This window comes from Gymnogyps californianus, chromosome 8 (assembly GCF_018139145.2).
Source record: "Gymnogyps californianus isolate 813 chromosome 8, ASM1813914v2, whole genome shotgun sequence".
Classification (NCBI taxonomy): domain Eukaryota; kingdom Metazoa; phylum Chordata; class Aves; order Accipitriformes; family Cathartidae; genus Gymnogyps; species Gymnogyps californianus.
The window spans coordinates 29,324,792-29,613,149 of record NC_059478.1 but is presented as its reverse complement, the minus strand read 5'-3'; the positions used below and the strand labels follow the sequence as shown (position 1 = coordinate 29,613,149).

The 288,358-nt window shown below is 40.4% G+C and overlaps 8 protein-coding genes across 15 annotated transcripts in view; 5 read left to right on the top strand and 3 right to left on the bottom strand.

Annotated features, from left to right (window-relative positions):
* The window catches only part of CC2D1B (coiled-coil and C2 domain containing 1B), a 35,672-nt gene extending 25,318 nt beyond the window's left edge, over positions 1-10,354 (top strand). The window contains exons 21-25 of the mRNA XM_050900693.1: positions 1,086-1,137; positions 2,575-2,674; positions 6,506-6,596; positions 7,339-7,469; positions 9,186-10,354. Of these exons, the coding sequence (XP_050756650.1) occupies positions 1,086-1,137; positions 2,575-2,674; positions 6,506-6,596; positions 7,339-7,458 (363 nt within the window). The 3' untranslated portion in view covers positions 7,459-7,469; positions 9,186-10,354. The remainder of the gene's footprint in view (positions 1-1,085; positions 1,138-2,574; positions 2,675-6,505; positions 6,597-7,338; positions 7,470-9,185) is intronic.
* Positions 10,355-12,545: 2,191 nt separating this feature from the next.
* Positions 12,546-73,541, bottom strand: ZFYVE9 (zinc finger FYVE-type containing 9). The gene is made up of 19 exons (XM_050901120.1): positions 73,479-73,541; positions 57,158-57,262; positions 51,044-51,148; positions 48,167-50,247; positions 42,934-43,033; positions 39,020-39,196; positions 38,518-38,687; positions 37,617-37,740; positions 35,763-35,885; positions 33,734-33,889; positions 25,467-25,691; positions 22,932-23,014; positions 22,112-22,216; positions 19,229-19,379; positions 17,674-17,754; positions 16,131-16,293; positions 14,868-14,973; positions 13,668-13,844; positions 12,546-12,804 (listed from the first exon to the last, which is right to left on the bottom strand). Exons 3-19 carry the CDS (start codon positions 51,111-51,113, stop codon positions 12,643-12,645), a joined length of 4,254 nt encoding a protein of 1,417 aa, XP_050757077.1. The 5' UTR covers positions 51,114-51,148; positions 57,158-57,262; positions 73,479-73,541; the 3' UTR covers positions 12,546-12,642.
* A 20,186-nt stretch (positions 73,542-93,727) lies between these two features.
* Positions 93,728-104,120, bottom strand: BTF3L4 (basic transcription factor 3 like 4). Its single transcript, XM_050901188.1, has 6 exons — positions 104,064-104,120; positions 102,748-102,811; positions 101,720-101,833; positions 99,027-99,228; positions 97,165-97,224; positions 93,728-96,241 (listed from the first exon to the last, which is right to left on the bottom strand). The coding sequence occupies exons 2-6, from the start codon at positions 102,799-102,801 to the stop codon at positions 96,195-96,197; spliced, it is 477 nt and encodes a 158-aa protein (XP_050757145.1). The 5' UTR covers positions 102,802-102,811; positions 104,064-104,120; the 3' UTR covers positions 93,728-96,194.
* Positions 104,121-104,849: 729 nt separating this feature from the next.
* TXNDC12 (thioredoxin domain containing 12) lies at positions 104,850-117,302 on the top strand. The gene is made up of 7 exons (XM_050900873.1): positions 104,850-105,015; positions 107,196-107,256; positions 112,978-113,030; positions 113,752-113,825; positions 114,384-114,453; positions 114,543-114,626; positions 115,066-117,302. The coding sequence occupies exons 1-7, from the start codon at positions 104,925-104,927 to the stop codon at positions 115,143-115,145; spliced, it is 513 nt and encodes a 170-aa protein (XP_050756830.1). The 5' UTR covers positions 104,850-104,924; the 3' UTR covers positions 115,146-117,302.
* On the top strand, positions 109,056-110,029 carry KTI12 (KTI12 chromatin associated homolog). Its single transcript, XM_050900872.1, has one exon. It carries the CDS (start codon positions 109,056-109,058, stop codon positions 109,776-109,778), a length of 723 nt encoding a protein of 240 aa, XP_050756829.1. The 3' UTR covers positions 109,779-110,029.
* A 9,285-nt stretch (positions 117,303-126,587) lies between the features above and the next one.
* RAB3B (RAB3B, member RAS oncogene family) lies at positions 126,588-184,486 on the top strand. 2 transcript variants are annotated; one of them, XM_050901048.1, is made up of 6 exons: positions 126,588-126,648; positions 128,624-128,704; positions 134,728-134,955; positions 171,611-171,729; positions 179,860-179,984; positions 183,661-184,486. In XM_050901048.1, the coding sequence occupies exons 1-6, from the start codon at positions 126,643-126,645 to the stop codon at positions 183,846-183,848; spliced, it is 747 nt and encodes a 248-aa protein (XP_050757005.1). In that variant the 5' UTR covers positions 126,588-126,642; the 3' UTR covers positions 183,849-184,486. The 2 variants fall into 2 exon arrangements, with proteins under 2 accessions (XP_050757005.1, XP_050757006.1); XM_050901049.1 differs by lacking the exons at positions 126,588-126,648; positions 128,624-128,704 and adding an exon at positions 133,083-133,115 and having other exon boundaries at positions 134,761-134,955.
* Positions 184,487-188,832: 4,346 nt separating this feature from the next.
* NRDC (nardilysin convertase) lies at positions 188,833-220,498 on the top strand. Its single transcript, XM_050901039.1, has 31 exons — positions 188,833-189,065; positions 193,803-194,127; positions 194,319-194,400; positions 195,022-195,175; positions 196,961-197,034; positions 198,498-198,593; positions 199,535-199,657; positions 201,144-201,201; positions 202,215-202,288; positions 203,361-203,430; positions 203,831-203,908; positions 204,340-204,460; positions 204,539-204,597; positions 205,204-205,258; positions 207,766-207,870; positions 208,142-208,265; positions 208,817-208,903; positions 209,483-209,602; positions 210,332-210,383; positions 211,506-211,656; positions 212,786-212,913; positions 213,277-213,439; positions 214,742-214,773; positions 215,076-215,214; positions 215,701-215,748; positions 216,113-216,165; positions 216,789-216,872; positions 218,435-218,525; positions 218,838-218,954; positions 219,206-219,295; positions 219,514-220,498. Exons 1-31 carry the CDS (start codon positions 188,869-188,871, stop codon positions 219,709-219,711), a joined length of 3,348 nt encoding a protein of 1,115 aa, XP_050756996.1. The 5' UTR covers positions 188,833-188,868; the 3' UTR covers positions 219,712-220,498.
* A 32-nt stretch (positions 220,499-220,530) lies between these two features.
* OSBPL9 (oxysterol binding protein like 9) lies at positions 220,531-284,362 on the bottom strand. Of its 7 annotated transcripts, none has more exons than XM_050901041.1 (24): positions 284,220-284,362; positions 275,521-275,571; positions 271,532-271,610; positions 258,982-259,058; positions 248,079-248,174; positions 245,984-246,031; positions 240,678-240,707; positions 239,795-239,845; positions 235,432-235,470; positions 232,344-232,437; positions 231,687-231,788; positions 229,247-229,406; positions 228,426-228,538; positions 228,031-228,149; positions 226,516-226,601; positions 226,090-226,268; positions 224,523-224,600; positions 224,146-224,256; positions 223,702-223,765; positions 223,457-223,597; positions 222,456-222,534; positions 221,984-222,075; positions 221,399-221,534; positions 220,531-221,295 (listed from the first exon to the last, which is right to left on the bottom strand). In XM_050901041.1, the coding sequence occupies exons 1-24, from the start codon at positions 284,328-284,330 to the stop codon at positions 221,221-221,223; spliced, it is 2,211 nt and encodes a 736-aa protein (XP_050756998.1). In that variant the 5' UTR covers positions 284,331-284,362; the 3' UTR covers positions 220,531-221,220. The 7 variants fall into 7 exon arrangements, with proteins under 7 accessions (XP_050756998.1, XP_050756997.1, XP_050757001.1 ...); XM_050901040.1 differs by having other exon boundaries at positions 224,523-224,607; positions 226,094-226,268; XM_050901044.1 differs by lacking the exon at positions 235,432-235,470.
* Between the last annotated feature and the right edge of the window lie 3,996 nt (positions 284,363-288,358).

Sequence of the window (288,358 nt, the reverse complement as noted above, 5' to 3'; positions counted from 1 at the left end):
TGCTTCTTTCCTTGAAACTCCCCAGTGTCATCCTGTTCCCCTCACCTTTATAAGCAGTCTCTGGTCTGAAAAATACTGAAACCATTGAGCTAGAAGGGCTTCTAAGGAGGGCTGTCTAGTCTTACTATCAGTAGAAGTGCTGGGGCTTCTGCTGCTTTCTCTGTAGGGCAAAACCAATCTTTGCTCTTACAGGACTAATACTTAGCCCTGCGAGAGTGCAGAGCCTAGATTTTTACCTCCTAATAAATTTTGCAGCAATTCCACTGAAATAAATTCAATTACCTGTGGGAAATTGGTGATGGTCAGATCGGATTTGTGTTTAGGTTTGAGTTACATGAGGCCTTAATGGAGAAGTCACCCCCATCAGGGTGCCTGAAAACAGAAGTGGTCTGTATGAATAATTTTCTGGGGAGTAAGAATCAGCATAGTTGCTCTTAATCTATTTTTCTTTATTTTAAAAAAAGCCAGATCTCTACTGCTTAGCCAACAGTCAAATACACCACCTCTCTCCTTCATAGCTGAAATCAGTTTTGCAAAGTAGCTGCAATAATTGGGTCACGTTGTCCTTGTTCAGTCCCCAGAGATGTAGTTTGTACTCCGCTTTAGGTTAAAAGTTAATTCATTTTGGTGGCAGATTGATTGTCAGGCAAAATAATAGTAGGGCAATTCCCTGAATGATTTCTGATGAATTCCTTGTGTAGCTTATTATTCCAACTAATGCAGAAGGAACAGAATTACTGTGTCGTGGAACGTGTGCAGTTTATCATGTAGTTTAACAGCCGCAGTCAGTAACTTTATGATGATTGGATTGAATTGAGTGTGACTACGTAGCTTATCTGTGGCTCTTATATTTAACGTAATGTTTTGGCTTATTCTTTATCAAGTATTATACTTGTTACCACAATGAAATCCAAATATTTTAGTCTTGAATGTACCATGACTCTTCTTATCATTCAGATAACCCCCCTAAAACCTCATGTTTCTTCTATAGGTATAAAAAAAAGAGGTGGTAATAAAAATGGTTACTACTCTGTATTTTGAAACAGTATCTGATGGTTTTATGTCATGTGTGTCTCTTTTAATAGGAGCAACCTCAAAAGAGTAAAACACCTGTAATTAACAATAACAATTCTCCAGGTCAGTACCTTTTCTGGGACAGAGGGAAAAACATTGCACCTTAGGAATCACTGGAGAGTACAGGCTAGTCTCATACAGTGAATCAGGCCAGAGGGCCTCCCACCACTTTTTTTGCTTCTTTCTGATGAAAGGGCTTGTTGGAGGGTGAAGTCCTGCTGTGTTGGCAATTTCTTCACCCTCATCCCAATATTGGTGGTAGTTACTGTGTTATGAATTAGTGAAATCATTGAGTTACCAGTCATGCTCCAGCTGTTGCTGTCAACACTGCTGAGAGATGGACCAGATAAATAAATTTTCTTTATTAAATAAGTTAAATTACTAATTTTAATATCTCCATGGATCATATCTTTTTCAGTCAGATTTTGTGTCCTGTGAGAATGCCAATTCTGTCATGATTTTTACTAATCAGCTAACTCTAAACCTGACAAAGCATCATTGCAGAATTTTTTTTTCTTTTTTTTTTTTTTAAGACAATGTGTCTTGAAACCAACTAAAGTACTTTCTTTGCACCTTTTGAAAAACACCCCTTTGTACCTAGCCCTTGAATACTGGTATTAGACTCATCCTGCATTTTAGAATTAATCATCTTGCACTCTGAGTTTGGTTTATTGCTGTATTATTTCTTTCAATTCTTGCAGTAAGCAGCCATCTAGTATCAAAACAACTTGGAATTCAGTATCCAAATTACTAGTTGTGAATTCATCTCAAAAGAGATACATATATATATATATCTGTCTTTTGAGTTTATATATATTTTCTGTTAAGAGTAGAAGTCCTAAAGCTCTGATACTGAGAGCTGTGTTCCAAGTCTTCCAATAACTTGATCTGCACTGGCTGAGCAGCCACTTAGCTTTAATGTTTTGGGTTCCCAGGCTGACGAGCAGAGATGAGTGTTCCTGGGTGGCACAGCAGATAAGTCTTTGAACATTGTACAACTAATGTTGTGAGACTGTCTGATAAAAAGTTATCCTGTGGCATAGTTCTTGTCACGCTCATTAATGAAACTGGTGTTAAAACAGTATTAATTACATTATCAAAGCACCCCTTCCCAGTCATTCCAACCTTCCTATGCTTTTTCCTTATTATTTTGTACCTTTTTCTTAGCCACAGACACTCTGTTTAATTGCTGAAAGACCTAGGTTGTCCAGTTTTGGCTCTCCAGTAACTTGCTGTCACCTCCTCGTGACGACTTGCTTTTTCTGCAGTTTGCTTTCCGTCCCTGCAAAGTGGGGATGACAGATGAACTGTTGCACAGGGACACTAACTTGTTAATGACTGAAATAACCTCCTTCTCAGGAGGTTCATACAGATGTGAAGTGTCTTTCACAAATGGGCCGAACTGAGATAAACAGAGGTCTGAGTATGTGCATGTAATAGAGCGCTGCACATAGTTTGACTTTCACAGCTTTCTTTCATTTTTCTATATCTTAACTCTAGAATATAACCAGTTGTTTAAGTTGAACATCAACCGAAATCACAGAGGTTTCCGACGAGCGATTCGGTCCAAAGGAATTAAATTCGAAGTATTTCATAAAGGGTAAGTCCACATTTTGCCCCCCTACGTTGCTTCTCTAGTAACAGTTGAAAAGAGTGTTGTGGCTGAAATTTATGAAGCACAATCTTTAAGCTAGCAATAAAGAGTTGTCTAGTTCTCATGTCGGAACTCCTTTCAAAATGTGCCTGAGCTCTGTATCTTTCCCTATGGGGGTGAAAAAAAGGCAGAAGTTCAGTGAAGTTGATTCATAACTGGCAGATCAGTTGAGGATTAGTGCGTTAAGAGGAATTGATGAGACTGAGAAGGTAATGATTCAGCTTCAAATTGTTTTGATTCTTATCCAATTTGGTTTTAGTCATCAGGACTAGAGGATTTAAATGTTATGGGATAACTTTGTAGAATAATGAAGTACAAGTGGCAGCAAAACATTAACAGCAGTAAAGCAGATGACAGATGATGGCAGAACTAGTGTTATGTTTTTGTACTTACCGTCGTTCTGAGGATCGTACCATATTTACCGAACACTGCTAGCACACTGTTAGACTGTCTTGAGCGAGACAGACTCCCCTCATCTCAGAGATCAAGATGATGAGATGGATGTTAACAATTGGTAACGTTCAGGGAAATCGTCCGATGTCTAGACTCATTACTGATTTATTCAAAATCGGAGTGGCCTATATTCACTAATCCCCGAGTTGGTTGTGATCCATGACTTGGATGGGATGTTAGATAACCTGTTTTTGTCTCAGTGGCTCTTTGTGCTATTCTTTGTTTCTATTACTGGGACATGCAGAAATGATCCATAGGTTCTTCGAGATGGTTTTCAAGTTGTAGACGTTTTACTTTGTGAGCTAAAGTCCCATTGTTTTTACTCCAGATCTTGCATTTGCATCTCCATTGAAGCAAAAGCTGATTTTCTTACTCTTTCTCTGTCAATCCGGACTGCTCCACTGCTCTGTTGTTCAAGATTTCATCATTAGAGATCCTGCCTCTTTTGCATAGAACTGTTAAGTGTTTACATTTGTTTAAAACGTTTTTCCCTATCTTTTGCATACCGTTGCACATATGGGGCATATCTTATTCTCTTACCAGCTGGAACTGTGCTTGTTTTTAAGGTCTGAGCTCAGGCTTAAGTTCACCCATTGGGAAACACTCTCCAGTGATTCACGAGTTGTATGCCAGCTCCAGATTGTCCTTTGAAGCCTTTTTCGAAGATCAGCAAAAAAATCTACGTGGGTTGTCTCTTTTTCTGGTTCTGAGATTTTTTTGGTTTTGTTCTTAGAACAGGAATCTAACAAGTTAAATACATGCTTGTTTCTGAATTGGGGTGGAGGGGTGGCAGTTCCCCTGGGCAAATAGCAACGGGGAAGGAGAAAAAGAAGAAATGCCCACTGGTCACCTTCCCCTGGCCATCTTCTCAGGAGAAAGGAGAGGATTAAGTGATCCAGGCTTTTTTCTAAAGACTGTCTGCTCCCTGTCTTTCTTCAAGACTATAAATGAATAATACTTTCAGAAATGCTTGTAGATGTTGTAGTTTTGGGGTCTCTGATAGCTCTTCGACCATCTCCCAAGAATTATTTTCTCTCAGTGAGCAAAGGAGACTTGTTTCGGGTCATATATATTAAACTTCAGTTTAAAAAATACCTTCAAGTAAAAACCCAGCAATGTATTTTTCCAAAGGAAAAGCCTCTCCTTAAACCTCTCCTAAAAGCTTCTGAAGATAAAAGGAGATGTCCCCAGAGCTGTTTCTGAAGCCATGGCCTAGAGCAAGTTCACATCCTTCACTGCAAACCCCCTAGAACTGATCAGGGATGAACCAGCCTTTATTGTTTCTTGAATTATAACATGGAAAAATGCCTTAAAAATTTCAGCTAGAAGAATAGCTGATTCTCTTTTTAAGTTTATGAACAAAGTGTCTAACATCCTGCAGTACAATTATGTAATCCTCCTTCATTTTAAGGTGCTTGTAAAGTAAAGGAAGTATGCTAGCATGTAAGCTAATAAATTCTGAACTTTTCTAAATGATTTTGTGAGTCTGCTGTAGTCTCATTGATGGAGAATACAGTCTCATCTTTGGAAGGCTTTCTGTCAACAAAATTCATAGGCATCGTGTTTGGAGGCAGCGCTACCAGCCCTTGAGGTACTTGTGACATTGTTTTTCTTTACTACAGTAATTTGTGTTGAGATGGACAAACTGACAAGTAAGAAGCAATCTGAGCAACTGGGCTGGAGTCTTTCAGCTCCTTCAGCAACAGGTTTTTGGAAGATGTACTTCCTAACAGTGACTCGCTGCACGTTCCAGGGCGTTCAGAGTAGCAGTGGTCTTGCACTCTTTATCCCATCTAGAAGTGTCTGAACTCCCTACTGTGAGCTTGCTGCGGCCTGGGCTAATGGTATCAGACCATTGTCCTCCTGATCTGCAGAGACTGAGGCACTGTATGAGCCATAGCGTTTCTGATGCTGTTCCTGAACATGCAAGCCAGAAAGTGAGCTTAAAGTCTGGATGACAGGTTCCTTACACTGCGGTTGATGTGAGCTATTTGGAGAATATATGAATGAAGCCATCATCGAGGCGGTGGATGTGAGGAAACAACCGTACTCCTTTTCTAGCCCGAGATTTTAGACAATCAGGTTCACAGATGTTCACTTGGAAATTGTAGGCACGGATGGCAGCATCAGGTCTGTGTATTAATATACTGGTTACTGGTGCCACAGGTGATATGATCATGAGGTTCCATATAATCATCTTCAGAGTTTTCATTGCATATGTCGAGTCTTGCTCGGTAATATCTTAATATCTCTTAATGATAACAGGAAGAAGGGTGGATGTTTTGGGGTTGATTTTTTTTGTATGTTTGTTGGTTTGCTTGCTTAGTTTTTTTCCAAAATGGAATGGCATAAAAAAGGAAGCTTCTGAATTCTTGGCAGATTTCCTGTCTAAAACATGACAGGCGTGGCTGGTTGGCTTTCCTACCTCCAGACTCTGTAGATTTTAGTTGTTTATCAAACCTTTTGGAGACTGATTCAGGGAAATGCTTGGATGCAGGCAAAGAAATCCAGTGCTTTGAGCTGAACACTTCCGTGGAATTAGTGTGTTTTAGCCTTAGCTGTTGCCTTTTGGAGGAGTTTGTCTGGATAAGGATTGCACTACCTGTTTCTGTTAAGGTAAAGATGGATGTCTTGCTGGTAAAACTGTTAAACAGAAGTGACTGTAGCAGAGAAAAGTTGATTGTTTTCCTTGCACGATAAAATGCTCTGTGTTTAATGTCAGCAGACTAGAAATTCTGAAATGGTAGTTCTTGACTGTTAAAACTACCAGTACGAAGGTGAATCAAAACAATAGCTGAAATGAAATGTTCTTACTTGTTGAAGTTGAGCGTTTTATCAAAATGAAACAGAATGATTCATGTGACTTTTTCCCAATAAGTAGCTTGCCAAAACCAGCGTGTGCCTGTGAAATGTTTGTTTTGATGAGATGCAACTTCCTTGGGAAGTGTTTCAGCCTGTTCTATTAAACAGCCTGTTGCAGAAGATTGCTGTCTGTCCTGGCTGTTAGGCCATTCTTCCCTGTTGCCCTGTGCACGGACGAAAGCTGCTGCCATTCCAAGTGATTGTTTTTCTTCACTACTGTCCTCATCTTTAATTTGCTTGCAAGAGAATAATTAAAAAAAGTACTTCCGTATCTTGTCCTTGTAGTCTAGTTCACTAAGGGTTTGCCCCTTGCGCCCTGGTTTGTAGGGTTCTAGTAGCATGTCTTGAGTAGCCCTCCTGGATGTGGTGATGGTGCAAATAGTGATGACCTCTTCGCTTGCTTTCTCTTTAATGTTCTGAAAAACCTTACCCATTCAATTAAGGAAGATTTCTTTGAAACAGGTCCTTTTTCAGAAGTGACAAGCAGGTGGGGACAGCACACTTGAAACTGGAAAAGCTGGAATCAGAATGTGAAGTTAGAGAGATCATCGAGGTATGTTTTCTGGGTCAGGTGTGTTCTTCTAGTTAGTAGTATTTGAACACAAAGGGAAAATGAGTATTTGCATTGCATAAATGTATCTGTATACAGGTGACAGTTTTGTATTGGATGAGTTCGGTAAACAATGGGCTGTTCTGTCTTGTATCATCTCTTGAAGCTTGTCTTAGGTGTGACTGTTCTGGTACTGGGAGCTTGTTGGGGAATCTCTTCTGCAAATTTTCTGTACCAAGATAGTTTTCTCTGTCAGGACCAGAAATTCAGGTGATTCCCAAAAATATTTGTGTTGGTAGCGAACAGGTCAAAGGGTTAAGCGAAGACTGCCTGAGTGGATAGAGAGCTGCCGTAAGATCCAGTAGGAGATCGCTAAGTGGAACTTCAAAAAAAAATAATCCCTTGGGCTGCATCACAGACGTGCTCAGGACACCGCTGCCCTTAGCGTCCTCTGAGCTGCCCGTGGAGCCCATTGGTACTTCGGGGGCTTGGTGCGCGGCAGGCAGAGGTAGCGCAGCCATGGGTACGGCTGCCTTGCACGGGTTGTGGGGGGGACCTGCTCTGCTGAATTATGAATCCGGGGAAGCACGCGGCTGCGACACCTCCCAGCGTTGCGGTCACCTGCAGGTGGTCTCTGTCATCTTTTAGTCATGGGGAAATAAAGTCAACGGTTGCCTGAGGCACTGTAGTTTGACGTTATCGTTCGTATGTGCGCTAACTGCTCTTCTTTTTGTGGTTCTTTCAGATTTTTGATGGCAGAAAGCCCACTGGAGGGAAACTGGAGGTAAAAGTGAGACTCAGGGAGCCCCTCAGTGGTCAAGATCTTCAAACAATTACAGAAAATTGGCTGGTCCTTGAACATTAGTTCTATCTGAGGTATGAATACTGCGCCTAAGGACGGTCTGGCCAGAACTTGACAGGGCTACAGATAAACTCTGCTTGAATAATGTCTTTTGTTGACATTGACCTAATTACACAGCTCTGGCTTTGATACCATTCATCTTTATATTTGTAGTGGTGAGTTGACATAATTTCAGAAATGAGGTTACAGAATCTCTGATTAGTTTGTATATCAAAGATGCTGTTTCACAAGCACTTGAAAGACAGGGAGAGCTTCTAGCATCACCTTTGTTTAGAATAATCTTTAGAAAATAAGATTGACGAGTCCTTTCTAGAAGGGAGGGTGCTTTCTGTCCACCTTTATTGTTAGCCAAAAACCTTTCAGAGTTAGCAAGGACCCTTCTTCCCCTACCAGAAGGTAGAGAAGGGCATTCGTTTGTCCCATGGAAGTCTGCTTGACTTCATCTGAAAGGGAAACTGTTGGAGACAGGCTTTCTTCCGGATACTTGAGACTTCTGGGCAGGGAGAAACTGCACAGTTGAATACAGGCTACCTGAAGAACTGCGCCTGGTGCCCTCTGTGCTCGTATCCTACAGGAGGGGAGCTGTGTGCTGCCGAAGGGGCTGTATATTAGAAAGATGAAAAAGAGGTAGGCTTCCTCTTCTTGCCAGCCTCTACGGAAATTGCTTGGTTTTGGAGCTTGTCTTCCTTTCTCATACTCTGCTTTTTTAGGTATCACAAATTCTCCATTCTTAAAAAAAACAAAAGCAAATAAATACCAACAATTCTGGTGTCTTTTTTTTAAAGTGATTTACTACGTAAAGTTACTGAAAGATAAGTACCAGAAGTCCATCTGCCTGTGGAATCTGTAATTCAGCCTACTTCTATGTCTGTGTCTGATGTTTGAAAGAAATTCAGATTAGTTGGACGCAATCACTGATATCCTGAAAGTTGGGTCCTCGCTTCTCCCGCAGCTTATCTTCGTAAAACCACGGAGAGGACACTGACTCGCTAGGGACAGTCAGTTCTCCCTTCGGTGTGCGTGCAAATTGCCTGCAGTCCTAGGGTGTTATTGGCGGGGGTATGACCATGTTGATCCCTTCTGAGCAGGTATTTATTGTACTGTGGTAGCACGTAGAGCCCTCCTCTTGGACCGTGACCTTGCTATATGAGCGTGGAACAAACCTCACTTTTTCTCCTGGAAAACAGATGATGTGTAAATACAAAGTTTCTAATAAGTAATCCCTCTTCCTTTGCTTGAGGTCCTGAAGTCTCTCTGCTCCCTCTTCCTTAGCGTATTGTTTTGCTTTGCATTTATAATGGCAGTTAAGCTAATATTCATCAGCTTCACAGCGACATCACCTGTTTGCCACACTTTTGCTTCCAAATTGTCGATTTTACAGATCGAGAGGTCTTGTTTCAGTCCATGAGTCTGAATTTGTAGCACCAAAGGGCCTGTTTGTCTAGTGCTTTCTTCCTCGCAGCCAAGGAGGTCAGTAAGCTGCCCGTGAGCCCCACAGTTAGGCTGTGAGGGGCGCGTTTGGCCGTTCTGAAGTAACAACTTGGCCTTGTGCCATGACTGGACACCTAAGCATTTTCAATCACTAGAGCTTAATAATTTTGCTCCATTGATTTTTCTAGTTGACCATCCAGAAAATTCATGTCAGCTTTTTAATAGAATGTGACCTTGACTGGTGAACGTCTGTTAAGTACTGCATCAAGTAATGTTGTTGTTTTTTGTTTTTTCCCCAGATCCTTTGGAATGTTAAAAGATGTGGGATGAACGTATGTAGAAAGATGCTGCTAGCTGCAAGCACCAAAGATGTTAAACGAATGCACTACTGAACCTAATGTCTATTTTGATAACAGCCATAGTGCTTATTAATAACTTTAAGGCAAATGTAAGGCTCTGGAAATCTGCTGCTGCAGGGGATTGTTAACTAGTCTACACAAAATAGACAGAATTGCCTTAATGTGGGACTACTAATGTAGCACCAGGATGAATGTTACATTAACTATGCATAGCGGTGTGTGAAAAGTTCAGCCCCTTAAAAATTCCCTGAGGCAGTGCAAAAACTTTTCAGTCAAGTCACAGGTAAGACCTTTACTAGAATTCATTTCTTCAAGCGTATCAGCAGCCGATGTGGTACAGTGAACAGTCTGCTACTGCTTTTTCTGTTCTCTCTTATCAAAGCCTGTTTGGGTTTTTTTTTGTTTCCTAAAATAGAGGAGAGAGAACTCAGGCAGCAATCTAGTGGCAGCGTGTCCCTCCTCTGTGCATGCCATTGCAACATGGAGTTCAATGGGATGTTGCCTTTCAGAAGAAAAGAATGCAAGACTTCTTAGCAGCAGGTGTTTACAGATCTACATTTTTGTTCCGGCTACCAGTTGTCTGCCATGCTTGCTGCACTGCTTGTTCACTGCAGCCCCGGTACTGTGCCTTCATCCTTTTTCTTTTTTTTTCTTTAAATTTAAAAAAGGAGAAAGAAGTACAGTAGACTCTGCTGCTTCCCGAATGTTCCTTGTATTTTTACAAAAAGAGGCTTTTACAGTTCTTCCAGGTGATGGGGAAAATAGCCACTCTTTGTCATGTAGAAAACTGGATTATGACTATTTTCAGGAATGCTTTTGATCAGCAGCATACAAAAAATGGTACCAAATATGTTTGTGTTTTTAAATCTCTGTGAGCTAACAGAAACGACTGATCTCAAAGGAGAGGATGTGCCTGCACTGAGGAGTTGGAGCGCTCCTGCACCAGCTGTTTAGGTAGGGCAAGTTTGTCGACAGAAAAAGAGTCCAGACAAGTAAGGCAGCGCTGCCTCTGTCTTCCTGAGCAGATGAAGACAATACAGTGTTTAGTTTTTAATTTCAATAAATTTAATATACAAAACTACATGTTGAAAATAAAAATATAATATGCAGTTTTTTGCAGTGTTAACTAACTGAATTTTAAAAGTACAATTTTTTTCTAAAACAAGTACTCGTTTCTTAACAACATGGTAATTAAGGTCATTTAAAAGGCTATGGTTGAAGCAAACATGTCAGTCACCAGTTGATAGTGTTTTGCACAAACATAATCCAAACCTAAAAGACTTTTGGGGCAAAGGAAGAGAAGATAAGAGATTTTTCACCTCTTTTACTGCATTATTAAGCATAACAATGCAACTAAAGTAACTGGAAAGCTGCTGCTGTGGCAAAGCTGGAGTGCAGGCTCTAGAAGGAAGATTATTACTTAGTTTATGGAACGCTCTTCCAGATACTGAATCTTGCCTACCCCATGTAGTGCTGCGCTGTGTCCCAAAGTGTGCAAAAACAGCGTGCAGAGGGGAGTCTGAAAGTAACCTCAGTCCTGCTCCGCTGCACAAAGACACGGGAAGGCTAGGGATTGGGTCATAGCTTAAGGGTTGTCCATCATGAAACGTTAAGTAAGCCGCATTAAGCCAGCCACCTTTTCCCAAATGCCAGAGGTAAGGTTTCACTTTGATGTAACACTTAAAAGGGTAAGTGTAGTAGTGTGCTACCTCTTGCTGGCCAGCTTTTATTTCTGGAGTTGGACCCCAGTTCTCTGGCCTGCCTTCTCCCAGTCTCGGGTGGTGACAGCTGCAATTTGCAATATTGGATTTGTCAGACTTTGCTTTTTTTTAAAAAGCAGTAGCCATTTATTCACAAATGCACTCTGTACATATACTCTGCTGTCTTTACATAAAATACATTGCTACATGTACAGTTGCCTTTTCCTTTGCCCAGCTAATGCTGTATGTTTGTTTAAAAAATACAGTATCGGTCTCACGGTAGCCTTGCACTTCCCTTTATATTTGAAAGGACATACAGCAAAAACAAAATACTCCCCGCTGCGTCCACCAGAACTGACGGCGAGTAGGGATGATGCAAGGTCTGAGAATACTGTGTTCACCATAAATTAGCCCCTCTCTTCCCAAATTAATTTTCTGTATAGACAGGAGGAGAAACCTCCACCCCTCTCCCCGGGAGGGACTCGGAAGAGCTGCTTTGCATGGCTATGGCTAAACCAACCAAACCCCTTCTCCTGCTTTCAGCTCTTTCCACTGCTTAGCAGCTTTCCACGGAGCCAGTAAGAATGTGGAGCCACATTTCCTCTGGCCGATTCTCAATTCCAGCTTCACAATGGCGTGGCAGATGTGAGCAGCTGCTTTCCTTACCAAAGCCCTCTCAGGTGAGACCAAGAGCACTGGGCCAAGTGCAAGTGTTCAGAGCTGACCAGAAAGCCTTTTTCAGCAGAACATGCAAAAACAGCCACTCTATACTTTTATCACAGGTAAGCTTTTACATGGTGCTGCTAATATGAGGTGCAAGCTGTCTTGTATTACATGACACTAGTGGTACACTACAGCATACAGCAAGGAGGAGACTTAAAGCTGCCCTGGGTGTTACTTTTCTTTAAAAAGCAGGACCTACTGGGGAAGAGGAATGAGATATAACTGCACTTTAGGGCTAATACTTCCTCTGCTTCGTACAGATTTGTAAACAAAATACAGAATAGCAGAGTTGTTCTAGGAGATTATAGAAATCTGCCGAGGTGATGGGTTCGTATAGTAAATAGAGGAAAAAAGTAAACTAGCCTATTACACAAAACTGCAGTTTACATAATCCCGCTTTCAGAGAGATGCCTGCCCTTCTGCTCAGTTGGACGCATATACAAATGTAGTTATGGCTAGGTAATCTTTCCATATCTCTCAAGGGCTACTCCAAACGTATTTCAACCAATAATCTGGTCAAAATAATGTAAACGTTACTTTTTAATGTCTACAGAATAACCACAAACGGCATTATGATGAGGTCAGAATGGAGGTCTTGATTGTAGTTTCTTAATGTCCATCTACAAACAGTACAAGATTGGAGTTTCACTTTTTATTTACGCCCCAGTGATCTTTGCACCCGTTTGAGCATTTAGAGTACATGACTGTAAGTCTTTAAACATGAGCATTTTTCTAAACAGTAACAGAAGTGTATTAGCTGCAAGGATAGCATAGCCATGTTGTAGTATAGAAGCTGCCCTGATCCTCTGTTTGTTGACAATGCATAGAAGATTTAGAACTATGGAACAATTGTCCCTCCCTCCTCCCCCCATCCCCCAATAGTGTTAACAAAAGCTTAATTTTCCAGTTTTAAAGTGCAAATGATTCAGATACAACTGCTGCTGGAACAGGTCTGAACAGAAAATGAAGTCCTCTTATGAGATGTTTTCCAGAATATAAAAGATGAGCTCCATTATGACTGGCCCCTCACTCAACTGACACGCCCCGCCATGAATCACTGGAACTAAGGCACTGTCCAGGTCATTCATGTATTGAGAGGGCAGTGGCTGTCCATTACTCCCAGCTTGATAACCAACCTAAAAAATACAAAGTAAGAGTGGGTTTTACAGAGAATAGGACACAAGGCTGCGATTCAGTGGGCAGTAAGGGGAGTGCTGTGCAGGAGGATGAGCTGTGTGAGGGGCCGTGGCCTCTGCCCGGGGAAGTCGGGCACTTAAACGGGGTGTAGCAGGCACTAAAGCAGCTTCTCCACTTTTTTTTGTGCTTCTCTGTGTTCCCAGTGGCTGCCTAGACAAAAGTAGCCTCTCTTTTCCTACTGCTTTGTCAAAGCAGATCATTCAGATCAGCAGGAACCACACCCTGCGTTATCAGATTAAATCACGCAGTATTTAAAAGCTGGTTGATACTAAGAACACGTCCACTCCAAGGCAAGGCCAGCTGTCTTGCCAGGAGACCCTTATCTCTGCTTGTAGCTTTTGCTGTAGAGCACTCTCGAGGGGACCTTCCATCTGCTTCTCTGCCTCATGTGTAGTGTGATCTTTTAATAACAGCCGTGCTTGTCAATAATGCTTTATGCTCACCCAGGAATACATTTAATACACTCCTGTCTTGAACTTCTGGTGGAAAGGCCCATTTGGGAGTCTTCTCTGAGCGCGTGGCAGCAGGCCTGTAACTCACAGGGCTGTTCACAGGTCTCTGACTGCAGAGCAGGTGCTGCTAGTGGCACGTGGGGGTCAAGCCCGCTGTTAATTCAGGCTAGGCACTAGCTTTCCAGTTTTAACAGATGGCCCAAAACATGAAACAACAGTCGGCACCACTAGATTAGCATCTGATACTGGTACTGCTTTAACCGAGAGAATGGTTGAAGTGGTGTGTTCCCTTTCTGGGGAACAAACAAGGGAAGACCCCCCCACTTAAACCGAAACTATTCAAGACTTACTTGATCTGAGTCAAGTGTAACACGCAGACCTAGCTTCGTCATTCCATCTTCTTTCAACAATTTAAGATGAGGACAGAGAGCTAAACAGAAAGCCTTTGCCACGTTTTCAGTCAATCTGCTGTGATCGGCTGGGTCACTCAGACCATTATGTTGCTCATCATTTTCCAGGAAAAACACCTGAAGGAAAGAGTTAACACAAGACAGACATAGCACTTGGCTTTTCGAGAAAATAAGGTTACTGAGATGCCGTTTAAACTTTTTACCAATGAAGACTTAAGAGCTGCTCAGGGAAGACCAGCAAAAGACCCTGAAGACAAGCCACCTTAGGGGGAAAAAAATAAAAAAAAACTTCAAAAGAAAGATTTAAATAGTCATGCTCTCAAAAACCTTTCAGTTCTGGTCAAAAGCCTCATTATGGAAATTCACTATGTATTGCACATAGTTTTTAATAAAAACCTGCTTTTAAACAGATGTTAATTTCAGAAAATTCACATTTTTAGTAGAAGCCATCCCAGCCTGAAGATTTGTACTATTGTTGTCACTGAACTTGTCTCTGTTGAGCCCAACTGACCTGGGAAAAAAGGATACTAACGTGGCAAGCTGCAGAGTGAGTAACTTGGTTCTTCCTGGGCAGGTTAAGTGAAACATTTGAAGAAATCTTTTAACGTTAGCATTTGTGTGCTGGCGGAGTCACAGGTAACATCAGCTATGCAAGCAGTTTCTGCAAGTGATTTATGCCAAAGCACTTTCATTTTAACTTGCAACATTTTAGAGAAGGTGGCTCAAAATAACTTTTTTTTAAAATAATTATTAAGGTTTGTCTCCATTTAAAAAGGTAGTTTTTAACACAAATGCAGGTGAAACCAACTGTTACCTGGGGTAACACAGTAAGCAAGTATTTTTCCGGTTCCCGCCACGTTCAACAATCATCTGGAGAAGAGGTGACCAGTGCAGAGCAGGCTGTAGAGGCTGGCTGCGGTAGCAGCCTGAGCTGCGCATCAGTGATAGGGTATTTTATTCTGCACGATGCCGTACTGAATCTTTCCTCGCAGGTAGGAAAGGCAATACAGGTTTGTTCTGAAGAATTTGCCGCTTTGCTTTTGGTGAGTAGGGAGAGCAGGTCGAAAGGCGGCTAGGCGGTAGTTGCAATCCCAAAATGCCAAGCGTTGGTTTACATGCAGCAAAATTTGACTGACTTACCTCTGTCCACCGAATGACCTTTCCGTTTGCCTTGTACTCTGAGCCATGAAATATCTTCACGCTTGTTATAGACTCCATTGATTTGCCATCAATAGGGCTTACAACACTGGGAGGGAAAAGGGTAAGTTCCGACTTAGCAGAAGACATAAGCTGAACAGAGACCATTGCAAAAGAGAACTACGTTGGGATCAAAGGGCAGCTCCTCTGCTGCGCCTGATCCTCCAACTGCCTCGCTGCACGTTTTTTCATAACTGAGCGTTCTGCAATTTGAACTGCTACTACACAGCGCCTGACCACATCAGCTTAATGGGGCATAGACCAAAATTGGCCTCAGGAGGGAACCCAAAGGCTTCTCTCGGGGTGCCAAAACCAGTGATCTTGAATGCAACTGCTAATTGTGACGATGGTGCTGGGCCCGGAGCTTCATCGTGAGCTGCCTTTCTGGAATGGGCTCCCACGCGAGCAGGAGGGAAGAGCCAAGAGGCAGCATGCTCCCTGCTGTCCGCTGCAGCTCCTGCCCCCGACACCCGCCCTGGTCAATACGCACAAACGAGGTGCAGGAAGGACCTTCCTGCAGGTTTTTCAACAAAGCTTCACACCAGAGCCGAGATCTCGTAAGGTGCTAACACAGCAATGAGGTGTTTCATACAGATTTGATTTTTATTCATTTGTAACCTCAGTGTAGGCCAGCAATACCTGCAACACTACTTAGCCCAGAATTTAATCACAGAACCCAAGACTGACCCGGAGAGCCTGAAACTACAGCAATATCCTTCTTTCTAGATGCTGAGTCCTTAAATGTTGTACCCATCACAACAGCACTTTACTGCCATAAATACTTAAGCTGCCATATACATCTTTCTTTTGGCTTAACTCTCGAGAGCCCAAATACACTGTTGATGTTCAGCAATTTTATTTCCAGCACTACTTAATGCAAGCTAAGCACCAAGAGAGCAAAGTGACCACAATATGCAGGGTTCAGCACTGAGCGTTGGAGACAGATCAGTGGTTTCCAATAACAGGATATTAGCAATGGCAAAAAATCCATGGCATTGACAACTTTCTAAATTGATGCCCCAAAGCTCTGGTATCTCAATTCCATTTTCATTACATTTAATTGCATCTTATCACTCAAAATAGAGACACAGGCATGGAATTCCTATTGATTTGAAGACTCATGCACCTTATAAGATCAATTAAAATTTTTAACAAATACAGTCAAACAGTCACCATTCAATGTCAAGCGATTGCTCCTCTACTTACCCCTTACTAAAGTTTTTATCATCTTCTATCCACTGAATATGAACGTGTTCCTGAGGATCTTCAGCATCTACTTTGCCACAAGTGATGGTGAAGTCTTTCATCTCTCTCAAGGCCTGCCTCAAAGAGTCCATGTTCTCAGCAGTTATCTGGACCATTACTCCATCTAGGGAACCAAGAAATCCTCATAAGCCAAGATAAGCCACACTGAACAGAGCCTATATAAAAAAAGAAATAAACATCCTTCTTCTTTTTGCAACAGAAAGGTTAAACATCTGTGTTAAGACTCATAGGCAGCAATGTTACATAAGACCATTTCTGAACGCTCGGATTCCTAAAACATAGCACTGATGAGCATTGACTAGGGAAAACAAGGATGATGTGAACTCCATCTACCAGGTAAAGTCAGCTATAGCAATGGCCGCATTAGTTTGCCTCAAAACTTGACACCTGCTCTAGGCAACCCTCAGAAACCCTGTGCGACCCCCCTCCGTTCAGCTATCAATCACCTCTGTTGGCACTGGAAGCAGCACTCAGCGGTGACAGTTTTTGAGAAGTCAATGCTTGCCTGACAGCGGCAAAAGATACAGAATTTGAATTGGATCAGTCTAAATTACTGCAGAAATAACTCAGGAATGATACACTTCCCAGTGTACAGGCTCCTTGCCTGAATCCACCTGTACCTCTGTCTTGCACTAAACCACCAATTTAGACACAGAAAATGGTATAATGACCTGCATATACTGACTTGCAGTGAGATGGCTGCTTTTCAGCCCTGGGTGACCACTCGCCCATGGACCGCATGCTCATACAGCTGCAAGCTTTCAAGTTGGCGCAGCTTAAGGAGTTCCTGCTCGTCAGTAGAGCTGTGCTAACGGACTGCACACGTGGGCTTCTTGCATACCTCACTCACAAACTGCAAGGAGCACACTTAAAACACTACTGTCTGCACTGTCACATCTGCGGTGAGGTTAGACTACAAAGTTCTGTAGCTCAGCTAACAAGCAATAACGGCTTTCAATCCAGTGTGCACAGTCGGCACTTATTTCTGTGATATGACAACTGGTAAAAGAAGAACAAACCAAATCGGAGAGGTACCAGCTCAACAAGGTTGACTTGTCATGTTCTGATCTGCCCACATACAAGCATATAAACAATGCACATTCATAATCTTGCATAATGCAGAGCTGTTTGGGAACAGAGTAAGTTTAGCAGGGCTTCCTCTCCTGGTCAGTGGATTACACATTCCATATTTCTTAGGCTCACAACTTCCTCATTCAACCCAAACCAGTAAACTGATCACAGGCTCACAAGCCAGGTATTTCATATCTTACCCTCATTTTCTTGTGTCCCTGTTCTACAGCATCTGGACAAGTTCCTCCTCATTAAAGGAAACGGGTTTTTTTGGCTAAAAAGTAGGATAAAGCTGAAGCAGCAGCAGCATGATTCAAATGCCCAAGGCATAACAGCAGAGCCCTGATAACTACAAAGCTGGGCTGTGTTACGAGGGAAGCAGGGTGTTTTAAGCAAGCAGTTCGGTTCTTACCTTCTACTATACTGGATTTGGCAAGGTAGCCTGAAGAGGATTTTAAAGCTCCACTGAACACAAAGAAGCTGGCACCAGTCACTGCAACAACAACACCAGGAGTGATTTAGTGAGGCTTTTGTCAAAACAATGCCTTACACAAGAATCGGGTATCACAGCTCTATCATCCAGAGAGGTGATTAATCTAAATCAGGACAAATGCTGCTTAGAATTATGGTGACGTTAATGCACATCACAGGCTTGGATACAGAAGGGCAAAGCACCCAGTTATTTTCTAAACTGGACAACATTTTTTGTCAACCTTAATAAATGCTCATGTTTCATCACTCTCCCTCTCCCCATACACACCTCTAAGTTTCAGGACTACTAATTTAGGGTAACTAAGTACATAATTAACTTCTAAATGTTCCCACACAGCTGGCAAAGATTGTGAGCGAGCTGTTTACGGATCACACTGTAACACCAACCCGCTGGCAAGGCCTCAGCTCAAAGCCACCTGATGTAAAGTAAAATTCTCTTAAATGACTGCTAAGCATCATGAAATTCCTGCTGGAAATCCCTCTTCTTGTCCTATATGTAAAATGAACAGAAGTCAGATAAAACCATCAGTCCTGAGTGACTCACTGGACTCACCAGCATACTCACTGGAGAGACTGGGAATAATTGCAAAACATAAAAGTTGGCCTCTGTCTTGCTTGTTCTTATTTGGAGATAGTATAAATGTCTTTGCCAGAAATCTTCCCCCAAACCACAACATTGAAATTCTCAGCACACTGCTGCTGCAGCCTTTCAGCCTACTCTAACAAAAATAAAGCCTGGAAATTAGACGGTCTAATTGAGGTGAACACGAGGAGTTTCTTGAAGATGATTAAAATGCTGCTGTTGTTGGTTATTCCTATTTACCTTTCTCTCATACTAAACCTAATCTTTCTCCTTTCACATTGTATACGTCAAGCACAGGCAACCACAACCTCACCTGTAGTCTCCAATAATGCCAAAGACAGCTCTCGTTATTAATGTAGAGATGTTGCCTAAGCCAGTCACAGCACCGTGACCTCTGGAGCACCGCAAGGCCTGAGCTGTATTGTGCAAGTAGTATTACCATATTTACAAGGGAGCAAGCTGTTATGTGCTTTAGTTTAGGTCTGCTTGATCTATGAAGTTGCTAGAACACCTCTCAGAAATTCAGAACAGCACCATTGACCTAGAGAAGCGTGATGTGGACTGTACACAGCATGCAAACCGCGCAGTGTGCCCCCTGACATCTGAGATCATGGATTCTGCAAGGGGGATAAAACACCAAGGGGGTAAAGGGCCGACAGAGCAACGCGTTACTATTCCTTGTGTTGCATGTCTGACTCACAAAGCTGCCCATTCGGTAACGCCAGCAGTCAGAATTATTTTCTCTGAATGTCTAACAGAAACTCAGTGAAATGCAGACAAACCCAGTTCTGACCGATTCACAAAGCCACATGCTGGAACGGTAACACAAACGGCAAAGAAGTGATGCAGAGCGCCGGGAGGGAACGGCCTCCTCGTGAACCCCCGTTCTCACCCTTCCTCGGCTGATTATGGATGCTGATGGCCTGCGTCTGGTAATTCCCGTCATCATTCTGAACACACACCAGATGCGAGTCTGCTTTCTCATTGAAGCACGCTCCCCCTGCTAGAACATGCTCGTTGGATTTGTTCATGGCTTTCATCATCTGCAAACAAAAAGGTTTACCATTTCTACCCTGTTCCTCAAGCACTACCATAAATAGGTGATTCTTGGAACAGTTAATAGGACAGAGCACGCTTCTCAACAGTACTCATATTCTCATGTCAGATTTTAGCACTCAGAACCATAAACTGCTTTTGAAAAGATGGTTCAGGTCTTAGACTGTTTAGATGTTTTAACGTGCCACCTTTTATGTAATTAAGATAAATGGTATAAGGGATAGCTGAGCTATATAGGTTGCAAAAGCTATTATCTCTAGCTGTTTTAAAAAAATACATTCACAGGAAAAAAACATGAGAAAAACATTGGGAGGAAATATCTGGCTTGTTTACACAACTACAGTTGCTTATGACATAAATCATAAATGCTGCCTCCACAGTTCAGTGCTAGACTGGCACTCAGACTTGTGGCATTTAATCCTGGTTCTGCCATGACCAGACACCAAAGCTTTAGTGTCTCTGTGCTTCACCTGCATGAACTGGTGAAACTGGGATCAATGTTCCCCATTTGAAGACTTCTTTAAAAGATCTGAATCATAGACATTCAGAAATAATTTTAATTCTCTGCAAAGGAGGCCTCCAAAAAGCATCCAAAAACGTTTGTGATATATCTGCACTTCAGTTTTGCTGATGGTCATCTAACATCCACCTAGTTACATGCCTTGACAAAATATTCTTGTAAATGATATAGCTTCTTTCCTTTTCTCCTCTCTTCCTCTTCATGGAGGCTCAGACTATGAGATTTTTGATCCAAAAGAAAACTAGGGGAGTCATCTATCTCTGGAACTTGTTTCAAAACCAAAAATTATGTTTGCTTAAAAGAAAAAAAGGCAAATTAAATTACACATGCCACCCCCCCCACCCCCCCCCCAGTGAAAACCCTGATGAGAAGGAAAATGCTGAATTATTTGACATCTCTTAACAGTGCTCATACTCCCATCCTCTGCTGCCTGTAGCTGATAAGCATGCACGCTACACACAACACATTTGTCTCAGTCTAACATAAAATCTTAATTATAGTGTCAGGAACATTAGCTGATGCTTGCTATTGACAAATGTGCACAGGTGTAATGTTTGGGGAGGAAACTTAATTAAGATTTTGCATCAGACGACAGTGTATTTCATTATCTAGTTTATCATGTCATGCTCCAGAAACAAGATTTTAGCTCAACAGCAGCCGTCTTTATGGAGCCCAGCAGTTGCCTTCAGCATAACAAGAAAAAAGTGGACATGGCAACTGTGCTTTGTAACAAGGCAACTGATTAAAAAATGACAGTTCCCTTTGCTGAGGGACTAAACAGGCAACTAAGTATCACTATAAGTTGTAGAAAATTTAAATAATTTTGAAGATAAAAATACGTATTTAATAGAAAAACTATATATTAATGTTTAATTTGTTAATTACAGTCTGAATTCTCCACATTTAATCCATGCATGAGATTTAAAATGAGTTTTTCACTTTCTAGATAGTTTGAGTGACACTCTTTTCTAATTAAATACTGCTTTACATGGGGAAAAAGTAAAGATCTTGTGGTTTAATTAATCTTAACTCAAACTAAACTCAGATAAAAAATTTCTACTAATTCAACCTTTCAACTGGATTGCAAGCAATAACGTTAAATAAATAACACTTTCTCCATTTAAAAAGTTGAATCCTTGCTTCACACTGGAAAGAGAACCCCGGCACGATGCAGAGATTTTGCTAAGCTGCATAACACAGGAATTTCCTCCCAGTCCAGCTTAGCGCAATGTCTAACACAGAACAGAAGCTAACACGCTTGCAAACGCCAGGCACAGCTAACACTAAACTGCATCTTGTGTGGCAATCTGTATTTCATTCATGCAAACTTTCCTGAGCTTTTCCATTTTCTCACAACGGCATCAAGAATTAATACACCTTTTAACAGACCCTTTATCTTCCTGCTTCATCAGTTTAATCTTTTTCAGACTTCACGTAAGAACGCTTCTTCCTTTTTTTCAATTTATTCCTTTATTCTCAGTGTTATTTTACTCAAATGCTTCTTGCAGAGAAACTCTCTCTTGAGACAAAGGTGTATTCTGCTCTGGTATTACAAGAACTTTTACAAATACCATTTTGCCCAGGAGGTTTGCTCTCACCCCGACTGCTGATTGGTTTCAAAATACCAAGTTCCCCCCTCCTCTTCAGACAGAACACGAAATCAATCACCTTCTCCATTGCGCTCTCTCATTAGTGTTCAAATACCTTCTCACCCAGCTTTCTCAACAGCACTAAATCCTAAAGACGCTGACTGATTTTCCCACACCAGAAATCAAGTATAAAATTTAGATGTTGAGAGAAATTTTACATAAACAGCAATCCAACAAATACTAATAAATGCTTTGAGTGTGCACACAAAATGTAGATGAGAAAAGTTAATGCACGTTTTCCTCCTAGTTTACCTCAAGTGTAAAGTTTGTCAACTTATTTGCTCAAATCAAACCAGTATTGCACTTTATATGTAAACAGTTAAAAAACCTGAAGAAAAAGAGTTTAAGAGTTTAATTAATACTAAATTGAATTGCATTCTTCCTGTGAAACCACCCTCATGCACTTTCAAAAGATGCACTCATCATGCATTTATCATTTGCTTTTGAGGCAGTTTTCCCTAGTGGTAGTGAATAAAATACAACTCCTTTAGATCCCAGGTCCTCCAACCACAAAGAAACTGTACACAAATGTATTTCTTATAAGCATTACCTCATTATATCTGTTGCTAGGAATTTTGATGCTGGTTTTTCTGACTTCCATATCAACCACTAAACCTTGGACCACAGGCAGTGTGTACTGGTAATTTCTGAAGTCCTGGTAATTAAAACAAGTTTTTAAAAGTTAGACATGATGATCATCATTAACACTGTAGGTTTCATAACTATCCTAGTGACTACTAGTTAGCCCATTAAAATAATTGTAATCAGTGACTGAAAGGCAGGGAGGGATGGAGACATCACAGCTTGTAACCTACATAATCAAAGCACACAAATGAAAAAACATCATCATGACTGTTAGTCATTTCACTGATTTTCTTACATAAAAATTAACATTTTCCAGCCTTGAATGTCATCACTGTATGTAAGAGAATTTGCTCTCTGTGTTCTGTTACTGGATAGAGTTACTAGTTTTTCTAGCAGTGAGACTGAGTCATGCATCGAAGAGAATTTTCTATATTGAAAATATTAGCAAAGCTAATAACTTCGCTTCAGTTGAAGTGCTGTATAATCAGAGCGCTGTGACTGCACACTGTGATGACCCAGCACTTCCGAGCAACTAATGCACTTGTTTCAAGACCCAAACATTCTCAGGTGGCCAGGTTTTGGATGTTGATTTGGGTACCTGTTACAATTCACCGTGTTGTTGAAAGCTAACATCCAATATCAGTAACAGCAGGTAAATTCACCCAAATGCCCACTATTTCCTCGTCATCTTCTAAGCCTGCCAGCTACTACGTGCAACAGTACAGTTCTCCACACATTGATCCATTCACACCGATGCAACGTGCAAACTCAGTCTCGGCACTTACTGCAAGAAGGTTCATAATCGTGTGTCCAGTCTCTCCAAACAAAGGCTTACGAAATCTGACACTAAAAAGTGGGCATGGATAAACTAGGACAAAATAAAACAGAAAAGGTCAGATTGAAATTTACATACTGAGATTCTGCAAAAACAGACTCAAATACAATCTCCTCAGTTGAATATGGTAAACAGCAGCAAACGAAGAGACTGGAAAGAAGATGAGAGTTTAAAAAGCAAAAGGGAAGAACGGTTTAACGTTATAATGCACCTTACACATGTGTCATGGCTCCTTGCCCACCACGCTAGAAACAGTAAGAAGAACTATGTGGAATGCTTAAAAGTGCTACACTGCAAGACTGAACCTAGAGATCTGGACACTGACTGCAAAGATGACCTTTCTAAATGCTTTTCTCAGGCTACTTCTTGGAAATGGCGTCTTCCTTTTTTATGACCATCCTGCTGCTCTCCACTATAGCATCATAAGCCTTTAGCTTCTGTGGCTGACATGTGTGACATTCAAGTGATAATACAGATTATTTCATTTTCTGTTTTCATGATTTCATAAGAACGTGGCAAATTCTCTACAGGAGTACGTCAAAAACAATTAAAAGGACATTTACGGTATGTCAGCAATGCAAAATATCTGCATTCCTTGGCTGACTTAGCCATACTTGTAAAACACCTATGATGCAATTCAAAGTGTAATGTATGGATCTGGCTGCATTACATTATGTTGCAGCAGAAGCCATAAAAGTGCTTGAAACATGACTCATGCAGTAATACGTAACGCCAAGGTTTTCTAAACGCATGTTTGAAGGAAGGTTCCTCAGGCAAACACTCAGCCTGATTTCCCAAAATGCCACACATCTTCACAGTTCCCAGTGTAGTCAGAAGGGGCTGCAAAATGCTCAGCAGGTTTGAATAACATCATCAGGATTTCCTGATAGATATAAGCTCCAGCTTCGGCACACTGATGCGATATCTGGAAAGCATCACGGCTCCTTCCTACACACGCACCATACAGCTGACCAACTCATGAACAGCGTCCTGAGGCACCAAGAAGCGCTGAATTTCCTGTGTCTGCCACCCTGGCTGCATACAGCAGCTCAGCTACATCCCAGACGCACTGAATTCCCTGAGCTTGAGCTGTATGGTTGATCTGCAGATGATGAGCGGACGTTTTCTGGACGTCTAGCAACCCGGAGTGACTCCTGCATCTGATCTGCTGCACATCCAGCAGTACTGGACAAATGGCCGAAATGTGACAATTCCACCAGAAAAGAGAACGTATCCAAGGAAACCTGGGACACAAATGCAGCCCCTTCCGAGAGGGGACTGAGGAAGTGACCTGCAGTCACAACTGTCACAGTGCAAGTGAATATGCCTAAATCCGAACCACAGCTATAGAAATTATTCAAACCCCAGCTTCCCAGCATACTCAGAGCAGGTATTTCCATTTGTGAATATCAAAACATTTGTTTCTGTGCTCAAAAACAGATGTCACATCCAAAATATGAGCATCTTTGTTTTTCTAAATGTTGATGGCAATAAATGCACTACTTAAAAACCTCGTGGATACACACAAAAACTTACACACTCTTAACATTAATGTTTCTTTGGACAAGTTTAACCTACAGTCCTCATTCTCAGAAGGCAAATTTTGAAGATTTTCTTTTTCCTCTCCAGTAACATATGTATTTTATGAAAAATTCCCAATGTTCCCTAAACATCACAAATTAAATTTACAAATCCCTATAAAGTATATTCTAAAACTTATTTTGTTAAAAAGTTCTGGAAAAAGTTTTGAAAAAAAATTAACAGCAGACCATTTTCATAGTAATTCAGATTTACGAGATGTGCCAATTAAAACAGCAGATGAGCAAGACACCAAATTTTTGGCCCATCGTGGTGGACAGACTTCCACTAATCTCTTTGCTCCAGCGATGGCAAACGTCTTTTGAAAAAGATTTTATCCTAACTTTATACTAATTTCATGCTAACTGCTAAGATTTTGTCCAGCTGAAGCACTCTCTCCAGCCTATTGGTTACTATTTGCGACAGAATTTTTGCAACAAACTGCCACATCAGTTGCCCCTGCACATATATTGTTATTCTCTGGAAAACGAGCGTGGTTTTAAAAACCGAAAAGCAAATGCTCTTTCATTTCAGCACGGAAAGAGCTTAACATCTCAAAGGCTCCCCCTTGTCCTAACTACAGCAGCTAAATCAGACTTGTTCTGCACATAACTCTCTTTCAGGTCACTAAGTGAACTACAAACAGCTATTCAGAACTAGATTTGTCTCCACAAAAATATCTCTCATCAACCAGTACAGTTGTAAAAAGGCTGTAGGGTATATCACAACCTCAGTACTGCTGTGCTGTTAGTTGGATGCAATGCGGGTATGAAACACAATTTTTACTTGCCCGTTTAAGCTTGTGTGGCTTTGACAGGTAACAATTTAGGGCTGGGTGTGTGTCCTCTAAACTGGAATATATTCTCCTGCAGAAAAAATTGCATCTAAAAGAATGCATGTTACTTACGTCTGTATTCAGCTCCAAGTCTCAACATCAGCCGAATGGGGAACACTTTAGCCCAGGGAGTCTCCCATTTCTGAATGAGGATGCCAAACAAGTACGGTGGGGTTGGGAGCACCAGGTCTTGCAGGGACTGATACGTAGCTGCAACGTACAAGAACCCTCCATGTTCTTTGCTTCCAAGGAAGCTCTGGCTGAAAAAGGAGTGTCCCAGGTTGCCAACAACGTTACCTACGAACAAAAATGCTCATTACTTCACTAGATTGAGAGGTATATCAAGAATTTAAAGAGTTTTTCAGAAGGGAAAAAAAAAAAATCCATATTCAACTCACTTTGCTTCCTGAAGCATTAATGTCTATTAATCACACAAGAAACAATGATTTGCCGCACACAGGGGCTCAGGTTACCTCCTGTGCAAAAGTGCGTAATCTGTTACGGAATAACTGCTGTAGACTACGGCCACCAAAGCCACAGTATCTCCGGTTTATCCACCTTTGGTGATACATGTACTCAGTGACTATCACTGGTAGGAAGTCAGTTTTGTAGGAACACGCACACAAACCTTCATTTCTGCACCTGACTGACTGAGCCATGCCTGCAAGGGTCACCAGGACAGTACGTACAACCACAGACCTACCACCTCTCCTGGGGGGGAGCAGGGAGGGAGACGAGCCTCAATCATTTCTGTGATCTGCCTGTTTCATGGAGATCTGCCTGTTTCAAGTAGTAGAGGCAGTGTAACGGAGGGGATGATGCATCCCGGGGATAGCCAGGGAAGAGGAAGGATAGCTCAGGCCAGTATTGCTGCTAAGGAAGTGGTACCTGCAACCTCCCCCTAGCACTACAAAAGCCCCGAAAGCAAGCCTGTTTTCAGTGTCTTCCAGATATTCAAGGGGTTTCCACTGCAGAAGCTGCTGTTGACTGAACTAAACTTTTAGATCCAGCTGCGATTAAAGGAGAGATGTGCACCTGGTCAAACGATTCATGCCCGCTGGTTGTCCTTCCATTTAGGCAAACCACTGGGGTGCCTGCTCAGACACACACTGAAGATCTGGGTCATTTTAAGAATTACACAAAAGAGTGTTTATTTAATTAGTATACTTAATGTAAAATGCAACTGAGAGAGACACAGGGGAGAAACATCACTAATTTTTACTCACATTTTTACTCTTTGATGCTCTTAATTTCCAAAAATGTTTACACTGGAACGGCTGAATGACTCTGAATGTTGATTAGATTATTATAGCATCCAATGCAGCATTTAATGTTGAAGTAAAGAACCATGGTGTGATTCCTTTTATCAAATGACAACAACAGCATGCAAACAATGTGCAGAACAGCTGATCACAATTCTCCATAGGAAGATGTGAATATTAATAGTGCCGATTTGCTCTCAGAGAAAAACACAAGTAATTTCAGAGAGCGTGGTGTGGTTGATCACACCACTCAGAGGGATCGCATGGGTTTGAGGTACACTTGCAGACCTCCTGGGCTTCTGCAGTAATCCCAGGCTTTCCCACCTGCAGACAGAGAGACTGCTAAGTAGGAGTTTCTGCTCTGTCTCCACCACCTCATAATGGAGTGTTTGCATTTGAACTCAAGGCAGCGATGTGCATGTCTCCAACATGCACATCAACTGGACAGTAACTGGAGGGTTTCTCCCTTTTACGCACAAGAGACACACACAGACACACAAACACTAGGTTTTAAGTAAGCAAAAACATAGTCACAGAAGCACAACTTTGACATCCTCAGTAATACAAGTATGATCTTCAAGTTAAGCCTTCTCTATTTTTATACTGCAAAACAGCCTAAAAATCATACACAAGCATTTACAAATACAAGAAAAATAAATACAGTAGGTACAGTTTTGGCCAGCAAAGGAAAGGTTAACCAATGAGTCCTTTCAAGTCTTGTCTTTTACACTGAACCCCTATGCAAGTCCCAAGTCATAGCAACTCTCCATGAAGCCAGCACTGGCATGAGAATAAGAGCTCTTCCTGCTCTCCCTCTGGAGATGTGGCCATGCTACTTTGGACCCCTCCAGACCACCTTGGCACAATCACCACCAAGTATTGCTTCCTTCACATGACCTTGGGACCTCCAGCTTTAAATATAGCTACTGGCAGGTCTGTAAACAAAAGGCTTCTTTTATACTCCAACTAACAAAGAAGTTCAGGGGTTTCCTTGCTATTCAAATTTGTGGGCACCTTGGTGGAACTTTTTTTTTCTGTACCAACAAGATGCTGCACAAACTGAGTTCTCAAGTTCTCTGTTAAAAGGTGACAGGCTTTGGTAGCCCAGGAACCCCATGGCAGGGTGCAGCTCATTTGTAGCTTGCCACTATCCTGCGAAGTTGATTTGTAATTTTACAGATACACACAAGCCAGAGCTGACACCATCAACCCAGATCAAATTCCAGAACTCTTATAGTGGCTACAATTTCTGTAATGCTCAGCTGAGCATACTTGATGAAAAGTAGGTACTGGTCAAACTGAAGGACTAACATGATTAATAGCCACGTCAAATGTTGTCAGCTGCTCAAAATCATTGATCCTGCCCACGTGCAAATGCATTTCTCTGTCAGCCTGTGCTGTGACATTATTGCCTGCTCAGTGAATACACTGCTAATGCACCAACTCAGGCAGCTTGCTAGTGAGCGCAAACCAATGTATCAATTGGTGTTCATGAAAAAGATTTTCTCTTACCTAAAATAGCTGCTGGCACCTTTCTATCTCAACTCCACTCGTTTGCTTTTGCAGTTCCCACCTACCCCCACTAATCTCCTCTTCTTCATTTATACTTCCTTTTCCCCTTCCCATCTGTTCTTATCCAAATAGAAGTTACAGGCCTGATATTAAAATTACTTGGTGAGCTTCTCGGTTCCAACAACATGACCATAATAATCCTTTCTAACCTTAAAACGTATGAAGCATATGACCTGCTAAACTGAAATGAATTCTGCACCCTTTTCTGAAGTATTTTCTATGTGAAAGAGGCTAGGCAAAGTGAAGCTGTACAATACCGTACAGTTCTGAGACGTGTGGTGCTGCCCACTGGGATGACAAAGCAATCAGACATTTCCACTTGTGACTGATGCCAAGTGCTGCAGCAGAAGGGGACGACTACTTATTTTTTCCGTTTCAGGAGATGGAGCTTCAAGGCTCACACGCTTGGGATGCCTTAACAGGAATTTTTTCAGCCAACAGAAACATGAAAAAAACCCTCAGAGTGGAATCTGCAACTCAGCTGTTCAGCACTTTTCTACCATAAGCCACAGTGTTATAAATTACTCCTTTTGACACAAGCAGCTTGCACAGTGCAAGCTCCAATAGGTTACCACTATTAAGAGGACAAACTATTGGGATTAGGTAGTTGTGCTGCAATTCATTATTTGTAAGAGCATGCAAGAGCCTGCTATGTGGAGAGCATGGGAAGAATCAAGCATTTTCCTACACACCTCTCTAGTGCCCTTTTCAACCAGCAAACCCAAGTCAAAAAGCCTCTTTGGGCTTTGGGCTTGTCCCACAAACATTTCTGCACTAACCAGGGGTTGTCAGCCTTTCCTGCCACGTCTTTGAAGGTGGTTCCAAGTCAAGGCCCCACTGATAAGTTGCTATTACCAGCCTGACATGGTCAAACCCAACCCACTGCACTGTTACATATTTTAAGCACAGAACTGTGTTTCAGAAGCTTGTAGAGAAAGTGTAGCTGTCAGAAAAACCTTCAAAAAAAGCTATCCTTCTCAAAGGTATGTAATTTAATTTACAAAATATCACAGCTTCTTTTCTAAAGAGGTAATCTCAGAGTGAACAGAAAGGTGCCTTTCCTTATATTAAGTTCCAGCACCTGACATCAGCCAACTGACATTATTTAGGAAGTGCCTGAAGTGTGCATGATGCATCTAAAGCAGCTCTGCAGGAGGTCAGGACTTACTCTCTTCTCAATTATGCTGGGTTACCCTTGACTTTAAATCTTAAGCAGCTCTATAAAGTCCTTTAAAAAAACCATGTTTTTATCCACTGATGTGACTTTCTCTTCAGTCATGATCCATGCTGGTTTGAATTCTTCATTTAGGTATCTTCCTCTGATGAACAATGTACTTTGCATATTGGTTTGGCAATCCCTTCTGGACTCAAATAAAATAGTTTATACCAGGAAAGGTAAAGAAAAAAAGATTCCTGCATTTGTTTATTGCCCTCAATATGTGGTGAAGCCAGTTAGGTGCTTTTACCAAAAACAGTGCGGTTAAATTCCTAATGTATGCTTCATATCTTTTGGTTAATCCCAGGTCAAAAAGCTGGTATTAGCATCCAGTCTCAGGGAAGGCATACATATGGCTGGGGGAATTTAGCTGCATCTGTCCGGCCTCATTCCACTGTCATCAGTAACAACCAAGAACTGCCAAGTACCAAACACCATGCCAGCATCCTGAAAACCCAAGCATCCCAGTTCTGTAGCACGAGATGCAAAGCAATATTCACCTGGGAACAATCTTGCCAGATGGATTTTCTTCAAGAGCAAATGAGCACATACTCTTTGGAACAGCAATACAAACCCAGTCACTACCACACCAAGAGCCACAAAGAGACATAGAAGAGACAAGACCGTGAACGTAACTTGATGGCATGACACACCTGTAGCAGATGCCAACATTGAGAAAACACATATGAAACTCAACATTCAAAGTTCTGAGCATACTTAGCATCTTTTTATTGAAACACATCAGCAAGTAACTTGGAAAGAACTTATTCATATTGGCAAGGGACATAAAGCTTCATTTACTATCACTGTGAGTAGCAGTTACCAGCATCCAAAACTTCCTCAGACTAGTCTGTGGCAGTGTTCCAAACAATCACTCTCACACCTTATATGATGTTTGATTTTGTATCCATCTTTCCACATTACAGTTGCAGGGAGGTATTATTCACTCAGTTAACCTGTTCTCTGTTCAGAACATCTACATGGGCTTCTTCATAGATCTACTCTGTATTAGCTACCACCTTATTTAATTAAAACCAGGCTGGGTAAAAAATACACAAAACTGTGCCTGGGATAGATCCACTCTCACCCAGAATATCCCCAAAACCAGGGCGATCACAAAGCCATTTCAAGCAGTTGCCAGATTTGCATTTTCACTACAAAAGTAACAGTAGCATTTATTGTATTCCACCAAAGAGTTGATGCACTAGGGCATATCTGGCAGCTCTATATTAACACATCCAACTGCTTCAAAGTACCCATTCAGACGGACAGAAGTTCTCATTTTTCCATTCACTAGACCTCCTGCCAGGCTTATAGCCAACAGACAAGGATAATCATGGGATTACTACTACAACAGTACAACTACTACAACCACAAGAGAAATCATTAGCTTTCAATTTCAAAACAAGAAAAGCAACACAGCAGGGAGCTTGATGACAGAGGGGCCAGAGGAAAAATAAAGTGATGGAAACTGAACAGCAATTAATACTTGCCTTAATTAACAACTTTACAATTTATGATAACTCCCACGCATACAACCTATAGTGAAAAATGCCATTTTTCCTTCAAAATCTCTCAGTTGTTTTGCAATTATAAAGTCCTAACACCAGACCGTAGCTTGAGGTTGAGGACTTCCCATAACAAAACTAATGAAGGTTCATGGTGGTGCTGCCCCAGACTGACATCTTATCCATGCTGCAACAGGAGATGAATCCGAAGGACAAACTGCAAAGCACTGAGAGTACAGACTAAATGCTCCTGCCTGCAGGCCTGAGGCTTGGGCTCTGCTGCCACTACTTGCACATGCTAGAACCATACTCGGCAAACAGCTGATAGCAATACCTAGCACAGAGGACAAGACTCAGCCTCAAGAAACAAGTTATCCTCTGAGGAAAGCAGAAGCATCTGGGAAGAGGCACGAGTACATACAAGTTTGTGCTTCTCGGCTTGAACGCAGAATTCAAACTTCAAACTTGAGCAAGAAGAGCTGGTAAATAAATGTGACATGAAAAAAATAAATTGCTATAGATATGGGCTTTAACTAAATAAACAAAAGGGGAATGCTGTATTTTTCAGCTGAAAACAAAAACAACAAGAAACTCAAAATCACTCCAAAACAAAATCAACATCACTAAAAGTAATTCTTGTTTCCATTTAAATTAAAAAAATGCTATATGTCTTTTTATTTTATGACTGTTTTTAAGAAAACATCTACTAAACGAGATAAATAAAAACCATCCATTTCAGTTTCCTGATGACAAAATAAATTTAAACCAATATATTATATAATGAAAAATGAAACTGTGAGGCAGGGTTTTAAATAGTCTCTAACTTCGAATGGGAATTCTCGTTTACTCTAAATGTCTATCATTTAATCACCAGGAGAGGTGCAGTACCTCCGAAATGAACAACTTTGGAAGCATGGCTCCATCTACAACAGCATGTAAACTGCTAACCACTTCCAAGGGATTACAACCACCAAACTGAAACCCCTATGGCATCATACCCTGTCTCTCTGGCTGAATAATGTTTAAAACAGCCAGAGTTGCAAATATGCTAATATCTACTTCTCCCTCTCAAACATGCATGACTTCGAAAGAAAAAAGGATGGATATTGAGAGAGTGCATTACAAAATGCTACGGGAATTTATCAAGGTGCTATGTTCTACAAAAACTTCAGTGCGGTTTGGTATTATATAGCAACTCAAGGTGTCTATCTACTTCTACTACATGCCTGAAACACAACACAGAGCAAATCCTACCAAAAGAACATTACACAGTAGAATTCTTAAACAGTGAAATTTGGTTTCTGATTAAGAATTGTACAATAGTAAGGAGCTCTTTGCACCAGTGCAATTGTAGGATATCAAATTGCTACCACTAGAGCACTAAAAAAAGGATTCCAAATACATTATGTGGGAGTTATAAATTATGTATTTCTGTAGTGTAATTATACAGAACTTCATTGCAATATACACACCAAGCTGGATTTATATCTGCAATATACATATATATACACACACACACGCAATTTTTCATACCTATCTCCCTCTGAATAACATCATAATTAGAAAACAAAGCCTTGCAAATGAAGTGAGGTTTGGAAAGGTATTTGTTTCCAGTGTACACGAGATCCATTATGACATGTGATAATAGTACATTCTGAACCTGGCAACCTCTCTGGACAAGCTGACCTTTGTTGTATCAAGACATTTTAGGAAACAAAGATCTTTTCATTATTTTATTAAAGTGTTGGATTCAGTCACTCCACAGGCATTGCAAATAATATGCAGAACCCTTCGTAAATGTATTTTCAGTATATAACCTTAATGTGATCCAATTTCACCTCTGGAAAACTAGCTTTATTTTCTAATCAGTGGAACCAAATACTTGCATTTTTCCTTATGCAACAATTTTTGAATTCTAAAGTCCAACAATAGCTAAAAGTAGAAACCCCTTTACTTAGCAAATGTAAAATGTGTAAAGGTTTACATAATACAATCTTGCAATTGAGATACTAAAATTCAAAATTCAGGGATAATTTCTGCAATGACCTACAATTCATTCCAGGCACACGTATACATACATATTTGTATTACTTTATAATATAAATAGTATCTCCATAATGTGGCGATAGACACACAAACTGTGGGAATCAAATTTCTGAACTACCTGATCTGGGGATATTTAACATACTATCCACAAGGATTCTCAACATTTTCTCTCTGTACCTTTAAAAAAGCTACCCTGACTTCAAGCTGAAAAAAAAACAATTATTAGAAGCAATGTCATTAGTGTACCCACGAGCCCTGCTGAGTATCCCACTACACTTACTGCTAAATGAAGTACAGTACTAATTTCAGATACGTTAGCTGTATTCAAATTCTTACCCCAACACCTAGCAGAAGCAGCCAGAGCAGACATTCAGCAATGGCTGCTGAGCATAAAGTTGTCACAGGCAGAGTCCTACTGCTCCATTGCTGCAATAGTCTATGCATGGCCTTTATAGCCCAAACTTCTTTGTTCTGCTGGCACCCAGAGGAAGGCTGGAGCAGCTTTGGAGCAGCTCCCCAGGCTACCAGCACCTCATTAATACTTTTATTTGGTGAGATGAATATAACACTGGATACTAACTACCAATAACAACTCAGCGTCCTATCAGCTTTGATCCTTATTCTCTTTTTATATTCTTTTATACAAAAATAGCCATTTGCTAAATGACAAAAATGTGAGTATCTGACCCAGTACGATCATCTATCCAAACCATTTTTAACAGAGAGCATTCCTACCTGCTAAGGCATCCCGGTAAAGTTGCACAAAATGGTTAAAGATATCCTTAGGCAAACATTTCTCATCAGGCAAACACTGCAAGAGAATGACTATCTCTGACTGCCCCACTGCATGCATGCCTTTTGTGGTGAAACACCAGCACTTCCTGTTCACATCTGCAGAGAGGAAAACATGTATCAGAACTGAAGATCAGAATTTCATAAAATATGCCTAAATTTCACTACAGGAAGACAGCTCTTTCAAGAATCAGTTTTACAGCATGTTTCGTTGTGATACCTGTCACACAGACAAATTAGCTTCTAAATCTGTTACCTTGCAAGCAAGCACATCCAAAACAAAAGCAGCTCAGGAATTCCCAGTTTACAGCCAAGAAAGAGCCAGAGCTCTTCCATTCTCCCAGCCATTACAGCTCCCAGTCACATCTTGGGATTAACACCACAGAGCAGACTTTTAGCAGTTTCTGTATCCAAATTAAAGGACAGGATTTAAATGGGAATGAAGGAATCTGGGAAAAGGCCAGGCTGTTGGCTGTGCATATCATGATCCTGACAGCTAAACCAGTTTCAGACAGTGATATCTCTCTCAAGATGGATAGCTGCATGTCAGGTGTTTTCATGAGACATCACTGTGTTGTTCTGCTTCACATGAATGTTAGTGACGACACATGCTTTAAGCTTCTGTCCTGGTTTCAGCTGGGACAGAGTTAACTCTCTTCTTAGTAGCTGGTACAGTGCTGGGTTTTGGATTTAGTGTGAGAATGATGTTGATAACACGCTGATGTTTTAGTTGTTGCTAAGTAGCGCTTATCTTAAGTCAAGGTTTTTTCGGTTTCCCATGCTCTGCCAGCAAGCAGGTGTGCAAGGAGCTGGGAGGGAGCATGGCCAGGACAGCTGACCCGAACTAGCCAAAGGGATATTCCAGACCATGGAACATCGTGGCCAGTATATAAACGGGGGGGAGTTGGCCAGGAGGGGCGGATCGCTGCTTGGGCATCGGTCAGCGGGTGGTGAGCAACTGCATTGTGCATCACTTGTCTTTTCTTGGGTTTTATTTCTTTTTTTTTTTGTTATATTCCTTTTCATTACAATTATTATTATAGTAGTAGTAGTAGTAGTAGTGTATTTTATTTTACTTTACTTATTAAACTGTTCTTATGTCAACCCATGAGTTTTACTTTTTTCTTCCTCCTCCCCACCCCACTGGGAGGCGGGAGGAGGAAGCGGCTGCGTGGTGCTTAGTTGCTGGCTAGGGTAAAACCACAACAGCTTCACAATTCATTTGTTGAGAATACTAAGTTATTGAAATAAAATCTTTCATCTAATATGTGTATATATATATATGCATACTAATGACATTTTTATATATATGTAAAAATTTGTACTGCTATCTAACCAGACGCTGAAAGGTTTATAAACAACTTCTTAATTTATTGTACGAACTTTTCACAGAACCAAAACATTTTACTGCAAAACTGTCCTTCTCAATTTCTCAAATAATGTTTTCTTATCCAGCAGAGATCAACTGAGGTACTAACATGAGAAGCCATCTGTGTGCCTCCCCATTCCTTCCTCCCTCCCTCAGCACATGTACACACACATCCACACACATACAGTATAGAAAAGGATAGAAGAGGTGCACAGTGGAACGGAACCTGCGTATTACTATGGGATCCTATCTGCTTTTTCCAGAATGAGATGACAGGGAAATGAGTTAAGTAACCAAAGGAAGAACAAGTGATAAAATACCTCGCCCTACCAAGTTGGACAGGAGACAATGATCTCCAAACCTGAGACTGGAGGCTCTATCAGTCTAGTTTATATTTTCCACACAAAATTATCTATATTGATGTCTAAGTCACTGGAAAAGAGCCTTTTGTAATTTAACTTAATATGGCTAAGTACAAGGTTTTCAATCCATGCGTATTTTCAGAGACTATCCTACCAAATAAAAATGCTGCTGTTCCTACTAATAATATATATAACATTTCCCCTCTCATACCCCAAGCCTTATTTAATAATAAAAACTTACAATTTACTATTTTTACCATGGACAGCAAATTAGCATTTAAAACAAATACAAGAGGGTCAGGGCCACCGTCCTCCAGCTGCTGCATGACAGAGATCTGAGAAGGTCTCTCTTCTACAGCATAGTCTGTGAAAGAAACAAGTAAACACACTGTGAAGTCCTTAACTTACTGGTACAGTACTCTACATTATAATTAGATAACCCCGATTCTGTTGCTTTTTGCTTTTTTGACCTTTAAAAAAAAACTTATTTAAGTATTGCTGGTTTGATCGATTGTTTCCTAGGCTGGTATTTTCAAACTTCAATAGCATTTATGTGCATAACCCCTGTACATCCTTTAGAAAAGTGCAGCTTGTTTCATAAATCAACTTTTTTTCGGTATCAACTGGAGGAGAAAATGGAAATCAAATTGAGAAATGTGTCATGGTGTCAACTGAGATCCCAAATGACAAAGAAGTTAACAATTGTTATTTATATCACAGTAAAGCACAAGAGCATCAGTCCTGGACTACAAACACCAACACGTGGTCTATGCCTGTATCACATAACTTACACTTTCTGTGTGTTAGCTACTAGGAAGATAACAAAGAAGGGAACACTATATAAAACAACATTTTTTATAAATCATAGAAGGTCTAAATCCACTGTAAAATGGATCCCAACATGAAACTTCAAAGATGTCTGTAGTGTCCCTCTATGATTAGACCCAGATGACTAGCAAATTCAAATTTTTCATCCATGTGATTATAATCCACTCTGCATTTAAGCTTTAACAAAAAATAGTTACACTGATGAAAATAGATTTTGAAAGAAGTGTATTACCTTTCCAGCTAAAATTACCTAGAAAGAAAGGTAATTTTGCTTTCTAATGTGAAAAATGTTTTTGGAATCTTTTTAAATAGAATTAGAATATCAGAAGTAAAATGCTGCAAAGAAAATCCAGTATGTGACAGCATATGAAACAACATCAACTTAGCATACCAAATACGATTTATGTGAGGTTATCTATATAAAAGCTGAAAGGTATACTGTAGTTTCACTCCTTTTTTGTGGAGGAGACGGAATAATCAGGCACCCGTATGGACAGCTAACACAGGATGGAACAGACTTGTTTTGAAATCAAATGCTGCTCACATTTTGGTTTTGACACTATCCTGCAATAAACAGTTACTTCCAGCTTAACATTAGAAATGCACTGTATTAGCAAAATATTTAATAGGAATAAAAAAATCAAAGATGAAAAAATAAGTTAATCTCAGGAATGTATTAAAGTATGTCATGAATCAGACTGTGGAAAGCAATTGTCAGATAAACAGATATTTATATTTTTTAATCTTTTAAAAATTCTTTTTTAATGTTCTGAATCCTCTTCCATTTGGATACTCTCGAAGGGGACATCACAATTACTAAAAGCTTCACTGTGGGCCAAGACGTGCAATAGTGCTGTTGAATGCAGTGCTCGGGGATGCCTCAGACAGAGCGGATGTTCCGAGAGAATTTCAGAGAAGGGAAGCATGAATATTCATAAGGCTAATTAAAATGTATCTCTGTGTGAAACATTCCCCACAGTTCGATTAGTGAAGAAATTAGCACATATTTCTGGATGGAAGTTAATTTTCTTTTTGCTTTGTGTTTTAATTCTTACAGTAATTTCATTGCAAGATGGGGTTCTTCTTGGATGCTAATAAGGATCAATGGTGCAAATGAGTGTCACAACATTTAGCCACGAGTACTTACTGTGAATTTCTTCAGATATTCAGCATATTGCCAGCATCTCATTTTTAAAATAAACACAATAACTATTAGGTTAATTGCAACTGGTAAGCATAAAAGCTAGCTGCCAAATTGTACCCTCACCTCCTTTTACTCCAGTGGAGATGAGAATTGGAGGAAGACCATCTTCAGGAATTAGGTTCATTGCACTGCCAACAGGACTGCCAACCTGAGTTATATTTCCCGAGAATACAGAAGCATTATCAGTCTATAAGAAGCAAACAAGAAAGGACAACATTACAAAAGTAATAATGATAAAAATGTAAGAGCTGGCTGACTAGATTACTAGATGTAGGTGAAGGAGTCTGTGTCTGCTGGAGAACCAGAAGCACCAAGTAATTTGGCTCTTTAACAACAGATCATCATGTGATGACTCCTGTATGTGAACTATTACTAAAAAGGTCTGCTTAGACAGGGACTGCACCTCCCTTCTGTAGCACCACACATACCCATTTCTTTACAAAATCTAAATGTACCTATGCCCATCTGAACTTTTTGCAAAGTCTCAATTCCACTCACACGGCGTATGGTGGATTTAACATTGTTAGATTATATCTGCACTTTCCTGCACACATCATTTTATGAGAGGTGTCAAACAAAGTATTTTTCTGCTTCGTGCTATGACAATCTTATTGTTTCAAACTCCTTACTGACCATGACTCAGCTTTTTTAAAACATGCATTACACAAATATCCTTCATACACAAGCTGTACAGCCAAGCACTCGGAAGCTACCTAGCACACAGACTTCAAACATTGCTTAGTGCTGTGCCCCATAATAGTTCATTTCAGTTCAAAATACATGGTTGTTTCAGCACTCTGCAAACATTAAAATAAGTGAGGACACTTGCTATACAACATACAAAGACAAGCCTCAACAGATTTCCTAGATCAGTCTTACTGAAATCACCACAGAAGCTAATATACTATTCACAACCAAAGCAAGCATGGTATTTTGAGCAGTAAATAGCGTAACACTTCCTTACTTCTGCTGATAAAGTGTTGTTGGTCACGGGCTTTGATGGATCATGCGACACTGCTAAGGTTCCTGTGGAAGTTGTCCCAGCCACTGTCAGTTTTGCTGCATCGGCAACTTCTCCATTGGGTAATATCCCATCAGCAAACCAAACACGCCTTTGTTCTCTAGGTTGAGCCACTAGAGAGGACATAAAAAAATAGGATTTAAGATCTCACAGCAACATTGACTGGAAAATTTGAGTACAGAAGAGCAAAATGGAAAAAATTAATAAACAGAGAAACGTGGACTGGAAGGGACTTAAGACATCACCTAGTGCATTCCCTGTGGCAGCATCATGTATAAGCACACCTGCTGAGAACAGTTTACTTGTCCTTAAAAACCTCATGTCCCTACTGAGGACAGGAATATCACAACTGGCATTAGCTAGAGTATTTGGAATGGATGAAGTGCAGATATTCTTTCCAAATTCTTACTACAGGTAAATTGAAAGAAAAAAGAAGTACCCTTACCTTCTGCTCCAGGATGCTTTAAAACTCCCACAGGTACCATGACAGTGGGAGGCGGAGAGCTCAGGGCGCCCGAGGCCTGAGCCTGCTGCAAAGGAGGGATAGTAGAACAGTATTCAGCGGGATTGTTAGGGTTAGGACTCTGGCTTGAGGCACTCATCATATTCTCCCAGGCTTGAGCTAAAGCAAAGAAAGAACAAGAAACATGAACACAGAGGAAGGTATCTAACAGTCCAAAACACTGTGTTAAGTTCTCAGCTACAGTAGGTATGGACCCTGCCACCTTCCAAAGACCATCTCTCTTCCTTTATTTAAAAGCCCAGGAGACTGCAATTAAGCAAGAAAATCCATAGCAGGAGGAGAAGCAGCACTGGTCCTGTGCAATAAAAATATCAGTTCATATAGAAATATTTTCTGAAAATTATAACAATATACTTTGACCTGAATGATGCTTAGTTCCTCATGCTTCACTTTGTTTCCTCTTCAAAGATTTAACTGAAAACACTCAATTCTTATATATATGTGTATTTACCACACTGTATGGACGGATGGACATTCCTATTACAAATGTTTTATAACCTACAGGACACTTGAGCAGCTTTATCTTTTGTATATGAGAAAAAGCACCTTGCATTTCTTTATATCCAGGGCAGATCAATACAGGTCAACAACTTATATTCTTAACTATAAAAAAACCCTTATGCTATTAATTCTGAAGGCATGACTTGAGCCTTAATTCAATTGCCCAAACAATAACACATAAAACTTCCTTGTCAACAACATCCGTGGCAGGGAAATCTCTCCTCTAGCTAGTGAGACAGACGGTATCTCCACAGTACTACTACTTTTTAATCTGTAAGGAAGGCTTGCAGCTATGCAAGGTACCAGAAAATTCCTATGTGTGCTTGCACCTTCAACCATATTAGTATGTTACAAACAAATGCATTCCTCTAGTCAGGCATAAATATCACGCCACCTAAGCTCTCAGAGCAGCTATAAAGCCTGAATAAATCATGTACATCTTTGGGTTCCTTTGGCTATGAATTGTCAGAAAACCAAGCTGAAAATAACAAGACCAAAAAACCCCAAACAGAACACAACAGAACATAAACCCCTCCTGCTTCCTCTCATCAGCCTGCAAAACCAATAGAGTGAAATGCCTGCCAATGGAAAAGGTATTGACATTTCCATTTGAGAAGATTAATTAAATTGAAGTATTTTTTTAACAGCAATTCTGTATTCATTTAGAGTATAGGTCCTGAAAGAAGGAAGTGTTAAAAATGCACAAAGAAAAGACACATCTCTAGGATCCCTTTATTAAAAAAGTCATAGCATGGTAAAAGAACATTTTTAAAGCCTTCTCTGAATCAAGCAAAATGCCAACTCAGCATATCTACCAATTGAAAATACAGTAAAAATAGCATTGGAAACTTATTAAACACATGGCCTTGCCATGGAAAAGTGCCAGAAAACATACAGCCTTCCCCCAACACTCCAGTGAAACACAAACCAGATACCGAGCAACCAAATGAAATAACTACTTTTAAAGTGCGATTCCTAGGCCCTGTTCCAAGAGTGTGCAAAGATTAATGCTTAACCTGCTACACTGAGTGGGAAAAAAACCCCACCTGTACCGACAAAGAAACTGCAAGGATCAGGAGGGATCAGATACGATCAGGCTACGGGTTAACTAACCAGTAACCAAAAGCATCACCACAAAGCACTGCAGCAGGGATAGAAACAGAGAGGTGGCCTGGGGCAAGTACACCTAAGTATGCAGGCAGCACTCTCCCTATAATAAACCAAGCAGCGGTGTCACTGTTTGCTGCCATTAATGCGTATCCATCCTGGCAACAGGACAGAAAGGCTTTTAAAAGGAAATCATTATAATATGATCAATTTTATTATGCCTTTTTACAAGAACACTTCTGGTTTCAACTGAAGTTATTTTCAGATTCTTCCCTTCCCCCAGATGAAAACAAATCCTACTCACCACCAAAAGGAGCCAGCTGTCTTTTGCCAGGTGTGTGTGTAATTCCTTGTTCTTGTACACCTTGAAATGTGTTAATTTCTCCATCTCAAAATGTAACATTTTAGCACCCCTTCAACATCATCATCAGGACTCGGTTTTAATTTCTAGATATTACAACCTACAATTTCCTGTCACCTTACACATTTGGCCTACAGTAAAGAATTATTAATAATTAAAACCTACCACTGCACACTGATTAATCTTTAATCTTAATCTTTTTGAAACAGAAAAAAATTATTCCTGTTTAATAACTGAAATTGTCTACTAATTTTGGATGCTCATCTCAAGACTAAGCACTCAGTTACTTTCAACCAAACCTGCATAATACTGAACTTCTTTGGAGAAAAAATAAAGCTATGAGCTTCTGAGTTTAGTTAGGTGCTCAACAAATTAACAGCTCTTTCTGAAAACAGCAGCCCAAATAAGCTACTATACAGTAACATGTAAAGATACCGTCAATATTACCTTGTCTGAATACTGACATAAACCAGAATTTTCCTAACTAATTCTTGGTTAAAAGTACAGCAGCAATCTTTTATCAAAGTCTCCAAAGTTTAACTAAACATTTGCACCAATGGAGATTCCATGATAATTGTTCAATAATTACCAGGATAGTTACCTATCCTAACGGTTAAAAGTTTGCATTTAGAACCTGAATTTGTCTGACTTCCCGTTCTACCTACTACATGTTAGAGTGCGCCTGTCAGACCTTCCTCTACAACTGAAGTAACTTCTGTCATCAAGTTTCAGTTATCCAGATATATATTTATACCCTGAGATCAAGTCACCTATTCACCTTTCCATTAATAAACCAAAGACAGAGCGCCTGGAATTTCTCATGATGACACAGGTTTTCTCAAGATTTAAAGCACTCACATGGATCCTCTCTCAACCTAATCCAATTTTTCTATTTTCTCAATTCAAGACAAAAACTGAACATGGAGTCTTTCAGCAACAGCTGTCTCAGTGTCATGGACATAAGTCAATTGGACAGCATAATCACCCAAAGGTAACTGCCAGCGCAGGAAGTTCTTGAAATTTTCAGAGGCCTCAAGATACAGTGGGAAGAACAATCTGTGTTTGCCCATATTATACCACATATCTAAAGTGTTAATACTATAAAGGACAAAATACAAAATAGATTCCATGGCCCTTTGGTCAAAACCAAACGCAGTCTTTCCTTACACCAAGCAGAGGTAATATAACTTCTTGTTTGTTCTACTTGTTAACTTCTTACCTACTTGCGACCTCTCTCATATGTCCCATATTCACATCAGGCTTTTAGCCACAGCACCATCCTAGGTTTGACAGACTCTGCAGTGATGTGCCCAAAGCAATAATCCAGACTCAGTTGTCCACATTTGAGGACAGGTTTTTAGACAAGACCTCCTACTCTAGCACCAAGGAGTTAAGGAGGAAGAAGAGCTGGATTAATTTGTGGATAAATACTACTTCCCCAATTTCCTACAGTGCGTAATCTAGAAGAGGCACAACAGCATTACTCTTCTCTTTGGCATCCCATACAAAAGTGTAACAGGTTATCTACTCAGGCATCAAAGGACAGAGAGTAGGCTCCTGAAGTAAAAACAAAAAAAACCCCAAAAATGCTAAAAATCACAGTTTCTGCAATCCTGGTATAGCACTCACAAATGAAAGCTTTCAAACTCATTGCAACCTTACCAGTTTTTGCCTTTTGTTAATCGTATTTAGTTTAGGAATCTCCACTCTCCACAGGGATTCCACACGGATCTCTCAAGGGCCTTTGCTGTTTTAGAATACTTACCCATACAAATAAAGTATTTTGATTTCTTTTTTTAAAATAGCATCACTGCAGCTCAACACAAAGCCAGTGAAGCGCTGCATCTCAGATTCTCTTTCCACTTACCATTCATTAGTACTGAATGGCAGATTACACACACTCTAGCTTCCTTTCGATCCATGTACAGCAACTTGCACTTCAGGCTACAGCATGCCGCGCAAAAAACCTGGAACCAAAGGGGAAACAACTTAAGTGTTGTTCAAAAATACGTTATGAACTGATGAATTTGGACAAGAGAATATCTGTAAAGCTCTAGACATGCAAAATAAGGAGGTAAATTTTCAGTATTTTCCCATTAAAGCCACAGTGACTAATACCTGCCCACGGTGCCTTTCCTACTAATCCTGATGAAGCAGTATTACGTGGAACACATAAATGCATGTTGTCCTCCTGATACTGCACTGTGGTGTTTTTAAAATATGTTTTGCATAAATGACAATGGGTTAATAAATTCCTACCACTTTACAATCCCTCACAGAATTAACAATTTGGGAATTAATTTCAGTCTCAGAAAAAGCATTAGTACTTTCTAGAATCAGCTATGTTTAAATACACAAGTTTTCTCTACATAAGAGTTTGCTATGGCACAGATTAATTCAAACAGGTCATTTTTATTTGCAGCAGGGCAATTCATCTATATTAGCAACTCTAGCTATTTAATCTCTTCATATATAACAAGCTATTCCTCAGTTGAGACTTAAGTGAACAGGGATGTATCAAAATGTTTTAAGTGTTCAACGTATAAAACAAGACATTTAAAAAAGCTGAATGACATCGGTACTGCAAGAAAATCTTGCTCCATTTATATATATATTAAAAAAAAAAAAAAAGCTCATATTTACATGATTACAAACACTATGGCATCACAACACTAGAGAGAAACCAGGAACTACATTTTACGCACACTGGCTGCTAAGGGGGGACCCGGTGCAAAATCCCTGGGACGACAACCTGCTGCGGAGATGCAGTTGCATTCCTAGTGCTTCTCACCTGAACCAGCTCTAACAATTCCCCAGTCCTGGGCAGGAAACAGTGTTGAGGCTTCCTCCAGACAAGCAAAACCATAAAACATGAGCATGGCTTGTGCACGAAAACAAACACTTGCATGCAGATATGATCCTACAATAGCAATTGCAATCTCAAATTCCTGCAGAACAGACAAATCAGGGTGCCCTAATGATTTCTTATTTGTTTTAAATAATAAAATTTTCTTTATTTAAAAAAAAAAAAAGTATTTCCTCAGGGTTATTGTTCAGGTGACTTGAAGATACTGAAGAACACCCATTTCATGCAGAAAGGTAAAGTCACACTCAGGAAATCTAGAAACAGCAGCAGCTACCTAACAAATGAGTTCAGATATCAAGAGAGAATTTCAAATTTTAATTATAGGTGGGTATTATATCTACAATTCACTATGCGTTATTATGATCTGTAATGCTTTCTTAATCCAAAAAATTATTCCATCATCACTTCAACAGCAGTATGTCTGTAATATCGACAAGAAACTACATTGGATTCTCATATATAAATATATGTAAGCCTAAGTAAATTTCAACCAAGTTAAAGATCACACCAAATTATAACCACTTTGCAGCCTGTTACCTTTGCAGTCTTTTAGTGGCAAGCGTTTAAAATAAGCACATATAAAATAAGCTCTGAGTTCACCATGAGAGCTGAAAATCGAATATGAAGAAAGAAGAGCTCACCCTGTCTCATTTCAACCAGTTTTAATGTTTCCTAATTATGTCAACTTAAACATTTCAGAAACAAAATATAAGTGTGTATACACTGGCATTTTCATGCAAAAATAAAAACAATCCCTTCACATATGTGAAAACCTTTAAAAAAAAAAGGCAAATGTACTTTAAAAATCTGATTTCTGCATTTACACCTTAACCCAATTTACAAGCATTCTAGGGAATATTAATAACAACATCACAGCATATTTTAGAGACATTTGACATCATTTCAATTCTCTGGGAGAAACTTCCAGTCAAAAGTTCAGTATTGAACATGGAAAAATCAATGTATTCAACCATAACTGAAGGATCAACACAAATTAATATTAATTTAGGACCCTTTATCAAACAATACATTGTGCAATCAGCAAAGCTCTCAAGTGCAACGATCTAAATATTAAAAGAGAAAATAGAAGCAATGAGAGAACATCTACACCTCCTCTCTTAGGCTGCATCAGCCTTCTAACAGTAGTAATGCAGAGGAAGAACACAATTCAACACAACTGACAATTCAGTCTTGTTATTAACAATCACCAAGTCATTATCTCAGTTTATCATGCTATAAAAAAAAATAACATAGCAGGGTCAAAGCAAGTTTTTGTGTTACTAGGGTTTTCAGGTTCACTGGGAGTTGTTAAAGCATTAGTTGCTAGAGGGTTTGGTGATTTTTTTATATTTTAGTGGAAAAATATAGTTTTGGTTGTCAGTAAAAAGGTGACATAAACTTTCTGTTTTTCCTATCAAGGATGATTGTTTGATCTGACAATAGAAAATACATAAATACATAAGGTAAAATTTATGAATGTGTTCACACACATTCTTCAGGTTCTTAATTTTAATTCAAAATTTACTGTAAGTGTATTCCTTTCTACCACTCCCCTGAGGTTCGTATCTTCCATTAATTTTGCAATTATTATCCTGAAATTAAAAACTGAGACAGACTTCCCAGGTGCCACTCAACTATTTTTAAATCCGTTTCCCAAATGAAACGGATACATTCACCCCTACTACAATGATATGTCATGATGCTAATAAAGCTTAAAAAGAAACTGTTGTGCTAAAGCTTGTGTTCAAAAATATTTAGTCCCATGACTTCCCCTAGAAACAATTAATTGCAAGAGCTGAAGACACTATCTATCTCCCCAATTCTTTAAATGAGATTCATACATTTAATAGAAACAGTGGAAGCATCACTGTGATTCAGTAGTTACCTACACCACAGGCACATGGTCAACATGACTTGCTTTGGGCATGGTTATCTTAACGAGAAAACAAGAGCAGACAGCTAAAAATAGCTACGTCTCAAGCCACTACAGCTAGATTCATCAGAGCTTGCCTCTCAAAGCCTTTGGTCTCTTTCCTCCCGGAATCATTACAGGAATTAAGTGTTTTAAAGCAATTTGCAGTAACTGCTAAGTATTATTTGACCTATACTGATTCTTAGCATTTATTAATGAGTGCTTTTTTTTAGAGAAAATAACATACGAAGGCATGAAATACCAGAATTTATTGCCACATCTTTTGACTGCACGTGTGCAAATTTGGCCCAGACAACATTAACTAACAAAAGCTTCTAGAAACAAACCATTCTGAGGATTATTCTAACACTCTGAGAATATTAAATACTAGTATGTGATGTATTTTTCACATCTGAGAAACAAGTTTGTCTACAGAGCAGAGGGACCTTTTATTTTATCCATTCCCCACACATCATCTAAAACAATGCTGGTTGTTCTTCTCAGGGCTTGTCTTCAGTAGTTTAACAACAACAACAAAAAAAAACACACTACATTTTTCGGCCTTGCTCTATCTGTGCATGTTTTATCCATTTTGTTTACAGATATTTTCATTCTCTGCTTCTCATTTGTACAATTCAGGGCTTCAGTCATTACAGGGAAGTAATTAAATCCAAGCAATGAACTTGTTTAAAACACAAAAATAAGTAGAAAACATTACTGTAAATGAAAATTGTAGTCATATTTGTTAAACTCATAAAAAACAAAAGAATGACCTAAATAATTGACAGTAAGTTAATATATCAAAGCTAAAATGATGGACTTTCCTTTAACCTATAGGCCTTACAGATTCTCCTTAACCGCAATGAGAAAAAGATTAAGCCCTTTGATATTAACCAAAAGGTATACAAAAGGTAGGCATGTACCTCATATGATGCTTATTGATCACCTGTGGTTACTAGCTCCGCATCAGGACTTCCCTTGCAACCAACCTGCAAGAGGATGGGCAGAAGCAAACAACTGGAGGTCCCGGACCAGTCCACAATGAATGTCTGCTTAGCTTTTAAAAGCGTCCTGGGAAAGATTTTTCAGCATGTCTCAAAATCAAATTTGAATAAAATCTACTTATCTGGTGTTGCAGTGAAGAGATTGAGTGCTATGCATTTTGGTTACTAAAGGGACAAATGGGACACATATGTAGTCCATTACAGAGGAGCAAGCCTGGGTCTTCTGCTAGGCTGCTTCCAGAAACAGGTGGCATAAGGGTTTGAGCTTTCCAGATATATTTGCTTCTTTTAGGTCCTTTGTTCAGGTCATTCTGCTTCCCTGTGCTCTTCTGGTAGCAAAAGGTATCGCCCATAGCAGTCAGGAGGAGGTCTTTCAATCAATTTCAGAAACCTTTGGACAGGGCCTAAGTGAACCAAAGTTACTTTCACTCTAGTTTTTAGTGGGTTTTAGTGTTTCTTTTCATCTTAAAAATATTCATGAATATCTACTTGACAAGAGTGTTAGTTTACTGCTTTTGAATCATCATATTTTTTCCTAAGTTCCTACTTTCCATGTGCCACTGACTTGTATTTCAGTAACAAGGTATTTGGAAATACTTTACAAGCTAATCATTTACAATAAACTTGCCACATAAGAATTTGTGTTGACCTAGATGGCACATATATAGAACTTCAAAAAAAAGTCAACAATAAAATATTTCTTACACAACAAAAAGTGATACAGAAATTATGTTTTAGTTGTCTTGATCACAAAATTTCTCACCATGTGTACATACATCAGGTTATAAATAATTTACTATATTTTTTTCCAGGAGCAAATGTAAGTTCTTTAAAATAATGTAAGCAATATGAGAAAAGTTAGTAAAGAATACTTAAAAGAACAGAGTTGATCAGCCATCTAAACCAGCATGAACGCCAGCAATTCAACAGCACACTTCCAATTCACATCAATATGTTTCAGTATCTTTAATGGGATTATTGATGCAGTAATTTCTGCAAACTAGTTTCCTGCTCTTAGCCATTTTATCACAGTTCAACATGAATCCAATGATGTTGATTGTTGCAATCAACAAATACACTGCTCACACAGGCTAATAATTCTTTCAGTTACAAATAACAATTAGTTATTCTCTATTAGAACCCTAAATAGATTAGAGCTTAGAAACTCCTTTTTTTCCTTCACAAATCAAACACGGCTTTTTAGGAAGAGATGTCACAGGTAACTATAGCCAGTGGCTTAGGAAGTCCTCTGATCTGATTTTGTGCAGTATCAGAAAAAAAAGGGTGCTTTGAGCTTACTCACAAAACACAAACTTACCTTCCCACAAGCTCTGCAATGATGCCTTCTTTTGGTGAATGTAAATCTGGCCTCGCATTTCATACAGTTTGGTGCTTGAGAATCTGGAACCCAAACTGGAGCCACCTCACCCAAAGTCGTAAAAGGCTTTCTGGCTGGAGCTCCAAACTGACCAGCTCTGAGATCATTATCTGGACTATCTGGGGCTACTGCAAGGCACGGACTACTAGAGACTCCAGATTCATACTCTTCCAAATGTTCCCCATTAGTATCAGTAACAGAGGCATTTGAAGATGTTTCACCAGGAAACGCATCTGCTGTATCCCCTAATTGTGTCTTACCAAAGACATTTTTGTTTTTACTATTACCTCCACAATTTGGGGGAACAAGATCATTTTGTAAGTGGTCCGATAATGGCTTCGGAATCTGCAGTTTAAGATTTGTAGGTTGTTTAGGTCTTGCACCACCAAAAGGAACACTGATAGATTGCAGATTAGTCACTGGTTTTGGTGAAGTTTGCCCTTTCATGGATGAAACCTGACTACAAAGATTATGTAAATAATTTTTCTTTATGTGGTCACTAGTGCTGTTTAAAATAAGACCACTCCCTTCTGTGGTCTCATTTCCTCTCTGTTCATAAACATTAGCGTAACATTCCGACTTGCTCTCCTCTATCTCCTTTTCCTCTGTCACCGAGTCTTCCTTGGAGGGTAAAGTCTTTGGAACATGAGCAACAACTGGGTTCTGCATTCCATAGGAATCACAACCATTAGACAGAGAGCTTGCTGCTGATGTAGCCATCACATCAGAGAGACTGGACCCTTCAAGCTCATCTATACCAGTCCCTTTTAAGTCTACGCCTGCCTCCATCATCCCATCTCCACCTTCTTTACTATTACTACCTGCCTCATCCGGCTGTTTTGTCTGCAAAAGTCTTTCATTCTCTCCCAGAGTTTGCTTATTATTCATCTCATCCAACTTTGTCAGTTCCCAATTAGTCATCTCCTGAGATTCAGGGTAACACTCTGCCATGCTGAGCAATTCCGTTGTGCCAGGATTTTTGTCACATTCAATGATTTCGCTTTCAGTGGCACTAACATCCTCAGGGGCAAAATGTTCTGCAACATGTTCCTTGTAATTGCCACTTCCAGCCACGTTAGGTTGACAAGTTTCAGTGAGCCCAGATAGCCTAGACTGTAACTGTTGGGTTGTTTCCTGTTCTACAATTAAGCTTGCATTACTTGAACCAGAAGAAGAGTTTTTAGCTTCTAGATCCGTTCTCTGAGGAATGGCTTTACTAGTAAAATTTTCAACAGATACACAATTTTCTTGCATTTTAACGGTACCATCAACTGGTCTCTGTAAAAGAGTCGCTGCATTAATCCCTGCAGTTGTAGCTTCTGAAAACAGTGAATCTTTACTCATATTAAAATCATCCTTTAATCGAGAGGAGGGGCATGCAATGGTCAGGCTTTCAGATGAAGCATTAATCAAATGACTGATAGAGTCATCTTCAGTGCACAGCCTATTTACTTGCTTTTCTGTATCTATATCTTTTTCTGTGGATCCATTTACAGTAACACTAAACTGATCACTCTGTCGGTTTTCATTATCCAGTGTAAAGCTAATAGTGTCCATTAGGGACTGACTGTTGTAATTTTTACAATCCAGCAAATCGCCACTTTGTAGTGTTCTTCTGTCACAGTTATGCATGACTGCCACCACTAGTACATTTTTCTCCTCTGGCAAGCAAGCTATATTTCCACATTTCTTTTCTCCTGTTTCCACAGCGTTACACTGATCATCTTGATTACTATTTCTTTTAATCAACTGATCGTCTGCTGCTGCTTGATCATCAATCCACATGACTGGGGTCTCTGGGCTTATGCTAAAATCTTTTCCATTAGCACAGTGATCCCCTCCTCCTGTTGGTGTAGTCACTGAATGAGACAAGGAGAAAGACTTTAATCTCTGTTGACATTCATTAGGAGTTGTAGCTTCATTCACATTGGCCACGGTCGGGTTAAATGACAGACGACAAGAAGGCGGATCTAGGATCTGATTCCACTTTGCACCCAATAGTGTAGGTGAAACAGCGGCATCTGAAAAAGTGTTTAAATAAGAGAACTTACTGTCCTATTAAAGCTACAGGTTCTATTAACTCTGTTGCATTAGAATGCCCCAAATATCAATGCAGAGATGTTCAAATATGGGCACAACAGTAAAACACATCATCTGCCATAACTAACATCCCTGATCAACCATTAGTAGTGTAATTGCATAATGTTTCTGGAACTCAAGAAGTTTAGAGCTACACCAATTAGTATCAGGTTGAATTTGCACAAGCAACTTTAAACTATTGATTAATATACTTTAGACGTCTAGAAATGCCTAGAAAGATTCCCACTCCCATAAAATGTTCAACTTCCTTGACAGCACAGAAGTAGCAATTAGACTAAGCAAAAAATTTAATACTTCAAAAATGATAACTTTCATTATATGATTTATGTGACCTAATAAAACATTTCTACGCTTGAGTCTCCCAAAACTGCAAAAGAAACTTAAAATAAGTTTTGCCTGATTTGTTTAAAATAAATGATTAAAATATTGCCACCAAGATTAAGCTTCACAAAACCTCTCTTTAAATGTGTATGGAAGATTTGCTATTAAAAGAGTGAGAAATTTTTAAAAAGTAAACAAGATTAACGGAAACAAAAAAGAATACTACTAACAAATACTGAAGACACACCATGCAAAATTAACAGATGTTTTTTGCAAGTTCTGAGATTAATTTGCAACTCAAAACCAAAAAGGGTATCACAGATCTCTCCCTCTTCAATGGTGTTCTCTGTAGAATACATCTAATGTGCATCTACGATCTTGTTCAAAATGACTCACCTTCGTTTTGCTCAAATTCATCTAAAACCTTATCGAGGTTATATGCCTCTGCTTGGAAATAGTTCTCCATTTGTCAGGGAAAGACCACCAGATTCTTGTCTGAACCTGCCAGAGAACAAATTACAATCAGATATTTAACCTTCAGTCAGCAGTGTTCCACTACATATTGCCCTGATTTAAGGGGAAAAGAAGTTCTTTCTAAGTCAAATTTTACATACATTACATGCATAAATCAAAAGTATTTTTTAGGAATAAAAATTATTTGTGTGCTTTATTCAGATTAACAATCTCCCCACACTTGCTTTGGATTTTATTACCTCCAGTCTCCCACATTAATGTGTCTAACCATCAGGATCACCATAATGGTAAGAGCAAAACTGCTCCAACACCAGTCAGAAAATAACAGTCTAGAGAACCAGAAGACCAAGTAACAATCTGAAGATCCGGCTTTCAGTTCTGTGCTACCACCAATTAGCTCATGTGGCTTTGAACAAGTAGTTTAAACTCTCCGTGCTTCTGATTTTTTAATGTATACTAGGCTAGCAGTATTCTGTGTCACTCCTCATTTCCCAGAGATGCTTCAAAGATTCATACTTGTAAAAGTTGTTAAAGGACTTAATGGGTGTTACTTGATTTGTGCTAGCTCTAAAATGCCTGCTTTAGTAATCCTTGTTTCCCTGAAAGGCAGGCACTGGAAATCTAGCAAAATGCACAGAAGTCAATAGTCTCATCAAAAGATAATACTCTCAGGCTAAAAAGGAAGATGACAAGGGGTAAATGAAAAAAAACCCAACCCTAAGTCATTAAATAACTTTCTACAACTTCACATAATAAATAACATTTTCACCCTAACAGTAGGAATATGGTCTTCTTGCTACCAAAGGCTTGTAGCAACAAGACACCCTGATTCATTTTTTAAAAACATTCACTACCAGCGAAGACATTTTCACTAAGAAATGTGTGCCATAACCTATATACCATAAAGAGAGACCTTGATTTGATCTGTTCTCTGAACATCATCCAAAACAGTCTTATCCTCTTCAAAGTTGGCTTTCAATGTTGTGAAATAAGGAAATGGAGGAGGAGAGGGTGAGAACCTTGTTTTGCAGTAAGAAACAGTGTTAGACCTGACAGCTAGACTCCAGCTCAGTTAAAAACCTGCTCTTTTACACTAGAGATACAAGAAACACATCAGAGGAAGTTTCCAATTTAAAACTATACTTTACTTTAACATTACCCCCATAGTATCTGGATTTCAAGAAAACATCAACCAGTTTTATTTCAATTACTACAACATTAAATACAGTTTTGTATCTATTGTGGGCAACAGGTACGATTAGGTTATTGGTACAAAAAGATCACGCCTTAAAATACCATGAAATGGAGAGTTCAAGTATTTAAGGTTGACCGCAAATTTGACACATGGTGTTTTTAAAAGATGATCATGTTACAACATAAATATAATATAATCAGATTAAATCATGTTTTAAAGATATATACAAAAGCCAATTTTAAAGAAAATTAGTGTAACGGCAATATAGAAATTGCAATAAGCATCACCCAAAAAAAGACCATTTTGCAAAAAAACTCAGAGATAAACTAGACTTTTCACCTTACAAACTCCCAGGTTTGTCCTCTGTTCTGAGATTTTAGATTAACTCCTTCTGCAAGGAAAATAGATGATTGGCCATCTCATTTACTGTACGCAGATGCACAGATTATAACATAAGCAATGGAAAAGTTGGCCACCCTGATCAAAGGTTGCATTTCAGAAGTCTAAAAAAGCTCAACACTTTACATTCTCTACCAAAAGCCAGGTTCTGACTTCTGACTGTGACAGAGTGTACTCTTTGATCCCTTAGCTACCTACTGTAAGGTCTTCCTGAGTTATCCAATCTGCCCACCAAGTCATTGTATTAAAAATCTTTCATACCATTTTAACTGAAACAATTACATTTACTACACACATTTCAATTAAACCAAAATAACTTTAAAAAGCAGATGCTTCTCCTCAGACATACAAATACTAAATTCATTCAAACTACATCCAAACTCTGAGAGTTTGGAGGTTCTCTTGCACCATTCTCTCCACCTCATTTCAACTCCTTAATAGGAAGCATCTTTACCAGCTCAGTAAATACTAAATATTGAAAAATTAATTAGACTCTGTCCCAGTGAATATTTCACTGGAGATTTTTTTCCATTCAGAGTTCTAAACATCAACCAAAATTAACTCACTATATTAAGACTGTTTTGTACAAAACACCATATAATTTCACATCCATTTATAATGTATTTAATTTACATTCTAATGATAACATTCCAGTCTAGCAAACCATTGATTCCTAGGAAAAGTCCTACTGCTAAGGTCAATGATGCAAGAGTATCTGTCAGTGAAGCACTGCAAGACTGAAGTGTCATACAAAATTTTTGTGTTCAAGAGTTAAACTGTGATGCTGTCTGAAGCCACCGCACTCAGATTTCCATGCACTTTCATAGTGAAAGAGGGCATCCAGTCAAGGCATTCGCTAGGACATAAACACAAACTCTGCAATATGGGTGGCCCCAAAGAAATAGGCTACAAGCATTGATTTTTTTTTGTTTTGCTTATTTTAGAGAAGATAATGATTACTGACAAGCAAGTTGATGGGGAAGGAATGCTGTGCTGATTATATAGTTGCTGAAAACATGTTTTTAGGTAACTCTTTGGACGACTGCATTTTGATTCTGTGTAACTTTCAAATGTTTAGAAAAATTCAGACCTGACCATTCATACAATTTCAAAACCCGACTGAAAGCCTGATAAAATTACTTCAGAACTAACTCAAATTTATGCGCATTGGAGTAAGTAGAATTTGCCACATTTGCCCCTAACATTTCCTAAATTTAGTCCTATATTCACTGTTTTTTCATTGTCATACAAATCAGGAACAAGATATGCCTAATCAAAGAAAGCAGTGTTAGAAGTTCATAATAAATATAATCATTTTTATTGACTTCAGTCAGAGTTGGGCTTTTAAATTTTATATTAAGTGTGATTTTATAACATTAGAAAAATACAAATATTCAGACTTAGGAGACCATATGTTTAACAATAACGAGGGTATATAAAGACGACTTAGAATTTTGTTCCCACTCCCCTACAATCCCAATGTGGTTAATACTTCATACCATCTCTGTCAAATTATTATTTTATTAACATCTGTATTATCTAATATTAAATATCTAATACTTGTAAGTTTAAATTTGGTCCAATACGACAGAAGGATTTTTTCTATATTTTTAAAAATTCTAAGTAGAGAGAACTGTGTAAACAAATATATGTAACCATATGAATTCTGAAGCTCAAATACCAGTGCACAAACATGCAATGAGCCAAAATCCAGACTGATGGATGCTCATTGTCCAAACTGAAGAGAGAAAAGATCTTTTATATCATTATTTTTATTTCACTCACTGATATACCAGGATATATGGAGAATCTTTTATTTTTAAATGCACAAACACTAAGCTGACAGCCACTCTAAATGACATCTCATTGTCTATGCAAGTAGGTATTTCTCAGAAAAGGTCAGCTGCAAATCTTCAGGTCTAATATCTAAAATTATTATTATTCTTATATAAAAGAACACAACAATCCTCCCAAGCTTTTCCAGAAGTTTCTGTCCAAGGGCAAAACACACTGCCAAACCCACAAAAGTCCTTACTGCCCTCTTCCTGACAGAAAAGGAGGACGAGTACTCATGTTCCTAACAGAAACCCGCAATGCTTCTTGACCAATACATTGTCAGCAACTCATATTTTTGCCAGTTTAAGATGTAATACTTCACCTCTGCATAGCCAGCAACCCAAGATCAAAACAGAAAACACAAAATGCTCTAACACAGCATGCTATAATAATCGGGTAGCTGTTTTCCCCGTGGTTTAGAATTTAATTTTATTTTGAATATTTTTATGAAATATCCAACATAAATAAAAAGAAACATATTCCTTTACAGGTCTTTGGAAACTTTGATTGTAACTCACAGGTACCACTATAAAAGTTTGGAACAGGTTTAGAATTATTCTAGTCCCAAACTTCCTCCTAGTATAAAGGTTGAAATTACATTTTTAAAGGATCCTTGATAGCTGTGAAACTCTTTAGTATTGCTTGACTATTTCAAGCCATGGCATGGAGAGAAGCTGATGAGCAAACACACAACTTAAACTCTGGAAAAGTGAGAATAAAAACATGAGCAAATCAGGAAGAAATTTCAATAGCAATTTTAGCTGTATGCTACCAAAAAGGAGACACTTCCTAAATTAGTATATATTGGGATGAACAATATGAAGAAGAGGCTATTGTACCAGTGCAAGGAAAGGAAATCACCAGTCCACTGAAAAGCATAAGACAGTTTTTCAAAAATACAGTCCTCCATGCAAAGATTTGGCAGAAAAGACTAATTATACGCAAAAAAACCCAACCATTAAATAGCAAAATTTTTTTTTTTAATTCTGTATCCAAAAAAAAAGAATATAATGGCTACCATCCACTGGTACAGTAAGTCCAGAACCCAAGATCACTTGTTACCCATTGCAGAGTCATCTCCTGTCTTTCATAGCAAAAAGCTAATGAAAACATGCAGGCTGTCAATCAGATTATTTTCAAGCTCCTGTTGGATCACAGATCATGCGTAATTCAGAAACTCTGTGTTTTACTTATCAATTTCTTCATACAACAGCATGGACTTCATCATCTTCATCTAAAACTCAAAAACTTATGTGTTACCAAGCTTACATGCTCTACTCTCCCCTAATGTCTAAATATAAAAGCGCATGTACCAGAATGTCTGTGTCATATGTATCCAGAATTACTATCCTAGTCATCACAGCATTTAGACGTAAGACAAACTCTGATTAGTGGGGAGGGAAGGAGACAGAAGTAAAGGACAGAAAAACCTTCCTTAAAATTAGATGGTATTCTGAACAGGCTTAACCTTGGAGACTGCCTCTCAAAGACAGCTCAGATATCCCACAAGCCAGCTTTTTCTTGGGAAATGAACTGTATAAAGAGATAGGCCTTGTGTTATACCTGCAAAGTGGCAAGACTCATATTTGTTTTGGTCTTTATGATAAGGAATTATGTAACCCATGATCTTCTGCACTGCACATCCTAAATTACCCTCGAGATTTTTTCACCACTGGAACTGATAGCCTTAAGTCTTTCAAATTTTCTTGACTCTTAACAGTGGATGACCAGCACACAATCACATTAAAACGCTATAATAAAAAATGCACCAAAAGGAAGTAATACCAACTTACAACTATTAGCCTCATAGCAAAGGCCTAAAAATCAGAGAGTATGTAAAGAACCAGAATAAGATCTCATGACTTTCTATTGTGCTGTTCTGTGTAGACTACTCTTTCAATATGAAAGTGTGAACATACACATTTCAGTAAACTCCTACTAAACAAAATACTCAAGTAGTTTATTATAGTCTCCACCAAAAACATATATGAAAGACTCCTAAGATGAAAGTCACAAGGGGCACGATCAAACTGAAACCAAACATTGCTCATTCATCCTGATAAAACTCAGACATCCAGAAAATGTCATTTTCTCATAGCGTGACAACATGGAATTACACATCAACAGGACAAATTTATTTATTAGATCTAGTGCTCCTGAGGACTTCCTTCAACCCCAGGAAACAATGGTCAAGTCCACATATTGTTCCAGCTCCCTTTAGTGATCTTTGTATTATTTGCCCCTGGGAGGAAGAAGTCAAGCACCTCTGCTGCAATGAACAGCTTGTTCAGAGAGTTCAGCAATAGCTGTATTTTTAACTGATGAGATCTGCCTACAGCACAGACTGAGGAAGAAAGACTTTGCCCACTTCTCCCCTCCCCCAAACAAAATAAGACACATCTTTGCTCTAAAACAAGGCAATTACTCTCAATAAAAACCAAAACAACAAAATGCTAAAAATACTCCATCATCTTCTATATAAGATAGATATCCATATATAGCGGTGTATGTATATAAATATATATCCATAAGCATACATAAAAATACATGCATTTCAAGCACATACCCCTGAATCATTATATTCTAAAGCAGAACTTGCCTCTTACCTTTTTCTCTTACACATATGTTAAGAAACGAATGACCCTGTGCCTACTCATGATGACTGCAGCACAACCAGCCAGTTCTGCTGAATCAGTGTGTTCTACTTGATCCTAGAAAGAAAATATAAACATGTATTTTATGATTGGTAATTCTCTGCCACAAACCATGTTTTTTTCAACGCATGACTGCAGCTAGCACAGGCACATTTGGCAAATGCTGCAAGCCTTCAAATAATTTGGATTACCTTTGCAGCTTTAAATTCAGGGATCTATGCACTATGCCACTATTGCACTCCAATATTCTGGTGAAAAAAGCTGCTAATAAAAAACACATCGCTACCTACTATCATTCTTCATTTAACTGTAAATCCACAGAATGAGGCAGCAACTTCAACTGTCCTTGTATTCCTGATGATCTTGACTGTAATGCTTAATTTATAAAACTAGCCTCTCAAGTCAATTACATTACACTACAATTGGCCTTCCAAAAATAAAGAGCTAGTAGCTTCGATACTCAACAAAAATTCACGGCCTTCTGAATTCTGTAAAATGTATTCATCAGCTTCCCACTGATTTTGTTACAGCTAAACAACTGGTTTTGTCTTCAAATTATTCCCCCTACAGTCTTAGGTTCCCTTCATTTCCTAAAGGCTTCTTCTCTCAAAAACCACAATGGCATCAACCTTCAAAAGCAGGGAGGACCGAAGCAAAAAAAGAGTCTTCAGAAGAAACTGTCTTGTTCTCCCAACTACAGCATTTCTATTGATCAGATACTCATTTTCACAGGCTGCATCCTAACAGTCAACATAGCTCAAAAATCCAACACCGCCATAAGCAAAGAAAAAAGACTGGTTTATGATGAACAGTGCAACAAGAACAAGGAGTGAGATAAGTTACATTTATGTTTTAAGGTTTGCTGGTGCTGGTATTTGACCTGTTAGGTACTTGAAATATTTATTAGTGCTCTGATGAAGCAGCAGCATATGTCAGAAAAAAAAATCTTAAAACTCCAGCAAAATGAACAGAGCTAAAAAAAATAATCAGTTCTCTGTGCATGAAAGTGATATTCAGTGTTATACTACAATTTTCCCGGGGTTGTTTATTATTCTTTTCAGAAATAAGCTACAGTAATAATTCCAGGAAACTAATGAACTGAACAGTAGCACTCTTAGTGGTACTGTTTCCAAACTCAGAATAAAATCGCATAGCTTTGTATGCCAATGGAACCATTCCTGTATGCAAGTAAAATTTCTGATGCCATCTATATTTCTACCTCTGTAAGCGAAGATGAATTTTGGATATTTGGGAAATAGTAGAAATTATTGTATTACAAGGTTCTTCAGATCGCCTTCATATGCATGCAAAAGTGGAGGTGAGGGAAAATTTAATTTCACTGAAAGGCTTCAGAATTATGAGCTTTTTCAAAGGGATGTGAAGTACATGTGGCAGCGGGGCAAGGTTATCTGTACCACCACCATCTCCCCTCCTGGCCTGTAGGTGGAGGAAAATGATTCCGTTTCCGTGACCTCTTTGAAAAGATGGATCAATTAACAACAATTCTGTTTGTGGTTTATGACAAGGCCTGTCAACTGCATCATGAACATCAAACACATTTCACATGAACCAGCTGGTCATACATTAACCACAAACTTCAATCTTTACCAATCAGAAATGGATCAGACCTAGTAACCTACAGCTGAAATGTGCTATGCTGTTACCAGTGCTCTAAGCCAACAAGCCTTCTAGGCAAGCGATATTCAGGGCAACAGTACAGCTTTATTATTCATTGTTTCTATTCTGATCCACTTTCCTTGTTCCATTCTTCCCAGGTAATAACTTTTTTGTCCGTAACCATTCAACGCAGAAGAACACAGATGCAATCAATCACTACCAGTCTCCAAAGAAAGCTTTGAAGAGATATTACCTGGAGGTCCTAGAGCTTTTTGTTTACAATTCAACATTTACTCTCAGCAGCCATTTCCCCTTACAACGATCAATGCAAAAATCAAAGCATGCCTAGAGATATGAATGTAATATATTTAAACAAAAAGCAATTTTTCAAAAGTAAATTATAAGGTTTGGATTTCCTGAAAAAACAAACAAGCTGACAACAGAGCCAAATTCTTTTTCCAATAAGAAGTTAATGTAAGAGAACTATATTAAAATAAAAATGAAGGACAAAAAGAATAACTACAAAGGAGAGTCAAGAATATTCACAACAATGTATAACCTAGTGATTATTAGGTTTTTCACAAATCATACACACTGCTAAAAAAGGGTTCCATCACACTTGGAAAAAAGCATACATTTCCACCTAAAAATTATGTGCCTACTGAGACCTAAGATCATTATAAATGAAGGAGGCCCAGTGTCTCTGCTGTTCCAGTTTGCTTACTCTGAGCATTTCACAGTTTCTTATCTCTTCTGCTGATGGTTGGCTGAACTCTTCTGTCTCCTGCCCTACAGTGGTATCACTCAGGTGCTGCTTTGGTCATACCCTACATGTATGATTTCCCTCAGGAGCTCCAAGAGGACGACTGCCAATTACTGCAGAAGCAAAACAGAAATTGAAGAGAAATTTGACAAGCAGAGACGTGCCCAGAATAAAGAGAGGATGAAGAATAGAAGAAAAGAGCTCTAAAAATATAAAATTAGAAATATCTTCCACAAAAAAGAATGTAAAAAATGTTTACAACATCAAATGGAAGTAATCTGAACTAGCACAAATTGGAATAGCTTATAATAAATGGAAAGAGACTGAAAAAGAAGCAGGTTTGATACTATGTTAAAAAAATGCGGAAAAAGCTCAAAGCATGAAGAGATGCTAAAAAATGCTTCCATCTACTGGCAAGGATCCAACTCTTAACTACACTACAGATCCTCTATAATGTGCTACCAGTGAGATGTCTTTGAGTAGGCAGGAATACATTTGCAGCCATTTTAAGGCACTTTATTATTGCTAGATTAGTTGAACTAGGCATTATCTTAAATGCAAATCCAGATTTCAACGCTGGTATCTTAACTTCCTAGCTTGTCTACACTCTGGAACTCTCAGATGGGAGATTCAGAGAGACTACAGACAGGGGATGTCTTCAGGTCCCAACTTTGCAAGAATAAAAACTACAACAAGAAATTAGCAGGAGGTTACATTAATAGGAAAACAGTGTACTTAAACAAGAGGGGAAACAGGTAGAAAGTTTCAGGACACACATCAGTTATACAATATGAATTATTTTATCTGATCAGTTAATCTGGAAGCTAAATCTTCACAAGTGGAAAAGGTAGGGTTTCTACACTCAAAGTGATTAAATGCTTGGAATAATGGTACTTTACCATGTGCCCAACAATTTTGTCACTTCATAACGGTTCCTTCTTGGCCCCTCTCAAATGAAGCAGCAACTTTCAGTTAAGTTTCACATGAACATGTGTTTGTATTATTTTTTAAGAATTAATATAAGTAGAAAGACTAAATACTATGCAGGAACGCTCCTCCCACAAAGGCAGTCCTCCAGACCTGTCTCAGGATACACTGTCACAACAGTATCCACAATCTGTATGGACAGGGTATGTCCATACTAACTGAATGAAAGCAAGCTTCATTCTCCATTGGTGTTCTTTCCTGAACACTACATTGACTCTCAAACAGCTATTCATCCTGTACAAAGTACGGGGCTCTTTCTACCTAGTGTGTGCCAAATAAAAGAAAGGGCAGGTGTTATAAAATGTTTGTGACACAGCAGTGGCAATATCTGTGTCACACACATGAAAATGCCTGGAATGGCAAGGACTTCGGAGTAGGCCCCAAATTAAACATTTCAACATGAATTGTTCTATTAATAAATTAAACTAGCAGCCATGCAATGCAACCAGAAAAAAAAGAAAATAATTATTTTTAAAATTCTAATTTATTAAAGGAGACTCAGCAAATAACAACAGAATTTTTCAAAAATACCTTGTCTAAGAAACAGTTCAGGATTAGAAAATCCCATTAAAACTCACCATAAATCCATTTAATAAGAAATACTAAAAACAGCAGTAAGAGATGAAATGTAACAAATATGAACAAGATACAGTCACTGCTAATCCTTTTCCTGCACCAAAAGCTCAGGATGACCAAGTATCCTTCAGTTTTATTTCCCATAATTCGCTGATGTTCCTACTACTCAATGTAAATTAACCAAAGAGTAGACTGGGGCATGGCAGGCTATTTCTGTGTAATACAACACTTTGTACCAGCTCACTACCCATAAATGCTGACAAAAGATAAACTATTTCAATGTTGCATTGGTTTGTCTTTTTTTCCAATCAACTGAACAAATAGAGATGGACAATGCCTAAAGCAGAATACAGTCTCTAATTATTTCACTAATATTTGCATCTTTTCCCTTGACTTTTCCCCATGCCATTTTAAAGCTATTATTTTCACTTTTGTCTCCAGCCAAGTTTCCATAAGGAGACATTCACACATGCCAGAGCAGTAGTAAGGCAGTCAAAAGAGCAGCAACTTCAAAGAAGCGTTATAGAAAGTATCACAGTCAAAACAGGGAGACAAGAAAAATTTTAGCAGCGTTATCAACCTTTGTCCTCCAGTAAATAAGAGAAAGCAGCCCAACTGAAAAGGACACCTGCTTTATAACAGTTTACAGTAGAAAATAAATTCCATTTCCTACCCTTTTTACTATTTCAAGGAGAAAGAAATTGATTTATTTTCTTGACACAAAAAACAGCCTTGCCAAAAAGCCCGTACTTCCTCAGCCTGCTGCAGAGGCAGGGCCCTCAGCACCTGGAGACAGGAACCACGCGTCCTTCTTATGTAACTACTTTTGACTGCTTTGAAACGTATCCATCTCCGGCTCTTTGGAAGAACAAACAGATAGGTTTACACTGCAGTGCTGCCTTCCATGCAAGTTTTTCCAGAGGAATACAGTTGGAAAAAAAGAGAAAATTCTTTCCTGAGCTTACTCATATGCTCATAGAGCTCACTCCAAAATTTAGTGTTTTATAAATCTAATGTTTTATAACACTTTGTTTCATACAGCTCCCAAGTTTAAAATATTGTAAACCACAAAAAAATTAATGCACAGTGTATTAAACATAAATTTAATATGAAATCATGTTTCTTCATTTGTGCCTGGATTCCATGTAAAGTCATCAATGTAACAATGTGCTTTTTAAGAAAAATCAATACATTTAACATACTGAACTGCAGCTGTTATTTAACTTTATTCAAATACAAACTAAAGTAAGACATATAGAATAAATAAGTTTATGAGATGACTTTTTATGTTTCTGTATTTGAGAAACAAGGGTTTGACTATTAGAAGTTGATGTTTAACAGATTTGAAGAATAAAATTATTTAAAGTCACACACTATGTATCTCAGAGTGAATTAATCCTGTGTTCTAATACTTTATGAGTTTTTCTTCTTTCTAATGTAGGGTAGAAACAAGAATGAATCCCAAATATACTGATCATTGTTTCAATGTTTCTTAGATTTGGGCAATAAGGGAAAAACTGACTAAGGTCCCCTAGAATCACTAATTAAATGCCTACAATTGTCAAGGAACTGTCCTTTTTATAAAACCCACTAGGGGCCGATACTTGCAGATGCCATGAGCAAAATCCATATCTGATAATAAAAGCCAGAATTGCCACGCAACCAGAATGGGACAGATGAAAAGGACAACGGGCAAAGAGGGAAACTGCTTTGCTACCATTTACTAGCCCATCAATTCTGAGTTGCACCCACTGGGGAGAAGCTGCTAGAAGCGACACAATTTATGCACTCAGCTGCTCTTTAGAGAAAGGACAATCTGTACTGAAAAAAAAGTCTGAAAGTCTACAGTCACTTTCTACTGAAAAGCAGTCAATCAGCTACTAAAGCTACCTTTATCAACACACTTGGATACACTCTCTTTCCAACACTGCTGTGATCATTTTTACTCATTTGATAGCTATATAACATAACAGTGTTCTAAAATCTTACACACACACATTTTAAAGAAACATCATAATTATAGACAGCAAACAGTTACTATTTCTCAAATCCTATGTTATATAGAGCTGGTTTCCTGTGCATCCCTGAAAATAAATTCAGAGATCTATGAATTTTTATCTCATACTCACTTCAACATGAAATTATCTCAAAGGACATAACTTTTAATTTCCATTTTGTGTTAACCTTTCTATTCATATCACACCAAGATTAAACTTTTATATATATACACATACATAATACTAACACATAAAACATTGTTGTCAAATATAGCAAACTTCACTCCCACATTTGTGATCATGATATAACTACATTGCTGATGCTCACAGTGCATTATGTCTCAAGTCATCTGTAACTAGTAACTCACTCAATACAACTCAATACATCCATGGCAACAGTGTGTACTGAAACTACTATTTCTGAGTATGATTCTCATTTATGCTGAGGTCCATTAACATGCTTTTAACAGTGCTGAAGGGACTAAACGCTAACCAACAGAAATGGTGAGTAACTTGCATTCAGATTCACTGTAAAGCTTTTTTTTTTCATTGCTCCAGTGGTGCAATATACCAATCAGGACATTTACTTAAAATTTATGCAAGACTCAGAAAAGCTTTAGTTATAAAACTAAGTGCCCATAATTCTGTATCATTGTTGGCAGTCACCGGAAATAAAGGCTTAACAGATAAAAAACCAAAAAATTTGAAAGCATTCATTATTAATGAGTCAAAATATAGTTTTCAGAAATCTTACGGAGCTCTAGGAACACCAAATTCTCCTAAACTCAGATGCAATGTTTCTCAGATAGTCCAAAACTGAGAAACCTCTGCCACTTCTTTTTTCCACTGATATGGTGGTTGATTCTGCTCAGCCATGAATCCCTACCTCTTTTCTTTACCACTCCTTCTTAGACTGTAGTATACTCTTGTGTTCTGTTTTCTTCATCTGTTAGTCTTCTTTTCCCCTCTCAAACACATTCCTTCCTCATTCACTTCTTCCTGTGTCCGTTTTCTTTCTCCCTACCCATGCTTCCTTCCTTCTCTGACAAAAAACATGAGAAACTCCATATGTTTCAACATCACTGTTCAGATCCACTGGTATAAACCAGTTGTAAACAATCTTATTAACCACATGGTATTATTCCTCACTTCTAGGAATGGTGGGAACAAACCCAATAGCAATGGTGATGCATCCACTTTGCAAACATAAACTAAAGTTTTTAGACAAAACAGCTATCGAAAAAGAAAAAAAACACATGGCCAAAATAGCAGTCAAATCATAAGACATCATTGTAACTGTCAACCTGCCTTCTACCTATCCTCATCATTATTTACTGTCATCATGGCTCCTTCACGAATTCATTTAAACCCTCAGCCTTTTAGACTGTGAAATACAATTTTTGACACATACACACACTGAGTGTTTAACATCCAGGATCGGCACAGCTACCTGCTTCTCTCAAGCATCTATGTATTTGAAACCTCTGGTTAAGACAAGTTTTATTAACTACACAGGAGCCACTATTTATACATTTCCTCAAAGTAGAAGAAGGTACAACTGCATCTACAAGCTATCTGTACAGAAATGAAGCTTAATGGCAACAAAAAAAGAGAAAATATAACCACAAAGGGCATTATAGGAAAAGAATGAGGGAACAAAACTGCTACATACACACGTATCTATTGCCCATGAGTCTCAAGAAAGAATTTCTAATTCTTGTCATAATAAAACGCATGTTCATTCTATAGGAGTATACAAAAAAAAAAAAATCTATGTGCAAATTCCCACGATAGGTTAAAATGCATTTTACAGGTGACTTGTTAACTAAAACCAAGGTAAATACAATATAGAGGCTATTATGCCAGTACACTAACATAATTACTTGAAAGCACAAAAGTACATAGGTAGACTGGTGCTTAAAGTTACGTAATGACCTTTTAAAGTGACATTTATAAAAGAATCAAGAATGAACTGTGAAATATATGAAGTATACTGGGGTTTTATTCAGCCTTCATCATTTATACAAAAACACAGTATGAAATTCCTACAATCAGTGCAATTTGATGTTTCATTTCAGAGGCTGTTTCAATATATATACTATTTAAAGCAATCTGTTAATAATCTAAGAAGTGGGCTTTGCACATACTTTCAAGTTAACCAAATAAGAGATGATTAAAATACTCATTTTGAATTAACCAATATAGCACTCACAACGTAACTTTGTAACATGATGACAACCAATATGCTCTGCTAAACTATCAAATTGGCCAGCAAAGAGAAACAGTAGCTATATACTGAAGTATAAACCCCAAAAAGGGTGTAAATCAGATACCTGTGCCTTTCTCTACAAAACACAAGTCTCAGAAGGAAGCTATAGCATGTATTTCTACAGTACTGCAGAAGAACATGCAATTTCAAAAAGACTGCTAGATAAATGAAAAAAAAAAATTAATAGGCAAAGAGGGAACTTTCCTCTTACGCGATCTCAATTCATATTAAATGTTCATTTATCTGCATTACAGTACAGGTAGGGACTAAAAAATTACATTGACATGACTGGTTTGCTGGGTATATTTTAACCATGTAACTTTTGTGTCTCCTCCACCCTACAAAGAAAACTCAGCATTCACAGTCTCAGGAACACAAATAAGAAGAGGACTTACGTACTGATAAGTGTTCAGTTACTATCACTTTTCAAGTGTTGTATCTTTAATCTGATCTCCTACAGAAATGAAGATTATGGGATCATATTGTTCACTTACTATTCTTTATGCTCATCTTTTAAAAAAAAAAAAAAAAGTTCATGAAAATTAGTATCTGCACAGTAAAAACAAATCCAAATGACTGTCCTCCAAGGGAAAAGCAAGCTGCTATATGTATTTTTGGCAGCAACCTGCTGGGCAATCAATACCCACACAGCTCTGGAAAAAACAGAATTATGGTGTTATATGAGAAAGCTGGGGTTATTGCAGAGGGGGAAGGAAGGGAAGAGATACTAAGGGGCAAAAAGGATTTAAATCTACACAAAAACAAGCTTCTTTCATTCCACTGATGGTAGAACAATATGCTTACCAATAAAGTATCTCAAAGGACTTGGGTATTGATAACATCAGATTCAGTTTACACTATAAAACTCATTCAACCCATCTTCTAATTCAAAACAAAACATAGTTCTCTCCATCTCCAGATCTTGTAAGAATTTGCCTGCTACTTACAAAACCTTTCACAAATTCTAAAGAACTATGGGTGGAAAATAAGTCGTAGCCACCAGAAACGAATCTGGATTTAGATTCCCACTGTTTCAGCTAGAGTGATGGGAGCTCCATTATCACTGGACCTGCACACTGCACTGACTCAATCCAAGAACCACTAAGCTCTTTTGAGCATTGGCTTAATCAAGCCCAGTTCTCAGTCCTCAGCCTTGCATGATGTCAGGCAACATGCTCCTTGGATCTGTGATGTCCTAAAAAGACAGGTAACCATTATCCCTATTCAACAGTTAGTGGAAGTGACACACACAGAGATCCAAGATATACGCTCTTCTCTTTCATATCATGCTTATTTAAGAAATCACCAGCACCAGATATCCACCCCTCTTCTGCAATAGATTGCTAAGGCTCACTTGCCTTTCCTTCTCTACAACACCTGCAGAAAAAGCAAATGTGCTACCTCTTCAGTCACTGCACTTCCCAATCTGGTGCAGAAACAGAATTAATTTGATTTTGTTTAAATTGATATGCAAAGGTCAGAGCTGCAGAAATTGAAGAGGGAATACAAATTTAATTCTGCCAGGCATCTTCAGCAGATGACTGGGGCAGGGATTACCTAAGTCACCCCCACACAGATCACCAAAGTCTACCTCAGAGATACTGGATGTGCAACACACCCACGACCAGAACGAGGTCTGAGCACAACACAGAGCAGAGGAATCTAGATCACCAGAAATCAAGCCCCATATTTTACTGCTAATGACACCATTCTTAAACCTTCCTCTTGAAATCCAAAAATTCAAAAATACGAGAGAGGGGAAAAAAAAAATCAAAGCTGTTGAAGAAGAAAAGAAAACAGATGACAGAACAGTTTCATTGTCTGGGTTAAAAGAACTGTAAGAAAAGTACAGTAAATAATAACTAAGAAACAAAAAACTCACAGATCTGAAAATATCTGCAATTTTTATCCTGTAGTATCTCCCAAACTTCCAATAATCTGACTGGCCAACCAATCAAGCCATAAATTTTATGCATATTCACATGATTTGGCAATTCTTCTTGGATTTATAACAACTATATACACTATAAATTCACAGTTTCAAATGGCTTGGCCTTTATTTTAGTGATCCTAAATCAATCTTCTAGATCACACTTGGAGTGCAAACAGGTAAGTCAACATGTACACTGAGTTCAAAGCAGAGTTTTGACACTACAAAACTGAATCTAGAAACAGAAAAGCTCCTCTAATAGTCAGTGTCATTCACAGATAAAGAAGCTATTATGCGATTTAGAAAGCTCTTTGATCTGCTTCTTACACTGAACATTACCAACTCCTTTTAAGTTCATCATTGTACTTTTTAGAAAAATGTACCATGTATGTTCCTCCATTGATAATCTTCTATGAATTTTCTGATGTATTTAACCCATATTACTTCCCCAAATGAAATTTTAAACTTAGAGAGAAGTATAAATGTTGTACTCGGAGCATGTGTATAAAGATTTCTATTATTTATAAAAAAAGGCTTCAGTATGTCATAGAAGTAAACAAAAACTTTCCTATTACAGTAATTTTAAAAATTGCAAGAATCCAGAAGTAAGGCTGGTAAGTATTACTAGAGCAGCTACGGCACTTCTGTAATTGATAGAGCAGACATGAATCTCTGACACAAGTATGGCCTAATTTCAAATTATCACCTGATAGGAAGTGACCTCTGGATTCTTTATGCGGGGAAGAGGGAAGGACAGGTTCCTCCCAGCTACCACTTCACTAACAAAAAAAAGGGCACTGAACTTAAGACATATACTAAATGTTTTGCCTTTTTATGCAGGCCCACAACTGCTCTTTGGCAAAATTGAAGTACAGGAAGTCAATAAGTAAGACTCACAATGAAACATTACCAGTAAGTATAGTCGTAATTTGGTAGATAGCATTTCTTTTCTAACTCTTAACGGGACAAGGGATTTTCTCCACACAAGCAAAGGCTCAAAACATTTCCGGCATCTCTGATCATGCCTAATTCCTCTGTCACTAATGAAGAATAGCTGGGGAACAGTCCTAAAATAGTTACCAAACTGAAATCTACAACACAGAAGTATTTTCATACATAGATAATAGCAGAAGAAAACAGTTCCAGCTTTGTCTGCGTTAGGCTTTAGTGCTTTTTTCTAACTACTGCGAATGTCAGTTCAGCTCAAGCTAGGCTAAAAAAGAGGAAGACACTAGTGAAGACACATTACTGCATTATTTTATATACAAAGCCATACCCTAAACCAGGGTTCAGCATCACTATCTAAAGTATCAGTTGATGCCTCAAGCCTCCACTAGAAAGCTTTCCACCTTTGTTACGATGTTGGAACCAAACCAGTAACAGAAATCCAGCAAAACAATGTTAAGAAAAATTAACTGGCAATAACATTTCCAATTGTAAAGTCCTACTCAACTTCATTACGCAATCAATCTCTTAAAAAAATTTATCAAGCTTCCTGTTGATATTAAAAGGAGGGGGGAAAAGTATAGAAAACAGAAGCAAAGTAGTATAGTAGCATGCAATACAATTCTTGATAGAAAAACCTAGACAATCCTAGCAGAGCATACTGAAATGCTTCTGGACCTTCAGTGTATTCCCTTAAACAACTGATACTATGGTGACCCCACTGACTCATAAGGTAGATCTGTAGCTTCAGTTGCCATCAAAATACCAGAGATATAAGTAATATTAACACATACAGCAAACAAGACAAAGATATTTATATATTCTACATATAACAGAGACAGAATACAGAGGGTACAGCCATTAGCATTATCTGCAAATAATTCAATATGAAGGTTAGTAATGGCTACTCAAGAGCATAGACAAACAAAAAACCCATGCAAGTGGAAATCCAACACTGAAGTCCGTGTTTTCATTTGTCCAACATACAGTGGACACTGGGGATAGAATATGTGAAAAGTTTCAATATATGGACACCAAAACTTCAAAACATATGGTCAGACTGCCACATATTGACATTTCCAAATTATCAAATTCTACATGGAAGCAAAACAACGTTAAAGTTTCTTTAAGCTATCTCCTCACTGGCCTTCATAACTAAGACAACTACTGCCTCAGTTTATACTTCAACTGAAGATATCACACAAGCTATTCAGAGAGCACTCTAGCTCCACACTCTCTAAAACACAGAAAATCTACAGATTGTGACTCCACACCTGTTTTTCACATAGTTTATCACTTTTCTTCTTTTTTTTTTTTTCCCTTTTTTTTTACTGTAACAGAACTGTGCCTGTGTAAAATTCAACTGACTGGACTTGCTTCTTTAATTCAACTCCCACTTGAGCAGATCTGGATGAAAGAATATGGACAGAACAGTTTACCCAGTGTTGTCACCCATAAGTTCCTGGCCACATGCTGTTTGTCTTTAACCTATGTTTTTAAATTAATTAGATTTCTCTAGTAATGACCTTTAAAACAGTTTAAGTGACACTTTATGGATTTCCTCTACCATTCACCTTCAGCCTATTTGATGCTGATGTACTAGTTGGAGGGCTGTTATTTCTGAAAAACAAGTATCAATATTACACATTTCTAATTATCTCTTCTAGCAATACAACAGTAATACAATTACTGTTGTAATATTCCAGTAATAAACAATACTGGAAAGATTCAGGGAAAGAATACATATAAAATCACCTTAATAGTATTTTTCCTATTCCACCTGTCTGCTATGGCAGTCTGAATAGTAGCATCCCTAAATATCCCAAACTCTGCATGTGTATGATGCAAAAGGGAGAAAGTATCATAAAGCACATTCAGGAAACAAATATCTGTCAAAGACAAAAGCACTGAGTGCAGTATTCCATTAATCCCAAAGAAAAGGTCCTGGGATCTGCAATGTCTTGTAATTTTCTCTAGAAACTAACATTTAAAGGAATGACATAGTTTAATAACCTAGGTATGACACACACACTCATTCCTTCCCACAAACACTAGCCGAGAATTACACTCATTAAGATTTAACAGGGCACCTTAAAATCTACAAATGTTCAATGTCTAAAAAGAATCTTAACAGCTAAATTAAAAAAAAGAAATTGTGTTATGCCTTATTTTAAATTAAGTGAAACCCAGCCAACCAAACAATATGTAGGAAAGTATTTGTCTATAAAAATAGAATCATTTATATCTATAAAATAAATAATAATTATTATTTATATATAAAAATATATCTGTATGTATTACGATAATGGTCATTTACTTTTATCACACTGATTTTTCAAAGTGTGCTATTCTTTTGATAACTATATAGTGTGTTTTGCTCTAGTCGCTAGTCAAATAAATTTGCACGAATATGTATCCTGAATTCTAATTTAAGTAGAAACTACTATGTCAATGAAGAATCCTTGATATATCTTTTAAAACTTCGCATCCATTTACATGAATTGATGTAATTTTCCCAGTGTTGTAAGATGTAGCCAACACTTAAAGCCAACACAGAAGTAAAAGCTGTTTCTATCACCTAAAACTCAATACTTTAACTTACTTTCAGAAATTTACTCTTGACTATATATTTCTCATCAATACGAAAAGCTTTGTAAACTTCTAGTATCATTGTACGGACACATTTCTCAATGCTTCACAAAAACAACAGGAGGGAAAACTGAGCATGTTAGTTCACGTTTCTGTTCATTTCAAAGTTCAAGTCTCATAAAGAATCACAAATAGAGCTCTAAAACAGGCCACCTTTCAATTTCTTTAGAGACTTTAATCTCAATCACATTAAAAAAATAAACAGTAGCCTTTATATAAAACTTTCAAAGTAGTCCAAAGCAGTCCACTGGTGTCTTCCAACAATGTTCTGGAAAAGATCGCCGATTCATCAGCACACAGACTAACTGTGCACTGAAACTATTATCCCTCATCTGATTTTCTGTCAAGAAACTCACTTTTATTTGGAAGATTCTCAGTGCATCAAAAAGATTTTTCTGATCAACAAAACATGAATACACAACTTCGTCCCAAAATCTATTTCTTTTTGGCCAACTTTCATTCAAAAGCAAAACTTCACTCTAATCCTTTTGCAAAATAATTTCCAGGTAATTTTTTATAGACAGCCTGTAAACCTGAAAACTAGCAAGCTATTTTCTGCTAAAGTTGGCACAGCTAGTGGACAGGCAACAACAGACATTAAAAGCTTATCATTCTTTGGCCACAAGTTTTAATACTGCATCTTTGTTCAGTCTCTACCTTTGTTCCCTGAGACAATCACAGTCAGACTTTATGCCAAACTAAAAAAACTGTATTTCATCTCAGTCTTAGCCTCAGGCCTCAGATCCTGAAATGTGCGTTTGAAAGTATTTAATCCCCAGCCTAATAACTGACTCAAAGCTAACACACAAAAATAACACCCGATATCAGGACTCAGCACTGCAGTTTTGGGGTGTTTTTCTTCCTTTTTGACACACTAAAGAAGGCACCATAAAGCAATGGACAATTAGAGAATCAATCACAGTATGTCAGGACATGGTAACTTGTTAGGTGTAGATCAGGGCTTGAATTAGAGGGAGGCTTGTTTGAGATTTTAGGCCTTATTCAGCTTCCATTTCAGATTCCCCAAACCTCTGAAGAGATTTTTAATTTTGTCTCTCTTGGGTCAAGGAGACTGTTCTCATTTTGTATCACATGCCACAACTTTATAAAAAGAAGTGCACTACTGGGTTCAGGCAGCAACAAAGGATTTTGATGTTGTTTCAACCACTGAAGGTGTATCTAAAATCTGGATTCATTCCATGCAATCAAAAATGATTTGCTAATAAAAGTTAATTACAATGTTTTAAAACATTGCCTAGTCAGTAAAATGCTGCCCAAAGAAAATAAAAGCTTTTATTCAAGTAGAGCATCTTTTTTTTATTATTATTTTACTTGTTTATACAGGGCCCCTTCCAGTTTTGGATTCAGCTTGGACCAAAACATTGAGAGCAGTGTTATTCAGAAATTCTAATCTAATACAACCATACTTAATAAAAAGATTGCCAGAATTCAGTCAACTTCTAATATTTGAACTGAATGAAAATATGTGTAAAAATTAAACCCTCTGAAAAACCTCTGTCACAAAATAATCAGGAATATCTTGTCTATAAATAAACAAGATAGTTAACACGAAAACATAAAGTCTATCAATTCCCATCTGCTACTTGTTTCTCAGTCTGGTTAACAAGATAAAAACAGTTCTTCAGCCACCCTTCATCATATGCACCTATTTAACCGTAACATTTATGAGCCAGTAACTAACCCACCTCTGCAAAAAGTCTGACACGCCAAGAGTGCCAGTTATTCTTAGAGTGAGACATGACCACAGTTTCACGTAATTAGAGATGTTATAAAACACATCCCGCCCGCTCGCCCCATCCCCCTCCACCACTACCACCATTGCAAGAGTGACTTGTTACACATCGCGATGAGCAAGTAACACTCCCTGCCCGGGGAAAGAGCGGAGATTAGGCCATAAAAAGGGCACGAGATGCAAACAGGGATCCTCCCCTCTCCGGCCCGGGAGCCGAGGCTGCCCGCTGGCTCCCGTGCGCACGGCGCGGCCCGGGGGCGCCGGCTGGCCCGGGGAACAGCCTCGCCTTGCCCCGCGCCGGCACCGGCGACATACGGAGGGTCCCGGGGGGGGGGGGGGAAGCCCCGATGGAGGGCGGCAAGAGCCCTTTCCCCTTCTCCAGGATCGCCGGCGCGGCGGGGAGAAAGGTGCCCCGGCCGCGCCGGGCGAGGGGGGTCACCCAGTCCAGGCACCCGGCGAGCGGCACCCAGGGGCGGAGGGGAGTGGCGGGGAAGGGGGTTCGGAGGACGAACCCGGTGAGGGCTGAGGGGCGATCGCTGCCTTCCCCCTCGGCGGCGAGGCGCCTCTCCCCTTGGCGGCGTGCGAGGGACAAGGGCGGCGGGGTGAGGGGACACCCGGAGCCCCCAGGCCCCGGGCTGGGGCGGTGTCGGCGATACGGCGGCTCCGCTGAGGCGTCGGAGCCCTCCCCGCCCGTCCGCGGGGCCTCGCTCCGGGCGGCAGGGGCCTGGGAGCGGGATACCCCGGCCTCCCGGGCCTGGGGGCGGAGGGCTGGGCGCCGCTCACTCACCTCGGGAGGCAGCAGGCGCCGCCGGGTCTGCATGGCGAGGGGGATCCCCGGGGCCGCGCTCCGCCGCCGCTCGCTCCCGGGCGGGCCCCGCAGACCCCGCGAGCGCTGGAGAGGCCGGCGCCCGCCCTCACCGCCTGCCAGCCGGGCTACGCTCGCTGGCTGCGCGGCCAAGGCCGCCGCAGCTACCGGCAGCCAGCGCCCCCTGGCCGGCCCCAGAGGCAGCGCACGGCACTGCGGCACCGCCGGGGAGGCAGTGCGGAGCCTGCCGCACCCCCGCCCCGCGGCGCGGGGGGCCGGGCAGGCCGCGCCGCCACCTCCGGCCCGGCCGCCGGCCGCCGGGCGGAGAGCGGGAGGAGTCACCCAGCGCGGGGGGACGCACCGCCGCGCCGCGGAGGGAGCTTGTCCGCTTACCTCCCGCCCCCCCCCCCCCGCCCCGCCGCGGGGTCCCGCCAAGCCTGCGGGCCACTACCGAGCCCGCGCGGCCCCGCAGCCAGGGCCTCCAGCCCACACACACACACACACACACGCGGAGGGCGGCACCGGGGGACCGCCGCAAACCAACCGCAGGCAGCCCGGCAGAGGGGCTGCGTGAGGCGCAGCCGTGCCGCTGCCCACGCCGCGGGGAGGCACCCATCGCTACCCGGGCACTGCGCGGCGCGCTGGTGCGCTCTCGGCCGAGAGACGTACCCCGCAGCCGGCTGCAACTGCACCTACACACTGTAGGCAGAAGGGCTGGTGGCCGGGAGCCATTCATGTTTTATCTCGCCATTTCATGCTGAGTACCTTCAAAATCAGAGAGGGACACCCGGTCCTGTGGGACACCCACAGCCGCCCGTGCACGCCCACACGGCCACCCTGAGGGGTGCATGGGTGCGCAGACACGGAGCCATCCGCTCAAAGACACGTTAACTCTTCAGCAAAGCAGGATTCCAGAAAAAAAAAACGCCACGCTCGTTCCTCACAGAAAGAGTCTCGGAACTGCGATGGCAAACTGACAGGTTATGCCGAACCATAACTATGCGCCCGGCGTCTCACCGATTCTCTAAGAGGAGGCGGACACGGCGGCGCCCATGCCGGGAACGGGACACCTTCCCCCGCCTGGCTGCAGGCACTCGGGAACTCGAGAAAATGTCACTTTCCCGCGTGTGACCTGCGGCGGTGCTTCGGCTCCGAGGGGGCGAGGGGTGGGAGGGGGCCGCCCGCCCCGGGCCGCGGTACGCGGCTACAGCGCGCACAGCCGCCCTCTGCTGGGCGGAGGGCAGCGCCCCTCACCGACGCCTCACGCCCCTCTAACGCCTCGCCCCGCCTGCGGCCTCACCCTTCCCGCGCGAACGCCCATCGCCTCACCCGTCGCCTCACGCACCCCTCTCTTCAGGAACGCCTCAGCTCGGCTCCCCCTCAGGAACGGCTCGCCCCGCGCCGGGGGAAGCCGCCATCCCCTCACCTTCGGACAGCGCTCTGGCCTCCTCCCAGCCGCAGCGGAGCGCCATGTCACCCCTAGGACGGAGGGAAAGGTGAGTGTGGTGGCTGCTAATGCAGTTGCACTGCCATTCCCGCTTCTCAGGTCTTCGCACTTGCAGGCTATCACTTTCCAGCAGGTTAGCCTTCTCCATTAACTTCCTACATATGGCAGTGAATACGGTGTAATGATCCCCAGTGATAAAATCTAGGCCTGCTTGCTCCAAGAGCGTCAGCCCGTCCCACTTGAAATGAAAGGGAAGCACTTAATGTTTATTCATTGATTCTGCTAGAACTATGTGCTTTTCAAGCAGAAAATACAAGATACTCCCAATCAACTGAATCATCAATCCATGGGCAAAGAGCTTAGGAGATAAAAAATGCTAATCAATCATAGCTGGTAGTAGCATGTTAATGGAGATGGAATTTATTTTCTCCCATAAAGCATTCCTGGTTAACCCCAACTTGCTATCTCTTTAGCAATTAGTGGTGTCATGCTTGTAAAGCACAGATGAGGAGTTCAGACCAGTCCAATACACAGTTACTATGCTCAAAACAATTCTCATGAAACACCTCAGACTGCTAAACACACAATATGCCTGACAAACAAAAAAGAAATAAATTAAAGGGTGAGCAATGTAACATTTCGTACCCTCTGGCCAAATGCATGCAAGCACATAGGTTTGCCATCTACGTGTGTCTCACAGAGGCATATCACTACCATAATTTTGTTCTGCTTTAATCCTTCTGCATACAGCCATTCATTGGAATGTTTTCTCACCAAACACAGAGTTTTTACCTGAGGGATATCATAATTGGCTGTTTTGCAAGAAGGCCATCTCATGAAAGCATGCAAAAAAGGAGTTAGGAGCGATGGGGAACACCTCTATGAGTTAAGGTGATGGAACATGGTCTCATGCCCCGTCCCTTCTTGGTGTCTATATGTATCTTGGATGCCACATGACTTGTTCCCAATGAAGATGTATCTAGAGGAGCAGGAACTCAGCAAAACTCAGGTTGCTGCTCCGGGCAGTTGTGGTGCCAGACACCTGAGCTTAAAGCAGGGAGATTGCCCATCCTGTGTTCTCAGTGTGCTCCCTCTGCTAGTGTCCAAACAGGAAACATTTGGGTCTGGATAGTGAGAAGCACTATATACAAACCAAATCAATAATTTTGACCTCAAGCCCCAGCAAGGCTATAAGACATGGACCATGACCTTCCCCTGGCACATTCAGTGCAAGTGTCAGAGTTACAAATTCTCCGAAAAGTATCTTCAGCTCTTCCACGCACATCAGCCTCATGTCAGTGAGCCTCTACAGCATCGTCATAAGAAATCATGCCTGATAGTACCCCACGTGATAGTATGGACATTTGGTATGGAGTTTGCCACCTCTTTTCCCAAGTCTTTTACCATCTTTACCCAGCTCTTTATGAGAAGCTACCAAGGAAGAGGCATGAAGGAGAGCATACAGAAGAGAAGACTCCAATTTGCAAAAGGCAGGGAACTGTAAAGTGGGTGAGAAGACCACAGTTAGAAAGGTGAGGGGAAGCTATGAGATGCCCTGGTTGAAGGGGGCAGCAGAGAGTTACAGGGTGAATACGAAGATGTGTGTCGGTAACAACGTATATAGACTGGGAGCTAGGAGTTATGAGCGATTGGTACAGGATTCAAAATGATGCAAGAGTAATCAATGAACAACAGAGGATTTTTTAACTACTTGGTGAAACTTGCAGAAACTTGGGGGAAAAGGAAGCTTAGTAATGGCTTCAGTCTGTTACTAGACGAAAATAGTAGAACAGTTAACAATAATGTAGGAAAGGCAGAAGAGCTCAGTGACTATTTCTGGTCTGTATTTGGGGAAGAGCCAGATGATATACGAATATCATATGATGATGATGGAATACATTCCATTACGACAGGCACTGAGGAGGATGTTAAACAGAAGCTAATAAAGTTGGGCATCAGCAGGTCTAGGTAACTTGCATCCAAAAGTTTTAAAAGCACTGGCACAGAGTATCTTCAGACCATTAATGTTGATTTTCAATAAATCTTGGAACGCTGTTAAAGTTCCAGAGGACTGGATGAAATACTGTACCAATATTTTAAAAGGGTAAACAAGGTGACCAAGCTAATTATGACCTGCCAGCCTGACAAGAATTCTGGGTAATATAATGGGACATTATCTACATTATTTGATTAAAAAAGAATTAAAGGATGGAAACACAATAAATGCAAATTAATGTGGAAAATAAATCTTTCCAAAATAATTTTATTTTTTAATGGCATTACAAGTTTGGTTGGTCAAGGTAAGTAGGTCTGCAAAATATATGTTTTGGTAACTTGCAGCATTTTAATTAAGGAGCCGGAATGATACAGACTCATCACAGCACATATTAAACTGTTCCAACTCTAGCTAACTGACAGTTACAAAGTGGGGAAGTAAGAAGTCATGATCAGAGAATGTGTTTCTGGGTCCTATAGCAATTAGATCTACACTATATTGTATTGATATTAATGGCTCTAAGGAAAGCATAAAATCGGCACTTACAAAGTTTGCAAGTGATGTAAGCAATAGGCAGTCATAAATAACAAGTCATGATGTAAAGTATCTGAGACAGCTTGATAACAAGTAATATGCATTTCTGTACAGCCAAATGTAAAAACGTGCACCAAAGAATAAAGACAGTGATTATAGGATGAGAAAATTCGTGCTCTAAGGAGTTAATGCTCAAAAACCTCGAGAGTCGTCACATATAATCAGAAGAAAATGAGCAGGTGGTGTGGTGCTGTGGCCAACAGGCTAATGCAATCCTTGGTTTTATAAACAGGAGAATATAGAAAGATGTCTTTATTTATTTTTCTGGTACTAGTCCAACTGCTCCTCAAGTCTGATATCCAAATTCCTTAATTCTTTAATAGAAGCAGAAAAAGAGATGGTTCAGAGACCAGTAAGAATTATTTCGATTGAAAGTGAAAATGTTCAATCTATTTCAGTGTCAAAAAAGAAGGTGAAGGTGTGACTCAATCACAGGTTTTAAGTACTTCCAAAATTCAGTGACTGTATGCTAAAGGCAGAGGTATTCAGCTTCCCGATGAGGTCTTCTACCAGTGAAGGTACTTAACCACTGAGACACTTTAGGGAGGAACAAGTTAGTTTTCCCAGCACTGGAAATGTCAAAATCAGGTGCTTTAAAAAACTATATTTTAACACAAGCAGGAGTTCCGTCCTGTAAGTCTGTTACCCATGAGATACAACTATGTGACCATAGCTGTGGATTCTGGTTACTAGTCTATGCAGAAGTCGATTTCCTTGGGCACTAAGAAGTAACAACCTGTCATCCCTTTCAGCATCATCTGACACAGATCATGTGTTCTTGAGCACATGATGGGAGCAGCCGTGTGAATGGTGATGTTTACATGGGTTGAAGGGATGGGTGGACTTGTTCACAGAAGGCAAATCCTTTGAAGCATATTGCATACAAAGATAATTTTTCTCACTCAAGAAGTCTGAGACATACATTGCTGGAAGCTGGGAGGTTACTCCTGACAAGTGTGACTATATGATTATCCTGCTACTAAACTCTTCCTCTGGCATCTGCTTCTGGCCACTGTTACAGGCAGGATACTGATCTTTCTCATGCCAAGCAGTCTCTCAGGTCCATACCAAAGCTGACCCACCCCTGATCTCTGAACAGTGGAGTGGGAGTTTTAGTGGGAGCAGAGAGTAGATGCTTGATAATAAATAGGTATAGGCACAGGAGAGGGCAAGATCCAGGGGAGAGAAGAACAGGAACACTTAATATTAGAAGGTCAAAGACTGACTTGGGTAGAGGATTGTACCTGAGGCTCTGGACCTCTCCAGAACCTGGCATTGATTGAAATATTCAGGAGTCTCCTGGTCTGATCTGGTATCATCAAAAAATTAGGAAACTTTGCAGGAAAATGTTCATTACTTTCCCAATGTAGTTCCTGATAAAAATACTCAGCCTTCTACTCATGTGCCAGATCTGGAGTAGAAAAGGCTGGTGCTGTGAACCTAAACATCCGAACCTCTTGGGTGACTGAAGCTTTTATTCACAGTTCTATGGAATAAAATGTTGGCTTTTTCCATACAGTTGCTAGTAACTGCTTGCATACCATACTCTGACAGAAACAATACTCTAAATATTCATTACTACCGCCACTGCTAGTGGAGTGCTTAGTGATCATTTAACCAGTTTCTGTTGTAAAAAAACAACTCGCTGATTACACCCTGAGAAAGACACCGAGAGACCTGCAATGAAGATTACAATGTCGTGATTTTGCCCTCTAGTGGCTGAGTGACTAGTCCAGCTCCTGTGGCATCTGTCTTAATACGTCTTGATTACCTAATCAGCCTTGAATCTTTGATTTTTCTAAATTTTGTGCAGGCTTCATCCATTATACTCAAGTACTACCTGCACCAGAACAATCTGAATCAATAAAAAGGCTTGGCTAAACATCCTCAGAATCCTATATTAAGGTTAACTCAGTGTTAGTGAGTCATACAATAAAGCCACTAATACATGGGCACTTAATTAATCTATGATGAATTTTCCACCAGATATGACAATCTCTAGAAAAGAAAAAGAGCTGCTAGGTCACCATCTCATTGCGTGGGTCAATTTAGAGTCATTCCATGCTGAATACCTATTCTTATTTTGTCCAGTTTAAATTTTAAACAGGCCATGTATTCTTAGGAGTAAAAAAAAGATGGCATTTTAATCCTTCCCACCGGTAAACTCATATAGGTTATGCATTTGAAAGGGGACATAACTTCTTTACTGTCTATGCTGGCTGAATCTTGAAACATCCATCACTTTTCTCTCCATATTCGAGACACTGGCCTAGAGGCTCTAAAAGATCTGTGTCTGTATCTGTGCTAAACTTCTGTGTGAGCTTGAGCAAGGGCTTTGGACTTTAATTACATCTTGATTTTTTCTTTTTCTCTCCCTCTGGCACCCATTTTAGCTTATTAGCCCAAACTTCATAAGGAAACAACACTTATTCAATTAAATTGTTCGTCTTTCTCTTCCCCTCCCTCCTTCCCATATCTTTAGGATCTCTTGGCCAATTTCTGCCGCTGCTGAAAAAGTGGTAAGTCTCAAAGGAAATTAAGTTCTTACAAGTTTTGTGGCAATCCACGGCCAGACACAGAGGGGGCCAGCCAAAGCAAGTCCAACTCAGCTGGTACATATTCAGTGTGGCAGCAGCCAGTTTGTTAATCAGCGCGTGCTCCGGCTGCTCAGGCAGTATGCATGCACTGCCGCGTTACTCCCAGCGTACACTGTTTTGGCCTGGGAGTGTTGCAGGGAATGCGGAGGAAGCTGAGATCATTGTGGTAGGAGGGTCATCATGGACGTGGCAGGGCCAGGGTTATTGCAAGGAAGAGATCAGAGGGTGAAGACACAAATCCATGTGCAAACAAGGGCTATTTTTCCAATACTCACAGGACAATTTTTCAAGGGTTGTTATTTGAACTTGGTATTTGAGACTGAGATGTGATACTTAGGTAATTTGAAAGCCTCTACTAAGCAAGAAGTCAAATTACAGGATTTCGTAGTCCCTGTTAACAAGAAAACAATAAACATTTGGATCATTTCATTCTTACTGTTTATTTTGTTATTCATCTGTATTTGGAAGCCCTGGAAATGCTTAAGTACCTTTCTGATTACATTATTGGTCCAGCCAGAAGCTGGAAATGCCTTTAGTGAATACCCATGGGGTTTGAGTATTTGTGAGGGTGTTCCAGATGAACATGTCTGTGCTCAGTAACAAAAAACCCACCAGGATTTGGAATCGGGAGAAAGAGGTTCTTGTTCAACTCTTTAGCTGACTTGCTGAGTGACATTTAACCTGTCTGATCCTCTCTCCTTGTGTGTACAGAGAAGTTGTTATATTTATAGCATGAGTAAGTATTGCATGAGACCTTATGAAGGTCTGTGAAACCACTTTGAGAGTCTCCTATGAAAAGTGTTATTATGGTGATTACATGAAAAACTATCATTTGGAAGATATGAAATCATCACCTAAATATGTGCTTTCTGGTTCACTGAAACAAAAGACCTTTGAGATTCAAAAATGAATAGGAGTTTGAAAAATTAGCTCCATCTACAGAACTTCATCTTCCTAAAGTGCTGAGAAATATGCATTTTCCATTTGAAGATCTAAAAATACTTTACAAATAGTTGAAACCTGTTAGTCCCCCTGTGAGAATTAAGCAACCTGTTCCATATCGCTCAATAAATGCATTTAAGAGTTTGGACTAGAATCGTAGAACTCCTGATTTTGCGTCCTATCCCATGTATATTGGGATATCACTTGGCTGTGATATTATTTAATTTCCTCAATCATACAAAACCTTCCATCTTTCAAAGATGATAGTACTCCAAGAATAATGTTGGAGCTGTGCCAGAGGATGGTGGAAGGTAGGAGAATTGAGATTCTCATTGTTTGGATAAAAGTCCTAATTCATGCCAGTTTGGTCTAAAAAATCTGCCTTAAGTATGATATATTGGTGAGGAGGGAGGGACCAGCATATCTCACAACTTCTAGAAGGAAGTTTCTGCGTTGTTGATAGCCCTTTCTAAAAAGCCATACGCACTTTTCCATACGTGCCGCCAACATATCTACACTTCATGGCCCATAGGAAGCACAATGGTGATGAACAGGTGATTTTTAAACTGAGATTCTCCAAAACTAGACCAGATATGGGCCTACAAGAGAGCTTACAAGTTCATAAATTAGGTCTACATAAATAACAGTCTCAGGCATTTGTGTGGGCTTCAGTGAACATACTCAGTGCTCGATGCACTCACTCGTAGAGGCAAGACGTATTCAATATGCTGGCTGAGAACAAACCGCATCAGACACTTCAGAAAGGAATTCCACCAGCAAACAGTAGCACAGAGGATGTTTTGTGGAGGATTTTTGAATGACTGTTTTTGTGAACAGAAACCCACTCCCTCGAATGTCAACACTTCAGATGCAAGGGAAATTCTAAGAACAAAACAATTTTAGAGAAATCAAAACACTACAATTCAAACTTGACTGGATTTTAATTATATGTAGGACAAAATAAAACTATTTTAAACTGAAAAATCATTATCAACATAGGTATTATTAAATAACCCATTATTAAGAATGTTGAAGTGATATCTTTTGATGTGAGAGTCTTTTCTTTTGTTTCTTCCAACATAACTGTATTCTATGACCAAAAACGCTGTCAGGGTTTTCTTACAGATTTGGTATACAAATTAAATAAATCAGTTCATTGTTGCATTTATCTAATATAAATGGACACACATTTTATAAAGAAAAAATCTAATCCTTTTTAAATCCTGTTTTAATCTGTGATGTCTTGTAACAGTGAGTTCCACGCACTAATTGTGGTACTTTAAAAGTATTTTCACCAAATGTAAATGCTCTAGTGCACAATTTAAATTAATACCCTTTTTTCCTCATATAGGTACAATCAATTTTACTTTATATAAGCCTCTATTCTGTTTATTTCTGCTATGTTCCTTCTGATTCATCTTCGTTCTGCAAAAATTATTATATTTTCAATTTCTCTTCAAATCACAAGTTTCTGCATCTTTATATGGTGTCATTTTCAGCTTCTAGATCCTCAGTTATATCCTTATTGACAGGCTGAGGGCTATGGCCAGAGCTGAGAGGGCCATGTCACCTAGTTAGAGAAGCACTGTCATAGCCTTGGTGTTACTGCCCTCTCTTTGGGGGATAACAGTTATATAGTAACAAGCAGAGATATCCACATATATGCCAGACCAGCTGAAAAATCAGTGTTTCATCTTGGATGGTCAAACCTAAAAGTTAACACATCCTTCTCGAACAGCCCTAGACAGCTTTAACTTGCTTTTGTCAAAAACATTTAACATTCTGGAAATTCACCTTAAACATAAGAAAAAGAATCTCTACTGTGAGAGTGGCCAAACACTGTCACAGGTCGCCGATAGAAGTTGTGGAGGCTCCACCCTTGGAGATATTCAAAACCCTACTGGACATGGTCCAGGGCAACCTGCTCTAGCTGACCCTGCTTGAGCAGAGGGTTAGAGACCTCCAGAGATCCCTTCCTACCTCTACCGTTCTGTGATTATGTGAAAGGCACCTAAATATAAATTGAAGACCAAGATGGGAACACAGACAAAGTAAACAGATTAAGGTCAGAAACTACTACTTCTGACTTCTTGTATAGCATATACTGTAACAGCAGCACCAAACAGCCATGCATCCCATCTCTGTGTGCCTTACAGACATTAGTGTGGAGCACTGGGGCCCTGAAAGGGAGTGCTACAATATAATTTTTTCTCAATACCTTCCTTCATCACTGATTCCTCCAGATCTGCAGGTCTGTGAACCTGAGGGAGGAGAGAGAAAGCTGCCGGTCTCAGTAAGAGAAGGGAAGACACAGAGGGAGGAAGGAGCCCAGTGAGTCCTGGGGCATAGGAAGGCAGAGGATGAGGGACAGCAGGAGCAGTGAGGGCACATATCTTGCATGAAGCTCATAGCCTCTGGTTGAGGTAGGAAATATGTTTCAGAAAAAGTCTTCAGTCCAAGTGTAGATTTGTCAACATGTCTATGAACATGCAGTTACACATTTCCAGTATGGTTGGTTTTGTTGTTTGAGGGTTTTTTTTGAGGATGTAAGTAAACAGAAGTATAAATCTCAATCTAGAATATCTTTTTTTTCTTTCAACATTTATGCGAAGGGTTTCATCTAATGTGTATATATGAATTTATCCTTTAGGTCTTTCTGGATTCAAAGGAAGAGCTGGGTTTTCTTTAGAAACGAAAAGAACTAAAACTTACTTGAAAGGAAGTGGTAGATATAGTTGGCTCATTGTTATCTTAAGCATTTCCCTTCTTTGTTGTGCTGGAGATAAATGAATAGCTGCTATGCATGGACATACATAACTCTCAGGCTCTGGTTCATGATTTTTTGTAATTAAATCATTCAATGCATGATAGAGTCAAATTCCAGCAAAAGGGATTTTATTCTTGAAGGAATCCGGCAGGCACCACTTTTGCGACACTGTCTTGGGTTATCTGCTGTTGTCATGCTTATCTTTTCCACCCTGCTTCTCCTTAATGACAGTGGGTGTGGTGGGCATCAAAACCACCATTCTTTGTGCATACAATTTTTTTAAGCTAAGTCTTTTAAAGAAGAAAGGCTCACACATCTGTGCTGCAGATGCAGGTATATCCTCCTCTCCCTTTGAACAATTTAGGAATATGTTGCTCAAGTTCAACCGTGCTTGAAAGAGGCAACTGGTGACTGCTATAGGAGAAAGTCGCAAATGATTGCCACTACTGAGGGCACAGCAGAGGGAAGGCAGCCACTGTAGTAGCTTTTAGCAGCAGACGGCTTGTCAGTGAGCCACATGTAGGTCTAGACTTCTTTGTATGGTTATTTTTCCCCTGTTAGAACTGCCACAGAGAATACAGTGCCGATATCTCAGGGGAAAGGTGCAATGGAGGGCAGGTAGAGAAGAAGATGGTTAAAAACACGGGCTCCTCCTGCTTTCATTAGTTCTTCAAACAGTGAAACTGTTCACACACAGATTTAAGTACACCCGAAAGTATTCAAGGCATTAACGAAAATCCAAAGCATCTTGTTCATTTCAATTGCTTCTCCACCCACATTCTTCATTGAATTAAAGGATATCCTACACGCGCTTTTGTTTCACTTATTCCCCAAAGATCGCTTCATCACACACCAAGCAAGGATCTTCAGCATATTCATAGTAACGTCTCAGTCATGGCATTCAGCATTATGATGTTCCTGGCACAAGGGATGTTATTAAAGGATTGAAGAGATGAACAGTCAGCAGATTCCCCAGGGCAGCACATCAGAAAATGGACATCAAAAGAACCTGGCTCAAAATGCAGTGGTTATTACCGGCTTCTGGCAAATCCCACTCATTTTTGAACAGTAACACAGTCAGGCTGTGTTAGGGACATGTCCATCCTGGAGTACCTCTGTGAAACTATGTGTGCTTATCCAGTAAAAGCACTCCCATTTCAACACCTGCTCCTCTAGTTGAAGACAGCATAATCTTCATTAATCAAAAACATTTTGGGCCAAATCCAAATCCAATATTACTCAAATCATTAGCAACATCCCAGAGCAAACACAGCACAGGCTCTGTAGCCATCAAAATTACCTTTGTTTTCTCCCGTCATTTTTCATGAACCCAACTGTATTGCCCTAGAAACCCTGCAGATCTCTGAATGTGTGAATATCTCTTACAGGACGTGTAGGTTGTCACATATTACATGTCATCTTCACAGACCCCAACAGGATGACAGGCCACAGTCTGTGACAGGAAATTTTTTAAATTTCTGTTTCCTCTTTCACCAAGAACTGGTTGGAATTTATTTTCTTAAAGCTATTTTGAACGATGAGCAACAATTCTTGAGTAGGCATTGAGGAAGGAGAAGCACATATACTGACATGATGTCACCACCTGAATTATTATGCTGGGATATAAAAATAGTTTGAAAAGCAGCATGGCCAAAATTACCGTATCATTTAGTTACAACCTACTTTCATGACAGGCCGTCAGTTAATTAAGAGTGTCAAAATGCGGAATTGCCTCCAGCTTCTACATGCTTTGCAAATGACATGGAAGTCATCTTTTTAAATAGCAACAGCTTAACTGAAAATGTAAAACCCATAGTGAAACACTTTGAAAAATGAGGCAGTCAGCTGAACTGACATGAAATTCCCCACACCATAAATTCACTAGGGAAGACAGTTATAACCCATTTAATTTGCTCTCTGAAGATGATGTTCACATGACTATTTCTTTTGTGTGTTCAAAACTATTTTTCTGAAATTGATATAATTTTTAAAGTGTTATAAAACAGGAGCCTTAAGTGACTGTGGTCTGTGCAACTAGGCACATGGCCTGGCTCCAGCACTGGCACCTTCCCTCCAGACTGCTACAATACAGGCAACTGTAAAGCAGGGAAAGACTTAGAGAAAGGGGTTTTTTTCTTCAGAAATAAGTCACCCTCACTGATTCTCAAGTAACACATATGACACTAGAGAAAACTCTCTGTAGAGGGAATGATGTTTGAATAAACTTGGAAAATGATGGAATTGTTTTACCCATTTATTATACCTGGCACCAAATCCCTTATTCTCTTTATAGGACAGTCTTTTTAAATAAATGATTTTGTATAAATTATATAAGAAAACAGTTTTATATAAATTGCAGCAAAGCAAAAGAAGAATACAGTGGAAAGCAGACTGGATAGAAGACTCATGCCTGAACCAACCATAAAAGGATAAGAACAGTGCCCAAACGCAAAATTAAGCTGAACATCTTGAAAGCAAAATGAAAACCATCTCCCTCATTCTCTCTTTGGTAACAAGGTGGTCCTTTCATTGGACAGCCAGAAAGAAAAGTTTTGTTTGGGGTTTGGTTTTTTTTTTTCCCCTCCAAGGAAAATGAGTGCTTCACACTGGGAAAAAAAAAAAACGGATGAACAAACATCTCCCCCTATAGTCTACTAAAAGCTGAGCACCTTAATAATAATGAAGAAAATCCTGTCTCTTGGCTGAATAAGGGAACCAAGCTAAAACTGGACCAGAACTTTACGTGGTATGGCAACATGGAAATGTATGCTTCAGGGAGAGTGCTTGAATAAAAAAGGATAAGGCTACAAGAAAGCAATCTGAGAATTCAGCAGCGTTGTGGCAGGCTCATGGCTTCATGACTGTGGTGGTGTCCAGGTGCTTAACAAATTAGGGGTTGGAGAAGAAAGTATGAGACTGAATTTCAAGATAATTTATGTGTGGGACTAAGGGGACTTCTTTAGGCCTGTAATTTATGCAATAGGCAAAGGACTTCAAATACCACAAAGAAGTGAATGAGCTTTCTAAGCTGAGTTCAGAGTGCTCTTTATTACTAAAGACTTTGATCAAGAAAATATTTGAGCTTGGTAAAAATGCCATTTAGTATAACAGGCCATGAAAATGAAAGCTGACCAGTAAACAAGAATGGTTCACTTTGCCAGGATGATAAATAGCTCAATGCAATTTTCACAAAATGATGATTGTTCAACAATTTTATGGCTGTTTCAAAGGGAGTATGTGTTGGATGGATCCTGTTATCTGTGTCCTCTCATGCTAGGACACTATTGCTATTTCTGTAAGGAAGAAGCCCTGAGCCCTCTAAATGGACTTTATTGCCATTTACAATTACTGAAACCCAGTTGTCATTAATTTGACTATCCCTGTGGAGGTTATCATTTAAGGTAAAGGGCCATCTTTTATTCTGTGTTTTTACAGAAAACAGTATAACAAGGAGTTAGTGTCCAGCAAGGCCCATTACACAATATGATGATGCAACATTAATTGCACAGTTCTCCCCTGAACGCTCACCTTCAATGTTTAACAGACAATCCTCCAAGCATTAGCCCAACAGTGGCTGGAATGGCATTGGCTACACCCAATTCCACTAGTGGTGGAAAATATCCCATTGGTTGCAGCTGCACTGGCTCAGCATATGCTTTGGATATCAGCCTGTGCTAGCCTCCTTATTCATGAAAACATACCTAAAATTCCCATTTGCCAGGCATGGTGTTGAACATGGGCTGGATGAGTCTGGAATCCTGCAGGCATTGGCATATAGACACTAAGTCACAAAAAAACTGAGTGAAAGAAGCAATAACACCACTGGTGTTACGTAAAGATCTCCTTGCTGAATACAAGTCACTAACTATTCCAGGCAGGTTGTGCCCTCTTCCCCATCAGTTCATTTCTCTTTCACTAGTACATATGAGGGAAAAAAAAAAAAGCCAGACACACACTCATCTTGATCATGTCATTTATTAAGTCAGCAGTGATGGCAAACAGGGAATCATTCGGTCTTACCGTCACACACAAACCCCACAACTAAACCCCATGGAAGTGTACACGTGTAGAGAGAACAGGGTCTTGAGTGCACACACTCCTTCCACTTGCCGTATGAACGTGATGGCTCTGCTCAAACCTTCCTGTTCTCCTAGCAATGTTCTGACTTCACAGCAGCGTGGTAACTCCCTGCTCAAGCAAAAGGACACTGCTTCATTGGGTGTAATTAAGCCTATAAAAAAACCAGGCTTATTTATGCCTTGCTAAATCACATGATTGAGATTTTGTGGAGTGCTGTGAGTCAGAGCACTCGGGAAGCCCTGACCAGCTATTTCCTCAACATCTCAATGAGAGATGTCTAAGTTGTTCAGGTTTGTAACTCAGAAGTCAGTCAGCTGAATGTTTTGAGTTTGCTAAAAAAGGTTGGTTCCCCATTTCAAACTGCCAGAACCCTTGCAAAACAAATTTTGACTACAATACAGGATTAAGCACAATGTTAGCCAATACAATAGGACACAGTAAACAATAGTACCTATGGCAGAAAGCTGCTTTCGGGGGGGGGGTATGGAGAAAAAAGCTCTTTGGCATCTTTGACACCTGTCCTTTATCTTGCTTTTACCAAACCAGAGAGACGTTCTGAGTATAAAACCTACAAATAATTTTGCTTTAACAGGATTACTTAACTATGGTAAGCACAACTGTTAAAGCTTGTTTTTATTGTGCAAGTAGACAATGCATGTAATACCTCCCACAGCAATTTTTCATGGGACTGCTTACAAGGGTAAGACTAATTGAGGACAAGTATTTAATCACCTCTCTCATCTTGGCTTATCTAAGAGTTAACATAGAAGGGCAAGAATTGAACCAAGACACATCTCATACAAATTTCAACACAGATTAATGTCTCAGCTGAGAAACTAATAAAAAGAATTTCTCACCATGTTTATTCAATGCAAGTGAAGTCTTGTTCTGAATAGCTACTAGTTCATTTGTTCTTTCCTGACAAATACTGGCCATCCCAAACCATAATGAACCTGAGGGCCCAAGCAGTTTGAAAGTACTAGCATACTGTGATGTCAGGCAGCCCAAATTCAATAGCTCTGTTTCTCAGACAATACTCACAACAGCTAGAGAAAGGAAGATGATAAAACTAGCAGTCACAAAGGAAAATGCACTTGGTATACATTCCTGATGATGGTATTGTGAGCCATTGAGGAAATGTGGGTGTAAGACATCTAAACCTTTTATTACAGCTAACTGCAAACTCATGGAGTGCTTGTGCAGATTAAAACCATTAAAAGTGTATGCATTTTTCATGGAAAAGTTTCCATCAGTTAAGATGCTAATGATGTATGTCTGCTTGTTCCCAAAGAACAAGCAATCTTGTTCAAAGAAGTCACCAAGTTCTCAGTGACCCAGACTGCACTATAAAAATCCTCTATAATGTAACAAAATCATCACATACCACTAGAAACAATACCTAGATTATCCCTTCAAATTTGACTATAGCCTTTAAAAGAAAAAGAGTGGATGGAATATTTTTATGCAAAACCCATTTCAAGGTTCTCTGGAGAACTGAGCTGGAAAAATCACTGTGTAATGGGATAAACTATTACAATTTCAGGGCTGGAAGTGGCCAACATGATTTCTCAGTGCACACTGCCAAGGAAAGCAACTCTGCAACTCAGAGGGCAGGAGAAGAGATAGAGGTAATAATATCCCTGTGTTCAAAAGTTAATAATTTACAACAACACAGAAATCATGCGGCTGAGAGAAAGGTGACATAGAAAAGACTACAAAATGTAACACATCCCCTGTTTTTCAGAAAACTGACATCACTTTTGTGTCAAAATAGAAATCTCAGCAAAATACCTAAATATCCAGCAGCAGATTACGAGAAAACCTGGTGTCTTTCAGTCAAGCTGAGGAAGCAGCCTGTGGGAAACTTAAGACAGACAGGAGAAAAAATCCTTATTCAAAGTAAAAGTTATTTTAGGCCCTATTTGCTTTCTTTCAGAAACATGCAAAAATGCAAGCCATCGCTAATTACAACTGCCAATCACACAGAGCAGACCAGAGTCTCCAGCAATAGAGCAAGTGTTTCAAAATGAACAGAGCAGAAACTTTAGTTGCATCATTACTCCCTGGAGACTGTAAAAATGCTGTAAGCAAGTTACAGCTCTTTTCAATTAAACACCATGTGTCAGAAACCATTTGAAGCCAGATCTTGTCACAAAAATGGAAATTCCTTATTAAAGAGCTCAGTAAATAACTTAAAAAGTGATTTTCAGTGAACAAGAACCTGCAGCATGAATCAAAACTTCAACAGCTGGCCCGAAAAATCACTGTTCATCTAAAGAGAGACATGCAAAATAGGCTCACGGGGGAAGGCTGTGTTTGGGTGCTGTGCAGCTGCAGAGCAGCGGGATGGCTGGGTCAGAGGGTGGCTGCGGCAATGGCACACCGGGGTCACATGCTGCAGCTTATCAGCCCACAGTGCAGGCAATGCCTATGCCTCACAAGGCATAGTGAACTGTACTGAACCCCTATTTCACAATTAAAAGTTTAAAAACAAACTGCAAGTCACAGTATCTGCCCAGATTGGTCACCCAAGGCATCCATATGGCAAATCCTTCCCTTCTTCCCAAACTCAGTGTGACGCTGGCAGCAGCACCGCAAGTTCCCCCCCACTGTCTTGCCAAGACAAACCTCAGAAGCAGAGCAAGCAGCAGCAGCAGGGTTAAAAGGCTAGTTCAGTCTGTGAGGCTGGTTCGCGTGATGGTCATCTCTACCAAGCCTGCCCAAAAGGACTGTGTGCAAACGCTTTCCTTTTAAAGGGAGTTTACCATTTATTTCACAGAAATTTAAAGCTAGCTAGCAGGTGGTAAGGCAAAGGCAACCGAGATGGGCCCCGAAGCTACAGCTTCCCCTGCAGGCACCCGCTCCTGCAGAACAAACTGTGGGACCTGCAGGTTCAAATGCTGCCACCGTGGCTCAGGATGCAGTTTCACAAGCTGGCTAAGCCAGCCGAAGCAAGCTGTCAGGAGGAGGAACGGTCGAGCTTTTAGCCTGTGCACAACTGCGTGGTCAGCCTTAACAGTAAGGTGAGCTGAAAGCTATCTGAAAACTAACTTTACAAAAAGTAATTTACAACCAGATGAGCAAGCTGATCCAGCTGACCTCAGACATCAGCTACTACTGCTGGCGCTTGGGAAAGCAAAGGGAAAGACTTTCTCCCTTGGTGGCTGGGAAGCCTGAGATTGGTGAAGGCCTTTCAGGGAACTTCACTCTTGGTGTGCAAAGGTCTGGTATCCCACTGACAATCTGTTGAGATTTTAAGTCTTCACTTACCTACATCTGGCAACAATTCACATCGCTTGGAAATTTCCAGCTTCACACATGGCCTCAAAATCAGATCTGATGTTCTCAAAATGTAGTTTGTGCCACATGTCCCAATGTCTGTACAAAGCTGGTCACAGGGCACTGGCTCTTCTTCGTCAGCTAAGTTGCATTAGACAGAATCTAAAAATACATTAAATACTTTCTAATATTACTTTTTGACATAAGCAGTTACTATAGCTGCTGCAAGGATGTTGCAAGAAAGGGCAAGAGGTCGCATAACTCCTTTTATTCAGCTGGGATTGTGCACTGAAAGGTCAAAAGGCCTTGGAATATAGTTTTTTGTTTCAAGGTTTGCCTTAGCATTGACACTTTATCAAAAATATCAAAAATAACCTCAAGAACTCAAATGAGCGGATAATCTCCTTTTACTCCAAGGAGGCAACTAATTTAGCATAGTTACGAAATCCATCTGCAATGCAAAGTTCAAGGAAATGCCGCCTAGTATTTGAGAATCTGACAGATACCAGGTTGCCAAGAAAAAATAGCATCTGAGCAAGCTGTGGGTCTGCTGTTTAGTGAGAGGGTGTTTAATAGTACTGACAGCCCACCAAATAGTATGCATTTATCATGTGGAAGTAGGAAGTAAAGTAGCTTTTTATACCATTTGCACAGATGTAGCTCTCTCCTCTCAAGAAGCATCCAGGTTTTGTGTTCATTAATTTATATAACACATACTTATAGGAGGTAGAGCAGTACTCCTCAAATAAAGGCAAACCAAGGCACTGGAAGATGTACGAGTTTGTTTTTTCTTGCCAAATACACAGTGCCAGAGTCTGAAATGAAAGCCCAGTTCCCAATAACCCTGCTCTAGATATCAACCCAAGCTTCCACCCGAACATACGAAGACCACCGATTTTAGAATTAGTCTCTTCAGTTGCTCTGCTTGGCTACCTGAATCCTTGATTGACATTGTGCCCCCATGTTTCTGAATAAATCCATGAAGTTCTTCAGTGTCTGCAAACTGGTTGGGGGAGGAGGGGAGGGGTGATTAAAAAAAAAAAGTAAAAAATTACTCGATGGGAAAGCACACAGTTGAACGTGAATAACCATTCCCTGTACTTCTGCCGTCACTTCCGTAAAGTTGCTGTGGCTATTGTTGTGATGTGCTTCTGTTCTGCATCACTTCATTTGCTCAAGTACAAAACACGGATCATTTAATTAGTGTAATCTTGATCTCCATAACAATCTGTCTGTTCACTTTATTGAACAAACCAGCATTGTCTTCAAATAATAAAAGGAGACTAATCTTAAGTGCCAGTGGAAGAATTCACTCACTCGCCTTCACCTACGGGGCAGTTTGCTCAGCCCCTCTGTACATCCCTACTGTCTGGAGCAGCACAGTCCAATTCCAGGGAAACTTAGGAGGATCCTTCCTGGGACATTCCTCAGTAGAGGCATGAATTAATCTCTTACATATAGCACAGATTTACTGTGCTATTATAAATTCCTCAGTTCCTTCCTGTTAACAGCAATACACTGGTCAATCAATACACTGCTCAGTAATTGAATCTGTAAGACCTCCAGTGCTCATTTTGTACACACCAAATTCAAAACATTATTTGTGAAGATCCTGGCAGAAGGGAGTTCATACCAACTCCTAGTTCCCATGGTCAGTTGACAAATACTAGTGAATTATCAACATATTTCAGTAACACTTCAGTAGCAGTTCTAAACTCATCATTCTTGTACACTCTTCAAATATTCCTACATAAGTTAAAAAGAAGAAAAAATAGGGTTCAGGTGAATTTTAAGGTCTGTATTGTATGTTAAAAGTTCTTTTTATATCAACTCCTTCCACTCTACCAACACTCTTAGCTGCTTAACAAAACTTAATTTTGTTACCACGCGCTGCACGAGAAATCCCTTACCAGCACTCAGTACCTAGTCTCCAGCATCATTGACTGTACTGTAATCTCTGCCATTCATCATACACAAGTTGTTTTTTTTTTTTATAGAGCAAATGCACCACAGCTGCAGGTTTTTACAGACTTGCTCTCCCACCTGAGAGAAGCCAGCCAGTCCCAGGTTTCCCATCCATAAACTAGGGAACTACACAAATCCACTAACAGTCAGGGCAGGAAGACTAGCATTTGCTGTCTTACACATTTGCCAAGTTCTCAATTCTTTAGTCTTCACTGATTCAGCTTTAATTGTTTCACATACAATCCAAGAGATGTTTCCACTTACTTTCTGCTCTGTCTTCCTATTTTCAAATCACTGCCAAGTTCTTTAATATGTCAATATCTTTACCAGTATCTTTAATATGGCAACAGTGTTTAAGTAGTGAGCAAGTAAGCTCCAGAGCTTCAGAAGTACAGTGGTTATCATGCTTCAAGCCAAGCAAAGAACATTTTAATGTTCACCTTCATGTGGGGAGTTTTTATTGTACCAATGCTCCCCAAAACTACCTACTTTTAGTAACTTTGCATTTCTATCAGCATGTACAAACACTGTTTGAGTTATACCACGAATAAATACAACGAAAAAGAGCTTTTCCCACAACAGCCTTGATGGGTTACTTTTAATTAAAATCAGTTTAATGATTGATAAGCTCTAGTATTTCCAGCAGCAAATCATAAGTGGTTGACTGTTTCCAGACACAGTGAAAAAAACTGAAGATAATATAACTACATAAGCTAGCATATTTAGTTAGTTTACTGGTTGTCAAACATAGGAAAAAGTGAGGGTTTAACACGTAAATTGTCATGACCAAGAGCAAAAATTAAATGAGTATTTTGTAGGAATCAGAAAGTTCAACTATATAAACTTAAGGAATCGTTGTTTCCAATGCTTACTCTTAATCTCTCACAAAATTACTTTTGACTACTTCCTACATCAGAAACCGATGAGCACAAATTTTCAGTATCTGATTAGTATTTAGGGGGAGGGGATGTCCCATACATAAACTCAGTACAGTTGCTACTTTGAAACGTTCTTCATTCATGCCCCTTAAGCAAATGGAAGAACACTGCAAATACGTTTCCTGGTATCCTTCACATGCTCTTTGAGCTTGCAGAGGCAGCAAGAGGCAATTCAGCGTGCCTGTGCACACATTAATGAAGACATCTCTTCCTTATAAACAGAACAAATGCATCTGCAGCTGACTTAAGATCAGCCGTACAACAAACCAAAGTTTAATTCAACACTGCAGGGAACAGGAGAGTGGGTACATGGGAGTGTGAAATCCTAAAGCTCTAACAGGATCCTCCCTAGTCCTGCATGTATCTTCCTCAGTCACTGTCAGCAAGGATGTAGTGCTGTTTGAAACAGCTGCTGCATCCACCTGTCGTTCCTCAGCTACTGCTGGTGGGAGGAGGAGACAACACACAAGAGGGAGCATTTCCTCTTTTGTACTGTTATTTTATTTTGTAGTAAGATCCATGTAGTATATAAAATATAACAGGAAAAACTGAACAAAGCCTATAAAATAAATGGAGGAGTTCAGGTGACGAACCACTACAGCTCTGCTTTTGTGGTTTTATGATGATGTCACCAGAACTCATGTACTGTTTACCTTGTACTTTTTACAGTTCTCTAGCATATGAACCTACATAAAAAGCTGATATGTTCCAATTAAGCCATAGTTAAGTGACAGATGTAGAGGAAAACACGGCTTTCTTAAGCCACAGCTGCCCTTGACACAGGTTACAATGATATCTAACTATACCATAATGTACATTACATCAAGAACCTCGAAAGAGCCTCTGAGAAAACAGGTTCACATTAAGCATTTTAAAGAAAGGTCATAAATACTGCACTGTACCAACAGTACCTCCCAATGTCCTCCTTATGCCTGAGGAGCATTTGTGGGTTTTAAGAAGCTACTACATAGATGACACCAAACCTAGAGGTAGGTTATAGGCAAAGGTAAGTTACAGGCAAAAAAAAAAAGATCCCTTTAGAGCTAGTCATTGCACAAACTGCCCAGCACGAGGCAAGGCAAAAATGTCAACAACTCTCTGCTCCCACCTTAAACATTGCTCACATGGTGCATTTAATTCCTAGTGCCATAAGAATGACGGTGGATCATCAGCTGCTAGTAAATGCAGTCATGCCAAGAGAACAGCTTGAAGTTCTTCAAGCAAAAATCTGTTACTGTGCAAAACTGGTGCACTGGACTGTTACCAACTAGACCTCCAAGTTTAGGAAGTGACCTGATGGTAGAGAACCAAGATGTTTGTTTTGCTTTTGACATGGGAAATACTCTACGTAATCAACAGAACATACTGCTAAGCCTACATGGAAGGAGTCAAACATCAGCTTGTCTCAAAAGGTTAGAGAGACAAGAAAAAAGAAAAAGTTGAGAAAAGTTAAAAAAAAAGCACAGTTTTCTGACACCAAGTTTTCTTTTTTAGAAAGTTACTGTACCAAACAAGCTGGTAAAACAGCTTGTCTTCGGCATCATCTGGAATCAACATAAGGTTGATAATAATTATCATGTGTACACTTCAACAGGGATGAGAAACACATCTGCAAGTACAATAGTTAACAGCAAATTAAACCCAAGTTTTAATGGTATAATGCCTTCAGGTCACAAAATGTGGACAAAATTTTAATCTTAACTACCTTCTGTGCACTATTTGGTGATAATCAAAAGTAACAATGCTGAAGATTCATTTTATTTCTACTTCCAAAGGAAAAGGGGAAAAGGTTAAATAAGTGTTCTCCAATTTGTTCTCCACTATATGTACACCCACACATACACACACGCACATGCACACACCCCGCAAACTGCACTGACATTTCTTTTTGACCAAAAGAGTAGATCCTGGGAGTAAGTGCAAAATGCAAAATCAACTGACAGAAAATGCTGAACAAACAGCATCATAAAAATACAAAATATTTATATTACTGAACTATTAACAGATGATGTTCTCTGTTTCTTTAAAACTTTGGAACCACATAGCTGATTTCTTAAATCTAGTCCATGCCAGCTTCCAGAACTATTAATGTTTTAGTTAGCTTCATTCTTTGATGCTTCGTCAAAGTTTTCTACGAGATCTGAAAGAGATGAAGATATTTAATACAGTAATGCCCAGTAACATTACTTTCATAAGTTTAATGAAAATGCATATATTACAGGAAAGGTTAAGTAGTTCTTAACTATACTTATGTGCATCTTTTTTTTATGGGCAGATTTCAAAGGGCTTTAGAAAATATGGTTTGTTTGAACATACACAAAGAACTAGAAATGCAGGAATACTCAGAAGAGTGGAAGTTCTAACATGAAGTGATTAAGATCTGATTTTCACAGGTGCTCTACTAGCTGCAGTTGAGTCTTCAGCCACCAGCATCCTTTAAAGAATGGCTGAAGTTAGGCACCCATTAACTGTTGTACTCCAGGAAACAGAAAATTTTAGAGAACTGAATTTTTATGCAAGGTCACAAAGAAATAAACCAGTGCCAGAGCATGAGGAATTGAACCTCTGAGTCCACCAGTTTGTTGTTTTAGCTAATACACCATACTGATGGATATAGAAGAATGTGGTGATTGATGGACAGTTACTGACAAACTAAGAACTTACAATATTTATTTACTGAGAAACTTTCAGACACTGACATAAGCTTTGTTTCTTCCACTACAGAAATAAAAATGCCCTGCCCCCCCCCCAATTTAAAGACAACCTGATGACTATGTCAATCATGTCATTTTGCAGCCCTAAACCCCTATTTGGACATTTAGATCACCTGTTCAACCTCCCTGAAAGTATTTTAATCTATTTTCACTTAAGAATTAAGCAATTCGCACAAGGTAAACCTTTTTCAAAAGCTAGAATCCAAAGCCATCAATGTTTTAACGCTGCCCAGTATATGAAGCCTCCCTTAGTAAGTGAGAAGTATAATCACATCAAGAGCTAAATATTTAAATTCATGAATTGAAATATTTATACATTAAATGGACATATAAGTGTGTATGTGCCTACCTGGGACATCATCATCTTCTTCATCAATATCTTCAGATTTTGGTGCTTTACTATCCAACACTATAAAAAGAAATTTGGTGCTGAGTTCTCATTATACAGAATTAGGGACAATCACAACAAAATAAAAAACATACACGTAAAGAAACAAAGCATCTCTCCAACCCCCGATAGTGACAAACACACAAATGACTGGGTATCAACAGGAAACAGCATGACCAAAAAGTCTACTTGTGAACATTCTTACACCAAAGTATTAGCACAGCCATTTTCAAATGCTTAGGGATATTAATGCAAAGCTAGCAAAAGATCAAATGATACAGAAAAAACCCAGCATGACTACATCTTCTAACTGAAGTCATGTGTTTCAATACAACAATAATGTGGTACCAATCAGGGACCAAGATATCATATGATTCAATTACCAAGGGGCCACAACTGTAAGAAAAAGTATTTCCCTATCAAGGGTCCTGCATCAAACCTCGTCTTCAGTACGTCATGGAAGTTGAAACACGCTACAAGTAATCTAGAGAAATGCAAGAACTTAAAAAATAAAAGAAAGCATTTCTTCTCATTGGTCTGACCTCCTGTACTATCTAAAGAAAGCATAGCAAGTATCTATTGGTACCGAGGTTGTATCAAAGAAATATGCTTACGACGATCCATCTTTCTAAATTTTGACAGGTATTTTACATATTAGTAAAGAATAAGGAAAAATAAACTCTTTACTTTCAATTAAACTCTGAACATGAAATATAGAAGAAATTAAAATTATTGATTTAGAAGGAATAAGTATTTGTTGAAAATGTTAAAACAGCTAATGTATTTTCCAGTTCCAACAGACAATTGCAACGTGTCCAATTACAGTCTTGGCCATAACAATCTAAACAGCATAAATATGAAAAACAAAGTTTTTTGAATGTCCAGCTTCACTGGGGCTTGATATTAAGAACTAGGTTTTGGCAACATACAACATGAAACATGAACTCTGATACGGCTATTTGTAATGAAAAATGTACCTGTTCTGCAGTCTAAGAAAGCTTTTACAAACTCATATCAGACTGATTACTTGCATTCTTTAAAGTACTCTCATGTTCTAATTTCATAACATACGCCATTATAAATTTCCATCTATTCTTAAATTACAAACTTGCTTATGGACAGTAGTTGAGACCCCTACAAAACATGCTGCAGTGCTTCCCCAAGAAGGGTATTATTCTAAAAGGGATTGTCCCCAGACTCCATTTCTTAACGGTAAAATTACAGTAATAGTTATACCACATATATATACACACACACACCATGCTCCCATGGTTTTAAAATTAGTAGAAAATAAAGAATCACATTAAAAACTTTCATTATTTTTTATTTTGAATCAAATCTTTGATTTCAAGTTCATTTTTAGGTCTTGGTTTAATTCCAAATGGAATTAGAGTAAAGGGTAAGGAACATGTTTCTTCCTCTATATCCACAATAGAAACATGTTTTGTATGAACAAAGAAAACAGAATTGATTCCCTGACAAAAAGAACCTGTTGAGTTTTTCCAAGCAAAAACATGAACTTGCTTTCCTAAGTATTTTGTCATACACAGTTGTACACCTAGAGTCACAGCATGCCTGACTTAGCAGATTTTTTTTTTTTTTTTAAATCAGGGCCTCCCTCTATAGAATCTTGAATCAACAAGGAAAAGAAAATAATATTCCCCTCCCCACCACTATATTTCCACAACAATGGCAAATAAATAAAAAGTGATCAAAAGCAGATGTACTTTTAAGTCACACACGCTGCTGTTAAATTTGGCTTAAAACTTTTAATACTTCGTATGTTCTTTAAATCGGCAATGAAAGATTCCAAAAAGACCTACCTTGTCTCGGGAATTGTTCAGCTAACTTCCTGAGACTTGTTAAGCTGTCAGCACCAAGCTGGCTTAAGATGCCTGGAAGCATTTCTGTGATCGGTTTAGCCTCTGCATGACCAGTAATTGCAAAAGTGTTAGCAGAGAGGGAAGCTTGAACCTTGGGGTTGTTGAAGTGAATAACTGTTCCATCATCTTTTATCATGTTCACCTGTTTAAATATATTAATAACATTTACCAAAATGTTGCAGCATCTTGTTGAACAAGCATGATAAATTATTAATTCAAATCGAGGTTTAAAATATTAAAATATAAAAGAATTACAAAACTAGTACTCCTCCTAGGGAATAATATAACCATGACAAAAGCATCTGGAATTAACACCACCTAAACTGGAAGTAAAATATGAGTTAATGATAAAATATGGGTTCATACATACTATATGAAAACACAGAATTTAAGAGCTATGCTTCCTTCAATATGCTTATCTAAATACTAAGTAATAAATATGCAAGGATTATATGTTATCATACAGTTCATGTATATTTTCAACAAAGGCAAAAAACATACATAGGTTATTAGACTGTCAGGCATAAATGAGTTAATATCAGGAACGTCTAGGAAAAAAAACCCCAAACCAAAACCTTCAGCTCTATGGTAACTCTTTACAAAGCTCTAACAGAAAAGCCTTGCCACATCAGTTTAAGACATCACCATTCACAGCTATCTGTGTCACCTATCAGGATAACGTTATTGTTTCTGCAGTAGAACTGGCAAAGAAACAAGACTCACAACGTGGCCTACTTGCTGAAGCTGCCCAAGGCAAGGATGCTTCCTGCACATAGACACACAGAACTGGAGGTTTATGTACCAGCTGCACTAGAACAGGCTTCTATGCCTTTGTAATAATTCCATGATGACTCTTTTAAGACTAAGTACATCATACAGTGACCCAGCTCTCTTCCTCTTCCCTGGTCTTCTGAATCGCCAATAATTAAGTTTTACAGCCAGTATAGCAGCCTGCTTTGCTCCTACTGTCAAAGTTTATACTGGCATATTTGTATGGGTTTATTTCATGTTTTTTAACTTAAAGGGAGACAGAATGGAAGGTTAAGAAGGTTTTTCTTCTGGGCATGGCTAAACCATGGTTAAGTGGAAAATAATTTTGTCTGAAAAAAGGAAGAGTTCTACCCATTGAACCAAACAGCAGTAATAAACTTATGTCACAAAACTCATAAGTATTGTTTTTAGTAGAAGTTACAGGGAGAAAACAGAAATTTGGGAACTGAAGAGATCTAAAATATAAAAACATGTAAGTTATCACTCTTCACACAGCAGAGTTCAAAATATGTTTTGAACAGGAAAACCAGGTGTGTTGCTTTCCTGCAAAACTAAAGGATGTCCTGTCCCTTACACATGGGGAAATGCTAAAGGCTTCAAGCACGGTCATCCTCTTACTTAAAAGCCTCTTTTACAAACCATACAGATGAGCTACTAATGTTTGACTCACTTGCTAGTCTCTCCAAACTCTTCTATCTACACGAAGTTTACCAAGGTCAACTTGTGTCCACCTGAATACAACAACATACTGCAATTATGTATCTAGCTATCAAGGCAGAAGCATATTGCATTATCTTCCTTCACATCAAGACATTTAAAATCCTTAATAACTGTGTCTGAATAAAGATCTTATGCATGGGGGGGGGGGGGGGGGGGGGGGGGGGAGGGGGGGAACAAACAGAACAAGAACTGTGTCTTTCTCTGGGTTCATATAGCTCAGCATATACATATCAAGCTTAAGTAAACAGAGAAATTAAATTGTTTCTGTAGCAGAGGTATGAAAACTTACAGGCAAACCAGGCTTCTACACTGAATCTGTATTTGCCTTTGGAAGAGAGGTATGCACTAAGGGACCTCTGGAGGCACCTTGCAATCCTGCTTAAATTAATTAATCATAGATTAAATATTATGCTTCTTTAACCAAGTACTACAGTAATATTGAGTTCATGATGAAGGAACACCTCCTCCTCCCACATATGTGTGTCACTCTCTACAGTGTTACAGAAAACGTCAGTGTTTCAGTTCATATTTTATACATGTTAAATAGACATATTCAAGGAATATCTGAAACCTTTATATTCCTACTTATGTTAACACGGAACTTGGTTCTGTAGAATCTTTGCTGTGTTGTAAGAAATGCCATCTCTTGTGACTACCACAAACAATTCTGGTAATTTTTACGCAGTAAAAGGGCTTAATTTTAATAATACAGACTTACAAGTTCTTACTCCAGATATTTTTATGCTTTATATTCTGCACCACACAACCCTTGCTTTAGATGTACCTGCACAGTACATGTGTGTTTAGTGCTCTTCTCTTTAAAAGCAGATTATCAAGTTCATGAAGTCAAGAATCAAGAGAAGTTCTGTTTTGCAATGAATGCAAGACACATATGTGACAAGCAGCTTACTAGCGTCTGTTATCACTATCTGGCCAGTAGAACCTTCTCCCTTGTTTCTCTAGGTATGTATGCATTAACGTGAATGAGACAACAATCAAATAGCTTTACCTATCAGTAACCAGACCTCTCAGTTTTTGAGGCGAAAACTGTTGTTTAAAGAAAAAAAAAGCCAACCAACCAATCACCAAAACAACACAGTGAATTTAATTTCAAACAGCAAACACTTATTTTATCACTATACCTCTTCAATGCCAGCAATGTTATTTACTGCCAGTTTTTTGAGGGAACTCTGAAGTTTTTTGTCATCAGCTGTAGCTGTTCTGTGCACCACCTTCTTCTTTCTGCGAGCTGTTCCCTGGGAAAAAAAAAAAAATCAAGACAACAGTCAGTTATTCTCAAAAATCTCCCAACACTTTAATTTTTGAAAGTCATATCGCACTCTGAGCGACCTATCTTTAAGCTATGAGAAAGCTCTATAGTCAAAAATGCTTCTCAACTTGCTTCCCTTCACCTACAGCCTTAACCATCAGTCTCAAGTCTAAGGTTTTTCTTAAGTGTAAAAGACCAAAAAAGACACTGAACAGCAGCAGTATTTCCCCTTCCCACAAGCTAAATTACAGAAATACTATTTAGCAATATATAAGAAAGTTTCCCTAAGAACTTTATTTTTTCCAAGGTGAAGGACAAATACAGTGACTTAAAAAGGTCACACTTTCGTAACCAAGTAATTAACATTTTTAAAGCGTTCCACAGACAGCAATTTTGGAATTCCTACTCTGCAAACTTTTGTACAACCCCGCCTATAGTTAGGAGATGAACACCTACACTGAACAAACTATATGCTTTTTTGTCATATTAGCTACCTGCTGGCTCAGAGAAAAGAAACAGCTCAGTGCAGAGTCAGATAAGCCCTGGAGCTGGCACAAAGGAAGGAAAACTCCAACAGGGAGAAGAGAAAGGCAGAACTGGAACAACCAACAGGTAAGCTTAGCTTGAGCTTTCACAGGTCACAAAAAGTCACTGAATTAAAAGAAAGCTTACACACTGGAAACTACTCATCCAACAGTTGTGAACTGAAAGAAAATTGCATTTCAGGCAGCAGCACTACAATTCAGATCACACAAAAACTGTATTTTTCAGGCCCTGAAGTATTTTTTTCTTTTCCCCCTCCCATGAACTAAAGCTTATATTTTGAAAAACACATTTCAGAGATGTTTCTCCTTCAACTCGTAAACGACAGAAAACAGTACATCCCTGATGGCTTCTTACCTTTCCTCCTATTCGGACCTGTGCTTGAAGCTTGGCCAGTTTTTCTTGGTTCATCGTGCTGCGTCTAAAGAATAAGAATGAGATACAAATACAAGTTAACCATCAAAATATTAAAAAAAAAAAATTCACAGTCCATTTTAAAAGTACTCTTAAAATTGCAGTGGGTTTTTAAACTTATAGAAAATTTGCCAAAACAGTGCATCAAACAAATACACATAATCACAATAAATTTAAAGCCACACCACCTAAATAATACAAAGTGGTCCAGCAGCAGTCTGTTTAGCTGAAGTGTCTGTACCATGATGAGGCAAATCAGCAGGATATTTCATTTTGCATCAGTCTGCGGTACTAACTGTGAATTTCCAAGTATGTTAGTTTACTGTTGGAACCATTTGACTGAACTACTGACTCGGAACACACCTAAATCAGCACGTACAGCACGAGCGCTTCTAGGAAAACGCCTTTAACAGAGCCCAGGGAGAGACTCATCGCTACACTACTTTGAATACTATTTCCAAATAATGAATCTCCAATGCTTTTAACTAACAAGCCAGCTCCGAACTCAGTGAAGTTCGCGTCTTGACAGATTTCCTATATGAACTTCTAGCAGCTATTCATCCAATTCAATGACTGCGAAGTTAGTCAAGTGGCATCTCCAATGGGTCAGGTGGGACCTTTAAAGGCTGGAAGACCTGAAAATCTGTAATGGGTCGAAAAACACTTCAAGTGTTCCAATATAAGGAAGGTATTTTGCTCCTCTACCCCAATAAGCCATCAGTGATCCTCTGAATGAAGGGGAAACCCCCTGTGCATTTGCATTGCGCCGGGGAAGCGACGAGGAGGGGGAGACGGGGCTCCCGCGGGCGAGCGGGGACCCAGCGCGGCCCCAGCACTGCCGGGAGGATCACCACACGGACAGAGACTCCGCCGGGGAGACGGGAGAAGGGACTCAGGCCGGCAGAGCGGCTCACTGGCCTCCCCCAAAGCACGGGGAGCTGGAGAGATCAAGGCCCCGTCCCTCGGGAGCCAGGGCAACCTCACCCGCCGGGGCACCGCGGCCCCAGCGGAGAGTCACGGGCCACCGACGCAGGCAGACCCCACCACACCGCGTCCCGGCGCAAGGCCTCGCTCCCCCGCCCTCTCCTCGCGGAACGGCCGGCACCCGCGGCCCCGCCACGGCCCAGCGCGGCGGAGGGAGACGGGACGAGGCCGAGCTACCGCGGCGCCCCGCCCGCCCCGCGCCGCGAGGCGGCAAGGGAAGGGCGGAGGGGGCCGTGCCGGCGGAGCGGTGCCGGCGGGCGCGGGGAAGGTCTCACCTGCGTCCGGCGGATCCTCCGCAGCCCAACACGCGGTGAGAACAAGATGGCGGCCAAGGAAGGAAAGAGAGGCGCACAGAGAAAGGAAGCTTCGCGCCACGTGACGGCGCCAGCCCGCCCGCGGATTGGCGGCGTCGCGGAGTCACATTTGCATAGCAGCGGGGGCGGGGGCGCGGGGAGGCGTGCGCGCGGCGCGCGTTGCCTCCTGGGAGTTGTAGTCTCCGGGGACGGGCACGGACCGACGCCCCAGGGCAGGGACCGACGCCGGGTAAGCCAAATACGGGAGGCGGCGGCTCCAAACGTGTCACCGCGCACTTGTCGGCGCGCTGTCCCCCTTGGCGAACCCTCCTTCACACACCAGTGCTTGCCGTCGGTTTTACCTTCCCAACCAGCTGGGCAACTCTTGACAGCAGCGGGACAAAAGGGTTTATTTGGGAGGAGAAAATAAATCCGGAACCCACACCTCGCTGCCTGCTCCCGCCGGAGTAACCCTTGATTTTGTTCAGGCGAGTAACCAGGGTTCTAGGGACCCGGTGTGACCGAGGTACTCCTGCCCCAGAGGCCCCGGCTACCTGCGCGGAGCCGAGCTGCTCTGACCGAGAGGGAAACGGCTGAACGCCCCCTCAGACGGCCGGGGAGAGAAATCCTCACAGCTGCCCACTCCCCCCCAGCCTCCCCCGGCACCTCCGAGCCGAGAGGTGAGGGCGGCGCACCGCCCACATCCGCCTCACATCACTTCCTGGGCTTTAAAAAACGGGGAAAAAAAAAGAGAAAAAAAAAAAAATCACCTAAGCTGGTCCGGTCCCATCGCGGAGATTTAGGGGCCGTACCCCGGGTGCCGCTGCTGCCCACGCCGACACCATGAAGGCTCAGCCTGCGGCAGCCTCTGTCTTCTGCCTGTGCCTGGTGCTGGCGGCCTCCGCAGCCTCCGCCGCGGAAGGGCTCGGAAAGGGTTAGGCAAACGTTTTCTTCGGGCTTTCCTCTCAACTTTTGCCGTTGCCCTGAATGGCTGCGCCGGGGCCGGGCCGGTTCCCACAGCCCGCGGCGGCGAGGGGGGCGCGGGGGCGGGGGGAGGCCGGGCCGGCCTGGCACTGCCGCCGCGGTTTAGAGGGAGACCGCTGCCTTTTGACTTTAAAAATGAGGGGGTCTGTAAGCGATCTTTGCCGTCGTGGTCCTGTTCCGGCTAAACACCGAGGAGTTTCCCTTTCGAGGGGCCCTGCTTTTGTGTGGCGAAGGCCGGGGCGGGGGGGGGGGGGGGGGGCGCAGCCCCTCAGTGCCCCCCCGCCCCGCCTGGTGCTGAGGTGCCCTGTCAGCCCTGCCCAGCCGCTGCCGGCCCCTTCTGCTGGCTCCTGGCAGGCGGTGAACGGCTCTTCCCTCCCGCCCTCGGCTTCCCTTTTCCTTCCTGACCGCTCCTCACCTCTCCTCTGGCTCGCCGGGGCCTCCGTGTGTAATTGCCATGTCTAATAGCCTGGTTCAGTCAGGGTGCGCCAGGGCCCTGAGCTTCACCCCAGGTGGTGGCTTTAGCCTGTCTTGGAGATAAATTTCCTCTTCAGGGCTGGTGGTAACGCAATTTGATCAATGACAGCAAAGCTTTGTGGTATGGATCCCAGTCATTCCCCTTTTGTTTTACCATTAATTCCTCAGATGACTTTCATTCAAAAGTAACACTCTGTAATGTGTTGTGTAATGCTTTTAAAAACGTACTGAAGCTCGCCACAAAGCGGGTTTTAGTTTAAAAAAAAAGAAAAGCTTTCGAAAAGCATTTCCTAGCTAGAACAATAGAAGGTTTTCCCTGTTTTAACATGTTGACCTTTGAATGAAATAGCTGACGTGTCAATATTCTGAGTAAACATGACTTCTGCGAATCCAGCTGTTTTTGCTCTGCTACGTTCAGCCGGTACAAACGTAGCCTTGTGTCTGAAGCTGCCTCTGCAGCTGATATGTGCGTGTGATTGGACATGGACAAGGCATCACCACCTGACTGCTAGCACAACTAAATATTTGATGTGTTGCATCATATATGTTCACAGTTGTTCATCTCAGGAGAGAAGATAAGGTAACAAAAATACTGTGCCAACTGCTCAAACCTCCCAGATGCTGAACTAGGGTGCCACGAGGTTTTGCTGACCCTGTTTTTTGGCTTTCTCCAGCTTCTTTGCCATAGATGTCTGCTGGAGACAAAGTCTGCTTTCCCCTGTGTCAGCACTGGACAGTCTGTGGCTCCTGACCCCTGTGTAGCTCCCGAAATCTGCCACCCTCAGCACCCTGGGTACTGGAGGTTGCTGACTAATCCAAACCCTCAGCGTTGGGAAGGGGCAAGCCGAGGCTGATGTTTGGTCACCCAGCACAGCCCTGCATTATTGGAGCCATGAGACCTCTGAGGCGGTCTTCCAGGGGTGTTCCCCTACGATCAGTTCCCGGATCTCCTTCGTCTCAGCTCTCCACGTGGCTTTTGGCCATGTGCTGTGCTGGCTACAGGGTCAAAAAACCTGGCAGTCCCTGCTTTGCAGTTGGTAAACATACGCTCGCTCACTCTTATCGCAACTGACATAACGAGACTTGTTATCTTGATATGGGATAAAATACTTCCTGCGTCGTTCAGTTACTGTAACATTCAGAAATCTGTGTAATGGCGTTCTTTCTTACTCTTTGATGATATTATCATCAGCAGTAATACTTAGCATAATAGTTTTAGAGCAATTAATGATCACATGTTGGCCTAGGAATTTTTAAGTTTCGCTTTAGTTCACGTTCAGTGGGATTTAGGAAGCCAAATGCTGACATGTTTAATTTGTAACTAATCAGTTAATAAATGTCCACATATTGAAAAAGAATGGGGAATAATCAGAAGGCCCTTCAATTTTAATCTCTGTTTGGGGGATTTCGGTGTCATTTGCATATATATAAATATTCATGAGTGTGGTATGTTTTTGTTAATTAATTTCAGTGGGATTCCTCATAAGACTATGTAGGTTGTAAGTATTTGCAGAAGTCTTTCCAGGACTGGGATTATAGTTGGCTTTAAAAAAAGAATATAAAATGAGTTGAAAATATTCTTAAGGGTTGGACTGTTTTCCTCTGTTAGTTGACATGTTAAATTATGCAGCATTTATAAACCCTTCTCTCTGGCAGGTTTTGGAGATCATATTCATTGGAGAACACTAGAAGATGGGAAGAAAGAGGCAGCAGCCAGGTATGTTAGCTACTTTTAAATACAGACAAGTGTCTTTAAAAACATTCAGAAAGGTTCTGTATCAATCCTAAATTTAACCACAGAAAATAGTAATTATTAACGAACATGAAGGTGGTTTAGGAGGCTGTTCAGATCTCTATAACTTACTAGAGAGAAAATACAGAGTTTTGTTAACTTTGCTGAGGCACCACCTAGGTTTAATCACTACAGTCTAATTAAATGATTGAAGTCCTAGCTTGTCTTTGAAATGAGACGAAAAGAATTGAGTATTTATCATAGTAAAGAAAGATATGGTTCTCAAACCCACAAACGCATGTTTAAGTAGTACTCGATCCCCTTGAACTCAGCAGTGCTAATAGCTTCTGTAAAATTCAGTGTGCCTGTATAGATGAGGCCTCAGTGGGAGATGAGAGAGTTATTGTTACCATCTGCAGAAGAAGTCCGAAAGTTTCAAACTGTAGTGAACTGATAAGTTGTTTAAGTAGAACCTCTTCTGGATTAAGCTTAAACTCTAAAAAGAACACTGTCTCCATGAAAAGGTAAAAAATGACATTTTGATGCTGTTTTTCCTCAGAATTTCTTCTGTTTCTTGTTAAAATGTGAGAAGGAAAATTGTATGCTTATAAATTCTACTTGTACTTTTAAATTTATAACCTAGATCTGACAATGCTGACATGAGCAGAACTTCATTATGCCTTCCAGGTTTGCTGTGTAATTGAATTCTGCTCTCAAACTGATCAATCTGGTGGGTTCTACACTCTAGCGTAGACACCAAATTAACCCAGATGGTACAGTTCAGAAGCCTTACGAGTTTTTATAACTGGATATTTTAGCATTTATTTGATATACCTGTGCAAAAAAATAGACGATTTCAGTATTTGCAGGAATAATTGTAGCATTACTTTGCAATGAAGCAGAGGAAGCTTTAAAATGAGACAGAGGAGGGAGGGATGGTGAGCTCTCTGGTTTAGGCAGGATAACCGTTTCTGCTCAGAAACACTCTGCAGCAAGGGACGGGTGTAATGCACGCTCTCTCCTTTCGTCGCCGGAAACACAGACCTGCTCGCTGATTTCAGTTCAGCAGCATTTGGGTGTTACTGAATGGAAGGATGGGGAGAAACCAACAACAACAAAGAAAAGATAAACCTAAAAAGCAGATTTTTGTCCTAAGTCTGACCTTAGGTCAGGAGATGAAAAATTGTACGAAATTATCTGTTATGCGTCAAATGAGAAGCATCACAGCCAGTGGCCTAGGAAGTTTCAAGACTTCAAGTCTGTAAATAGTACAATCTGGATGTGTCGGAGATGCTGGAGACGTCTTGTTTTGAAGTTCCCTGTGGGCTAGGGTGGGATCCAGCCCTCATACAATTACTGGGTGTCTGGTTCTCAAGGGTAACCGCAGTACAATCACGCTTTTAAGCAGGACGCCCCGCAGGACGGTGTCCCGGCGCCGGACGCGTGCTGTACCGAGGTGATTCCCCGCAGGCCCCGGGCGCCAGCCGCCCGTGGGGCCGTCCGAGGCGCTCGCCGTCGGGGTGTGTGGGGGCGGCTGTGCTGAACCCCGACGCTGCGCGCTGCCCCGAGCCCGGGAAGGAGCGGAGGGCGCGGGGCTGCGAGGCGCTCCGTGGGGGTTTCCACGCGAGTCCGCGGCTGACCGGCGGCACGGCGGGCCCTCAGGCCACGGCGGCTCCGGCGCAGGCCGCGGGCGACCGGGGGGGTGGGGTGTGAGTGACCCGAGCGGAAGCAGTCGCCGTCGCCGTCCGGGTCAGAATGGCGGCGGGGCGGGCGGCGGCAGGAGGATGCCGCTGGTGGTGCTGTGCGGGCGGCCGGGCAGCGGCAAGAGCCGGCGGGCCGCGGAGCTGCGGGCGGCGCTGGGCGGGCCGGAGCGGCAGGCGCACGTCGTGGCCGAGGCGGAGGGCGGCCGGGCGGCGCTGCGGGCCGAGGTGGAGCGGCGGCTGAGCCGGCGGGACGTGGTGATCGTGGACGCGGGCAACGAGCTGCGGAGCATCCGCTACGAGCTGTACTGCGCGGCGCGGCAGGCGGGCACGGCGCGCTGCCTCCTGCACTGCGAGGGCGGCCCGGAGCGCCCCGACGAGCCGCCCTTCGAGGCCCCCGACCCGCGCAATCGCTGGGACCGGCCGCTCTTCACGGTGCACGGGGAGGAGCCGCTGCCGCTGGCCGCCATCCGCGCCGCCCTCTTCGAGAGCGCCCCGCCGCCGCCGCACCGCGCCACCCGCACCCAGCCCCTGCAGTCCAGCAGCTTCCTCCACCACCTCGACCGCGTCACCCAGGAGGTGCTGGCCGCCGTCATGGCCGCCCAGAGGAGCGGGGCGCAGCCCGGGGAGGTGGTCCGCATCCCCGGCGTCGCCGAAGGGCTGGTGCTGAACCGGCCCGTGAGCATGGCCGAGCTGAGCCGTCTGCGGAGGCAGTTCATCAGCTACACCAAGATGCAGCCCAGTGACGAAAACTTGCCCCAGTTGGCCAGCATGTTCCTGCAGTACCTGAGCCGCAGCATCCAGTGAACCCTGTCAGCTGTACCACACACAGCAGTGGCCGTGGTCCGGTCCCAAAGTACTTGCAACAGTAAGAACATGTCTTCTAGCCACAGACCCCGTTGAACTTGGGTCCCACCTATCGCATATCAGATCATGTGGCAACAGCAGCTCTGGGAAGATGGATGCTATGTCCCTGCAGCAGCTGAGTAAGCCATATTGCTAAGAGGATCTGTAGGAATGCTGTTCCCCCACCCCCGCGTTCTCCCCACTTGCATCTTTGAAAAGGAGAGCTCCTGTTGCTGCTAGTGAAGTCTCCTATGGAGACATAAATCCCAGTAATCAAATAGTGTCTGAACATGAAAGCCCAAAAGGTGGTGACCGTAGGAAAAACTTCTCCCTCCTGCATTGGCATGTGTATGTCTTGAATAAGAAGATTGTTTTTTCCAAGGCTGTCTCCAGATAATGTCAAACTGCAGAAGAGACTTCAGGTCCAGAGCTGGAACAGGCTATATTTTCAGGATGTGACTGTTTCAAAAAATCCTACAGAACCCAAGAGATAGATTTGCAAACTCTGCACTACGGAAGGGTGCTGGCTTACCAAACTCAAACCTCTCTGTTTCAGGTTTAACAATAAAATGTGTGCCTTAATTGGAGTAAAGTCTTAATTTACCTGCAGGACTGTTTTATTGAAATAACTTGCTATGTCTTTTCTCTGCAAGGTCATCATTAAACGCCTTTAAAAACACTAAATTGTTTAAGAATGAGTGCTCTCATAGGAAGAATGAGCTAAAATGACAGTGTCTGTTCTGGGTGAAACTCTCCCATAAGTCTGTACGAGCTGTGACACGTAACTTAGTTTTGCACTTAGTTTCAACTAATTTCAGTCTTTGCTATACCACATATATAGCTTATATAAACTTTTCACTTTCTGGTGGATGCTTCATCCCTCACTTTAATAAATTGTGGCTTTTGGTTTTAATTGTATGTGTAGTGCTACCTGGGAGGAAATGGTAAAGTGGGGCAGGAAGGGTTACTTCAATTACATTGGCTGTTTATTTGACATACAGGCTGCTAGGTGGACTTATGCATTGCAGAACTGAGAAATGACTAAAAAAATGTTTTGATGTAAATAAGTTTATTTTCCCAGTCAAAGTAAAGAGAATAAAGCTGAGAAAATACATTCAGTATTTCTAAAACTTCTGTGAGTTCTCACTGGCTAAGCGTTGGTATTTCAGGACTGCGAGCACTTCCATTTAAAATCTGCTTTGTTTTAACTCTAATTGATTTAACTCTCTGATTTAACTCTCTCAACTTTAAAAAAAAAAAGCATGTTGCAGTACTGATTACCAGATGATTGAAGTCTTCTGACATGAAGCACTGATCCTTGATGATAAGAACAATGTGTATTTTCCAGACTTAAATCAGCCTCTCCTCAAGAAAGAGGCAAAATCATGTTGGACTGTATGGAAACAATGAAAAAAAAGTGTTTTTTCATCATCACGGAGAGGACGCTGATGCAATACAAGCTTTACTAGGGAAATGTGTATTCTTGCTCCTTACTGCAAACAGAATCCTATACAAAGATGATAACATATTGGTTAGTTATAAATGGCAGAATTCTGTTTGAACTGCTGTAAATGTTAATGGCTTCATCTCCACCCTTTCCTGGTTCTGAAGGCCATAACTGAATGCTGCTAAGTAGAGATTTCCTTTCATATCTATCTACAGCTAAAGAAAAACTCATACATCAGTTCTGCTAGTAATTAATTTAGTTGCTGTTACGGGCAAACATAATTTCTGTGTGTGAAAATTGTATTTTATTTTTAACCCCTAATATGGTAACAGAGTTTACAGTAGCAGAAAGCTTACAGTTTGCTTTGCTTGGCATATCCTGAAAGAAGTATCCATGTAGTATGTTCTCTCTAGATTCCTTCCTTTCCTTCACCTAGTTTTAGGCTGTTCTTACTGTTCTGGAAGCTATATCATTATTACCAGCTTCCCTTGGATATTATTCCATAGCTTAAGGGGTTTATTGGTAGGAGAAAAGGGATGAGATTCCCAATGCCTTCTTCTTAGTCTTTCTTAGTTTATTGCCCTTGCCAGCGTTCACCAGTTCAACTGTTGGATGGTAGAAACAGTGAAAGTGTTAGTAAGGGCTTCCGCATGCAGAAAGCGTGGAGGTAAGTGTTGTACTACCTGGATGTGCTCAATAGCAACAAAAGTCACCTGTAGTTGGATGACTTTTCTTGTTAGAAAGGTAAAATTGAGGCAAAATAGTCAGGAGCAGTGAAGTGGTGGATTAATTGGATCGCCAGTACTAACAACAGGAAATATGTGAAATTCGTAGTGTCTTTAAGGCCTCTCTGTCTAATTGCATAATGCAGCCTGAATATGTTATAAAGGAACTTAGAGAAATTGAACTTGGTAAGCTTGACTTCATCAGAAGATGAAATGCTAAAGGGATTTCTGAAGAACAGGGTTAAATAAAACCTATCTCAGAGAGACGGAAACTTAACCCCTGTGTAGTATAGGTAGTAAAGGTCAAGTGAATTATTTGGGAAGAGAGGGAGAATAGTAAAGAATGTTTGGTCCTTTTGCAATGCACTTTATGTAGGCTGCAGTTCCATGTAGCCCGCCCCCCCTTCTCGGTTCTGGCACTTGTCACATTTGTCACAGATTTGTTTCAGCATACCAACATGTAGGAAGCTAGCCTGGCAGCCAGAGAGTTTGCTAGGTTACTGGGTGTGATTGTTGCTCAATGGAGGGCCTCAGTCACAGGAGGTGACTGAAACATATAGACCGTAATTAGGAGAGGGATGGATGTATGACTGTTATCCACTGGATTGCCTTAAGCAGCCATGAAAATCCATCCTGAGGTCTCTCAAGCAGCTGGTGTCACTAACCACTTCCAGTAAAAAAAATGCATGACCAGTTGTATATCTGAGCAAATCTAAACTAATAAGTGCAAATCTTCCGAAGAGAAAGTCTCCTCCTCTACACGAGCAGTTATTGGCTGGCAGTTCTAATCAATTATTATTATACATGTTTTAAGATTGGGAAAACTTTTTGCAAGGCAACCTTAGAATACAGCAGAATCTCTTTACATCTCTCTTATTTTCTGTTACATTTAGCCTTTGTAGAAGTCTTGACTGTTCAAATGTATATGTAATAGAATTTGGTTTAGAGGCTCAACTGTAAGCTTTCTTTGACAATTTTCTTTTTTTAGTGGTTTGCCTCTTATGGTTATCATCCACAAGTCTTGGTGTGGAGCTTGCAAAGGTAAGTGTATTTAATACTAGAGCTTGCTGAAATTTCTCATGAAGTTTTGTATACAAATCATGTAATCATGAGAAACATGAACTTTGCATTCAAAATATAGCTAATGGTGTTTGTATTTCATTTAGAGCCGTATAATATCGCATCGCTTGACCTGTTAGCACTGCCAAAAGCCAGCCACGCCTAAATGCCAGCAAACTAACAGCTGTAATACTGTACTTCTGTAGTGGCTGCAATTTCTCCTGCACTTGGCTATAAAAAATGGAACAGAACGAATGATCTTTAAGAATTAAGTGTAAATTGCCTTACTTTCAGCTGATGGTTCTTCGAAGGTGAGGCTTTGTCTCTTTCAGTATCACAAACAAGCTGGGCATAATGGCTAAGCTTAAAGGATGAGCTAGTTGCATGAGAATAGTGGTTTACAGCAAGCTTTTTGCTTCTGTTCCATTGGTTCAAATGGGACCGTGTATGTCTGTTGGCCAGGCTTCATCAGATGGCTGCTCAGCAAGGATTGCTTCAGTTACCTGCTGTTCTGAGCCTGGCTTGAACGGTTTGATACATGTATTTCATTTACTCACTGCTTATTGAAAAGTACCAGCTCTCCAGAGGGAGGAATGAAGTTGAGATTTTGATGCTGACCTGAAAACCTGAAATCTTTTCCACTGTCTTTACGCATCTCTTTTTTTTTTTTTTTTCCCCCCCCCACCCCCTCCCCCTTAATTAGCTTTAAAGCCAAAGTTTGCTGAATCCAAGGAGATCTCTGAACTTGCCCATAATTTTGTTATGGTCAACCTTGAGGTAAGCTGCCCTCTGATCTGTATCCATGTTACTGCCTAGTAATTAAGCATTTGGAATCCTACTTAACTGGTTGCATCCTGTTTTGTGTACATCCTAAATCGTGCACTCCTGAATAGGTATTCAGGATTGATTGATAGAGCTGATTGTTTTAAAAAGAATTTTCCTCAGTCTGCTTATTTTAATTGTGTTTATAAACCTGGCTCTCTGCCATTGTCTCTTTAACAATTTGTACCTTGTGTTATTCTGTTGCCGCAATAAAGGAATTTATATTCATTTTCTCATGACATATCAAACATTCCTACACCAAAGTGGAGCATTTAATGCAAATTGACAGAACAGAAAAAAATATGATTGTTTTCACAAATATACTTGTTTAGGTAAAAATAACTTTCTTTCCTTTGAGAGTGGAAGATAGTGCAGTTACCTAGTGTCTGTTCAAGATGTAAATTGCTAAGGGTAAATGGAATCTGAAGGCAATAGCTTGTTTCTTTAAAATGAGTGCTGTGTTTTGTTAGATACCTTGCTGTATGTTCCCTTTCTTCTGTCTTGCTTTGGTAGGATGATGAAGAGCCGAAGGATGAAGCCTTTAGTCCTGATGGAGGTTACATTCCCAGAATCCTTTTCATGGGTAGGGCATCCACAGCTGTTGTATCCACTCACAGGACTGTGTTCTTATTGTTACCACCTAAATTTCCTGTTTGATTTCTTGTTTCATAGACCCCAGTGGAAAAGTCCACCCAGAAATCATAAATGAGAAAGGAAACCCCAGCTACAAGTATTTCTATACCAATGCCGATCAAGGTACGTGCAAAGTAGTTTGAAGTGCATTTTTAGTGAGATGAAACTCTGGGTGTGTCCTGAGTGAAGGACACACCTTCACTTTTGAGTGGAGAAAAATGATACTTTACAGCATAACTGGGAGCTGTTAGATATAATGTGAGCGAGCGGTTCCCTTATGCCTTGAGGAACCATGTTCAGAATCATGATTCACCTTAATACCTGCTATAATGTCTATAGGACCTAAACTGTCTCTGCAGTTGTGGCGTGGAAAATCATGCAATTCACATGATCCAGCTACAAATAGTTGAGAAAAGGGCACAGGACTGTTTGTTTTTTCCACAGATTAATTTGTAGATGTACATTCTGTAATGGTGTTATTTTAAAACACTTTCATTACCAGGACACCTTGATGTTTTCATCTTGAGACTAATAGTTGCTGTCTCTCTGTCTAATCTTTCAGTTGTCCAAGGGATGAAGGAGGCCCAGGAGAAGCTAACAGGTGATGCTTTCAAACAAAAACACCTGGGAGATGAACTATAGTGAATACACTGAATGATGCTTTTCCATCACTTCAAAACTCTTAAAAGGAAATGATTAAACAGACCAAGAATGTAGATGCACTGGAGGGACATAATTCTCCTGTCAACAATGTTAGGTTAAACCCTCTTTGGAGTTCACACACATGCATCAATTACAGTGTTATCTCCTCCTCTGCCTGGCAGTTTGTGCTGTAATGGTTATTTGCAACTAGGTAATGTGCAAACACATCAATTTTTGTGTTTGAGCAACCACTAATAATTGGTGTTAAAAGGGAGATGTGTAGGGCAAAACATTAATTTGAGAACAAACAGTGTGATTGGAATAACTAGAAGTAGCCAACATTTTGACACTTAATCAGGGTTGGATCCCTCTTTTCTCACTGGTGTTATGTGATCCCATTGTTTTTACTGGGGATCCTGTGAATGGGGCATGTTCCTGGGCCAGGTGTTTAGATTCTAGACATCCCAAACCATGAATTCTGCCACTAAGCCAAGTAGAATAAATTTCATGAATGTCCAAGTAGCATGTGAAATTACTAGCTCTGCAAAAGTATTTTTGTGTAAAACTGTGTGTGATTCATCTTTATTTGCCTTTGGGTAGAAATTTAACTTTTTCCTTGTGCACTCACCTTTTGATTGTTTTATCCAGTGAGGGTGGGTTATGTTGAAGCTTTACGGGGATTCCCCTTTTATTCTTTGAATGTTTTTTGGCGAATGCCTTGCCATCACATTGTACTGTATTTTTGTATCAGGGTGAAAAATTAAACCTTTTTAAACATAAGCATGCAGACAGTGTTTTGTGGTAAAGGGCGTAGCTTTCCATTCGTAAGGATGGGGGAATATATTTTTGTTTATGTTGCAGTGGTTATTAATGTTGAATGTCACAGCTGAAGAAGGTTTCTCCTTTTTATAATTAAAAGACAACAGTTGTTTCTCCATGTCATTACAATTCAGCCATTCTTATACTACCTATACTGTTGAGGGCAGGGTAATACCTAGTGTTTATCTATTGGAACTGAAAAGAAAAATAGAGGGGAAAAAAAGTCACTTCTCTTGACCTGCTGGTAACGCTTTTCCTAATGCAGCCCAGGATGCTGTTGGCCGCCTTTGCCACAAGGGCGCATTGCTGGCTCATGGTCAACTTGTTCTCCACCTGGACTCCCAGGTCCTCCTCTGCAAAGCTGCTTTCCAGACCGTCAGCCCCCAGCCTGTACTGGTGCACAGGTTATACCTCCCCAGGGGAAGGACTTTGCATTTCCCTTTCTTGAACTTCCTGACAACTCTCTCTGCCCATTTCTCCAGCCTGTTGAGGTCCTCCTGAATGGCAGCACAACCATCTGGTTATCAGCTGCTCTCACCAGTTTTGTATCATCTGCCAGTTTGCTGAGAGTGGACTCTGTCCGTTCATCCAGGTTGTTAATGAAGATGTTAAAGTATCAACCCCAAGGGTGCTCCACTAGTGACGAGCCCCTTTCAGCCCAGCGGTTCTGCCAGTCTTCGGTCCACCTCACTGCCCATTTATTTAGGTTGTACTTCATCACTTTGTCTGTGAGGATGCTATGGGAGACAGTGTTGAAAGCCTTAGTAAAGCCAAAATAAACAACACTTACTGCTCTCCCCTCATCCACCAAACTAGTCATCTAAAGGAAAAAATCCTGTCCAAAAGGCACTTGCCATAACTTCCCACAACAAACACAGAGAGATAATTTTCTACAGATAATCTTTGAAGAGCTATCTGAGGACATTAGTTGGGGAAAATTGTTGTATACAATAAACCCAACTTGTCTACTGAGTCCATTTTTACTGTTCAGTAGCGTTATAAATTTTACGTTCCAGACCAGTCTGCCTTTAAGGGATTTTAGACACCAAAACTCAATTGGGCACTGAAAGACAAGGACTCAGTGGAAATAATGAGATTATTGCACGTTACAATTACCCTGCTCAGCTACTAAAAGTTATTCTACAGGTTTTATCCTCTGCTTCTCTTGCAAATTGTCTAATAAATTAACGATGAAGTTGAACTTGGCAACTATTCTCAAGTTGTATCAGCCTTCAAATAAATAATTCTATGTAAGTCCTGAAAAAGGATTTGTGTTTTGCAAAATTGTCTTTTTTTTTTTCCAGCTGTATCAGTTGACCTAATAAAAAATAGATCCTGTCTGATGCTCCTTATTTCATTTGTAGGCTTAGATTGACATGACTGTAAAAAATCATTGCTACAGCTTTTTTACTTGCCACCAGGGGGAGGACTCTGCTTGTTCATCTGGGATATGATTCGACAAATAATAATTAAAAAAACAATCTCTGATGCAAAATAGCAGGGTGCACCTCTGCGATTTTCCAGGCACGCTTTTGCAGTGCCTCTGCCCTTGTCTTATCTCTGTAGCAAGATGGAGCTTGGCACTTGCTAGCCTGCTTGGTGTTTAGCTGGGGTCTCAGTAGAATATGACGTATGTGCTGCCACAGCTTGATTGCTAGGGCCGGTTAGTTAACAAGTGTAAAAGCTGTTTCACGTCTCTGGATTGCAGGGTAGATTTACTTTTGATCTGTTACTTAAATATTTTTCACTTTCTACCTGTTAGTTTTATACCTGGATATTTTAGTTGCTAACTCCTAATGCAGATTCTTTACACCCTTCTGCTTTTTCATCTAGATCAGGTGATAATACTGGTTGGCATTTTCTTCTGTGCAGAGGGATGCATCTTGAACCTTCTATCCAACAGTTGCTTTATGTATGTTGTGTAACTTCATGCACGCAAGCAACTCCACAGGGTTTAGAGGAGCTGCATACAGGTCAGTGTTTGTTGTAGTTGCCTTTAAAGTTAATTATACACTGCAGCAGCTCAACAGTGCACAGTAACCAAGGCCTCAGATTAGTTTGCCCCCATCAGCGTTGTTTCGTGTGCTGCCCATCTGCATATGACTTGCAGTAAACCTGCATACTTATATAACTTCTTTAGATGCATCCTAGAAATCCCCTTGCATTCTCGGCTTCTGCTCCTTTTATGGTGATAATAAAACCCAAAGACACTTCAAAATTCTTAGTATAGACCCAGGGAACTGCCAGGCCAAATCAATCTCATGTAAACAAACATGCTGTCAGCTCCCTTTCTCCCAGAAACAACCCACAGAGGAAAAAAAACCCAAAGTTAATTAAAGAGAGACTGGATTGCAGCTAGCCATCTGGCTGCCTGGGAGCAGCGGTTGCTTTGGGCACTCGGGGCTGAACAGGCTTTAAGGAAGTGTCAGCCAGAGACTTGGGAAACCTTTCCTTTGCCGTGCTTAGCAGCAGGGAACAAAAGTGCAACAACCAAGAGCGCCAGGACGGACAGAGTGTCCTGTCCATCATCCTGGCACGCTGAGCTTAGGAGTCATCTACTTCAAATGCACTTTTGTCCCCATGGCCATTTGTCTGCCATCGTTATCCAGCCTGTATCAAACTGCTAATGAGCTTCATTCATTGTCCTTACTTACAGCTTGTGTAATGAATAGCTCTGAAGTGAGATGCTATTAAACCCGTATGAATGCAAGGTCATATATCCTTGGAGGTGATGAAACTTTTCTTAACTTTTGGCAAGAGGAGAGGCATTTGCGTTTACATTATGCTGTGATATTTATTTGCAGCTGACCCAGTATTATGCCTGATTGGGTTTGCCCAACCAGGAGAACCACTCCAGGGCTATTCCTTGACAACCGTGGCTATAGGTGGATCAAAACTTGAGACCTGAGGATGGAGGTTCAAAAAGCAGTACAGGGGGAATTACACCAAGCAGAACTCTATCCAGAGAGCCGGATAAAAAGAGGAACTTCACTGCAAGTTCGTGCTCATCTCAAAGAAAGCAAAGCCAAAGGATGAAGTTTATCTAAAAGGTTGCACCCCGCTTCCAGACAGCTGTGTAAGTTGTCTTTGGGGCTAACTGGACAGGGGAGCTTGCTGCCTGGAGGGAACCGGGAAACAGTCATGAAGGTCTGTCAAAATGGAAAAAGTCACTTTGTCTCAAAACTCTTTGGCATATTAGCTCATTCCCCTTTCTTCCTCCAAGAAACAAGTGCTGATTTGTTAAGCAGTTTAGTCAAATAAACTCGGTTTGCTTTTCCTTTCAAAGTTTGTCTAGCGTAAGGAGTGGCTGCATACAGTTACCAGGCCTGCCATTGTCCTGGGAGCACCACTGGTAGGAGAGGTGGTGATTCACTCCTGCAGCACCAGCCTGGTGCCACCACGTCAGCATGCCCCGAGGAGGAGGAGGAATCTCCACTGACAGCTGCCAGCCAGCGCCTGTGGCCCGTCACAGGCAGTGGGGACAGGGTCCAAGACTTCAGTGATCCTCTCCAGGCTGTGACAAATGTCATGGCACAATTTTGTAATGGCTAAATCTGCGGTAGGTTCCTTCGACTAGGGACCAAAAAAAGAAAAGATAGAGACCCCAAACTTTTCCGTTCATAACTATGCTGGAAGCAGGGACTGGCTGACCTGTGCTTACAGCGTTCCAGGTTCTGACTCAGAACAGCAAGAGAGGCTGTTACACACCACTCCGTGCTGGCACTTGTCCCAGGATGGGGCAGAGCAGCCCATCAAGCAAGGTGCAGGGAGCAGGCAGGGTACGTCCCTGGGCATGGGATCACCGAGTGGGTGGGTGCTGTAAAAACAATCGAGCATTTCTGAGCTGCTTTCCTCCGACCGACACAGGTGTCTCCTCCTCCATTTCCCGTGTCCCTGCCATGATGTGGGGGATGAAGGGGAGACAACTTCCTACAGTTTCCCCCTTCTCAAAAGGGCATGATCCCATTGCTGCCACTCCAAGCCAGGACAAGGGAGCGAAGGCCCACGGGAGCTGCGGGAGGAGCCAGGGCAGGGCTGAAGGGGCAGGACAGTCTGGACTGACTTTGGCTAAGGCTATAGGTAACTGGTTGCTGATTAGAGATCGTTTGTTGGTATATACTCATTTTTGGACCATTTTGCACATGCACAGCATGGTGTAGGTAGACGTGCTGCAGAAATATTAATTGATAAGAACTGCAGATGTTCTCGCTTTCTGAGTGTGTTTCAGAACACAACATAATATGCTGTGCATAAAAGAAGCTGCATTGGCAGCACAGTCAAATTTGGACGTCACTTTACTGTGCTATTTCTAATATTATGAGCAGTTTCAAAATCCCATTTGTAAGGATTTTGGTGCACTAGCCCTGTTAAAGAGAATGAAATTCGCACACGTCTTGGGGACACAGCGTGGGGCATACATGCTGTTTATTCCACACTGAAGTGAAGAAGCACCTGGGTGAGTGCTACCTATTCAAATAAGGAGGATTTTGTTTTCTCCTTGTGGCTGGCATGTTTTCACCTAGCTTCCCCGGACAACAGCTGGTTGAAACCGCTGACAGCAGCTGAAACCGCTGCTCTGTGTGCAAACTGTGCTGCTTTGGGATACCATTTTGTCTATGTATGCCCAATGCCTATCATGAGCTTAGATGATGAATCTTTTAGACTCAGGGTCATTAGTATTATTACTACTCACAGCATCGCACGTGGCAGACCATCATCCTTGATTTAAGTGCTTTGGTGCTGCTCTTGCTTTAGTAATAAATAAATCAACAAATAAAATACTGTTTTTAGGAAAAAGGGAACTGAAAAGATTAAAATTGTTTCCTTAGATCAATTGCACTGTGTGAGGATGCAGTAACTTGAATTAGAAACGTTGGGAGAGTAGTAGAGTATGCATGTAGTGCTTGATAAATGTGCTCGCATGACTGCTGTGAGAGAGTGAGATAGATCCACGTGTCAGAAAACAAGATAAAGCGTAACATCTGCTCTTCCCTTCCACCTCTGTGGGCTTGTGGTAGTTCTCTCCTGTTCCTGCATTTGCCCGTCTATAAATCTAAAATAGTACAAACCTCCTTCACTGGAAGTTGTGTAAGCAGCTCGTGACCATACAACGTTAAATCCTGGAAGGGAAGTGCACTAGGAGAGCTAACAATATGTGCTCCATAAATTATAGAAACGTGGCTAAACAAAATGATAGACAGAAAGAATCACTACAAATTCCCCTGTCTCCTAATTACCTGGGTGCATCCCTTCTTCTTTCGGTTAGCTCTGACTCAGAAAGGGCTTGTATATACACACTGGCATTTCAGGGATGGCATGAAATCTGGAAAAGCCTTTGGAAATTAGGCTGAACAGTGGCTCTGCACTTGTGGCTGCAGTCATGGGATGCTAAATAAGGTGATCTCTAAGCAGATGCCCAAGTGAGCCTAAGTCGTAACGTGCCCTTTGCATCGAAGGTGTAGGTTTCTGCCCATGACCACTTGCCTTCCATGTTGGTGCTTTATAGGGCTGTTGGCTCGCAATGGTTTTCTAGATTGAGCATCAGTCAGCAGACAGAGGGAAAAGCATTATCACCATCACTGCAGACACCATGTTGGGTAGAGTGGAAGTCAGGTTTTGGAAAAGGCAGAAATCACATTTCCCAGAGCAATGAGAGGATTGCAAGGAGCTAAAAAGACTTTTGTAGGTGTCAAGCCTGTTAGGCTGTCTTTGAACTAACTGTCGTAATGAGTCTGGAATTTTGTTACACTATCAATTATTTCAGATTGCCTACACAAAGCTGATACTTTGCTTAAGGCTTATATCAGGGCCTGGCTTATATAGCAATAATTTTAGTTGGGGTCTTGATGGGAAATAAACATTGTCATTCTAGATGAGGGTAGAAAATCACTCCGATGCTGGGTAGAATTGTCCCCTGGGCCACCTGGCAGATAGCTCTGGCTTGCAATAAAATGGCATCTCTGATCTGCAGTGAGGTGTTCCTCAAAGCTTCTCTGCATCTCTCCTGTGATTGTTCCTAAAATGCACACCTTGGCTATATGCTAGTTATATAGCACTACCGCGCTCTCTGGCTTTCTACATTCTCACGATACTGTTAACTAGTCATCTGCCCTGGGGAAAACGTAGCAATAAAAGCAATTTACAGACTCCTTTAAATTGGCTGAACTGTTATAAAGCTAAAGCTTGTCCAAGGGCTGGTTGACCTACAAGCCAGTCCAAAGATGGTTGCTGAAGATCACCAGATGTGCAAAAAGTTTTTACAAGTAGACAAAGCGATCTCTGTCCTGTCTGGGCAGTGTCCAAGCTGAGTCAAAGTGCTACACATCAAATACAATGGCACACCACAATGAGACTGGGCGGGAAGGGAACGGTGCTCTGAGGGACGTGGCAGGGTGCAGAGGCACCTGCACCCCCCAATTTGAGAGACCTGAGTTCAGAGGTGGTCCCTGGAGGCCGCTTAGCTAGTCAACGAGAGAAGACAGGAACCCCGCAACTCCGGTATCTTTAGGTGGCTCCTGCTCCGGCCTCCCCTCGCAAGGAGCCGCTCTCTCCCTGGGCCGATCAAGAACCTTGTCTGTGTGCTCAGGCACTTGCTTAAAGCCCGGCAGGGGGAAAACGCGCTGCCATCTTCGCTGGCTGTTTGGGAAGCACCTCATTAGTTATGTCAGAGCCGTGTTTAAAACGACCATGATTTTGTTCACTTTCTTTAGGGGATCATCTCTGAAAGCTGTTTCGGTTTCTCAGCAAGGGATAGGCCACAATCAGGTCTCTGATTTTGAACTGGGGGTCTGTTTGTAGGACTTTAAAGCCAAGAAGGTCTGCTGCAACATCTTCATCAGACCTCCAGGCAAGCAACTTAGAGAGATCGCAGCCACTGCCTCATTTATTGCTTCTCACCAGCAGAGATGTAGCTCCTGACACCACAGCCACCATCACTAGGCTTCAGAGTTAACAGTTCTACTTAAGTGAATTCCAGACCGTGTAGAGAGTGCGACAAGAATGGCAAGTTAGGGTCGTACCTGGGACGTCGTTCCCTGCCGCCGGGGCTCCAGGAACGCTGAGGTGATTCACATTCCCGGGGGCGGAGCACGGGGCGAGGGCGGAGGGCGAGCACCTGGACGGGGCCCCCGGAGGGCTCTGGGTGCCTCCTGCCTGCCTGCCTGCCTGCCTGCCTTCCACTGGCGGCTGGCGCCCGCTCCGTGCGGAGCGGTGCCGCGCACGGCTGGGGCAGCCCCTCAGACCCCGCCGGGGCTCCCGCCCTCCAGCCCCGCCGTTCCCAACCGGCCATCGCCCCCCCCGCCCCCGCGCCCTGCCACGGCTCCGCCCCCCGGGCCGCCCCAGGTGCCGGCGGGGGGGCGGCTCCCGCCACGCGAGCAGCGGACGCGGGACCCGCACGGCTCGGCTCAGCTCGGCTGCCGCTCCTCCGCCTCAGGTAAGAGCCGCGGCCCCGCGGAGGGGGGGGGTTCCTCCCGCGGCGGTGCGTGCCGTCGGGGCGCAGCCTTCCCTGTCGAAAGTAACGGTGAGGGGGGACGGGCGGCGGGGCGTCGCCCCCTCAGGCTCCCACTGCGGGGCGGGAACCGCGCCTCGCCTCGCCTCACCTCACCGTCCCCGCCGGGGGGGGGGGGGGGGGGGGGGCCCAAAAACTCTTCCCGCCCTCCGCGGCTCCGAGCGTCGGGGTTGTTCCCGGGCTCCGCGGGACGGCGGCGGGCAGGGCGGGAGGCCAGGGCAGGTAGCAGGAGGTGCCCCAGCCCCGAGGAGCCCCCGCGGGGTGGGCGTCGGCTGCGGTGCCGGTGGGTGCCCAGCAGGCACTGGCTGGCGGGATGGGTGCTTTGTGCCCCTGAGGTGGGGTGTGAAAGGCAGACCTTCAGGAGCGACGGAGAGGAGGATGTAACAGCAGTTTCATCTCTAAAATAAATATTTATCAGCAATGAGAAGTGATATAATATTGCTTTATCTTTAAAATATCCTGAGCTGGGGGGGGGGAGGCTGGAGACTGGGGCCTTGCCGGCTGTTTTTTCCAGCTGGTGTGTAACCTTTGTCAGTTCCTGTCACCCTGGGCGGTTGTTTTCTGCTCAGGGAGTTGCAGCAGTTAAAAACAAAAACTGTACAGCAGTAAAACAAACTGCCAGGAAAGGTGGTATTTCGTTTTTGTTGTTGCTGCTCTTTCAAGGGGAGAGACCTGCTACTGCCGGACTGCACGGCTTAGCTCGGTGCTCGCTGCAGAACACCCACCCACAGATTTGCTGTTTCGCCATACAGGTGGAAGAACGGACTTGCAGGCTGCATGTACGTCCACACTGCCCTATAGCAGTAGGCAGTGAGCCCATTACACAAAGCCAAACAGATCAATCATTCTAATTTAATTCATAAAAAGTATAAACTCTCCAATTTCTCCGGTCTATGCTGTACAAAATACATGTGGTCTTTTTGCCATATGTTCTGAGACTATGCATTGTTTTTTCCCCGATGTTTTCTCTGTGCTTGCCAGCAGCGAGGCGGTGTCATCTGATGTGCACGGTAACATCGTGCTGTGGGATCGCAGGCAATATCGCTAACACCGGCACAAGCGTTTCCACCTTTTTGCCTCCCAAGGTTCTGTCTCCACACTGTCCTTTCCTTCTTACAGCATGAGCAGTGATGTGTTTGTGCAGTGCATCAGGTTGATCTGACCTAAATTAAGACTAACCTGACCAAAAAAAAAAAGGGGGGGGGGGGAGGGTTAATTTTAACCTGGATTTTCCCTTGGCCCGAGACAATGTAAGACCGTGGCCTCAGAAGTTTAATTCATGTTTCTGTGCACTTCCTTGGTGGCAAACCTGGTTTCAGTCTCTCCTGCTTTGTTCCTCATCGCTCCCTCCTGACCTAGTGCTGCACTCGGAGTTGTGCTAATAACAGTTTGTGGGGCTTCACAGTAGCCTGGATTAGCTCTGGGTTCAAATAAACCTCCTCTTTTAAGTGTTTTTTTTCCCTCCCTCTCCCTCCCAAGGTAAAAATGTCAGTGGAACTGTAGTCTTGATCTGTGTATTTGAATCTGTACCCAGATCATGGGAGCACTGGTATTGGATTATAGTGGGTACAAGATCAAATCCATATGCTGCTGTATGTAAGTGTATAACTAGAAAGCTTTTATTTCCTGTTATTTGTGCTTGCTATCCTGGAAGTGGTTGTATACGCATTTTCTGAGACCTTGGTGTGATCACTGCCTTCAGGACAGTTTTATCGGGACAATTTGTAGTTTAAGTCAGAAGAGAGGCAAATAAACCAATCTTTAAATCAAGCTTCCTTTGCAATTTTGACAAAACTGTGCTGCCCTCTTTGCAGATCCGATACATTTTCAGGTAACAAATTGAGAAGACTTACTAGCTTTAGGTTTTAACAGCAGTAGTTCTTGCTACATCTAGGTGTAGCAAAGCAATACATGTAGTATTGATTAGCATGCTAGTTGTTATTGTCATGTAAGTCATGTTAGTTGACTTGCATGTGTTTCAGATAGTTTTTCCTACTTTCGTTTTCACATGATCTGATGCAGCCCGAGATCAAAATGGGCAGGTCACAGCATCACATTTCAGGTCTTGCATCACGCTGGCTGATCATAGCGCAGGAAGGCACTCATGTCCACTTAACCCTCCCCAGTAAGTCCATGTCTGTTCTCTCTTACTCGTTTGGCCTGAGGAAGTAGTTTTTTATGAGGCAGTTCTCAATGGCTAACATGGAGAAATGTCCGGAACTGGTAATTTCAGGTATGCTTCTTGCTGTAAAAATTTATCTTGTGCTTGAAGTTCTGCAGTATTTAGGGAGCTCTTGAAAATGTGTGCTTAGCTTACTGCAGGACGATAGTATTTGATCTTTGACGCAAGCCATAAGACTTATGTTTGGAAGTATTAGCTAATTAAAACATGGGAATTGCGAGGGCGCTTGTTCTAATCCCGGTTAGCAGGTGGCTTACTTTGCAGCATGGAGAACATCATAGCACAGAGAAACGAAATAACTTGTTCATCACAGATTTTCTGTTGGAGGAGGAGGAGGACAAAAGGCAGCAAATTAAACTTCTTCTGTGCTGCAGAGGCATCCTGAGCTGGCCCTGTCTCCCTGTAGTTCTGGTTTACAGGTGGTTACTATAAGACAATACCAGTCTCCAGTCACCTGATTTGGTCAGGACAGCAGCTTGCTTTTACCTATAAATGAAAGGCTTTAGACCTGGTGATGCAGAAAAATCTGTAACTCTTGCCTCCTGCGCACTGGTGGAGGGGTGTCTACCCGAATCTGCCTATGGCCGGACTCTAGCTCCAGAGAGTATGAGTTTCATCGTGTACCTGAACTTGCCTTATCTTCCACCACTGTGGGAGGGCATGGTTACAGCTTTCTCCATGGAGGGCTGTACCCCAATGCGGAACTGTAGCTGTGCCTGCCTTCCAGCTCGGGAAGGATCAGCAGGGAGTTACACGTGTCTTGTAGCAGAGTTGGTACAGGCTCATCTTGTGTGTTGCTCTGAGTGCTTTTATGTCACTGCTACTTCAGTGTATTCAGCAGTGAGATACTCAGCAGTATTTCACTATTGCCAGTTCGTTCTTGGAGAAACCGAGGCAGAACTGCAAGGCTGGAGAGCAGATGAGAAGGGGACTGAAGTCTGTTATCTCAGCCGTCGCTGCAATGTTTGTAACAGGAAGCAAGGACTTTAATGACGGTGAGTTTTGTAATAACGATCAACCTCTTCAGCTCTCACTGCTCTCTGGAGATAGGGCTGGATTCAGGGTCAGCCTCAGCTAGTGGTTCTGTAGGTCTAGAAATTGGCTGGCCCCTGCGGTTCCCAAACTCAATGGAATATTCAGGGAATTGCGGAAATCTCCTCTACATCCACTCTTTAGGGCATAAGAAGGATGTAGATCTCTTCTTACGTGCATCCTTTGGGAGAGAGCTGAGCTGGGCTTGGTTAGTGGCTCCCCTTTAGAAGGGAGATCTTTGTACTATTTAATATTTTTCTCTGTAGCTTCTGGAGTAGCATGTTTGCCAACAGGCATGGAACTATGTGATGATAAAAGAGCCACAATGAAAACACTCATAGAAGAGAGTAAAAAATGTGGGAACTTTTATTTCTTTACATTTTTTGCCATTGTAAAATTAGAGTGACTAATTCCTCCTTCCTGAGAGTTTTGTCGTGGCTCTAAAGTGGACTTTAAGGATGTTGAATGTTATGCAGGAAATGGGAGAGGCATGGCTCCAGACACAGAGAGATATTTGGGTCGAGGAAATCTTTCTCACAACAGTCCCCGCCTGCTGCCTAACAAAATAGTTGTAAATTAGAGACTTGATGGGAAAGGGGTGATATCCACAGGTTCTTGACTGTTGTTCCACACCCAGCAAATTCTTAGAAGACTTTTTAAAGCCTATGTTCCCAAATCTGAATGGGTAATAATAAATAACCACCTACATTGTTTAGAGGTTTTTATCCTTCAGTTGTCATGCATATATTGAACTCATTTGTAGCATGTGAATTCTGGACCAAATCCACTACAAGCACCTTCTTGCAAAGACTTCTGGACTCATTAATAAATCAATTTCAGTTTTTGCTGTCAAGATGAGGGGCTCACCTTTTTAAAGTAATAAACATAGACTTAATTTTCTTTCTCTTTACACTGTTGAAGTATTTTTGTTCTAGATCTATCAATTAAGTTATTTGGATAACACCTCAAAATCACGTTCCGGACCGTACTGAAGTGCGAGCCAGAGGCTGTCACAGGGAGCAACTGTTGCAGAGGGCAGGCGTGTGAGAACAGGAGGAAACGTAACCGATACCGAAAAATGTGCAATGCTTTGGGCAAGAGCAGGGTGCTGTCTTGTTGCCAAGTGAGGTGATTGTCAATTGTGTGGATCGTGAGAAAGGATTTGTCCTTGTTTGATCCAAATTCTGACCTGGGATAGGTGGCTGCAGCTTGTTATTTACATGAGGTCTGAGTTTGTCCACGTGTTTTGGCAGTCTCCACAAGGCAAGATAATGTAAGTCAAGATGACAAACAGTGGTTTACCCTTGTTTACTGGAGAGGAAATGCACCAGAGACGAAGTTAGCCTTTAGATTATATTAGCCATGAAAAAGAGGACTAAATTCTGTTACGTTTTTCTGCTCTAAATCTGGAATAACTATTACTTTAAGGCAGTTATTTTTGTATAGATGTGCTGTAAGTTGCAGACATTTCCACGTCCTATTGCAGTTTGCCTTTGCAGCACAGTAGACTTTGACCCAGGCTTTGTGCAAAACGCCAACGTATACAGATGTATTTCAGCTGCTCCTTGGTTCCATTTACTTTGCTGCCTTTCTGCAGGAAAGGTGTAATGATTCCTGTCTGAGGTTTTGCATCCACTTGTAGGATTTGCTTGGAACTTTTAGATTAATCTAGATACTCTCCCTTTAATAAATTTTAAACTGATGGCTCCAAATATCTGCTGTTATTTTAATATCTTAGTATTGTCACTATGTCAAGCACTGTTTCTGTTCTCGTTGTACACTACAGGGCTTTCCCCTTTACCTTCAGTGAAGGAAGCTCAGACCTTTACACAGCAGTGTGTTCACAGTCTAACCTGCCTACCCATTAGTCTCTTACATAATATTCTCATTATCCATCTTTATCGTAAACATTGTAATCCTTTTGCTTCTACATCGCAGGTTCAACAGTGTGACCACTCTCTTGATTCATATACTCACAGCAAAGCCTCCATCTGTCTCATGGATTATAGATCTAAATTGGTAACTATCACTTGCTTGCAATATTTATTAGCAGTTTTGTTAATTGCTCGTACTATGTTTTCTGCTTCTGATAAATCTCTCTTGTAGTACTAGCATTTGTATAAGACTCCTTAAGGTCACAGCCTTATTTCCTTTATGAGCTTTATTCTTAGGACAGCATACATTGGCTGTAAAAAAATTCCATTACTTGATAGAAATCTGATTCAGGATTTCATTTAATTCCTGAAAAAGAAAAACAAAAAAATTTTTTTCAGATGACAGAGCACATAAAGGAATGAGTTTTTATAATAGAAAATTGACGTAGATGTGTAATTTGTGAACTAGAATATTTTTAATGTAGATGCATTTTTTAAGACTTTTTGGGGAAAAAAACCCACAAGGTATTAACTCTTTTGAAAAGAAGTTATGCTGCATGTCAGTAATGTCTCTCATGGATTACTGCTAAGCTGTAAATATTAGAGATGAAGAAATCTTCTGGTTTAGCTACTTTTTTTTTCTTTCCTACCACATAACTTACAGAATAGTTTCCACAGTCTTTTAGCATCTTCAGAGCTGTCTACAATGCTCCTACGTTTCTATAAGAGCCTGGGCACATGTGTGATCTATTTGACTTTAGCACAATGTATTGACTTTAGCACTATGTTTTTAAAACTTCTGCCTTTATTTAGCCTCATTATTTCTGCTTTTACTAAATGAGTGTATCTAGTAATCTCTTTTCTTCCTTCCAAACTGCTCAGTGGCTGTGGATAGGTAGGAGTCTAACAGGTACAGCTGTGTTTGTGACTGCGCCCCTTGTTGCCTGCTGTTACCACTTACTCCTTCTAGACTGATAGTCGTTAACTTCTTTCTCAGTTTTTCTCTGTTGGCTGATCTTGAGCACTGGAACTCAGGAAAAGTAAAATGGAAGTAAGAAAAAAGAAGTTTGGACTCCAAAATAAAGGAATGGTTTCACACTGATAGCTCTGTAAGGAAGTAAAATAGTATGTCAGCAGAAACAGCAGAGGCTCAGTTGCTGAACACACACAAAAAGAGGCTGGACCCAGCCTGGAGTAGCATGCTGTCATAAGACCTTTGACTCTCAGAAATATAGAGAGGCTGTTTCACGCCTAGCTTCTCATCTGCGTAATACAAGAAACGTGTGTGCGCTAGCAGATGATGATGAAACAGTTAAACAGTCACATTTAAATTGCCGCTGCTCCTCTATAACACAAAACATATGTAGTAAATTTCAGTTTTGGCTTTAAAAATAAAGCAGTGACAAATATTAAAAGATGTTTTTACTGTTAGAAATGCACAGAACTTGTAATGTACAGAATACATAGGTTCATAACAAGTTGAAATTGCAGATATGTCTTAATGTGTAGTTTGAAGTGTAAGTTCCATCAGTGTGACCGTGTTTCGTGGTTAACTGAGGTGACTGATAGCAGACAAGGAGACTATTTTCCAAATTCAGACTTCTTGCTCGTGGTGATGTGAGAGAGAACGGGACGTGGAAATGGCCACGTCTGTGAACAGACCCATGTAGTTGCTAATACAGAGACACCTAAACTTCTAAGGTAATGATGAGATTTCTTGTTTCTTGTCTGTGAGAGGATAAAGAAGAACAACCCTCTGTTAGTTTGTAGCCAAAACCATAAGGGCTGGCAACACTTCAAGTCAACCTTAGTTTTTTTTCTGGAAATAAATGGATGGCGAGACATACCAGTTGATTTCTAGCCAACACCATCAACTTTAGACAGTTCATGTACTGCTTTTCACTGAAGCTGGCTGTAGGTGGTAAATACGACAGAACAGGGGCAGCAGTGACCACTTTTAGCGATTTGTAAGAGCAGTAACACTTTGATGGTTTGTGTCTCACTACGAAACAGTTTGATTCTTCACCATGATGTTGATAACAAATTAAAAAGCACAGCTGTGTGGAGCCATCTATATGACACATTTCAGTGAGTACTGAAAGCAGCAAAGGCTAGTTTCCCATGGAGGTATCTTAGGGTGATAGGCTTCTTTTTTTTTAAACTTCATTAGACCAAAATAGAAAATAAAGGCAGGAGAGCCACCTTGACTGAGGAACATATTCTTTGGTGGCTAATAAGCTCTGATTAAGATTTTATTGCTTTAGAGCATTTGTAGCATCCTCCTCCTATGTGGTTTCTCTGTCTAATAAAAGACAAGCTCACACTGCAGGCTTTTTCCTCAATAGGGAAATAATAACGTATCTCATAGCTACATAACTGCCTATTCTCGCAAAACTAGTTGAAGTGGATGTGTTTGAGACCTTGTTCCCATTGCTAAAGCGTATGGGGAAAACAGGTTGTCAATGTTTGTGTGCTCTTAGCTACAAAGAAGTGGGCTACCCAGGCAAAGAACTAAAAGATGCAAGGTCTCATACTGAAGTGCTCTCAAGGACAATCTGATTGGCGGCTTTTTCTTCTCCTGTGTAATGGATATTCTGTAATGTAGCTAAATCTTTCCTGTATAGGTATTTTCTTGAGGATTATTCCCAGGCAGTCAAAATGGAAACAGTCATGAGCCTCTCTTTTGCACTCTGCGTGCCAGTTGTATTTGACTTGGTCTTCTGTGACAAACCCCTAGTTAGTCTGCGTGTCCTTGTAAAACAGCAGAGATGCTGCTGTATTTGGAGTCATCCTAAGCAAAGAGTGTATGTAGCTGTGTACCCAGAGAGCAGGGGGTTACGCTGCCAGCTAAATGTCCTTTCACCAAGGAGGGAATAAAATCCTCTGGGAGCGATGGCTGCACGAGCTGTTCTGATGAGTTGGATGGGAGCTGCCCGACATCGGTGCGTTGTCGCCTTTTCCTTCCAGTGCTGATGCTGAGTCTCCGCCAGGTGCGGAGGGCCTGCAGGAGATGTGATTCTGTGGACCTTTCTCTCAGTAGCATAGCAACTGCCATCGCTTCCCACCACTCGGTCCCCTCCACTTGGCTCCCTCAGCTGTGCTGGATCAGGAACTGAACCAACTTTAAAAACAGCCCTGCAAAACAGGAGAAGTTGTAGGAGGATTTATTTTTAGCTGGGATCTCTCTGTTCTCTGAACCAGCTCTCTGCACGGTCCTCAGGACTGGCATAACCAGGGAGCGCTTGGAGCAGGGGTGGGACAACAAGTGGGGAAGAGGAAGGGAGGGGAGGAGAATTGGGAGAAAGGTCTGCTGGTTCCTGGCTTCAGGATTCAAGCGCAAATTCAGGGGCAGCCCTGTGAACTCTTTCAGCCCAAGTGCTGGTGGAGTACAGCTTCAGTAATGATCTGCAGAGGAGTAATCAGTAATTAGTACTAAAGTCCTTTCAGTTTCACTCTATTGACCAGAGGAGGGGAAAGGGAAAAGTCAAATTTAAGCAAGGGGATGGAATTTTCTTTGAGATTTTTGTGCTCCGATGCTGCCTCTAATGATTCAAGGAGCTGGCCTGCAGCATCTTCAGCATAGCACAGTGGCACGCGCAGGCCAGCGAGTGTTGTGCTTCTATGACAACAGCCCCACGTTCTGTGCAAGTATCATTTGATCTTATTTTCTGTATTGTGCTTCTAACAAAGCTGCTGTAGCTGGCCACATTCTGTAATTGCTTTTTTAACTGAGATCTGAAAGTTGCATTTGTAGCCAGGTACACTTTTGATTATAGCAATCTAGGGGGGTTAATGGAAGCAGCAGTGTTTCATTTAAAAGATCAGCTTGGAGCATGTGGACAGGTTCTGCGAAGGCAGGGGTAGAAAGAAGATATTGATTCCTGTATGATTAGTGGAATACTTCTTTGTTAAAGGTTTGCCTCTGAATCTTTAAATGACCAGGCTTCAAGTGATGAGGGCATCTCACTTTTTCAAGCCTCTGTGAGTGGAATGGAGAAGTAGAGATTTTTAATTTTTTTTTTTCTTCTTTAGCAAGTGCACGTGTGTTCTCAATGGCATTTGTGGAAGTTATGTATGTATATGAGGAAGATAAATTACTCAAATAGATAACTTGCTACTGTCTTCCAGCTTGGTGATAGTACAAATCAACTAATCGTCTGGACTCATAATTTTTGCAGCTGAGATTTCTAACATTTGAACTGAGGCAGTGAGTGCATTGGCCTGAGTGTGTGCATGGAAGTCAGTTGGATGTTGAATTTTTCATTCTAGAAATTCCTGTTATGAACCACAAGACATGGGGAGAAGAGCCCTTTTCTGATACACTGGTGAGAAGAAAATTTGTGTTTTCTGGAGTGCTTGCAAAGGACTGTAGTCTTACACACTCTTCAGAACTTCAGCTGCTATTCAGTGTCAGAGTTGTGTTGTATGCTACAGAGAACCACTTGTGGGAAGATTTTACTACATTCAGTGCAGCTGTTGACTACTGAGCTACTGATAAATTTCTTCAGAAACTGTCCTTGTTAATGCAGTCTGTGAACGAAATGCCTGCTGCACCAGCCCTTTTGTATGTGAGAAAGTTGCATGTGTTTAATCAGAGATAAACTGTCATGCATATTTTACTGAAGTTTAAACTGGGCTGGTTTTGGTTTGTTTCCCTTCTGTTGGGAATTTAAGTTAAATTGTCATCCCAATTTAAATGGCCTTTGGACAGCATTTTGGTTTATAGCTGTTTAACTACAGTCAGTTTTGTTCTGTTTGTTTTGTTTTGTTTTTTTCAGTGAGTGGGTGAAGTCCTGTGTGCAGGTGAGACTTGCTAAGAAGGAGAGTATTTGGGCACATGGTGAGAGTAGACACTGGTGGGATTTTTGTTCCCAAAGGTGCCCATGAACCTGAGTGGAGAGGAAAATTAATTTATTTCTTTGGATGCCGGGGGAAGAAGAGACTTCAGTCTCCGCTCAGCGCTTTCTGACACTGCACACAAGTAGCTCATGTCCTAGTTTGGATGAGCAGCTGCTAATCAGACCTGTGCTGTCATTGCCCTAGTTTGCATAACCCTGTGACTGGTTATAAGGAGCCGAGACCTTTGCTTGTTTGATGTGGGGTAGATTTTGAAACAGCATTAGAGATTAAAAGTGTGGTATATCTGTTAAAAGCTAAAACTTCCTTTTTCTCCTCTCTATAGTAATTTCGTCTGTGTATTTGTCTTCTGCTCTGTACAAACAGAGATGAAAAGTCAGGGCCTTGTCTTCTCCCATGGAGTGTCTGAGCTGTGTACATTAATGCAGCCAGGGCTGCTCAGTGACTTCCACTCGTCTTGATATTTCAGATTCTGCAGTTGTTTTTTGATTTCTGAATCCAGTTCAGCGTCACAAGAGAAGGAGGGATCTCTGAGGCTGCATCTTCCCCCGTCCCCACCCCACTAGCGTCCCCAGCTCTCATGTCCCCATAATAAAAAGGGATAATTTATCTGTTCCAAATGCTGCCTGCAGCCCCACTGAGCCCTCATATTTTATGCAGGTGCCGTTTATTTTAATTGCAGTCTTGAGAGTAGATAGGTGTTGGATGGATTCAAAGTTTTCAGCTGAAATTCCTGGTGTTTCATCTTCTCCATTGGTTGGTTTTTTTTTTTTTTCCTTCTGTAAATGTTGAGGACAGAACTTTTCTGAGGATAAAATGGTGGTGGTGCATGTGCTAGAAATGCAGATTTTCCCTAGTAGTCATAAAAGGAATTATTTAGGTTTACCTGGCTTGGAGGCTGCTTAATGAATTGCATAGTTGGATGCACTGTCAAAGATTTTAGTTCCTGGTTGCAGTACTCCAGTTTATTAGAGCAACAGAAGTGGCACCCTGCCACAGGAGTAAAGAATGCTGTTTCCCCACTAGTATTTGAACAATCTGCAATAGCCATCTGTTAGTCTTTTAAACACAAAGCAGTGCAACAGGTGTATTTCTTGGGTTTGGAAATCTTGCCAGTACAAGTGGATAATAGAAATTTAAAGCCAGGATTTAAAAGAAGATTTCAAGGTGTCTTCCTCTTTATTCGGCAGATATAGTGGTTATGACATTGGAAAGAAGAGAGATAAGCTAAACATATGGTACACAGTTAAGGAAAACAAATGCTGGACTGCTCTTAACTCTGTTCTTTTTCAATGTTTGTAATTTTCTTAGATGGCTTCAGTAACAGATGCCAGATACAGGCAGAAAGATACTTCAGATCAAAATTTTGATTACATGTTCAAACTCCTGATCATTGGCAACAGCAGCGTGGGTAAAACATCCTTCCTCTTCAGATACGCCGATGACACTTTCACACCAGCCTTCGTTAGCACAGTAGGAATTGACTTCAAAGTGAAAACAGTTTATAGGAATGACAAGCGGGTGAAGCTGCAGATTTGGGTAAGTGCCAGCATTTTCAAAAGTGCTTTATATTAATCCCAGCAAAGATACAATGGTAAAAAATAACTTGTTTGGAAGTAGGTTTTTGAATTAATATAGACTTTGATTGTTCATAAGTTTTGTGTGGCTGTAGCATTTGTATTCCTGCAGTATAGCTAAGTTCTTTTTGTATTGCTGTCTCGCTCAACTGGTGGGACTCCTGATACGGTCTTAAGCAGCTGCTCTGTGTTCTCAGGAGTCAGTGTACTATTAAACTGCAACAAACCCAAAGCAGGTCTGGAGCCCTTTAGTAGCGCTTTTTGAGTGAGCACTAGTAGGTGAAGAAATTCAGTGAGCGCTCAATGAGTGAACTCTACACATAGCTTCTACTATCAGCTTATGTCCTCCAAATAAGGTACTTGTATCTACCTGCAACTCATGTACCTGCTCAGCAGTGCGAAGCCAGCTCACTTCATCCATCCAGGATTCCTCAGGGGGAAGACAGAGATATGGTTCAAACCATCTCTGCTGACACGACTTCTTGGTAAATCAAATGGGAAGAGAACTTGGGCAGGTAAGCTGGAGGCTCCCTCTGCTCAAACACCCAGTTGAGCGACATTTTCAGCCTTTTTGAATTACAGCATCCTAACCTAGTTAAAAAAACAGAAAAGTTCCAGAGCTGCAGAGTGGCAGACCAAAGCCAAGCAATTGCTAAGCTCATGGTGTTCCTTTTTATGGAAAGCAAGTGTTTTCTTTTATTCTACTTGCTGGCAAATTACTTAAATCCTACAGTGTGAATGCAATTTATCCTGATGGTGCTTAAACCCTCTGTGTCCCAGTGAATTACTCAGCGTGTTTAAAAAAACTAGGCTCAGGTTGCTGTGTTTTAAAGTATCATGGGGCTCCAGCTGGAATTCCAGTTTGCAAAATTCTTCTCTTCTGCTTTGCATAAAAAGAAAAGATCTCAAATAGAAGATAGGCTGATATTCTCTTAAACAATTTCAAAGGAGTTAGCTCACTAACTTGAAGTAGCTGTCTACTTAGTAGTTTCTCCCACAAGTTAAGCTTAAAGTTCAGGCTTGAAGATGAGTTGAAACTGTATAGCTTTTCTACCCAAACCCTGCCCCAGCTACAAGCATAGTGTTCTAACTGATCTATATACACTTGATTTATAATTCATCTTTAATTATTGCATTTAACTGTAATATTATAGTAATCACTTTTTTTAAATTTATTGTGCTAATCTTGAATAGTCACGATAACATAGAATCTAAAGTGAGGAACTCTTTAGGAACTCTTCCCCCCCCCGCAACAATATGATTAATTTTATTTCTGTGTTGCCGGGTACAAGGTACAACAAATTATTTAATAAAAGATCCTCTTCATGTTGCAAAATTCTGGCATTGAAACTAATGTAGATAACCTGGCATGAAACAGTTTGATTTAATTTAGGGTTTAGGTAATAAGAATGCTTGGACTTCAGGCCTTGTAAGCAACTAAAGACAATTTCCATCCAGTTTGTCTTAATCTCAGAACATGAAATTCACTAATAAGTTGTGTGAAAGCAAGACAGAAAGTACCATGAAATATTTGGGTTTTTGCAAAGATACTGGGATTAAAATGAATTAAGCAATAATTTTAATTAAGTCTGTTTGAAGGCTTTGAGGGGAAAAGGCTTTAATAACCTTAAACCTCTTATGAAAAGAGATATCAGGTGGATTCCTCAGAGGGTGCTATCTATAGGACCTGTAATATTGGAGTTACCAACACTGTTGATTTAAAATTTATTTTCAGTAAAAGGTTCGTGTAAGTGTTTGACAGTTTCCAGAGTGACTTGTGCTCTTTTCTTCTTTCTGTGCTCCTTGCATGGTTTCCTGATGTGAGGCATGATTTAAGGACCTTAACAAAAACATTAAGTGTGTACCTCTATAAAAAACACAGTATTTGAACTTGTTTACCCCCTGCCTGTCCTGAGACTAAACTTGTAATTTCAATGTATTCTTCAGGGTACACGTAGTAGTAGTGGGGGCCATTAGCATACCAAAACTATGCGTTCCTATGTATAGGAAGGAAGAGTTTTCTTACCAACCTGTCTTCCAATTACTTTTTAAAATTATTTACGGCTGCTATTGAATTTCTGTGAGTGTGGGACCCTGCGGCTCCATTGAACACTTTGCTTCTACTTACAACTTTCCAGTTATGTTGACAATTTTTAATTATGCTCCCCCTAAGCTTGATGTTAAGTCTTACCTGAATCAGGTTTAATGTGAAACTAAGTGAAGAAGGAGAAGGTACAAGTGTTTAAATGAACCACTTCAAATGTCTTTATAAAATCCCGAGAGGAGCACTTCTAGGAACCTCTAATGTTCTTTGCTCTGCAGAGCCAGGTCTCTCTCAGTTCATGGGTGCTTGTGGAGCTCTTAAGCGTATGCAGCTGTGGCAGACTGGAGGTGCTCAAGGGCTCTGCACAAATAACCTTGTTTTGTGTCCTACAAATCTCAAGGCGGAGGGGAAGTTACTACTGCTGTGCTGTGATCCAGAGAGATCAGTGATCAGTGGGACTTTCTACATTGACTTTTGCCTGTGTTGAACAGAAGAGCAGAATATATGGGTGTAGGACGCCAGCTACAAAGAGCTTCTTGTGTTTTCTTAAAGCTAAGAAAAATTCACATCGCTTCAAGTGCCAAGCAGCTGCATGTAAAGACTAACAGCGTGTCGCTGTGTCAGTAAATATCTTTCTGGCCTGTCTCATGGTTAATATCTCCAGTAGAAACTGATGAGTGTTTTTAAGCTAGAGATGTAGCTTTTGTGTTTGCGCTGAGTCTGAGGAAGTCTGTATTTTGTGAATCAGCATTTGACAAGCTGTCAAATGTAATGATCAAATGATCACAAAAGACTGCTGCTCTGTTTAATTTTGATGTCATTAGTGGGCCTCTTGCTTTGTTGACATTAACACCTCAATTATCCAAATTGATATTTTAATAAGAGTCCTATCAGTTGTGCTAGTGACCTACCAGTCTGGGAAATGATCTGCTTTGAAAAGACTTGAAAGGAGTATCTCTTGAGTTTGAGAGGAATGGGACATAGCAAAGATATTCATGGTGTTTTTAAGGTAGAAGGATAGCTCTGCTGCTAGAGAACAAAACAGTAAAATGGTCCAGAGAGGGGTTATGTGAAATAATGTTTTGTAGTTTTGGGGTTTTTTTTCTTTAAAGAACTCTAAGATCAGTTGACTGTGTTTTAATTTCAAGTCTTTTCTGTCTTGTCTAGGAATGGTGGCTTTATGTAAATAGAATAAATAACCTTTACTGAGAAAGTTCATTTTGTAGTTGGATGAGGTTTGGTAATTTAAACATTTCTAGTTTAAAACATTACTTACATAAATATATTTATATATTATGTAGATATTCTAATATCTACATAAATGTAAGTCTTGGATTAGAATTTTTTTATGCCACTGCCATCTGTAATAATACTTTCATATAAAGCATCTCCCTAATGATATATTTGTAAGGAGCTGATTTATAGTATCTCTCTGCATTTGGGGTGTATGTGTGGATTATTTCCATCTTGACCAACAGTTTCGTATTCCCAGAGTTGCTAATTACTGATTACTGAAGGAAAGCTATTATATTTTCATCTAGGTATGTTTTTTTATTATAAATAAATCTCAAAGGTAACATTACTATATTCTTAGCAAATGCATACAGTTAATACTCAATGAAGCGTTCAGGTTGCCTAGCAGCTAGAGAAGGCCACTTTGTCCAGATCCAGATGGAAGCAGGGTGAATGAATAAAAGTGATTTGGGTTTTAGGTGAGAGCAATGTGAGATTTCTTTTTTTTCCTTCTTCTGTGCGTTTGTGTGTCTGTTGGTGGTAAGTAATAATGGTGGTAAATAGTAACAACAGCAGAACTCTTGAGCAATGTAGCATTGAGGTTAACTGCTGAGGGGCAAACTCTGGTCCTTCATGCTGGCCCAGTCTAGGTTAATTCCATGAGCTCTCTGGATAGTAACACAAATTTACTGATGGAAAATCATTGACAGTGTTTAGCCCAAAACGCTTGCACACCACAACACTTTGCACACCACATATGTGCTTTGTGTGAGGAATTTCATTACACTTCCATTATACTTTTGTACAGCACCCTACACAATGGAGTCTCATTTTCTGTTGCACATACTACACATAACATGATTAATAATAAACATAACTAAATACAGGGTTTGGCAGCTAATGTTACAGTTGAAACTACTTTCAACCCCCTTTTTTAAAGGCAAATAGAGGTTAAATTTAACTTCAGGTTAAAAGGCAAAAAGGATGTGATGTTCAGATGGAGACAGCATATTTAGACTGCAGTATGAATTTTCTTTTAAGGTGCTGCTTATCGGATTTAAACTGCTAGGATGTGGATAGCTTTTTCTTTCCCATTAACAAAAATGTTTCCATGGCTTAACTGCTGAAACCTGTAGGATTCTGAGATTAGCTGTAGTGGATGTCTGAAACACGTGTTACAGCTTTTGGGCATAGCTGGGAAGAGGGTGCAAAGCAACATCGCTCTGTGTTTGTGGGAAGGATCTTTACAAACAGAAATATGACAACTGCTAATTATGTTGAGTGGCAGTTACCATTACAAAACAAAAAAAGTGTAAACCAAAATAAAACGCAAGCTGCCTAGCCATCCAGAAGGCAAATATGCAGTGTTTTTAAAAGCTTTTTGTATCAGTTGTTGCCTGGATGACAGGATGTTACTGTGCAGCTTGCCTTCCCCTATGGGGAAGGGATTCAAAGAAGTAACACTGGTAACAAAGTTCTTTTTTTTTTTTTTTTCCTTCATTTAAAGGAGGTAAAATTAGAACACTGTCATACTTGATTGTAAATTTTAATGTTAATTGCACACTTAACCAAAAGCTAATTATGCATTTCAGATGAGAGAATCATCTATTCCCCTAGCATCCCATTCCCATCATGTTTTTGCTAAGTTCCTTATAAGCACTGACTTTAAACTTGAATGCTTGCACAAAACTTGTTTCTAAAAAAAGAGATAATAGGAGTTCTCTAATTTAATATATAGATGCAATAGCAATGGATGTCTCTAACGATCTAATGGGCCTCATTCTGCTCAGTAGATTCACAGCTGTTGTGAAATCCTCTGATTTGCTGTTTAGACTAAGAACTAAAATGGACAAAGTCATGATAGTGAAAAGAACAGGTTGGTCCTTGTAAGAGAGGCAAGGATTACATCTTATTTGCAGTGTTGAGGACTAACTGGGTTGCAGGAATGAAAGTCATCGGGGGTGAGTGGACGTAAAGCATTACTTCTGATGTTAAACCACAATGCAGAATATTTGACTGAAGAGTTACAGTAACAGTGTCTGTGATTCAGTTCCAAGGTCTTGGTTATATCTCAAGTAATAATACTCCTGCTTTGGGAAGAACTTGGTGCTCATGCCACTCTGAATGGTCTTTAAGATTAGAGTTGCAAGAGTGATACAAGGGAGAGAAATAAAAACTTAACTAACCACCCAGGTTTTTATTTTTATCCCACTCGCTATTGAATTTATTTAACAGCCTAAGCTTGCTGAGCAGGGCATTCCTGTGTTTGCAGTTAAACGGTTGACATGGAAGGTTTATTTCTGTTTATAGTTAATCACTTCAATCCCATTGTTATCTCATTATAACTCTACATTACCATGAAGGTCAAATTCAACTTCAGTCTGAGCTCTGTTACCGCTGGAGTTATTCCTGCTTACTATATTGGATTTACTCTCACTGCAAGGTGTAGTATCTCTTTTTGTGCTACATCTTTTCAGAGTTACTAGGTATATGGAGCATTTGCACTTGTTTTGTGCATTTCAGTAAAATGAAAAAAGTTACAATATTGCATTCAGAGGTACCAGGCTGTATCCAGGAGCAGGGTTGAGTGTATTTGTGTTAGTTAATTAAAAGCCGCTGATAGTTGAAAGGTTTGGGCCTTTTCTAGAGGAAATAGGCTGATGTTAACTGGTTGTCCAGCAGAGGAAAAGCTGTACGTGGGAAATTGCAGGGGAAATTCTTCGGTTGATGTAGTGAGGCAGTTAAGCTTTGAAAAGACAAATGGGTTGCTGGCCTCCTGACATTTTGCATTTATTGCTTTTTACAGCAGAAATTCAGAATAGATATTTTGTAATCATTTTACATCAGGTCTTGGACTCATGTGCCTCAAAACGTTTTCCTGTTGTCCTTTTCTTATCAGAATCACTCTTTCTATGATTTTCTTTCACAATGTTATCTTCTGCATAATGACTAGGTATATTCTGTATTTAAATAGGCTTGGTTACACTGTGGTCAGTTACGAGATAATACAGTGGGTGGAATTTATGATTTCTTATCGTATTTGTCTCAAGTGAGCACATATTTAAACTGCGTCATAAGTTTTTGGTCAAATGAGAAAATATAACTATTTGAGCTTATTCACATTTATAACTTCCATGCATTGTGTTGTCTACTGCAGTGTCATGTTTATGCAACGCTTATGAGTAGGCTGAATGGCTGATTTTAGAGATACAACAGGAACCTGAGACCACAAAAACTGGTTTTCAAATGTGAGAAATTGTACCCTGTAGCACAGCTGGAGTACCCAGGAGTTTAGCAGTGGGTACTTTGTAATTTATTTTCTGTTTTCTAGCTATTTAACATCATCCTGATTCATTAAACAGCGTGAACTAAGCTTCCAGATGTTGAGCACTGATTTTCTGTATTTCTGTTAGCAAGGCTATTTTCAGTCATGTGGAGGGAAGGTCCTATGAGTATCCCTGAAGCACCTTTTGATTTGTTAGAGAGGCGAATGAGTGATGATCCTTCCAGCACAGGCGGAATGGTGACATTATTCCCTACCCACAACATAAAATCATCTGTGGTTTGGTTTTTTTTCTTTTAATAACCAGGTCCCCTGGAAAAAAGGACCTCTTACCTGGTTATTGTAGTTAAATTGTGCTGAAGCTGCAGTGTAACCACAGCGTACTCAGAGATCCACCTGACTGCCGTGTGTACTTGTGTTGGAGGGCAGCGGCGTTGGACTCTGCGGAGGTGTATGGTGCTGACAGAAGGAAACATGGTGAGAAGCACCAGAAATTGGACAAAAATGCAGCATGCTCCTGCAGTGTGGAGGACTGGGAGGCCTATGGCTTGCTGGTTACATTCTCCCATCTGCAGAACAACGTAACGTTTACCGGGAGACACTGATCTCAACCTAGATTTCTGGTGAGCCGTTCTGGCTGTCCAGCAAGTATTAATGAGTGGCAAAGTGGGAAACATATAAATCCTGTTTTGGGATAGATACATCTTTCAATAGCAGCTTAGCACCTTGCATTTTATAGTCAGGGGCCACTGCAGCCTGAAAGTGTATCCTAGGCATCCTAGTGTATCCTTCTCTGCTCCTGCCACAGTCTAGGCTTTGCTGTGTTGCTAAGATGTTCCTCCTTCCAAATGGAGCTGCTGGTCCCAAGTGTTTTACCTATCTCACACACGGCATCCTGTGCTTCTGTTGTGCTCTTTCATCTTGTTTGAAAAGTCCTCTAGTTTTGCTAATTCTGCTTCACATCCATTTCTTTGCTAATCATGTATCAGATGCTCACTGCTTTGCTACTAATTTATGTTAGAAACTGAAACAGGAGGTGGCAAGTGTTTGAAACTTGGGAGGAGCAGGCGTAAGTGGAGCAGATAAATGCACTATGTTGTGAGCTGCTGTGCTTTATTAACTGAAATAACTTCATATGGTGTACGACTCGTGTGATTAAACTTTGTGTATTACTTAAAGAATGCTCAATGACGGTATTTTCTCAGCCAGATTCTGGCTGGCTAGTCACTCTCACAAACTGATAGAGACATCTGTACCAGTGCTAGAGGGTAAAGTCACGGAGAGAGAGCAGTGTGTGTAGATACATGTATGTACATATGCTACTGATGTCTATAAGGTGCTACTGCCTCTCTGCTTTTCTTGTAGCCAGAGTGATAAAATAGAACATACAGGGGATCTGTGCATAGGATGTTTACTAGGCGGGATATTCACCCTAATGCTGTTTTTGCTCTTGCATGTGCTTATTCAAAGATCCACCTGCTGCTTCCTCTCCTTTGGTCCCTACGTTGGTGATAACGCTGTGGCAGTTCTGAAGTTACCAAGTGTTCGAGTGCCATGGTAACTGCATCCCGCTTGGCTGACTGCCAGCGGGCACTGAGCCCTTCCCAATTCTGAAAGGAAGCAAGTGCTCAGAGTGCCAAATTGTGGTAGACTGGCGTGAGTCAGCTTTGATAAGTCCATGGAAAGTCCTTTACCAAGGACTGCAGGCCTCTTTTTTTTTTTTTTTGAGGGAAGAAAGAGAAATAACTCCCATCAAATGTGTTTTGGATTTTTTTTTTAAACTCTAAAACTGTCCTACGTTATAGAAAAGCTAAAAAATGCATTCCCATTGGAATTACCACCACATGCTAAATTGCTTCCTTGCTGTGCATTTTAGCCTCATGCTGTACACGTTTCTGTAAGGCTATACCACTTTTCCTATAGTTTTCTCTTGGCTCTGTGTTATGCACCCTGGCTTGCTCTTGGTGAAATCAGCACCTTTGTAAACACTTTTGCATTAACTGTAAGGATAGTTTTCGCAGAATACGGTCATAAAAGAATTTGAAATAATGGAGTTGTGCATAAGAGTGAACAAGAAGAGCTGGGGGAAAGAGAGGAAGTCAATTTACTTGTTTCCTTTTTAAAGAAGAAATATTCTGACTAGAATATAGCATGCTGGTGCATCAATTGATTACATGGAATAACAACACTGGAAATTTACAGCCAAGCAAGGCTAATTAAGGAATGCATTTTCAAAGTCTGTCTTGTATAAGAGTGGAATGATGGACCTTAACCTTTATGCTTCTCTTACCCTCTCTCAGCCCTTGCTGTAGAACTACCAAAACTGTGAAGAAAATCAGACCTCACCATGTTCATGTATATGTGTGTACAGTTAACTTCTGTTGTTGTTATCAACTTCAGTTATGATAATGGTGACAGCCCCGCAGAGGTTAACTGAGGCTAAGTGTGATTTGGGCTGTGTAGTCATGTAATGTCTTGACAACTTGGTGGACAGTACAGGTGGACAGAATCAACCCTCTCAGGAGCTGTCTCCACTATCAGCAGGTGTAAACACTTTTATTTGTTCAGTATTGTTGTAAAATACAAACTTCTTCAGCTGGAAGTCTTTTAAACTTGCTCTTTGCTCCTTTTGTAGAGGCATAGCTGACTAAATGGAAGGCAACAGAGTATTGGGAAGCAAGAAAAGAGCTAGTCAGGGGTCAGAAGGGATGATTAAATTTCCTTTTTCTTACTCTAACTACTACACATTGCCTCTCTGCTGCAACGCAGCATGGCAGGGTTTATTCCAGTTCCTAATGGGATGAACACAAAGTGCTAGCTTCAGTCCTGCCTTGTGCCTGGTTTATTCCCATGTTATTTCTAAGGTGCCCAAGGCTGAAAGCTTGTGTCGCACATTGTTGGGAATGTTGTGCTATTTCAGAAATAGCTGCTTGAAGGACTGCGGAAACATGTTTATGATTGCCAGAGAGCAAGTTTTGGCTGTGTGCAGCCTTTAGAGAGAGACACTTAAGTGACAATTTAAGGTATAGAAGTTGAAATGCCATTGAGCATTTGGATTTACAGTGGTTTTTCTCCCATCTCCAATCCCAAAGACACAGTGCTAACAGTTACCAGAAAAACAAGGAGGGTCTTTAAGATGTGATTCTAATCTCTTACATTGGTCTAAACTTGGAGGATCTGCACGACAGGCTTACATCACACGTAGGGTCTAATGCTGCAGTAACCTGGCCTGGTGCATCCACCTGCTCAGCAGTATCGTAAAACACTGAGGGGAGATGTGTTGTCTGAAAGCAAGAAGGTTGTGCTTAGCGCAGCATGGCAGGGGGCTTGCAGCAAGCCTGATTTAGCTTAAGCACAGCTTCATGCTGACACAGCTGTGCCATCTCCACTTCTGGAGCTAGCGCTGTCTCTGGTAAGTGAGGGTCTGTGTAGAAAACTCCACTGTGCAGTGCTGACAGGCCCTAAAGCCAGCAAGTGAGTGGAGTGAAAACTGGCACAAAACTAGAGTAGAACCAAAGCAGGACCATGAAATGAAAAACAAAAAAAACCCCAGTGCCCTTAATGATTACATTAATTACAGTGGAAAGCAACACCAAAGAAGCAGTGCTCATAAACGCTGGCTTGCAAGCAGCAAGGAGTGGCGCCGAGCGGCAAGCCCAGGAGGGCTAGGTTCTGCAGGGATGGAACTGCTGCGGCAGAAGTGTCAGTCTGCACGAACACCGCGTGGATTCCAGCCTTCCTGCAAGGTGGTTGGTGTCTGGGCTTAGCGCTTCCTGAGATGAAGAAGGTATGCATTTGGCAAAGCTCTTCAGCCAGTTTTTATACACCCTTCCTCACCAAAACCCCTTCCTAGGTTGCTTTCCGAAGTGTGAGACATGGTGTAAAGCACAGAAGGGACTTGAATGGGTTGGCTGATTATAGAAACTCAGGGCTCCAGATGAACAATATTTCTATACTGATGCTCATTCCAACTGTTGTGCTATAATTATGCGACAACTGAAAATCCATACCTGTTTAAGGCTCCTTACCCTAGCTAAAATGGATCTCCTCTTTTATAAGAATGCCCTTTGTCTTGAAAATAGCATGCAGGAAAAGTCACTACTGCAAAGATATCAAATGAGGTAAATTTGTGAGAACTGCTTTGTCCTCCCTGAGTCTTTGGGGGTTGGAAGTGTAAACTTAATCATTCTCTTTCACTTGTGCTGGTTAATGATTTATTTAGGGAAAAACGAACTCTTCCAAGGGAAGAATCTGCATAAAGTTCTGCCCCCGTGATGTACTTGCTACTGTTCTGAGTTGCATAAGCCCCGCTCCACAGTAGCATGTTCAAAACTGTGGCTATCATTCTGAAGTCTTCAACATGTTTGAAATTATTTCAGATTTCCTGCTAAAATTCTGATGTAAATATGCATAGGAGCTACTTATTCTATCAAGAGACTCCAAGAAATCTAAAGAGAACAAATTCAGCAAAAATCATCCACACCATTGTCATGGCAAAACTGTGATCTTTCACTTAAATCTGGAAATGGTCTTGGTCTTCCAGATATTTACTGTTTTAACAGGAAATTTCACCCGAATCAGTGGTACTTGCAGAATCTGGCTGTAACTTAGACACAACAGCATCTTTACATCACCGCGTTGTTGGCTCGAAGTCATGTGGCAGTTCTCCCATCTGCAGCGCGGGCTGTGGAAATCCTCTCCACATGGCTGGGAGACCGGGAAGCACAGTAGCTCCAGTTGCATGTCAAAACCTGATGTTGCTAAGTGATGGCGAGGTAGTCACCTGCCATACCGTTTACAAAATCCAAGTGCTTAAACAGAAGGAAACAAATAGCTTTATTTTCCACTAACTGCGTACAAGATGTTTTTTCTGTCTGGTACTGAAAGTATCAAACCTATGTGTCCCTTTTACTCCAGCTGGGATCTTCAGAGTTTTAAAGTTCCTGGAATGGCAGCCTGAGAATGTGCCCTCCAAACATATAATATTATGTTACCCTACAACTGCAAAAAAGTCAGTGCAGTCAGTTTGATGATTAAAAAAACCAGGCTTTTTTAAAAAAAAAAACAAACAAACAAACCACTTTTTATCACCTAATACAAAGGCGGAGAAGAGGTGGTATTTGTTTTGTTGATTATAATGTCAGAATCCATGCAATGTGGCCCTCTTTTTTTTTTTTTTTTTCCTTCCTAAAGTATAGTCTACATGTCCGAGAAGCATTGCAGCATTGATTTCTTTTTTTAATATATTTTTTGTGAAGGAAGGTGAGAATAAATCCAGGCTATCACATTTGCTAACTACTCTGGGACTGTTACTAGGAAATATGAAAAGCAGGAGATTTTTCACTTCTAATTTGTCTACTTATTTTATGGATATAAAAAAAAAATTGATAAAGATTTAATTGCCCTCATGCCACAGGTGAGTCGTGTGTGTTCTGCTAAAATCCGTCTGCTCAATAAAGTATTTGTTCAAAATAGTCTCTCAAAGGGAGATGCTGAGTGACTTTTTCAGTCATGACTCATTGGATCTCCATTTTTTAAATGAAAAGATTCCCAAGACATGTTAATTCTAAGATCTCATCTATTAAATTCTTGATTAATAACAATAAGAGTGTTAATTTGGCAGTGTGTCAAGGCTTGAGGGATTCATATAACTGGTGTTCTCTTTTCAGAAAAGGAGGGATAGCTTGTTTTTTACCAGAGGTGGACTTGCACAGACCCAGGTTTGGAACTAGAGACCACCACCTGAGAGCATGGAAGCATTGCAGTAGATTGTCTCCCTGTGAGGTGCGATCAGGAATGCATCTCCCCATCTGCCTGGTCTTCCCTTCATCCAGAGGATGCAGAGCGCCTGTATATCTGCAGAGGAGGGGACAGGGGTTTGCAGGAATGAAAACTGTATTGGCGTCGGTGATTACATTCTACTTCCTACTCCTCAGAAATGAGCTCAAGTTTTGCACTTCTGCACAGCACAGATTGCACTTTGAATTCAGACTTGCAATTTGGAGCTGTTTCCAGCAGGGACTTATGACTCTAGAAGAGCTTTCTCCTAGAGTCAGCTATGTGCATTCTGTGTAAAGAAGTGTTCTCTGTTGGGAGGCTTGATGCTTTGGTTCTTTGCTTTGGTGGTCCCAAAGTATCGCTCAGCTCTTGCAGGTTGCTGCAAAATCCTATACATTTAACATTGCTTTTATGACTGACCTCTTCATTCACTATGAGTAATGAATGGAACAGAAAATTGTGTTTCTTTGTTTTATTGAGCAATGAAAGAGAAAACTGCGCTTCTTTTACCGCACAACCCTTGCCAAAAATAGCACCTGACTATATTTTCTCTGGCTCTTTTTCTTTACTATTATTTTACTATATTAAACGCAATCTTTTTTTCCCTTTGGATTTCTTTCCATCTTTGTGTCCTGAAGCTTCAAACACCAAATTTTGTGAGTTATATAAATGTTCTGAGACATCAAATTAAGTAGAAACTGGAGAATGAGTTCTCAAAAGGTTGTGAATGCTGCTGACGTCAATCTCAGATTGAAATAAGAAAGAAGATATAGCTGGCAGATCCTGTGAGCAAGACTGTAAGGGCACTTATGCTAATTCTGTTGTTGGAGCAGAAATTGTGTTTTTATAAATGAAGGCAATAGTCCCAACTGAAGATTTAACAGGCATTCATCTTAGTAACTAGATGATCTTGAGCTTTCATACTTTACACTGAAATTTGCCTTCAGCAGATTCAAACGAAATTGCTTGGAAGTGACTAAAATGAATGGCAGCATGCTTTCTGCTTTTTCAGCTTGTAATATAATTCAGTTTTCCAGCTCTACTTTTGCAGAATTCCTCCTTCAAAGTATGGGTTTTTTAATGAACAGAAGACTGTGAACCTATTTAGAGATTTTTCTTGATTGTCTATGGGAGAGAACTGAATTTTGAAAGTAGCAAGGAGTCACGAAAGTCAATACGTCTTAAGAATTATTTTGATAACATGAAACACTTACCTTTTAGAAAGCAGTTAGTAATACTGTTTTTTGAAGTTAAATGCATGCAGATTGCATATCTGTATTGATTTGATGGTGCTATTGAAAATTCCTATAGGTGTAGTGAGAAGACTGCAAAAAGTGACTAAAGGGAAGGGATGTTTTCCTTGTGGTTTCCACAGGGAAGTCATTTGCTCTTAGCTTATCAGTGCAGACCGCTTTTATGTGTATGCATGTTTTGGCTTTAACAAATATGGCAGTTCAAAGTTGACAGATAACTGATATACTTGTTGACTACTTTATCCTACCTCCATTCAGGCAGTTCACTGGAAGCCTGCAACTAATTGTTAATTAATAGTGCTGCAGTGATCATTGAGTCTAGATGTGTTTTGACCGAAGGTATGTTTCCACTTGTGAAATAGGAGTTGAAGATGTTCAGCTCTTTGTAAAATCAAACTCTATTTTGGAGAGCATCTTACAGCAGCAGATACAATAGCGTCAAGTTCGGAGAGACCAAAGTGAATTGAAGTGAGCCCAGAGGTATTGAAGGAGCAAGGTAATGTGATTGCTGGTTAACTAGGTCAGGACAGCAAAGTGAATGCCTCCATCAGGTTATCTGTATTGCTGTGCTCAGGTGCCTTTCCGATGCTATGAAGAAGACCTTTCAACAGATTTCTATGGAAAGTCAGTTTATAGATTGGTGGCATAGCATGTACCTGTGCATGAAATACTGCAGTCAAGGCCAGTATGAAAATAAACAAGAAATATTGCTTCCAACTTAGAGATTAAATACAGGCTGGACTTACCTGCAGGTAGCCAGTAGGAGCTCAATAGGAAAGTAATGAAGAGGGGCTGTCTAGCTGGCTACTCAGTGCAGAATGTACTTTTGCTTTAAAGCTGAGAAGAGTGCAAGGGAAGAGATCCTTGCTCTTGAAGCCTGTGCACAGTGTTCTGTGAATAAAAATACCAAAGAAGAGCAGCCCCAGGAGCTGGTGCTGCTGCCAGCTGCGGGGAACACCAGAGTGAGCCCATCCCAGGGCTCAGTCTCTGGCCACGGGCCCCTTCTGGGAGGGGGAACCAAACCCCATCAATTTACAGTCTTCCATTTGCCATAACTCCTTGGCTACCATTGAAAGGGAGAGGCAGGCAGTGATGATAGATAATTTGACTGAAAATTTATCAGCCAGTGTGATATGAGAGAACTTGCCTGATGTATGTGATGACAGTGGATTTCTAAGGCTTCCAACCAAGAATGATCAGAGAGCATCTTGTAGTCACAGTATACAGTTTTATCGGTGAGGGAGGGACCTGTAAGGGGTGAGGTCCTTTGAATTACACCTATAGGGTTAAGAAAAAGTTTTAGATTGAGAGCATCATGTCATAAAAAGAGTCTGTGGAATTTGTCTGATTCTGCATGTTTGGCCATACAGGCAAGGGAGGAGGAGGAGAGGTTTCAGTTATACATGAAACAGTATTGAAAAGGAGGTCCACCAAAAGCTGGTTTATTGGTGATTGTCTTGTAAGTTAGGAAGGTATTTCCCCTGTTGGTAAAGTTTTACATAATTGTACTTCACTGCAGTTTTGTATCTATTCCAGAAACATCCATTTCTGATCACTGTTTGGATCAGAAGCTTGTACTGTTCAGGACCAGATGCTGAAACACTTCAACTGCTGATCTGAGATGGCATGGTGATTTCTCTACCCCACGGTGATTTCTCTACCCCACGGTGATTTCTCTACCCCATGGTGAATGAGCACAGAGGCAGAGAAGCATTTCTGTTTCCTGAAGCTGCCTGTTTCTGGTTAACTAGCATAAAAAGGAGTATCTGCTGAATTGGTGTTTATCAGAATTCCTAAACAACTCTTCTGCCTCTGGCAGTGACACTCGATTATGTTTCTCATTCCTAAGCCTCTTAGAGGTTTAGCATTTATGAATCTCTTATAATACTGTTTGCTTGACACATTTAGTTAGGCATATGACAGTGATCGGTTGAGAGAAAAACAAGTCGTCTTGAGTACAAATGGTGAATTCTAGTAAGGAGTGGAGAGGCAAGCAAAGGTTTCCTGCTGTTTGAAATCAAGTTAGAACAGGGCTGTTAAAATAACTGAAATGGATTTAATATAAAAAGGGGCTATATGTCCACTTCCCAGCCAACTTCAGACGGTCCACTACAGCTGGTTTTGTTAGCAATTGCAGGAGAGAGGCTGAGGACTGAGTGGACTACAGGGTGGCTCGGCTCTCACCTAGTCCCTCAGGATGCACAAGCATACTGGTGTTGTGTAATCTTACACTTGATATTGATTCTGCAGCTACAATTGTGGGATAAAAAACAAATGCGGGTCTTCAAAGAGCCGTCTGCCCAGTGTCTTCCATGAACGCAAGGTAGACAGTCTAGTAGGGAGGAGGCAACGGTAGTGCTGATTGGGGTGGTGGTTCCTGCAGCCCCATGGGTGTGAGTGCTCACTGCTGATCCTCCTGGCCAGATGCACCTCCAACAGCGGCTGAAGGAGGTGCTGCTCAGCCAGCCCGAGTTACCTTTCTGCAGTGGCTTCATGATGAAGGGTCCTAAATATTCTTGTAATACAAATGATGTTAAGAAGTAGTTGGTATTGTAAGCAGGTGCATTCCAGCTCGGCGTACCTTGAAAATTTGACAGCAGCCAGATGTTTAACTAGGTAAAGTAAGTGATGACTCTAAATACCATCATATAAATCTTGCAAATGCTACTGAAGCTGAGACTCCAGATACGCCTTGTGAATTGTGATTTCTCAGAGGTCCTGTTTGATCAGAGAGTAAACCCTTGTCTTTAACCCTTGATTGGGCCCAACAGAGACAGCACATATTGTGATGGATCAGTAATGACCAATTTCAGTAAGTCAGTTAATTGATCCTTTGGACCTACACAAGGCTGGTTGAAAATAGTTATACAAAGATTTTCTTAATGTTTCAATGGAAATTGACCCAATGTTGCTGTTAGATGTAGCTGCAGAAAGAAGCTTTCTACAGCAGCACAGTCTTGCTTTGGTATACATTTCAGCCAGCATATGGTATACATTTTAACTGAACACATGGAGAATTAATTTGATTTAAGTTGATTGATTTTGATTACTGACATGAGGATATGCTAATGAGAAACAATCCATCATGTCTAAAAGACTATTTCAATTTCCAGCACAGTTGATACATAATGTTTGTATGACATGCATGAAAAGTACAGGAAAAAATGTGTTGGCCTATTTTGAAAATTTTCTCAGTAGTTACTCCTTGATGAACAGGAGGAGATGCATTATTCTGATTGCAGCTTGACAGCACATTCTTCTGTCAGTACAAATTAAGACATTGAATATATCTAGCTAGGATAGATATATTTCTTTGCCCCAGGAAATTGGTAATACTGGTAGCTGTAAAACAAACAAACAAAACCTGCTAACCTGGCAGTAGTATGGAGTTTGGGGGCTCACAGCTTTGCACCCCCATGCTGAGGTGTGTGAAAACCTCTAGCTGCTGGATAGTAGCAGCCTTCAGCTGCCACACTTTGTGGTGGAAGAGGGTAACCCAGTGCCGTTTTTCAGCAAAACTTCTGCCTGTGGGTCAGGAGGTTGCATTGCAAGGGCAAAGTGCCAAAATAACCTCTTGTATCTAAAAAGTTTCAGAAGGAGGTTGTTCAAATGCAATACTGAACTCCCACTAATGGTGTATGAGGTCTAGGCACCCAGCTCAGACCAATGTCTTTGAAATTGGTCCTTTAGTTTTTCATTTACTGGAGCCTGTTCATTTTAGATGTTTGTGTACATGTTGCTTAGGGAGAAAAAGCGCAGTATCGTAGTGGAGAATTTTAAGAGAAAGCAGATTGTTGGATGCAACATCTTAAACCTGGGGCTAAAAACTTTTTCTTGTGAGCATTCAGTTATAGGTAGGAAGCCTTCCTGTTGTATTGTGTGGGTATAAATCAGCCAAGGTATGAAGTGCTGTTCTTTGTAAAGTAACTAAAAGTGATAACTCCTTCCTCGATGTAGCTATTCCTCCTCCTGTGCTCCCAAAAAGTCACATCAACTTATCTATGTTGTGATCCTGCAAATGCTTAATAAACATGCTCCACTCTAAACATACAAGTTAGAACAACTAGCTCCACTGTTCTTACCTGTATGAATATGGTATTGAAATAAAAATCTTTCCAAATGGCTAGTAAATGAAGTTGTGTCATAGCAAGTCAGCTGCTCTCCTTATGGGAGACTTGGCTGATGTCTAGACCCTAAAATGTTTTCCACCTAGCCAAAAATACTCACTTCGTCAAGGAGGTAAAAACCTTATATAAATAAGAACATTAAGTGATAATCCACCATATAGTCATTGATAGCAACTGATCTGAGTGACTTATGCAAATAATCATTATGGACACAGCTGCTGCAGGAGGATAAGAAAGAGTGGGACGTTTTACAGCTATACCTGCGCGATGTTTTTGATACAGCACTTGAGTAATCACACTGCCTGTGCTACCAAGGTGAGCCATACAAATAACATTTATTTAACTAGACAAGAGCCTCCTGTCTTGAGCCTGAGCAGGAGGAGGGGAGCTCTGCTTCTTTTTCCCCCCCAAAGTCCCTCAGTGGGGACAAGTTTTGTGCTTGGGCAGGTGTCATGGTTTAACCCCAGCTGGCAACTAAGCACCACGCAGCTGCTCGCCCACTCCTCCCACCCAGTGGGATGGGGGAGAGAATTGGAAAAAAAAAACTCGTGGGTTGAGATAAAGACAGTTTAATAGGACAGAAAGGAAGGGAAAATAATGATAATAGTAATAATATGACAATATTAATACTAAAAGAATTAGAATATACAAAGCAAGTGGTGCACAATGCAATTGCTCACCACTCGCCAACCAATGCCCAGTTAGTTCCCGAGCAGCAATCCGTCCCTCCCGGCCAACTCCCCCCAGTTTATATACTGGGTGTGACATCATATGGTATGGAATATTCCTTTGGCCAGTTTGGGTCAGCTGTCCTGGCTGTGTCCCCTCCCAACTTCTTGTGCCCCTCCAGCCTTCTCGCTGGCTGGGCATGAGAAGCTGAAAAATCCTTGACTTAGTGTAAACATTACTTAGCAACAACTAAAAACATCAGTGTGTTATCAACATTATTTTCCTACTAAATCCAAAACACTGCACTATACCAGCTACTAGGAAGAAAATTAACTCTATCCCAGCTGAAACTAGGACAGAAGGAAACTATCGCCCGTGGAGAAGAAACTCACAGGTAAGGGAAGCTGGCGAGTGCCCACAGATGGCAGAGCTGCAATTGCGTTCTCCCAGGGCAGCTCCAAGGCGAGCGTAGTACTTGTTGCACTGTTGGCAGCACAGCTGGCAGTAGCGCCAGTGAGGTTGCTTTGGGGACTCCGGAGTTGAAAAAAACCTCTGGAGTTCTCTTGCCTTTAGGCAATGTGATGTGTTGAGAGGAGGAGATGGCACTCCTGTAGAGGAGAAAGTCCCACTGACGTATGAAGGGTTGGTCCCTAGCTAAGCGTGGTGGTCTCCTTGGGCACAGAATGATGCAACCTGACTTTTCTGCTTTCTCTGTATGTTTTGCAGGAGTGATTCATGTGACATGAGCACAGTTGCTAAGATCAGGAAGGGATTTGCTGGTATTTAATCTGCTCCTGTCAAGCAGCAGGGTGGCATCTCCTCCTGGATGTAGCAGATGACAGCCTTGATATGTCCATGAGGCAATTTGTATGTGATATTTGGAAAGTATAGTTTGTCAGTTAACACCTGTATTCATTCAGGTGGGTAAGCAGACAGGCAGTAATGGCAAATGAAGTATACTCTTAATGTGAACCTATGAAATCTAATGTTTCTCTGTGGCCAAAACAATCTGTATTTCAATCTAAATGAATAGCTACCTCCAGGCTGGTGTTTCTTTTTCTTTTTCTTTTTACTTTTCTTTTATATATCAACTCTTCATTCCTTGAAACTGAATTCCTGTTTTACTTGAGGAAGTACACAAAGTATTCCTGGACGTGGCTTTGTCGTACTTGTGTCAATAGATGTCTGTGTCTCACACGCCCCAAATTCAGGTCTTCTCTGCAAGGACAGTTTGGGATACAAGTAGGTCTAGGGCACTGGAAGTGGCCAGAAGTAATCAATGGAGGCAGGAAGGTGATTGTAGAGTTGGGGGAAAACACTTGCTGTTAAAAGGTCAGTGAAGAGCGAAGCGTCCTTGCAAAGATTCAGCAGGAGTCCTAAAGGGTCCTGGCGATGTGCCCTTGTCTCCCTTGCTTTAATATTGTATGACATGCTTTCTCTTCTCGTTTCCTAAGCTGCACCTCTAGCGCTGTCAATCTGGAGTGACAGGAGCATGCTTTGTAATTGGCAGTTTTTTGTCGCTGTTGAGCAAGTGAATAAATGGTAGATCAACTGCTAATCTCAGCTGAGATCAGACAAACCCAGAAAACTCCAGCTTCTGCAGCAGCACACCTGAGAGCAAAATCTGGTTCAGATGCTTTGTCTGAAGTTACTTTGGAAAACTGCATCCAGAAATTATTTCATTTTCAAATTGTGGAAACGATAATGAATTATGAATAACAAGCTGGTGACTCCTGTGAACAAAGAAATTCTGAAAAAATCCTGTGCTGGTTATTGCAGCTTCCCACAGGAAAGGATGAATGAGTTTACCGTGGAGAAAGTACAGCTCCATGTTGCCTTTAAAGTATTCAATTTTGTGTTGAAAACATGAAGCTGGAAGGAACAATGGTACCATGGTAACTTGCGATCTTTTTAATCTTTCTTACAAGATTGTAAAACTGTTTACCATGGCAATATCAAGTTAATATAGCACAGTCTTTCTGAATTTCTTGTTTTCCTTTTTATTATAATGGTGTGTTTGAAAAATCTCTGATGCTATATACTGCTATTGAAGCTTTGCGATGCCTTCAGTAAAACAAAGATGCTAATTGTGAGCATTTTTATTACTGTGCCTCGTTGATTTTTTCCTTCGCTTGTTCATTTTCTTTGTTTTAACAATCCTATTAACACCTGAGAATCCTAACCTAAGCACAGTCTAATTGAGACACAATGTGAAGCCTTTAATTGAGTTTCTGTTTTTGTTAGATAATTTAATTAATTGTATTTCCATCATTTGCTCCTGAAATCTGAGAACGATGTCTGAGAAATGGCTTTTCAGTAGCCATGTGGACGTAGAGGTGGTGACAACTCTGCTTCTCCAGAGTGTGGTTGTAATTCTCAGCGTAGTCTGTGCACTAATCTACATTACCATGCTATGAAATTGTTCAATGTTCAGACTATGTCACAAGCTGACAAAATGGAAAAGCTCCAAGAGGATGCTGCTGCATGCTACAAGCATATGTCACAAGGCATCAAATCCTGACCTGAGTCTCTTGGATGCAAACAGAGCACGAACAAAATGCATCTTCGACTTTGGATGTCCTAAGCTTTACCAGATTTCTTCACAACTCTGTGGGTGCTGAGTTTGGCCAAACCTCTGGAAGTGACAGAAGAAACTCTACACAAAGATTTAAAACCCAAACAAACAAAAAACCCAACAACCAAAAAAAAACCCGCCAGCAGAAGCAGAGGTCTGTGATTACCAAATAAAAGAACTGATTGAAGTGTTTTCCTCCTCCATTGAAAATTTAAATGGTGAAATGGGCACAAGTCCTCGACCCAGTGAGATCAACAGCAGTTCTTTCGTCTTATTGACTATGACAAAGATAATATCACTTTATCATCTTTAGTTTCTAATGTTCCTTGGGAATTGCAGAAACAGAGAGTCATTCAAGCTTGAAGGAGAGACTGCCTGAAGACCTGGTCCTGCCGGTCTCTGGCACAGCTGAAGAAGCCTGTCCCCTGCCCAAGGAAACTGCTTGTTTTGCCTTTGCTGGAACAAGTCTTGTAACATCCTGGGATGATCGTTGTTACTTAGCTCATCCAAACACGGGTCGCCTTTCCAATGTTTTTTAATAAGTCATCCCTCCCATCATCTTCTTTGCTGTTCTTTTGGCTCATTTTAGTTTGTCCCTTTTTCTCCACCATGACGTGTCACAATGTGTCTCCTTCTCAGTAGTGCAGTCTCTGCAGCAGATCCCATTTCTTCTGGAGAAGTCCCAGTGTATTCCTAATATCATCCCTCCAGTTTTCTTTCATGGGCCCAAAGATGAACCTCTGTGTTGGCCAGATGCACCTTTAATATCTGCTGGTTTTCTTCTTTCAGCACAAAAATGCAGCCTTTTCCATTTTCGAAGTGGCAGAGCAATGGATGTAGCACTGAAGCAAGTGTGGATGAGAGGTTGTTCCGGCAGCTATCGTCAATAAGCTGTTTTGAAAGATAGGGCATATGTGGAGGTCATTTACATCTCATTTCGTGAGATAGACTGCAACTAGTCTATTCCTTTTAATTAATGAAGTAAACATGTACCAGAATGCTGCCTGTTCTTATCTAAGAGATTTTATATAACATTTGCTGTCTGTTGATATAACTGTCCTAATGAATGCAGGGCTGACTTGATACGATATCATTAGTGATGTGGAAGGACACTTCGAGATTAGAACAGAGTGTATATTCTTTATCATCTAATACTTATTGTCTGACCGTTTGACTCCAGGAAGAGTAGATACCGTGGATGAAACTTTGCAGCATATTTGTTTATGCCCCACTTGATGAGGATAACTAGAATCTAGGAAATTTTTAGTCGCTAAGCATCAGGAAGGCTGGCACAAAGCATGGCTCAGCTGTGGCAAAGACTCTTTCTTGAGGATTAGATCTTAGGATTCCCTTCTCTCAGCTGCAGGTGTTGGCAGGAGATGAGCTCTGATGCTACCACATGGTCTGCCAAAAAGGCCTGGCTAAGGGTGTCTGAGATTTATGGGAGCTCTCAGTTTGTAAGACAGGATGCACTTGCCCTCACACATGTGCTTTGTCATTGTGCAGTGAGTGCTGGTAGGACAGGGATGAATTCTTCTGTGTTCCCTTCAGGCTTCATATGAAAAACTAGCAAAAGGAGACACCTAAGCAAAGAGATCTGGATATTATTGTGGCTTTCATAATTTTTCAACTGACTCAGAAGATGAAAAGAAAACCTTTGGTCAAGGGAGATTACTTTCCCTTTGGTACGCTGGATGGAGAAAGAAGACCATGTGAGGAGAGAAGCTGGGTTTTTTTCCTTTCAGTTCTTTGTGTTAATTTTATTAATGCTTTAAATGGGGATACATTTTGTTCTCTGGACTCTGTTCTTCTGAGTATGCTGATTGTGGTATGAGTATACCAATGAAACGGAAACTGTTTCCTGCAAGACCAGAAATCTTTCTGTTCTGCAGGAAGGCCAGATACTGTCACTGCCTGAATCTTGGTATAAAGCATTAGGGTAAAGTTCAGACATTGAACACCAAAACTTCCCCTGCTGCTCTAGAGCCTCCAAAACTGGGTCGAGTTATAATTCTTTGACGTCAGAGTAAGGCAAAATAGTGGCGGGCAGAAAGTGCAGTTTACTTAAATGTAATTTCATAATTTTTTGAAGCAGTTATGCTGTTGCAGAAGTCATGTCGCCTTAGTCTTCAAATGTCTTTAGCTCATTGGCAGATCTATTCTGCTCACTTATACCTTATGCTTTGCTCCGAAGTTTGCTTTTGCACCCTTTTGGTCAAGGGGAGTGATTTGGACTGGAGTGGGACCAAGAACATGTCCTAAGAGCCTTCTTTTTGTCTCTGTCGTAGTAAATAACTTGTATTCCTCAAAACATCAACTTGTTGCACCTTCTCCAGACAAATCACGTAGCTACACACGAAAGCAGAGGACCTCAGTCTGCCCAGAGGTTAGTTCTCACTAAAGAATCTGGTTTCATTTAATAAATATTTCAGTATGTGTTTTCCCCAATGTAACAGGACAAATTCATTCCTAAGCTGGGAAGTGTTTCTAAAAGTGCAATGGTAATGGAGTGTAGAATTGCCCTTTGCTGAACTGAGCCGGTGGTCCAGAGAGTCTGTTGTCAGTTTTCTGCTGGCAGACAGTCTGGCTGATTTAGGAAGCAGTGTAATGCTTACACATGAACTTGTACTTGTACTGTGCCTGATACTACGATGGTTTCAGTTACAGATTTGTTGATAGACCTTCGCTTGCTTGGGGTGATGCTGTGCAGTTTCCCTATTTTATGAAGCTATATTAATGTAAAATTGATAGAATGTATTGAAGAATGATGCCCCCATATTTTTGTTGATCTGTAAAGCATCACATGCATTTAATATTCTGTACAAATATGATCTCATGCTGTCCCTGTTGCACATAGGATTTTCATTCGCTTTAGATAAGACAGCCTGGAGTTGTCATTAACAGCTCTTTTTACAGCCTTCTTTCCTTGGGCTGAGATCTGTGTTTTGAGAAACAGATCACATGGAAAATGCTGTATCTTCTTTTCCTCTTATCTGGAAACTTAGTCTCATGGGAGAGAAGTCAGGACCTCTGCGTATGCAGGATTCTTCACTGAGGTCATTGGATACAGGCAGGCCCTTACAATTCTTCAGGGCTTATTTTATATCAAAGTTCAATCGCCAAATGGCATCTCCCCAAATCTGGGCTGAACTGAGTGGTCCTGGTAAGTACAGGCAGTAGGCTGTGCTTGAGAGCCTGACCGAGGTCGCACTGGTGTGAACGGCTGGGAACAGATGAACCTGGAGGCATGCAGCAACATAGCTGCTTTCCATCAGAAGACCGGGTAAGTGGACCATGTGGGACACCAGCAGTCCCTGTAGCACAGCCTTCTCTGCCCCATAGATATGCTCCCAATAAAAGTAATTCTGTTGCCTTCAGTAGAAGCTCGCTCAAATCCTGTAAAAAGTGTAAACAACGCTGCTGTAGCAAACCTTCTCTGTAGCTAACATTTTTCCTGCTAGGATGATAATTCTTTGACCCTTACCACTTGTGTGCATGTGTACATATTAGCCTAGTAGCAAGTTGGGTTTGAAATGGTCTGTTGCTTTTATGCCTCACATTGCTTAATAAATCATTAGAAATTATGATAGAGTTCTCCACCAGTATTTTTCTTGTCAATATTCATTCTTTATATTGGTTGACTTCAACCGTACGAGATTCACACTGGTATGAACATCCATTAATGCTCATTTTCCAGCTGATTATACTCAAAGACAGTGTAAGGTGGGCCCAGCAGCATCTGTCCAACCTCAATTTGGGCCAGGATTTCTCACTGAAAACCTGATCATCTGAAGTGCTGACATGATATTCTCATTAGTATCAGAGTTGTGGACCTGCTGCAGAACATGCTGTGATTGACCCAGCTGTAGTCTGCTTGCTAAATCTGTTTGAAATGTATTCTGGCTTCTTGGGGTCTTTTTCAATGAACCAGGTCTTCAAAGATTTTTTTTTTTTTCTTTCTTTCTTCCCCCCCCCCCCCCCCCCCCCCCCCCCCCCCCCCCCCCCTTTAGATAGTGCTTCCTTTCCTCTGTTTGCTGGGTTCCTTGGCAAAACCAGTTGTCCTTGAAAAAGCACTAGAGGAATGGATTTTGGCTTGGTTTTGCTCCTAAAATGGGCTTTGGTGCAGTATCTTTAATTTAGAAGAAATGCAAAGTGATTCCTGCCAAGAAGAGCTGCTAAAAGTCAGTTTTCTAAACAGCTGATGAAGGAGGCAATTGGGACATCTCAAGTAGATAATGGTGGTAGGGAAAATCTGATTGTAGCCCCATTTGATCTTAGAGCAAGGAGAAGCAGTTCTTGATAGGTAGGGACTGGCTGGGCGAGGATTGGAACTGGGTTAGAAGTTTGTTTGAACATCAGATAAATTAGTCATATGTCCTTCCTTTTTTATGATGCCAACATTTCTTCAGCTGGGAAATCTGCTGTGGCTTTCCTCTGTCTTTCTAAAAAGGTAAATATGAAGATGTGAGCCACTCAGGCACTTAGTGTGTTCACTGGCCAGAGGCTAGGAAGCAGTACATGGCCTAGACAGAGCAGGGAGGTGTTGTGATGAAGTGATTAGTACACAGTAAAAATACCAAACTGCAAAACATCTCACATGTATGTCAAGAAGTATTTGCTCATGACCCTCTTTCCAAACGGAAAAGAGGAGATGGCATCACCACAAAGGTGGGTGAACTTAAAATAGTATGCAAAAGGACCTCGCACCAAGAAACCCATAGGCACTGTAACTGCATGACAGCCCCTAAGGGACCTCACAGCTGCGTACTGAACTGCCTCAGGAGTGCAGTAGAGCCATCTGTAGCTGCTACACAATGAAATTTCTAGTTTAACATCTGGACTGTGTGGTTATAACAGAAAATATTATGGTAAATGGTAGCAGATTATTTTCTTTTTCTTGTGCTATTACTGAGCATCATCATAAGTGTACTGTTGTGGTTGACAAAGAACTTCAATTCTAAGCCTCTATTTTAAGATGCTTACGACTACTCCAAAATAGCTGTCCTTTAGCTGAAAGTCTTCCTTTCTATTCTCAGCAGAGATGTGGGTTTACTTGGAAAGTTTCAAGTTCCATTTGATTGGTTTTTTACATTTTTGTGAATTTAAACAAAACTCCTTCATGTCACCAGTGAAGAACTGTATCAGATTTATTTATTGCATTGCTTTTCAAAGTATGTGCACATTTCTATCAAATATAAACTTATGAAATAGAGGAATCTATGTTATTGCTAATTCCAGCATTTGGAAAATGTATTTCAAACTCTACTGAAGTGAGATTGTCCTGGTTTTGGCTGGGATAGAGTTAATTTTCTTCTTAGTAGCTGGTACAGTGCTGTGTTTTGGATTTAGTGTGAGAATAATGTTGGTAACATGCTGATGTTTTAGTTGTTGCTAAGTAGCGCTTATCTTAAGTCAAGGATTTTTTCAGTTTCCCATGCTGTGCCAGCAAGCAGGTGTGCAAGAAGCTGGGAGGGAGCATGGCCAGGACAGCTGACCCGAACTAGCCAAAGGGTATTCCATACCATGGAACGTCATGCCCAGTATATAAAAAAAAAAAAAAAAAAAAAAAAAAAAAAAAAAAAAAAAAAGGGTGTTCAGGGGAGAGTAGTCTGAATTGGGATTCGAACCCACACCTGAGATTTAGCAACAACTAAAACATCAGTGCGTTATCGTCAACATTATTCTCACACTAAATCCAAAACACAGCACTGTACCAGCTACTAAGAAGAAAATTAACTCTATCCCAGCTGAAACCAGGACAGAGACATATATCTTTTTCTTTTCCTTTTTATTTACTTTCTGATTTATGAGCTTCAGATTGTTCTTGAGTTTTGTTGTCTTTAAGCTTTCACTCTACCTTCTTGAGTGCTAGAACCTTAAATGTCTTTACACTTTTGTTTAATGCTCACCTGAATTCAGCAGTGGGGCTTTTTTCCTAATTTGGGAGGTAATAAATTAAAAATTGCCTGATCAACTCTTAATTTCCACCACATCTTGAAAAATTACACATTAGGGTTTTAAAGACCTTAAAAGAATTTTTTTTTTTTTGCATGTGGTTCTTAAGATAAATTGTTTGATTATTTTCTTTTTGTCTTGCTGCTGCCCTTCAATTTAAAGCATGTGTTCTTGCCTCATGGGTGTAATTTGATTTGGTATTTTAATCTTAGAAATATCATAAACACCTTCCCAGAATGTCTGAGCACTTTGTCTTAGAATTGACCCCCTTGACATAATATCTTCAGGGGGTGCTTGTGAAGTATGAGGCTCAGATTTAGCCCTAATCCACTACTAAATAAGCTGAAATCTTCCCTTGATAAGAACAAGCCCTAGGAGTGATGCTCATAGCAGAGTACTAAGATTTCTTACAATTAGGGGTACTAACAGGTCTTCCAGGCACAAAGTCATTGAGCTTCAGAAACACCTTTGGACGTAACTCATTTACAAAGCAAATATTTAACTGAAGGTCTTGCCCAGAGTCGTGCAGCCGCGGCCAGGGCTGCGTACCACCGCGATGCTGCCGGGGGACCAGAGCCGGGCGGCTGCTGCCCAGCCTGGCACAGAGCCTGCTGCGCACAGACCTGAGCAGCCCCTCTCGCTGCCTGGCTCTCTTGCTGGTTACCATGACATTTGATCACCTAGAAATAGGCTCCAGGAAGCCTGGGTCTTGTTCTGCTGCTCTCGGAGCTGGGATTTGCTCTGTTTTGCTTGCCTGCGTTTGAGGGGGAGGGAGGCCGATAGCGCTGTAATGCTAATTCCCTTCACCTGTCCTTCTTCCTTTCCAGATCAAAGAACCAGGCTACTGAATTTAGATGGGTTTGTATCGCAGATCATTTAACTTCCTCCTCACAGATTTTGCATTTGTTCTTTTGGCGGCTGATTCGTAATGTATTGAGATTTTTCCTTTCTGCTGTACATCTCTATGGGTTAGCAGACTGCTGTTACGACCCACGCAGTGGTAGCTGGACTGTAGCACGTCCATCCACTGCACTGCAGGACCATGTAGGATGTCCACGCTTGCTCATTCACAGTAGTGTAGTGCTGCTTCTGAAGTACTCTGGCTGTGATTAATTTATCTGCTTCTCAACAACTCTAGTTAATTAATAATGCTTAAAGTGGCTAAAATTGCTCAGACATCTGTGCATCGTACAGCTGTTCTTACAGTGGCTGATTAACAGAATTAAAGGATATATGTGGGACAACTAAAAAGATCTAGCAAAACTGGCAAAATATTCTTACATAACAATGCATTCAGTGCCTAAAATGCTTCTTATTCTAGGATCTCAGCCTCTTAAAATTTTCTTAAATGTTTTTTTTATCATAGCAGCGGTGGTTTTATCACTTGCCCACAGTGGATGGGCTTTCAAATGCATCATACCTCTTGAGCTTTGTTTGCTGTTTATTTGCAGCTAGAGAAGTGGAAATTGGAAGTAGCCATGTAGTGTGGATGCTACATATTTTTATTACTGCCATTTCTTTATTTTTCTATCAAGGTAACTGGATCAGGAAGAATCAAAAAATATCAGACTGATCTTCATATTCATTCTGAGTCATGAAAAATAAGACTTTTCAGTTCTATAAGATTTAAGAAATATGCACAATGAACTTAATCTTTGTGTGTACCTCTTCATGTGATTTCTCTTTTGCAGCCGCTGTCTTTTAAATACTCTTAACAGAGAAACTCAACTTACAAAAAGATGAGAAGAGCAGATAATGTTGATAAGCAAGCAGCCCTATTTCGGTCCTCCTCACTGTTTGACAGATCAGGAAGGGCAACTGCTGCTAATCTTCACTACTATCTCAAGGCACCTGGGGAAATGGAAATAATTTTTTTAACATCTTAATAGGTCATCAGCAGCAGTGTTAATCACACTACCTTGGCCTGATTCCAGTTTGGAAATTACATTCTGCTGAGCAAATGCACCCTGTTGCATTTTCAGTGATTCACTTTTTGTCTTATATGGTGTGGAGTTGCTGAGCAAAGTTAAAAAGCTGGGGCTTCCCAACCACCAGAAATGTTTTAATGGTGGATGAGGTCAACCTACACTAACTTTTCCTCCTTGTCCATCAGCTTAGTTTACAAAAGTACTTTAAAAAGAAAAGTAAGTGCAGTGCCTCACCTGAAGGGACACTCAGCCAGCCACTGAGTTAGGGGGGACAACTTCAAAAGTGTGTGTGTGTGTTGGGGAAGACTGAGGCCTCTGATGACTGACCAGATACTGGTGAGCTCTTGTAGGTTGTGTATGTATTAAAAGTCTCTTTTCATAAAATTTCCATCTTCCTCGTGGGAGCAGTTAGTGTGGGAATGTTAGAGAAAACAGGGTCGTAGGAGCTTCTCTACAGGGTAAGCAAAATAGGATGGGAAAAGGGAAGCTTCTTCAACTGGTGGTACTGAAATTATCCAAGGCTTCTGGTTTCACTGCCTCTAAAGCACTGAAGTGAAGATAGTCATAGTGGGGAAATGTTTAAAAAACACTTTGCAAGGATAGAGCCTTTTACCAAAAAAGACAGGGGTTTTGTGTTGGTTTTTTTTACAACAGAAATGTTTTGCTGCATTTTGCTAATATTGCTCAAATGAAACTGGCTCTCAAGGTACCTAAATGCGTCTGAGTATGTTCCAGTGACTCTTGGGCAATGGGAGCACTCAATAACAAAAGAGGAAAAAAGCATGCTTAATATGATCTGTTGAACTGGAGCATTTTAATCAGAGCTGAGCTCTGAAGGAACCAGGTGTTATTTTGTTCCTGGCAGCAATTGAAACTTCACAGGCTTTTCATGACATCACGTCTTTTCCATGTCTTAACCAGTGACTCATCTTGCTTGCCTGTTTGTTCCTATTTCTAGCTGCCAGCAGGAACAGTAAGCTCAATGTTAGCATTTTCTTATTAATGGCACATACTAGTCTGCCCAAGGTCACTGTCTTCACTCACCCTCGTGGTTCTTGGTGGGTTGGTTTTTTTCCCCCTTCCTCTTTCTCAAGGTGACTTTTGTTTAGCTGATTCTTGGTGGCTTCCACTCAAAAGTCTACTTTTGCAAAGGAAATGTGTGTGTGTGTTAATGTAACATCCAGGAGCTCCGATCGCAGAGCAGAGCCCTTCTGCACTGAGCACTGGGCAAACACACGGCTAAGGAAGTCTCAGCCCCAGAGAGCGTGCAGTCTGAAATGCGCGTCCTGACATGAGAGTAGTGGGATGGGAACATACCAGCCACCTCACAGCAGACATCAATAATATTGACCAAAACAACTAGAATTGCTGGAGGTCGTGAGAAATTTAACACTTCACATTGCAACAGTCCGGAAAGGTAAGGAAATGCTGCTTTGAGCAGCTAGCTAGGTCCAGTGAGGAAGGCAGAACAGGGCAGCAGCAGAGAAGGCTGCATGGACAGTTTGAGAGATCTGCCTGGAGGTGGGAAGAGAGCAGGGTGGGACAGAGCTTATGGACGGCAGAATAGCACTCTCACTGCTCACAACAGAGACACCAGCATAGCTCCATGCGAGCGCGAATGTTTCCTCATCCATGCAGAAGGGAAAGTAAACAGGTCTTGGACATAAAGGGGTCAAGTATTACTGAGCCCCAGATCGGCCTGTAGCAGGACAAACAGCCCTCTGCCTTCAGGATGTGCCTTTATTTCTTGTATATTCAGGTTATCTGTCATGTAGAGAACAGGAGCTGAGGTGGCCAGTCTTGCTGAGAACTGAGCTGTGTTTGCAGGGAGTCAGATGTTTCCTGACACTTTAATGTCTAACAACTTGCTGCCCCTATAACCACAGGGCCAGGAAGTCGATTATCCTGTCTCCAAGGCTGACCAAACTCCAAACAAGGTACAAAAAACTATAGTGTAGGTGTCATAATGTGACGCTGAACAGCAGGGAAGAAGAGGTCTCTCCTTCACAGCTGAAGCAGCCCCAAAATTGTGGTTGGTGCTGGTTATTGGGGTTAACGTAGCCTCTGTTCTGACTCTGAGCAGCCTAAGCAAGGATGATGCTAAGTACATGCATCTTGTAATTGTTGCTAACCAGCTGGACAACAGGCGACTCTTATTCTTAAGTATTATTCTTCTTCAAAAAAACCCTCAAAATTAAACCATAATCCTTTAAAAAAATCTGAAAGGTTTATTTCTTTGGAGGCTGTTTGTCACATACGCTGCTAGAACAGTCATAGTGCTGAGGGGATTAAATCCAGTACAGATGAGAAGTGTTGTGTTTAACCCCAGCCAGCAGCTAAGCACCACGCAGCCGCTCCCTCACTCCCCTGCCGGCTCCCAGTGGGATGGGGAGGAGAATCAGGGAAAAAAGGTAAAGCTCATAGATTGAGATAAGAACAGTTTAATGACTAAAGTAAAATATAATACTAACAATAATAATAATGAAATATAATAATAATAATGAAATAATTGTAATGAAAAGGAATAAAACAAAAAAAAGAAGGGGGGGGGGAGAAAAAAAACAGTGATGCACAATGCAATTGCTCACCACCCGCTGACCGATGCCCAAGCAGTGATCCCCCCTCCCGGCCAACTCCCCCCCGTTTATATACTGGGCATGACGTTCTATGGTATGGAATATCCCTTTGGCTAGTTCGGGTCAGCTGTCCTGGCCATGCTCCCTCCCAGCTTCTTGCACACCTGCTTGCTGGCACAGCATGGGAAACTGAAAAAATCCTTAACTTAAGATAAGCGCTACTTAGCAACAACTAAAACATCAGCGTGTTACCAACATTATTCTCACAGTAAATCCAAAACACAGCACTGTACCAGCTACTAAGAAGAAAATTAACTCTATCCCAGCCAGGACAAGAAGTTTCAGTGACATTTTGTCTGGAACAAAGAACTTGTGGCTGGAAATCTTCACTAGAACAATGATGGTTCAGAGAATCAGGAATTCTGATTTTTCAGACCTGCAGCAAAGAGCATCTGTCATGATTTAAAAACTCACATATGTTTCCTGTGTAAGTACCTTGCTGTTTCTGCTGAGACAGCCAAGTAGATTTAAGAAAAGCTGGTTGTGCTCCTATCATGAACGTTTAGGTGATGGATCTTGTGAGAAGAGGGCATTTGCACATAATGCAAATGCATTTAGGTCTTTTTCTCCTCTGATAAACACTGAATTTTGATTGCTCATTAATGTGAAACCTTCAAATTTTTGTTTCAAGCTACCAAATAATGGTCTTGTGGGGGTTTTTAATTGTTTGTATCAAGGACAGGCGCATATGTAAGCTATAAAAGAACAGAGTTGTTAGCACATTAGTGTAAATATACCTCACAGAGACCCTTCCGTGCTTGGTTACAATCAAGCTTTCTGATTCCTCATCAGGGACAGCCAAACAGGCTTCTGGATGCTGAAGGCTCAGGCTATTCTTCCTAGGCATTTGGCTAGACTGTTAATTAGAGCTACACTGGGTTTCTGCTGATGCCTGCCTGTGCCTCATCTACTTGTCTTCTAATGAGTTTGTGGTCTACCTGGAAATCTTGCAAACAACATGGGGAGGGCGGGGGAAAGCAATCTGTGTCAGATATTTTCTCCTTCATTAGATAAACATCTTGCACATAAAAAACTGAAATGCCTAATTACCTAACGTTTGTGGTGTTTTAAACTGATGTAAGTGCAGCTACTGTAAATGCTGAAGAAACTGTGCTCAGATTTTGCAGTTCGTTTTATTTTATTTATGTTGAAGTATCTGGGGCAGGGGTTCACTGAAGCTAGCATAAAACATGGTGTGAGTCAAGAAAATTAAGCTAGTTTATAGCTGTCTAAGAAGCTAACATAACCTGAGGAAAAAATTCACTTCAGGGTGATATTACAAAGATTCAAATGGATTTGGAGAAATGCAACTAAAAACCTTTAAAGGGAGATGACATGCTCTGTACCTGTACAGTAAAACAGAGCAAGGAATCCATCAGTGACTCACATAGAGATGAATGACATCTCTGCATTGTACCACATGGCTACCAGGGCAAGGTTATGAATAAACTTTGCATACCGTGAAATATAGGATGCCTTCCCCCCCCGCCACGCCTTTGATAACCTGAGAAGGCAGGCACCTAAGTATGTACTAATGGATATGCAAATTACCTTCCTAATGAGGTAAGTGCATTGTCCACCAGAGAACAGGTTATGACTAAGCAAATGCATGTAGCCCTTCGAGGTTCTGTACCTCCTGCAGCCACATCCCTGTTTCTGGCTAACGTATAAATCAGGGCCCACCCCCCCACACAGGGGGTTCGCGGGCAGAATACTGAAATCAGCAAACCAGAATTATTAAATTTCAGAGCTTTCAGGCAATAGCACAGTTTGCCTTTAACACAGATGAACTCTGTGGGCTAAGTCCAGTTCCTCACTGAGCTGAGGCACTGAGATGGTACCAGGGCAGGTTTTGGAAGCCACCCTCAGAGTCCCTCGGGGCTGCTTCCCAGGACAGCCTGGATGTACATCCTCAGAGCTAACTCCTTGCTCCGAGCCATTGTCAAATTTAATTTCTTTCCAAACTATTCTGCGTGTAGCTAGACAATGTGTCTTACAGTTGCTTACTGCCTGGTCACAGCCTCATGCCCTAAGCCAAAATGAGCGCTAGTTAAACACAGAGCAGAAAATAGAAGATGAGGTAGAAGAACCTGGGAATGCAGGTGTAAAACAATAACGCTGTGAGCATGAGAACTGAAGAAGCCCGACTTCCTATGGATTTGTTTCTTTTTGTTGGTTGCAAGATCTGAGAAGTTACTAATACTGATTTAGGTCTTTCTCCTAATGAGGCGTGAAGAAAGCCTGTCTCCTGTGGATCCTTTGGTGTTGGAAAAAGATAAGCATTGCACTTAAGCTTTTTTCCCCAGCTAAGATATGCTTAAGGTCTCTCTTCTTCACCTTACCAACTACTTTTGTGACATTTGTAAGAACGTACCTTTGAGAGCGTTTCCCCTCGGTCAAATTTGATCAAAAGTCAGTAGACTTCTAATGAGCATATACACGTGCATGTGTGGAGACTGATGATTTAATAAGCCTCATGTCCTTAGGAAATCAGGCTAAAATAAAGCAACTATCATGTTGTCCTGGTTTTGGCTGGGATAGAGTTAATTTTCTTCTTAGTAGCTGGTACAGTGCTGTGTTTTGGATTTAGTGTGAGAATAATGTTGGTAACACTGATGTTTTAGTTGTTGCTAAGTAGCGCTTATCTTAAGTTAAGGATTTTTTTGAGTTTCCCATGCTCTGCCAGCAAGCAGGTGTGCAAGAAGCTGGGAGGGAGCATGGCCAGGATAGCTGACCCGAACTAGCCAAAGGGGTATTCCATACCATAGAATGTCATGCCCAGTATATAAACGGGGGGGAGCTGGCCAGGAGGGGGGATCAACTGCTTGGGCATCGGTCAGCGGGTGGTGAGCAACTGCATCGTGCATCACTTGTCTTTTCTTGGGTTTTATTTTCTTCTTTTTTTCTTTTGTTTTGTTATAGTCCTTTTCGTTATTATTATTATATTTTTATTAGTATAGTTATAGTTAGTATTATATTTTATTATATTATTTATTTTATTTTACTTTAGTTATTAAACTGTTCTTATCTCAACCCATGGGTTTTACTTCCCCCCCCCCCCCCCCCGATCCTCCTCCCCATCCCACTGGGAGGGGGCAGGGGTGAGCGGCTGCGTGGTGCTTAGTTGCTGGCTGGGGTTAAACCATGACACATGTCTCTCTGAATAAACAGAACAATACTATTGCTGCTGAGACCTTCCCCACTTGAAGTAGTATAATTAGGATCTAGTTGGCACAGCTGGTTTAGCTGTTCAGCAGCTAAGCGAGGATGAATACACGTCAGTGAATACGAGAGAGCTCTGTGATGGATTTATCAATGGCAGGAGAAGAAACGGTCACTCAGGCTGCAAGGTGTAGTCCACCTCATTCTGGTACTTCTTGTCAGAAGGGAACAGGAGGACTGTTTCTCAGCCAGTGTGCAATGCCTCCCTGTGATCAGCCAATGCACCACCCTGTCTTGAAATAAATGCACAAGTTTCAAGGAAAAATCCCTTCTTTTTCCAGAGGATTGGTAGAGAAACAGCAAGATTCCTGCTGCATAATCTCTCCACTGGAAAATTCACGGTGTGTTACAGTTGTGGATAGTCTCACGGTAGTGCAATAGGCAGAGCCTTTTAAGCAAGCTGCAGGGAGCTTATTTACAAGCGCTTTCCTCCTACAGAGAGCCTCTGTGATATTCTGGTGTAGAACAACAGGCAATCATTGATGTTTTCCCCTTTCATAGACTGGCTAGCATGTGTTCTGGAAGGGCCAACACTGTCTTTTGCATGCAGCAAAAACAAAGCTGCATGTATGGGAATGATGGACAGGAGGATTTTAAAGCTGAGTAGTTTCCCACCCACTGCACCTTGTGTGTTTTCTGGGGCTGTGGTGATGTGCTGTGTCTGATCAAAAACTGGCTCTATACTCCTGCAAGAGTGGTCTACATGGATTTATTTTACTCTTCCAACTAGCTATATGATTGATAAGTTCTTTAGGGTCTTTTTCTCTAGAGAAGAGACATTTTAATCACATTTTAAACCAGTGGCAGTAAATGCTGTCTTAAGTGTTGGCTTTGGAGGACTAAAGGACCATTCATTTCAGAATTGCTAACCCATAAGAGTAACTAGCAGTCAACACCTTATGCTGAACATGTGCTTTGAAGGTAAGGCCTTTTCCCTCCCTGCAGCTGTTTCACAGAGTTGCCATTTGCCAAAAGATGGATGAAATGTGTTTATTCAAATGACACATACCTCCTGAATGAGAGATACGTTAAGCACACTACTTCTCTCCTTGGTTCAGAAGGCAGGTCCAGAGGGAACGGATTGGCTGCAGGACTGCTGATCTGATGTAGAAATATTCCTCAGTTTAAGAGCAGGCACCCAAAATGTGAGGAATAAATGTTGCTGACATCCAACAGATGGTAGTTGACATGTTTTCCAGCTGTCACAAGTCTTTTGAAATTCTTCTGTTGTATATGCCAGAGTTTCACCTTTGTGCTGCCAGGCTGAACATAGAAATGACAACTGCAGGTAGAAGTATTCTACAGCACTCTATAGGTAAAGAGAATTAAGCTGAACCAACAGAAGGGGATTGGTAAATCTCGAATCAGTATGTGCACCTCAGACATCGTGACTGGAATATTCCACATTAAATTCACTTTGTAGAATAATTTTCATTGCATCAAGTCTTTAATTGTTGTCTCTAACCTTAGGTAAGAACCGAGTCACCCGCAGCATCTATCTCAAGGGCATTTTCCTGACCGTGACGCTAAATTGCAACACGTAAATGTCTTTTGCCTGATACAGTCCTGGACTGTTTTCTATTGCCTCTGCTTTGAAGTGTCAGCTTTCAGTGAACTCTGCTAACATTTTATTATTGCATTGAGGCTGAGGCAGAGAAGAGCAATTAAAGGGTTGACATCTTTGGTATTTTTTTAATAGTACATGTGTCAAAATGCATTTAACAAATCATAGTTGATGCAAAAGCCCAATTAATGCTAAAATGTAAGTAGAGTTCATTTCAGTTGGGAGCAAATGAGAATTTAAAAATGTATAATAACAGAAAGTGGTTGTCTTATTTTAGGTATAGGACCTAACTACAACTCCCGTTTCTGAGAATTGAAGTCTTAAAGCCTAAATATTCCTTTCTGTTCCAGGATACAGCTGGACAGGAAAGATACAGGACCATCACTACAGCCTACTACCGAGGAGCCATGGGCTTCGTCCTCATGTATGATATCACCAGTGAAGACTCCTTCAATGCAGTGCAGGACTGGTATGAAACATTGTTGCTGTTAGGTTTGGGTTTTGGCCAATTCTCTCCTCGCAACTTTGTTGAGTACATTAGACATCCCACCCTCCGCAGTGCTTTGCATCACTGTATTCTTTCCTCTTCATCTAAACTCTAGGAGAAATAATTTGTTTTTTAAACTCTCCTTAGAAAAAATTCTACAGCTTCACTTTAATGAAAAAGTTATAATTCAAATATAGTAGCATACTATAGCAGTTGTTGCTTTTAAAAGTTCTAATTCATTGTAAAGAAATTAATCCTTTAATGCATTATTTGGGCTTATGAGGTTTCTGGCTATGCTGCTAAAACAATCCAGTTTAACAGTGGTTGTTCGAGTCAAATCTCATTTAAAATCTAATAGGCTAAATCTTTCCAAACTGCCTTAAAAAGTGGTTTTTTTTTTTTGGAACCTACAAGTGTAGACATATGGAACAGTATTCACCTTGCCTAACTTGATATAATTAAAAATCTAACTTTACGCATTTAAAACTTGTGAAGTTTAAATTAGTTGTAGTTGTAATAAGAGGAGGAAGAGCAAGGTCTAGGACAGAAAGCAAGCATACCCCTTGGAAGGGGCCTGTCTGTTACGAGTGACTACAGAAGGCACCTGAACAACTCTGTAAGTGTGGAACGGTGGGATGGGGGAGGAGTTACCTATTAAATGGGAAGGGTGGGGACTTAGCCCTAAAACTAGGTATGAAACGGATTCTCAGCTGTTACAAGCTCCTCTGGCTCCACTGAATTCAGTACAAATGCAGAAACACCAGAAAATGATTTCTGGACTTTCTGATGACAAAAAGCCAGGAAATATTTTTGGCTTACAGTGAAAAAAGAAAGCACCGGGTCAGTCCCTTTAAAAACTCCATGGCAGTATGAAAGCTGCATTGGTACGCAGGCTCATCTCCCCGACATTTTGGTGTGCACTTCCCCTTCCCCACCTGGAGGCTCCCCTTGTAGCTCATGCCGCCTGACTTCTTCCTCGGGAAGAAATGTCCCATCTCACCCTACACTGTGATCTGATTTTGGAAGCAGACCTGTGGCCCAGACCACCTTCCTGCTCTCCTGCCTTCCAGACAAGTTACATGTACAGAGCAGGAAGAGCAGTAGTCTTCCCAGAAGAGCCAGAGCACATGTCGTTGCTGTGGCCATGGGCAGTGCCTGCAGCCCCCTCGGTGGTAGCTGATGGGAGGTGTTTTCTCAGCAGGGACCCAGCACAGTGCCTGGGGTGAAAACATCTGAGCTGCTGCTGTGAGGTAGTGGCCGCAGGCACAGCACAGATAAGCAGAAGGCTGGACTCTGTTGCTGGAGCTCACGTTCTGACATGGCATCCTCTCAAAGGGACACCAGACTTTGTATAGGAAATACAGGGCATGGGGAAGTAGGGGAAAGGCTGTGTTTATTCTCAGAAGTACCCCTGTGGCTCCCCTCAAATGTCTTGCAATCATTTCTGCTTGTTACTCTGTTGCTGTGTATACTGCAGATAGGTATGGTCAGCGTGCAAAGAAAAGCAATGCAGTGGTTAATGTAATCTCCCAAGTCTGATAGATTGATTTGCAATGATCTTAGTGACCTACCGGGAGCATGTGACATATGCTGGCTATGGCCCTGGCTCTTAGCATCCAGCTCAGTCTGGCTTTTTGATGAACACCTATTCTATATCCCCTAATCTAGGTTGTAACTCAAAAGCTGCAACAACGTAGTTTGTTGTTTCTAGTAATTTCGCCACCTTCCAAGGCTGCCCATTATTTGTTCTCGCTGTCCACTGAAGCAGTTGGTCGTGGTCATCACATCTAAAGATGTAATGTCCACTTTCAGCCCATCTCCAGTATCATGATGTCATGCTGCAGAAGGTGAACTGCAACAACTTCCCTGAGCTGTCCTTCAGCAGCTAATGATAGAGGAACAAATTTTTTCCTTGCTAGAAACACAAACCCAAAGGCTTTGCCAAAACTAGGTTCCTCCATGTGGTACACGCTCCACCAAGCTCAGATGAAGCTGTTCCTGCAAATGTCTGCACAGGGATTTTTTCCATCGGAGTGCAGGCATATGAGTTAGGGCAATATCTTTCACTAAACCATAAATATTTTCAGCTTGGTTCCCTGATGAAACAAAGTATATATGACCAGTTCATCTGTCTGTTTGTCTGTTGGTTCCTCTCTAATAAGTTTTACTTATCAGTCTTAACTTAGCCAAAAAATACCAAATGTCAATCTATGAGTTGCTACTATAAGCTACTATTATAAAGTTTGCACCGTGAAGTTTAACCTGAAGCTTTGTATTGGAGATAGTCTGACGTCTGCTCCATCAAAGGCAATGATGCAAGAGTGTAAGAATTAGGAAAGGTCAGCTTTGTGTATTTGACTTCATGTCTTCCTGTGCCGCAAGGGCCTCGTGAATATCTTTGCAAAGAGCACCTTGTCAGCCAAAGGACAGAGGTGAACCATCACTGGTGCTTTTTACTCTGTATGTCAGGAATCTTTCCAACCATCAGTTTTAAGATTCTGAGACCAAATGATGTAGTGTGGCAGATAAAATCGGCCTGTGGTAGCCCATTTCCTTCCTTTCTGAAGCTTGTCCACAGGAGAGGAGATGAGGACTGTGGCAAAGCCAGCATCACCGTGCCAGCAGAGTCCTCTAGTGGTGATGCAGCTAAGAGATGGTTTTTTCCCAGTCTGCAAAATTGCTTTCTAAACTTCTGAAGGGACAAGAAATGGAAGCAAAAGCTTTTGTCTGGTGCTGCTATATCAGCCTCTGCCATTTGCTAGCATAGCAAGTAGGTAGGATTTTGGGTTTTTTTTCACCATGCTGGGTGATATGCTTCAAAAAACATTACACTGGATCTGGTCTTCAGTCAGGAACTGTACTCTCCGTGGAAAATTAAGGTGTCTACTACTTGAGCTCCTTTAGCTCAGAATCTTTATCTCCATGAGCCTAGTCCCTTCTTCAGGTCAAGTGCGAGACAGCAGCAGCATGCCTAATGATAAAAACAGAGCCCTAGCAGTCCTGCAGTACTTCTGTTTGGTGCTGGTGAGAGGATGGAGTGGCAGCAATTGGGAAGCTGCACAGGCTGCAAAGTCAGTAGCATGCCCCTGCTGCTCAGCCCTGCCTTGTCTCGTCCATCACATGTGGATAGGACAGCCTTCCTGCTCTACCTGCTGTGCCCAAGGACCTCCATAAGAGTGAGAGGGCTGGAGCCAGAAGGTTTGGGATGTGAGATGGTCTGATGGGAGGACAAGTGCCTGAACCACGTCTTCTCCATTACTGAAGCTGTTACTCTCAGTAGTGTTGCTCCTAGGTTCCCAGGAAATGGCAAAGTTGCAAGCTGCTTTTTACCTTGCAGGTAAGGTGTGTGGCCCGATACATGAGTTGCCTCCCTGCTTGCAGAGGTTTAGGTGAGGCTACAACAAACCACACTAGTTCTAAGACCATACTTCAACCCTCACTGAAATTAAATGGGGCATCTACCTAGAATATATGCAAAAGCTAACAGCAGAGCTCATCCCAGGTCTTCTTACACCCTGCAAGTTTCCAGAAATTACAACAATTAATCCTACACATCCTTTCTCTCTTTTAAGTGTCCTGCTATCCTAGCTGGCTAGTGATGAGTTTTTCAGTGTCCAGCTACTACAGTAAATAAAGAATACTGTTAAGTTGAATATTTTGTCACAGATGTAGCATAATGCAGCAGATCGGCTGACCTTTTAGACATGGAGAATAAATCAGCCGTACTCAGTTAATGTGAATTAAATCCAGTAAGGAACCTGTTAACCTTCCCAGTTATTTCTAAAATAGCGTGTGTGGATGGAATTTGAGTGTTTCTCTGGCATAAAAAGATGAGTAAGCCATCTGCCATGTGATCATGAGACTGAGTTCATAAAGCAAATACAATCAAGCTTAGGAGGATACCTCAAGAAAATCATCAGCAAATAAAATATGAAGTGATGCCCCTTCCACTAACTTTTGGCTGCTTCCCATCCCAGTCCATTCTCATTGGCTGGTAAGAATTTCCCACCTGAACATAATTCCTGGACCCTAAAATTGCACCCATTCACAAAACCTTGGAATAGGTCAAGTTGTGTACAGTAGTCATCTATGTGTTTTACAGTAGGATATTCTCCAGTCTAAAGCTTGCTCCTTCTTGCTGGTGCCCTGCCTATTGCTGTTTAGTGATTCAGGGTTTTCAAGATGCTGTGTAAGCAGGCTGTCAACATGAATCTCAGCCCATCTCACTGCTTTCTATTGTACCGTCTCTTCCTGCAGAGTTCCCTACAGAAAACAAGCCAAAAGCACGAACAAACAGCTGAACCAGAGACCTAGCACTCCAAGTAAGCTCTTGCCCATGACAAACTCTTACCTTCTGTTGAGCTCATAAGGGTGTGCATAGATCTCAAAATTCATCTTCATAATTACATTGAAATTATGGGAAGGTAGCCTTGTGCAAGGTCAGCTCTCCATCAGAGAGAAGTCTTTTCCCTTCTAGACCTCTCCAGCGTCTTAGAGCTTATATCCTCCCTCTAGCTGGCAAATTGCCATAGCAAGTTGTGCTCACTAGCCTTATTATTCTCCAAGCCTTTTCACGAAGCTCCGACATCCCCTCTAAAACTGCCTCCCACGTAAGTATGGTGCACTTTACCTCTCATCTCTGACTCATTGGCATGTGACTGTTTTAACAGCCTCCTGACCTGGCCTCACCTGCCCACAAGGGAAATGAGAATATCTCTTCCAGTCTGCCATATGATTTCTTCCTTGGGTGATCTTTTTACCACACCCTTCTTATGGGTGGATATCCTAAAGACGATTCTGGTTTGCTTTGTGTCACTCCAAAAATACTTCTCCTAAACCAAGTATAAAGGCACTCTTTCTCCTGAATGAGGAGGATCATGGCTGTATATCAGGTATTTAGACAAGCTCTCCAGGTAGTATATGAATGTGAAGTACAGTGTTTCCTTCATTCACATGAATCACCCTAATTAATGATAATTATCCTAAAACAGCTGAGAGAGTAAGATACACAATTTAAATGCATTTGGGAATATCTAGGACATGACCTGTTCTCTTGTTCCTTCATTGGGAAAGGTACAGCAGATTGTTATGAGAAGCCTTAAAAGATTAAGCCTGAGTGATCTTCCTTACTGCAGTGTGGCAAGAGTACAGTCAGGTTATTTTAGAAGATAAAGCATAAGTGGGCAAAAGCAAAGATGGATTTTACCTGATATTTGAAAATAACTAATTATTTTGTTTGAATAATAAGATGTCTTTCCTGTAGGGTGAGTGAAAGGGTTAAATGAGCTTTCACGGCTTTCAGCTCAGTTTCTAGATTTTTTTAGTAGGCTCCTTTGACAGTTATTATTTGACATTGGCTTGATAGTTTTGTGTGTAGATAAATCAGTGGTTTATACCTCATTTGAAACTGTACTGAAACTAGAATACACTCAGCATTTGATACTGTAAAATAAATAGAAAATATTATGGACACTCTGCTTTGGACAATCTAGACAATTTCATAGAAGGGAAGAAAAAATAGGTTAAATTTAACTTAGATTTAAGTGACAGCTGAGTTCACGAATCATCAGCTTTATTTATCTTTAAGGCTGATCTCCAAATTAGGCTGTTGATATATCCATGTAACTGTGAACCTGAGACTATTTTTCTTCTAAGTGTGAAGCATGAAAACCATGCTTTATCCTTAATTTGGGGAATTCAGCACAAATAAAGCACAGCATTGTTATTGTGTCACAGAAATATATTTTTCCCAGTGTGTATATTGGACTGCCCTGGTAGTTGTTGAAACATCTCAGTTGCACAAGCCTTTTTATGTATGTATTTATTTACCTTTCCAAAAGCTTCTGGAAATTTGCTGCCTTTCTTGTTGTATGGGGATAAGGGTTTCTTTTAGACATTCTTCTTCATAACTGTTTTTTGTTTGGTTGATTTTATTCCTAATAAGTGTAAATGGCGGTGTTCTGCAAGAGAGGATTTTCACTAACTTGTACAAAACAAGGAGAAGGATGAGTTTCTGTGGGAGATCCTTCATCCTTTTTTCTTCTTTTTCATTTTCTAAGTAATTCTGTTTAAATAGCTAAGATTTGGCAGCGTGTCCCCATATGACCCCCCAGGGGCTGAAATGAATCCAGAGAGAGGAATGGGAGTCAGAAGAGAAGCCTGGTGATAGGTGTTTTAAATTGAACCTGGAAAGACTTTCTTTCTCTCTATTGCTTATAGAGGAAGACTGGGGAGATTTCATCTTCCTGGGCTTTGGTTGATTTCTGAGGTCATCCCTTTCTGTGATGAGCCTTGAGAAACCCCGGAGTACTGCATAAACTCATCACAGACTCACAGTAGCTCTCCCAGGGCTTGTCTACATGGAGGCACTCAGAAGAGTGAAAGTGGAGGAGCCAAAATTGGGATTGGAATGAGTGCCTTTCCAGGAGGACACTAAGAAGAGTAAGAAGTTTCACTGCACAAAGTCCTTGATTATTTTTGCGGATTGCAATATGGGTCTGGGCTTGTGCAATGGGCTTCGTTTAGGTCTATGTTTTCCAGTGCAATCCAAACAGGCTGCTGCTTAAAGGCAAGTTGCACAGTGAAATGACCCCCCTTTGCATAGCTATCTGTGGAGTAACATGACTGTCTGCTTTCCATGGAAAAGGCAAGTAAGCAACTCAAACCAATTAAAAATTATCATTAGTAGATCAGAGCTGGAGGCTGCTGCTAATTCAAAAGAGAAGGAATCAAGTGCTTTATTGTTAAGGGAGTTCAAGCAAACTAAACAGAAGTAAAAATCTGAGGGGAATCCTGGCTCTCCTGGGAAACGGCAGGTTTGTCTGAAACTGCAGTGTCCTGTATGGAGGGGTGGCAAGTAAGGACAAAGAGTGGGAAGGTGAGTTAGGGACTGGAGGAGGGGTGGAGGAGGGAAGGAGTGTATCGCTTCTGGCAGAGCAGCCTAATTGCCTTTGGGAAGGAGGGAGTCTTAAAAGATAGAGCTAGCTTGGTGAAGATAAAATAGGTTGGGCCAGTCTGAAAAAATGGATGAAAATGGATGCTACCAAGCTAATACTGTTCTGCTGCTGGCTCTGTGACACCTCACCAAGGATGGTGGGAAAGGACTAGCCCCTCAGGATTTAAAAAAAAAAAAAAAAAAAAATCTTCTGTTTTGTCATAGAAAAACTATAGAGGCCAAATGTAAGGTCAGGCTCCTGGGATCCACAGCTAGCTCCCCTCCAGTTTCAGCACATGAGTCACAGAGAGCTTTAGAGGCTTTAAGTTCATCCCAGTGCTCCTGCTTAAGCTCCCATGCACTTGATCCCTCTGTCATTGAAGTTAGCATTTGCCTGCTACTTGCCGTCTGTCATTGCATCTGCTGTTTCCTGCCTTAGGTATCACTTAATCCTGCGGGGTTCAAATATTAGCTCACAGAGCCTTACCTTGATCCCATATCTTCCCGATTTGGTAAATTTCTGTTTCTCTTTAGCAATTGTTTCCACATTTCTATGCAATTTGCAGTCTCCATGAACCAGTTTTCCTGTTCAAGCAAAGATGACTTGATGCTTCCATTTGACTCTCAAAACACAATTTCTTATGGTGTTACTAAAACTCTGCAGCAAATGTGCTGCAGCAAATGAGCATCTTTTTTGTCAGCTCTGAATTATTGTTATGTGTTTTACAAGAAGTTGTAAATCTAGCATGAAGTGTGTATCTATTGTATGGCTTTCTCTATAGGGACAATATCCTTAAGAGGTGTAATTGATTGTTGTTCCTCTGACAGATTACAGCTGAAGGAGAATAAGCTTTAGAAGAATGCTTTTTTGTGCCTAGACTTCAAAAATTATTCAATTCAGCTTTTTGTCTGGATCGCATGATCTTTAAAACACTTGCAAACTCTTAACAAGAAACTTTATTGTCACACAAAGTTAAGGAGTAGTAAAATAGAATGGTGCTATAAATTACATAGTCTGCATTCTTGCTTTATGTGTAAGCTTGGTCATTTATCTTTTAACCAACATAGAGTCCTGAGACGTTGATGTTGTCATTAATGGTACTTGTTTTCATACTTAATATACGATTGCATTTTGGCACGGCTGATGGAAGGTAACAATCTTTTTTGATCTGCTGTAGGGCCACACAAATCAAGACTTACTCCTGGGACAATGCACAAGTGATCCTGGTCGGAAACAAATGTGACATGGAGGATGAAAGAATTGTTCCTGTGGAGAAGGGGAAACGTCTGGCGGATCAACTAGGTACATGTCAAAGCTTTTCTTTCTACTCTTTTTCCTCTGCTTCTTTATACTGTGTTCCTTTTAATTTGTACCATAAAAAGTCCTTCCAGCAGTAATACTTTAATAACGGTATCACAACTAACAAGCATAATATATTCTAGGTCCATATTTGACTTGCTTAGTGCTGAATACTACCTTCTTGTAGTGTTGCGATATCTGTAAAGCTAATATCTAAGGAGGTAAGAAAGATAAAGTTTGTCTGGAGAGAACAGCTTTTATTAGCTCAGCAGAATGAAAAGAGAAAAAGTTTTCATAAACACAGTTCTGTCTCCAGTTCTCTAAGTACCATATAGTCATTTTCAGAATGCAAACCTTGATTTTTGTAGAAGAAAAAAATTTTTTTTTTGCAACTAAACAATGAAAAAGAAGTTTATACATCAGAACTGTAGAGTTGAGTAAAATATATTTAAAAAATGTACCAGCTTCTCTATCCAGGTAGGGAAATGACATTATGTTATTGATATGGGATAGAAAAAGCAAAACAGCTCAATTGAGAGGAAGCTGGGATTGCAATGAAAATTTTAGAATGAACAGCAAAATAAACTCATCCTAATTCCTCATTTATTTATCATTTTTCATTATATATTATAGCATATATGATCTTTTTAATATGGAATCAGGGCTTCTGTGTTAAGATTTAACTATACTGTCATCTTCTTTTAAAGAATTCATAGTGGCAAGTAAATCCTGTTAAAATTTAATTCAGTTAACAGTGGAGACCCTTACAGTGGGCAGACTGGAAATATTTGTTTAGCTTGTAAGAGTAGAGATTCTTACCAGCCCCAAAGGAATCACTATCATCCCCAATTTATAAAATCCTATGTTGTCTTCAATTCTTAAGCAGTAATTGGAGGGTGCATGATATATTGTTAAACTGGGGGTACTGGAGTTCCAGTACACACTGCATACGTTGTTGTAGTTTAAAGTGTGACCTTGATCAAATTGCCAATTATGGTTAAATCTTAGGTAATGTGTATTTATTAGCTGGGCATTTTGTTATTGTTGTTTTGGTTTGGTTTTTTAATGAAGGGAAGGTATAGAAACCCTGCTCATAGATGAGTATAGAGTATGGCTTTGTGATAGGGACCTGTGTGATATAAATAAAAAGATGGTTACTGTTCCAAAGAGTTAAGAGCAATCAGATTATTTTTTCATGTGTCACATGCAAAAAAAATAAGCACGTCTGCAAAGGCCTGCAGGTTTAGAGCCTTCAAGTGTAAATTCTACATATGCTAAACACAAAGGGGTCCCATTCATGACTGAAGCCTTGAGGCACTGCCATCATAAACAAATAATGAGCAAATATCAAACTAAACCCTCTAATTTCCCATCATCATTATTATTATTGTAATAATACTTCTTTACATGTAGGACTAGCAAAGCAAACAAAAACATAGTTAGTTTGCAAAATCAGTTACAGGCTCTTTTTTACACATCAGAATTTTATTTGCTTTTGAAAATATGACTGTGAATAAACTCGGTTCCTAGCTTGCAGACTCTCCAAACTGTTGTGAATGCATGTGTGCCCACAGATTTTGCAGAAGTAATTATACTGTTAGTAGTTGAAAATTTGTCCAGAACAATGTAACAGCAAAAAGAGAGTTTTACTGGAACTCCCACTCCTATTTGGACTTCTAATGGTTTTTTGTCCCCCCAAAATTCATCTGTTTGTTTAAATACAAACTTGGCATCTAGAATCTGAATCCTTTACGTATGGGACACTTCAAAACACACATGTGCACAGAGTTACCATAGCAACTGACTCCATTAGTAGGAAACTCTTCTGCTGAAGAATCCCCAGCTCTGCTCGTGACCTGTCCTCACGCTTGTCCAGCTCACTCTAGAGAAACATACCCCAGTGCAGAGCAAAACAAAAGCTAGCCATCCCTTTGGAAAGTGCTGTCCCAGTCCTCCTCTTCTCTAGCCTCCCAAAATACTAAATGCTTTTTTTAAAGGGCTGAAAAATATATCTGGTTTTATCAGTCAGTTTTTCCTTATAGTAACTGTGCTGATGTGTACAGCATTATCTGAAATTACTTTGTGTTAGGTGGGAGGAATCTCTTTAATTGACTATCGACTGCTTAAACTGCTAGCTTTCATCATAATGATTCACATAAAGGTTATCCTTCAGCGTGTTTATCTAAGTTTGTATAGTGACATTAACATCGTTGAAATAATTTTGTAATCAGATTAAGAAATTGTTATTGGCCTGAATGTGAACTAAACCAAAACGGATTCAGCCACAGCAGAAGCTAAACCAATGTTGGACTAACAAATACCTAAGTTTAGTTCTCTGATTTCTTGTGCCTTTTATTTACATTTTTAATCGTCATCGAAGACAGCAAGTGGGGCAGACAGAACCCTTGTCTGATGCAGGACAGCCATCCTTATTTAGTAATGAGGCAAACATCTCCACCATCACTTCACCTGTTGTCCCATGATTTTTAAAAAGTGTTCGAATGGGGTAGACACCTACTTGTTATCTCACCCATCAAGGTGACTCAATCTACCAGCACTGGCAGACTAATCAGTTAAGATGACTTATCTTTCTCTTCGTTTGTGGCAGAATCAAAGAAAACTGATGCAATGCAGAATATCCCCAAAATGAAGCACAACAGAATGCAGCTTATTGCAAAATAAACTCTCTGTGGTGCTTGAGCTCTCGTTGTTGGCAATATAATAACCTGGTAGAACAGAAGCAACAGCCATTGTAAGTGTTGGTTGGCCTTTGAGGCCCCTGGGGTTAGAAAGATAAAGAAATGCTTCACAGTTCAGTGTGTTTCTGCTGGCTGAGGCAGGGTTCAGGCTCGTCTGTGAGAAGGCTGGTTCTTGTGTAGCGTGAGGTGTCAACGGGAGGCAGCAGGAATGGCTGTCTGTGCCATTCCCACCTTGGCATAGCTCCAGCCTTGCTGGTTTGTTTTTTGGTTTTAATTGGAAAGGTTCAGTGTTTGAGAATCCGTACTCATCACTGCGCTAGGAGCTGGTGACTGGACACTGAAATTACTCTGTAGGAGGCACTCAACATTATTTGTAATTCAGCAGTGCTGAACGGCCCTTGTCAGGACAGGTGCTCTGTCATGACATGTGCTGTACAAGTATTAATCACCCTGAAGAGCTTTCCGTCTAATCAAAGAACGGCAAAAACAGGACCAAAATCGTGGAGCTTTTTGCTCACAAGCACAGAAGTTGGTCAGCAGAAGGAATGCAACCACGATCTTGCTTCTCTTTCTGGTCCCTGCTCTTGCCAGACTGCAGTAGTGGTTCGCAGAGTAAGCCTGGTCCTGTCGCACAGGGGTGCGTGGAGCCCAGGAAGACCCCTCCGTACATCACCAGTTAGTGGCACTGGGAGAATTCGACTCCCTTGTCCTGAGTTTATTCAGATCTGTATCATCCGCAGATGTGTTTACCAGGGCTCTAGCAGGGATCCATTTATGCCTTTGACTCTTATTGATGCTTGATAGATTTTAGAAGTGTTTCTGCTCAGTATTCTGAGATTGTGGGAATCAACTGAGCTTAAGAATTGTCTAAGGTCTTGTTTTCTTAAGGTGAATTCTGAAAAAATTGATTAGTATTTTAAAAATCATCTCCATGAACATCAGACTCTACTGATTTTTTTTTTTTTCACTTTTTCTCACAGGTTTTGACTATTTTGAAGCTAGTGCCAAAGAAAACATCAACGTAAGGCAGGTGTTTGAGCGTCTTGTGGATATAATCTGTGAAAAGATGTCGGAGAGTATAGAATCAGACCCTTCCAGGGGCACTTCTGGAAGGAGCATGCGACTCACAGACAACCCACCCCCTTCGCAGCAGAACTGCTCATGCTAGTGACCTTTCCTGCTGAGAAATGTCTTCTCCTTTCCTGACTAAATTTTATCTTTTCATTTGTGGTGGTGCATTATCATGTAGTCCAAAGGCAGAAGTCTCTGTTGTAGGAAACTAGTATGTTTGTTTAACGTGCTGGAGTGTTAATATTATATATTTCCTCATCCAATAATTTAAAAAACAAAAATCTGAATAAATATTGTAAGTGTACCTAGTCTTAATGTGAGTTCCACTGAAGAAAAAGAATTGTATAGTGTTGTAAATGTTATTTCCACAGAGAATGTTGCATTTTTAATTATAAATTCCTTTACTGCGGAAAGAGGTTTTTTGTCACGAACAGCAGGAAACATAAAAACCAATTAGAAGGGACCAGGTCTAAAAGAAAACAGGGAAAAAAATTTCTTTTAAAGCAAGAATATGCTTTTTTCTTTTTAATTAAAAAAAAAAAATCAGTCCCCAGATATTTTGAGAGTCATTGTTACTGTCCTCTAGACACGGACCTCTGTTTTCCTGTACAATGGAGCGGAAAGCAGTGCATTTCCGTCTGACAGTCTGAGGTCCTCCAGAGAGTGAAGAGGAAGCGGGGTTGGATTTTCTGTCAAGCCTCTAAATAGAGGAAGAGCACATGGAGGAATCAAAGCTGCCAGGCAGGGGGGGAGGAGGAGGAGGAGGAGGAGGAGAAGGCCTTGCAGCCATACCTGCATTTCGCTGTGCTCTTGGCTGGTGCTGGGTGAAGGAGCAAGAGCCCTTCCAGGGGCTGCCCTTGCCTGCAACCTTCTCCACAGTCACCAGTAACGGCTTGCAGAGCGCTGGGGGTGTTGCTGTGTTCGGCACCTTGCTGTCCCTAGTTGTTTGTTGCTAGAAGGCCAAGAGCTGACTGTCCTGCGGCTTTTCCCCCGTATCCTGTAGTTTTTACCTCACCGGGTTTGGATCTGCTCTGATCAAACTGCTTGATGGTGGATTTGTTGCAGGACAAAGGAAAGGAGGAATTGGCTGCTGCATGCTTAGTTGGAGGCAAAATCTGACATGTAAGACTTGGAACAGCACTGTCTCAGAAAGATAAAAATATCAGGAGCCAAAATGTGAGTGTTGGCAAATATTAGTGCCAATATTATTAGATTTTCTTTCTGCGTTTGTTGTTGATTTATTTTTTTAATTTGGTGCTAGATGGGTGCATGTGTGGGGATCGTTTGTCTGGTTTCAGATTCAACTACAATTTTAAAAAAAGGACGATTGGTTAATAAAACATAACTGCAAATGAAAAATGGCAAAGACATCCTGTCAGAGTTACTCTATGGACGTTTTGTTGCATTATTCTTTGAAGGGAGGAACAATTTTTAATACTTAACATCTAAAATACACTTCCAACATCTCTAAAATTACAAAACTGCTACATCTGTGTGTAGAACTCTGTGTGCGTTAGCCACACGCAGAGCTTGTATTTCTCTGAAACAGATGGAGGAACCGCTTTCGCGAATCTGTGAAATGACGTACACTGTATGCCTTCGTGATCACACACTTGTTTGTGCATCCCAGCTCCAAGCAGTGATTGCAAATTGTGTCTGTAAAAGTAAATGAGGTGGATACGGAGAGTTTGCTGTCTGAAGGTGAAAATTCTGGAAAGTTTTATGGCTTTACCTTAGGCCTGTGAACTCCTCTGAGGAGACTTTCTGATGTCAGTGACTGGAGTCCAGTATCTGCCCACTGCACTGTAATTTGCTGGATCATGACACTAGCGAATGCTTTTGTAATTTCGTTCTGTTATGTCTCAATGTAATAGTTCTAAGAAAAAAAGCACTGCATTTTGGAGAAAAATGCAACTACACTGGCGTAGTTTGAGCTCATTGTGCTAAAGGCTTGATCCCTCTATTTGTTTGTATGTTGCTTTCAGAAATCTTTACTGTGACATATTTCGGGTGTGTGCGCGCTAGCACTGAAAGCGCGCTTTGTGCAGTGCTAGGAACGTGGTGGTTGTATCTAAACCCCTGAAACTGCAAAATAAAGAGAAATGTAGTCACCGGGTGTGGCCAGAGAGCTTGTGTGAGCTGCATTACTGGCATATGAGGCAATCGTGTGCATGTATAAAGAAGGAATCTTTTTAATGCTTTTAAAATCCATCAGACTACACTGATCTTTTTGACAGGGTGATGATCCTCGAGCCCAGCAATCAGGAATCACTATGCAGATTTAAAACAGTGCAAAGAAAAGGATTATTTGGCCAATAAATGTGCAGTGCAGTGTTCTGATTGTAGCAGAAGCAGGTTTTACGGCAACTTGTGTAACTAGCAAGAAGAAATAAAAACTTCCACAGCAGGGAGCGATGATTTTGAGGTGTGCAGGTATAATGGAGTACCTCAGTGCAAATAATGACTTTTCAGCTCAACAACTCAATGTTAAAATAAAGTGGATTCAGCAGAAATGGAATTTCAATTCTTTTGTTTTACTTTTTTTTTACCCCTAGCAAAAAAGACCTTTCCCTTTTCTACCCAATATATAATTATGTTTCATTGTGTTCCAGTCAAATCAGATGTGGGTTTTTTGGTTTTTTTTTTGTTTTTTAGAAGAATACAAGTATATTCCAGGCCCTTCAAGCTAGGATGGGCAGAGTTGTTTTTTACAGCAGAAACCAGCAAGTAGCTACATGGCAGTATAGTCCGAAGAACTGGAAAAGACAGTTACAAATTCTACCCTGCCCTATATTGCATACATGGAGAAACCTAGTATTTGGTGCAGAAATCCTGCAGAGTTTATTTCAAATAAGGAATCCAATCATCACAGGCAACTGACACATCTCTCCATTAATATATATTTTATGTATTGCATCCTCTTACATTTGCATTAGAAGCTGTGAATGAATCCAGAGAAAGCCTTTTGCCTTAAGTGGCATGCAGCTGATTTCAGTATCACCAGTGAGTCAATAGTAATTGTTACTCGTATTAACTTGTAAGAGGTAATAGCAGAATGCAAGACAATAATTTGTCAGGGCAAGGGAAATAAGACTTGCTTGCACCAAAAACAAACCCCAAAATTCTTGATGCGGTCTTGTATAGAGCCTTCCATTTGACTGGCAGTGGCCTAGGATAGTAGTGTTGATAAAACAGTATGGTTACAAGATAAAAAAAGGAGTACTAGAACGTGAAAGGAAAGAGATGACTGCTCTTCACAAGCTTCTCTTTCTGCCTTATACAATACAGCACTGCATGCACAGTTCTCCAGTAAAAGCCATACAGGAGGGTCTGGGTTAGAGATAGGTCTTGGCTTCCATCTTGTGGAGAAATAAAGCACTAAAATATCAGGTAGACATGCAGTCTAAATTATCTTTCTAGACATCTAGTCTAAATTATCATCCCTGTATCTCAGACAGCCCCCCTCATTTGTATTAGGCTCCGATCCCTTAACTTTGCTTTCATCATCTCTTTTGCAGTCAACACAGACTGACACACACGCACAAAGTAACTAACAGCACTGGTATTACAGGAATAGCAGAAAACTGAACACGTGGAACAATGCAAAAGGGATGTGCCAAACGCAATGGCAAGCTTCCTAACAGCTCTCAAAGCGTGACAAGAAAAAAGATTTTGGCAATGTATGCCATTTGGAAATGCCAGCTTCAAAGAGATTTAGGATGAGGAAAAGCAGCATTCCTGTTGTCAAGACTTGAAATTGCTACATCGGCACTGCAGTTTCATAGGGGGGAAAAGTAATTCACAAATTGGAAAATGCTGAGACCCACTGAACTGCAAAGACTAGGCTGTTATCAAGAATAAACACAGTCTTTACTGTTAAATAACCATGGGTACAAACTTTAAGCTATTAAGGGTATCATTAGGGGAAAAAAAAAATTTAAAAAATCAGCAGTCAACAGTAAGCACATACTGGATTTCTCAAAAGACCAGTGGTACTGCTGGTTGAAATAAAATTGCAAACCTAAGTCTAGCTCACTGAAGTGTTGAACAATACCAGCTGAAAGCCAGTTTTGCTATCAAACCAACAGTGCGGTCAAGCGTTTTGAACCCTAAGAATAGTCACATTTCTTTAAATTGATTCAACGGGGTTAGCGTTTGGCTTTTCTCGTGACCGCTGAGGGAGGCTGATGACTACGATCCCGCTTCTTCGTGCCGAGTTTCGGTCTCGAGTTCAGCGCGTTTGGCTCGACCCAATCGCCACATTTCACTGCCGGTCTCGGAGCTGCTGCCGGTGGTGCCCGCTGGGGAGCTGGGCTCCCAAACGGACCCTTGGCCGAGGTACTTCACCGGCTCTTTGTCACGCCGTACCGAGAAGGACCGGCCGCGCCGACCCCCGCCAACACGAGGCGGGGGCCACAGCGCGAGCCCGTGCTGAGGGGACTGCGCGTGACACTCTTCCTAGGGCAGCGTGCGCGAGCTGATTGGTCCTGGCAGGAGTGAGCGACAGCTACTTGGACCAATAGTTGAAGGAAATGAGAGGAGAAGCACGGCCTCCACCAACCGGCGGTTGGGCTATTCCAACGCAAGAGCAGGGGGGACAGCTAACGCGTCCGGCGGGCATAAATGTCGGAACGCGACGGCACAGAGAGGATTTCCCGGGATCTGGCTCTACTTTGCTGTTTTTCCCTCATCCCTCTGATTTGTCTGTCGTCTCGGTCTGATTTCTGAAAGGGGCTGCACTTCCCTCCCTCTCTCTCCCCATCTATGGTTTCCCCCACCACCCCCCCCACGCCACCACCATTCTCTCCACCAATCAGAGCCCCCCCCGACCAAGTGAGGGCCTGGGATTGGTGCGTTTTCTCCACCTGGCACCGCGGCTGGCGCTGACTGGTGCGGTCCGGAGCCGTCGCAACCGTCACCGCTACTTCCTCGTGCGGGGAAGCGGGCCGGGTCGCGGCGGCCGCCGGCGGCGGCGGCGCATGCGCACTCTCGCCGCCGCCTTCGCACGGAGGGGCCGAGCAGTGCGGGCGGGGGCGGTGGGGGCCCGCGGCCTGGCGGGGCGCGGCCGGCCGGTGCGTGCCGTTGCCCAGCCGCTGTGGTGCGGTGCGACCGCCACCATGCCCGGTAGGAACAAGGCGACTTCCAGCTACAGCTGCCCGGAGCTGACAGTGGGGCAGCAGGCCGGGGAGGGCGGCCGCGACGTCAGAGGCCGCTCGCCTCACGGGGAAGAGGAGGACCGCGGGGATATCGGTCCCGGCGCCAACCTCGGCGACCCCGACATCGTCAAGTCCCCCAGCGACCCCAAGCAGTACCGGTGAGGGCCGGCGGCGTCGAGCCTCCCCCCGGAGGCCGTTGGCCCGGGAAGGCTTAAGGGGGTGTGGGGGAAGGGCGAGCCGCTGCCGTTGAGGCAGCTCCCGGCTGGTCTCGGGGGGAGGCTGGGGCCTCCCGTCCCCGCCTGCCCACGAAAAACCAGCCCCGGCCGGCGGGAGGAAGCGGGTGCGGGGCTGGGTGCCAGCCTCCCCCGTGTCCCGAGCACACCGGGCACTCCGGCACGGCTGTAACCTCAGGTGCTTGAAGTCGGTGACCGGGGGAGTTCGGGGCCTCTCAGTGAAAAATGGAGACTGGGGGTTCACGGGGCTATTTATTCTGAAGATGGGCGGTCTGGTTTGCATGCAGTAATAGGCTTGGGGCTTGCATAGAAAGAAAAAAATCAGTACTTGTTCAAAGACTCTGCTCTGACGCTATGTTTTCGAGGCATAGTGATGTTGAATTGTTAGTTTGCAGCCCTTGTCCAGGCAGCTCCGTTCCAAAAGCGTTAAGCTGAAGTGTGAAATACGGTTGAAGAATTACAGAGCAGATACCAACTTTACAAAAGTCTGTTACTCTTCCCATTTTAGATGAGCTTCCAGGTTTTAATACAAATACGTCTGTGAGTTGTGACAAAAATTACTTTTATGCTGCCATTTTGCTTGTGCTTTTATTTGTATATTTCTGAGTAATACCCCTGAAAGTGCAGAAAAAGATCGCCTTCCAGGAGTGCAGCCCACAGTGTCTGTGGCATTCTCACAGTGAGAGACTCAGCTGAGAACGGCCAGCAGAGGTTGAGCTCTCTGGATGCTGGAAGGCAGTCATTCTTGAAGGGACAATATTATAACTTCTTTCTATTAGGCAGAAGATTATTCAGCCCTTGTTAGAGATGCTTTTTTTATCTTTACTCTTCACGATGTCTAATCTGTGCAGCCAGTGGAGAATCTGCCTAAGCCTGGAACTGAATTTTGGATTTGCAGTGACATTGGTTGACGGTGAAATTCCCTGCTGGCTGCGTGAAGAGGACTGTGCCCGTTGGCTTAGGGAGAAACTTGCTCCCTCCCTTCTTGCCCTACTTCCTTGCTGCTTCCTCTGGATCTCTGCCTGCCTCTCCTGCTGGCATTCTTACTCATGCTACTTTGCAGGAGGCTTGTCTTCCTGCAGAGTTCACGGTTACAGAGACTGTCAGCTTAGGAAACTTCTGCCTTTGCTACCTGAAGCAGCACAGTGATGAAGCCTGGGGAAATCCATTGAAAACTCTCACTGGCTATCTATTTAGAGGCTCAGGAACCTCCTCTGCATGCAGGGAATTGGAGAGGGTGTTTGTTTATAGCATAGAATAAACTAATACCAACATCTTCCAGAAATCCTGCTTTCCATGCTTAACAGATTTTTTCAGTTGGAAGCAGAGTGTCACATCTTTTCAGACAGACTTCCATTTGTGGGAAGTGAGGCTCGCACAGAAAGACACAGACATTGCCCTTAGGAAGGAGAACTTCAGTGTGGCTGAAAGTAAAGCGTACCTATGTCTGCTAACTGTATACCAAACCTCCTAAGGAAATGTAATGGCAGGTGACTTGATGATGCATATACACCTTCTCCTCTGTTCATGCATCAGTGATGATGTATACTGCAGACAGTCACAGTGGGCTTAATGTGTCCGTCTGGTGACATCAGTCTTAACTTAGTGGAAAATGTTATATTTTATCTTCTCAAATACAGTGATCATAAAAGCAAAAGAGTTCTGACAGAGATTGCAGAATGTATTTTTGAAGTGAGTTTGTTGGGACAAAAATTATTGTCATAATCAAAGTTGGTTTTGTTCATTAGAGCTATGAGTGGGTAGTTATCTTTACCAAAATGTATGTTTTATTTAAATTCATCCATATATGGAATTTCATGGGCTTGTATTGCTTGTTTTGGATAATTTGGGAAATGAAAACGTTTCTCTAAGTGTTTACCATGCATTGATATGTATTTCAATACTTACTTAACTGCTAAACAATTATCATTGATATAAGAAGAAACTTGGTGTGAGAACAATCCTGTTTAAACTTGTCCAAGATGTTTAAACAGTATCTTTAAGAATTTGAATTTTATTTTATATTTAAGCCTTATTTGTATCAATGCCTGTACAGTCCTTCAAAAAAAGCAATTGGACTATGCTTGCGTCTGTTGCTACATTAAGTGATTGCATTTTTTGTACTATATTTTGCATACTAATTGATACTTATGTATTGATTACACTTGTCCTTTTCCATTGGACTGAAACATGGAAAAAGTAAAGAACACCTATGTCAGTTGGTGCCTCTGCTCAGTATAACCTGAACTGTTGTAGATTCTCCTGAAGTGAAATCTGATAGCCTTCAACAGCGGCTTAGTTCAATTGTTGCCTTGCTACTGGGTGCTTTCTGTCCTAGTATGTAACACCCACAAGCCTGAAGATGAGTAATGTAAAATTAGTATCATCTGCTCCATTAGTTTAATGGAGGTATGTGGAAAGGATCAAAAAGAGCTACTGCATACACCTGGCTAAACACCTTTATGGCAAATCGTTCTTCTGGAAGAATAGCACTATTCTGTTCTCTGCTTTCCATGAGTATCTACTGATCACTGGGAAGCCAGTGTTCTTCATGGGCCGTGAGAACCTGAAGAAGACAGTTGTATGCAGAGGTGAAGATGATGATGGTTGTGCTGGAAGACATGCTGTAGCAACATTGACTTGTCACTCTCTGGGGCTCTTGCTCGGAGCTCCTCAGGGGCTGAAGCGCCCGAGTGTGCAGTATGTCTGTTTTTAGGACCCCTGTTGTGCATTCAGGAGTGCTGCAGCTGCATAACGCGACATATGTACATGATGCAAACAGTTAGCAGACAGGCTTTCAGAATGTATGAATGATTAACTTTGTACCTAGACATTAGTGTGGATCTAGTACTATCTGTACCTCCTGCAGTTAGTCATAGCATCTCTGCAAGTTATACACTATGTGCTGTAGTTTGAACGAGCAAAAATGCACTTGTGCTTTTGATTGGAACAAATTTTTACTGCTCAGTGGTCCTGCAGCAAGCAAAATGAGTGTGTTTTATGAAACCCTGGCCCAGAGTAAGTGCTCTCAATTCCCGGTGGATGAGTGGTCATAATTCATAAACTTAACACAACTATTAAACATTTGTTCTTTAGCTTTTTTTGTAGACTTCGTAGTCTAAAAAGTGTGGCTTTTTTCTTTGTCTCAGAACTGCTTAACTCTTGTCACAATACTCCCTTTATCCCTTTCCTCCAAATACATCCCCATGAAATTCATTTGGGAGAAAAGTACTCAGAGTAGTTTGTTTCCAAGCTGGTCTGTGATTTGCAGAGCCATAGCAGGTGGCCTGCAGCTCTACTAAAAAGCAACACTTACACTGATTTTGTATTTTTAATTGGAATATTAGTAATAAAACATGCTTTTATTGCTGGGAAACATTGAAATTGCATAATGATAACCATGAATGAAACGTGAGAAATTTCTTGTGAGAAACTTTGGGAACCATGGAGTTGGAAAACACACAATGTGCCTTTCATTTTTCTTTTGGGTACTTACCATGTAGCTTGAACTGGAAATCTGCTTTGAAATTTCTGCTACCTAATTACAACAGTGGCCATATTGCAAAGTTCTGATCTGGTATAAGCTTGGGGGTTGGACTAGATGACCTTTAAAGGTCCCTTCCAACCCAAACTATTCTATGATTCTGTGCTCTGTAACTCAGATTTTTCTGGGAGCGTGAGATGTGACCATGAGTTTGTTTTATACTAGCAGTTTTTTTGCTGGATCAGATACTACCTGTCTATATCACACTAGTTCTTAGGTGGGATCAAGTATTTTCTGGATCCAGCATTCCTTCCTTTCTGCAGCTGGTGTACTAGCCAGTGCAAGTTCCCGGGAGGAGTGCTCTGGCTAATTTGACAAATTGTGACTGTCTGTTCCAGATCTGATGGGAAATGAATACTGCTGAGAGATCTTGTAGTGCAGAGCATTGGTGCTTGCAGTCCTCAGTCTGAAAAGTTGTAGAATGGTGCTGGACAGAGGGCTTGTGGGTTTTTATATATGCACATACATATATAAAAAATTCTGTGTATGTCTACACACACACGCAGAGAACTCTGTGTATTGCTCCTTGATAGTAACCCAACCAACCCACTGTGACTTATTTTATTAAGCCTGCAGAGGAGATCTCTCCTTTATAACACATGCCTGCTATGTCTGTGGACCCCATTTAGTAGAAAGCATTGATAAAATCAAATAAAATACAATGGAGTCTCTGGTGCCTGTTTAGAGGCAAAGACCAAGATCTTAATTCTGTCACATAATACATGTTTCCAAGAGCCTGACAAGCATAACAGGCAATTGAAGTTTGGGTTTGCCTATTCTCAGTACATGAAGTTTTCTCTGAGTGAGTGCTAGTAGCTTAAATATTTCACCAAGAGAGAAATAAAAGCCCAAATCAGTGTCCCTGAGCTTATGGGGAGAAGGGCTTCTGCTACTACCTTGAATTGCTTTTTTGTTATTGTTATAGCTGTTGAATAGCAGAAGAGTGTTTTTACTTTCCCGCTATAAAACTGCTCACCTTCTTAGCTACCATTAGATTTTCATTAGGAAATCTCAGTTGAAGAGTACAGAACTTTTATAGGAAATACAGAAATTTTTGCAATTCGGAAAATTCAGATTTGGGAAATGAGCATATTCATTGTAAATAATTATTCTTTCAGGTATATCAAACTGCAAAATGGCTTATGTGCACTTTTGATTTCGGATTTGAATTACTTGGATGGTGCCCCAGCTGCTTTATCTTCGGAGGAGGAGGAGGAAGACAACGACGATGATGAATCTGAAGAGGAAAGCGATGAAGATGATGACTCTGGAGCTGAGATTGAAGATGGTAGAGAAGGTTTTGATGATGAGGACTGTGATGAGGGGGATGAGGGTGAGGACAATGATGGAGATAATGAGGATTTCAATGATCCTGATGACAGTGAATTAGAAGAGCTAGCTGAAAAGGAAGAGACAAGAAAGAGAGGCTGTACAGAAAAGCAGGTATGTACTTAAAGCTGTACGGTGAAAAAATATATAGTGAGCTTTCTTGTGGTCTAAAACCTTGTGATTAGGCATTCAGACTAGACCTCCTTTTTATTGTGCCTGTCCTGATAGATTTATCTTATACTTCTGTCATTTTCCTGAAGTGTTTCTTGAAGGAGGTTTTACTGAGAGTGTTGTATTTTCTCTAGTCTGCAGCAGCCCTCTGCGTTGCTGTTGGCAGCTTCTCTGATCCCGAAGATCTGCCTGGATTAGCACACTTCCTGGAACATAGTATGTATCTGTATTTCATCTTCTCCAGCTTCAATGCAAAATGAGTGCTATATAGCTCTGAATTTCTGTAGTATTTTAGTATCATTTCCTATTTCAGCTATCCCAGAATTTATTTTCATTAGTTAAATAAACTTGTGATTTTATAAAAATACTGACTTAGTAAGGAACTCTTAACGTGGGAGAAGGTGTCTCGTACCCTTTGGCAAGCTATGCATTAACGTGTATTAATGCTCTTTGTTATCTGTTAAATGTGGGGGGAAGCGTGTTACCTATGGCTTTATAAACTAGGCTGGAGCTACAGACCTTTATCTCTCTAGTACAGGATGATGAATTAGTAATACCGGCACAGAAACCACATGAAGTTTCTGACCAGATGTATCTCAAAATACTGCTCTTGACCGATTGAGGCCAATCATGGCTAGAAAGGCACTTTTATTTCCACTCTGTTTGGGCCGTCTGCTAAAGGCAGATTACACAGTCTGTTGCTATTTAGTAGTTAGCCTCTGCGCGTGAGCTGTGGGTCAGTTGTAGGTAACACTGTGCTGAAGAGGGGTTGCTGTAGCTGCAATTAGGAATAACGAATTAATGTCACCTTGGTAATTTTGCTGATTTTTGTTCCAGTGGTTTTTATGGGCAGTTTGAAGTACCCAGATGAGAATGGGTTTGATGCGTTTCTGAAGAAACATGGGGGCAGTGACAATGCTTCGACTGACTGTGAGCGGACAGTCTTCCAGTTTGATGTGCAGAGGAAGTACTTCAAAGAAGCGCTTGATAGGTAACTTCATATAAATGGTGATTAGGTGTTAACGAGTGTTTGTATGTGCCTCAGGAGCTTGAGTGTAGCTGTTCAGTTCTTCATTTTGGGATGATTGAGGCTGTTACTGAACTTCCATAGGTACCTGCAATACAACAGTGGATATTGAATATAAGGAAATATTATTTCCCTTTGGGTATGTTGGTGTTTTTTTGAGGTAGTGCTGGTGTAGCCACTGTGTGATTATGTAGGATCCATGTGTGAATCTTAGTGCACGTAACTTTTTGATTGTTTTAGCACCCTTAAACTAGTAGCATTGATGACAGGAGAAATCTCATGCAGTGTGGCAACTTTTCAGAGGGGAAGTGCTCCCAGAATCCCAGTGACTCATCCTTTGAAATATCTGTCCTGATAGAGTTAGTGTTTTTTCTAAATTTTTTTTTTGTTTCCAAGTCTAATTCATCATGGTGGGTGGGAGGGAGGGCAGCCTTGAAAGTTATGGTACAATGTGTGCCTCAAAAGGATACATTTAACCCAATCCAGGTTATTCAGTGAAGTATGTATCTTTTGCCGAAAGTATTTAAGGTGTTCTTTTGTGCTGTGCGATATGTTGGGACAACAAAGCTCCACCTGTTGGCATGGCTTCCTTCAGTGAGAGGAAATTACTCATTCATGGCAGCTGAGTATTCTTGATGCTGTAAAATATCTCAGGAGGAGAGTAGACTCCACTGCGAACTTACTTTGATCAAAATACATTCCTGTGATGACGCCAAGAACAAGTGTTTGCACATTTTGCCAAGTATTGCCTAAATTTTACTTTACTGGGCCAAATTCAGCTTTCATTTGCAGATTAGTCCAGCTTTTTTAGTTATTTGGAATTGTGAAAGAATCAAAAAATATAATTGCAATCTGTCACAACAGCTCACTTAGTGGAGGGGAAACATGAAAATTAGGAGTTCTGTAGAACAGCATCTCATACACAGAAGGTAAATGGATGCTGCTGATGATTTCTGCTCATTCAAGCACTTGTGGGTCTAGAGAAATTGAAAGACATCACCTTTCAGTAGTCTTTAGCTTAATGGGTCCTGGAGCCGTAGAACTCAGTCAGCAATGTATTACTGTTAACCTTTTGCTTCAACTAGTGCAGTGTATCATTAAAAAACCTCAACAAATAAAATAGAAATGTTCGATTCTCTGGCAGCCTTCTGCAGAGTCTCCATTCACTGCAGATCTGTCCCTTTCCATTGCTCTGCTCTCTATGGGTACAGGAGAAGAGATGTATCTGGATGACAACACTGACTTTTATAGTAAGATAATAAAATTGTAATGGATATAAAAGCTTATGTTTCAGGACATAAATCAACAGTTTGTTGCCTGGAGTTAGGAAGAAGCTTTCCCTATGTTCATGTTGTTCCTAATGAACAACCAAGGATTTCCTCTGAAGTGTCTGATACTGGTCCCTGTTAGAGCCAGGAACCAGACTAGATGGAACACTTGTCTGAGCTGGTATGATCATTCTTAGGATGTAAAGGCGGATAATCCTGCACTCATTAGTGTCATATCCTACTGTATCCAACCAATTCATTCCCACTCTATGGAGCAGGGAAGCCCTGCCCTTTGGTTTTTGATGGTATCACAAAACTGGCTTTTATCTTTCCTTAAGATAATATAGTCAAGAATTACATAATTTGTAGTAAGACAAGCAACTTGATAAACTAAAATAGTAGATGTTGGGTTTAATTGCTGGTTTTTTGCCCTAGCTTAATAGACACTGAGGAAAAGTATATGAATTTTTCTGTTTCATAGATGGGCACAGTTCTTTATTCACCCGCTAATGATCAGGGATGCAATAGACCGAGAAGTCGAGGCTGTAGACAGTGGTAAGTAAGAGTATCTTTTCCTGTGTGTTTAGCCCATCTTCTCAAAGAAACAAAACCTGCTTTGTAACACTGGTTATCAGTTTCCATTTTGGACTACCCTTCTGAGCACTTCAGTCAAGTTCACCTAACTTGACAGAGACATTAAACTCTTCAATTTAAGTTTCATGGATATCAATGGCTGTTAGAGGAGAAAGAGTTAATGTAGTACTGTCACTGCGAGAGTTTACCATCTCATTTCTTGAATTAGAAATTAATAATTTTAAGTGGTTTGGCAGTAACTGGTAGGGCAATTACATGAGCACGTGGATGCTCTTCAGTGGACGAACATGCCTGTAATTCCAGCATAGCCCCAGTGCTCTCTCCAGTCCTATGTGGAGTTAATACAATGAGTTGAGGTGATTGTACTTGTCTCCTTATTCTAACGCCTTAATAACTGCAAAGTCACTTCACAGAAGGAAATTGAACCAGGCGTAGAAGTGAGTGGAGTGTTCACTTGATTTTCTAACATGTAATGAATACCTCCAGACTGCCTATAAAACTTCACTGTTTTAGAAAAAAACTGTTATTGGCAGATATACCAACTGGTTCAAATATTTATTCCAAGTCGTCGTCTTCATCTGTCTTCTGGCAAGGAAAAATGGGCAATTTGATCTTTGAATTTAGACAAGTGTCAATATAAACAAGGATCTGTCTTTGATTTAAGGTGTGGTTCTTCAACAGCTTAAGCCAATTTATGCCTTCACTTGCACTGCCTTCATCATGCAGATCGACTCCTTCCCGTGTGTTGACACTGTAGCAATGTGCTGCCCAGTAAATTATGTCAGCTTGATGAACTGGCTGCAGAATAACCCAGCCAAAAGAATTAGTTTACAGCTCTGCTGTGCATGTTTCTTATTACCAGCAAAAACAGGAACAGGAAAATGCAGCTCAACAGGGTGAATTCTTGATTTTGGCAGAATCCCATATTTAATTAGTGTAAACTGATTGTAAAACTGCATTTTTAGAAACTATCTTACACAGCTTTCAATTTCTTATTTCATTATTAGGCTAGAAGTTGTTCTGTGTGATATATGGGAGAAGCAGGTTTGTAATTGTTCTCTGGCCCTTTCTGCAGGGCCTGACCCTGTAGAATATTGATGGCCTTGTGTTCCCATTCAATTTAACAGATTGAGAGCATTCAGACAGGACAGGTTGGGACTTTACATGCTTCCCCTCCTTATCCCTTTCTCTACTTCTCAGCAATGAGCTACGTTTTTCCTCTTCTCTTGACTTATATTCATTACTGCTAGCAAGTCCTGTTTCTTATCCTATTTCACTACTTCATCATACATTAAAACAAATTCCAGGCTGCATCTGTGTGGTGTCTCCTTTTCAGTTTGGTTGGGGTTTTTGCTTTGTTTTGTTTTGTGGGAACATGACCTCAAATTTTGATGCATGCCACTGCAAATTCTTTAAATTAACAGAGTATCAGCTAGCAAGACCCTCTGATGCAAACAGAAAGGAGATGCTATTTGGGAGTCTTGCCAGGCCTGGACATCCTATGAAGAAGTTTTTTTGGGGTAAGTTCTGAATTTATGTTATAAAGTGGTGATAATACTTAAACTTTTAATCACTTAAAAGATGCACTAACATGAGCTATCTTATCCCAGCAAACACTAGCCTTGCTCAGAAGTATTAGAGCAATTATTCATTTTACAGTAAAATGTTTGGGAATAAAAGCAGCTGTCTACTTCTTAAGATACTTTTCATTCTGGTACTGCTTTTTGCTGATGTTAAAGCTAGGTTGCCCTAGGCGTATAGTCATGTAACTTTCTGTTCTGTTTCTGGTGCTCTCTGAGTCATCTCTGTCTTGCTTAAGCTTGTTTTTTGCTATTAAAATTTCCTGGAAAAATAAAGTATTTCTGGATTTGTGTCTAAGGAGGCTTTTCAAAGTAAATAATTCACTGTTGAACTTGCAGAAGTAGACCTTCACAGCCATGTGAGTGGAGCAAAAGGGAAATTTGTCCTTCCTCTCCTGGACAATACAGAGTCCTAGCTCCCTCACCCTTGTGGTGCTGGTGAGCATGTAAATTGCAGTGTGATGGGGAATGGAGTTAGCCAGCTTTGAAATGTAGATAATTTCTATAAAATTCTGTAGTGACATATACTGAACATTATATTTTCCCCTCTCTTCCCCTCCCCTGTTCTGCAAGTTCCATGGGTGAGGGAATAGCTGGCAACACACAGTGAGCTGTGCAGTACACAGTAGGGGTGATCTGATAATGCAGGAGGACTCCGTCCTCCCTTGTCATAGAAATATCAACTGTCCTTATAACAGGAACTAGAAATTAGATGTTGTTAAATTTCAGTTAACATTCCTTTAACTCCAAATTTCTATTAGGTATTTTTAATGTGCTTACCATGACTAGACTCACTGCCAGGGGAGAAAAAGAAATTCTCAGTATATCTGGTCTTGACGTAACCAGTGTCTAGATAACTAACCACCTTTTAATGTTCACAGGTAATGCGGATACACTCAAACATGAGCCTAAAATGAATAATATTGATACCTACACCAGACTGAGGGACTTCTGGCAGCGCCATTACTCTGCTCACTATATGACTTTAGTTGTCCAATCTAAAGGTAACATCAGTTGTTCCTTAAAAATAGGCTCATTGCTGCTGTTGGTGTAGTGCTTTTGGCATCAGTTCAGCTGTAGCCGGAGCGTTTTAGTGGATTGTCCAGTCCTGCAGGAGGTATTTATATGTAGATTTTAGCCTGGTTTCCAAATGAAACAAGACTTGAGCAATTGTGCTGTGTTATTGTCATCCTGCCACTTCTTGAGAAACTTTTAACACAGAAGGTAAAATCTCAAAGATATATTTAAAAAAGAATCATGTAGGAATGTAGAGTCAGACCACTTTAAATGACTTAACGCTGCTGGTTTCTCTGCCATCGACAGTGAACCTCCACAGAAAATGATGGGGAGACTGAGACTGGGTCTCCCAGTTGTCTTGTTCTGTTTGGGGCTCTTTCAAAAGAGGTCTTAAAATAAAACACGTTTCTCTAGGAGGGATAGAGATTCTAAGTTTTTTCCCCGTAGACTGAAAAATTCTATGCAAATGGAATTGAGTTTCATTTCAGCAAAGAACTTCAGGCCTATGGGTCGCTTCTGCTGAGAATAAAAGAAAGAAATTTCTTAGAAGTTAAGCATGTAGTGGAGACCTGTGCTGAAAAGAAATAGTTGTGTGTATTCAAGTTAGGTTTGTGCTTAGGGGTTTTGTTGAATGGTAACACTGATTGCAATTCCCATCTGTAAAATGGAGATGGTAATAATAGAGATGGTAATTCTTTTCTTCTCCTATGCTTTTATTTTCTGTCTAGACTGTAAACTACTTAGGGCATTGAATGCCTCTTGAATAATCATTTATGTGGTGATGGATTTTAGTGTTTCTTCTGGTGATTGGGAAGAAAATCGTGGTAACTGATAGCCAGCCAGGTCAACTTTGTATTTCTGTCTCTGTTAAAACAAAAGAAACCGTGAATCCTGCCCCCATCCCGTCCCACCTTTTTTGTTGTTGTTGTTTAGCATATACAGCATCACTTTGGGAATTCAGAATGCTTGCTTAAGCAAGCAATTTCCAGCTGGTCATTTAAAAAAACCCTTAAACTTCTGGTTCTTGACACATTTCCTTTAGAAAAGAGGATGGGGAGAAGGAATTCTTAGCATTGCAAGACTGCATTTGGGTGTGAAAACTGGTGTGTATATTCTGGACATAGAATGATGGAATGAGTCTAGCAAGTACTGGTGATGTTGTAGATCCCTAAGTCAGTAATTCCTTTTCACAGTCACACCAGATACTACTGAACTTTAAATCCCAGGTGTATCAGCCTGAGATTTCAGCACTATATACAAAACCAGAGCTATGACCAAAGATACAGTTCAGTGAATATTAAGAATTGGCTCAAACCAACAGCTTTGAAGCTTATAATTTAGAACTTTGCAATTTTAGAATGTACTGACTTGCAGCCTCTTTAAAATAACTGAACTGGTGAGATAAGATAAAGAATTTGTCTTAGATCTTCAGGAAATTGCATTTCTGGTTTTCCTTTTTTCTCTCCTTATTAGAAACACTGGATACATTGGAAAAGTGGGTGACAGAAATCTTCTCTGAGATCCCAAATAAGTAAGATTCTTTTGATGCATAAAAACATTACAAATTATAAAATAATCTGTTCTTAAAATGATGTTTTTTTAAAAAATATCCCTTATTGGAGAAACTAAGGAAATTAACATTTGTTAATTAACATCCTTATCCAGAAAAAAAAGGGCAACTTTGGAAATTAAAGACTGGCATTAATTGTTTCAGGAAGACTTTGTTTATGCTTAACAATTATTTAGCCTGCAAGCTGTGTGGTGCTAACTTGCAGTAGTGTTTGCTTAATATGTGCTGATACCTTGATTTTATGATAAATCATTCAAACCTAGATTATTGTTTTACATTTCTTATCTTTGCTTTATGTCAAAAATAATTAGCAGCAAAATAAATTAAGATCATATCTTGAACTTAAGTGTCATCCTTAGGGTGGCAACTGGTTAAAACTTGATCTTTTTTTTAATAATTCACTCCAATGCGCTGTCTAAAAAGGGAGTTCTGCAAAAGCTTTACTAACTTGAAAAGCATTTTATTTCCCTTTTCATTTTCTGCTTTTGCAAGGTGTTTATTTCTGTGGTGTACGGAAATGCGCTTGTGAAAGTCTAATGCCATACAGAGACCCGTTTGTCTCTCCTGACCCCCGTCCTTCTCGTTTTTCCTTCCCCACAAGACAATCCATCAGGATTCTGTGAATTCAGGGCCAACTCAGGAAGTTGTTTACTGTGCTTGCCTTTCCTTTCTCCTGTTACGAAAGCAAGCTTTTTATTGTTACTGCCTTGGACAGAAAGAGAGGGAGGAGTAGATGGGGTATCTAAATCTTGGGTGATTACTCTGTTGTGTGGGCAGAGTGCAAGTAAATGCCAGGTTGCCTTCCACTTTGGGCTGGGTGGATCCTGGGCTGCGCTCTTTGTTAAGGGCCATGTACTGGTTGTCTGGTGTACCACCTCTGTCACGTCAGAGCTATGGATGCTTACGTCTTGTGATTATCTCAGTGTAGCCTTGAATCCTTGCCAGTAACATCACACTTTAATTTTGCTTTTAAGTGGTTTACCCAAACCCAGCTTTGGCCATCTGACTCAGCCTTTTGACACACCAGAATTTCACAAGCTTTACAGAGGTAAGTAAAACGACACCACCAAGTTGGGCAGGAGTGTTGATCTGCTTGAGGGTGGAAAGCTCTACAGAGGGATCTGGACAGACTGGATCAATGGGCTGAGGCCAATTGTACGAGGTTCAACAAGGCTAAGTGTCGGGTCCTGCACTTGGGTCACACAACCCCATGCAACGCTACAGGCTTGGGGAAGAGTGGCTGGAAAGCTGCCTGGTGGAAAAGGACCTGGGGGTGTTGGTTGACAGCTGGCTGAATATGAGCCGGCAGTGTGCCCAGGTGGCCAAGAAGGCCAATAGCATCCTGGCTTGCATCAGAAATAGTGTGGCCAGCAGGACTAGGGAAGTGATCGTCGCCCTGTACTCAGCACTGGTGAGGCTGCACCTCGAATACTGTGTTCAGGTTTGGGCCCCTCACTACAAGAAAGACCTTGAGGTGCTGGAGTGTGTCCAAAGAAGGGCAGTGAAGGTGGTGAAGGGTCTAGAGCACAAGTCTTATGAGGAGCTGCTGAGGGAACTGGGGTTGTTTAGCCTGGAGAAAAGGAGGCTCAGGGGAGACCTTATCACTCTACAACTACCTGAAAGGAGGTTGTAGCGAGGTGGGGATCAGTCTCTTTTACCACGTAGCAAGCAATAGGACAAGAGGAAATGGCCTCAAATTGCGCCAGAGAAGGTTTAGGTTGGGATTAGGAAAAATTTCTTCACCAAAAGGGTTATCAAGCATTGGAACAGGCTGCCCAGGGAAGTGGTTGAGTTACCATCCCTGGAGGTATTTAAAAGACGTGTAGATGTGGTGCTTAGGGACATGGTTTAGTGGTGGACTTGGCAGTACTAGGTTTACGGTTGGACTTGATGATCTTAAAGGTCTTTTCCAACCTAATCGATTCTATGATTCTATAAAATAGATTTGTTGAAATGTTTTGAACACCTAGCTTCATATTTTCTCTGTGTGATCCAGATACTTTGTAGAATAATTCTATGTGGTTCTGAATAACTTCTAACCATTCTTTCTGCATTATGTAAAATTTCTTATCTATGTCTAATCATGTATATTTATATTCAATAAATTTATTTGTGTTCAGTTGTTCCAATCAGGAAGGTTCATTCATTGAGTATCACTTGGGCGCTTCCACCACAAGAACAGTATTACAGGTACAGTGGTGCTGCATTTGACTTCTACTATGTTTATGTCGTGAATAATTTATTGACTTTCACAACAAACCAAAGAATCTCATTTATTTGTGTTACAGATTACTTTGGTTCAGCTAGGGGAACGTTTTTTAAATGAATTAAACTGATGCAGATATGGTTCCTTTTATAAATTGAATGGAATCGGTACACAGCTGATTTAACGTCATTCCTCACTGAGTCAGATCAGTCATTATGTTCTGAACTCCCACATTTTTAGCTTCTTATCCTAATGTGCCCGAAAATGCAAAACTTGCCATGAAGAAACAGACAGTGTATATTTTAGTCATTTGTCTAGTGATTGAGTTCTTTCTGTGAAACATATTACCCCCTGGCATTTAATCTCCTTCAAATTTTCTTTCAGGGTGAAGCCACTTCATTATATTTCCTGGTTGGTGGGACATGAAGGCAAAGGCAGTGTTCTTTCTTTTCTTAGAAAAAAGTAGGTATTTTTAAAGCATGGTAATTAAATGCTTTGCTATGATTAAAATAAAGGGAAACTCTATTTTGTATATATGTATTTTCTATATATATAAAAGCAGGCCAAGTCTGCTTTTTTGTATCAGCATTTTGTAGTGATATTCTTTAAATTTATGATAGACCCAAGTAAGAAATCAGTGGTTTCTGGTCTGTGATCCATGGATCAGCAGTATCTGTGACTGATCTTTAAGACATCTCCCAAAGGTAACTTAGCTTTTTCACTGTTTTTCTTAAATTCTGTATCCTGGATTCACATCTTTATGTTGCAAAAGCTTTGTGTAAACTCTAAACAGATTGAAAGCCATTGAAGTAAAGCTATGATAATGCTAATTGTAACTAAGCTCAAATAAAGCTGAAATGAATAATTAATAAGTGCCTTTAACGCTTCCATAGATTTTGGGCTCTTGCATTATATGGAGGAAATGGTGAGACAGGATTTGAACAGAACTCCACTTACTCCATCTTCAGCATTTCTGTGACTTTGACTGATGAAGGTTACAAGCACTTCTACGAGGTATGGTTTACTGCAACTTGATTTTCTTACTGTTTTCCTAATGTTTGGAAAAATTAATCTGTTCCTTTCTGTCTGCAGGTGGCCCATGTTGTATTTCAGTATGTGAAGATGCTGCAGAAGAGAGGGCCAGATAAAAGGCAAGTGTTTGCCACTACATCAGATATTCGCAAGATTGTCCTTCTCCATTAGCCTTTTATTTGTAGTATTTGCACTTTTTGTGGGGTTACTAGAGCATAAACAGTGAGTCAGTAGTAAAGCTTGTCTATGTGGGAAACATATCAGTTAAAAGAGTTTAAAAATGAATTTGCTAGATGTTTATGCTAGTTTCTTGGTGCTTTTAGTTTGATTTATTGTGATCCGATTTCTAATTTTAATAACCTGAACTAGTGTAGAGGTAAGGCGCAGTTTTGCATTTATTTAAATAAATTTGTTGAGCCAAATCTGTGGAAGTCAGGACTGTGGTGTTCTGGTGTTAGCCTTTATGTTAATTTGGTATCAGATTTTGATTCTTTGTCGTTAAGTCTTCCTCTTTGGAAAACAGCAGAACTTTCTGCCAATTGAGAAATGCCCTTTTGGATGGAAGGGAAGTGCGAGTAATATTGGCTTCTATGTCTTGTACCTGAATGGATCACTGAACTCATCCTTGATGCCTGTCCTAGAAGACTGCTTTTTTTCAGATTCTCAATAAATGTTGTGGAATAATGGAGGAAATCCACTTTTATTCTCTTCTCCCTCCTTTACAGAATATGGGAAGAAATCCAGAAAATTGAAGCTAATGAATTTCACTACCAGGAACAGGTATTCATCCACTGTTTTGTGTTGATATAGGTAAAAACCATAAAAAGGATTTCTTTTTAATTTTGAAACACATTTTCAAAGTTCTATTCAACCAGAAACAGATTATGCACTTAATGAGGCGGTATTTTGCTGAAAGAATTTGTATTCTAGGCAGAGAAATACTGTGATTTTTTTTTTTTTTCCCCCTTAACAGAATTAAATCTTATTTTTTTCGTTCTCTACCTGGTAGGTAGGCTCTTTCTCAGTTTTAAGCATTAGGCCCTTGTGTGTGAAGTTCTGTGCCCATTAATAGTGCTCTGCAAATTGTTTGGAGCTTTTCAGTAGTTTTGCCTAATTTCACTTTTTTTAAGCTGTTCTGGCACTGCTGATTTCTGGGAATTGAAAAGCAGTGTTGTGCGAAACGTGTGGCTTGCTGGTGGCCTGGCCTCACGCTAATGGCCCCCTTGTCTGCACAGTTAAACGTGGGTTTAAGGTCTTCCTTGGCTTACTGAAATAGCAGTTAGCAAAAAATCTTACTTGTTTTTATTAAAGAAAAAGAAGGGAACACAATTTAGATAACTTGAGAAGCCTCACTTCATTGACTTTCTTACTCTCACTACGTTTAGCCATGTTCTGTTTCTTATTAGGTAACTTGGGTTTTTTTTGAACGGCACTAAAATTTCCTTTTGGGAAAAGAGATCCATATACTACATATACGGCTTGAAAGCATCACTGAAGTTTCTTGGTTTCTTTAAGATGCACAGATGCAGGAAGGAGAAAAAAAAAAAAAAAAAGAAATATTGAAAGTGGAGGTTTTTTTCCTTTCCAGATGCTCCAAGTATTTTCAGACACTCTTAAAACCTGCCAGTCTGCTGTGAGCGTCAGGATGTTAGAAATGTCATTTTTAGCAAATCCTTGCATCTGCAGCTCTGCCTTCAAAATAGCATATGGAGGATATTGAGTGTCTTGAGTGGCCTTTGAATAACAGAAGTGGTATTTGCAAGTGATACAGACAGCAAGGACTGCTGCCAACAACCCCAAGTGATAGCTAACAGAGCAGTGGATTTCTTTGGTAGGAACAAGTTTACACTGATCTACAAGTGCGTTTTTAAAATGTCATGTGGTGGTTTTTTTAGTGGAATACAACTTTTATGAATTTGTTAGCAAAGTTCAACTGCTACAAAATTACAACAGACTGTCTACTCCTAACAAAAGCTTTCCCCGGAACAGTAGAGAAGAACTAAAAATCTATGAAGGATGGCTATTTAGCATATTGGACATAGCAGAAATGAATATCTGTTGCCCTACATACAGTTTTATGATTCTATCTTTAATCATTGCCCACAGAGGTTGTTCAATTTGAAGTTTGACTTTTTCATGAAAATGAAGATATTTAGTCCTGAAAGGTTCTTATTAGTCTTCTTAGTTCTTTTTAGTGCTCCCAGCTAGAATTTTATGTTCCCCAAAACTGTTACTGCTCTCATAGACTTATCTGCTTCCCAGTATCAAGCCAGGTGGGGATAGAAAACACCCGAGTTTACACTGGGGAAATAGCCACCGTTAAGAGTCCTGCCTTTTTGGCCAGTTGATTTTGAGTGATCATTAAGAGATTATTGACAGTGCAGGATTTAACTCAGAAAGCAAGGAACAGAGATATGTATGTGTTTTTGTGACAGGGTTGTGCATCTCAGGGACAGATGAATGACTTAGTTGTGGCACACCACTCTTCTGGTTGATGGAAAGAGCTGGTACGTGGCCCTCCTAAAGACTAATGGTCACAGAGGCAGGGTTTGGGGATCAGCAGTTACATGCCCCAAGAGAGGTTTAATGTTTCCTCAGATGTACAGTGTCTTAAGAAATTCTTGGTCATGTTTTCCACTACATTTATAAGACACAGATGTGTCAAACCCGCCTCTTTTCAGGAGAACTGTGGTCTGTATCTGAACCCAGGATCTGTACGGTATGATGCTGGCTGGTTGAAAAAAAACTAAATAGCACTCAGCAAGAAGCTGTCCACAAGGTAGTCTTACACAGTTAAAAGGCAATCTATACTTTCATGTGCAAGTAGCAGAATCTCTTCATCCTCATGCTGCACATCATGGCAGAGAACTTAGGAAAGGAGCAGAATCGGAGATACTCATGCAGCAGCAGTAGTTCCTCAGCTTACTCTTTCCAGCTTCCAGATCACTTTAAATCTTGAATTGTGTGACTCTGCTGGTGTTCCCTGGAGGCAAGGAGTGCATTCTACTGGGTCTTTAACCTAGTAGGTTTAAAGACTGTAAACACATGCTCGAGGCCATTTCTTCTATAAAGATGATGTCTGATATTTCGGGATTCTCAGAGGAGTCCTGAGCATTAGATATGGTTATGAAATATATTGAGTTTAATAACCGAAACTAAATGCCGTAACAAGAAGAGCATGCAACTCATGCTCAACATACGTGACCAGTCAAGCTCTTCTCAGAACAGGACATTGATAGTTTAGTTTTCTGATTATGTGAAAAATAGCTTTATCTCTTTGCTTACAGACAGATCCAGTTGACTATGTGGAAAGCCTTTGTGAGAACATGCAGTTGTTTCAGAAGGAGGATTTTCTGACAGGAGACCAGCTCTTGTTTGAATACAAGCCTGAGGTAAATATTCTTTGAACTCTGGTTACATGTTTTGATGGAAGGAAAATGCAGGCATACTATATAAGTAGGCACATATATAGGCATATAATTAGGCATAATACAGGCACAGGTTTTGTATTAATGGAATCACTCTTTTTATACTCAGAAAGCAAATCTCCTTTTTTGTAAGCTTGTTATGTCTTGTTCTTCATATGTTCAGACTAAGAAGTCTTTGCTGGGTCAGGCAGGGCCAGAGTTGCATTTGAACTGAAATATTGTCTTGAACTTGTAGATCATTGCTGATGCCCTCAACCAGCTCAGTCCTCAGAGAGCCAACCTCGTTTTGCTGTCTGCTGCCAATGAAGGCCAGTGTCATCTAAAAGAGAAGTGGTTTGGAACGCAATACAGCGTGGAAGGTAAAACAAAGGCAGAAACTTAGACAATGTCTGATGCCTGCATTAGAGATATTAAAAGGGTGACAACACAAAATACAACCACAGGGAGGTAGGGAAATGAATTCTTAGTGCCTTACTGACCTCATCATTAGTCAAATACTCTGTCCTACTCAGAGTCCTAATTGTTGTTCTTTGTTTGGTATCAGTTGATGCCCACTCCCTAGTTTACAATTGTTTTAGGAGGCAAGGATCCCAGGGAGCCCTCCACTTGGCTGCCGTTCAAATCCGGAATGGGGAAAAGAACACAAACAATGAAGGACAGGGCGTGTTGGTAGCTGGATTACTAATGCAGGCAGGCTTGATTTGCTTTTTAATAGGACTGCTTCAGTCCTGCTCCAGGGGAGTTCATAGGAAGGGATTTAGAAAGAGTCATGATGAACCAGGTGACATTAAGAAACTCCTATTGTACTGCAAATCTTCATGGAGATAGCTAAGGCATGAGATGATTGGCGTAGGAAATAGGATAGCATTAACTTTCTGTTGAACTAAATGCATTTCATGTTTTTTAATAGATATTGACAAGTACTGGAGTGATTTATGGGCCAGTGACTTTGAGTTAAATCAGGATTTACACCTTCCAGAAGAAAACAAATACATAGGTAAGGCATCTGAGCATGAGTGAAATCTTCCCCCAATAATTTATTTGAGAATTTGCTGTGGTGTAGAAACAATCTTAATTTCCGTCTGAACATCAACCTGTTTTTGCAAATTAAAAAATATTCTTTTATTTATAAGCTTGAGAACTGAGTTTTTCTAAGGTGTAAACTTACAGATCATATAGCCATAACAGAGCAGGCCTCACACAATCAGTGAGAGTTAACACAGAGCTCCGGACACCTAGAAGAGCAATTTTATTTGCTTAATCCTGCTGGTTTTGAAAGCATCTAAATACCATCTGGCTTTGTTGCTGAAACCAAATGAAAATAAACCCATAACTTGTATCCTGGATGGAATGCAACATCACCATTTCTGCACTGCTTCTGAGCCACTATTCTGGTGTGGAACTGAAAAATAAACGTTCTTTGGGTCCAGGAAAGCATTATCACATATAATTTAGTAAACTGGGAGGGGAAAAATGTATTTTGTTGATGATTTTGAAGACTTTCATGCATGTAGCCTGGCTGTGTCTGTGAAACCCACTAACTTCTGGTTTTGGTTTGGTTTTTTCTTTTTGTTAGCCACTGACTTTGCTTTGAAAGTTGCTGACTGCCCTGAGACAGAATATCCAGTCAAAACACTAAGCACACAACAAGGCTGTCTCTGGTACAGGAAGGATGATAAATTCAAAATCCCAAAAGGTAAACGCCGTAGGGCTTTCCGAAGAATAGGAAGTCCCTGTTTTTACCAGCTGGAATTTATTTGAAGGCAAATAACCCGTGATAGTGTTCACCATTTATACTCAGTGCTTACTGTCAGCTCTTCCATGGTCCTTTTGATATGTTTATTAGCTACAATAAAAGAGAAGCAGGTAAACTACCTTGCAACAAAGAAACCCTGCAGGTACCTCAGGTTAAAAAGTGGCATCACTGAAATATACTGACTTCTGAACGTCTGACTATGGACAGAATTGGGCAGACAGAATGTGATACTGAAGACAAGGGCTTGAGAATGAAGGAACACATTAATTAGAAGAGACTATAGTCTCTTCTACAGAAAGAGAAAAATATAGCCTGGATCTGAGACAAATGTGGAAAATATATTGCTACTTTCAAGCAGGATGTTGCAATTTTTAGTGTCTGTTAAACAGATGTTTTGTGGAATTCTTTTTTTATTTGTATTGGTCACGCCATGTGGGTTAGTATTTTGCAAAGCACAGCTTTGTGTTTTCTAATATTTGGTATTTTTAAGGGAAGATTTTGGAGTGAAAAAAGACATTTGATGATGACTTAAAATAAGCAAAAATATATTCTTATAGCTTCATTAGACTCAAATTGTGACCAAAGAACAACCTGATGGAACTATATTTGACTTTAGAAAGCTGTCACTTTTTATACAATTGCTCATTTAAGTTTCTTTTTCCCCACCAGGTTATGTTCGATTCCATCTGATCTCTCCATTGATACAGCAGTCTGCAGAGAAGTAAGGATTATATTATTTATGCTTATTTTGCAGAGTAATTAAATTACCATACGTAGTGAAAAATCATGAAGAGAGATTAATTTTAAACTGGAATAGAATCAGCCTTCCTTTTCTCATGTTCTTACACTTTCCTCGTGGTTTTATCTGTAGTTCAGCTAGCGTGGTTCCGCAGCAGGTCGTTACTGTAGCGAACAGATGCACAGGAGTTTCATGGTGTGTTATTCCCCAGTGCAAGTTTTGGAAAAAATAATACAACAGCAGCAGTGCACATACCAGAAGGGAGTGCTTAGAGGAGGAGTCGGTCCTGAAAAGAGCAGTCCACGGTCATGCCCTGAACCAGCAACTTGGGAGCCTGTAGGAGCAGGCGAAGAGACTCTCGACAGCATTTAGAAACCGACTGTTTGTTAGACAGACCTCAAGATTACAACTCTGCATGTGCTGCGCTTCTGCTAGTCTTAGGCTAGGATTGCCATTTGTAACAAATTTCGTAGTGCTTTTATCATAAGCGTGCTGAGACCTGCACAACTACTGTTTTGGGAAAGCCTTTATAAATCTGTTTTCATCGGGGCTTTGTTAGTTTGAACTTTGAATTGGCATCCAGGCAATAACAAAAATCTGAAAGCACAGACTGCAGTTTCCACATTGTGGAGCCTGATTTGCTCTAGCTTATTATTATTTTTTTATCTTGTTAGATAAATAATGATCTCATTACTCAAGTCTTCAGCATAACCGAGTCCATCTGTCACCCGTTCCTTTACACAAAGTGTAATAATCTCATTTTCTGTGATTATTCAATGTTTTGAGCATTGGCATGTTACAATGTGCATTCCTACCTTGAAGAAATCTTAAATCATGTGAAGCTGGAATCTTATTCATTGCAAAGAATAGTTGAATGTCAAAATAATTTTTAAGTGGTGTTGTGTGCTTTCGGGACAAAGGGAAACTTGCATTCGGTATTTCCAGGTTTGTTGAAAATTTCTTTTTGAATCTCATTTTACTCAAGTATTCATTTCTGTTGGAGAACTTCTTGTGTGTACTATCAAACTCATTGGGCTTGATTTTTATCTTCTCTTCCATCCTTTTTTCCTTTCTTTTTAACCCTCTGCCCTTTTCTCCATCCAGCATAGTTTTGTTTGATACATTTGTAAACATCCTTTCCCACAATCTTGGTGAACCAGCTTATGAAGCAGACGTCGCTCAGTTGGAATACAAGCTAGTAGCTGGAGAGCATGGCTTAGTCATTCGAGTGAAAGGATTCAATCATAAACTACCTGTAAGTACTGCTGATTCTAAGTACTTTTATGCGTGCTGCTTGTCAGTGTATGTGCTTTTTCTCTAGCAGCTGGAGCCTAGCTGGCTGGAGCTTTGAATGTTTAGATGGGGTATTTTAAATTGGAAGGTTTGTGTGTCTGTTCAGATACAGGGTAATGCAGCAAATGCTTTTTCATGTGCTTACGTGTATAAAGATGTAGTTTTATTCACTCAAATTACTGACCTTAGGCTGACTTAAGAGAAATCTTCCTTTAATTAAGAACTGCATCTCCATTAAGACTTTAACAGCTTTTCCTTTAAAAAGCTATGAGTCTCCCATGTCCATGTAGAGTTTTAGAGCCTCTCCATCTTTAAGCTAAGGCTATTTCCATGCTGTCTGGAGAAGTGTGTCTGAAAATAGGTTTTGTTTACAATTTGACTTTGGAGATACAGCTTCTGAACATACTCATTTTGGGTGCAGTTTTTCTTTGTTGGGTTGCTAAGAGTTTACCTTACGAGGACTGGGGGATCCCTGTTCCCATTCTCTAAACGCTGGTCATGTAAGACACAGCAAGCACAGAGAGGACGTAGTGATGGAAGAGGAGAGAACCGCCAAGCGTCCTTAGCCTTTCATTGCAAGAACTTGACTGGAGCTTTAACAAGACCGTCAATCGTCTGTCAGACTTACTAATGTGAGGTTTAACAGAAAAAGCCAGAGATGCAAATAGCATGGTCTGAATATTCTTTTTTTAATCATGAACATTGCTGTGTTCTGATGTCATTGTGCTGGTCAGCTGTAAAAGGAAAAAGTGCAGTATCTAATACAGAAATGTTGGAGTTACAGACTAAGTTTGTTTCAATAGAATGTGGAAATTCCTATTTATTTGGGTATTGAGTTTATTTCATTCACTTTCTAAATAATGCAGTCCTTTTGAAACTGACTGTAATTTCGTATAGAATGGTTTAGTGAAGAACATCTAACAGAATTGAGGAATGTGCTTTAGTAACCCTGCACGTCTGTTATGTTGACCAAATAATGATTATGGTTTTTTATTATTATTATATAGGATTAAGTTTAAATTGGTTCTTTAAAAAAAAAACCAAACAAAAAAAACCCAACAAACCCCGACTTAAACCTGTTTTCTTTACAGCTTCTATTTCAGCTCATCATTGATTACTTGTCTGACTTCAGCTTTACTCCAGCAGTTTTTGAAATGATAACAGAGCAGCTGAAGAAAACATACTTCAACATCCTCATCAAACCTGAGACTCTGGCCAAGTGAGTTCTGGGGGAGGGCAAAAAGTGGCTGCACAGCAAGTGTCGAGGTTGAGCTGAAGAGCTCAGGAATCGCTGCTCTGTGCTCGTAGAGGCTTGTTCCAGGGTTTGCTTGTAGCTTAGAGAGCTCAAGCAGCTCTGCAACCAGCATATCAAACATGTGGGTCAGATCGGACACCCAGGTAGCTGCTGTTCTGAAGTGACCTGTAGCCAACAGCGGGTGCTGAGGGAGGGCAGAGTCAGCCCACAGCAATGCTCCTGGGGACCGTCTCCCTGTCTCCAGTACGATCCCGCGTCAGAAATGGGATCTCTTACATTAAACAGCTCTTGATGGCCTGTGGTTTTGTTTTCCTTCTTGCATTGCAGGGATGTGCGTCTCCTGATTTTAGAACACGGCAGGTGGTCCATGATAGATAAATACCAGACGCTGATGAACGGCCTTTCCATTGAGTCTCTCTCGTCCTTTGTTAAGGCTTTCAAATCACAGCTCTTTGTGGAGGGTCTCGTACAAGGAAACTTCACGAGCAGAGTAAGTACAGCTTCAGCAGCTGACACGCACTCAAACTTGGTCTTAAAATGTGCTTTAACGCAGTTGCCACACCTCCAGCACTCACCTGCCAGCTGACTGCCTCTTCTGTACTGGCAATCTGGAGGCTCGCTGGTACAGGGCAGCTTCACCTCTAACAACTCAGGAATGCTCATCTGGATAAGCCACTGGGGAGTCCATAGTTGCCAATCTGAATAGAGGGGGGTTTTTTCAATAATTTGGGTTTAAACTGCAGGAAGGGGAAAATGTGGTGGAAATACGCCTGTAGCCTGTAGCCCCTGCTGCCCCCGTTTTTTACATTGTTTGCTGTATTGGTATATTTGATATTGAGAAATTGCCATAGGGGTGCCACAGGAGGAGGCTTCCCTCAAAGTACATTTATCCTGGAACTTTGATTGCCTGCATGGTTTGATCAAACCTCACTGAGGTCCCGTCATCTTCAGTCTTCTTAAACACCTGCAGTATTCATCGAAGTCTTCTACCCTGGGACTAGGTCACCCATAGTCCTGTCAGGCTTTTTAAAATAGGGTTGTAATGGGGCTTAGCTCCATGTATCCAGCGTCGTTGAGTGCCTGTGTATGGCATGGGAGAGAAGCCTTCTGCAATTATGATTTGTGCCAAGAAGTTTGTCTTAGCTGGTGGTGTTTGTCCTCAAACTGTTTAAAGCCTCCTAAAGAAAATGTGCTGATGTCCTTTGGGAGGTCAGATTCTTGTAATGTCAGCTGTCCCCTCCTGAGCTGTGGAACAGAAGGAGGTCTGAGAATCTAATCGTGATTTGCTAAGAACTTTCATTCAAAATGCTTCTATTGCTGCAGCCTCTGCGTGAGCTAAGCTGCTTTCACAGTGTGGCACGTGCAACCCTGTAACTCCTACATCAGTCTTACTGTTTCTCTTACTTCCTCCCATTTCTTCCACTTAAACCCAAGAGTCTTCTTCCCAGAGCTCCAACTTCATGCACAAGAGAGGGGCCTCATCTCCTCCTGTGTCCGCCCTTTGCTGTTGTGATGGCTGACGCTATTTCTCTGGCTTCTGCATTCTCCTTCTGGAGAAGTTACAGTGCAAGAAACTGCCTGGAGACTCTGTTTGCTTTGCAGCGTGGTGCAGAGGTGTCCGGAGGGACTTGGCATAAGGCGAGGGGGCAGGGACGTAGGTGGTGCGACAGAGCTCGGCTGTTCTTTGCTTGGGGGGGTCACTTTCTCAAGCGATGCACTGGGGGCTGTGGTTGTGAATTGGGGGTAATAATTCTCTTCTAAATAAAACTTATGTTTGTGCTTTCTCTCCTAGGAAGCAAAGGATTTTCTGAATTATGTTGTTCAGTGAGTATCTCTTGACTATTGCACCACTCATTATGTGGAAACTATAATCAAGTTAAGATTCTTTTCTGGAGGAAGGGGTCAGGATGGGAGTGGTGCAGAAATTCCCTTCTCCCCTCCTGAATACAGCGCTGCCGCTGTTTGCGGGAGGTGACCGTTCATCATGGCAGTTTAAGCGGACATTGTTCTGGTTTAGGGAAGGGGAAAATAATGTCAGACCGAGTGTGTAAATGTCTGGGCGTTATATTGGTTTTGGCTAAGATGCGAGCAGGTGTTTGACACTCTGCTGTTTGTGCTCCCTTCAGAAAGCTCCAGTTTGCTCCCCTGGCCCATCCCTGCCCTGTTCAGTTCCGGGTGGTGGATTTGCCAAATACGCATCTGCTCTGTAAGGTGAAAACTCTCAACAAAGGTGATGCCAACTCTGAAGTAACAGTCTATTACCAGGTAACGCGTTAGTTCGGTGTGTACTGGCCTATTCCCTCTGGTAGCTGCTGCTGCTATGGTTGTTCTTATGTCACAGTCTTGAGAGCAGTCTCTGGACAGGGATGTTACAGAGAGTGCACTGAAACCTCATGTAAGCGCACGCTCTTGGCCTAAGAGGCTGAACCCAGGCGGGCTCTCGCAGCGTGTGGGGTTCCCTGAACCTGGCGTCTTCCCCTCCTGGCCCGTGCTAGCAGCTGGGTTTGTGCCTTGGTGATTTCCTGGTGCCCTCACCCCTGATCTCATGGTCCTGGGCTGAGCCCCTCCCCGCTCCTCTGAAGGCCGTATTTGAGGCCCCCGCGGAAAACAAGAACTTCCCGGCTGTCCCTGCTCTGGATTGTAATTCAGTGCTGCAGTCCAGGCTGAGGTGTGTGCCACAACTGTCACCTTCCTCTGAACTGTAGCATTTAACTCCATGAAATCACCCTAAATTCTTCATTTTCTTTCTAGTCAGGTGCCAGGAACCTAAGGGAATATACGCTTATGGAGCTGCTTGTGGTAAGTTAGTGTTTGTGTCTCCTAACTTGTCGAAGTGACTTCCCTGAAAACAGTGCTTTGGAGCCAAGATAAGGCCATGGGGCTAAATGGTACAAAGGGGACAGCAGGTATCTGTTGCTCACTGATTAAACTTGTGAGTGTTTGGGACAGGATCCCCCAACTGCTGCAGTGATGGACAGTGTGGAAGACTGTGCTCTTAGCTGCCGACCCAGAAAACTGAGGCCTCTCTTAATTCAGTGGGTGTAGTTGGAAAGGCGGCACTTGAGTTGCTTTCACGTGTTGTGATGGTGTTTCTGTGTGGAGCCCGAGGGGTGGCTGCAGAGGAGCATCGCTTCTGCTGTAACGCATCTGTGCTCTGTTTCAGATGCACATGGAAGAGCCTTGCTTTGACTTCCTGAGAACCAAGCAGACCCTCGGGTGAGTTCACTGTGGAGGATAGCTCCTACGCACCTGCTTTTGCTGTTCCCTAGTATTTTTACTCTGGAAACCCTTCCTGCACAGTGGCTAATTCCTGAATTATTATAATGGAAACAGCAACATAAACACATCAAAACCAAGAGCACCCATCGATACGAGCTTTTGAGTCCTATAAGAATTGCCTCTATTACCAGTGTGTTAACTCAGAATTATTCAGCATAAAGTTGTTCCTTCCACTTCCTAAACCAGCTCCCCATTCTCCAGGGCTGTTTTCACAGCGGCTCTGCGGTGCGTAGCAGCCTCCCTCAGAGGCACCCTTCTACCTCAGGAAACTGGAACAAGCTTTTCACAGCTCTGGGTCTGTCACTCTGTTTGAATTAGTTTGCAGGAACACAAACACAAATACTCTGCCAAGCTTAAAAGGATTTCCTAAAAATGAGAAAACAGTGAAGTGCAGTGATGCAGGAAATAAAGGAAATAAGACTATTGTGAATTTATATCTGAGATTTTTCTTTCTAAAGTACCAACACTATTTTAACTTGTAGCATGTCCTGTAAATGAAAATTTAATTGTGCTTGTGGAATGACTTTATTGTTTCCCTTTTTCTTTTTTTTTTTTTTCAGCTACCACGTGTACCCTACCTGCAGGAATACTTCTGGGATTCTTGGCTTCTCAGTCACAGTAGCAACCCAGGCAACTAAATACAAGTAAGTGCTCTGTGGTTAATGTTCGTCACCACTCCCAGCCTTGGGCCGCGGGAGTCACCCCCGAGCTGCCAGCACCCGTTTCTGGGGGCACCTTACCGCACCGTGTCCACCACGGCCTCCCGGCAGAGGCTCGGGCAGCAGGGCCTGGCTGATGCAGACCGGCTCGAGGAGGTGTCTGGTGGGTCTGCCAGCCTGGGACTCGAGGAACCAGCTGGCCATTCCTCGCTGTATTTTGCTGTGTAAAGGATCTCTGTAAATGGCAGCTGTTGCTGCTGTCGTCTCAATAAGGACTTCAGCACAGGGAATTTGTGGCAACTGGTTTTAGAAAAGTCAAGCTTAACAAGGTGGCCAGTGGACCTCGCATGTATTCAGGCACTGAACATCTGAGCCTCGTGGGATAGAGTGAGGTATCAAACTAACTCTGTGACCGTGTTTACGTGTCGTATTTTGTGTAAGAGTGGTGTGTTTACACAACATCCAGCTGAAAGAGTTTCATTTAATCTTCTGCTTGTTCTGTTTGATCAGGTCGCAGCTGACTTCAGTTTGCTTTTGCTTGAGCTTTTCTGTGCACCTGCTCTCATTTAAGAGTTCACACCTGCCCCAGGCCAGGGAGGGGCTTTTTTGTTCTGTGAGGGGAGTTACGTAAAGAGCCCAAAGGGAATGCCAAAAGAGTAGTCCTGGCTGCAGCTTGTGACACTGCTGACAGTTGCAACACCGTGACTGAAAAACAAGGCCTCAATAAAGCAATAGCCTTAAGCTTCTCAAAACTGCAGCAGGCCTGACTCAAAGAGGGAAAAGTAATCCAAAGACTGAGTAAAATATCCCGCTGCCCTTTTGAAGATATTCTGCCAGGAGGGTTCAATCTGTTGCCAAGTAAATCCTGTATAGCTGCTCTTCTGGCTCACTTTCAGCAGGCAGAACAATATTACGGTTTTGTTCAAAGCTGGGGCTAACTACGGGTATTTGACCTGCCAAAGTTGAAGAGTTCTATGAAAAATATGCAACTCTTATGAAAAATAATGCTGTGTTGGTGAAAGTTTTTAATTAGCACAGAGTACTGCTGCCTCTAATTTTTATGTTTGATGACACTTCCATTACTGAGGTCTGTGTGATCCGTAACGGTTTTAATGTTTCCGAAACCTCACAATCAATCACATCACATTATTTTTCTTTTTGTCTTAATCCAATAGACCATAACTGGTTTTGTGTAGGGCTCAGGACTGCAGCTGGGGGTCCTGATACAGCGCGCTCGAGCGTATGCTGCTGTTGGGGGTACCACAGCTTAGGTCCCCGATAGCATCCCAGCAGCCACTCCTCTTGCTGCTTGGTTATCTAAAGACGCTGTGTGTTTGAACAATACTTAATATAGCTAAAAATCAGAGCACTGGTTTTATTCCCTGATACCAGGGAAGAAGATAGGAAATTTGGTGTTCGGGGATGGGGAGGGAAGCAAGCCTGTCCCAAACGTTCCCTCGTCATTTGAGGGCTGTTCTGCTACTTACTCTGCAGTATTGGTTTTTTTCCTTTTTCCTGCCTGATTTGATTATTTAACTCTCTTTTAGTTCTGAATTGGTTGACAAGAAAATAGAGGAGTTTCTTTCTTGCTTTGAAGAGAAAATCAAGCATTTAACTGAAGATGCTTTTAGCACCCAGGTAAAACTTGATCTTGAAAAGCTCTTCCTTGAACTGCTACAGGACACCTCAAGTGGAGGATTTGGTGATGCCTATCTGGCATACTTCTGAGTTCTTGCTGGACAAAGGACTCGCTTTTAAACCCTGCCTCTTACTCCGTTCTGCAGTCATTCTCTAACCATTTGCTCTCTGGCCATTTACAGTTACGTTTGAAAGCAATGAGCTACCTTGTTAATGTAATTTGGGGTTTCTTTCAACTTCAGTGAATATGATAGTAACTTAAAGTAGTTTTAAACCCTTTGAAGCTAATGGTTTTGTCTTTCTCAAATGTAGGTTACAGCTTTGATAAAACTTAAAGAATGTGAGGACTCCCATCTTGGAGAAGAAGTAGACAGGAACTGGAATGAAGTTGTGACACAGCAGTATCTCTTTGACAGGCTCGCCCGTGAGGTTGGTGGGCCCTCCTTGGCGTTAAGTGATGCCAAATGGAGCACTCGCACGTCACTTTTTGCAGCGGTTTTAAATGCAAAGCATAAATAGGGGGATTTATGCTACTCGTAACACATCGATTCTAAAACTACATGCTATTTTAAAAAGGCTCTTTTATCTCATGGGATATAGTTTGTAGAGAAACCATTTTTATGTTTAAACTTACTTGAATCACCACTGTGCTACTTAAACCTCATTCCTGTGGGTTTCAGATTGAAGCTCTGAAGTCTGTTACAAAGTCAGACCTGGTCACCTGGTTCCAAGCTCACAGAAGCAACAAGAAGAAAGTGCTCAGCGTACACGTGAGTGTTTGTCAGCTCCATGTTGCCAATATCTGAAATGCCAAACTTACTTTGATAACCTCCACGTTACTGTTCATATTTTCTGTATTTCTAATTATTACTGTCATTTGAATTGCGTTTAAGTGTCTGCATTTAATTGTCAGGGCAGATGCACAGTGAATGAGATCCAAATTATAGAAGCTTAGAGCCAAATTTCTTTTTTGGTAACTTTTTTCCAGGTGGTTGGCTATGGAAAACATGAAGGGGACTCGGAGGTTACAGCTGTCTCAGAAGTACAGAACTCTTCATCTGGTGAAATACCTCATCTTACTTTCTTGCCCCCATCTTCTTTGATGACTAATGTTACTTCCATCAAGGACATCAAAGCTTACACATCAACTCTGAATGTTCTCCCTTACCATAAAATATTAAAATAAAAATGACGTCTTGCCCCGCAGTGATGTGTAATACAGGTGCTTTCCGCAACATGAACGTTACGAACCTATTTTTATTAAAACAGGGCTGTAGTGTTAGCTGGGGTGAAGATGTCCATTCAGATGCTGAGGAAGCTCACCTCAAGTAAGTTTCCAGCCAACCCTTCTCATTAATCTCCCACGTTCATTAAGAATAGGCACAGCCCTGACTTCTAGCTGGAGCGAAGGGAGAGTTTCCCCCGGCACCAGAACGATGCCACCTTCTCCTCTCCGGCTCTCTGAAGGGGCGGGCTGCGCCTTTTTGTTCAGACTGTCTCGTGCATCATTCCTGCAGTGCTGTAGCAGTTGCTTCATGGCAGTTACAGCTCCTCAGAGAAAGTATGCTGCAGTTCTCCTGGAGGAGTTACAGAGTGGGTGAGGGGAAAAGAGGCCTAAGGCTTCAACCTCACATTTTTTTTTAGTTTTTCTGTATGTGCAACATCATAGACAAAATTGAGATGAAGTCAAATAAAAGCTAGATTTAACTGTGGAAAAAAACCACTTGGATTGCTACATATAGATACTTACTTGACTATTATTTAACTTCAAGCAAAAGCACAGAAATGCAGAGATTCCTAAAGTGCTGGCAAGCTGCTCCACTGAAGCAAGGCTGGATGTAGATTCCAGAAAAATTCTACTGTGGGTGCTGCAAATTCTGCTCCTTTTGCTAGTTCATTAATTACTTGAAGAAGTAGGTTTAGCTGCAAGGATTCCAGGGGGGAAAAAAATAATACTAATACATTTCACATAAAACAATTGATCATCACTCAGCTGAAAAAACAGTCTTGCTGCAAAGGTTTATTATGAAATAAATAAAAAGTCCATAAGAGAAGTTTGAAAAATCTATTTTATGAAGCTTTAAGATGCATTGAGTAGAATTATCTATGGTTACATTTTAATCTCAAAATAACAAAGTTATTTTGGGCAAGACACTGAAATGCCAAAAGATTTGATTATCATACAGGTGGAAGATAACATTTACGTAGCGTTTTCTAACAAATTGTCCCATCGATGGAATCCTCATATTTACACATTGCAAACATTAGCTAGATTTAAATGACGTCTTGCATTTTGTTTCTTGGTTTTTAAATATGTAGGACCCAGGAATATTATGCAACTGATACCAATGCCATGGCCTTCACAGTGGTTATACAAAGTGTATATGCTTCACGGCCCAGATTCTCCGTGCTTTAGAAGCACCAGTAGCAGGGCTCCGACAGCCTGCCTTTGAAGCCTGAATACACTACCAGTATAGCAGAGTCCAATATAAGTTACTGCACAGCCAAGACGTTTCTTGTTTCATTTAATTGCTTATCTGCATCAGTAAGTCCAGTATCCCTGAGATAGGAACCACTGCAGTTGGAGGGGTCAGGTTCTCCAAACGGTACGTACGTGATCACTGATGACTATCTTGGTATCAGATGTAAACTTTGCTAAGCCAAGGCTTGAATGTTTTCTGGTTTTATAACCCACTTAATGTTTACTGGCAGCAAGTCGTTTCAATAGCGGCTCATCGTAAACCCAGCATTCTCCATCTTCGTGGAATAACTAGAAAAAAGGGAATAATCAGATGTAAGCTTTTTATGACTCAATTGGAAAGGAACAAATGCTACAGGTTAGAGGGCATTTACACTGTTTGAATAAAGCTCACCCTTGTTTCCCATGAGGTCTCGTTCTCCTTTCTGGCTCTCGCTTCAGCTCTTTGTCTTTCCTCAAGCGCATGCTTTGCGGCTGTGGCTGCATCGATGTCTCTAATTTTTAAGTTGTAGGTTACGTCTTTCCATAAGCTTAAAAAAGAAATTTGAATGGAGACTGCTTTATAGAAGCAAAGTGCTACAAGGTTGTAGAAACATATTACTGGCTATTAGTCATCGATGTTTGTTTGAATTAAGGTAGGTCTCACTTTATCAAAAGGGCAGAAAAACCGCAATATATATTAAACCACAACTGCACCGTCTATTGCCAGGAGTGAGGAGGCTGTAGTGAAGCTCTCTGGACCTCCCTGGAACATTTGGTCCCGATGAGGATGTGACCAAGAACTACAGGTCTCCTCTTCCCCATTAAAACCCCAGCCTGCTTGTACCTTAGTTCTGTCCTGCAGCAAAGGCTAATGAAGAGCGCAGTTTGTCCGTGCAGTGAATGGATTAAGCGTACCATTAGTCAGGCTGTGTACTGCAAACTTGAGTCTAACTAAAAAAAAAAAGTCTTAATTTGCCCATTTAACTGAAGTTCTTACCAGCGAGACTCAAAGTCGTCTTGGTCCTCCAATTTCCTTACCTTCTTCTTAATTGTAGGCATTTTCTTGGTATCTATAAAGACAGCATTCTCCTAGAGAGAGATTTAAAAAAAAAAAAAAAATCAGTTCTGTATCTAGACTTAAAATTTATATACCCTCACACTCTAGTACACTGGTTGTCAGGAAATACATGAAAAACCATCATTCTTTAGATTCTGTTCTTGCTATAAAAATCAAGTTACCTTAAGAATAAATTACCAAAGTAAATTCAGGACTTTTATCCTGAATTCAGCATTCTTGTGATCTTTTGGGCAGCTTCACAGGAGTTCCCAACTATTAATGTTTGTTTAAAAAAAAAACAAAAAAACCAAAAAACCCCACCCCAAAAACAAAAAAAGCCACCCCAAAAAACCTTTTAAAGCACGATCTTCCATTTCTGATGAAAAGGAAAAAAAGAAAAAAGCTGCTTTACCCCTGTTGTGTATTTTGCGTACATGACACCATTCCATTCTCCTTCAATTGAGCAGAAGGGTTTCTTGTCATTAGGAGAACTAAACAGAAAGAAACAGTCATTTCTCAGTTGCATTACAGTAACTGAAAGACCCTAAAGGATCAAAACTTTTATCCTAGTTGCTGCACAGTGTTTTATATCAGCCCTTCAAATGTCCCTCACCAATACAGAAAAGATGAGGCTGCTGTTTACAAGTGAGAAGTTTTGCATGAATTAGTTCAACTGGATAAACCTTAAAAGGAAGTGCTGTTCCAGGATAAGACAGGTCTTGCCCGAGGGCTGTATCTGCATTTAGAGTTTAGGAAACTAGTTACAGACCTTCGAAACAGATTTAGAGTGATAAGTTTAAGTTTAAAAAGGTTTCACAAACTCATAGTTTCTTCCCCAGACTACTGGGACACACAAACACTAGTTCACAAATGACATCTATCAATGTGTGTCAAGAAGTGATTTAAAACCAAGTTATGGACCTCACTTTGTCAGCATCACTTACTGACATTGCAGCAGATCTCCAAATAAGATGAGGATCTCCACTGAATTCTCTGCTCTGGGCATGTGCACAGGGTCTAACCAAAATGCACCAAACCACAGGTACAAATAAATACGTAAAAGTCTGCAGCAGAACTTTAATTGACACGCTATGAAGAGCAGTATTACAAGGCTTGCTTCAGTATTTTTAGGAGAGGTAATGATGAAGACATTTTGGATAATTCAGGAGTGAAAATTTAAGTTCCTTTTGGTAATCAGCTGAGAATGTTTTAAAGCAGGAGAAAGTAGGATGCAGGCCTATGCAGGTTTCCTCTCACAAATCTTGGCTATAAAATGGCATCCCATGACAGGTGATCATGAGCTAAGTTATTGGGTGTAGCTGTTTCAGTATTTTACACTCCTGACTGTCTTGAAAAAACACTGTCAGCATTTAAGTAGAGAAAAAGTGAGATTAACTGAAGAAACGTGCTTACAAAATTTCAGCTGTAATTCTGTGCTTCTTTCCTCCATAAAATGGTTTTGTGTGGAAGACGATGGAAGCGTTATAACCTGTCTTTGAGCAATTAATACTGCATTCTCCACCAAGTTCTATCCATGGCACAGTGAGAATAGACCTGCAATTATAAATATATATTTACAACCTCTTAACCGATAAATATTAAGCATGAAATATTACAAGGCATTAAAAATGAAAATACCAAACAGAGCATTTACTTGCCTTCCATAACCATTAGGAAAGGTCAAAATATAGTGTTCATCATAATCTAGGCATGTGACACACCCTATTAAAGAAAAATAAAAATAGATTTAAAAAACATTAAGCAAAACCTCTACAAAACTTTTCATAATGATATCCTGAAATACTTCATTAAAAACAGGTACCATAAAAAGGAAAGGTGAAGAGCTTTATTTTTCACTGATGCTGAGAATGCCTAGCTTCTAGAGAAGGCAGGGACAGCTGCATTTACGTGAAAAACTGGGCCCTAAGTGATTTCAGCGCACAAAGTGTGCAGAAGGAATCTCTGATTCCTAGATACATAAGCTCTAGTTACATAAATTCAAACATTCCTTATGTTTAATAGGATGACTTTAAATAATTTCTGTACAAATTCTAGTTGCAGAATGTAAATTTCTCTTCTATTGTTAATTTACACACACATACCTTGCCCTATGTTATGAACCCCAATAGACATTCCTAAGAATTTCGACTTGGTCCATATGTGAGCATTGAACTGTATCCTCTTGCTAAAACACTCTGCGTAAAATGCTGAAACTGAAGAAAAAGGTATTAAAAATAGCAGCACAAGACATTAATACTATTGTTTCCAAATTCATTCATCAGGAAATATCTCAAAGTGCCTCATACTTATGTAGCAACAGAGTTTGCAATTTATTTCTCACAAAAACAGTTTCTAGAGAAAACTTTCAGCTTTCAAATTTGGAGAGAAAAATGTAAATCCAAGATTTAAACCAAGAGCTGATTTTACTGTCGCTCCTATCCAGATGCCATCTCTATTAGCAAAGTTATTGTCAACTTACTTGGAGGATGATGAGAGACCTGCTCTGCCACAAACGTTACGCTGCTTTTACTGACCCAAGGAACTGGTCCTTCTGAAACTGGCTCCTGCATGATAGTAGAGAGGATTTTCATCACTGACAGTGTTTACAAAACACTGGATGCTTCCATGTTTAAAGGCTTCTATAATTGTATTGCAGAGATTTTAACGTATTTGTCAGTTTGCTAATTTGATGGGGAACAACTCCTTACTCTTGAAACTATGATGCTTTCTAAAGAACATGCAGCTTCTACTCTCTTGTTGTTAAGTATAAATGTATTTGAGGAGATGCCCCCAAATACAACAGTTAAATTGAAAGAGTCATGTATAAACCCAATTACAAAGTAATATTTAAATCCACTTAATTTCTCATTAACTAATAAGAAATGGGTGGCAGAAATAGTTTTCATTTTTGCTTCTGATGAAGTCTGATATGCATATTAATAATGATCAGATTATATGTATCACAGAACCGTAAAACAACATTCATTTCCTGTGGCATATCACGAAAAGTGTAATTCATCATTAGAAGCAATGGAAGCACAAATACAATACTCTCTTTATGACAGCAAACAGGAGTCCAAACATTCACCTTGGAAACAAGAGAAAGATTTGAGCAAACTAATTGGGGGTGGGGGGCAAATTAAATGGGAAAAATACATGTTTTATATCTAAACAATTGCATGTTTAGATATACTACACTGAAGTATCTCACAACAGCACTTCCCACATCATCATTTGCAACTTCCCAAGGTGAGAAGCCTAAATGAGGTGTTAAAAAAAAAAAAAAAAAAAAAAGAAAAACAACAAAAAAATCCCACACCAGGCTGCACTGCAAGTGCTAGAGCTTTTCTCTAGAATCAGTGGGGCCCTGTGTTGACTATGGTTCGCGTGCATAAATCTGATTAATCGTCGAGTCTCACTGAAACTTGGGCAAATAAGAGAAAAGCTCATACACTGGTAGATGAGTTCAGATTACGAGAGTGGCACTACTGTTACTCTGTCCTTCACTTCACCAGACATACTCTGATAAAGTACCAAAGGAAGAGTAGTGGCCAGACACAGACGTACAACTAAAATATTATCCAAGCTCAAAATCCAAACTTCAGAAGTCTACAAAAAGATTTTAAATGGAGAATTAAATATACTGGAGAAACTGCACTGCTTTCTAGGTTGTAAGTGACAAAAAGAAACCCCACTGTTAAAAACACAAGGGTTTAGAGAAATTACTGGGAAAAAAAAAAAATCAGAACTTTGGAAAGAAGGGAATTCATCCTCAGTGCTATGAAACAGTTCAGGAAAAAAGAGAACATTTTCAACATGTCAAATAGTTCTTAAAAAACTAATAGCTCAAATTTTGTTATGCAAGATATTTTAAACTTCTGTCCAAAGAAAAGGAGGAAGGAGGGGGGGAAATCAGTTAAGAAATTGCCATAGCTTGTTGATTTTGCTACTTAAACATAGCATGAGCCATTTCAGTCAGTAAATTAATAAAGCTTTGGGAATTATTTGCATGCATTCTAGGAACCAAAAAACATACCACAAGAAACTAACCATATCATCTTCACCTTCAGTGCCTGGTAATACCCAATGACATCGGAAGATCTCACCCAAAATGGGATTGTAAGGCTTTTTAGCAACTGACCCTTTTCTTCCTGCATGAAAAGCTGAGAGGTACCATTTAACCACTTGAATCATTCGTTCCTTTGGATCCTTCTGGTCACTAATGCTACATGGGCCAAAACAGAGAAAAGAATGACAGGCAAAATTAAATACAAGCAGGTACCCCAAATACAGGAAAGCTTTTTGGATGTTTGGTTGTTTTACAACTATAAGTTTGACTACTTTGACTATTTTTCAAGTTTAGATCAAAACCCAAGCAATATTCTTCAAAACCACCAGCTTACTTTTGGCAGCCCACAAGGGCCATAAACAACATCAGAACCAGTTAATGCTCTACTTTAAAAATCCAATACCTGACAAATAAGTCCGGATGTGCAAAAAAGTCAGCATACATTTCCAACAGTGATCTTCTTTCCAGGATAAAAGTTGGAAGAACCACCTAGGTGAAGAAAAACAACTCTTATAGATCAAGATACTTTAACATCCTGCACAAAAGCATTCTATGTACTAACTGTAAATAGCATACAAAGCACCCAAGGCTTCGTGTGCCTGTAAGCTGATTGTGTTCTCAAACTTACCAATGAGTTCTGACATATGCAGGTCAGCTGGCATCTTCTATAAAACCAAAGATTTAAGAGGAACTGTCTCTTGCCTTACGTATATGCTAGTCCCACTTAGAGCATATCGGATTACATAGCTGAGCTTATCAAAAGCTGTTCTTAATTACAGTAACACTGATTATTTAATTTCATCTATATGTACACTGTCAATTTTAAGTTATAAAATCTCATTCCATGTACTCACATCCTCTTATGTGCCTTTGTCAAGATGAAGGTTAATCTCTTCCCTACTACTTTTTTTCCCCAACAGCATTTGCAGGTTCCACTCTTGTGGATCTGCTGTCTGCTTCAGTGTGGTACAGACCACTGTTGAAAGCAGTGTTGATTGCTGTTGTTGACTTCAAAGCGATGCAGACAAGATGCATGCTCATGATGCTTCTTGGCAGCTTAACTTGAGAGCAGTAATTTTCAACTATTCCAGGAGTTCCCAAAACAGACACATTTTGGATCAATTCCTATTCAGAACTGCCAGAAACCTTCCGTAGTTTGCTTGTGAGCTGCTGGCTATTTCTCCAGAAAAGTTTGAAGTTTATCTTTTTATTGTCTATTGTGAGTTCCAGACTGGACAGTTAAAGTCATCCACTTAAGGAAACTAATGATAGGATTGATCTCTCCTACTCTTTTTCAGTCTGGAATTACTTGTTGAAATTTAACCAAGCTGCCTAGAAAGATCAACACCTTCAGAATGCTGTTCATTCAACCTTAACAAACACACCAACATGAATCACATTCATGAAAAATCCTACTCTTTACTTGCCAGACCTACATGTAGTATTTTAAAATACACAAGCAACTTACTCAACAAGATCCCAATTAAGCAAAGCATTTCACTATATGCTTAATTCCCCCTTTTATTTTATTTATGTCTTACTGAATGTCACCATACACTGGGATCTTGCAGATCTTTGTTCTAGAAAGCTAAAGACAGGAGAAACATTCCTACTGCGCAAAGCATTCCTCTTTTCCCAGCTTTACGGGCACTCCAAGGATCAGGTTCAAAGAGAACAAACAGCTACTTTCCATAGCAAACTATTTTCCCAAACAGATTTTAGCAGTTGGATATATTTATTCTGCCTTCATTCTTCCCCTCCCAGTACCAACTCCAATTAAAAAAAATACCATGCTAAAGAGATTATAGCTTAACTAGCTCTTAGAACAAATATAGTTAAATTATTACTTTAACATTGATTTACACAGAATTCAGGGTTTACTCTCCCTCCCTTCCCCATGAACAATCAGCAACTTTACCTTTGTTAGATCCATTCCTAATCTAACTTGTGACAATAGATGCATAATAACACTTTTATGTTCTTCCACTGATTCTCCTTCCCCATCATCATCTCGATCATCAGGAGGATCGAAGAGATCTAGAAAGAGCAAATTACTTTTGTTTTTCTCTAAAGCTTCAAAGACAGACTGTATTTAATTAGCATATATATTAGCTGTCAAAAAGGTCTTATTTATAAAACTAAGGTTTTTAAATCCTGCTATTCAACAATCTGCCATTAGTAAAGAAACAGTAGATAAACCATTTTCCGTAAGTACCTTGTCATACATATATATGATCATACATATATTGACAAAGTTTACAGACAGATTAACAATCAAAAGCTCCTTACTGGAAGTTCACACAGTCCACTTACCAGCATCATTTGTCCCATTAGACATGGAAGAATTGAGGGACTCTGTGGTATCCGGCCGTTTCAGACTACTTCCTGTGCTGCTCCGAGTCAGGACTGCAGCAGACCCTGAAGAACTAAAGAAGAGTGACAAATTCTCACAATTCACAATGAACTAATTCAGACCAAACGATTATAATTTGATATAGATAGACAAGGAGTTTACTGATAGACATTAATATATATGCTGCATGCTAATTCACAGAAAACTTAAATGGACTGTAGCTGAACGAATGGAAAGCCTGCAGCCTAAGATAATAACATCTGAAGGCATAAAACAGCTGACTAATTCCGCTTTGAAATGTGTAGCATCTCCTAAAATTAATTTTCCAATTCATAAAAAAGATGAGTAAATAGAGATTTTGGGGAAAGACAGTCAACTTCAAAAATGTCTTTTAGTAAATGTGAGAGGGAATTGGCTATTTACCAAAGGCTGCAACAAATGCATGTGAAATACACCATGGTCTCAGATTATATCTCTGAGGTGGTGGCTCTCCAACTTTGGTTTATGTTAAGAGTTTTGTCAACATATATACCTGATGGAATGGGAAGGAGCAGAGGAAGTAACTGCATCCCTCACAGACGACTGTGCTGGGGGAGGGGGTAGTCTTATTCTGCTACACAGAGTGGCTTTTTTGCCTCCCATGCCTTTTTTTTTTTTTTTTTTAAAAAGCCAATGTGGCTTATTCACTTATTTACCTTAACTAACCTCTACAGGCAGACAAGCCATGGCCTTATAGATAAAAACTGTATTCAGCACACACTGCATACTTTCAGCTACTTACTCCATACATCGCTTTGGGGAAGAACTGCTCTGATAGAATTCATCAGCATCATAGAACTCATCCTCACTGCTTGAGTAAGAAAAATCTGGGACTGTATTTGGAGACAAGTTGACATGGCTTGGAGAGGTGAGACTGCTGCTAGGTGCTGACTGCCCACTTCCTATGAAGTATTAAAAATCACAGACTTAATAAAAACAAACAAATTCTCTCAAAATCTACTGGTGCTAACTTACGAGTAGGATTGCTCAAATCAATAAAGACTAATGTGAACTCAGAAGGTATGCTATCTTACAAAATTAGAAGCAATAATTAGTCAGGTTCATACCGAGTTTCATTTAACAGATAACAAAAGAAAGGTCACAAGGAAAATCAAGAACACAGAACAACAGTAAAGTATAAGGACACGTTTTCCCCAAAGTTGTCGATTAAAGGCAAAACAATACTGAAAACTTGTATAGATTCATAGTATGATTTATGTTGAAAGGGATCTCTGGAAGTCATCTGGTCTACTCCCCTCTCAAGGCCCAGACAACTTCAAAATTAGACCAGTTTGTTCAAGATCACGTCTAGTCAGGTTTTAAATATCCCTCAAGATGAGGATTCCATAATCTTTCTGGGGAACCTATTCCAAAGTTTGAACCACCTCATTATAAAACCAAACCATTTTCTAACACCTACTTGGAATTTCCTTTCTTACAACTTGTGTTGATTGCCTCATCCTTTTGCTGTGCACCTCCAAGAGGAGCTCAGTTCTATCTTCTTTATACCCTCCCCAAATAGTTGGCAGAAGACAGCAGTAACATCCCTCTTTAGCTTGATCTTCCTAAGGCTGAACAAACCCAGTCATGGGCCTCAGCTTCCCAATCTTGGTGGTCCATGTCTTTGTACTATGGAACCCAAAACTATACATAGTACTCAAGATGTGGTCTCACAGATCCCAAGTACAGAGGAACGATCACTTCCCTTAATCTGCTTTTTACACTCTCACTAATCCAGCCCGGTATGCAGCAAAACCTTCATCACCTCAAGGGCACGGTGCTGACTCATGTTCCACTTGTTGCTCACCAGGACCCCTGGCTCCTCTTCTGCCAAGCTGCAGTTAACCTCATGCAACAGGGCAGGCCGAGGGCTATGCCCATCGTAGGTGGGGGGAGGACTTTGCATTTGCCTTCATCAAATTTCATGAGGTTTTTGTCAGTCCACTTCCCCAGCCAGTCACAGCCCCGTCCTATCCATTGTTCTCCCCGGTTTGGCAAGGTCCGTGTCTAGGTTGTCTGAGATGTTAAGCAGTATTGGACCCAGTATCAACCCCTGAGAAACACCAATAGTCACTTGGTTGCCATTTGGACCTCATACAGCTGATCGCAAGCCTCAGGCCTGGCAGTCCAGCCAGTTTTCACTCAACCTGTATTCTACTTACCTAAACCATTTTTATCCAATCTAGCTACAAATATATTTGTGACAAAATCTAATGAATACAGTTTCTAAATTGGATTACGTGAATCCTGTCTCACCACTAACTCACTGTTTTTCAAAAGAGTCATAGCAATAAAGACAAACCAGGTTAACACTGACACAGACCTTTTGTGGAAGCCTAAGTCACAACAGAGGTTATGAAGCAAGCTAAGGTATTTACACAAACAACAATCATCAGAAACTAACTAGAAGATGAGATGCACAGAGTAAGACTAAAAAAAGGAACTTTCTGGCAGGAGAAAAAGCCAGCAGTGGTATCCTTCATTTTTCAGATAGGGGCAAATACTGTTTAACACACATATTAGTGTTCTGGGAAGGAAGGGTAGTAATAAAGTAACAACAAATCATTTACACACAAGCTTAGAAAAAAAACTTGGGAGGGAACCCAGAGAGTTTTAGCATGATTGGACAATATAATCAATACAACTGATCAGGAAGTAACAGTCAACATAGACAGATGATAAAAAATATGTTAAGTATGTAGCTATGGTTTAAAAAAAACCCAAAAAACAACACACCTTAAAAATATTATAGGAATTGTAAACAGATAATTATAGCAACTTCATATATATTATAGCAACTTTTGCTTCAAAGCTTCTATTGTAGTTTTAAAAAGCCCAATGAATGCTATTATTTAAGGGGGAGAGGAGGGAATCAATGAATTAAAAAACCCAGAGGCCACACACAATGTATTAACTGCAAAGTTCTTGTGCTGATTACCGCAAGATTGCAATGATGGAGACAAGAAAGCAAGCTGGTAATACTCCTACGTATTATGTATACATGGCAGGGGGAGAAAGAGCAGAATAATTGATTTTAACACAACACTGAAATATGTGTTGATTAAAAGCAAGATGTAGGCCAATACAATGTTGCCTTAATAACTAATTATATTAGGTTACAGATAGTATATATTCAGGTTTTGCTTCTTTTACTTCAATAAGACAGTTACACAGAACTGTACCTGTACTATTTGGTGTTGGAGTCTGATTTCCGAGTGATGCTACTACAGGTCCCACCGGCAAAGATGAGGGTCGCTGCTCTGACTTGCACAACTGAGCAGGTTCTAGGGGATATTTTGATATGTTAAACCCAAAATTCACGTTTAAATATGAGAATTATACTTTTGTTGGGAAGGAGATTCCACATTATTTCACCTCACCTTCAAAAATTAAATCCTTTCCTATAAAAGCCATTCAGACAGAAAAACATGTTTCTGTCATTGTTATCTAGCTCTTTTTTATTATTAAGCAAAGATGGTATTTTAAAAAATTGCAGTTATTCAGCTAGAAAGCATTTATCTTTTCTGAAAATTATAGTTCATTTATTTTAAGAAAGTATATTAGAAATATAAGCTAGTAACTTAAAGCAAGTACAATATATCAGCTTATCCACAGAACTAGAGGCAGATTTACCTGATGGCTGAGGAAGCTCCATGCCTCCCGCTCCTTTCCCTTCCTTTGCACCACTGTGGTGAGTGTGCACCACTAAGTGCAATGTGCACCTGTATGACATATGTGACACAGAAGCTATCCACCATTATGCAGCCCCTCCATCTAGATTGCAGTTGCATCTTGCTCTGCTCATGAATATTTCTACTGAGGTTCTTTCTGTACCATACCTGGAGGTATAACCGCTTGCGAAGGCATTGTGCTAATCACTGACTGTTCCAAAGGACTGGGCTGATATACTGCGTCAACCGGGTTTATAGTGCTCTGAGACAAAAGAAACAAAAGCACATTTTTTTGTCAATTAAAAAATAATAATAAATAAAGCACAGATAGCAAGAACATTGTGAGCACAAGAAACGCCCAAATGCAAGATAGCAAATTCCTGAGAGAGAAAGTAAAACACAAATTGACAGTTGAGGACATGAGAAATACTTTCAAAGTGGTAATACTTTAATTCTTTACACAGATTTTACACTAAACTGAATTTGCTACAGATTTGAATTGTCCTATAAAGAATTCTTATTTCACGTTCTAGCTTCTGGTATTCCTTTGAATGTCTATTAATAAATATTTCATACAAAGAGTGGAAAGTTAGATATAAATTATCTGGCAAAAATTAGGATAGGTAATCTGTATTTTTAAAACCATTTTTTTCAAAAATTAATTTGTCCAGACCATAGTAAATCAACCCATAAATTAAAACAAGAATCATCAGCATGCTTACAGCCATGAAGTGGCTTTGTTGCCAAAACTGTTTCCAATGTAAGCTGACAGTTTTCAGTGCGCCTCCAGTAGAGGACGTTTCAATCTACTTATGAACGTGGGCACTTTAAAAATGAAGCACCAATTCAACTCGACACTCATAGTCACCGACTTCAATATATGTTCTTGGCTTTTATACAACAAGCCTCTTGGAAATCTAAATTGCAATGTCTTTTAATCCAAACTAGCATGCTTTTGCCTTGCTTCACTGGCCTGCAATTTTGTTACCATCTAAGCATTGTTTGTTAACTATGGGTTGTTAATTAACAACCCAGAACAACCTAGAATGTCTACGTTGTTCTGGGTTGTTAACTGGATAAAAGGCACATAAGACCCTAAACCATTGATCTATGTCAGAACTGTGAAAATCTTTGCCTCAATTTGCTAGGAAATCTTGCTGCTGTACTTAAGTTGAAGAATATCAAGCACAGGAAGGTCATACAATACCGAGTTCTACTTTAAAAAAAGTTCTGCTTTTAAAAAAGGTAGATGAGCTTTGCCTTTAAATTCAGTCAGTATGTTTATTCCTATCCTCTTTTTAGATCAAAATTTAAAACAGAAGAGAGTCTCCAACTGTTCTTCCCTCCTTTTAGTCTGTTAATTTCTGTTTGCATGCAGACTGAGGGAAACAGGGTCATTTTAACCCTCCTCCTCCCATTTTCCTACAAAAGGAAAACTTCTTTCTTGCCTCCTTTCCTGGTTAACTGTAATTCTGAACTTTATCCTACATTAAAAATCAGCGAAGCAGTGAAGATTTTTTTTTTTTATAGCATAGGATTTATTTATTGAAAACAAAACTATTATTCCCTGTTCATATTTTAAAAATCTCCAGTTTAAAAGAGAAAGGCATAAAAATTGCTTTCTACATTTTCGTTGGTGTTACTAACTAGTATACAAATAAATAATCCAGTACATATACTGTTACTCCATTGTATTCCAGCATAAAATCAACGTCCCTTACACGTTACTTCAACTGCTTGTGCAATTATGCATGCAACACAGGTAGGTCCCTGTCCCACATATTTCACAGTTTAAAATCATGATCCCATTTTCAGACTTAAGAAAGTTAAAAATCAAGATGGTCCTATGATATACAGGATGCTATTGCTATCTCTATCTCCCCTAGTTTTAAGGGAAACTAATAACATATATGATACAGAACACTGGTGTGATAAAGGAAAAAAAAACCAAAGTGACTTTGTATACAGTATTGTAACCTTATCCTTAAACAATTCTCCACACTGCAATGTGAACTGGAGTTTCTTGTTAGATATTTCGGGGTGTGCCTTCGTGGTTTAGAATCAGATGAAGGCAGACCTGAAAGCTTCCTATTCTGAGTTCAAAAACAACCACGCAGAAACACCAAGACTGCCATCCCACCATGGTATCAAACATTGATCATATTCCTGCCTAAGTTTAAAGTGAAATCCTGACCTTTAGCCCAAGTTAACGTTGACCTCAATAGCATCAAAATTTCAGTCTTCACAATCACTTATGCATCAGTTAATATATTCTTATGGAAATATTTTTTTTCCCTCCCCAATATAAGCCAGCCCACAGACAATTAGAATAGTGGCTAATCAAATTCAGATATAGTAAGTTGTAATACCTATATGAAATTTCCAAGTTGCAGATCTAATGTGCATACCACCTCTGCCTGTGGTGGTGTCTAGCTGCATAACCTCTCTTTACCAGGGCACGCAACACAACCTATTCCATTACACTAAGACCTGAATTACACGACTATCCACAGGGTAATCGTTCATCTTATTTACGATAAGCATGAAATCAAAATCTGTATGTGCATCTTTACTCCAAAGTTCATACCAGAAAACCATACTGCTAAAGCTGTATATAATGGAAAGACAAATAAAGCTTGGGAATTATTGTCAGCTGTAATGAAAACACACTATGATTTTTAGAGTTATGTTTTACTGAAACCAATCTCCTATTAGAAGTATCTGAAATGTACTCAAGTGGCAAAAAGAGAACAAAGAAAGAGAAGTCACATGTGACTGAAACCAAAGATGACAGAAGTTACATTAAAAATGCAGAAGTTATATTAAAGAAGAAACATTGCTTAAACAGACATAATACAACTTTGCGTCAAATGAGCAGCACTGTAGAAAAGACAAACTACTTGAAGCACAGGGATAGCCGATCTATTTCATACATAAAGATGCTTCAGACAGAACATAAAACTATTTCTATCCCAATAATTTCCCCTTCATCTGTTCACATGACAGATTTTTATCTAAGTGGTCAGTCATAACACTGCCATTTAAGACACTCAGTATAAAATTGATCACTGTATTTTCTAAAGGCAAGGGTGTTAGCCAACATCAGAAGCTAATGACTCAACAGTAATTTTAACAAGACACTTGAAGCAGTAAATTAGAGAAAGGAAGAAGTATGTTGCAAAATGAGTGGAAATTCAGGTCTCTGTTCACATGTTCTGCAGAAATAAAGGGAGATAAAGATTAGATTTAAACTTACTATAAGTCCATCTGCGTGCTTCTCCTCATTATTTTGGTCCTTAAGGAAAAAATGTTAAAAATATCAACATAACGATCTTGTATGACTTATCAGTTCTGTGTTAAGTGAGAACAGCAAGTTTCTCTCAGGAATGTTTACATTTTCAGCCATAAAATGTTCCTCATCATGTGATACAGTAACTAAACTTAGAAGAAACAATTCTATACATAGTCATTGCACCTCTAAAGATTAACGTTTTCTGAGGATCTGTCCACGCAAGTTTGAAGAATTTTAAAAATATCCTTTCTGCACTGCAGAATACAATTACGCTTTATAACGTAGGTTCTTCCCAAATAGCTAAGAGCCCCCCAAAACATGGTCTGCAGCACCAATGAGTCCCTGAAAACCGAAAGATATGAAGTTCTCGGTTTCTGAAGAACTGTGATTAGCATACAGGTCAAGTTTTCAAAAGCACTTTTTGCTTTTGAAAGGTAGAAGTGCATTTATAAATTAAATGTTTTTAACTTTTGCTTTTTGGTATCCACTAGATTTTAAAATGTTTTCAGATTACTTACAATCTAGGATTTAGGGGGTTTTGCCTAGAAGCGTATGTCAAAAAGCAGGCAATGCATGGAATTAAACTGTCATCAGGGGAAATTACACTGCAACAGACAAGTTAATGCCAATCTACAGTTAGCATAGTTTTAACACTGTACCAGAAACAGTATAAATTTTACTGAACACTAAGCCGAATCTCTGCACTTCTGCTGCAAAGTTCATATTAGCCAGTATATCAGTCCACAACTTTGTTCAGTATAAACCTTAAGATGTGCCTGCAAAGTATTTCCCCAGATTTCCAGTTGTTAAAAGTTAAGAGGAACAAGAAAAAAAAAAAGCTGTAAATAGTATTAAGTTGGCACATACTTATGTTTTGATACTTTATACATTCTTCCTTAGCTTATACAGTTGGCAATAGGCTGCTCAAATTTCATGTCTGCTAGTTGACATTTCTTAAGCAAGGCTTTCCATGACAAAAACGACACTAAGGGCAATGACTTCCATTGGGTTGCAAACTTACAAACAAAGAAGAAAGAATAACACTGGAGTCCAAATATTTTTTTTTTCAACATACAAAATTTCCATGTTATGCTATCATCTCTAAGACCTAAGAAATAAAACACAAAGATGCTGCATTTGTACTGAAGCTTGCTATCCTATCTCAGTAATGCACAATCAGCAACGCAGCATGTTGATGAGGTAAGGAAGGCAGAAATGCCACAAAACTAGGCAGGCAAGACTGACCAAAAATGGTGGAGTGAAAAAGGGAAGGCAAAGATGCAAAACTAAATATCTAAATTACAAAAGCTACTTCATAAAACATACAATACATATTTCTAAGACTGTAGTTTATCAAATCACTGACAGACCATTACATATATTTTACAACACACACATCAGCAAAGCTGGACATCTTCAACGGCCATACACACAAAGGGAACAACACAAGTCAAATGCTCCACCTATCCATCCCACTTAGTTTATTTTGATTGCTTTTTGATAAGCGATGTATGTACTATAACATATTCCTACTTAGCTGGCATTTACTTCGTTATTTTGAAAATGCCTTGGGTCACCTCAGGTACAAGTGGCATGATTACACACTTGATTTACCCGTAAGTTTAATGAAAATTTAACTGTCGAAGTCCTAAGGCAGGTTGTTTTAGGAGTCCATGAAACAGCTCAACTTAACACACAATTAAAAAACAAAACAAAACAAAACAAACCTCAAAACACCAAAAAAACAGGTTTGCCTGGTTTTGTACCAAATGTACCAAAATCATCCAAATAATAAATGGCTGTGTGTTTGAATCAGAGAGATGTTTTGAGCATATAGAGAAGTGATAACAATTTTCAAGGTATGCAAACAACCAGAAGGTAATTGTGAAGTCTGTCTCCTAATGAGAAAGGTACTGTAGAAGTAAAAATGGGGTGCAGGGGTGATGTTAATATGATTTATTTTCAGCAGTGTAAGTCAGCAGCCATACTTGCCTTACAGCTTTGGGAAAAAAACTTGCAGAATCTTAAAAGGTTCTATACTGGAGAACAGAAAGCTATCAGTCAGACACAATACATTTTTACATATATAATGCTTCATACACATGCAACTTAGAACTGCAAAAACAAACCAAAAACCCTTGTATTCTTGATTTCCTACAGCAGTAAGAAATCAGGATACCAACACAGTTTATAGAAAAGGTGGGGGCGGGGGAGGGGAACAGAATTGCCATGTAGTCAACAGGTATAGTTGCCTGAGAGAGAGAGAGAGAGAGAGAGGAAGAAGATGAAGAGATGAAGCAGAATAAAGGTTATTAAAATAATGGGAAGATTTATAGAAGGTATTTTTCACTATATGTGGATCAACATCTTCCAATTAGCTGTGCATAAACTACTCATTTAAACCACCTTATCTTCAATAGCTCTACAAGAGCTTTAGATATGGTTTAGCAAAAAACAAACAAAAAACCCCCATTCCTCAATGGATAAGCCCATCTATTTACACTGGTTAATATTTACTGGTACTGAAAGGAGGACTTCAAGGTCTGACTGAGTGTAACAGAAAGCAAGTCTTAGCATCTTTGGAGGACCTAAATTCCACCTACCTTTATGCTTATATGGTAGTTGGAGTAGTAAAGCACTGAATCTGATCAAAAATGACTACATCTGCCACTACAAGTTCAGTTTTGTCCATTATCAGCAAACCACCTAACCAACTTCAAAATATGCTTAGCATCAGTGTAAGATAAGCAATCATTTGTCTATCCCCCAATAAACTTACCCATAGCAGAAATGGAATTTGATATTCAACAGAAACAAGAAAGCCAACCCAGCCACCTATTACCAGCTTTGATCAAGAACCTGAAAAGCAGACTATAATTCTGCTCTTTGAGATTTGCTAATTACATAGCAGAGCTTTTTAAAAAAGAGCAAAATTTCTTAGGAATTAAACCTCTGTGAAAATAACAACTATTAAGTACATTTATATAGTAATTAACAAAAAATGAGCAAGTCATTTGTTGCACAGTTTCTCCAACAGCTACCTTAATATAGCAAGTCACATATAGCTGTGTAAGAAAACTAGCATACTACCATCTAATCTATCTATAATTGACTCCACCATATCCCCAAAGAATGACATATAGTCTACTGGTTTAACTGTACTAAAACAATTCTAAATATATCCAGTACTAAATAACAGCGAATTATTAAGTACTGACAAGGCTTTTCTTGCTATCACTACAGTGACGGATTCAGATAATATCACTGTTAAATAAAGACTGTTCTAGCTCTAGATTCGTTTGGCACAGAACTATTTCAACGTACCCTACTACTTGTAAAATATTTTTGGTTTTGTATAAACCTGTTAACTAACAAACCTTTTCTTCAGAATTTTTAAGCTACTGATATGAAATTTGAATTTCACAAAATATGCACTGATCCTTTTAGTGAATGACTTCTGAGCCTGCAAGGTTCTAAATACTTCAATTTTCACTGGCCTCAAAATTTTGCACAATGTATCTGGCATCTAGAATGAAGACAAACAGTAGTATTGTATTTGAAAGCTACAAAATAATAGTTGATCTAGACTACAGAAAAAAAAAATTGAAGAGTCTACACCTATTTCTGAATAAATCAGAGTGTGTTGTGATTAAATTCAGCCTTAAATTCTGAAAATACCATAAATTAATTTCTTTGCAAAACACCGTCTTCCTTCACTTTGGTCACAAGATATAAATCAGCAGCTCATAATTAACATATCCTAAATACAGTATGTGAAGGCCTGTAAGAGCAGAACTTGACAAAAAAAGTAAATCCAAATCTTACTAAATTTTAAAAAGTAACAAAACATTTAAGTGAAAAGCATAAGTGCATTACCCATATTGCATTCTCAAATAATACAATTCTTACTTCAAGAAGTTCCATCATCATCATGAACTTCAGACCTATGAAAAACCTTGCCAAACCAGTTTAGATTATTAACATCACAATTTTCCCTTTTTCTATGTTAGTCACATTCTTAAATGAAGCAGAAAGAAAAGTTTTGTTAAGTTTCTACTCTGTCACCCTTATGTTAAGTTCTTATTTAGTCTAATTGCAAACTCTGCAAAAGAAAGTTTATCTCAAAAGAAAAGCTATGTCATCAACACAACCTACCACAAACATTAACAGGACTGTCTGTTATGGAACTCAGTATTTCAGAAACTTCATCAAAATAGTAGCATAAATGAACTTATAGCAATTTTTTAATATATATCTTGGATCACGTACAAGACACACAGATTAATGCTGTATAATTAGAATTCAAAATAGTTTACAGTGTACTTACTTTAGCAATCTGTAGCAACACAATGCAGTGTTTTATTGATTCTACCATGCTCTAGGAAAACAAAAATAACAGAAAAAACCCCATGTATTACTATCCTATAGTATTTTGTATTTACAAGTATTTTTATTAGTTATACAGAATATTAACTGAAATATTGGGCAAGAACTAAATGGACACTCACTTCCGTAGAACCCCTGCTTTCCCTTCCCCCTTTTTTTTTTCCCCAGAGACAAAAGCACAGCAGTAGGAAACTGAAGGTTCCAAAAGCCTCATACAACACAGGTTGTCAGGGTGAGATGGAGGTCAGCTTCAAGCTTTCAGAGCACTGCAAGCAGGTAAACTGTCATGTGAAGAGAGGCTGAGAGAGCTGGGCTTGTTTAATCTGGAGAAGAAGAGTATCTGATTGGGATGGCAAGATGTAAAGAAGACTGAGCTAGACTCTTCTCAGTGCTGCCCAGTGACAGGACAAAAAGTAATGGCCACAAATCGAAATACAGGAAATTTACCTTGAACATAAGAAAACACTTTTTTACTCTAGGGATGATCAAACACTGGAGCAGGTTGCCCAGAGAGGCTGTAGAGCCTCCATCCTTGGAGTTACTCAAAACCCAACTAGATTTGCCCTGAGCAACCTGCTCTAGCTGACCATGCTCTGAGCATGGGGTTGGACTACAGACCTTCAGAGGTCCCTTCCAACCTCAGCTATTCTATAATTTTATGATTCTAAGGTGCTAGACATAAATCTGAATACAGCACCAGAACCAGGCTGCTGGACCTAATATGGATTCCCACTTTTCTGTAAAAAGCTTTAAAAACTTTCCCAAGAAAATAAGGTGAATTTCAGAATCTATATATAATAGACATAAAAATTAAAGAAACTTACACTGGTTGTTTCTTTGAGACTTTCAATTTTCTGTAAAAGAAAAATCAAAATAGTGTGGTTAAAGACAGAATTTCCAGCGTCTAGTTTGACCTAAATACTGCACAAACGCTATATTTTAATCTTAAATTGGGAGAGGAAAAAAAGCAACCAACATGTTAAAGATGATTTCTGTATATAGACACAATTTTCATTTTGTAATTGACAAGACAGACATCAAACTGATAATTAAAGCTTAAAGATGACAAGGTTAAGGAATTTCTGAGCAGTGACATTATACTTATTTACCCATCAAAGTCTACACTTCAGTTTTGCATAACATCAACAAAAATTAAATGCAGTATGAAGATTCACTCAGTTCAGTTTGTATCCTTATATAGCATACTGAATGGTGGCACATTTCAATGATCAATATTACTTGAAATTACCATCATTCAAGTATAATAAACATATGCAGTTAAGCACAGTTTGAAAAAATCATGGAAAATAACAGTGCACACAAGTTCTTGCTCTTTCTAAGCCTCCCGTAAAAGTGCATCTGGAAATCTGCCTTCTTAATTTTATCTAGAAACACCGGTTCATAAAGATTTCCTGTGTGGAATTGCACTTCAGGCATGCAAAAGGCATCTGCATGCCATTTTACACATAAGCATGACCTATCTAAGAGGCATATGCATCCTGTTGATGTCCTTGGGTCTGTCTGCAGAAGGCAAAATTATTAAATTGGACTCAGCACTGAACATCTACTAATTCAATTACAGGACCTCTTTGTTTTGATTAATATGAGTGTCTTATGTGACTTGAGTCACAGCCTTTTTGATTCTTGAATAATCAAACTGTGTAAAGGAACTTTTTTCCCCACACAGCATTGCAAGCCAAATTCTACACCATAAGAGAGCAACACGCATCTATAAATCTACAGGAATGAATAGTCTCAGCTTGTGGATTAAAAAGAAAATAAATGCAGTGACGGCTTCCCAGCCAATAACTGGGAAAATTTTTTTCAGTCATACTCTGTTCTATTCATAAGGATGCTATACGTTTTCTTCATGATTAATTGGCAAGAGGTGGCCAAACAGCACCAAGCCTCAGCCTTTTCCACTGGAAAGACTGGACCATGACGATCTAGGAAATAGCGTATCAGGGATGTTATATCACAAAGTTATATTATATTTACTTCTGCTGCTAGCAGAGAAATATGCCAATAGCTAAAAACTCCTTTGTTTTGTTTTTGTTTGTTTTTCATGTCTCTACTATACTTCCACTCCAAACTTTATCAACACATATTGAAGAAAGCATTTTAAATATGACAGCAGTGAAGTTTTGAGCCTTTTAGCACCAAAATAGAATAGGCAATGTACCCAAACATACAGATCTTGTCAGATGAAAAATTATGCAGCTGAAATAAATCATTCCGTCTCAAAGCTTTATAGCCAACTGTAGGCATCCGTCAGCAGTTTTGATTATTCTTTACCTATTTTTTCCCAAACATGTTATAGAGTATTTACACACCAAATAAACTGGTATCTCATTCCCTTCACTGATACCATCTTTGCTGAAAATCTGAAAGTGATGTCAGGCCATATAATGTAATTCAGTCACACTGTTTTTCCCCTACCCATTTGTAATTTTCCAAACAATAGACTAACTCAGACATTGTTATTCCTACACATAGGTACAGACAAAAGGTTAATTTGTCCAAGATCACACAGAAGATCTGAGATGGGAAAAACCTCAGGACACCTGGTTTCCAAGGCCTATCCACAAATTATACAATCATAATTTTTTCCTCTATGGAAATGAATTCTTTGTGAGCTGGTCAACTTAAGTAGTAACAGTACACATTAATCCAGTATTTTTCACATTTATGTTGTATGGCTACCTTGCAAGACTACAGCACATGGAACTGGAATATTGTCTTCTTCATATGTACATAAAATTATGAGAACAATGTAGGCAAGTCAGACAGACTCAGTCCCTGGAAAAACCCTTGTAAAGGGCCCTGGCCCTGTTCTTTAGGACTAAGCAAACATTGATATGGAAGTCTCTGGATTTTCGTGAGCAATGTCTTACTCTAGAACGGTGATGTAAGCAGGCATAAAATAAAGTTTGTGAACTCTCCCCCATAAGATCCTATACAAACACACTATAGACATGACACTGGGGAGAGAAAAACAAGTGGATGATCACTAGCAACAAAACCAGCATGCTTACAAGAGTGGTTGGTTTGGAGAAGAAGTTAGGAGAATGCTTGTATCTCATCTCATCAATTGTACAGAACTACACTGCTATGTATACACACTACTACAATCCTTGTAACTGTATTCTTATTATCTTTTGTTTAAGCTTGCATTAAAGTAATATAGATAAGTTAGAAAATACAAAATTGTAAGGAAAATCATAAGCAGGTAAAAAGAGGTATGTGGAAGATAAAACATATTACCAATAAAAATAAAATCAAAGAATGTAATTTACTACTAAAAGTTATCACAATTTTCTCTCTTCAACACCCCTACTCTCTGAAAACTGATGAAGATAAAATTTTAATAAGATATTTTCCGTAGTTTTAGGTAATGAGTACACATATTTTCAAATGAAACATCAACTTCCTGCAGACTTACATTTGCAGAATGCAGCCACATGCTATATCTAATCTAATCAAACTGCAGCCTGCTGCTGAAATTACTCCATCTACTTGCTGCTTGTTGCACCTCCTTGACATCTGATTTTTTATGAAGCCGCTGGTGAACCAATAGAAAGTTAATTTTATTTCACTGAACATGATTTTGCCTCATTCAACAATCATGTGACTACAGAGGGATCAGCTCATCCAGCAAAGAGAGGCAGCAGAGGCCCATAGGGGTAGCCTACTCATGGTCAGAATTGGTAAGGTGCAACCTGAATCCATGTGCTCAACCTTGGATTTACTTCACAAAAAATACTCGTTGTGAACCAAACAGCTTAAGCAGGCTACACTTCCCTCCAAAATCTTGTTAAGTCATGTCAGCTTTGTGCCAGCCTGCCAAATGTACACCTCTTTGCTGCTCTGATGCTTTTGAATGCTTACAGTTTCATTCTCCCTGATATGTGTGGTCAAGATAATTTCACAAAACTGAACAGAAAAGCTTACTTCGAGTTCTCACCAATAATATTGATAACACTGTAAGAAAGCAAGGTCCCATCTTGTCTTCACCTTGAAACATCAGTACCCTCAGATCACACACCTTCCTTTTTCTTTTCATGCACCTTCCGATTCCTACGTAATCGGATATATACATTGTACTCCATCAGTAGATTCAGCAAAACTGGCAGCACTGCTAGTTATAGTATGTTTGCAAGACAGTATGGTCCCACTATACAGTGCTAGTTGTACTTCTGCCAGGAGTATCGATACAACACAGGGAATTCATGATAATCACAATATTTCTCAGTCTTCAAAATTCATCAAGTCTACATCTGCACTGTCTTCTTCCAAGTTCAACAGATGACCATGTCTCAGAAAGAAGATATCCAAGAGATCTTGAAGCATCTCGGAACACCTATACCCTATACTGTTATCTTCAAAAGACCAAATATTCTGTAACTAAAAACCAGCTCTTCCAATGCTCTGTACACTTGCAAAAACAATAGCTCAGGTTTTAAATGCCTGGCCATAAACAGCACTCAGCTAGTTGGGAAGCATGTAACACTCAAATAACCAAATCTTGTTTCCTCAGAGGAAAAAACTATCAGTTGGATGGAAGTATCCTGCAGGTTACACTCAGCTCATAGTCTGATAGCTGAACCATACTTCCATAAACAAATAGGAAAACTGCTAAATACAGCATCAAAAACACCTCTTAGCTGGTTTAGTACAGGAAGAGACATAATCAAAAAAGTGCTTTGCCAAGTCTTTTTCATTTTTAATAGAGAATAAATGGAATCTATAGTAATAGCAACATTCATCAAGATTTAAAACCAGAGGAAGCTGACCTCTTCTAAACAAGCCTCCTGCTTTCTCTATAAAGTCAATCTGTCTGTTCCATAGATACCTTGCAGAGATAAAGAAAGAAATCAGCACAATATGCATAAAGTCTCCAGGGATTAGAAGCACTGTCACAGGGAAAAAGAAAGTACTGCCTGATCTGCAAAGTAGCATCTGGAGGGAGGTCAAAACTGAAGGAGAACTCTTCCCAGTAAGACGCACCGAAGAAGAAATACAAAATCTTTAGATCTTACTCTTTTGGTCAGTTATCTACAGACTAAACACGCTTATACAGAGAATGCTTGTACTTCAAAGTTATTTCAAAAGCCTGTACATGCAAAAGTACTCCAGAAAGACCATCACTTATGAAGTCCCGAAGATGCCACATAACACATCAAACAAGATGGATAACACATGAAAGGTCACAACCATTATGAAGAAGTAAACTAATCACAGAAAGCATCAAACTTTTCAAAACTGAAACCAAACACCAAGAGAACATCAGCTTGTTTTTCACAGGCGAAATTGGGGAGAGGGAGGGAACTAGAATGAAACACACCACTACTTTATGATATTGAAATTACTGCATTTGCTGGAAACAAAAGCAGCTCCTCAGTACTAAACCCTTCATAAGGAATTGGTAAATCCCTCCTCCACACCACACAAATTAACATACAAAACCAGCATGCTACTTAATGCCAAACCCACACCACCAAAGGTATGTGCTAGCCTTTCTTAAACATAGTGATTGAACTCTGACCTACAAACTTGACTTCGACATGGAATAGGAGGGGATGCAAAAAAAATAGACAACACTTAAGTGAATTACAACCTCACTAAAAAAGTAGAGCTCCCCACATAGCAAGTTACATTTTTGGGATCCTCACCTAAGGTGAATGAACGATGACTTCAACATGTGGCATGCTAGTCACAGAACTACACAGGATGCAGACCGACTATGTGAAATACATGATTCTTAGTATTTATTTTTTTCCTTCAGGATAGCTTTGCTCTTCCTACAAACATTAAACACTCATCCTTGTTACAGATTAAAAACCAGCAAATTTAAGTTAAAAATGCTTTAGACGACTGGATAACAGAGAAGTAATCATTTCCTACAGACTGAAACCTTTTTTAATGTTATGACACTCAGTATTACTAAAAATTCTGTTTGCAACCTATTCACAACACAAATAATTTTATCAGTTATTCAAATTGCTTTAAGTGATTTTGACAACTTGACAAATTTGAACCGTACTTTAAATTTCTACAGACTATAGCAAATTCATGCACAAACCCATCTGATTAAGCAAAATAAGCAATATTTAAGACAAAATGTACTTGCTTTTCTCTGTTCATCATCTTTGCAGTTCTGGAGTTTTTCGTCAAAGAGCTAAAAGAAGGAGATACTTGTGAAAATACTGAAAGTGTTATGTTTTCATATAATATCAGCCAGAAACATTGAAATTTCAAAACCAAAAGCATTTGATAAGTACTTAAGTTATACAATCTTGGTATTATGTCCCAAAGCAGTTTTTGCCTAATATTTCTTTATAGCATTTGTGATATAACAAATTTGTAACTAATTTCTCACATTATCCCATCCTGAAAGAGACCAAATCTCAGATCCCAGCTAGTTCCACAGCTCAGTCTGGCATGGTTCTACCATGGTTTGAACAAAAAGGTGAAGTTAAGTGATAAAAGTGACGCTCATCAGAACACCTCAAACTGCCTTTCTTTTATTTCAGCAAAGATCTTTGGGGCATATAAAGTGCTTACCAAAACAGCCTCAACCCTTACCAACCCTTCCAGGTACCTTGTTATTTGGGTACATGATTCAAATCATGTAAGATTTGTAAGCACAACTTTTGCAGAGATATGTAGTGATTTCCCAGCATTAACTTCTATTTATTTTCTTAAAAGTGGAATATGAGATGCAGCTAAGCAAAGTGAAACAAATTCTTACTGAAAAGCTTGCATGTGTATTTAACACAAGCTGAGCTGAAACAGTTAAAAGTTGCCTCCAAGAGCACTCTAAGGTGCACATACAAATGACCATTAAGTTCAAGTTGTTCAAGGAAGAAAGAAGATTAAGGGTAATGCTCAAAAGTTCATCACATCCACCCTTGCTCAGAAAAGAGGCTGTAATTTTCAGTAGGTGAGCTACAGTTCTTCACTCAACTGCCTGCCTAAAACCTACTCATGTGTTCCCTTTCTCTTGAGGGCTGATTTCTTGTTCTAAAAAAAGACTGTAGTCTTGGTCTCTGTCCATCCTCAAATTCACTCTTCTTTCATTATTAACAGATTCCTATACGCCCTCCCCCCCAGTTGGCCTGAAATAACAATTAGAAGGTGTAAAGATTTAAATACCTTCCTTCAGTGAAGCATGCTAGATGGCTCCGGAAAAGCTAACTCCTGATCAAGCCTTCGCAGTTTAGCTTTGAATTTTGTTTGCATCGATTTGCCTACCTCCACTTTTGTTGGTATGCTCTTCCCCCTCTCTGCCCTCCCCTGCAACTGAATTTTTGCTGAATATCCCACATGCAATACTTGCCCATTATATCAGGAAAAAAAAAAAATCCAAACCAGCAGAACTGAAGCAATCTTAACAGCAATTTTAACCTGCTGAGTCATGGGAAAGAGTGTCCTAACCAGCAGCAAAAACTGTTTTTCTCAATAAGGTGAGTACTGAGAGATATGACCTCATCATTCCTCACTGTCCCACCTACTCTTAAAATACATGTACAAAGTGTAAAAGAACTGTATTTGTACAAAATTTCTCCAGAACGTTTTCACTCAAGGACAAAGAACAGATTATCTACCATTACTGCAACAAAGTCTAAAACTATCTGCAACTGTAGTTACATATTACTTGACAAAATTTTCTCAAGATAAATTCTAAAATGCTATGAGCAATACAATGATTTAATTATGTTTTAAAATTAAACTTAAGTCATCTCTGCCATTTCCGTGAAACTATATATACCAAAGAATATTTCAGCCATTGTAAACCATTCTATAAAATCTGTTTGAGTTATTCCAATTTTCTAACTCTATTTTAGCAATCCCAAGATCCATTCTAAGAGAAAGCCATTTTCAGCTTATTTCAGCCCTTAGCTTCTAACTTTTAATTTTTATACTTCTAGTAAAAATCTCTTTATTTCAGAAGTAGTTAGAACTTAGGTAACATCCTAAGCTAGGGAGAAAGAGAAAATAAAATTCTATCATCAGCAGACTTCATATATAAAAAAGGTATGTTTTCTCCAGTTCACAGTCAGCTCAGCCAGATGAGCTCTCTCTGCATCCCACATTTACTAGAACACGTGCCAAGCATAAAACATGACTCTCTCCCTCTGTCGAGCTTCCTTTCAACCAGACCTTGAAATCCACACTGACAAGCAGACTCCCAATACAGTAAATACACCAGTTAGTTACCATACCTTCAATTGGTCTATCAAAATCTGTAAGTAAGCATCAGCCTCGGTAAGTTTCTTGTCAAAATCATGAACGCTGGGAACAAATCCTGAATCCACACCCTAGATATAAATAAATTTTAAAAAAAAAATCAAATATATAATTAAGAGTTTCGGAGGAGGAAAAAAGATAACAAAAATATGGTTTTGCCTGCCAACTGACTGATAAAATGTTGCCTTGCCTCTCATCCTGCCATGTGCAAACACAGGCACACAGCTGAACACATTTGTCTTCTATTTACAGCTAAATCAGTAACAGTAAATTGCTACACATTTTCAGTGGGGGTATAATCATCACACACCAGAGTATTTCATTACTTATGATTGAACAAATCCCCTTAAATTACACTAATTAAAGTCTCTCTGGAAAATATAAAGGAGAATTCAAGTTTTTCTGAAGACTGTCTTGTGATTCCATATTCTTACATTTCAGTTTAGGAAGACAAAACCATACCCAATTGGATGACTGCACTTTTCACACTTCAGATAATATTGCTCAACTCACAGCGTCTTAGGGAAGAACTGAAGTAATGAGTGCTAAATCTCTTCTTAAATACGGACCCACCTTTGAGCTGAAAAATTCAAAATTATTATTCCTGGTTGCCCTAGTTCCTTTACAGCTATAATGATTTGCATCCTTGTCACTATATTTGATTTCTTACATTTTGTTGCACATATGCCAACAAGGACAAAGTATCAGTGCCATGAGAATGATTACTTTTATATTTTCTTGCTTGCAAATTTGTTTCCCTTAATAATGTAAGACTCAAAGCACACTTCTGCATATAACATAATCCCTACCTTTAAACTGATAAACCATGTATTTAAAAACCTGAACAAACTCCCACTGGGTTACCACATCTTTAATTACAGGAAAGAAAAGAGAGGATTCTTGAAATTGATTACATCTGACTTCATGCACATATGCTATGTAAACATATTTAATGTTTATTTATATTATACCTTTAATGCAAATGGAACTGCAAAACAAATATTGAAGCACTCACAGCTTAAAAAAAATTGTACAATGCAAATTAAATATATAGGAGGAAAAATCCCATGAAGGATAAAGAAGCAAACATCAGTTATAACAGAAACATAATCCTGGGAACATCACAGCAGTGACAAGACTTTCCTACTAGCATAAATACTTTCACCCATATTCACATTGATCTAAAATACGACATCTTCACTTCAAACTCTTATGAAACCATTCACTCTGCTGTTTTGACTACTGAGAATCTCAAGAGTCTCAATGTGTAAAGATCAGCCAGTGGGGAAAAAACATTTCATATGGGGGAAGATGGGCAATCCATATTTGTAAAATTCCTTATTAGCATAACGTTTTCTTTGACATTGTTTGCTCTGGCAATACAGATAGTTTCTTTTATTCTTGTATGATCCTGGGCCATCATATTAAGAGCTTTATTGATGGCTCTTTAGAGACAGAGACACTTGTGTGCAATAGAGGAATGACTTGCTCTTACATCTGTCAAGCTGTGTGCACAGTATCATGCACACCCTAAAACATAAACCCATCTACTGACTGCAGAAGATACTATTCTTTATTCATTTGCCAAATCTTAAACTGTGCTACAGACTAACACCCAGATCTTGACGACAGTTCTACATAAGTAAATCTATCCATACAGATTAGTCTGTAAACCAGCATAAAAAAAAAGATAATTCACCCTGTATTAGACAGTCCACACTGGACAAATTTAGGAATAGTGTTTTGAAACAAGGAGGAGTGAGGAGAAGAGAAGAAAAGAAAGCAACCATTTTGACTATGCCAAGAAATTAAGACAAAAAACACCCAGTGTAACAAGTTATCAAAAATAAACTAATAGGCAGAAGGGAGAGTCCTCTCAACCAAGAAACTTTTGACACTCCCTCAAACTCGTCAAGTTTAAATTACACAGAAACTAGATTTGAAACTACATGAAATTAGTATTCTATTTCCTTGTTGAAAATGGAATTGCCTGTACAGCTAGCAGCCAACATCACCATTTCAGCAAATAGTCTAGCATCCTCAGTGAAAAATTATGGAGGTCGTTTCATATACCAAAACCGCATGAACTATACAGAAAATTTCTGCTGAAGATACTATATACAGAAATATAGTTTATGGTGCAAGTTATCTGTATGCTGCATCAAAATGCTGATTTTTATTTCAGTCATCAGTCTACGACTACTAATATGTAATAATCTGGTATTTTTAGTGGTGGCTTAAAGATAAAATGCCATTCTTAAATTTCAGCCTCTTAGCACTAAGGGAAAAGCTGATTAAAACATTTAGTGTTACAACTGAGCAGACATCTACATCAAACACGGAGTGGAAATTGTGACCTAAAAAGTTCTATTAGAAAGATAAAACTTCAATCAACGTAAAGAGAAAGCCATAAAACAAAGTCTAGTGTCAAGCTGACACAGCACAGAGATGAAACATGAAAATAATTTTGAAAATAAGCACAGGTACTTAAAGCTGTAGCACTTCACCAGTTTGCTCTTGGTTTGTATAAAGACAGTTTAGATTAAATTTGATAACCTACTGAGCAAATTTACTACTCTGTGTTATACGAGATAAGGTTAATAATTGTAAGTTCTCACATAGTTTTAAAATTGAAAACCAGAAGATAATTGGAAAGTTAAAAATATCAACATTAGCAATAGCACAGAAAAAAACACTGTATAAATAGCTAACAAAATCAACCAATATTTCAAACCCAGCAGTAATTTAGAAAGAGCAGATATACAAAGTGCAGATTTGCATAACAAATCCTTATTTCTTCATTATCTGGTCACCTAAAGACACAGTAGAGGAAAAAAGGGGACTCTTTCTCCTTCTTCCCCTTTCTTCCCTCCCCTGCCATATAGGAAATGAGGCTTCAAAAGAAACGGGTGAGCAGAGTCAATAGAAAGGCACTTAACAGTCTGTTAAACATGTAAATTAGGAAACTGCACATCTGAACTAGCAATCAAATTTTTATGAGAAACTTGTATTATATGCTGCTCACCTATTCATAAATTGACAAAAGAGGTTGCCTGCAGATACTGTTGGAGAGCAGAGTTCAAAACTCAACTGGATTTGACCCTAGACAACCTGATCTAACATAGAAGTTGGTCTCACAATGACAAGGGGCTTGGACCAGGTGACTTCCAAAGGTCTTCTCCAGCTGAAGTTATGCTGTGATTCTAAAATAAGTATCTTCAAATTATGAAAAAGAATAGGAACCCAGACTATTTTAGATCTTCAGAAATACACTGATTCTTTCTTACTGTCAGTACCAATCCAAAGTAATATAACCTGTTTTTCCATTGAATAACTAGATCTATCGGTAAGTACACCTTATTTCCCTCAAATAACAACTACTCTGTGTTCATGTAGGTTTTAAGGAACTAAAAATTATATTACCAGATAAAATAGCTGCAGAAGCAAGTAATTTATATAACTTCTAGTCTGTCCACCACCTTCCAAAACAATAAATTTGTATCTGACTCCTCCCCACAAAGAAACCCGTATTGATAACAACTCTAGAGAAAAGAGAAAAAGGTAACATAGCATTCTTTCCCTCATCCCTCCCTCCCTCCTACGACTTCTGGGATGTCCCCTTCAGGATGTATCAAAAGGTTAAAGACTAGACTCTATAGGGCACATGCCAATCCTAATGTATGTAGGTAGAAAGGAGAAAGTGGGGCCCAGCAGCACACTGACCTACCCAGTTAGTGGTCTCCCAGTGTGATCTGCACGATACCTAGTAACTTGGAGTGAGCAGACACAATGGTTATCCTAGGAAAGGGTTTATATGCTGGTCTGGGGTTGAGTAAAGAACTCCCATGCTAGGAGTCCTGCAAAATTATTCCCTTCATACACAACCCTTTTTTTTGGAGGGGGTAAACAGGAGGGCAACAACAAAATATAAACCAATTAAAAATACCTATTATGAGCCTTATTTCCATTACAGAACTGCTAGCACTAAGGGAGTTTATATGTTGTTTCCTTGTCCTCCAAATTAGAAGTCACGCATATCACTAATGCGTTTGTATTCAAAACTTGTCCATGCTGAGAAGTAATTCCAGCCTAATTTAAACTAGTTCTTTCAAACTAGGATGGGATGAAAAGATTGCATCATCCTTAGAAGAAGCATACCAGAAAAATTCAAATATATTTCTCAAATATAAGCATTACAATAACAACCTCTGTGGAAAATGAACAGTAATGAAGGCAGGGAAACAAAGAAAAAGATAGAGGCAACAGCAAAGACTTGACAAGAGCTGTCCTTGTAGAATAGCTTTACTGGAAGAGGAAAAGAGAAAGCTGTACAGAGCGGACTTTCTTATCTTTTTGAAGATACTTATGCTATACTCTTCATCTAATTAGGATTCCAAGTCCAACAAAAAAATCTTGTGGAAGTTAGTTTAAAGAAGTGAATAAGAGTGTTTTCCCTCCATCCACAATACCTTATCAGAAATATATCCCCTGCCTACAGCATGTTTGACTTTGTCAAGTAGGACATTGCCTATAAGAACCACTGACAGAAAACTGAAGAAAAACGACAAATTGACTAGTAAGCCACTAAACAATGGCACGTTCTTGTCTTTTTATTTGTGGCAAAGACAACCATATTTTTTTCCTCTGCTAGATTTTTAACCAATATTTAAAGCTGAGAATGTAAATATCTCAAAATAAGTTTAAAAACAAATGTATGAGTTCTGGAAGGCATACGAGCCTTCCAAACAGTCACAATATTGCACTTCTTAAAAAAGTATTTCTGCTTTGCAAAACACAAAATGCTTAGCAAAGACTGTGTAGCTATAGCTATTATTAGGTCTTCTAAGAAAATAAGAGTTCAAAAACCAGCAGTATTTACATACTGATGTAAAATTCTGTCTCTAAAGCATAGGTTACAATTCTGAAACCTCACAAATACTAAGTATATCCTAGAGTCCCATTCATTTACCTACATAGTTTATTATGGATGTAGATAATGCACATGCACTAATGTGCTTATTCACGATCATAATTACTTTGTTAGCAAAATCTGAAAAAGGCCAGCATGCCTGTTAACTCTATGCCCTTCCACCAGCACTTGAAACACATCTATATTGGATATATTCTTAATCTAAAAGAACCTGTTCTTAGTTTTATGCAAGCATTCTTGACTCACACTAGAAGCAGCATTGGAAAGCCAGTGAGTAACAATATAATATACTTAAGAGAAACATATAAGAAAGTTTTACTGTCACTTTTATTCTTGTTTGCAGCTTTAGAAAGGTCATCAAAAATCCTGGTTAATGTCATAGTAAGTGAACCGCTACTAGCAACACAGTTTCACAAACACTTTACACCAACATAAGTGAATGAGAAACAAAACAGTTCCCCCTGTTGTTTATTCTCAGCCTTACTCTGCTCTTTCTTTTGAGTCAGCATAAACATTTACCTTGCCACATAATCAACTCAATGTGGAAACTAATCCAGGTTAAAAATAAACCCAGAAAGGGAGGGCAGCAGGAAAAGCAGTTTTAATTTGGGCCAGTTCTGAATCCAGTTCCAAATTCAGCTATTCTTGCCATACTGCCTCTTCCCTTTTGCTAGGAGAAGCGAGACAGAACTGCTTCCAGCAGCAGTACCAACTCTTAAATATTGCTGAAGCCATAGTGTAACTCTTAATATTTAAGCCATTGTGTCACTCTTCACAGCACCCATCCCAGATCCACTTCTTATAGTAGGGTAAGAAAACTATATCTTCGTTACTTATGAAGTAAACATCTTGTTTTAATTATGGCAGCATCAAGCTACAGAGCAATTTATTTAATTCCTTTCACTTCTATGGTGGTAAGAAACGGTCCACCTTTGTACTGACAGTAATTTCAGTTCCTTTATCTCTACAGTGAGTCCACATAGAGGCTGAAATAGTTTGGGGCATTACCTGAAGGGTTTTCATAAGTTTGGGTAGGAAATCCTTTGTAGCCTGCAAGTATTTAAAGACTCTCTAATGTGGATTATCACTGTCATATCTACTCAGAAAGCATGAAAGACATCTTATTTGTAGAATATGCAAGTTTCAGCTTTGTATTTTTATTTATTTTTTAAATCAACTTGGTAGTTACTTGTCTTTTATGCAATTCTTAACAGCCTCTTTAGTTACCACTTTAAGACACTTACCAAGATGCTCTAGCAGCACTAGAACAGCAGAGGGGAAAAGCATATTTCAAGACATGGGATTTAAGGCAAGAATGAGTGCGAAAGCTTCAGCTAACAGGAGGAAGGGGGGGGGCAAAGCTCATTCCTCCAGCTCAGGGTGAGCATGACTCCTACAGATAGGATCCTAACACTGCCAGAATACATACACACATTCAGGCATTTAGAATTTTAAAATTTATTCCATTTTTTACTGAATTCCCTTAAGGCATGAGAAGAGTATAGTTACTGGTGGTTTTTAGGTAGATTCATATTTCAGCCGTGGTCATGCACTTTTCAGATCAAAGAAAGTTACTGTGTTACCGTGGTCCTAAAAGACATGAGTTATCTTCAAGGGGTTTTCACACAGGAGAATTCCAGAGCCAAAAAGTACATGTAGCACCAGGGTGCCACTTGAAAGACAAATGAGGAAAGCAGGACATTTATATTACACAAGAAGACTAGAAGAACTTCTTGTCTGAATGGGATTGCTGGTTGACATAAGATGCTGGTGAGGAACAAAAGAAAATTTGAGATAACTTATCACCCTCCTACCTCTGCCCATACAAACAAGAAACCCAAGCCACAATATACCTTCACCCCATGCACACCCTTCCCCTTATCTCTTGTGGGTGTGAAGCAACTGATGTGCTGCCACTGCAAAGCCATTGACCTGGTAATGCCACAACAATAACATCTTGGGAGGGGTAAGGGGAAAAACACTGGTGGATTCAGAATGGTACTTCCAATACTATCGCACCATCTACTGTTCGAGGACTCTTCAATAGACAAAGCTAATACTAGAAGAACTATGCATATTTTTAGTAATGCCTTTAATATAAGAACACACAAAACCACAGCAAGCAGAACAACAGACTTCAGTTTCAAAATTCAGAGAAATTAGATTACAAGTGTATCTGAAATGTTTCCTCCCTATTCTTGTTCCATTTGGATACAATATTACTAATTGTCAGCCCTCTGGACAGCTAGGATCCCTTTACTCATTCTATACATTTATGACTCAGTTCTTCCCCACTTCCTTGACTGTAGCTCATTCTTGCAAGTTTAGGTTTGTTGTTGTTGGGGGGGGGGGGGGGGAGTGTGTTTAATTACTTTTAAGTGTTTCAAAAACACTTCCAGTTTAAAGACTGAAGGACAACACAGTAGGACATGTAGTCAAAAATAAAATTAGCAAGACTAATCAGACTAGAGAACACCCAGACACAACTTCACCTCTCCATCTTGCATTAATTCCTTATCCTTTCTGATTTGGTTCACACAACACATGAACTACGTAGGTTTCAGTACACTTTCTCACGTCTAACAGATGTGTGTTTGACACTATGAAGAAACTTAATCAAAGTCTGACTTTGCGAACTTGAACACTCCAATACCAGAACAGGCAGACTGAAAGCGGCATGAAAATCTGAAAAAAGACTCAGAAAAGATATATCATTTTGGACAAAAACAGATGCATAAAGGTTTTACATGCCAGATAACCACCTGTTTCTGTTTGTGACAGAAACTAAGAACCTAAGAAAATACCCTTACAGAAAATAATCTCTGCCACAGCACTCAAAGCCCCATCCATACCCGTTGAGCCAATAATCCTCCTGAAGAACTCATTTGACTTAATTGTCCAAACAAAAAGGAAAGCAAAAGAATGTCAAGCACATGAAGTGGCGTTTTGTTTTAAATGTTAATTGAAGCCAAGGCGTGTTTGTATACAACGGGCTCTTGTAACCGGATGAAAGCATCCCTCCGGGCACGCAGGGCGCACAGAAACTCGGCGGCACTCCGGTACGGAATCAAAGCCATTCCCGGAGACTCCGCGAGTCCCCCTGCGCAGGAAGCCCATGCCCACCGTCCCTGCGGAGCCCCGCTCCCCGGGCGGCTGCCTAACGCCGATCTCCGCCGCCTGTTCCCCGGGGCTGCCCCGAGCGCCCGCCCGGGCGGGGCAGGGCAGAGCAGCGACCAGAGCCGCTCGGCCGCCGCGGGAAGGAGGTAGCGCTCGGCTTCCAGTCAGGGAGGCGCCGCGGGGCTGCGGCGGGGAGGGGACCTGCCCCAGAGGGGGCACCCGGCAGCCCTGACACCTGCCCCCCCGTCCTTTCCTCCCTCGTACTCACACCGGCCATTCCTCCGCGCGGTGCGGCGAGGCGTGCGGAGCGGCGGGGCTGGCTGGCTGGCTAGCTGGCCGCCCGCCCGCCGGGCCCCAGCAGCGCCGCCTCCGGCGGGGGGAGCAGCAGCAGCGGCGGGGCGGGGAAGGGAAGAGCCTCCCGCGGCCCCGCCGCTCGCATCACGAATAAGGCGGCCGCCGATTGGCGGGCAGGCGGAGTGCGCCCCTCCCTCCCGAGAATGGCGGTCACCGGGAGGGGGGGACACCCCGGGCGCGGCCGCCCCGCCGTGAGGCAGGCAGGCGGGCAGGCAGGCAGGCCGCGGCGGGAGTGGGAGGGCGGGCTCAGCGCCGCGCGTCCTGTCCCTGAAACAAAAGCCGCTGTGCGGAGCGGGCGAGGCCCCTCGGCCAACTGGCGGGGGGGCGCTGCGCTCCGTGCCGGCCCGGGGTGCCGGGAAGGCGGCTTCGGAGTCACCCCGTCAAAGGCACCGCTGGCTTCAGCAGCGGCCGAGTCGAGAGCACGCTCATAAAGCCCCACAGGACCTGGCCGGGTATCAAAACTGAGGGGTTTCTGCTCGGAGAGACACCCTGTGCTCGGCCCTGCAGGCAGCCTCCGTAACTTCAGCCCGGGCTCCACCGAGCTCGTTCATTCGGCCTGCACATCCCACTAGTGAGGCACGAGCGCCCTGGAGGTGAACAGTAATCGAGACCGCTCTTCCTAACTCGTGAAAGAAAGATATTTTGCAAGGAGGTATAGTCTTGTTCCATTGTTAAATTAGTATGTGCTCAGCAGCTCATGTCAATGAAGATGGTGAGCCTTGACAGTTCCTGAATTGGGGTGTAAGTGAACAGTATTCCAGCTAGTCTAAAAATAAGGGCCTCAGAAACAAAAAAGGTGCATCACCGGCACATTGTAGAAGGTTCTTGGAAATGAATGGTGAGCACACGACAGTGGCCCACAAAGTATTATGTTCAATGCTGAACATAAAAGACAGATGAGGATATGTTTCCTAGTAATCAGTTCTAGATTTTTAATTATTCCCTCAAACATTACTAGATAAATTACTTAGTTTTTTTCATCTAAACATGCCTTACTTATTTGAAAAACTGCTGGAACATGAACGGATTATGTAACGGGAAACAGTTCCATTATTAGCTGCAATCATGAAATCTATGTCTGCCAGTGAAACTACAATCACAATTTCCAGAGAGCATGGAAGTGTACATTTTGATAAAACTGCAGTATATTCTGGTGTTTCATTTCTGTACTCTGTATCTCCAAGCCATAAAAAGTCTTCCAGGTGGAGAAAACTGCACAGATTACTTTTACTTCATTTCAGACTCTAAACAGGACTGCTTATGTCAACCTATTCACTTTCTCTCTCCAAGCTGAGGATGGGGAAAGAGGCATCCCTTGGGAGGCAGCTCAGCCCTTCTAAATCCATATGTTGTCCTCCAGATAATCTCCGTCTCCCCACACCCACTGCAGAGCAGAGTTCTTCAGTCTGCAGTCAGCTACTGTGTCCAGATGCAGAGATTACTTCTAAAATATCCGTGACATGTTACTAGGGATACAAAGCTGATTGTCAAACTTGAATTTTTATCCAGGGATCTGCTATCCACTAGAAAATTTGTAGTGGTCTTTAATAAGTCAAAAAAGGTTGAAAACCACTGTTTAGCAGAAAATTAAAGTAAATTGACTGAGACAGCACAAGTGCCTAAAGTTGGATGGCATAAATTCAGGCTTGTTCTAACTCTTTAGATTGGGCAAATGTCATCTAAATCAGTCTTTATAAGCTTCTCTTTCTGTGATATTAGGGATTTTAATGTATCTTTCTTTACACAGTGTCAATCGTTAAGAGACCTAATTCTCTTGCCACACTCCAAAAGCATACCAAATCTTTACTCAACACAAATAACGAATACCTGTTTTAAGATTTCTACACTGTCATCAGACACCTTTGTGGTACAAATCAAGTATGAGAAAAGATCTTTCATGAAGAGTTTGGGTTTCTCTCCAAGGCAAAAATAAAGGATTAGCAAGCCTTATAGACATGTCCAAGTCTAGAACATTGCCAGAATCTGATCTTAGATAATTAGTGCTAAGAACCATTCTCAGTCCAACCATCTGTTTTCAGAACCAGAAAACTACCAATATCCAGCTTACACAGTGGATTCAAACATAAGCTATTTACCATTTTTGTCATCCAGAAAGAGGTTCAATGCTGCTGTCTCAGTTTCAAAATTAGGTGGTGTACAAGCACACAACAGGCTTCCAGATGTCTCCTTCTGCTTGACACCAAAAGGACTAACTCCCAGTTAAAAAAAAAAAAAAAGAAAGAACTAAATGTGCAACAATCAGTCTGGAACCACCAATTAAAACTATGAGTTAATAAAAAGAAGTCATATACTGACTTGAACCTAATCTCAGGTTCCTATACTGATGTCATACTGTATAGGCCATAGAACAGCCAGATGTTATAAAAGATATGTTTGATATTAGCAGTCATGCCATTGTATTTCATTGCTTTGAAAAAAAGAAAGTAAAACAAGTTAAAAGTGACAGTGGAACTTGCCTGAAGCTGGAGGGTATGGCGGAGAATGGTGTCCTCTAAAGCATGAATCCACTTCTCTCTCTCATCAGCATCTCGAGCTGAAAAAGTATTCAAAAGATATTGTTAAATTATATGCAGCATACTAAAAGCCATAAGCAAACAGATCTGATGTCCTCACTAAATATGGAAATTAAACCACACTATCTTTCTTAAGTCACCAAGGACATAATTCCACAGTTGTCTTAATATCCTGTTTATTTTTCTGTGGTTACAGCTCTGTAACATTATTGTGTTAATCTACTCTATGGTACTGAAGAGATGTTTTAAATAATCATGCATGCAAAAAGCTTTTATGCTTTGATAGAAATTTTATTCTACTAATGACCGTACCATATATGTCAAATAAAAAAATTAAATATAAATATAAGAATATGATAAATGTAAGAAGAGTTCTGCATTATTGCTGTTTGTGATTATCTGTCCCTTGTCCGTCTTTAGGGGCATACATGAGAAGAGTGCTTGCACAGACATTCCTCACTTAATTAAGTCATTTTAAATTTTCTTAGTTACAAGAAGCTGTTCAACCTGTAATAAATTATCCAGTAATTCTACTTCAGTGTGGACATAGCAACTTTGAATAAGTTAGCCTTTCAGGTATGGATTCATAAGACAGGACAAACACCAACTCTTTACACGTCACCAGTGTGAATAACGAAGCACAAAGAATAATCTGAAATATACAATAAACATTTTTTAAACTCAAGACAATCCTACTCTAAAACTGCATAGAACCTGTATCATATGTTAACGACAACACACACAATAATATTTTCATACTTCTGCAACAGACCACCATACATTTTTAATTAAGAATCCAAGTCAGAAAGTAATGACAAAAGAAGATGATTATGCTTCTCAGTTGCGGACGGTGACAGTTAAGAAAGCAATATATTAAGTCATGATTAAAGGAGGCAGTGGATGGCTTTCAGGACTGGGAGGGCAAAGGAAGAGAAGAGGAGATGAAGAAGGACGATGAAGAACAGATCAAAACAGATGAGGGACTATCATCACCTTTTTTTTTTTTTAATGTTTTTCCCCCAATACTGCTTTTCTTCCCCCCTATCCCCAGCACAGACACGCCACCTTTACTCTGCTAGTTTGAAAGAGTTCCTTGCTCTGCTCTAAGAGTGTTTAAAAACCACAGGAGCAGAGTCAGTAGCCTCCAGGTGAAGACAGAAGAGAAAAATCCACAGTCATTAAATAGACTGTAAACAAACTGGCCCATATACAGATTTAGAATAGTTATTGACAATTGTTTCTAGTTCCTCATTCAAGTGGAAGGTATTTAAAAGAAACAGGAAGCCTGTTAAAAGCAAGGAAAGCTTAAGTGAGCTAGCACCTATTATGAATAAAAGAACTAAGATTCCTATCTGACTTATTTGTTACGGAGTTCAGAGGAAGTATCTGTAAGTTATTATACTGAAATGTACTCTCCAGCCTCAAAATGCTTTGTTTTCAATGTTCCCTTTCTCACCCTTATGTTTCCATTGCTTTTATTCTTTGGAATTCTGCAGCTCAAACCCATCCATACTCAAAACCACCACAGGTCTTCCAAATATGTTAAATAAACCCTCCTTTAGGAAATTATTTATTACTTTTTCACACATTCATTCCTATAAAGGGTATTTCATTGGCCAGAGGAAGGGATGAGGGAAGGAGAATCAGAAATCCACAGAAGATTCTCTCTCTTATGCTCCCCTGCCTTTAGGAGGAGGAAGCTGTACATTTTTCTAGTTTCCCCAAAGAAAACCCTATCAATATCAAGATAAACATACTGCATTGTTTACTTCAGTATATATAGACTAATTATGTCAAATTAACAAAACCATCAGGAAAGAACTGACAATCTATGTGTTTGTGAGAAATACGTAAGAATGTCTTTTTAATATAGAAACTTACTCCAAGTCTAACTGATGAGGTGGCCTCAAAGTAGTGGAGCAAAACTTCCATTACATGCAAGGTAAAATTAAAAGCCTAGTTTGAAATCTAGCTGTTTTTAAAAAAAATACGTATTTTCCCAGATACTACAAGCCAATCTCTATTCATTGTCCTTTTAAAATAGTAAAGTGTGATCAATTGCCACAGGTATTCTGGTAATGATACCATTAACCTGCACAAATAAAAACTAGACATAAGGGAAAGTTACTACCCAAAGTGCTCTCATATGCACAAAGGAAGTCTGTAGGAAGAAGTTAAAGTAATTAAATGTTACTTGGAACAGCAGGTAAATAACTTTTCTGCAGGAACTGCAGCAAGTATTAAAACGCTGGATTTTGCCATCTGTAATACTCTCAAAAACTCGTTAGAAAGAACTTCTAACTTACAGGGGTTCTTCCTACTAGTTCTCTATATTTTAACTGAAATTCTGAAGTAGGTGCTGAGGACAAGTTTATAATGCAGTGAAACTAGACAGGATGAAGGGACAGAAACCATATGAACTCTGCCCAGATGACTGCATTAAGCCAAACATATTTTGCAATGTGCAAATTATAATTTTTCTTTTCACATTATGTACACACATGCACACACAAACACCCTGTTCTTTTTTGACAACACAGCTTACACTTTAACATTAATTTCAATTACTGAGTTAGTCAATTAGAATCAGGTATACTTTCCTCTGACAGTAATTTTAATGCTTATTAGCTTCTTTGGTTCTGCTTACCAAGCACAGGCCCCTTTGCTTAGTCCTGACAGACATATTAATCAAGCTTATGTTTCTTACATCAGTCACCACTGAACAGTAAACACATAAAGTTACCTGTGTCATTAATCTATCAGTACTTCAAATGTATCAATGCTTCACCTTTTCAAAGGTGTGTTCAAAGTGGCGGTGGTCAACATATTTCAATGTGTGTAAGGTTCCTTGGGCTTGTTCTCTGTTTTTCTGTGATTTTTTAATCAACCATCTCCCAGTCCCAAAGAACATCTTACTGGGGAACTGGGGTACAAGTCACTGAGGAGCTACTAAGTAATTCACGGGATATAAAAATCCCATGTTCAAGTTTTTTTGCCCACAATTATTTAAACTAAAAAAGGAACAATTAAGCTGCAGACCAGTGAATTAATCCTTGTATTGCAACAGACTTCCTATGATCTTCCATACTGCCAGCAAAAAGAGGTCACTGTATTAGTTAAATACTAATCTCAATATACAGTAGCCCATGAATAAAGGTTATCACATTAAGACTTGTCTATGAACCACTAACAGAACAGAGAAGGCTTACAGCAACAGGGAAGACCTAGAAACCAACCAATCAGTACAGTTCAAAAACTGAACTGACGTTCCCATGCTCACAAATAAACTAACCTTTGAAGCTTCTATTCCTCCAATAGCCCTCTTATAGCTCTTTCTGTCAGGGTTCAGCAGAAGGAAAAAAGCTGTATTTTTTCCTCATATGCTAGACATTGCAAACTTACGCCACAGCATGATCAATCCTTAGGTAGAACACATGAATCTCATCAACCCTGCTACTAAGACAAAGTCTCGGCCACGATAAATTCAGGAACACTGCCATGAGAAGACTGCTTACTGCATGGAAACACACAGCATTGTAACCTTTTGAGCACTCTCTGTTCAGGACACTGGTTTAACTTTCAGACCATTTATCATCAACAGCAGATCCTCCTGGCTCTCCTCCATACACTCTTTTAAGAAAACCACGGAGAAAACAGTAGGATGCAGTTTTTAGTAAAGCAAGCTGCGAGAAAAGTTGTATTAAATCTAATCAAAATGGCTGCTGTGAGATTAGGTGCAAGTAAAAGCTCCCTAATGGTAAAAGCAATTTAGAACTGAACAGCTGCCAAAAGATCACTGATGAAAAAAAAATCAATGGGAACATTCAAAAAAGAGATTAGCCAACACACTCAGAAACAATTTATGGGAAAAATCTACACACAATGGTCAGAGATCATTATCCACCCATCTGTAGGAAAAGCTAGATATCCAAGCCGTTTTTCATTTAAAGAGGGCAACTTTGGCCAAAGAAAAAGCTCTAATATTTTTTCAGCTAAAAAGTTTGTGATGCACACTACATAATATCCACTCTGCATCAGCAAATGCTGGAGGCTTTCTTCAGCAGAGAGGGGACAAGAATGCCTTGCTCATTAGTCCTATGTCTCAAGTACCCTGAAATCACTCCAACTTTTTTCATGATTTGATCAGGCTCCATTTTAAAGCTAATTCCCCTCCCAATTCCTATGGGAAAGCTACTCCAGAATTTCTGTCTGCCAACGTATTTGGGATAAAGCAATTATTATCTAGTCCAAGGAATTTCACTAGTATCTGTGCTCATATAAAAATGGAGGAACGATATCTGGTCCCTCCTGATACAAAACTTCTAGAAAGAGAAGAAGGGCGGGGGGCAAGAGAGAGAAACAAGTTACTTTTTCCTAGGCTGACTCTAGAATAACACTATTACAAAAGACAAATAAGAAACACTGAGACATCTATATGAGAAATACCTGGCACTTAAAAAACGTAAAGGTGTTACTTCAGCTGTTTATAAGTGATTCAAATTTTTTTATACTAATTAGAAAAAGAAATTAAATAGAGGAGCCCACTACACTACATGAATATTCATTGTGGTTCTTAGTCTGAGGGGTTAATGCGATAGTTACCTTGTCAGCTGAAATTCAAATTGTACTAGGGCATCAACTATCCACAAAAATATCAATGCTGTATGCAGCTGAGAGAACACTGTCCCTGTGCTTTTCTCTATTTTAAGTGCCAGAATCATTAATTCAGTTTTTACTGCAATTTAACAGTGAACATTTGCACATGGAACCAGCTAAATCCACACAGAGCTATATATTCACTGCTGTATGCAAGAGGTTGGAATCATTAATGGCTGAAACATTGCAAATTTACCGTGATTATGTTAGTTAAGCTATTTTTACATTTTTCTAGTAGAATTAGTATTTATGAGCTAGATTACAATTTGTTCCCATATGCTTAACCTTTCACTCCACTGTGTCTATAGCGCATACTTCGAAAGGTACCTGTGTAATTTATTGTGACACCTCAGGCATGTCTGAGACAACTATGGAGTACTTAACACAACCACAGTCCTATTTACGACTAGTTCAGAGAAGCACACTTGAAACGTATGTAATTGCATTACAGTGAGATTTAATATGATAATAATATTTTTAAGACGTGCATTTTTTGTGATCTGTCTGGTTGAGCTTATTCCTAAGATATTTTAACGTCCATTTTATACTAAAATAATTTCTGAACTCTTTCCTAGAGGAGGTACAAAGAAAGAAAAGCAATTATTTTACCAAGGACAAAATTACAGAATGAAAGAAGTACTAAAGAAAATCATTGCTTCTACTGAGGAATTTCTGTAATTCAGAAAAATTATGTTTTACAACTCCTAAAATAGTCCTTTATCTCTGAATTTCCCAAACTGCCAAGTCAGATAGGGCAGGGATTTTAAAAAGTTCTATTCTATGAGGATAAGAAGGCAAGTGAAATGCAACTACATTAAATGCTCTCAGCCTCTGGTAATTTCCCAAATAAGAGAATAAATTTTGTAATTTAGAGTTCCTATAATATTTACTTTGTTGTGAAGAGATTATATGTGTTTATATAACGTATACCAAATGTTAAAGTACAGCATAAAACAGATTACTTTTTCTAGCCTAAGCTTGGCATCATCTAAAGATTAGATATAAACAAGTTTAACAACTCTGCTCCACAATACAGCATTTACCACTAGCATTTCTAGGTCATGCACAGCAGTACTTGGAAGACAGAATATACAAAACATATCACCTCAGAATTAGCATACTGGTGCCTTTTTTTTTTTTCTGTGTGCATCTACATGGGCATTAGGATGAAAGAAAAACCTCAAGAATTAGTTAAAAAAATCACTAGATTACTTATAAATACACCATACTGTCACAAAATGAAATGCATATTTTATTTTCATTCACTGTGACCTACTTACAGGCAGAACTCAGTAAAAAAAGTCTATTACACCCACAGAGTCAATAGAATCAATTATGCAGCCTTCATTCTGACAAAACTTCCACTGATTTTTATGCAAAATTCCTTATTTTCTCAGCCAAGTGCAGAAATAAGGTAGTATCTTTACACACAAATAACCAGATGATAGAGGTGAAATTCTGACTATATTGAGATCGATAGGATTTTTGCCACCAGTCTCAATGGAGAGAGATTTTATCAGTAGTGCCCAATAAGGTGGAAAAGACACACATCAAAGGGCTGTTCTGTGGCTAAATAAATGGCTTTCTACAGTCACTTTCAAACCATAGGAAAACATGCAAGATGAAGCAGGGTTTCATACAAGCCTACCAAAATACTATATTTTCATTGCTTACAAACTCCCTTCTAACACATGCAGCTCCCACATCTGTCAGTAGGTTGAACATAGTCTCAGTACCTTATTTCCTCTGCATCATAATTTTGGAGTTGTCACAATCATTATTTTCCCTTCTACTAATCTTCCTCCTGATGCCGTTCTCCACCCACACATATAAATCAACCCTCCTTTTGTTCTGCAGGTTTTTGACCAGTCTGATCTCCCTGTACCTACAGAAAACTCCTGCGTAGTCACAAGACAGAAAGAGAAAGTCTAATCTCATCCAAAGAAAAACCATCAAATGGTCTCCTGTGTACAATGTATTAGTAAGATTAATCTGTGATCTTGAGAAACCAACTAAACTGCTGTTTCACTGTTACCTAAGCTCAAAGGCTTTTTTAGCAAGCTTTATAATCAGCCCATAAACATATCTTCAGGTGGAAACTTGTGTGACAAAGGAAATACACGATCAAGATGCTATTAGCTCTCTCTGGGAATTCATACACCACATGTAATTTCGTAATTAAACATTTCTGAATGTGGGACAATCTGCAAGTATCTGGATTTTCACTAGAGAATGTAAAAATTTAAATATTAATAACAATAACACTAAATAATACTTTGTATAGTATATTTGGTGGAAATGGCTTTCAAGGTATGTTTGCATTTAAAAGCCATTGCAGATCACACTGAACTAGCTCAGAAACTACTAGTTTAAGGTAGAAACCATATTTTGGCTTGAACTAAAAAAAAAAAAAAAAATCAAAACAGAAGAACAAAAATTAGTTCTCAATTTAACAGGTCAAACTCAAGTTTATTGCTACCTGGAATTTCCTGTTAAAACAGAAGGAAAAGAGTGTTGAACTTCTCAGTATCCCTCCCCTCCTTATAGTGAGACCTTTTCTGACCATTTATCCCCCTCCAAAATAGTTGCCATGTATCACATACACAGTTGAGATAATAGATTCATATTGATGGCAAGAGTAACAAGCAATAAATACACTATTTCTTCCAGAGGAAGGAAAAAAGAACTGGACACATCACACAGATACTGTTTCAAGGCATTATTTTCTTTGTTACTCTCAAGTTTAACACATATTTTGAACCTGCCACTTCAACCTCAAGAAATGTAAAACCAAGAGGTGTTTATATATGACCATATAATTGAGTGCAGATACCCCATTAAAAATGGCATACTCATGGTATGATTAGAAAATAGACAATTACAATACAGCATGCTGCGGGTGCAAGAAGGAACTGCATGAAACAGTAAAAGCACAACCACGCATCCTTCCCTGCGCTGTGGTCACAAGTTCCAACTACTCAAAATATTAGTATAATACATTAATAGCAAAAAGGAGGTAGATGGAGGAGAGGGGAAGACAGAAAAATCATACTACAAAAGCTAAACCTAGGTCTGGTTCACAGAGGAATTTTTGCAGTTTTGCTGATCGGAAGAGGACGAGATGCAGCCCAGAACTTTGTGCAGCACAGATCTCGTCAGTTAAAGGGAGGAGGACAGGTAGCTCAGCTCTGATCTAAATGCGTGAAGACACGAGGCTGGAAGCTTTACTTTTAAAATAGTTGCTCATCCTCCTCTGCAATATAAAAACACTGTTGAGCATAGCATAGAGGAATTCACTGTTTCAGCATCACCAGAACCCCAAAAGACCCTGAAAAATGTTAGCTTAGGAGAAATGATGCGGTCACAGCAGTTATAAACATCATTGAGGAAACCAGCACAGACCAAGATTTCACACCAGAATCTCTTTCTAGGCATTTTTCAATATCAAATTAAAAAAGGTCTCAAAACTTTTGGGGAAAAAGGCTGCAATTTATGAATCATTATTTAAATTGGGTAATCTGATAGACTAAAGTGCCTCTTCATACCACAAGGGCAATCAGCTTCCTGTCTTCTATTTGGTGGACAATGCTAAGGTTTTATAGAAGACTATAAATATTGACTACTTCCCTGGGTAGTGGTGAAATACAGGTCTAAAGCCATCATACTTAATTTTGATACTTAATACAAATACTTAAAATCTCAAATTCTGATACTGCTCAGCAACTAAGGCCTTTGTGGACCCCAGTATATCCTTAGCAATAGCTGTGTCCCACATTAACAAAAATTCCCTGCTTTTATAACATTAAGGCAACCTCTTGCTGTGCATATCTCCCTCTTTTCTCAGCTGGGATGGTAGGCAGTCACAAATCAAGCTAGAAACTGGGGCAGGATGGGGAAGAAGGAGAAATCTACCTTTACCAGCTGACAGCTTTCATGTAATAAGAGAAAAAGTTGCACAGCCACACTGATGCTTCATTTCTCAGATACTTTTGTGGCAGGAATAGGAAAGGAAAGACAAAAGCTAAAGCAAAATCATCTCAGATCAATGCACTGGACTGCTTCCAATCTTTTGGTCCTTTACTACACAAAACAGGCTGATTTGTCTTCCAAGGAACCGTGCTGCAGGCTGTAAAAATAAGAGCTGGGTTTTCAGGTAGGAGTTTAAAAATCTGAAATCTTGTTTCTGCACACAGTGTGTGTTTAGTGAAGTATTTCAGTCCAAATAAAAGCCATTATTGCTTCAGGTTAGACACCAATTCAAATATCAAGAAGGTAACAATACCCTTGATGGACTATCTTGAACATCATGTTCCCACTCTTGAATTTAAGCCACGAGCATCCTAGTGAGCAGAAAGAGCAGCTAAGTGATATGAAGGATAGAAGAACTTACTTTCCAAATGGAAAGAGCTTACAGCTAGGTGATGATATGAAGATCTTAAAAGAAAAAAAAAAAAAAAAGAAAAAAAAACCCACAGTGTTTGAAGGTCATGGAACATTTAGAACAGGGACATGTATTACAGCAAGAAAAAATATATTATCAGGAAAGAGCTTCTTGACAGGAAGGTACATTAGACTAAGAGTATTATCCCAAATGTCTTGCAGCAAGTTGAATGGATTTCTGCATCTAATCTGAACAAACCCATAATGGAGTGCTTTGAGATCTACCTAATTCAGAAGCCTTAGAATCAAGCCATGAAACTGGATACACAGTATGACCAAACAAGGACCAACTGGGAGATGAAATACATTATTTTAAAATCTATTTTAAAATTTCTGTGGACATCCTACCCCTCCCTTCCCCCTCCAGTGTGAACAGGTATCAGTACAGCCATACGTAACAATAAAATAAAGGGAAAAAGTCTCCTGGGCACTCTGGCAGACCTAAAGTTAAGCTGACAGTAAAACCAAAACATGCCATTTGTTTTATTGCCCATATTTATTCAATTCACTTCTTTCCTTTATACCCAGGTACTAAGTACATGGATACCATTTGATACGTACGCAGACATCATTCAAAGCCTACATTTTCTTTGTAATAAAAACTTTTTAACTTTTACTGATGTTCAACACAGGGATGGCCATGAGGAAGCACAGTTGCAAACAGAATAGAGGGAGACTGTCACAGGCAGCAACAAAATATGAACTGCACACTGGAAAGACTCAGAATTTACCAAGATCTAGTGACAGTCAAATCTTAGTGCGAGATGCTGGAGGTTTCGCGCTTCAGAAATTGTTACACACATACACAAACACATGGGAACAACATCACTGTGAGAAGTTGATCAGACATCTTTAAATGACTTATTTGCTCTTCATCTCATTTCTTTCATCTCTAGAGTGTTAGACAGATGTGCAATTTTGAGCAACTGACATTAAGAAATAATTAATTAATCCAGTATGAAGTTTTTCCTTCTTTCCCAAATTCAAATTCTATCACTGCCTGTCAGAAAAATTTCAGAGGCCAAAGAAGATTCAAGTCTTCACCAATCAGTACTTAAAATCTGAGTACATGAAAACATTTTTCTTTTGGAGCCTGAAAGAGAAACCGTTCCACTGCAGATGGGACCCTAACTTAGACACAGGTCAGCAGATCTTTGAAATCTTGGTATTTTTAAAGTTCTGTCGTTTTCCCAACTAGGCTCCAGGTTGTTTGGATCCCTGGCTGTCTTTGAGAATGGAGGAAGGCGGTAAGAAGGAAGGAAGAGATTGTATCTTTAAAAAAGTTGCCATTTCTGCAGCAGTCTTCTCTTGTATAAGACTTATTTTATAAAGGGTGAATGTATTTATAGCTATGACTATCTCACAGAACAAAGCTCTATCTGGATCATGCATAAAAAAATCTTAGAAAGAAATTTTTAGGAATACTGCATGTTTTCTTGGATTATTTCCAGAATCTGTTCTACATATCCTATGTAGTCTCAGAATACATTTTGTAGTATTTACATTATTGCCCATTCACCATTCATGATTGATAGTGACCTATATTTGACATAAATTAAAGCCTGTGTAATACTGAATTAATTTAATACAATGAACAAACATTTTATTTATATATGATATAAGGGTTGCATGAGGTGAGAATACATTTATAGTGACCGTAAGAACTACAGATATAGTTCCACAGAGCTGTTTTATACTGAAATATCCCAGCACTAATATCTTACCTGTCTTTTTACATTTTCGCATTACAGCCACATATATTAATACTGTGCTTGTATCATTACAATTTTCTGGATATCAGGGATGTTATCTTCATAATATGCTAATAGAAAAAGCATAATACAGAAAATAGTGTACAAGATCTTAGTTCTGCACTGAAGGAGCATACAGGAATCCTGACCTGATATGAAATGCACACAAATTGAGATTCTAAAGCATGAGATGTTATGTGACAAAACTGGTGTTCAAAAATCATCAATATTACTTAGAGCAGAACATTACTGGTATCAAATACTATCAGTCTTCTTTTAAGACATCTGACTACCCCAAAGAGAATATAGCATATAAGAAATCACTGCAAATAAGACGTATTAAATAAGGTATATCTTAGTAACTAAAGATGAGAGATTTCTAGATTTACCTGTATCAAGTTCTCAAATATTCAGCAGTATTTAGCTTCTTAGTACTGAAAGACTGCCATAGTACGGTATTCCATTACTGCATTAGCAATTAGCTTGCATTTTATCAGTTATCCTTGGGAACAGTAGATTTAAGTATTACTGTGAGCTCAGCATTATGAAGGTATGTTTATGAGGCTTAATGCAGTGAAAAGCCAGAGTACAGCAGCAGCATTTAGGAAGAACTGTAGCACAAGGAATACAGATGCCAGTGACAATATGGTGTACAATTAATATTTATCATTAGAAATATTCTCACAAACACAGCAGTATTAATAAAAACTCCCATTTCCAAATCACTGATTTAAAAATATGTACAGTAAATATAGGTTATAGAATTATTCCAGTTTATATAAATTAATATCACTGCTTAAATGCAAATGTGACTTTTGGATATTTACAGTTTCCAGCTCTATGCAAAGCAATTAAACGATTTAGTCACTACGTTTTAGAGGAAAAGCAAAAGGACTAACAAATGTTAGTTGAAAAATATTTTCATCACACTTCCCTAGGATTTTAACATTCAGAAAAAAGAAGTTCTCTAGTCAATATTATCACAGTATTTTGTCCTACTGCTGCAGATAAAATAATTTAAGGAGTACATAACAATTATATAGTACCTTACCCTTTCTACCGGTGAACCATAGCATGCAATGACGAAACATAGCAGTGGCAGATGGCATTGGTGTTAGTAAATGTGAATAAAAGGATAATAGCAGAGAAATGGTGACTGGCAGACAAGACACAGAAATGTAGATGAAATGAATGCAAGCTGGTAAATCTTGAAGCAAAGCTCCACCTTTAAGCCAAATGTTGCCTCTAGTCTCCTCATAATTGAGCATTAAGTTCTATTTGGATACAAATTGCAACCTTCAGACCAGTCTTGATTCTCTTCATACAGAAATGCATAATTGTATCTTGATAATGAAGATCAGAAACGTTTTGTAAGCGAAACTCATAATCAGAAGCCCATTACTTTCTCCCCTTGAGTGATTTATTCTTTACATTTTTAATCTCCAAATCCTGCCACAGCTACAGTCTCTTTCTAGCACATATGTATCCACTGCAGATGTAAATCCCTGCCTAACCTGCAGCACCCCTGGATCCAGAATGTTCTCAGTGTGCTCATTCATGCTGTTCTGTTGCCAAACATTTAAAATCATCCATCAAATACAAGTGGAATCTATTATAAGGAAAAACAATCTCTTCTTTCAGCTCACCCTGAAAATGGAAGGTTTTCTGATCAACAGTTATTGTGAAGGTGCTGTCGTCCTCATCGTCTATACCAATCACAGCTCCCTGTGAAACAAAGAACAAAATCCTGATAAGGCAAGCAGTGACATCAGCAGCATACACTCTATCACTACACCACTGGAATTTAAAAAGCATTGACAAATTAAAAGCAAACTGAATACAGTACAGAGCAGAAAGATTCTCTGTTTAGTCATAGGATGCAAGTCAGTTCTTTAAAACAATAAATTTTTAGTTGCAGAAAAAAACAGTAATTATTTGTAAAACTGTGATTTTCTGGATAAGAATATGCATCTTTTATTTTTGTAATGGAGGTGGCTTTATGCTACAGCATCATTATAGTAAACAGTTTCCTACTACATTGCAACTTATATTTTAAAGAGTGGGGAGCAATATTTTATAAGTACTTTCCATGTATAAGAATACTAATTCATAGATACTCTACAAAAAGAAGCTCTTGACCTGATTTTATCTACCAGTCTATAAAAAAATATAAATCATTCTAGCAGAATGAATTTGGCCCATCATGTCATGTCACTGGCACACTGCATGATCTAATTTTCAGCTCCTAAGTAAATATTAACAGTAAGTCATCAGGATATATCAAAAGCAGCTAGCTTTGTCTTCTAATTCCTCATGAATTATTAGAAGGAAATGCAAATAAATTATAGAGTTAAAGGCCATCTGTGCTTAGTTATTTACAAATCTATCCACATCTGCATTCCTGCCACCCCCTCACCCCCCCTCAACACTTAGTAAATAACACGATTTCACCCAGGAGAAGACAACACTGAAAAAAGAACCATTCCAGACCATTCTGCCAACTCCAACAAATTATAACATTTAGTTCAAAAATCACCAATGGATTTACTCAGTTTCTCTTCTTCTCCAGGAAACATAGCATCAGGATCTGTTTTATCCTTCCCCCTTCCACAAAACAGACAGACATCACTGGAAGGTGCACATATTTAAAGGGTAAATTCTGCCCTTACTGTCAGAGTAAACAGCAAGTAACAGTAGTACGAGCGCCTGTGAGTCAATTCCAACAAGTGCTTCATTTCATTCAGCCAAGTATCATACAGCAACTGCAGAGTAGGGGGTCAGGTATATATCAGGCTGGCCAAAACATAAGAATTGTTTTGGTACAGACTTAGGGGCAGAGGGATCTGAATCAATCTTATTCACACACATTCTTCATAGCCCCTATATGAGGTTTCTGGCCAATGGTACCAGCGCATGTATGGCTGGGACTACCACAGGTACCACAAGACAGAGTGGAAGGAACAGGTCCTATTTAAGAATAGCATCAACCATATGTAATTCAAGGCTATAGAGCAGGAAAGAATAGCTCCAAACTGTTTTTTCTTCCCTCCGCTGCCAAAAATGTACCATTTAACTTCGCCAAAAGAGTATCTTCCACATAGGCTTTCCAAGGACAGCTCTGTGGTCACTATAAAAGAGCCACCTAAAAAGTGTACCCAAGCCAGTATAACTCTGAATACTTTTAGTGCCAGGACATAACAACAACCAGAAGACTAGCCATTACTTTCAGAGATTATCTGGTAATCACGCGGTGTGCCAGTGACATGACATGATGGGCCAGATTCATTTTGCCAGAATGTTGTGGGGGTTTTTTTAATATACCAATAGATAAAAAATGTCTGGCACCTTAAGTACACGTTTTGCTACGCAAAAAATCAGAAGATCACTGCAAGTTGTACAGTATCATTCTCCTCACCAGCTATATAAAAAAATCTGTAAGTCAGACACCAAGAACATGACCAAGATATTCTCCCCAAAGAATATAGGTAAAACTGATGTAAAGCTAAAAAGGTCAGACTAGGACAGCTAAATCCTGCCTCCATCCTAACTGATGGGAGGAAACTGAGGAGGAAGAGCACACCACTGTCTGTGATCTCAGCACAAAGCTGCATAAAGTGCACACACTCTAATTGCAATGCTGAGACAAAGGGTCTGAGCGTAAGCACCGAAGATGCTTCTGTTGTCATGTAGATAATACATATGGACAAGTAGAAGAAAAACTAAAGTGTGAAAGTTTAAGTGTGTATTCCAGAAAAGTTAAGCAGGACTTAAGCATAGTACAGATGACATAGATTCCTCTATGAACACACCTTCCTAAGTACACTATGACAATCAACAAAAGAATTTGAAGATGAAACTTCAGGCCTATGAAACATGTATATCAAGAGCAAAAAGGTGAGGAACAAGCTTTTAAAAATCCATTCAAGAAAAAAGGAAGTATTTTAGCCAAATTGCTTAAATTACATGTTTGTTTATGTTCACACCTACAGTTACAAATCAACAATCACTCTAAACAGAAAATCTCTTTGATAGAATTTCAGACTGCAGAAGCCCATCTGTTCAGCTATCGTATCACTGTCATCTGCCAAAAGAGCTGCTTTACAAAAGCAGAAAAAGGAAAGATTCCTTCCTCCCTCACAAAAAAACCCCACATGCATTCAAAGAAAGAATGGGGGAGTCAGCAAATCTTCAGAAAACTCCAAAGAGTAATTTGGGGTGGGAGAGTAGCAGATGGGGGAAGAGAAAGGGATTGTTTTATGTTAAATACATATAAAGATGGATCACACAATATTGAACAGATTGTTCACTTTTAGTATTTCCTAAACTGACAGGCTGAGGCCAACCTCCACATTGACAGGCTCACAACACTATTAAAGCAGGCATGGTTTTTCAGACTAAAATTTTCTGCACAATGCAAAAAACATCCTCATGAATCTTTGGGAATGTCATGTTCTAGACAGTGGTTTGAGTTTACATTACCTTTAAAGAAATTCTAAATTAAGATATCAATACATTAAACAAGGGAAAGTGCAAAAAAATCATCTGGAATCCAAGTGAATGGAGGTTCTCTGTATGAGTCTCAAAAGGCTATAGGTACCCCTTTATTAGGCCCACAGAAAGACTAGAAAGGAGTAACAACAGAAGGAATAACTGGAAGAAGCAGAGTTCTGCTGCAACACTCATCACATTGTGTGTCAGACCACAGATCACCTTCCCTATACTTCTCTTACTTCAAGACTCAAAATGCTCCCATTCATACCCATTATCCTCCTGACTCCTTCCCCCTATTTACATGAGCTCTTCACAAGACTGCTGCATACTGGAATGAGAGATTCTATGAGGAATGGGAAAAAATATAGAAACAGGACATGTGCAACAAATATTTTTGGTACGTGCGTGACCACAAGATAGAAACTGGGCACATGCAAAGACATCACAGCATTCCCACCTCACTTCAGTACTGTCATTTCAAGCTACAACAGCAGCACTCAAGGTTAAATGTCCCAAGCCGGAGTGCTTCAAACACATAACACACAGCTTTCCCACTCTGCATCTTCTTACCTCTGTTTCCCCAATTTGTACCACCCCCAGCTGATATTTCAAAAACTTTGCCTGCTGTTTTCTTCCTTCCCTCTCCAGTCCTCCTTTGTTTCACTAAGCTCAAGCATAGTCAAGTGGCAGGCTTAAAGAGTGTCCAAACTGGCAGAATGGAGGACACAGTAAGAGAATAAAGGCAAATCAGAAGGACAGAAGGAAATAATTTTGCAATGACTTCTGTAGGTACAGAACATATATGCATATACATAAATATCTCCACACACAAAGAAATGAGAACTGCAAACAGCAACTTTTTCATAGCATGCTACTACTAACCCATCTTACTCTGTCATATAATGCTTTTTTATACAATGTATAAAACGTATAATGTTTTTATACAATATATAAAATTATAGAATGTAATTAGCCCAGCATGTCACTTGACCTCTAATGTTTTCTTTCTTTAAATACTTTCACTATTTCAGTATTTTGCAGAGTCAGGAATAGAGCCCAAACCTCAAAAGTCTCCTTGCAGTTCTCTCCATTAGGCCATATTATACACAGTAAGTCATTAAGTACTGAATAAAACAACACTTACCCTGAGTCTAACACACCCTCGGCGTGATCCTCTCATCATTTTGTCTTTTGACTGAAACAGAAAAAAACAGATCACTGGATTAAAAAATACAATAAGAATTGCAAGGAGAAAGTTAGTTATTCAAAGCAACTGAGAAAAGAATAAAGCATTTTTGTATAATGTTTTATTGACTGATTGAACGAGATGCAACTTCTGTTACAAAATAGGTTAGTTCTCACACAAAAGAAAGTACACCACCATAGTATGAAAAAGTAATCCTTCAAAAAATAAGAATACAATATCCCACTTCAAGAAGTTTTGTAGATACCTTGAAGAAATACTTAGAAGATGCAGTCCACACCTTTATAGAAAGTAAAAAGAAGTGAAGAAGAAAGGAATTAGGAAATATTAAAAATTGGCAGTATACTGATTTACTTCTTCCTCCTTTCTCTCCTACTTTCAGAAAAGTGTCCATAACAAAAGCCAGCTGGGCAGGCAGAATTGTACAAATGCAATTATACCTCTGTCAGAAGGTTTTCCAGATTCACACCCCTTGTCATACAGATACAAATTTCATGTTTAGACAGGTTTCTATGTCTACTTCCTAGATAGTACAGCGTGCTTTCATTACAACAGTTAGAAAAGTTATGTTTATAGCCATTTAAGTGGTAAGAGCCCAGATCAGAAAACAGGATTCCTACATCCATAACCAGTGCTCAAACCTGTAGACTAGCCTACCTTGCAGCTAAATTACTGAATCTCTTCTTTAGTATCTGTTTGAAGCACTGACAAGGGAATTCCAGGGGAAAAAATCTCACCCCCCCCAAACAGGCAATTCTAAACAGCCAACTCACTTCTAGCTTGAAATTGTGATACCTTGAACTTTCAGCTATTCCCAGCACTGACTCAGGTAGATTTGTCAGTAACTTTCTGCCAATGTTGTAAGTGTTATTGGGCAATAGTGGCAAGCCAAAGTAGCACACACACAAACTCTTTAAGATAAAGAAAAAAAGAAAACATTTCCGTCATCCTAAATACTCAGTTTTCTGATAGATGCAAAATATCTTCTGGTTTTTAACTACACACACACACACTCCTTCTGTTTTTTAAATGGTAAACTGCATGTCTTTGTAGCCTTATCTGCAAAGGTAGTCTTGTCTAATACAACCTCTTCTCTCTTACCATCCAAATATTCAAACTACATTCTTTCAGGTCACGAAAACACAGCTATCACTGGTGTCTCATGAACAGATTCTCTTGCTGTCATCTTCTGAAATATCCACTTCCTTCCAACAGTATTGTAACAATTCCATCTGGACAATATATTGATGTGATTATGACCAGCTCTATTTTCACTGAAGCCATTAGACAATGAAATCTTATTGATATCAGTGGAAAAAAAGACAGGAACGAGAAGTACCAGCCTTAACAGCAACAAATTATTCTTCATCTGCTACATATCTGAGATATAGCTACACGGAGAACAGTCACAGCAAATCCTATTCACGAAAGATAATTTAAAAATATAGCAGTCGGAGCTTCAAATAATGTTTTTGCTGATCTCTCATTCAATTCAGTCTCTGATTTGTCAGAGTTGTCTTCTGAATGTTAGAAACCATCAGTATTAATCTACCTGTTTTCACATCAATACAGGTTAGCTGGTCACAATGAAATGGAAGTAAAGACCAGCAGTGCATCCATAATGTATTCTACAGATATATAATTTCATTGTAGATTTCCTGAATGAAAACTTCTACATAAGGAAGATTTTTCTGACGTTTTGTGGGTTTTTTGAAAAGCTCAAAACCAAGAAAGGATCTAGAAACAGAATTACTGCAATAATTTCCTATCAGAAATTGTATATACTTGGGACACACGTCACTAGAGTACACTTTTATTTTTTATATTCACTGCCTTGAGAGTTCTCCTAAAATGGGAGGACACTACTGAGGGCTTATTACTCCCTCTGGTGGTTTCAAGAAGAAATACTGGCATAACCTTAGCAGCAAAGAAAGTATCTGGACTGAGGATGCAACTCTGCAGCAGCTGAAAGAAACCTATCAGGTCTGACTGTCCGGATCACACACTCCAGGCCCTCCGGCGTGCCAGGCAAAGCACTCCCAGCTCGCTGTACTGAGCACAGGCAGCGAACCAAATCAGACAAAAAGCAAAGGCAGCAGAAGAGACATTCGTTTTGGTATGGTTTAGATCCCTCAACCAGCTAAGTGCAGGGAAGATGAGAGCTAGTCCTAGTGCAAGGGAGGGCAGAATCCCAACAACCCTGATTTCCACTGTGCAGATGACTATCAACTCAACTGCAAAAGTCACTGTAAAAGCCTTCCTTTTCCTTGTACACCACATTTTAATGGAATCGAAATTAAGTTTAAACATTATAATGTTCTTAGTCTGCAAAAAGATTCACAAGATAAATCACAGGCTCAGAGCGTGGTCCTGTATACTTACAATTTCGCCATGTTCAGACAGAGCTTTAATTGGTTAATACCAATTATAATGAAGCGGTAAATCTAATTCATCCTACCTAACTGGAACAAAGCACCTATCATTCCAGTACCTGATACTACATCTACAGGAGAAGCTTTAGTTTGGACCACTTTCCATAATAGTCATTGTTCTCATCAAATGCTAAGGCAATCCTCATTTTTCAAGCAGAAATAAACCCCAACAATTTTAAAACTTTACATGCTGTTCCCAGCCCACCATTCCTCTAGCTCCCTTGCAAAGCACACTCCAGTCTCAGAGGAGGACCTCCTTGAGCACAGGGACAGCATGTAACAGCCATGTTGTTTCTGTAGCTAAAGCTTTGACTTTTGTGGATGCAGTCATAAAACAGGAACCAAAACACTGCAGCAATAACTGAGGATGCCACTGGGGCTCATTTAACCCCAACAGATGCCATGCGTATCTGAAAAAAGTAAGGCAAGAATTTATGGTTCCTGACATAGAAAAGCATTACACTGCTTACAGAATCCTACAACAGATAAATGCATGAGAGGCCTTAACTGGATCAAGGTGTAAAAGACACAGCACAATCACAGGACCCTCCCTTCAGCCTCTTCCCCAAGAAGCACAGCTACAGACTAAACAGCCTATATCTGCAACAGGACTGGGTATCTGATCACCATGTAGATCTTTTCAAATTTCTAAATACTGTAATTGCTATTAGAAGTTTATACTGTATAATTGTTATTTTAAAGAAAGCTTATTCATTAAATTGTATCTCTCACCTGACAATTCATTAGCTCATTAGACTCAGCTTAACTGCTCCATTCCCAACCCGCATTGAGGAAAGACTTTTAAATAGCTAGAAACCTTAAACTAAGTTGTAATCCAACAACAACAACAAATTGATCCTCTGGATTGCTACTGGTTTTATTTTGCACACCTAATAAAGAAAATATTAAAAACATGTAATAGATGAGATTTTGCAGGTAAGTGAACAGATTTAGGTACTGAACTGGTTTTCTTTGGATCCACAGTTAGCACATGATCTGTACTCTTCTGATTTGCCAAACTGTACCCATCTTGATCCAGATCCTACATGAGCACCCAACTACTCTTTGTCAAATTAATGGAGCAGACAATGTGGCTGGCTTTGAGAGGACAGACAACAAGCAGTTCAGAGTACCAGTACAAAATCAAGTATTGGGAGACCTAAAACCAGACCCATAGCCTAACTACCAAAGAGGAGTCAACTACTTAAATTACAATCCTCTAACAATTTACTCAGTGTATCAAAACCTGTGATACAAAGTTAAAACTATGTACAAAATTCAATTTAGCATTGCATAATAGCCATCAATATTTTTTATCCTGTGTTTGTAAATTCAGAATTCTTTTTCTTATTATACCTAGTTTGCTTATAGTTTTGTCTGTTTTTATTAGACTCACTGAGCTGTTTGCACTGCATGTGACAGATCAAGTTATTACAGGAAAAAGCGTCACCTCAGGTGAGAATGGAAAGCAGAGACCTCAAAGGGAATGTTTGTGCAAAAGCAAATGGGTTTTTTCCTGTTTTCTTGGGATTTTTGCACACAGCTGTTGATTTAGAAACTGTATTTGGAAAAAGCAGGAAAACGCATTCAACTGAAAGTCTCTGCCATAGGGGCACTGAGCCATGACTCCAGCTTCAGAGGCATCATTTGAAATCAAGTTAACAAGATTTGTTTTCAGTTCATCACCAAAGGTTCATGAAACTGCTGCAAAATTTGACTCCCCCTCCTCAATATCTGGATTGTACAATCCACAAGCAGCTCTTCAATACAGTACAACCAGTATTAAAGTTGCTAACCAGCAGCAATCTTTAAAAAGCATGAGGGGAAAAATATTTTTACACCACCACAACTACTTCCTCCTAATGACTGTTTTCACACAGATTTTGCTCCTGAAAGCATTCAACCAGCATATGTTTTTAAAAGTAGTTTGATGGAATGATTAATGAAACAACAACAGAACATCTAAGCATTTAAATCTATTCGTTAGGCATTGATCGGTGCAAGAACCGTTAAGATGATGGGAGGCTACCCAGTTTTGTTTCAACAATACACACTATGGAGTTGTCACACACAACAATTTTTTCTTGTAACCCTCATTCACTATACAAGGCTGCTGTTTAAGTCTACAACATTTTGAACAGTTCTCCTTTCAATACCACCGTATGTCAAATATCCACGAAGTTTTAAAATATTTTAAGGAACTGACCTTCCTATCTACTGGCCCTGGTTTTACCATTGTTTGCACAGCTATGCCAGTTCTGCTTTCAATTTATTACACAATTAAAATATTTATTTAAAGAGTACACTTAAAACAATTTAAATCAGATTTTTAACCTTGAGGGGTTCTCTGGATTATTTCTACAGGATTCCCAAGGGTAATCAAGGCTATAGCTGATGTGTATTTAAGACAGCACTTCTGCCAGAAAACACAAACAAAAAGCAAATTGCGTTCAACTCCCTCTTCCTCCCTAGCCATTTCTTTGTCCTCATACTATCTTTCAGTATAACGCCAACACACATTTTTATACTGACATGCAGAAAACAAACGACAGAACAAATTCAGCTGAAAAAATAAATCAGCATAAAGTTATTTTTCAGCTGGACTCCAGCTCACGGAACAACTTTACAGCTCCTGCACCAGCAGAAGGCAGAAATCAGCCACTTTGAGACTTTTCTGTTAAATATTGTCAGTGCAGCCAACTACACACTGAAAAAAACACAATGCTTCAGTAAACTTACATCTGCTATACCTTCAAGAGAAAACATTGGTGGATTCACAAATCAAAGAATATTGAGGGGAAAAAAAGAAGTAATTTGTCAAACCATTGGTCAAACTGATCCAAAATGGCACACAGTTATTTATTTCATATTTTGCTCTTCAAAAAAAAGAAAAAAGTAACCATTTACTGATATCAGACAATCATTTATTCGAGCAAAACCATGTAAAGACAATATTTGGATGACAAGTCCAGATCATACTCTCTGAAATATATAATTCATAAATAAATTTAAACAAATGTAATTATAAGCAAATTTGAGGATGTACATTTCTATTCTGAAAGAGAAAAAAACCCACAAACTACAGAAGAAGTGGGGAAAAAAGCAAACAATTTGGCATTGTAAAAAAACTTTGTAAAACAACTTGGAAATGCAAATGAGAAACATTTGCATTCACACTTGCAAGTAGTACTACTAGTGTTCACTGCAATACAACTAAGTAGAGAGGAAGGAATACACAAATGAAAACAGAAATAAGTGTGAACATTACATTCTCATTTTTTTTCTGACTCAGACTTGATGTAAAATCTTTTGCCTTGCTCCTTGAAAGTTCTAATCATGTCAGAAATGTAAACTTAATTGAATTAATTTGCTTCTGATGTATGTATCCAAAACATATTTAGGTTAACATCTACTTATTTTACCAAAAGACAAAGCATACTAATTTAGGTGCTTTTTTTTTCCCCACATGTACAATACTATTGCACACTAACTCTGTTTGAATGTTTATTCCACATTAAGGGTACTTTTCGGCAGTCTATTTTAAGTTACTACCAAGGAAGACTAAATACAACAGTGCAAGGACACACCTACGAAGAGACATATGTTTCTGGCTCTAGCTCTGACGGAAAGTTCAGCTGCATCAGAAGTTATTACCCTGCAGTTTTCCACAGCTCCTCTGCCAAAGGTTAACTGGCTATTGGATCTACCGGAGAAAGTGTTTCCTGCATGTGCAACTTTCTGAATTGAAATGGGCTGAGGAGTCTGCGAGAAGTGATGAGCAGGTAAAAGCTAACTGTTAACTGTAATCTCTCCTATCAGCAAAACTGTTTCCAGATTGCATGTCTATACAGCCAGGTCAAAACAATCTCAGCCTAGCCCACCCATGCATTACGCTCATAGGGAAGGGCCAGTTTCAGGCTCAAAAATCATCCAGTTACACTTACACAAGCAGAGCAAGGCAACTATATTGCTTCAGACTGAAACTGGCACAGAGGGAACGGAGTACACAACCCTATGTACCTGATTGCATAGATAAGCCTTTAATTCAAAATACAAGTCTGCACATATAGAATCACAACAGGTCATTTCCCCACATAAATAAAGCCCCCAAACCCGCTAACATTCCAAATTAATGTTGCTTATGTACCACAGCCTTGTAAACTACCATTCAGGAGTTATTACTCTAAAACTAAAGGTAGAGCTGAAAGAAGGAGTATCCCACTACCTTCTCAATGCTAATAGTAGGACTTGTGAGGCACGCGGGCAACTGGGACTTGATCTGAATTATCTTTCAAACCCATGCTCCAGCTGACCCTACAGCCCTATGAGTAATCATGCCAGCACACATGAAGAAGCATGCATGCTGAAGGACCTGTTCTTTTGGCAGCCAGTCTTTCAACATGATACACACCCTTAGGTACAAGAATGAATTCAGTTGTCTAGAGAATGACATAACAAGTACTTTACAGATATATGTGCAGAAAAGATAGCACATGGATAAGGAAAGCATTCTAAAGTAAATGTTAACTGCAGGTATTTCCTAGTGGTAAAGGCACACAAAGCAGAGAACACAATTTGATTTCTTGAACCCAACTTGAATTTTTTAGGACAGGTAGTTAAAAAAAGGATTTTTAAATGTGTGAACTAAAAGTCATTACAATAACAGAAAACATAATAAATTATACAAAATAAAAGTGTAATGCAGATGTTGGGATACCTAATCATAGGAAATAATGAAATATAAGAACTGATTTTTATTAAACAGGTGAAGACCATAGAATGAAAGTCAGTGCAATAACCAGAATTATTATTATATGCACTAGTCATCAGCAAATGTTTCTATTTCTGTAGCTGAGCATTAAATGACTTTGTACCTTGGACCTCTACTTAGACTACACTCACTAATTCATCTCAGTGAAACAGTTGACATTTGAACAGCCATTAAAAAGCAACTATAAAAGCACTTTCATTTCTCTATCCATATTCCAGGTGAGGGATTTTGAACCTACATGAACCAAAATTGTTTGAGAGTCTGTAACTGTTTTATGCTGAGAGCCTTATCAACTCCCAGGTCTGGAGAGATAAGCTCTCTCCTAATAGGGCTGGAAATCCAGATTTAGGGGAAAAAAGTTTTATATGCAATGCTTCTGTATGAATACACCTTCACAGACAGCATGATACTCCAAGTTATTTGCTATAAGTCTATTACAATTTACTACAGGTTAAATTTGTATGTGTTTTATCCAGACTGACACACTAATAGCAATTGCTCCATGCTAAAAAAACTTAGCTGTGCGTGCATGCAGTTCAGCCAGTTAGCCTTCTCATTTAAGGGTATATCCCTGAAAAAATGAATTCATACTGCTAAAATATCTGTAACTTAATTCACATTTTTATGTAAGAAGCCGAACAAGCTAGCAAGTCAGGACCTGACAGTGGTTACACAAAAAAGAGTCAAGTCAAAAGTCAAGTCAACAGTCATCCCTGTTTCTTAATACACTGCACTTTAAAAGTTCGTGCTTCAAAGTAGGAAGTCCTCAACGGAAACAGGAAAGTCAATCTCAAACTGGGAAGCAACCTGCTGTTGAGGCAGCGAACTCGGCGTGTGCAGTCACATCGTGTCCGTGACCCTCGGGTAAGAAGTGACACAGAAGATCGCTGCTCCGCGCAGACGTTTCTGAGGCGAGCCGCCGGGAAGGCGACACCCTCACGGGCCCGTCGCCTGGGCAGAGCGGCCAAATCAGGGCGAGACCAAGTTCCCGCTGGACAGATTGCGGAGCGCTGAGACAGCGGGACCCAGGAGCCCGAGGCCATCACCGAGCAAGGCTCCGGACCACCCGGAGCGAGCGGGCCGGCCTCACTCCCCCGGGACGGTGTGAGGCCCCGGGAGCCACCTACGGCTTTCCGAGACCCCACCGGCGACGCCGGCTCCGGAGCCACCGGCCGCCAGGGAACTCCCCGCGAGGGGGCAACGGCCGCTCCCGCTCCCGCCCCCTCCCCCCGCGCCGGCCGCCAACAATAACAACGCCGGTCGCCCCCACCGATAAATCTCCCCGCAGGGCCACCCCATTGGCTGCTCCCGCCGCCTCCTCCTTCCCCATTGGCCACCCGAGCACTCACACCGCCCCGAGTCCCCTCCCCACCCCCACCCTGCGCCTCAGCCGGTCTCCCGGCTCCTCACCCGCCCGGCCCGCCGCTGCCCCTCACCGTGTAGTAGGAGAGGAGCCCGGCGTTATAGTCCAGCACGAACCAGCGGTACTGCCAGCCCTTCATGACATTGGTCCATTTGCTCAGCGGGCCCTCCATGATAGACGCCATCTTAGGCACCGAACCGGCACCACCACCACACACACCGCCCGTTCGGTGAGGGGAGCAGGGGAGAGACACGGCGGCCGCCAGGAGGGAAAGAGGCGGGGCACGCAGCGCGGGGGCGGGGCCAGAAGCCACACTTCCCCGGAGGGCGGGCGGGGAAGAGGCGTGGTTTGTGTGCGCAGCGGCGACGCGCCTCGGGGGGAGGGGCGGGGCAGGCAGCCCAACGGCTGGAGCGGAGGCGGGGCGCGGTCAGGCAACGGAAAGGCGGGCGGGGGCGAGGTAGCGTGTGGTGAGGAGAGCGGGGGGCGAGAGGAGCCTGGGCGACCGAAGGACTTGGGTTTGCGGGTGTTAACTGAGGGATCCGGTCCCTGAAGTGGCGGGGCTTCTCCTCGCGGTGCAGGGGAGGCAGAGGGCGAGGCGTGAGGGAGGGCTGCGCGGTGGCAGTGGTGTGGTGAGGGCACGGTGCCCTGGTGCTTCCGTTGTGTGAGGGCGGGAAGGCGTTATCCTGTCCCCTAAAATACTTGGCACCATGGCACCTTTTCATTTCTCTTGCTGTTGTGCTCGTCCCTTTGCCTCTCTGTTGTTTGCCTGTCCACAGTGCCTGTTGGGCTTACCAGTGAGTCCAAGGGCCTGGGTCTTCTCCTGAAGGGGCTATATGGCCAGGGTCCAGGGTGTATAAAAAACATTCGAGGCTTGAGATAAGCTTTTAAGGATAAGGTTTATTTAAATGGGACACAGCTTTCCTCTGGTCTGATCCAAGAATGTGGAATGAATTCCCCAGGAGCTATGGACAATTGTAAATCTGTTGTTCAGTGCAAGAAATGTTCTTTGGCACTGATCTCTGACATAAGTACATAACTTCACTTGTACTTTAACATAAAAACTTCAAAGGACCCATAGAGATACTCATGTTCCTTCCTAGGGATTCAGAAATAGTGCTTTTACCATGGGGTTGGGGTTTGTGTTTGTCATGCAATCTTTACAGTATTCATGGAATAACTTTTCCCTTTTTTTAACCAAATATAAAACCATTTTTTTCTTTTTATGATTTTAATATAAAAATCCCTTTATAGTAGGGCTGAGAGGTCTAGTGTCTTAAAGCATTGCAACTTTATACTAAGTTAAGCTAATTTTAATAGAAAAATCACCCCAGTTACCCCTTTTGTGAAAAAGAATCACTCAAAGGCAGAGCTTCTGTGTTTGATTTTAGAAAATAAGAAATACTTCCATATTTCTAATTCATCTTCCCATTTCAGATGTCACATTGCTTACTAGTTTGTTACCAAGTGGAATTTATAGCGTTGACTTTATAACACCCCTTGGAGTCACCTGGTGGTGTGTTTATGCATGGTGTTACCAGTTTAATCTAGCTAATGCACAGTTCAGTCTTGAAACCCAGTTTGTTAATTTTGATAACATTGTTTTTCAAGCTGCATATGACCTTAGTAGTCTGTTTTCTTCTTTAGTTTCATTGGCTAAACAAAGTGTGGCTGCCTAGAGATTATACCCAGGCAAGCAAAACAAAAAACATCAGATGGTGCCAGAACATTACCAGTACTACCATTTAAAGCTGTAGTTGGACTGGAGCTTTATTATCTCAGATCACTACTTTGACTGTATGATACCACAAGAGTTGAAACTATGCAAAGAGCTTGTGCGAAAAACCTCTTGGCTTAACTGTGAAAGGGCTGTCTGTAGGCAGAGCATTCTCAATGAGAAATTCTTGACAGAAGAGCTTTCTATTTACCTTGGTTTGCCAGAGGCTGAATTTGCTGAACTTCAGCATACACTGAATATCTTACTAGTTCTTTGTTCTCTTTGGCTTTTTTGAGGGGAAATGTGCCAAAGACTTGTCTCCACTAGCAAATGCATGTATTTTAGCTAGCTCAATTTAGCTAAACCTTAAAAGCCCTAGAGTAGATGGAAAAGTTGTGTTAACAGGTGTTAAAGGGGAATTCATCTCGAGGTTTCTTTTAGAAATGTAGTGTGGATATTCTTTTTAGGTAATATGGCAGAGATCAGAGAACCATTGTTTTTCAAAAAAACCCACACATATTGAAATAAATACATATGAAATTATAGTCTGTTATCAGCATTCAGGATACAATATCATATAGTTTTATGTACTTTCTTGACATGCCAGGATGGTGTGTCTTCTGTGTATACCAGATTACTCCAGTATATATTGAACATGGTTCATGAGGGCATTGTTGAAGGGATTAGGCTTAATTAGTTAGATCCTTCTGATAAAGATTCTAGGTGCCCATTCAAATTGTTTTGAAAGATCAGTGCAAACATTTTAGTTCATTTAAACAAATCAACAAACTGAAATGAGCCGCAACTGTGATATAACCTACCTTTATATACTTTGCATGTTACATCATCAGCATCAATGATTTTGAATAAAAAATGACTTAAAAGTTAGTAAGTTACTTCCTTAATAGAAGAATTTAGTTTGCTTTAACATGTTCCATCTGTATCCAGTTTGGAACAGTTACAAAGAGCTGTTATTTCTGTCATTATAGACAGTTTTATTGTGATGTTCTCCATATTTTACAAAACTTAAATTAGACTAGTATGTCACCCTCTTTAACATTAAGGAGAGTACTTCCTGTCATCTGAGAGAATTACGTACTACTGAGATCAACAGAACTGGGTGGAAAGCAGCAGCTGTTACCTTGTGCTGCCTTTGTTTTATACACTGCTCCATCAGCTGAAGATCTTGCCCAGCATCGTTCTCTTGCCACACAGAGGCCTCAATTAAATTATCTTGCTGTCGTGTCCCAGCCACACACAGATTTCCTGGCCAGCCACAATGTTTAGCCCATAAAGTGGCCTCTGGAGTACTCGGGCTGTCCCAGCAGGAATGTAGGGGGAAACCTCAGATATGCCCAATCCTCACTGTGTTTTCCAGGACATCCCAACTTGCACCCTACTTTTTAAAATTTCTTCTATGTTCTTTTCCTTTGTCCAAGCTTGTCCAATAAATGACATCTAGGGTTTTTTGGCCATTACAGTTTAAATCTGTACGGTTTCTAGCCAAGAGGAAGGTACTGCCGATTTAGAGTAAATACCAGTGAAGGACCAGGGTAAAGGGAATGAGAAGCAGTATACTGAAAGTCTGATTCTTTAAGAGGAAAATGCTTTTCTATTGCAAATTTTCCTGAAGTTATAGCTGAACTAACTTTGAAGAACCTCAGTGATGAAGTTGTGTGGCTTGTGGGTTTCCTTAAGGGCATCTGGGAGTGTGACTGGCAGCAGTGAAAGTAGCTGTAGCTTCTCCCAACAGCTGCAATTGCTTGGGGTTCTGTAGAACATAAGGAAGCCATTTGAGAGGAGAACAAATGACATTTTGTTTCCTTTTCTTTTCCCACTTCAGGAATGGGCTGGTAGTTTCATTTTGTATTTCTTGTCCTATCAGGTCACTGTGTCAACTACTGACAACGTAATCATCATAATTAAGAAATTATGTTTCAGGCTGATGGTGGATGATTCTTTTTGTGCTTGTTGGTAGCAAGTAATGTCTTTTATTTGTACTTTCAGGAAAAAAATTCCTCCATTTGATTTTTTAATGGGTAACAAATGCACTAATAAACTACAGTCAAGTAGAAGATAAAGCCTTCTGTGTCGTGTTCAGTCTCCTGCTACTGTTCTTTGAAGGTATTTTCTAGTCCCTCTATGCATATGCCGACTACACTAAGAATAGGAACAATGTCAGAGCCTAAACATTTTTTATTTTATTTCCTCAGAATTATGTTTGGTTTAGGGGGTTACAGAGAGGAAGATAGATGGGAGAGAATCACCTTTACCCTACAAGCAGTCATTCTTAAAAGAGGATAATTAAATCAAGTATGCCAATAAGTGCCATCGTAAGTAGATTTTCTGAATAGATTTATTATACTGTCATTGTTTTTAATAAAATGTTTATGAAAAAAATCAGCATTACAGTGGAACAAAGACAGTAGTTGGTTCTCTGTCTTTCTGAGGCAAACAGATAATTCTATCTTGGGCCTTTCTTGCCAATTCCTGTACGA

Excerpts from the sequence above, each read along its gene's own strand:
- OSBPL9 (XM_050901040.1), bottom strand. The coding sequence starts at position 284,330 with ATGGCGTCTATCATGGAGGGCCCGCTGAGCAAATGGACCAATGTCATG. Across the intron at positions 239,846-240,677 it reads GTCTCAAAGAAACAACCAGT|AGCATGGTAGAATCAATAAA; the intron begins GTAAGTTTCTTT and ends TTGTTTTCCTAG. Across the intron at positions 224,608-226,093 it reads CTGAAGGTGAAGATGATATG|GAGCCAGTTTCAGAAGGACC; the intron begins GTTAGTTTCTTG and ends ACTATCATGCAG.
- ZFYVE9 (XM_050901120.1), bottom strand. The coding sequence starts at position 51,113 with ATGGAGAACTATTTCCAAGCAGAGGCATATAACCTCGATAAGGTTTTA. Across the intron at positions 50,248-51,043 it reads TGAATTTGAGCAAAACGAAG|ATGCCGCTGTTTCACCTACA; the intron begins GTGAGTCATTTT and ends ACACTTTTTCAG. Across the intron at positions 38,688-39,019 it reads AAAGCATCCTGGAGCAGAAG|TGGCTCAACCTAGAGAACAA; the intron begins GTAAGGGTACTT and ends TGTCCTCTCTAG.
- TXNDC12 (XM_050900873.1), top strand. The coding sequence starts at position 104,925 with ATGAAGGCTCAGCCTGCGGCAGCCTCTGTCTTCTGCCTGTGCCTGGTG. Across the intron at positions 107,257-112,977 it reads AAGAAAGAGGCAGCAGCCAG|TGGTTTGCCTCTTATGGTTA; the intron begins GTATGTTAGCTA and ends TTCTTTTTTTAG. Across the intron at positions 113,031-113,751 it reads TTGGTGTGGAGCTTGCAAAG|CTTTAAAGCCAAAGTTTGCT; the intron begins GTAAGTGTATTT and ends CCCCTTAATTAG.
- BTF3L4 (XM_050901188.1), bottom strand. The coding sequence starts at position 102,801 with ATGAACCAAGAAAAACTGGCCAAGCTTCAAGCACAGGTCCGAATAGGA. Across the intron at positions 101,834-102,747 it reads AGGTCCGAATAGGAGGAAAG|GGAACAGCTCGCAGAAAGAA; the intron begins GTAAGAAGCCAT and ends TTTTTTTCCCAG. Across the intron at positions 97,225-99,026 it reads TGAACAATTCCCGAGACAAG|TGTTGGATAGTAAAGCACCA; the intron begins GTAGGTCTTTTT and ends TTCTTTTTATAG.
- RAB3B (XM_050901048.1), top strand. Across the intron at positions 128,705-134,727 it reads TGGATTATAGATCTAAATTG|ATGGCTTCAGTAACAGATGC; the intron begins GTAACTATCACT and ends TAATTTTCTTAG. Across the intron at positions 171,730-179,859 it reads TTCAATGCAGTGCAGGACTG|GGCCACACAAATCAAGACTT; the intron begins GTATGAAACATT and ends GATCTGCTGTAG.
- NRDC (XM_050901039.1), top strand. The coding sequence starts at position 188,869 with ATGCCCGGTAGGAACAAGGCGACTTCCAGCTACAGCTGCCCGGAGCTG. Across the intron at positions 211,657-212,785 it reads GATTCAATCATAAACTACCT|CTTCTATTTCAGCTCATCAT; the intron begins GTAAGTACTGCT and ends TTTTCTTTACAG. Across the intron at positions 212,914-213,276 it reads AAACCTGAGACTCTGGCCAA|GGATGTGCGTCTCCTGATTT; the intron begins GTGAGTTCTGGG and ends CTTGCATTGCAG.
- KTI12 (XM_050900872.1), top strand. The coding sequence starts at position 109,056 with ATGCCGCTGGTGGTGCTGTGCGGGCGGCCGGGCAGCGGCAAGAGCCGG.